The sequence below is a fragment of the Rhineura floridana genome, chromosome 4, assembly GCF_030035675.1.
Source record: "Rhineura floridana isolate rRhiFlo1 chromosome 4, rRhiFlo1.hap2, whole genome shotgun sequence".
Taxonomy (NCBI): Eukaryota; Metazoa; Chordata; class Lepidosauria; order Squamata; family Rhineuridae; genus Rhineura; species Rhineura floridana.
This window is the reverse complement of record NC_084483.1, coordinates 70,538,384-70,785,551: the sequence shown is the minus strand read 5'-3', so window position 1 is coordinate 70,785,551 and position 247,168 is coordinate 70,538,384. Positions and strand designations below refer to the sequence as shown.

At 42.2% G+C, this 247,168-nt stretch overlaps 3 protein-coding genes across 7 annotated transcripts; 1 reads left to right on the top strand and 2 right to left on the bottom strand.

Annotated features, from left to right (window-relative positions):
- Positions 1-10,912: 10,912 nt before the first annotated feature.
- GJA10 (gap junction protein alpha 10) lies at positions 10,913-14,353 on the bottom strand. Its single transcript, XM_061626262.1, is given in 3 exon segments — positions 10,913-11,114; positions 11,116-11,313; positions 13,170-14,353. Coding segments are annotated over 3 exon segments (1,584 nt in total).
- An 8,410-nt stretch (positions 14,354-22,763) lies between these two features.
- CASP8AP2 (caspase 8 associated protein 2) lies at positions 22,764-58,261 on the bottom strand. 3 transcript variants are annotated; one of them, XM_061623333.1, is made up of 11 exons: positions 58,076-58,261; positions 56,364-56,441; positions 53,428-53,502; positions 52,217-52,317; positions 49,522-49,596; positions 44,880-44,995; positions 39,097-41,246; positions 31,604-34,805; positions 29,639-29,738; positions 28,085-28,193; positions 22,764-24,571 (listed from the first exon to the last, which is right to left on the bottom strand). In XM_061623333.1, exons 2-10 carry the CDS (start codon positions 56,413-56,415, stop codon positions 28,113-28,115), a joined length of 5,952 nt encoding a protein of 1,983 aa, XP_061479317.1. In that variant the 5' UTR covers positions 56,416-56,441; positions 58,076-58,261; the 3' UTR covers positions 22,764-24,571; positions 28,085-28,112. The 3 variants fall into 3 exon arrangements, with proteins under 3 accessions (XP_061479317.1, XP_061479319.1, XP_061479318.1); XM_061623335.1 differs by lacking the exon at positions 58,076-58,261 and adding an exon at positions 53,841-53,945; XM_061623334.1 differs by lacking the exon at positions 28,085-28,193 and having other exon boundaries at positions 58,076-58,260.
- A 1,898-nt stretch (positions 58,262-60,159) lies between these two features.
- MDN1 (midasin AAA ATPase 1) lies at positions 60,160-234,937 on the top strand. Of its 3 annotated transcripts, none has more exons than XM_061623331.1 (102): positions 60,160-60,467; positions 63,445-63,671; positions 64,736-64,960; positions 66,110-66,217; positions 66,324-66,516; positions 73,352-73,564; positions 75,125-75,256; positions 76,513-76,616; positions 77,583-77,697; positions 80,464-80,651; positions 80,931-81,009; positions 81,472-81,567; positions 82,438-82,550; positions 82,862-83,010; positions 83,105-83,165; positions 84,508-84,719; positions 85,701-85,804; positions 86,887-87,031; positions 89,093-89,189; positions 90,585-90,698; positions 91,494-91,641; positions 91,788-91,898; positions 94,221-94,372; positions 100,925-101,103; positions 101,874-102,082; positions 102,651-102,797; positions 106,764-106,905; positions 107,027-107,161; positions 107,287-107,425; positions 107,521-107,659; positions 107,754-107,884; positions 109,088-109,223; positions 110,291-110,420; positions 115,279-115,512; positions 115,781-115,978; positions 116,805-117,013; positions 117,628-117,750; positions 119,994-120,191; positions 121,619-121,726; positions 123,318-123,506; positions 125,046-125,135; positions 125,248-125,508; positions 127,054-127,324; positions 129,307-129,466; positions 130,094-130,210; positions 130,842-131,044; positions 131,286-131,431; positions 132,675-132,877; positions 133,456-133,676; positions 134,341-134,454; positions 134,916-135,045; positions 135,837-135,946; positions 144,372-144,505; positions 147,329-147,489; positions 148,503-148,623; positions 149,756-149,966; positions 150,240-150,462; positions 154,721-154,847; positions 155,662-155,829; positions 159,889-160,103; positions 160,396-160,783; positions 161,569-161,678; positions 162,148-162,847; positions 163,671-163,832; positions 165,496-165,769; positions 167,237-167,472; positions 167,848-167,943; positions 175,114-175,208; positions 175,754-175,878; positions 176,822-176,959; positions 177,748-177,857; positions 178,032-178,105; positions 178,673-178,868; positions 179,635-179,788; positions 179,940-180,086; positions 181,779-181,905; positions 185,123-185,228; positions 186,088-186,203; positions 188,352-188,813; positions 194,451-194,680; positions 195,960-196,100; positions 199,729-199,901; positions 200,030-200,191; positions 201,278-201,415; positions 201,748-201,889; positions 202,436-202,605; positions 204,615-204,755; positions 208,125-208,263; positions 209,399-209,718; positions 210,508-210,669; positions 211,757-211,858; positions 212,365-212,563; positions 214,754-214,927; positions 215,335-215,495; positions 222,403-222,483; positions 224,086-224,201; positions 225,917-226,091; positions 226,694-226,767; positions 226,870-226,984; positions 228,593-228,656; positions 229,169-229,311; positions 234,045-234,937. In XM_061623331.1, the coding sequence occupies exons 1-102, from the start codon at positions 60,369-60,371 to the stop codon at positions 234,231-234,233; spliced, it is 16,644 nt and encodes a 5,547-aa protein (XP_061479315.1). In that variant the 5' UTR covers positions 60,160-60,368; the 3' UTR covers positions 234,234-234,937. The 3 variants fall into 3 exon arrangements, with proteins under 3 accessions (XP_061479315.1, XP_061479314.1, XP_061479316.1); XM_061623330.1 differs by having other exon boundaries at positions 73,349-73,564; XM_061623332.1 differs by having other exon boundaries at positions 60,161-60,467; positions 73,349-73,564; positions 209,399-209,694.
- Positions 234,938-247,168: the final 12,231 nt, after the last annotated feature.

Here is a 247,168-nt window from a genome sequence, read left to right as displayed (position 1 = left end):
CCAGGCATTTTTTTTTAACTTTTAAACTGAAGAAGATGAAGGTCAGAGTATGGGACAAGGTCAGTAATAGGATTGCAGGTACTCAGTGAACATGGCTGATTTTTAATTAATTTCAACAAATTATGAAAACTCAGAGAAAAAAGTCCAAAAGGGCTCTGGTTTTTTTCTCTCTCTTTTTACACTTTGAATTGATTCTCTTTGTTTTGTGTACCGCCATGAAAATTTAGAGGGTTGTTAAGCAAGCGTTTCTGAGTTCAGAACTATACATTTTGTAAGGTTTTGTTTTGAAATGAGCTTATGGGAAGCATCAGAATGGCATGGGAATGTGAAAAATCCATGCTGACTATAGTATACAGCCACTCTTGTGGCTCTATATTGTAGTTCTGTTTTTTTCCCGTTTCAGGTGGACGGGAGCTGGGTTTTACTAAGGGTGTAAGTTTGTTGGAATTAGACTGAAAAGGAGGAATAGATTTCAGAAAGAAGAGATGCTCTGGGTGGCACAAGAGAAAAAGGAATCTATGGAGAAGATAGCAATGAGGGCCTCTTGAGTTAGTAAAAACATTGCAGTGACCCTCAGGAGTTGCGCAAGCCTGCTATGGAGTCTATACTACAGAGGCAATCTTCCCCTTGCTGCCACTCATAGCTGGAAACATTCATGTAGCCTCTTCATTTTTAAAATGTATTGTCCCCTCCTTTAATTCTAGCTGTATGCTTACACATCTCTATCTTGTTTTGGGGGGAACACACCCAAAGAATGAACAGTTTCCCCTGCAGCACAGTACAGTCCTCTCTAACAAAGCCACCCCTATTTCGCATATGTTATTTCAGGGCAGGAATGGCCATTGTCAGAGAGCACCATTGTTTTCCTTTTATTGTTAGAATTCAGGAGCAGCAAATAGAATTATGGCGCTGGACACAGCTGAATGACAAACATCTAAATTGTTGCTTTAGAGACTCCTTCTATGTGAAATAAACGAAAAAGGAGGGGGGAGGATATTTCTGTGTGTGTGTGTGTGTGTGTGTGTGTGTGTGTGAGCTTTTCAGCCCATGTTTATTAACATTTTGGGGAACATTCAAGTAACAAGGTAATGCTGACAATCCCTTCAATATAAGATTCAAGATGTCAAAGGTCTGGGGAGAAAGGCAGCTGCACGTCCTGGAGATGAATTTAGACCTCTTTGTTAACATGCAGCACTCAACTGTAAAATCACTGCATGCTGCTGTCATCTTTCATTCATTGATTCCTGGGGTGTATGGAGGCAGGCAGTAAAAAAGCCTTTCAGAAAGCAGTCTTGTCTGCCTAGCCCATCCTTACAGATCTCTCGACAGTCTTGAAGTTGCACACTGAGCACCTGTTGGATCGCCACATGGCAGTCCTACAAATGAAGATAGATCTCCTCTAGTCTTCTCCCAGGAGCAGAACCACACTAAGCAGCTCCTGCTAGTTGCACAAGAGAGGAAATGGAGAAGCCTTTGGATCACACACAGTTGCCAGGAGGTATGTCGTGGTCAGAAAGAATGGGTTCCATATCCATAGCTGTCCACCTTGAGCAGTATATTTGCTAGGGTCAAGGAAGAGGGGTGAGCACTGTTTTTTCACCTTCATGTGTCACATTGTTTTTCTGGTGACAGTGATGGTGGGATTTGCTGCCGTGCTTTGGTATTGATGCTGAACAGGCATTTTTCATGATAGATGATAGTTCTAGTAGCACATTCTGAAAGATAGGAAAGAGAAAGAGTTGAGTTGGCTTGCAGAAAGCTCACTGTAATGCTTATTCTAAATAGAACTGTAGATTATCTTAGTTAATTCTAGCTTACTTGTTTTGCAAAAACTGAAGTTACTGCTTAGCATAGGGGTGGCTAACCTGTGACCCTCCAGCTGTTGTTGGACTACAACTCCAATCATCCCTGACCACTGCCCATGCCAGCTGGGGCTGATGCAACCCGGAGTCCAGTGATATCTGGAGGGACATAGGTTAACCACCCACACTTTAGGGCTACATCTTGAAAATACAAGAACCAACCTGCTGGATCAGGTCCAGGTTAGTCTAGTCCAGAATCCTATTTCACACAATGATCAGTCACTGGCTGCTAAGAAATCCACAAATAATAGTCTTCTCCAGCTGTTTGCTTCCCAGCAACTAGTTTTCAGTAATTTATTGCCTCAGGTTATATAGGGATGGGTAACCTATGCAGCCCTCCACATATTGTTGGACTACAACCTCCATCAGCCCCAGCTAGCATATCCAATGGCAAAGGATGATGAGCAACATCTGGAGGTCCACAGGTTCCCTAGCCCTAATATAACATATCTGCCCTCCACGAATCTGTCAAATCCCCCTTTAAAGCCATCTAAACTAGTGGCCATTTCTGCAAAGTACTTCCCTCTTCCTGTCCTCAATTTTCAGTCACTCAAGACTAGATAATTGTCATTGGATGATTGTGATTTTTAGTATTATGAGAAAAGGAAATTGTTGCTTTGGGCTGTAGGGTTATCCTTTCATCACACACAGTGTAAGTAGCGGAATAGGATAGGGAGTTTCTGAGGAGAAGGAAAGGACCAGACTTGCTCTGTCTTACTCTTCAAGCAACAGAGTCACATTTCAGTTGCAGTGGTGCTGGTCAATGCTGCTTCTTAAAGCAATCCAATAAACTGAGCTGTTAAATGTCATGACTTCTTGCTGTTCAACTTGGGGGGGGGGGAGATGTTGGCCAGACCTTCTTGTATCCCATTCAACCCCATGGATATTTTTTGCATAAATAGCAGTGCTGAGTCCACAGCTGAACAATATAGTAAGTTGTACAGTTTTTAATGTATTTATCAATTTGAAAAACAAACACGTATTATTTTATCAGAAATATAAGAATGTAACAGGCCTATTGGGAAATACCCATAGCCAACATAGCCCAGAATCCAATATCTGAAAGCAAACAGGCATACTTATTTAAGATGTTCTGATTGTTCTTCTGCCTTACTAGAATTTGTCTAGATCTATAAACCCAATTATAATGGCTCATTGCTACTTCTGGCAACAGAGTTTAATAACTCACCTATGCATCATGTATATAAAAATATATGTGCATAATCCATCCATAGTTTAAAACTCTCAAATCCCATTGATTTCAATGGAAACATTAACTAAATGCTTATGTCTATCCCACTAAAGTTAATAGGACGTAGAAGTGTTTAACTATGGCTGAATCACAATGTATGGGTGTTTTAAACCTGCTTTATATTATAGTCATTGGGTGCACTTTACTATCAGTGTTATGTGATTGGGTAAACAACCAATCAATACCCATTTCCAAGTTTATAAACGTAAGTCAGGCTCTAGATATGTTCAGTTTCTAAATGGTTAACTCTAGCAACCTGCTCAGATATAATGCTAAACGGAACTTTTTAGACAGGCCTTTGTAACATGAATTTCTCTCCAACCAGTGCAGTATTTACTGATGCTTTTATTCTTGCTTTTAATTATGTTTTTCCATTTTATTGGGTTGTATGTTGTATTCTGCCTTGTACTTCTATGACAATAAATAAATAGTTTCGTGCTATGGGAATGAGTTTGGCCAAGCACTGGGCTCATTGTGCTCCTACCTATTCTCTGTCTTCCAACAGTGTGGCTGTGGTAAGCAGACTAGAAGCATCTGATTCCTGGCTTAAACTAATCATCCAGGATTCTGCCAACACCATGCTTGAGACTAGCTAGGTCAGAAAAGTTGTTCAGCAGCAAGGTGGACAAGCATACCAACAGCATCCTTAATCTGTCTCTAAGACCAAGTGTCAGATGCAGGCCCTCTAGAAGTTGGACTCCAAATGGCCAGGATGATGGGAGGGCACAACATCTGGAGGGCACAAGTTCCTCATCCCTGTTGTAAAGGAAGTAGTGCCCATAACCATGGGACATGCAGGCAATTCAATGAAAGTGTGGCCAGCCCAGCACCCTTAACCTCTTCAGAGCAGCCCTCTGGGTTCTGACCAGGCATTTAAAGCAAAATCTCACAATGTATCTTATGGAAGCCACTTTAAAACATCTCAGGTGATACATCTCAACTATGGGGCTGATAGAGAAGGCAGACCTTAGAGAATTGAGCATTATTGTCCACACCTCCTTTCCCTCAAATGGAATGGTTGCAGAAGTGTGATAATGCTTGGCTCAAACTACCAGTTGCCATACAGGTAGCTTTTAAGCAGTGACTGTTGATACGGTGACAAAATTCTGAAAATTGAATCAAGTTAGAAGAGAGCAGGAGAAATCAACAAAGTATGGCTACACTCTTGCAGCATCCCATTATAAAAGAATGGGCTCAGTGAAGCCTTCTTTAGCTCATAAAGGAGCAGAAAACTTCTGAAGCTTGGAAATTCACTGGCCCTTCTCCATTTGCATCTCAGATTGTACTGAAGTCTCAAAGTCTAAAATCGTGGCGTGTGGAATATTTCTGAAATAGGTATACACACACACAGTCACAGTCACAGTCACATTTGCCTGCTGGTGTAAGGGACCCTCCTGTTCTGTAGAGGGTGTGCACACTCAAGATGAGCGATAGACAATAGAAACCATGTTCTAAGCAGGTGTTAAGAAGTTTTAAGCTGTAGAGCACTGTGTTAGACCAGTATTATGATATCCAAATTGAAGGTTGCAGCTGAGTTCAATACGTCATGGCTTACCTAAGACTACTTTGTGAGTTTATAGCTAAGGTGTGATTTGATGGCACATCTTCTTAACTACTGAGAATAGAGTTACAAATCCTACTCAGCCATGGGTATAAAGTAGCATTCACAGCACCCTTCAGCTCAGTTTCCAATCTGAAAAATAAGGGAATTATGTTTTTGGGAGGATTAAGGGAGATATTCTCTACCCTGTTTCTTCATGTGTGGAAGACGACCAACTTTTAAGATGCAATTCATATTAACACTGACAGCAGTGGCAACACCATTTGATTTTACGCCTCTCCCGCCCTCTAAAATAATTTTTCCTAGGTGCCTAATTCCTGGTTAATTTTGTTTGTGTCGTATCCAGGATGGGACTCAGGAACCAGGCCAGTTGGTGAAAGCAATTCAGTCTTTATTAAAGTAATATCCAGACACAAACTACGTCTTCTCATGAAGTTGCACTACAAAACATATCCTGCGACATACAAGAGAGTTGACAGAACAAGGAGCCACTATCTCTCCTGTCTTTTAAGAAGGGGGAAAACGGGCGCGAATTCTCTCACTCCGCCTCAACGTGCTCTCATCCACTGCCCTCCTCTCCTCCCTCCTTTGCCTTCGCTTTAGCTGTCTTCTGGTATGCGGGGAAGGGGGAAGCACGGCCCCCTCCCCTTCTGAAGACTCTGACTCAGGTATGGGGGAAAGCGGGGGGCGTCTGGCGGTTTCTCTTTGCTTTTCCCTGACTCAGGAGGCCCTCCCTCCTTCTCCAACTGCTCTGAACTCGAGGGGGGAGGATGCGTGGGAACTTCAAGGGAAGGGCTGGTGTCTGTAAGACTTTCAAGGCCTTTGCTGCTAGACAGTTCTATCTCTGGGATTTCCTCCCCCTCCTCTCCTGCTTCTTCACACGACTCTGGCCAAACAATCCCTTCTCTCTCCTCATCTTCTGAAACCTCAGGGCCCCAATCCTGCATCCTGACACCATCCCCTCTCTCATGCTGCGCCTCCCCCCAGCTTGTTGGGTTGGGACGATGAGGGAACCGTTGGTGAAAACGTTTTACTAAATCTGGGGCATGCACATCGATCTCATCTTCCCAAGATCTGTCAGCTGACCCATAACCTTTCCAGTGAATTAAATACTGCAGTTTGTTACGTTTTATTCTGGAGTCCAGAATTTCTGCCACTTCGAACTCAGTTTGTTCATCCACTATGGGTGGCGCTCCTGGAGATTCCTCTGGTCTTAAATCACTGGGAGGGGCTGCTTTTGTTAATAAGGAGCGATGGAACACCGGGTGTATTTTAAAAGTAGCTGGCAACTTCAGACGGTAAGCCACTGGATTGATTTGCACCTCTATTTCAAAGGGCCCCACTCTCTTATCCTGTAGCTTCCTACATTTGCCCGGCATCTGGAGAAAGCGGGTAGACAACCATACCTTGTCTCCTATTTGAAGTGGGGGCCCCGGCCATCGGTGCTGATCAGCCACTTGTTTATAATCAATTTTGGCTTTGTCTAGTTGTTGTTTCAATACCTCCTGCACTGCCTGAAGCTCCTGCAGAAATTTCCCTGCCGCCGGTACAAGCACACTCCCTGTGCTGCTGGGGAAAGCTTTGGGGTGAAATCCATAGTTAGCAAAGAAGGGTGTTTGTCCCGTGCTGGTATGCAAGGAGTTGTTATAAGCAAATTCTGCAAAGTGCAAGTATGATACCCAATCAGTCTGTTGGTAAGACACATAACAGCGTAAATACCTTTCCAAAACAGCGTTCAGTCTCTCAGTCTGTCCGTCCGTCTGGGGGTGGTGAGCCGAAGAAAGTTTCAACTCTGTAGCTGTTTCCAAACAGCCCTCCAAAACTTTGCTGTGAATTGAGTTCCTCCATCCGAAACTAAGCTATTGGGCAAACTATGTAGTCGGTAGATCTCCTTTATGAATAGTTTTGCTGTTTCTCTAGCTTCTAAAGCCCCTGAGCAAGGAAGGAAATGTGCCATTTTGGTCAAGGAATCCACTGTTACCAAGATAGCCGTCATTCCTTGTGACTTCGGTAAATCAGTTATAAAATCCATGGAAAGTTCCTTCCAGGGTTCGTTCGGGGTGGGTAAAGGTTCCAACAGTCCAGCGGGTTTTCCTGTGTCTGTCTTTGCCCGCATACAGACAGAGCAGGATTTTACATAGTTCTCAATGTCTCAACGCATTTGAGGCCACCAAAAGTCCTTGGCTACATTCTGAATGGTCTTAAAGATGCCAAAGTGCCCAGCTGTGATAGAGTCATGACATTGGCGCAAAATTCTGAGTCTTAGGTCTCCCTTTGGCATATATCTGGCAGCTTTAAACCACAACAATCCATCCCTCCAATGGAAACTTACTTCTGAATTCTGGTCCTGTTCCATTTCTTGGATATATTGTTGCATGTCTGGATCCCCCTGCTGTGCCTCTTTGAGCTCCTTTTCCCATGAAGGCTGGCACAATCCCAACATCAGCTTCTCCGGCGGGATGATGTGCTGGGTAGGGTTGTCAGCTTCGTCTCCTTTGTATTGCGGTTGTCTGGATAAAGCATCTGCCCTCTGATTTTTTGCATGGGCATGATAAGTAATCCTGAAGTTAAACCTGGCAAAAAACTGCGACCAACGTATCTGTCTCTGGTTCAACTTTCGAGCCGTGTGCAGACTTTCCAAGTTCTTATGATCAGAGCGCACTTCTATCTGATGCTGGGCTCCCTCCAAATACTGTCTCCAATTCTCAAAGGAGTTCTTGACGGCCAACAGCTCTTTCTCCCACACTGTATAATTTCTCTCAGGATCCTTTAACTTTCTGGAGAAGTACGCACAAGGATACAATTCCTTTCCTTCCATATCTAATTGTAAGAGAACCCCCCCTATAGCTAGGTCCGAAGTGTCCGCTTCCACGACAAAAGGGCAGGTAGGGTCAGCAAAACGCAGAATAGGCTCAGACGCTAATTTTCTTTTCAGATCCTCGAAAGCTCTTGTTGCTTTCTCTGTCCATTGAAACTTCCCCTTTCCCCTTAAACAGTCAGTAAGGGGGGCTATTAACTTGGAAAAGCCTGGGATGAATTTTCTGTAGTAATTGGCAAACCCCAAAAAACGTTGTACGTCCTTTTTTGTGGTTGGCTGTCCCCATTCTAATACACAACTCACTTTTCCCGGATCCATTTCCACTCCTCCTGCTGAGATTCGGTATCCAAGAAAGTCCAAAGATGATAGGTCAAACCCACATTTCTCCAACTTAGCATACAAGTGATTCTGTCTCAGTCTTTTCAACACAGTTTTCACGTGATGGTCATGTTCTTCCTGGTTCTTAGAAAACACCAAAATATCATCCAGATAACAAATCACATACTGATCCAAGAGATCCCTAAACACTTCGTTCATAAACTTTTGAAACATGCCAGGACTTCCACAGAGTCCGAAAGGCATCACCAAATATTCAAACTGACCATAGGAGGAATTGAAGCCTATCTTCCATTCATCCCCCTCCCTCATTCGAATCAGATTGTATGCTCCTCTTAAGTCCAATTTCGTGAAGATTTTTGCAAAACGCAGTCGGTCTAACAACTCCGGAATCGGGCAATGGATAGTTGTTAGGGATAGTAATTTGGTTTAAGGCGCGGTAGTCATTACAGGGTCTGAGTTCCCCCCCTTTTTTCTTCACCAACAGCAGGGGGGCCCCTGCAGGGGACTGTGAGGGACAGATGAATCCTCGCTTCAGGTTTTTTTCCAAAAACTCTCTCAAAGCTGCTCTCTCTGGCTCTGTAAGAGAGTAGATTCTCCCAGCTGGGATGCTTGCTCCAGGCACTAAATCAATCGCACAGTCATAAGGGCAATGGGGGGGCAAAGACTCCGCTTCCTTTTCATCAAACACATCCGCAAAGTCCACATATTTCGAGGGAAGGATCATTTCCTTGGCCTCCTGCACTGCCCCTGCCAGAGCTTTTGTGGTGATTTCTGGTTGGCAGTTCTCATGGCAATACTGGGAAGTGAACCATACCACCGCATCCTTCCAAGCTATCTTTGGGTCATGCTTTGCTAGCCAGGGCATTCCCAGAATCACATCAAAGTTCGAGAGATCTGACACATACAAGGAAATGAACTCTTCGTGCCCAGGAATTTCTAGTTTCAATTCCTCCGTGGCTCGTGTCACTCCTCCGCATTTCAAAGGCCTACCATCTATGGTTTCCACTGACAAGGGGGTGTCCAGTTTCCATTGGGAGATTCTGTGACGTTTTGCCAACATGGCGTCAACGAAGTTGGTAGAGGCTCCACTGTCAGTCAACACTGTGGAGTTAAACATTACTCCCGTGGAAGTTGTAACTCGAATAGGTAGCACCAGTACCCCTTTGGAGGGGGGGCTGTACTACCAGAGGCCCTTTATACACAGCTGCCCCCAGCCCTCCGGCCTTCGCGAGAGCTGGGTATTTTAGTTTTCCGATGGACCTGTTTTCTCCCCTTTCAGTCCACATTCCCTAGCCACATGGCCCGGCTTTGAACAATAAAAACAGAGACGTTCCCAACGACGTCTTTCTTTTTCCTCTTCTGACAGTTTCGGACGAGCCCCTCCCTGTCCTTCTCCCGCATTACCTGACATCCCTGGGGTTGAAGGGATTTTGCTGCGTGATGCTGAAGCTGAATATCTCTGGGCCTCCTGTTTCTTCTCCAGGCGTCTTCCTTCCAACCTGTGGTCGATCTGCAGACACAGTCGAATCAGCCCAGGCAGGTTAGTTGGGGGTGTAGTTCTGGCCAGATCATCCAAGATCTCAGCATTCAATCCACTCCGGTACATAAACATTAAAGCTGAGTCATTATAACCAGTTTCTTGAGCCAGAATTTTAAAGGCATTAGTGTACTCTGAAACAGTTCCTCTCCCTTGCTTCAAAGCGCCCAATTGCCTCGCCACAGTCTCAGCTCTTTGAGGGTCCTGAAACATTTCAGTCAGGGCTTGCATAAATCCTCTATACCTTCCTAAAAGGGTATCCTTTCTTACTAGGTATGGAGTGACCCATCTGGCAGCTTCCCCTTCCAATAGGCTGATCACGAAGGCCACCTTGGCCACATCACTAGGAAATTCTGCATTTCTAATGTCCAGATACATTTCACATTGAGCCACGAAGGTGGAGAGCTGGTCACTCTGTCCCGCATATTTAGGTGGTAATCCAATAGGGATCTTCATCACACCGGCTGGAGGGGCTGACCGCATCTGATCTATCGTGGTTTTCAGGGCTTGATTGTCAGTTTTCAGCGTCCTAACTGCTGCCAACAAGGTTTGGACATCTGCCTGCAAGTCTGCAACGTTAGTCCTCAACAGTCGCACTTCTTCTGCCTCATAAGTGGGATTTGTCCCCCCTGTTGCTCCCTTTTCCATCTTGTCACGTTCAAGTGGTGGAAGTGCTGAGGATGGGGTAAGTGGTTCTGTCAAGCTGTCGTATCCAGGATGGGACTCAGGAACCAGGCCAGTTGGTGAAAGCAATTCAGTCTTTATTAAAGTAATATCCAGACACAAACTACGTCTTCTCATGAAGTTGCACTACAAAACATATCCTGCAACATACAAGAGAGTTGACAGAACAAGGAGCCACTATCTCTCCTGTCTTTTAAGAAGGGGGAAAACGGGCATGAATTCTCTCACTCCGCCTCATCATGCTCTCATCCACTGCCCTCCTCTCCTCCCTCCTTTGCCTTCGCTTTAGCTGTCTTCTGGTACGCGGGGAAGGGGGAAGCACGGCCCCCTCCCCTTCTGAAGACTCTGACTCAGGTATGGGGGAAAGCGGGGGGCGTCTGGCAGTTTCTCTTTGCTTTTCCCTGACTCAGGAGGCCCTCCCTCCTTCTCCAACTGCTCTGAACTCGAGGGGGGAGGATGTGTGGGAACTTCAAGGGAAGGGCTGGTGTCTGTAAGACTTTCAAGGCCTTTGCTGCTAGACAGTTCTATCTCTGGGATTTCCTCCCCCTCCTCTCCTGCTTCTTCACACGACTCTGGCCAAACAATCCCCTCTCTCTCCTCATCTTCTGAAACCTCAGGGCCCCAATCCTGCATCCTAACAGTTTGGCTTTGTTTTTAAAATGTTTTTCTGCTGAAGCAATTATATTTCTCAAAGATTTCCTTTCCACTATTGTTATGTGCCTTCAAATTGATTACAACTTATGGCGACCCTGTGAATCGGCGATTTCCAATAGTATCTGTTATAAACCACCCTGTTCGTATTTGATCATCTTGGGTAAAACCCAAGACCTAAGCTAGCATTATGCTAAGGAGCAATAATTCACACTAGCAGGGTATAGAAAGAAGGTTGCTTGGGTACACTTGCCATTGATATTCTGCGTCCCGTTGTGGAAGGAGGTGGTGATGTCATAGGAAGACTCTTGTCATCTCTATGGCTAGCATCTGAGCCAGAGCCATTCTGTGACTTTGAAGTCTCCGAGTCTGTGTCTAGCTGGCTTTCTGACAACACCCTGGACAAAAACCTTGTGGGTCTGATAATGCCCGCTGTCTGGAGAGTCACGACAATCATGTCCTAAGTCCTTGCAACTGACTCCCCGACTGTGTTTTTGAATAATAGCTTGAGGGCTATCCATATGACTGGAGATAATGGAAGTTTTAGTAGCATGTTGAGAATTCTTGGAATGTTCGACTTCCGGGAAGGGTGACTTCGCTTGTGCCTGTCTTTGAGACGAGCTCTCGTCTCAGAGGAAGATTTTTCAGTTTTAAAATCAGTCAGAACGTTTTTTTTTTACTGGTAAAGACTTTCTCCCGGGCAGGGAGAAACGTAGAGATTAACCACAAAAGCCTGTGTTCGTTGGGGGGACTGGAGTTCATTAGTTTATGAGAGAAGATTCAGCCTGCAATGCCGGACGGACTGCCAAACAAGCTCTAACTGATTAAGCGACACGTTTATCTTTTCTTCAAAGGAAAACGGATTTTAACAGGCAAGCATCCTTCTTTCTATTTTTATCATCTGGTTTAAATTGTTGCAACAAAAAGAGATTTGTCAATGAATCAGCTATAAAGAATTCCTGGGTGAGTTATAACTCTTCTCTTTCATTCACGAAATTAAGGAGGAAAGAAATTGAAAAAGCTTATCTTTGTTATTATTGCAAAAAGCTGGCCTGGAATTTGTGCATTTTAAAGATACAAACGGATGAGGGATTTCTATTCCGAGGAGAAAAAAAATAAATAAATCTGATTTATGAATTTTTGGAGTATTATATGTCTGGGACTATTTTTTTTGGTCTATTTCATTTTGACGAATCTGCTGGTTTACGAGGCCACTAACTGTTTTGACGCTGTGAACTAAATTTGTTTTGCATTCCGGAACATATAAGAGATAAGGCAGGCTGAGCTGTCTACACTGTGATGTCATCAGGCTTGGAATATTAACCCAATTGTTGCTGGAATAAGAAGTGGTTTTTTTTTTCTTCGTGGTTTTAAGAACGGCAATCAAGAAAGTGGCTGAGATTCTGGAAGTAATTATGCTTCAGAAAATAATGGATGAGATTGAGATAACGAAACAAACCCTGAGACAGGAGATGAAAACTGAATTTGGCAGAATGAAGCAGGAGCTTAAAGAAATAGGGGATCTTGTGAGAGAGGAGGTTGATGAGATCAGAGATACAATTGCATTAGAAGATGAAAAAAGAAAAATTAAATGGAAGATGCAAGCCCTGGAGATTGGAACAAATGTGGAACTGGAAAAAGACTTGGAGTTTATGGATATTAGAGATAAAATTTACTGTTTGGAATTCAACATTGTCTCTGAAGAAATTAATGAAGATACTAGAGATAAAGCTATCAATGTCTTGGATAAATTTCTGGACTGGAATGATGTGATGGAGCTTGACATAGAAAAAATCTATGGAATTAATTACAGATATGTGACAATGGAAAAACTCTCAAGAGATGTGCCAGTGCATTTCGTAAAAAAGAAGAACAGAGATATGACTTTACAACAATATTTCAGCAACACACTCAGAATTGATGGCAAGGAATTATTTGTGATAAAGGAAATTCCCATCAGACTCTTATTATATGACTATGGCTATGACAGCAAGATTATTATGGGATATTGATAATGGAAGAATGGCTACTGAAATTACTGGACTTAACAGGATTATTGAAGATGGAAGATGGAATTAACATTGATAATGGAAGAAAGGCTATTGAAATTATTGGACCTAACAGATTTGATGAGATGGATTAATCAACATGTTTATTTGGAGAAAAATTGATAAGAGATATATTTCTCAAGGAATTGAAACCTCTCTTTGACTTTTTGTGGAAAGAATAAAGTAATGTTTATGAGATTTGATGATTAATTAAGATAACTACTGGAGGAAAGTGATTTTGTAATATAATTTAAGAGACAGGTTTGTTATATATTGTAGACCTATAACTGATCTGCGACAAATCGGAAGTCAACATTTTATTTTATTGTTTAATTATTTTTGTTTTGTTTTGTTTTGTTTTTGAAAATTTGAATAAAAATTAATGATAAAAAAGAGAATTCTTGGAATGTTCTATACTGTTCATTCTTTTGAAAGCTGTTCAGGCTCTGCTGTGATGGCTTCTGAATGTCCTCACTACTGGAAGACTCATTCTGATGTTGATCATATTGCTGACCCATGAGATTTTGAAAGTGTCTTTGGAGCTGTCTGTGGTGCTGATCACACTGAGTAGGATGTTCTTGATGGCTGTGGAGGTAGTGGCCCTGGTGCTGATTTGGCCTGTTTCTCTGGTTGCTGTACCACTGTTGCTCCACATTTACTGGGTTCTGGATTTGTTCAGTAGGTGTGAATGCTTCCTCAGGAGACAAGTAAACTGGCACCCCAACTTGCTGCTCTGGCACAAATTTGAAACTGCCTTGTGGAGATGAGTTAGACATGATACAAACCTGATGCATGGCTGAATTTTTCTTGCAGCTGGAAAGATTAGCATCCTTATCAGTAGCGACCAACTCCTCCTTGGGAGTTCCAGGAAGGGTATTTTTAATCTTCTTAATTCCCAAGTGGACAATCTCTAAAATGTTCAAAAAGAGAGAAACTGCTGCAATACTATGCATGAAAACCATGAAGATGGTCTTCTCTGTTGGTCTGGAGACAAAACAGTCCACAGTATTAGGACATGGTGGACGAGTGCATTTGTAAAGCGGATACATTTGAAAGCCATATAAGAGATACTGACCCACCATAAACCCCACTTCTAAGATGGATTGGGTCAGGATATGCAGGATATAAGTCCACAGCAAGGACCCTTGAAAGGGTGCCTTGCTTACTTTTCTTTGCTCCTCCAATTTCCTCAGTTCCCTCTCGATCCTCCTGTGTGTTTCCAATAGAGGCTCGGTCTCTCCTAGCTGGGCTTTGAGGTGGGCTTTCTTCCGTTGCCTCTCTTTCTCAAGGGCCCGAAGTCTATAAAGGGCATGGCCCATGTAAACAAGGGAAGGGGATGAGACAAAGATGACCTGTAGCACCCAGTAGCGGATCAGGGAAATGGGAAAAGCTTTGTCATAACAGATGTTGCTGCTGCCGGGCTGCTCTGTGTTGCAAATAAACTCTGCTTGCTCATCATCCCAAACATCTTCAGTGGCCACCCCAAGGACCAACATCCGAAATATGAAAAGGATGGTGAGCCAGATCTTGCCCACTATGGTGGAATGAATGTGTACTTCTTCTAGGATGCTGCCCAGCAAGTTCCAGTCCCCCATAGTCATGGGCTCATCTCTGAAACAAAAATGTAATGCAGTATTAAAGGATGAATGACCACAGTACAATGAAGTTTTGAGGCGCTAGAGCAGCCTTTCCCAACCAGTGTGCCTCCAGAGGTTGTTGGACCACAATTCCCACCTTTCCTGACTATTGACAATGCTGGCTGAGGCTGATGGGAGTTGTGGTCCAGTAACATCTGGAGGCACACTGGTTGGGAAAGGCTGCACTAGAGTTTGATCACTGTTTTATCTAAAATTGTTCCCAAGTACTTTTCACACAGCAAGCACTGACTGAAATAAGGAGATTTATCTATCTATTAAAGCTGTATCCCACCCTTCCTCCCAGTAGGCAAACAAAGACACTAAAAACACTCTAAAACATCTTAAAAACAGACTTTCAAATATATTTAGAACAAAGAATCTTTAAAAATATTTTAAAAAATATTTTTTAAATATTTTTTTAAAAAAGCATTACAATGCATTAAAAAGCAATTCCAACACAGATGCAGACTGGGATTAGGTCTCTACTTAAAAGGATTGTTTTATTCATTCATTCATACATTCATTCATTTATTGTATTTGTATACCGCCCCATAGCCGAAGCTGTCTGGGCGGTTCACAGCAACTAAAAACATCAAAAACAAATATATAAATTTAAAACACATCTTTTAAAAATAGTAAGGTCTTCAGTAGGCACCGAAAGGTAACAGAGATGGCACCTGTCTAATATTTAAGGGAAGGGAATTCCAAAGGGTGCCTCTACACTAAAGGTCCATTTCCTATGTTGGCAAGATGGCATCTGCAGGAGGCCCTCACCTGCAGAACGCAGTGATTGACTGGGTATATAATATTTGCTGTGTTTACTGGGGGCAGGCAGGAGCACTGCCTACAATAAGGAGGGTGGAACCTGTGGCTCATCATTCCTGACCATTGGCCATGCTGTTTGGGGCTGATAGAAGCTAAACACCATTTGGGCAGTCACAGGTTCCCCAACCCAGGATCTAAAGGATCCAGTTCAGATAGATCTGTTTGTTTGTTTGATTTCTTACCCACCCTTCATGATGAGGTCCCAGGGCAGGTTACAACAATTTGAAAATTCAGTATTAAAAGCAGTTAAAGCAGATTATAATCAAGAGAAGAGGGTGAGTCCTAAAATACTTATCTCGGGAGTTAAAGGCTAAGGTAAAGAGGGACATCATCAGCATCCAATTAAATCACACCATGAAGATGCCAGATGCACCTCTGTGGGGAGGGAATTCCGTGGCTTTAGTGCCTGCCACAAAGAATGTCTTGTCCTGGGCCACAGCCTTCCAAACGTCTAAGGGTGATGGAACTACCAAGAGGGCCCCTTCTGATGATTTTAACAACTGAGAAGTATAGAAATATGACATTTTTCTCAATATGTCTGAAATAAAAACTCCAGGTCTGTCTGGGAATGCAGGTCTTTCATTCAGGCTGATTGAAGGAGTTACCAAGAATTTAAGTCTTAGCCTGTCCTGAATATATGGGGGGAAATTATTATTATTATTATTATTATTATTATTATTATTATTATTATTATTATTAATTACATTTGTATACCACCCCATAGCTGAAGCTCTCTGGGTGGTTTACAACACTTAAAAATATTAAAAACAAATATACAATTTTAAAAAACACTTTTTTAAAAAAAACAAATGAACTATAAATTGGAAGTTTCCTCCATACGTGCACAATTCAAGGAAAATGCTGTGAGAGCTTTTGCACTTTAGCTCCAATCTATCCGGTGCATTGTTCTTTGACATTATGGCCAAGACAGAGAGCACTCAGCAGTAGCAGGACATTTTCAGTCTTCTTCCTGTGGTAAATGTAACAAAGCTGCTGAGCAAAATGGAGCAAAAAGTAATATAAAGTTTGGGGGAAACCTGATGACTTTTCTTGAAAAAACACATCTATTTCAACCACTAGACCCATATTACCATTTTTAACACACAGTTAAAGTTAAAGACTCCTGGCTAAATATTGCAGGCTAGATCCAGACTTCTGCAAATAGATGGAATGGGGTGCTTGTTGACAGCTTCAGCTTCTACCCTGGCTTTTGATGCCGAAAATACATATTTTAGGACCTACCCTATTATCTTGATTGCAGTCTGTTTATAAGATTGTATTTTAAAATTGTTGCAGTCCGCCCTGGTACCTCATTGTAAAAGGGGTGGTAACAAATCATCATAATCACCATCATCTTGACAATTTCTGATAATTTCCTAGATGTAGATCTTTCTATGTTGTCTGCTGTACAACCACACCACACATCAAAGTTTGAATAGCCCTAAGTCAGGTTTTGCTTACACATGCTACTATGACTGGCTCCAGAGGTTAAAATCAGATGGCTGCTGAGGCCCTAGTTCACCAATGCCAATGAGATTGCCAGGTCAATAGCACTATATTTTGCTTTGTGTGGGACATCCCAATCTGTCAGGAAACAACCAGAGATCATAAACTATTACCCTCCCATGTATTCTGTGACAGTGGCAACTGGTGGCTCCAAGTCAGCAGGTTTTATTCCTTGAAAGTTTGGACTGACATGGAGCCACCAGCCACTCCTGCTCTATGTTTAAGACAGAATTCAGCTAGGGCATGGATAGCCAACATGGTACCCTCCAGACATTTTGGACTACAGCTCCCATCAGCCTCTGCCAGCATGGCCACTGGCTGTGGCTGATGAGAGCTGAAGTCCAAGACATCTGGAATACACCACAGTGATTATCCCAGAGATAGGAGCTAAGGTTTTCCATTTAATGTCAGGCTTCAGAGAACAGACACAGCTAGCCTTTCTTTCTCACTGCTTCTGCCCTTCCCAGTTAGTGAGTGAGTGAGTGAGTGATTGAGTGATTGATTGATTGATTGATTGATTGCACTTGTATACCGCCCCATAGCCGAAGCTCTCTGGGCAGTTTACAGCAATCAAAAACATTAAAACAAATATACAATTTAAACACATATTTTAAAAACAATTTAAAACACAATTTTAAAAGTTAAAACAATATAAAAACAATTTAAAACACATGCTAAAATGCCTGGGAGAAGAGAAAAGTCTTGACCTGGCGCCAAAAAGATAACAGTGTTGGCGCCAGGTGCACCTCGTCAGGGACATCATTCCATAATTTGGGGGCCACCACTGAGAAGGCCCTCTCCCTTGTTGCCACCCTCCGAGCTTCCCTTGGAGTAGGCACCCGGAGGAGGGCCTTTGATCTTGACCGTAGTGTACAAGTGGGTTCGTATCAGGAGAGGCGTTCCATCAGGTATTGTTATCTGATACAAACCCTATCCGTCATGCTGCAAGGGGGTTGGATGAAGTGGGTGTGCTCCTCTGGCCTTCCAGTGGGAGGGGGGCTCTGCTGCTTAGGAGCACCTCAATATGCTTGCCCAAGCTATGGCTGGGCACAAGTTCCTGCTGATGGTATCCCCACTAGTGGTAGCATCATATACAGTAGAGCAGGAGCAGAGGTGGCCTGACAAGAGGTTAACTGCTTCCTGAGCCAGCTCTACTGCCATTACGTGAGAGGAAGAAGCTCAATCCAGGCCTCTTTGCTGTGCCAGCCTGTTTCAGTAACTCTTGTTGTTATGGGATTTCCTATATTGTGCAGGAGGTTTTCATTAATTGTCCTCTTATATAATATCAAGGAAGATGAAAACCTGCGATTTTGGTGAAAAACCTTTTGCAATCTGTATATGAGGGCAAAAATGGGGCAAGGTCCAATCTCTACATTTTGTAAAAGGCATGATGTACCTAAACTTCAACAAATTCAATCACATCAATATCAGTATATGCCACTAAAATATCAATAAAATATCAACAAAAAGTGGCATCTAGTAGCCTGAAGATTTGAGGAATGCCACTTATCAGTTCAGAAATTTGGAGATGCATAAAGACTTTCAGAAGTAGCCAGACTGCTTTGGCTAAAGATGCATCCAGGCCTACATTCTTTTTCAAAGTGTTTTCTGGAAAGCTTACAAGTAGGGCAAGAAGGTGACAGCCATCGTCTGTTCCTCCCTGGTGTCGTGGAATTTACGACTGAGTTCTTTTTGAGGAGACTTAATAATGAAGCCAAAGCCTGTTTTAAGGTTGTTTACTTAGCTAAGCACTTAGCCAGAGTAGAGTACAGGACTCAACTCTCTTCCCCAAAATGGTGGTTAGTTACAGACAGTTATATACCTCTTCTTCCATCACAATCATGACAAGTTACATTGCTTTTTCTCTATGTTACAATGCTACAATGATGCTCTGCCCCCCTGTACCATCCATCCTCCCTCTGTTCCTGCAATATCAGTGTCCTTGGCATATTTTCACTACAACAGCACTCTTCTCTATTGTCTACGTGACTCCCTGTCTAGGGGGAATGGCAGTCAGACTTGTTCAGTATTGATCGAAATCCACCTCACTGGCAACTATTACTAACAGGTATACAGACCTCTATTGTGGTTTCACAATTTTGTATATCCCACTGATCACTCCCACAGTGAATAGCTCAGGGGTTATGTGCCCTGTCACCTGTGCAGCTGTGGGCAAGCTGCATAGTCCCAAGGAGCCCAGTTGCCCCCCCAGCTGGCAGTTGCGGACAAGGAAGGGGCTGGCTTGTGCAGATGTGGCAAGCTGAGCAGGCCCTAGCCAGCTGGGGAGGACTAGCCTCAGAGGGAGGCAATGGTAAACCCCCTCTGGATACTGCTTACCATGAAAACCCTATTCATAGGGTAGCCATAAGTCGGGATCGACTTGAAGGCAGTCCTTTTCCATTTTTCAGACCAGGGATGGGGAACCTGTGGCTCTCCAGATGTTGGATTCCAACTCCCATCAGTCCCCAACCACTATGGCCAATAGTAAGGGATGATGAGAGTTGTAGTCCTGCAACAATTGGATGGCCACAGGTCCCCAACTCCTGATCTAAACTGCAGCCCTGGGCTCCTACTGGGAGGAAGCGTGGGATATAAATCTAATCTAATAATAATAATAATAATATTCATAGACCCATCTTGTGGTAGCAAACTGTATAGCTTAACTATATGGTGGATAGATGCTGGACCACCCGCGCTCTTAAAAAGAACAAAATGTGTCCTCTTTGCTTAGGCAGGCCATTGTTTCCCATCTACAGAATTATCACACAATACACAGTTTCCTTGGGTTCTAGCTTAGGTTTCAAGCCAACATAAGTACAAACATCTAAGATTCAACAGGAATACCTTGTTAAGAAATGTCTTGAGGAGCAGATGTAAAATCTTTTTAAAACAATGATTAAAATGCACTCTACTCCACCTGTAGAGACTTTTCAGTTTTCTTCCTTTTTCCTCATGGTTTTAGCACCCGTCTATTTTAAATAATCAGATGCAAAGTTTGGATGAGAAAAATGACTAAGGAAATAACAGACTGGAAACATTATTACCCAATGGCAAAATCATAACAGAAATTCAGCAGTTGTTTAAAAAACTAAATAACAAAAATAGCAAGTACGCTATTGCCTCCATGCATTTGCTTTTGAAATACGTTCTGATATATTCTGTTGCTTACCTTAATAGTAATGCTCTTGTTCATAAGTCTCTTGAAGTATCATAAACAAATCAGGCCCTGAAAATGATTATATAGCCCAGAAAGCATCCTTTAGAAACTTAGGGGTTTTTTTGGGGGGGGGGCTAGAGTAAACTCTTAAATATTTTATTGTTGACACGGTGATTATAATTCATAGTTCTGTAGCTGGTAGAATCAACAAATCCCAAGTACACAGGCAGAGTTTGATCGGCTGCCTGGCAAGAGGACAGTGCCTCTAGCCAGAATTAGTTTGCAATTGTTTTAGTCCTTCCAAACAATCCCCAAGGCTTCATGCATACTTCATTGCTCTTTAATGCCATTGCTAATTTCATTTGGACTCCAATGTGTTACATCTTCTTGCTGAGCCAATTGGTAAATGAGTTTATTTTGTAAAATAAATGAACAGCCTTTTCACACAGCTCTGGATTCTTATGCTTTCTTTATATTCCATTAGTTTTCATGTGAATCAATGCTCAGTGATCAATCGGTCATGTCGGATTTCATAGTCTGTTGCCTAGCGGGTTAGAACAACACTCACGGGGAGGGGTTGAATGAGACACCAGAATAAAATCGATTTAGAATTTGCTGTAATAATCCAGTTTCCCAGATTGTTAATTTTTTTGTTAGCATTGCTACAGCATTTATGCTTAAACAGCTCCTCTCATCACACAATGTAACACATCAACATTAACAAAAGCAAACCATAGCTAGCACTTCTGTGAATGCTCCTCCCAGCCTCAGTCTCCTCATTCTATGCTATTTACATCAATATTAACTAATGGAAAGAAACAGAGCTATGTAGTCAACTATGTTAACAGTATGGCTGTTTACTGTATGACACGAAGCAGAGATAGAAAGCATACTGAAGTCTTCAGCTTGTGAAATTGCTGTTTGTATAATTACAGCCTTAGGTATTTGGCAACCTTGGCTTGTGTGGTTGTCATAGGATTCCAGTTAACCCTCCATTCACTTCAACAGAGACTGCAGCAGCATAATATTGTGAGGATCTGCACTACATCTGATTGAAAGCCAATGGGATTAGGGAACAGGGACACAGCACCTAAAACTAGCTGAGCCATAATTATATGAATGCTTCCTTCTGAACCATGGGATTATTCCAGATTAGCAGACTACAGACTGCAGCTCATTTTCACAAAATCTTCTTTGAAAATGGGCAGCTTATTACTACAATTTTAAATTAAAGTCCTCTTTGTCAAATGAAGTATCCTCAGTTGTTAAATGCACACAGCCTAACTACTTGTGCAGTGAATGTGTGTCACCTGAAGCATTTTGAGTTCTTTAAAAAAAAATTTGAATTAAATTTATATTCCTTCGTTTTCCTCCCAAAGGAGCTCAGGGCAGCATACACACAAGCGATATAACAATTACTGTAAAACATCAAAAAACCATTTCAATACAGATGCAGACTGGGAAGATCCTCATGTAAAAGTTCAGTGGGCACCGAAAATACAACAGAAATGGCACCTGTTCAATACTTAAAGGAAGGGAATTCCAAAGGGTAAGTGCCACTACACTAAAAGTGGAATAATCTCCTGCAGGAGGCCCTCACCTGCAGAAAGCTGTGTTGGATTAGGTACATAAGGAGTGAGACCATCTTTCACCTTTTCAAGTATGGGGTGGCAGGGGTGGCTCTGTTTTGAATTGGAACCATAGCACTAGAAGTTTAATCCCTTCCTCCTCCATTACAATCCTGACAAAAATTGACAACAGGGGGAAAAGCTGGTGAAAGTGATAGTCCACAACATCCAGAGGGCACCAGGTTGGCAAAGGCTGGCCTAAATGAATAGAATCCAAGTTGCTGCTAAATTCTACTTCAGCAACTTCACACTGGAGTCTCCCCTGTGAAGTACAGAAATTTTCAGAAACAAGGAATTCTGGGAGACTGAGTTTCCCGACTAGTTTCTGAATGGTGCAGTTTTCAGCAGCACCAACTCCTCAATTCTTTAAACATTTACACGGTTCTGGCTTGTGTGGAGGAAGTGGTTTAAGGATTAAAGAGTCGCTTCTGTAGAAAATGAGTTTGCTGTGTGATGTTCTTGGTGGAAGTGCATATAATACTTGAATTAACAGTCTGTCCTCCAGAGATGTGACTTGCAGCTCTCCAGAATAGGACCAGTTATATTAAGAGAACATGATGGAAAATCCACAAATTAAGCACCATGCATACACATTATTTACTCAATGACTCTAATCTAGTATGATGCCCATGAGATGGGAACATCCTTATTTTTGCCATGAACTCATCAGATGGTCTTAGCCAGGCCATTATCTCTCTGCCTCAGTATGCCAACTGCTATACAGGAGTAATACTGATTATACTTGATGCTTCTCACCCTCAGTGATTCTGTGGTGCTGGACAGAGGAGAAGGGCACTAGTAATAAGGTCAAATAGATCCACTTACCCTGCCATCAACAGTCTGTGTCTGTGTTAGAATTGCTTTTCATATGTCTTTTCATATGTCATTAACTCTTTTTTTAAAAAATGTTTTTTTTAAAAAAATTTAAAATGTTTTTAACGTTTTGTTTTAATGTATTTTAAGGTCTTTTATGATGTTTTAAAGTGTTTTTAGTGTTTCTGTTTGCTGCCCTTGGCTCCTGCTGGAAGGAAGGGCGGGGTATAAATAAAATAATAAATAATATAACATTGACAGGACTGAAAACACTGACCACTAAGTGTGCATGTAGGCCTTCTCTAAGGGACATTGTGCATGGGGGTCTAACAGAAGAGAATCTTGATGCAGCTAACTATTACTAGATCAGAGAACAGAGAAAACACACACACAATTTACATATATCATGCCTGTTACTGAAAACAAAAACAACAACAACACAATGTACGGTATAAAAGCTCTTCAAGTTAACATTTAATGAATATTAAGTGCATTCATTTTACAAAGATTGGGGTCTGTATTACCATATGCAGTATTTAGTTGATACAAAATAAAACGTTTTATGTAATCAAAAATTTGCGGGTAAAGAACTGTATTCAAAGACAATATTTTACACAACAGAATCTGTACAGGTATTTACAAAAGGGTATGATTTTAACTTTATAATTAACACACACACATGCACACACACATGCACACACATCCTGATCAGAATGGCAGTAAGTGACCCTATGAGTTTTTGCATTTGTATAGGATTGTTTCCTTTCTGACATAAGAGACGGTGGAGTCATTTAGGGCTTTTCCTGCTGTTCACCATGTGTTCTATACAAATAGCTGCCAAACAAAACACTCACCCCCTCAACGGCTAGGACAGAGCTGTGTATCAATTTATCTGGATTTTCTGCAATTAAAATCTTGAACCTTTTAATTAAAGCACCTTTAGATTTTCATATTCAGATTCCACACTTAGTTCATAAAATGTTGAAGTATATTGCAGAGATCAATGCTTTAAAGAAAAGTAATATTTTAAGTAGCATGAAATGGCAAATATTGTTTAATAGCAAAACTCAGCTTTTGAAACATAAGCAATTGTGCATATAGATGCAAACAATCACTGTGTTTCGCTGCAACCAAAACGTATGGCTTATTTAATCATACTCATTCCTTCCTTAGTAAAGCAGGTAAAAAAACCATGGTTTGTTTCCCAGGTCAATTAATGGAAGAGTGAAGCTTGGGCTGTGTGCACAGTATGGTCAAACAAGCCATTGCCATGGCTGAGTGATATGTCCCAATGCTGCCAATGTGTTGTCTTAAGCAGATGAAATAGGGATGTACTACTGCCAAAACATAAATGTGCTAACTCTGCATAATCCGTATAACAAGGATTATATGTACTGTACATCTCTGAACAGGCCTGGATAACATACTGCAAAATTTCACAATATGTGTGTTTTCTGAGAGAAAGGAGTCTGCAGTTTAACAGCCCTTACGGCTACTGATGGAGACATACCTGTTCATTACTACTACTAATGCAGAGTTGGGGGACTTGTGGCCCTCCAGATACTGCTGGACAACAACTCTCATCATCTGTGACCACTGACCCTGCTGGCTGGGCAGATGGGAGCCGGAGTCCAACAAATTCTGGAGGACCACAGGTTCTCCACCCCATTTTAAAATCAGTAACAGCAGGTATTTAACCTCAAATAATTAAACTTCCCATAGCCAGGAACCAATCTTCTGCTATTCCAAAAGTTGTAATAAAAGCATGGTTTCAGAGGAACAGAAAGGACAAGTGCCTTGCACTTCTGCTTCCCCAAACTACTCTATGTCATCCAAAATTGAACTACTAAGGAGATATATGAATGCTTTAGTCTGGACAATTCAGGACAGTTCAGAGAAGAGGAAAGACAGGTCATGTGTACTTCCTGTTCCATAATATGTTTGGCTACTCAAGGTCGTTAACGAGTCCAACAAATCTGTTTGACATCTTCAACAAAAAAATAGCTACTAATTCAAGAAGCAGGGCCTTAAGAAATCCACGGGCATAAAAGAAACATTTCAGGTGCAGCTAAAAGAATAAGACAGATAGCTATTCTGACTTGGATTGCATGTGCGCTCTCTCTCTCTCTCGCTCTCACATGCACACAGTGCATATATGCTCGTAGCAGTCTTTCATTAGTAGAAATAACACAGCCACTAACTGCAGTTTGACATCTTGAATAGCTTCAGTAACTGCCTGAATCTTTCTTCAACCTGTGGAGAAAAACCAAAAAGTTTAATACTTGAAATATAAAGCAGTCTATAGCTTTTCCCTTGAAAATTAAGGACTATTTCATACAGTGTTTTTTTTCCTCACACACGTGTAGACAACCGACCATGTAAACCAGGCAACCCTCCTAATTCTGATTACTGAGGCAGCCAGGAAAAGTGCTGCTGCTACTATCATGGAAATTGCTGATGACCATATCAGTGATTGTTCAGTTCCCATGTCTGTCCAAACAGGTGCATGCTTTAGGTATGAGACTTCTGCCAATATGGAGAAACAACATCCTCTGAACTAGCCCCAATATATGTAGATGTGAACAATTCCTCTTCTTGAACTAAATAAAGTGGGCACTGAAGGCTTTCATAAAATAACATTTGGACAGGGGTTAAAGACATCAGAAGTTAATAAAAATAGAGAAGAGATCTAAATATGTTTACATTATTATATTGTAGGTAAATATTTTATATATTATATTACATTAAATGCATGATGCCTGAAACCTGTAAGGTTTAAGACCTTTATTGTTGTAAAAGGAATTGAGGCTGAGAGACACTGATGACACAGGCTAACCAGTGGATCTGGCTGAACATAGATATGAAAACAAGCTCTCTCCAATGCCTCCTTTCTCGCATCGCCAACTTTGAGGCCTAGTGAAACATCACTCTATCACCTGGAATGCTGACAGGATTTCCAAAAATTCCACAAAAAGGAAATTCACTTTAACGTCTTTATCTGGCTGCTGATTTTTGAACTCCTTGACCACAGAGTGAAATCTGTCTTGCTTGTGTCCCCCCACTTATTTACTCTCCATAGATAGTAAATCCCACAGTTCCATCTGCCATGAGCTACTGAGTTCCTAATTATTGGTCCATGCCATGAACAAGGAACAAAGTTTAAAAAAGCAGGTCAGGCTGTATCCAAAATATTGTGTATGAATATTACATATCTATATACAGCATCATTAGTCAGACTATCTCCCCAGAATAAAAAATGTTTTACTTTTATCCATTTCAAAACAGAATTTCAGAACAGGCGGAGGATAACAATGTGTACATTACAACGGCTGTGAAGGCGGATGAAGACTGCAGCAGATAAAAGACTTCCAATTGCCGTGGTAGCCATGCCATTGGATCAAAGCCTTTCTCTGTCAAGATTGTGTGTTGATCGTTGTGCGCTGATCTCCCCACATAGAACAAATTCACGCACAGGTGTCTTTCAACCAAACCAAACCAAAAGTCCCATGGCGATCGGCAAATGGCAACAGGGGCAGGACTGTGTGAAGCCCCTAGTCATGGACCGGCACATGGACGGTGGATACAGACTCAGTCATCCTGGCTCAAGGACCGAGGCAGTTGAGTAGTTCAGCAGCTATATCCACGACTGAGCAGTCCTACTCAGGATCCACTGTGCTCACCCCATATGGAGAGGGGGCTAGAAAAGGTGCCCTAAACATAGTCTGCCTCATCTCTCTCCGACTGGATTACTGCATCCAGTGGGGTCACCACTTAGCGGTCGCAAAAGATCACTGAATTTTGGAACATGGAATATATGGACATTGCTGGACAATACAGATAGTGAGTGTCCTGAACGCAGGACTGCCATTATCACGAGGGAGTTGAGTCTTTTTAATATTGACATAGCAGTACTCCAAGACACTCAAAGAGCTGGAGAAGGACAACTGAAGGAAGAAAAAAGAGGTTATACCTTCTTCTGGAAAGGACTGCCTGAACAAGAACAACGAATACATGGAGTAGGCATTACTATTAAAAATAATCTTGTGAAGCACTTGTCAGAAGTTCCTATTGGCATTATTGAACGACTCTCAACTCTCCTGTTAAAACTTGCCAAAAACCAGCAGGCAACTATTCTAAGTGCTTATGCACCAACATTAGATGCTGATGAAGACATCAAGTAAAATTTTTATAACCAGTTGGACACCATCTTATCAGATACGTAAGGAGGATAAAATTATCCTCTTGGGCGATTTCGATTTATGGCTAGAAACCATTAGGAAAGAAGGAGTTGGCAATAGCAACCTGAATGGCATTCTACTTCTGACTAAATGTGCAGAGCATAAATAAATTTAGAACATCATGGAAGCACCCTCGGTCAAAACACTGGCATCTCCTGGATTACGTAATTGTATGTGCCAGAGATCGTCGTGATGTTCTCACTAGGGCCACGACGAGTGCTGATGACTGCTGGACAGATCACCGATTAATTCGATCCACTATGGCCATTAATATTGTTCCTCAACGTAGGCTCCAAGGAAGAAAACCAAGATGTAAAATGAACATCCATGCCCTTCAAGATCCTATTAAGTGAGCTTGCTTTCAAACAACTCTTAAGAAACATCTACCGACAGAACTCCCTGAAAATGTCGAGGAACACTGGATTAAACTGAAGATATCCATTACTGCAGCAAGTTAACAAACTACTGGATACCAAACTAAGAAACATCAGGATTGGTTTGATGAGAATGAAAGTGAGATTGAACATATCATTGACAAGAAAAGGAAAGCCTTCCAGATATGGCAGAAAGACATTAACTGTCCTGCTAAGAAAAACTTCTATGCCAGTGGCTGAGGTCCAAAGAACTAGAGCACTTAAGAATGCCTGGTGGATAAAGAAAGCTCAAGAAATCCAACATTTTGCAGATGCTCACGATGCACAGGGCTTTTTTAATGCCACAAAGGCCATCTATGGGCCAACAAATTACGGTACAAATCCCTTACATTCAATGGATGGTAGCAAACTTCTTAAGGATAAAGAGTGTATTGCACTGTGCTGGAAAGAGCATTACCTCGGCCTCCTTAATTGTAACTCTATCATGGCTGATGAGGTCTTCTCGCAAATTCCACAACAACAAACTAGAGACGAGATTGCAGTATCCCCTAATTTGGATGAAGTCAGCAAAGTCATCAATCAAATGAAGAACAACAAAGCTAGTGGACCTGATGGGATTCCTGCTGAAGTCTTTAAAGGTGGGCCTGAACTTACACAACCACTTCATAAGCTTATTGAAAAAATCTGGATGAGGGAGGAGATCCCGGAAGACTTTAGGGATGTCATAATTATCATCCTTTTTAAGAAGGGCGATAGAACAGATTGTGGGAACTATCGAGGTATCTCTCTTCTTGCTACCTTGCAATTTGCCTCCTGCCGATCTCAGAGGATGTCCTATCCAAAACTCAAAATGGTTTCTGCCCTTCCAGGGGGACAGTGGACATGATCTTCACTGCACGACAGCTTCAAGAAAAATGCCAGGAGCAGAATCGACCTTTATATATGTTTATTGATCTGACTAAGGCCTTTGATACTGCGAACCGAACCGCTCTCTGGACCATCCTTCTGAAAACTGGATGCCCTGATAAATTTGTGAATATTTTGTGACTCCTTCATGACAACATGACAGTGACAATTTGCGATAACAATGGCTTTCAGAGGGATCCATTCAGAGTCAGATCAGGTGTAAAACAGGGATGTGTCATTGCTCCTACCTTATTTGCTATCTTCATTGCTATGATTCTACACCTTATTGAGGGGAAACTTCCTACTGGTGTGGAAATCATATATCGAACAGATGGAAAGCTTTTTAATCTCAGTAGGCTGAAAGCAAAAAAGAAGGTAATGTCAACCTCTGTCGTAGAACTTGAATATGCAGATGATAATGCAGTCTCCGCACATTCAGAGAAAGATCTTCAAACTATCCTAAATGTCTTTACAGAACCATATGGAATGCTTGGGCTCTCACTTAATATTAAAAAAACCAAAGTGCTTCATCAACAAGTGCGAACTAGTCCCTCTGTAGCACCATTGATCCACCTTAATGGTGTGACGCTGGAGAACGTTGATCACTTCCCCTATCTTGGCAGCCATCTCTCTGTAAAAGCTGACATCGATGCTGAAATTCAACATCGTCTGAACTCTGCGGGTGCCGCATTCTTCCGAATGAAGCGTAGAGTGTTCGAGGATCGGGATATTCGCAGAGAGACCAAAATGCTTATTTACAAAGTCATTGTACTATCGACCTTACTGTACGCCTGTGAAACATGGACCATCTATAAACGCCACTCCCAACTTCATGAAAGATTCCACCAACACTGCCTCTGGAAAATTTTGCAAATTACTTGGGAAGACAGACAGACTAATGTTAGCATTTTGGAAGAGGCAAAGACTACCAGTGTTGAAACAATGATCCTTCAACATCAACTTTGCTGGACCAGCCATGTTGTTCGAATGCCTGATCACCGTTTTCCAAAGCAGCTACTTTACTCCCAACTTAAGGATGGAAAACGGAACATCGGTGGACAGCAAAAGAGGTTTAAAGATGTTCTTAAAGCGAATCTAAAAAAATGTAACATGAACATAGACAACTGGGAAGTCTTGGCCCATGAACGTCCCAAATGGAGGCTGGCTATTATCAAAGGTGCTGTGGAATTTGAAGTACGAATACAGGGCGAACGGGACAAACGAGCTAAGTGGAAGGCACGTTAACCAAATCCTCATCGTGACCATCTTCCATCTGGAAACCTATGTCCTCACTGTGGGAGGCTGTGTGGATCCAGAATTGGCCTCCACAGTCACTGTTAAAGACCTTATCTTGGAAGACAATCTTACTCGGCCACGAGTGATCGCCAATGAAAATGAATGAATGTATAGTTTTTATGGCATGGTATATACCCAGAGAGTCATATAAGACCAAATAAATAAAATTCCATATTAATAAAATATCACTTTTAATATAAATGAATTTTTAACACTTACTTCCTTTCTACCAATCAATTCATTACTCCACAGACCAATTTGTATTTTGATACATCTTTTCTCCTAAGAACTTTGAATCAATTCAACATTGTTATTATTGTTGTTGTTAATAGTATTGTTATTAATAATAACAACAATAAATTGTATCCTGCCGTTCCTCCTAGTAGGAGCCCAGGGCGGCAAGATAGCGACATAGGTTTTATTTTTGCAGACATACACCGCTCTCACACACACACAAATATGTGTGTGTGGGAAGTTAAAACACAGCCATGTACCCAAATATGTACCTGAGTTGGACTTTTATTTAGCCTGAGAGCAACAGAAGCAAATGTTCTTCCTGAAGGTCCTTTTTTCTGACATTCCAATAGAATCTCCCGGTCATCATTTCTATAACAAACATACAAGGGAAACTTCAATCTGTGAACACAGTTTTGAAACCAGTCTATGCTTACACTCCAAACAGCAATGTTGTAACTCAATATAACTTTTTAAAACTCAAGAGGATATAAAAGCTTGGTAATGAAGACAAACAATCCTGAAGGCTACTAGCAATTCCTTAAACGCTCTCTTATAAACTAGATGATACTAGTATTTTCACACCACTTTGAAGGTTGTCCAGAATAGTGATGACCACTCTGTCCTAAACATAATTCAAAACTACACAACTATCAAAACAGAATGGCTGACTTTGAAATCAGGTCCTTTTATTTGACACAGATTAAATAATTGCCCTTGGGTTTCATTCATATGTCCAAAAACTTGTAACACATAGCACAAGCATATACTTCCTAATTACCTTGCACTATTGCTCAATGAAGGGAATGGAAATAAAGCAAGGATTTTGGTTGGGGGCTATATTAGGCCCCTTAGAAGCCCCCCAAATGGATTGTGACATCCATTTCACACGTTACTGAACTATCTTCAGGGCAGGGAAGCCAGTGTGTGTGTGTACTGACCTGTTTGCCAATACTATATGCCACAATAGCATCTTTTGTTGATCTCTGATGACTGATAACTGGCTCAGTGGAGATGTGTGTGTGTTAAATTAGACAAATCAATAGCTATAAACAAAATTCTAGTGATTGTATTAATTCTATAAAGGTTAAAGATCAGATAACCTTATAAAGCTTTATGATAATTTCTAACTGTCCAGTTTTAGAGTTTAATTGAGACAAAACTGATGGTTTGAGGTCAACTTTAGATGGAATTATATTTCTTAATAAAAGGTTATGGACATGGCCTCTGGGCAGCTGATGGATAGCAGTTTTGGTCTTCTAGTCATTTAAGTTTGACACCCCTAAAATAAAGAAGCCACAGGCAATGAACAGAAACCCTGTAACTTGAATACACAACTTGCAGGGTCCCAGAGAGAGACACTTTCACTATTTTATTTCATGAGCGTCCTTGTATTCTATTCTATGATACCCTCTTCCCTTTCAGAGCACATGGCCTATCCTATAGCTTTGTGTTGGTTACAAATGTAAAATACTTAAAATATCCTGGCTTCTGATCTTGGAACTGTGGGAACTGTAGTTTTACAAGGATGCTAGGAATTGTTAGGCGTGTCTACCTCCTCTTTACAGAATTATAATTCATAGGGTCTCCTGGAAGGAAGCCATTGAAAATGCTATTCCTGACATTTACTACCTATTCCCACATGAACATGCCAAATTTTGAGATCATTTTCTGAGGTCATTCCTTGGGTGCCTTTCTGGATACAAGGTGGAAAGCTGCTAGGGGAAATGACTTTCCAAAGGTGGTGCCACCTTTATTCCCCAGAGACACATGGCTGGCATGAACTCTTTTATCCCTTTGATGCCATGCAAAGACCTGTTTATCCACTGCTGCCCTAAAATTTCTACTTTGAACTGAAGCATGGGATAGGATAGTAAAACATTACCATGATCTACTACTAATTGCTGACATTTTCCATTTTCCACAGAAAAAGTGTACACAATACAATACATACTGTCAGACAGAGGCCACAGCTCAAGCTACCAAGTGCTCTCTGGGGCTTCCAAGTGCCTACCTTCCAATTCAGAATACCTAGTTTCAACTGCAATGTAAAATAAGGTTACATATGTGAGGAACCAAACGAAAGGTTAAGGAAGCTGAGCCTGCAGCAGAGAAGAGAGGCTCAGTCTGGTAATGCCGATGCCACGGTGTGCAGGAATTTATTGCTCTGTCTCCATCTGTTCTATATTTCTAGCCTTCCCCTATTCACCCCTTCAATCCATTTTTTATATTCTTACCTTGTCCAAGAAATCACGACTTCCCCTTTCTTCTTAATGATATTTTTGGCACACAGACTTGATGGTGACACAGAGGATGCTGCTGATAAAGGATCTTTGTTTCTAATTGATGCAGCCTTTTTACCAGATGTACTTGTGGCTACTGGTATAGTTTCTTTAGACTTTTTGCTGTTTTTTTTACAAGTCACTTCACAGCTTTCCTTTTTTTGTCTTTTTGCATTGGATCCTTCTTCTATCACCTTTTTTCTTTTCTTTCTTTCTTTTTCAAGGCTTATTTGGCATCCTAGACCATCAATATTTAGGGCAGTTTCCATTTCAAAATTCTCTTCTGCTGTACACTTGTCAGGCAGATGCTCTGTTAAGTTTACAACTGCTTCAATATTATGTTCTGGAGAATCACCTGCTGCAGGATGGTTCTCTATCTTATCTTCCTCTTTACCTTTACATAAGCTTCCCATTCTAGCATTTAAAGCAGGTTCCACTGTAAGATCCCATGAATCAACCTCATTTTCTATCGGAGTTTCATCGGTCAAGTTTACACACATATCAAAATGGGTCTCAGAAGATAACTCTTCTACAAGGGGAACTGCTGTATAGCCAATTGGAGAATGTTCTAATTTAGCACAAGATGCATCTCTTTGTTGGAACTCTTTCACTGTGTGTGCCTGAGGTAGCTTAAGCACTTCAGGTGTGTCTTCATGCTGGCTAGTTCTATTTGAAGAGTCTAAAGATATCCCCAGTTCTTTAGGGGGAACTTGCAAGACAGAGGCTTCTTCTGGGTCAGCATCACTATGCAGTGCCTGATAGGGTCCAAGTAAGCTAAGGCCTTGAGTTTGACTGGTATTACTATATGGGTCCTGACAGAATTCAGGCCTATTACAAGGTTGCTCTTGTCTGGCATTCCTAAATAGGTCCTCTGTAGTTTCAAGTGCATCATTAGGAGCATCAGGTTCCTGTTGGGGCTCAGTTAAATCAGGAACCTGAGCATTCTCAGGACAAACAGATGGCTCCTTCACAGACTCCAGTGAATGAGTAATTTGCTCTTCTCCAACACAATAATGCATCTTATCCTCAGAGTCAATAATATCTATCTTCTTAGATATCGCTGTATCTCCCAATGGTATGCTTTTGGAGTTCAAAGTACCTAATTTTTCCTCTGACACAATCTCACTGTTTCCTTCTTCAGTAAAAGAGGTCAGCAGCTCGTTTGCTAGGTTAGCTTGATCAACCACTGGTGAGGTAGATGGTGCAGCACGTCTTATCTTAACAATGAAGTGATCATTTGATTTTTCCATTATTACTGCCTGCATTGGCAGGCTTGGGCAATACTGAAAGCCAGGAGCAGGAGGTGTACTTGCCCATGATGAAGAACAGCTTGATTTATTGCTTGAATTATCAGATTCCAATGCCAAATGGATATCCTGTTCAGAAGCATCCTCCTCTTCAAGATGGGCATCTTCACTGAAGTGTGCACTTAAAACATCCTCAGGAACTGAACCAAACATGTCAGGTTTCAAGAAACTAAGATGAGCATCCGACTTCAAAGGGGAGGGAATAGTCAATGACACAGCTAGGTCTTCCAGAAGAATAGAAGAGACAAGTGATTTTGGTTTCTCTGAAATGCACTCACCTTTCTTCAAAGCGGGACTAGCAGGAATTTCAAACATACAGCTTTCATCAAGAATATCTGGATCAATAGGCATCTGCAGTCTAGCTAAAAAAGCTGAATCTCTTTCAGGTGAAACCACAGGCCATTTAATTCCATCTAGTACTCTTGACTCTACTCGTGTCTCTCTTGGAATCTGTTCTTCTGCCTCATATGCAGGATCATTCTCACAGTTTTGATCATCTTGTGTGTGCTTTTCTGGTGTTCTGAACTCCCACTGACTGTTGTCAATAAAATCGTTTTTTCCTGACAGGTCAGAGCCTTGTAACAAACTTTTGAACATTTCACCCATTTGAGCATCATTCACCAGGTTGAACGTCAAGCCAGACATCTGCTGTTCTGTGAGAGGTCCACAGCTAATATCAGACTTGTGAGGGTCTCCAACCACATGTGATCCTTCCTTTTTATAATTTCTAGCTTTCAAAGCAGTGTCCTGTATGGAGTTTTCCTTGCAAAGTTCACCTTCAATCTGAGAATGTTTTGGGTTCTCAGTATAGGAACGTTTACAGTTTGTAGCCATATGTTTGTGTATGCCCATTTTGTTTGTGTCATGGTGACCTCGCTTTGATACTTGGTTACTTACTACTGGTCTTGGAGGGGCACATTCTTCAGGCTTTTCAGTTCTACCATTTAAAACAGGTTTCTTTGACTTCTGTCTGTCACTTTTATGATTTGTGAGGCTTTGGGGGCTTTCTTTTGTTTTTTTATCAAGTTTACCTTCATCACTTTCATTTCCAAAACTTATCAAGTTACATAACTTTAGAAGGATTTTTTTTATTTTATCAAAAAGGTAGTCAAGCTGCTCATCCACAAGTTTCCACAACTTTTTCTTCATATCTGACTGCTGCTGTTCAAAGAGATGCTCTATTGCACTATTCACTTTGATCCGAGTAAGTTTAGATTCTATAATGTCACAGAGGTTCAACTTTAAAGCCTTGCTTGATTTAGACATTTTAGAGAAGTCAAGGTACTTTACCAGAGATGTAAAATTCAAAACTGCTGAATCTATAATCCTATGAAAATGCTGTACTGGAAATTGTATTTTAAACTTCATGTAGCTTTTCCGTACTTGTTTTCTTATAGCTCTCAGCATCTGCATAAACTCATGTACAGTCGAAGGTGCAACCGTAATTTGAACTATTTTTTCAAGACTATCAATACTCACACCTTTATTTTTCTTCATTTCTTTGGAGGATGTTATGGTTCCATCTTTGAGATTTTCTTTACTTTTCTTCCCAGAAGCCAATTTTCCAGTATCTTTGCTGGAAGTTGTTGACATGGCCCTGTGATTGCGTGTACTCTTAGCCAAATTAGATCTATCTGGAGATGCTCTTCTTCTTGACTTTTTACTATTTTCAGAGTTCATTTCTATTTTAGGCTCATTGTTGTCACTTACAATTTCACCTTCTTCTAATTCATCTGTAGACATGCTCAGCTGAGACTCCTCTAAGCTGTGGTGATCTGGACAAGGAGGCTTTTGATTCTCCTTGTTCAGCTCACTGGACTGTTTTTTCCCAGGGTAGACTACTGCACTTTCTGGAACAAAATTTAGGAATAAAAGGACAATTTGTTAACAAATTACCCAAATGTAGAATGCCTCAAAACAAATCCCGATGACAGTATAACTTGACAGTTGACTTGGTTTTAGAACAGCAAACTTAACTGTTTAGGACTGCCAGTAGCTCTGTGCATTGCATTTTAGTAGAGGACAGGCAGCTTTGGAAGGAGTACTAAATACAAATATATCAGTCTTCAGAATGGAAACAGTTTTCATATACAGAGTTCTGTAGCAATTTAATTATCTTGGAGTTGCAATATAGGTACAAATGCACTTTAATAATCACAGCCTCAGAAGCAAGTGGATAAAAAGTAGTACCAAGAAATTTGACAGAATGTGGGTTGCATTCTACAGCTTAATGTGACTTGCAGTCCTAATTTGCAAGGCCTGTAGCCCTGCAAGTCAGAGGTGAGGAACCTGTGGCCTTTCAGACGTTGTTGGACTCCAACTTCCACCAGCTGCTGTCAACACATGGCAGGGATTATGAGAGTTGTAGGCCAGCAACATCTGAAGGGTCACAACTTGGCCACTTTTGCTTTAAATAATTTCTAATTTGCACAGCTTCCTCAAATCAGTTTACAGGTTTGGACTCAGTGAGGAAACTATGGACTGACTAGACCAGGAAGTCATATGTTAAGTGGGGAGAGGGATGCGCTCAAGCCCACTGTTTATTTCTAGTCCTCCAAACAGTAGTTTGAAGAATCTCTCTCTTCCATTTCTGTATATCATAAGAACATAAGAAGAGCCTGCTGGATCAGGCCAGTGGCCCTTCTAGTCCAGCATCCTGTTCTCACAGTGGCCAACCAGGTGCCTTCTCCTATCTGGGAATAGTAATACACTGAGGCTACCCCAACTCTCTGACAGATAGGTAATCATTCCTGAAAACAATTCCATGCTCAGCGTTTTTTCTCATTTAATTAAATATTATGTAACAAGCAGAAGGTTTTGGATACTCTGTTCATAGGGTTTTCATGGTAAGAGGTATTCAGAGGTGGTTTACCATTGCCTTCCTCTGAGTTTGGATGCATCTCAATCTGGTGTCTCAGCTTCAACCATTCTGCCTTGGGTGCTCCTGCTAGGAGCCTAGCCTCTTGGTCTAGCCTCCTGACGGCATTGCTCTCAGCTTCTTCAACACTCTCAAACCCCCTCACCGCATTAAGGTGTGCATCCTAGAGGGGGCAACACGAGATAGTGCTGGGACCCCCCGGGTCAGAAGGCACTCAACTACTGGGGAAGAACAAAGGACAAGTACAAGTAGTGCTGTGACTAATGACGCAGCTGGGTCAAACCTGAAAGGAAGCCCAGAGGCTGATGTGCACAGATGCAACAGGAGAGTCCAGAGTTGTATGATGCACACAATAGGAGCATGGAATGTGAGAAGTATGAACCAGGAAAAGTTAGAAATTGTCAAGCAAGAAATGGAACACATCAACATTACAATACTTGGCATGAGTGAATTAAAACGGATGGGAATGGAACATTTTCAATTAGGCAACTACAAAATATTTTATGCAGGAAATGAGAAATTCAGAACAAACGGGGTTGCTTTAATAGTGAGAAGTGATGTAGCAAAAACAATTAAGAGCTATAACACAAGGTCTGAGTGAGTTATATCAATGAGATTTAATGGGAAACCTATTAACATAACCATCATCCACATCTACGATCCAATGGCAAATGCAGAAGAACAGGACTCGGAGAGATTTTACGCAGAAGTACAGGAAGAAATTGATCACACACAAAAACAAGATGTGCTGATAAACATGGGGGACTGCAATGCAAAAGTAGGGAACAGAGAAGAACTAGGCATTGTGGGGAAATGGGGCTTAGGCGATAGAAATGAAGCAGGAGAAAGACTTATTGAATTCGTGAAGCCAATAATTTGTTTCTCACAAACAAATTTTTTGAGCAGCCGAAAAGATGACTGTACATGTGGACATCACCAAATGGTCAATATAGGAATCAAATTGATTATATAATTGGTAGCAAAAGATGGAGAAGTTCCATACTTGCTGCGAAAACAAGACCAGGAGCAGACTGCAGTACAGATCATGAACTGGTCATATCGAAAATCAGAGTAAGCTAAAGAAGAACAAAGCAATCATAATGCCAAAATACAATTTAAATGACATCCCAGAAGAATATAAAGGTCAAATAAAGAACAGACCTGAGGCTTTAAACTTAGTTGACAGAGAACCAGAAGAACTATGGAGTGAAGTCAGAGACATTATCAGGGAAGAATGCAAAAAGACAATACCTCTAGTTAAAAAGAGAGAAAGACCTCAATGGATGACTGAAAAAACTCTTAAAATGGGTAAAGAGAGAAGGAAAGCAAAAGCAAAAGGAGATAGAAACATGGTTAGAACCTTAAATGTAACAATACAGCGACTAGTACGTAGGAACAAAGAGAACTATTACAGTGGTTATTGTATAGAAATAGAAGAGGACAACAAAAAGGGTAGAACAAGAGCCCTATTCCAAAAGATTAGAGAAATTAAAGGGAGATTTAAGCGAACAGTAGGGATGTTGAATAATCAACAGGGGAACACACTGACTGACCGAGATGAAAGAAAAGGAAGATGGAAGCAACTCTATGAAAGAGATGCCAGGATGACAGATTCATTCAGAGGAACAGTATGATGAAGAACCAGAAATTTTAGAATGTGAGGTGAAAGCTGCTCTTAAAATACTTGGAAGAAACAAATCACCAGGAACAGATGACACACCAATAGAGTTGCTACAAGCTACTGAGACTGAATCTGTCCAAATTTTGACAAAAATTTATCAACACATATGGAAAACTAAACAACGGCTCACAGACTGGAAGCGTTCAATACATATATCCCAATTCCAAGGAAAGGGGATCCCAGGGAATGCAGTAATTGTCAAACTATTGCCTTAATATCCAATGCAAGTAAAGTAATGCTCGATTCTACAATAAAAGCTCTTACCATATATGGAACGAGAAAGGGCAGACGTCCAAGCTGGATTTAGAAACAGAAGAGGCACTAGAGATCATATTGCAAACATATGTTGGATAAGGGAACAGACCAAGGCATTTCAGAATAAAATTACCCTGTGCTTTATAGATTACAGCAAAGTCTTTGACTGTGTAGATCATAAAAAACTATGGAATGCCTTAAAAGAAATGGGGGTGCCATAGCATGATTGTTCCGATGCGCAACCTATATTCTGGAGAAGAGGCTACTGTAAGGACAGAATATGGAGAAACCGATTGGTTCCCCATTCGAAGGGATGTTAGACAGGGGTGTATTTTCTCACCCTATTTGTTTAATCTATACGCAGAACATATCATACAGAAAGCAGGATTGGACCAAGATGGAGGTGTGAAAACTGGAGGGAAAAATATCAATAATTTAAGATATGCAGTCATGACAGATGCTCTTGGAGGTCACTGATTCATAGGATCTCCATTAAGTCGTAATCGACTTGAAGGCACATAACAACAACAACAACGATATGCAGACGATACCATACTACTAGCAGAAACCAGTAATGATTTGAAACGAATGCTGATGAAAGTTCAAGAGGAAAGCACAAAAGCAGGACTACAGCTGAATGTCAAGAAAACTAAAGTAATGACAACAGAAGATTTATGTAACTTTACAGTTGACAAGAGGACAGTGAACTTGTCAAGGATTATCAATACCTTCGCACAGTCATTAACCAAAATGGAGACAATCGTTGAGAAATCAGAAGAAGGCTAGAACTGGGGAGGGCAGCTATGAGAGAACTAGAAAGGTCCTCAAATGCAAAGATGTATCACTGAACACTAAAGTCAGGATCATTCAGACCATGGTATTCCCGATCTCTACGTATGGATGTGAAAGTTGGACAGTGAAAAGTGGGTAAGAGAAAAATCAACTCATTTGAAATGTGGTGTTAGAGGAGAGCTTTGCACATACCATGGACTGCAAAAAAGACAAATAACTGGGTGTTAGAACAAATTAAACCAGAACTATCACTAGAAGCTAAAATGATGAAACTGAGGTTATCATACTCTGGACACATCATGAGAAGCCATGATTCATTAGAAAAGACAATGCTGGGAAAAACAGAAGGGAGTAGAAAAAGAGATGGATTGATTCCATAAAGGAAGCCACAGACCTGAACTTACAAGATCTGAACAGGGTGGTTCACAACAGATGCTATTGGAGGTCACTGATTCATAGGATCACCATAAGTCGTAATCGACTTGAAGGCACGTAACAACAACAAGAAGTAGAAAATAAATAAATAAATATATACCTATATTAAAACTTTTCACAGGTCCTTTGTAAGGGCTTTCCATTCTGGGTGCTTTAGCCAATGGTCGCATTGGACTACTAAGTGGGCTGATTGCTTTTGGAATATTCCTCATATGATTAAGATCAATGCTCATGATAGAGTTATCATCATCAACAGAAACTGGGTTTGAATATCTTGCTTGAATATCTTCATTACATAATGTGTCCAAACGGTTTTCATGGGGACAGTCAGGAAAGCTTGGCTTCAAGTAACCAGCCTTTTGGTTGGTTGCTGGCACATTGCCACTCAGTATTTTGCCTTCTTCAACAATAGCCTTTTGAGGCATAGGCTTTTCTTCTTTTTTAGGACACACTGAGACTTTTTCATCTCCCCAGTTGCTGGACTCTCTTTCATCCATCAATGAATCTGAATCAGTCCCATTAATCTCATCTATTACACTATAAGAATCAAAATCCACAGAACTTACAGTCTCCAAATCATTGAAAGAGTTGTCTGGAAGCGTGTCTTGATCCAAGGGGCTTCCTAAGCCAGAAGCCACATGCGTTTCATCAACTTCACCTATCTCAGTTACGGTCTCATCATGCTGCATTTCTGTGGTTTTTGGATATGAGGTTGTCTTTGAAGGCTCTGTGTTCAAAGTTTCTGGCAGGCCCTCATTCCCCACCTTCATTTTGACCTCAGAAACAGGTGTTATTTGTTCCAGTTTGGTCTGAACAGGATCGTCACAGATTGGTAACAGTGGTGTTTTTCTTTGCTTAGTGGAAGTACTAATAGCCTCAGCTGGTGCCACCATTACTTCCTGATCTGGAATCTCTGAGTCACATTCATTGGTGGACTTTGTCAATGACTTGAGTTTGTCTGTTTGCTTTTTAGCAGGAGAAAGAGTTAAATTTAGTGTCTGCATAAAGCTCAGTTTTAAGTCTTTGCTTTTCAACTCCTCATCTCTTTTAGCTTTTGCAGGGATCTGCCTTTCCAGGCCTTCGACTACCTTGACCGTTTCTTCTGATGGAGAGGATTTAACTTCCTCCTTTTGTGCGCTGTCTTTAATTTTAATGGCTCCTTTTGCTGTTTTTTGTGTTGTTTCCTTTGAATCTCTTCTTTCATTTTGAGAATTCTTGGCCTCACTAGTACTGCCTTTCTCATTTTTCCTTTTTTCTTCAGTTCGATGTCTGCCTGATTTTGTGTGCGTGTTTACAGATTCACTTCTACTGCTGTCCTCTTTGGAGTGGCCACGTTTTTGCTCTCTGTTAAAATTAGGGGGTGGCGATAGCGATGATCTCCCTCCGTGGAGCCCATGATCACTTGCTTCTTTGTTTCTTCTACAATCGCTATCTTTTCTCTTTCTGTCTTCCACACAGCTTTTACTTAATTTTTTGGGACTTCTGGCCCATTCAGGGGGACTACTAACCTTGCCAGATCGTTGTTGTTCTAGATACCTGTCAGACTGTCTGTTTTTTTGTCCTTTACTGTTTTCTTCTTTGTTTTGCACTTTCTGATTTCTGTTTAGTGACTTTTCAGTCCTATCATTGCTGGAACGTTCTGTTTTTGCCAGTGATCTGTCCTTAGGAGTTGGCTGTTTCTCCCTACCAGAAGAGACCTTATCAGTTCTTTTGTCTGCACATGGTCTGCTTTTGAGCTTTAAGTCCTTATTATCTTTCCACATTCCATTTTTTACTGTTTTCTCTGGATTAACTTGCAGCTTTCCATGAGAATCTAACTTTCCATCTGCCATGCTGCCCAGATTTTGGTGTGTTTTTGTTTTGTATTTGCAGTCATTCTCCTTACTAAGATGCTCATTATGTTTCATTTCTTTTTTTCCTTTTTCTTTGTCATAGGAGATGTCAACATTTGACAGCCTTGTACAAGTACCATCATTGTAAAGCTGTTCAGGGTGAGACTGAGATATGTTCAGAGTGTCTCCTTTCTCTGAAGGAAATTTCTTGTTTTCTATATCCATATATGTATAACTGCAATGTAACTCATTAGGCAGGGCTTGATTAGTTCTAAAATCAGTTCTTGCTTTGTTTTCTGGAAGTAGATCTCTGAATTTATTTTTCATTTTTGATCCTTCAAAGTTTCTTGCATTATTAGTTGACCCAGAAAAGTATGTTCTAGCGTAGGTATTCTGATGAACTGAAAATTCCGACAGCCTGTTTATAAAAGAGATTTTTTAAAAAACTATACTATATTAAAAATGTGATACTGTTGCTACATGAGAGGTCAAGGACATCAGTCTTCACAGACTGCACTTTGGATTTATGCCTCTGAATATGGAGCTCTATATAACAACAGTAGCCATCAGCAGACGCTTTAACATCAGTGTTAGAGTGACAAAACTGTTTTCTTATGCTTTTGTATTGGAATGTTATGTTATTAATTTGATAGGTTTTAATTGACTGATAGCCTGTTTTATGATGACTTTAAATGGGATAATGTTTAGGTAATCAATTGGAGTTATTGTTGGGTTGTTATGTCTTGAAATGATTATGTTTTTGAAATGATTGTTATCGATGTAGTGATTTGAATTTTTGTGCTATTGTAAGCCACTTTGAGCATATTTCAAGTAATAAATAATAAATAAATGATAATAATTTATATAAACTGTTGCTTCTCTCCCAGGCATTTTGGTAGAGCCAGAGTCTAATAGGATCTATTCAAGTTAGTTCAGAGCCTTTACAACTGTATGGAAAGGAGAGGAACATAGGAATCTGCCTTATACCAAGTTAGTACCAGTATGGTCTACTTTAACTAGCAGGAGCCATCCATGATCTCAGGTAGAGGTCTTTCCCATCACCTGACACTTGGTACATTAATCGAAGATGGCAGAGACCTCCTACATGCAAAGCATTATTCTACTACTAAGCAAATAGTTCCTCTCCAATAGCCATAGGCATTTTGTCAGTGGAAGCAAAAGCCGGCTGCTTCCAGAACTGTGTTTCAATTAACAGTACTGTAGTACAATATAGGCTTCTGTAGCTCTTTCAGTCTATAAGACACCCATGGCCCCAAAGAGCAACTGAGGCTGCCATCCTAAAGATATTAACTCAGCAGTCGTGCATGGTGTGTGTGAGAGAGAGAGTGCTACTGTTTTCTGGAATGGGGCGGAGTGGCATCAGGGTAGTTCTGGCTTGGAGATCCCACAGGTGCACACACATCTTTGAGGGAGGTGCCACTACCAAGCTGGAGCTTCACCAAACTCACAACTACCTCATCTCTATTTCTGGCAAGCAGATTTCTGCTGCTGCAAGGCCACTGCTTCTGCTCTATTCCCACCTCATGTAATGTTGCTGCACTTATCTGATTTGAATATAATTTTTTATGGAAGTGCAGGACAAAAATATTCAATAATAATATTGAACACTATGGAAATTAGTTATGGAAAGATGCATAAGATCAGGCTGTAAAATAGTGACATGCCCTCAGCCATGATCATTTGTAGAACGCTCTCCCCAAGGAGGCATGCCTGGAGCCATCACTGTCTGTTTTTAGGCACCAGGTAAAAACATTTTTATTCAGCCAGGTCTTTGAAGCTTAATTTTCTGTTTTTAGACAGGTAGGAAGGAACTGGATTTTGTTTTTATGTAGTCTGTGAGCATTTTAGGATGTTTTTATTCTTATTTTAATATGTTTTTCATGTAAGTCACTCCGAGTTTCAGTTTGAAAAAAGTGACCAATAAATATAAATAATAATCAATTAACTGAATAAATTTAAATAAATATATATATTATCAAAACCTAAAAAAGGTTCATTTTTTTAGATACTGGAGGGAATACAATGGCACAAACAAAAGCTAGCACTTATTATTAAAAAGGAAGACCTTTACATCCTAATACAGTAACATACTAGAACCAAAATAGCCAGAACAAGAGAGCCTTAACAAATAGGCCCTCCAGTCAAAACTCGCCCCAATTAATCAACAAATGCTTTACTCAGTGAATAATCAACTAATCAACTTATTAAATCAACTAACAGCTAAGAATTAAACAAATAATCTTTCTAAGACCTAAATTAATGGAAGTTATAAGGAAAAAGAGAACAGTTGTATACCAAATGCTATTCTAGTCCACCGTTAGGGAACCTGTGACCCTCCAAATGCTGTAGTATTACACTTCTCATCACCCGGACCATTGGCCATCCTGGCTGGGGCTGATAGGTGTTGGAAGTCCAATAACATTTGGTGGGCCACAAGTACCCTATCCCTGTTCTAGATATTTTATTCCCCTACCTTCCATCCCTGTCCAATTCTTATCCATTACCTTGATGTAACCAGTCGGTAACATGCTATTTGTATAAACCAACAGAATTATTATTGCAGTTGTGCTTGATTAGAACTGTATTTTGTGCTTTTCTTCTAAAAATAATAGATGTCTTTGTATAGATGTCTTCCCCCCCCCTTCATTTCTGAGCCTAATTCAAAGTGATGGTTTTAACCTATAAAGCCTTATATATTTCAGGACCCAAGTACTGCTGTTCCTCATATGATTCTACCTGAGCCTTAAGATCAGCATCTGAGGTCCTTCTCTGCATGCCACCTCCAAAAAAACCTTGGAGGATGACCATGAGAGAACAGGTCCTCTCAGTGTAGTCCCCTGGCATGCTTTCTCCAGGATCCTTGCCTGGCACCAACGGTGACATCTTTTGGGCACCAGATGAAAATGTTTTTATTATCTCAGTTATTTGGGCACTGACAGTACTGTGGTTTTGTGGCCCATTTAGGTGTTCATCCTACTAGTGAGTGAGGAAAGAGTATTTTGTTTTTAATTTGAATATTGTGGATGAACACACTTAGGGCACAATCCAAATAGTATTTACACTGAACTGAGGGGAGCTGGATATGGTGGATCCCTGGCTGAGCCAGCTGAAGCCTCCTCTCCCAGTGCAGCCACAGAGCAGCCGACCCAACCAGACCCAGCAAGGTTCTGTCAGGGAAGGGCAGCTGGCAGAGGCCAGTGCAAAGCCCCCCAAAGGGGCGTTCTGGGAGCATGTTGGAGAGGGGCCGAGGGAGGGGGACTTATGCTACATCAAGGTCCTGTTCAGCTCCGTCCTGCGGCCTCCCAGATGCAAGGTGGCGGAAGGAAACATGCATTTTGTTTCCTTCTCCTGCACACTGCTGGCACAGCCACTGTCCTCCTCTCCCACCAGCTCCTGAACAGCAGCTAGATGTGGCAGCCCCTTCCATCAGCTCCGCTTCCGCCAGCCTCCAATGACTTTGATTGTTCTGCCTTTGTGTTTTACTGTTTTAAATAAAGTGTTTGTGGTATTTGCATTAGTAGTAGCAAGTTGCTTCAAGACTTTTTTTAAAAGGAGCAATTAGCAAGTTAAATACATAATATTTGGTTCTGTTCTCATTTCATTACTATTAAAAAAGCCAAAATATTAGCATCAATAAAGCCCCAAACTGTCAACATTGTAAGCAGTTTATCAGTAAAAAAGTACTTGCATTGAAGCACATAATTCCACATCTTCATGTACCAGCTGTAGCAGGCATGAAGCTATGAACAGAATAATCTCTTTGGTTCACGTAATCTTTCTGAGTGAACTCTTCATATTTTAGCAGAAGTAATTTCTCAGAAGATGAGTACCTGATACTTAGACTAAAAGGCAACATAAGGGTTATAAATTTATATGTCAAAGTTAACTGTTAACTTTGTTAACTTTTTATATGTCAAAGTTAACTATGTTATGAAGCATCCTTCCCTTTCCAGTGTCGAAGGTTTCTTTTTCTTCTCTTTTTTAAAAAAAGGTAGTTGTACAATACATGACAATCCCACAAAAAGCATACCTTCGCTGGAGATTACTAATTTCTTCATCCTTGCGATTAATTTCCACTCTAGCTGTTTTGATAAGAGCTGAAATATTCTTTTTAAGAGATTGGTTTTCATTTTGTAGAGCGGAGTTCTAATTTAAAAAGAACACACAAACATTTACATATTATTGACTTGTATCTGCATGCATAAATTAAAAAAGGAAAACACCGATAACAGTTTATGAAAAATTCTATTTTAAATCATTGTGCTGCAACTGGTTTGACAGCAAGTGTAAGATTTATAGCCAGTTCAAGACATATACTGTAGTTTATATCCAACTAAATCATACTCAAAATTGACCACTGAAATCAAGGGTCTGAAATCAGATGTGACAAATCATTGATTTCAATGAGTTTACTCTGGATTTGACTTAATCAGAGACAACCTCAAGAAAATAAGACTTGCTTCCCAAATAAGCACACATAGGATCGCACTGTTAAGAGTGCAAACTCTTTGGAGGCCAAACCGCCTCGTAATACTTCCTGCACACTCTTAAATGAACATAAGAACATAAGAAGAGCCTGCTGGATCAGGCCAGTGGCCCATCTAGTCCAGCATCCTGTTCTCACAGTGGCCAACCAGGTGCCTGGGGGAAGCCCGCAAGAAGGACCCGAGTGCAAGAACACTCTCCCCTCCTGAGGCTTCCGGCAACTGGTTTTCAGAAGCATGCTGTCTCTGACTAGGGTGGCAGAGCACGGCCATCATGGCTAGTAGCCATTGATAGCCCTGTCCTCCATGAATTTGTCTAATCTTCTTTTAAAGCCATCCAAGCTGGTGGCCATTACTGCATCTTGTGGGAGCAAATTCCATAGTTTAACTATGCGCTGAGTAAAGAAGTACTTCCTTTTGTCTGTCCTGAATCTTCCAACATTCAGCTTCTTTGAATGTCCACGAGTTCTAGTATTATGAGAGAGGGAGAAGAACTTTTCTCTATCCACTTTCTCAATGCCATGCATAATTTTATACACTTCTATCATGTCTCCTCTGACCCGCCTTTTCTCTAAACTAAAAAGCCCCAAATGCTGCAACCTTTCCTCGTAAGGGAGTCGCTCCATCCCCTTGATCATTCTGGTTGCCCTCTTCTGAACCTTTTCCAACTCTATAATATCCTTTCTGAGATGAGGCGACCAGAACTGTACACAGTATTCCAAATGCGGTCGCACCATAGATTTATACAACGGCATTATGATATTGGCTGTTTTATTTTCAATACCTTTCCTAATTATTGCTAGCATGGAATTTGCCTTTTTCACAGCTGCTGCACACTGGGTCGACATTTTCATCGTGCTGTCCACCACAACCCCGAGGTCTCTCTCCTGGTCGGTCACCGCCAGTTCAGACCCCATGAGCGTATATGTGAAATTAAGATTTTTTGCTCCAATATGCATAATTTTACACTTGTTTATATTGAATTGCATTTGCCATTTTTCTGCCCATTCACTCAGTTTGGAGAGGTCTTTTTGGAGCTCTTCGCAATCCCTTTTTGTTTTAACAACCCTGAACAATTTAGTGTCGTCAGCAAACTTGGCCACTTCACTGCTCACTCCTAATTCTAGGTCATTAATGAACAAGTTGAAAAGTACAGGTCCCAATACCGATCCTTGAGGGACTCCACTTTCTACAGCCCTCCATTGGGAGAACTGTCCGTTGATTCCTACTCTCTGCTTTCTGCTTCTTAACCAATTCCTTATCCACAAGAGGACCTCTCCTCTTATTCCATGACTGCTAAGCTTCCTCAGAAGCCTTTGGTGAGGTACCTTGTCAAACGCTTTTTGAAAGTCTAAGTACACTATGTCCACTGGATCACCTCTATCTATATGCTTGTTGACACTCTCAAAGAATTCTAATAGGTTACTGAGACAGGACTTTCCCTTGCAGAAGCCATGCTGGCTCTGCTTCAGCAAGGCTTGTTCTTCTATGTGCTTAGTTAATCTAGCTTTAATAATACTTTCTACCAGTTTTCCAGGGACAGAAGTTAAGCTAACTGGCCTGTAATTTCCGGGATCCCCTCTGGATCCCTTTTTGAAGATTGGCGTTACATTTGCCACTTTCCAGTCCTCAGGCACGGAGGAGGACCCGAGGGACAAGTTACATATTTTAGTTAGCAGATCAGCAATTTCACCTTTGAGTTCTTTGAGAACTCTCGGGTGGATGCCATCCGGGCCCGGTGATTTGTCAGTTTTTATATTATCCATTAAGCTTAGAACTTCCTCTCTCGTTACCACTATTTGTCTTTTTTCCTCAGAATCCCTTCCTGCAAATGTTAGTTCAGGTTCAGGGATCTGCCCTATATCTTCCACTGTGAAGACAGATGCAAAGAATTCATTTAGCTTCTCTGCAATCTCCTTATCGTTCTTTAGTACACCTTTGACTCCCTTATCATCCAAGGGTCCAATTGTCTCCCTAGATGGTCTCCTGCTTTGAATGTATTTATAGAATTTTTTCTTGTTGGTTTTTATGTTCTTAGCAATGTGCTCCTCAAATTCTTTTTTAGCATCCCTTATTGTCTTCTTGCATTTCTTTTGCCAGAGTTTGTGTTCTTTTTTATTTTCTTCATTCGGACAAGACTTCTATTTTCTGAAGGAAGACTTTTTGCCTCTAAGAGCTTCCTTGACTTTGCTCGTTAACCATGCTGGTTAAATGATGTCTCCTTACCTCACTTCTGCCAAACAAAAGCCTCTGTTGGATTGGAATCCTTTCCATGAAAGGAAGGGTGAATTAGGGTCCAAGCCACTGATATGACAGCAACTTGTGAGCTACTGCTATGCAAGTCCAAAACATGTTTAAAATACCCTTTTTATCGGGCTTACTAGTTCCTACTGTGGATTAAGCATAGCAAGAATTTGAGCCCAGTTGCTATCTTGTCCAGTGTTGGTTCCATTTTGTACCACTCTAACACTTGTTTTTGTTGATGTTCAGTCAAAATCTGGCTTCCTGCAATTTGAGCCCATTATTCCATGTTCTGCACTCTGGGATGATTGAGAAGAGATCCCGACTCTCCTCTGTTTGGCAACCTTTCAAGTACTTGAAGACTGCAATCATATCTCCCCTTACTCTTCTCTTCTCAAGGCTAAACATGCCCAGTTTTTTCAGTCTCTGCTCACAGGGCTTTGTTTCCAGTCTTCTGATCATTCTTGTTGCCTTCCTCTGAACCTGTTACAGTTTGCTTCCTTCTTAAAGTATGGTATCCAGGCCTGGGCACAGTATTCAAGATGAGGCCTAACCATTGCCAAATAGAGGGGAACTAATACTTCACACGATTTGGAAACTATACTCCTGTTAATGCAGCCTAAAATAGCATTTGACTTTTCTGCAGCTACATCACACTGTTGGCTCATATTCAGCTTGCAATCAACTACAATTCCAAGATGCTTCTTGCATGTTGTATTGCTGAGCCAAGTATCCCCCATCTTATAATTGTGCATTTGGTTTCTTTTTCCTAAGTGTAGAACTATGCACTTATCCTTTTTAAATTTCATTCTGTTGTTTTCAGCCCTATGCTCCAGCCTATCAAGATACCTTTGAATTTTGTTTCTGTCTTCCAGGGTATTAGCTTTCCCACCCAATCTTGTATTATCTGCAAATGTGATAAATATTCCCTGCACCTCCTTATCCAAGTCATTAATAAAAATGTTGAAGAATCTTTGGATCCAAGTCATAGCAGCTGACCATACCAAAGGAACCTTTTGGAGTGCACTATCGATCAAACATATTTGTATTACAATCTGATACTGAAAGCACCAAGAAGTGGTATTGGTCAAGTTATTTTCAATAAGCGTCAAATCAAAATCTATTTATGATGTTAACTGTCCTTATTGAGACCAAACTATCCTGGCCAGTCTCACTCAGAGGAGCCCAGCCCATTTATTGAGAATGAATGCTCAATAAAGAGCAGGCACCGTACAACCGCCATGCAAGCTTTGCGCAAGGAAGTCAGGAGGAATGCTCAATAAAGAGGCTGCCTGGAGGAGTCCTGACTTCTCTGCACCTGTGCAGTCACCATCATCCTGGCAGTTTACTGGCAGCTGAGAAATTGCAATTCAGCAAGTGAAAACTGAAAATTGGATCAGTGTTGATGCTGTATTGACAACCATTACAACAGTACTGTAAGATTCCACAACTCAATGCAGCTGGAATTAGTCGCCTCTCTTGGAAAGCACAAACCATAGCGTTATCTGGCACTGAGGTACCATGGTTCCAAGGCAATTGGCTTTCCGAGGAAGGGAACCTGAGATCGGATCCTGTACTGAGAGTCTAATTTGGTTTCTTTTCTGTTCGAACATTGAAGATTACTGACCTTTGTAATTTTATTGTATTTTACTCTATGTTGTGCACCGCCCTGAGAGCCTTTTGGCTGTGGGCGGTATAGAAATCGAAATAAATAAATAAATAATGAAAATATTATAAATTTTAATCCCGTCTTTCATTGCAAAAGGAACTCAGGGCAGCAAACAACAAAACAATAAAAAAATTAAAAACAAATGTAAAAACAAACCAAATGTTCTCACAACTAATATTTCACAATAGTAATAGATGGAAAGATGTGTATGAAGCATTCCAGGATAATTTCAGTTTCAGAATGTAGCTTGGATAAAATACCACTTAATGCTCCATTACCTGTTCCTGTATTTCCTGAAGCTTCTTTGTCAACTCTTGAAGTTGTTGCTGACATTTCTCATGTTCAGCCTGCAACTGATGAAACAGGAATATTCACATTTGGATTAAAGACAATATTAACAGATTTTTACCATTTTGTTAAGATATGCAAAAATGCATCATATTAAAATAACAGTAAATAAAATGTCCCTCAAAAATAGGAAACCCACAACCCCAAACACGTGTATACAAAATGTGTGTGCTATGACTGATCATAAACTTCCTGATATGTATGTTGAATCTTTCAATGAAATTTAGACTGTTCAAAAAAGTGGGTGTTTGTTATTTTTATAAATTAGTCTTGCAGTCATTTAGATAGCATAAAATTATACAGCCACAAGAGTGGCTGTATACTGTACTCAGCATGGATTTTTCATATTCTGCAATGCCATCCTGATCCTTTCCATAAGCTCATTTCAAAACTAAACCTTACAAAACTTATAGTCCTGAACTCAGAAACGCTTAACAACCCTTTCAATTTTCATGGCGATACACAAAACACTCAGAGAGAATTGAGAGTTCAAAGTGTAAAAAGAGAGAGAAAAACCAGCCCCCTTTTGGACTTTTTTTCTCTCAGAGTTCTCATAATGTTGAAATTCATTAAAAATCAGCTGTATTCACAGAGTACCTGTAATCCTATTACTGACCTTGCCCCATACTCTGACCTTCATCTTCTGCAGTTTAAAAGTTTAAAAAAATGCCTGGCTCATTTTTAATTAATTGAAGAAATTTATCTTTGAACTTAATGATAGTGCCAGACATGCTCAGTAAGAACCAACTGTCAGTGTTCTAAAAGCCAGACTCACAGCTGCTGGGCTTGCCTAATCAGGGGACCACATGCCCACCAGACCTTTATTTCACTTTAGACAGCCATGGCTTCCCCCAGAGAATGCTGGGAAGTGTAGTTTGTGAAAGGGGCTGAGAGGAAACTCCTATTCCCCTGACAGAGGTCCAGTGGCCAGAGTGGTTTAACCGTCAGCCACTCTGACTGAAGCTCTGTGAGGGGAACAGAGCATCTCCTAGCATCTCCCTTCACTAACTACACTTCCCAGGTTTCTTTGGGAGAAGCCATGACTGTCTAAAGTGAAACAAAGGTCTGGTGTGGGTGTGGCCAGGGACAGCTTTGGTTTAAATTTGGGGGGGAGACTACATGTGCCTGCTGTAGAATAAAAAGATGGGAGAAACCCTGAAAAAAATGATACTGTTCCCAATGCTTTCCTTGTAGAAAGGAAAGGGGCTTCCCCTCTGCCCAGTGCCCACCTACCCAATCTCCTCCCCTCTCCCCTCCCCCAGGTCACCTATCCTAGGCATGATTGCACAGGAGTAAATCCCACTGAACTCAAAAAGCATGCAAATGATCAAACCTGCCCTCCCCTCCCTCTATTCCCCTCCCCCATCCCCTTCCAATCCCTTCCTCCTCCCCCATGGTTAGTTTTAGCTATCCTAGAACTACGACCTGGGAGACCAGGGTTCAAATCCCCACACAGCCATGAAGCTCACTGGGTGATCTTGGGCCAGTCACTGCCTCTCAGCCTCAGAGGAAGGCAATGGTAAACCCCCTCTGAATACCGCTTACCATGAAAACCCTATTCATAGGGTTGCCATTAGTTGAAATCGACTTGAAGGCAGCCGATTTCATTTTCAAGCATGATTGCACAGCAGTAAATCCCACTGAACTCAATAAGTATTCAAATTATCAAACCTGCCCTCCACTCCTCCTCCCTCCCATCACCTTGCTGTTGCCCCTTCCCTCCCCCTTCCTTCACCCCTCCCCTCCCCTTCCAATCATCTCCTTCTGCTCCCCTCTCCCGCTTCTTCCTTTCCTCTACTCTCCCCTCCCCTATGGTCAGTTTTACCTATCTTAGTCATGACTGCACAGGAGTAAATCCCACTGAACTCTATAAGCATGTAAATGATCAGACCCGCCTTTCCTTTCCTTCCCCTCTCCTCCCCTCTTCCTTTTTCCTCCTCCCCTGCCCACTCCAGGCTTCCCTCTCCATGGTCAGTTTTACCTATCCTTAGCATGATTGCACAGGAGTAAATCCTACTGAACTCAATAAACATGCAAATGATCAAACCCACCCTTCTCTCCCCCCGCCTGCTCCCCTCCCCATCCCCTGTGGTCAGTTTCGCCTATCCTAAGCATGATTGTAGGGGAGTAAATCCCACTGAACTCAATAAGCATGCAAATGATCAATCCATTCTCAGCAAACTTGCACAGGATCCCATTTCTTACCTCCCGGACTAAAAAGTAGGGAAATTCACTAATAAGCAAAAAACCTTGAGGTTTAAGAACGTACCTATACATGTTACCAAATTCTTCCAAGCTACACAGGAAATGGATTAGACTGTGAAAGACCAACTCAAATTGTGCTTGAATATTGACAAATTCGTAGAGCAGTACAATATCTCAGAGTGGAGGTCAGATCTCCTGCTCTCCTGGTGCACTCACTAGAGCTGCCCAATTTCCCTGCTTTTTAAAGTTTGATAGAAATATCTGTTGGCTGTAGATACAATCTTACACCGCAAGGTTTTTTGCCTATTAGTGAATATAATGTACTAATATGTGCTGAATTTATGTATTTGCAATACACGACTACACAGCTAACAAACCACTTTGCACTTCATTAACATATTATTGATCTAAAATACATACATCATTGTAACTGGCTTCCTTTGCTGTTCCTTCTTCAATCAGGATTTCATCAAATAGGTTTAAACTACTTCTGGCTGGGGTCACTTTTGTAGCAGATTTAACTGAGAGGACAGGAAGAGAAAAAGAGTTTTACTTGGAACATTTCCCCTTTCTACTATACCCATTCTTCTATTAGATAACGATCCAAAGAGCTACTTTAGGCACACCCAAAGATTTTTTACTTTCCCCCCCTTTGATCAGCAGATCTCTATACCACATCAAACTGCTTTTGAAGTTTTCCTCAGTTTCAAAACAGGCTTGCTACATGGAAGGCGAAGGGGCACGAAATATAGAAGCCCAAAGACCTCTTGGGCATAGGGAACCAGCCGTTTTGTTCTCTGAATCCTGGCCAAAGATAATTGCTTCCCTTCCACAGTAGAGAAGGTTTGGGGCATTGAGGAGTACATTGTCAAGACTCTTACCTTATTTGTAAATAAGGGAAGAATGTAATCCATTTTATAAAGCAGTTGTGAAAGAAATCATAGCCTGTAGACATTAATATAGCCTATGGAACACAGGAACAATGCCCTATCTGTCCCAAATATTATGATACTCCAAAATAAGACAGGCGTTTTTACTGAACCAACTTGCATTGACAATAAACAATATAGCTAAATTCTGGACTCAAAAGTTTGGAAAACTAATTAGATTTCATATACAAAGCAAGACTATGGATTTTGAACTAATACAAATATTTTCAGGTATCTTCCCATGTATCTTTCAAATGGAAGAAATGAAGAATGCCCCCCCCCAAAATACTCAGCCTTAGCCAAAATGTTTGGACACTAAAAAAAACAGCTGACATGCAACACTGCAAAAAATGACAGCAGTGACTGAGGAAAATGCAAGGCCAAGCTCTGACACCAAAAACTGTATGTGCCTGTTAGATGATGAACGATACAGCCGCTTAGGAATAAAGATTAAAATCAATCAATAACTGACAAAAAAGAAAAAAAGAGGATTCTCTAATGTATTAAGAAAATCCACAGTTAAACACCTACAGGTTGCATCCAACCATGTCACTCAGGTGAAGGCTTCTGTCAGCAGAATGGGGAGGAAAGCAATTTTCAATGACCCCCCCCTGCTGCAGACCCCATTGGCACCCAAAATCTGCTCCAAATGGCCTTACCACCAGCTGAGCAATGCCATTGGATACAACCCTATGAACATACCAGAAATAATTGGAGTGCTGTCTAAGCCATCATAAATATCCACTGAGCTCTCATCATCATCTCCTCGAGGAGAAACTACAATAAAGAGAAGAAAAGAACAATATGCAAGCCACCCAATCAACATATGTAGTAATGGTTAGATAAAAAGAAGCAAGTCACTCTACAAATATTATTAACAGTGACCCTTGGACCACCTAGCTAGCCCATAACGAGGGGGGGAAATAGAGGATTTGGTGGGATTAAAAATAATATATTATGGCTTAATATCCAATTCAAGGCGAAGGATTTAGATTTAAAAATAATTCCATTAGACATTATCAAACATTTCCAAAATGCTAAGTCAAAGCACCCAGACCCATCTGGATCCTCCCATGTCCCTTTTTAATGGATTGTTGGGTTCATTTTCCTCTTACTTTCTTTCCCCATGATTCCTTTCATGAGCAGGAGATCTGAAAAGCCCACATAACATCTTGCTTAATGTTCACTTCTGCATTTGGATGGTGGCTTGGTTCCTCTGCCTGCAGGTTTTCAGAAAAGCAGAGACTTTGAAAAGTGAAACATAATGAGTTTCTTGAGAATCTGAAGAATTTCCCCTCTTCTTATTCCATGCTTCTTCTTATTATTATTATTCCATGCTTTTCTTAAGGAAGTGTCATAGTAAAATTCATCTTTCTGTATTTCATGTGAGTATCTGGCTCATCTCTCTGTGTATGTAAGAGTCTTTGTAATTCCATCAACTACAAAAATAAGCAGCAGTAAAAGAGGAGATTGGGTTTTGCCTGCTACACCTATTAAAAAAACCAGGGGGGTAACCACAAAAGAACCTTCAGCCTAGTAGGCCAAATGCCTACTGGAATAAAAAAAAAGTCTTAGCCAGGTGGCAAAAGGCAAGGAGGGAGAGGACCAAATAGACCTCCCAAGGTAGTGAATTCCACAGTTTAGGCATGGCCACTGAGATGGCCCTCTCCCAAATCCCAACCAGTCATCCCTCATTCACTGTTGGCTCACAAAGAAGAGACTCTCCAGCAGATCTTAAGAAGCAGTTTGGGTGGTATGGGAGGCAACAGCCCTGAAGGAATCCTAAGTCCAAGCCATTTTGGGTTATAAATGTAATAATCAACACTTTGAATTCTGCCTGGAAAATAAATGATAACCAGTGCAGCTGTTGTAAGACAGGCATAACATGCTACCATGGGTGAGAACCCAGTAGCATTCATCCTGCTGCATTCTGGACCAACTGAAGTTACAGAGTCACAGTTCCTTATGTTAGTAACATCTTGTCAAAGAAAACAGATATATTGATAGGAAACCAGCACAACAGAATCCCTTAGAAAATAGGAAAAATGGGCTTCTGTGTGGAATATTTGAAAGTTTGCTTGCATGTGGCAGCTCATTGCTTCTTTGCATTTTTGCATGGTTTGGAGATGATTAACCCCGCCTCTGAGATCTCAAGAGATAAGAGTCCTCAAAGCCCGAATAGTGTAGCTGTTTGACACAATACAACAATCAATATTTCTCCTTGAACACATTTCTCCTCCGACACTTTTGGGGACATCCATCCTAGGGTGGAAGTAAATGTTTCAAGTTTAAGGTGCTGGCTTTGGTGTACAAAACCCTATACAGCTTGGGACCAGGACTCCTGAAAGACCGTCTTAGTCCTAATATATCCAATCAACCACTGTGCTCAGCAGGTGAAGGACTCCTGCAGATGCCATCTTATCAGGTCCATTCTGCACAACATAGAAAGCGGACCTTTAGTGTAGTGGCACCAACACTGTGGATTTCCCTTCCCTTAAATATTAGATAGGCACCATCTCTGTTATCTTTTCGGTGCCTACTGAAGACCTTCCTCTTTCAACAAGCCTTTTAAGTAGAGACCTTATCCCAGTCTGATTCTGTGTTGGAATTGCTTTTTAGTATGTTTTTAAAGCTTTTTTTAAAAAAATATGTTTTTACGGATGTTTTGTTTTAATATATTTTAAAGTCTGTTTTTATGATGCTTTAGAGTGTTTTTAATGCTTTTGTTTGCTGTCCTGGGCTCCTACTGGGAGGAAGGGCAGGATATAAATCCAATAAATAAATAAGTAATGTAGTTCTGTGATTGTTTTCACAGACATCTTTGTTTTATAAACTTAAATTTGAAGAGTGACAGAAAATTCTTAACTCCCCACCCCCACCCCATGCAGTTTTCCCACCCATCCCTCTGCCATGCTTCTACCGCACTGGGAAAAAGATACAGATACCTGTATGTTTTCTCCTTGTGGGGTTTAGAGCAGCTGGTGAGGATTTTTAGTGGGAAAACATGCAGTGAAAAAGATAAGAAGCTCTTCCCTCCTTGCACTGCTGCCTCCCTTCAAACTGTAGCCTCAGCAGCTAGATTTTATAAAACAAAAAAGTGGGTAAAATGGATCAGCCGTTTTTGTGTCAGGAATATTTATTTATTTATTATTAAATTTATATCCTGCCCTTTCTCCCAGTAGGAGCCCAGGGCGGCATCAAACATACCAGAAACAGTAATATCTGTGTTTCTATTATTTGACTGATAATGGATCAGTCTGATCCCATGAAGACAGAAGAAATTAGGGGACAGTGTCAAAAAAAATTATCTCCATCACAGTTAAGTGGGTATCTGATGCTTATCAACACAACTCTTTTCTCCCAAAGATCAGACCATATGGTGGGCCTGTAAGCAAACCTTCCTCCTTCTCACTCTCAGCATTGCAGGAAGCAAAGTGATGATATCTCTCTATGACCGGGGCACCTCTTGGCACAACATAAGACACTGAGTGATGCTGTACAACAGCTTCATACACTGGTCCATATAACACATTACATGGCTTTTTTTCAAAGGTTTCCCAAAGATAGTTCCATGATATGGAGCTTTTCTACACTCATCAAAAAAAGTGAAAATCTGATTAAAGAAGAAGATGACTTACCACCATATGGGAAATTAGTAAATGTCATTCCATCATCATCACCTGTTGCCATTATACTCTCTTCCAAATATTCCCCATCTGTTTGGCAGGAAAAAAAATCAGCACATTACTCTATGCACAAACATGCAGGTTATTAATATGGAAGGTAATATGTTTCAGAGGGAGATGGATCCCCTCATTTTCTTTTGGCAATTGCATACAAGTTTTGCTAGACATATAAATAGTGATATGATGGTCAACAGGGAAAACATATTCATAACTGTGTAACACTGCCAGAATTTATTGTTGCAATGTATAGTTCTATATATTGATCCGGCTCACACATAGTGCAAATGAGCAAACATGTAGGTTCCCGAACCAAAGACTGTGGCTATAACAGTCCTTCCCACAGTCTTGCTGCCCCCGCTGCACTACCTAGGATTAAGCCATGGTTTGGCTTAATGTTATGTCTAACCTGGGCTCGTAAGCCACAGACTATAACCACTTACTCATGGTTTGTCTGGAGCAAGACATATCATGAGCTCAGGTTCAGACATAATGCTAAGCCAAACCATGGCTTAGCCCCAAATAATGTGGAGGCAACAGGACTAGGGGAGAAGCAGTGACTGGGGTCATGATTTCCACTCCAGAAACCCACATGTTTGGGTGTTCACACTAAACCATAATTTGGCTCAGCATATGAATTGAGTGATTATGCAGTTACCTTTTTCTGCACATATATTTATCTAGGCTAAACAGCAAACTTTAGTTACTTGGAAGATAGTCAGAATTCAGAAAACTAGTGTTCCTGCCTATCAAACAAGTCTTCTCTAATGAAAAGTACAATAGGTACACAATAGGTAGCAGTGGCTCCTTGTTACTGAATGGTAAGGCGCTCTGCACATGTTCTTTGTGAACTTAGGCTGCAATCCTAACCCCACTTACCTGGGAGTATGCTCCACTGAATTCGGTAGGAGTTACTTCTGAGTAGACATGGTGAGGATTACGCTATTAGTCCTAAACTGGGCTGCAAAAAACAAATTCCATACAAAGCGCAATGGCCGAATAAAATACGACCTGCCACTTGAAGGCTGAATTGGCGCATTCCGTTTCAGAACTTTTGCTACACCACTCCTTCTGCCGTACACTGACCAGGCCTTAAGGCAGCCTTCCCCAACCAAGCACCCTACGATGATGTTGGACTACAACTCCCATCAGACCCAACCAGCAAACACAATGATCACGGATGATAGGAGTTGTAGTCCAACATCTGGATAGCAACAGATTGGAGAAGGCTGCCTTGGGGGCGCGAGTGAGAAGAATGTGTGGCCCTCCAGATGCTGTTGGACTACAACTCCCATAATAGCTGATCACGTACTGTGCTGTTTGGGGCTGATGGAAGTTGAAGTCCAACAATATCTGGGGCAATACAGGTTCCCCACTACTACCTTACGGAAAATGGGGTGAACTGGTTGACTTCAGGAAGTGTGGGAATTGGAAGGGGGTGTTACTAGGAGAAGGTAAGTAGGTGAGCTACGATGTTGCTGTAGGCTTGGGAAAAGGGGAAGTATCCAGTTTACTAAAGAAACACAGGAACTGGGCTTGGAGATATGCTGGTGGGAATATTGTAGCAGTGATAAACAGAGTTTTCGGACAGGCAAAGCAGCACTTCCCCCCCTCCCCCTTACACACACACACACAGACCCCCTCCCCCGCCACTTATGTTCACAAACCGGAATAATGTGTGTCCTGCCTCAGCTCCTCCTTATCACTTTCGCTCCCAGCGGGCGCCAACAGCAACCCCCGACACACAATACAGTCGCTGTCTCTTCTTCCCCGTCGCTCGCTGACACCCCCTCCCCGCGTCCCAGGCCAAACCCGAGAGGCGGAGCCAGGAAGGGCCCAACCAATCACCTGAGACGCGCAAGCACCTACCCTTCTACAACGTCACTAGCTCCCACCTCCGCCACAGAAACAGTTGGCGCCAAAAGGAAGCGACAAGTCCCACCCCTGGAATCCAGGCTCTGTGGGTTTCTCTCCCTGGGATTGTTTTAAGGAGTCGTTCTACTCGGAGCGGGCTGTTTTCGCTCTTTCAATGTTTTTTTTCTTTTAAACGCTCGCCCGAAATGCCTCCTCAGTTTTTAATGTAGAACAACAGAGAGCTTTGTGGCTAGTCATTTATTGTGGCACAAGTTTTCTTTGATGTAAATAGAGCCCGTTTCTTCATGTATACATACATATTTATTTGTTTCATAAGAAGTCATATATCGTCAGTTGGTGAACGTACAAGGGTATAAAAAACCCTTTCCCCTCTACCCATGTGTTTGTAATCTCACTTCAAACATCTCAAAGAGTGGAATCTTAAAGGCAGTAGTCCAAAACACTTGAGAGGAAGTCCCACAGAATGCAGTGGAAATTATTTCTGAATAAATAAACGTGCATAAAGTTTATGCCACAATATTCATTGTTGTGCAACTTTTTATACATGTTTACTCAGACGTAAGGTCCATTGAGATCAATGAGACTTGTATGTAAAGGAGTAAGGCCAGACTGAACACAGTGGCATTTACTTCTGAATAAACGTGTAGGACTGTATTCAAGGTGCCATTAGATTCTTTGTTGATGATGTAAGTAATAGACCTCAGATGAGCGTGGTTTAGTGTTTTTTTTAATAGATTATCTTTATTTTAAAAACCACTTATCTAGTCCCTATCCCATCTCTCTCGGAAAGGTGAGTGACTAAGGATTACTGAAGTTGCGTCATTGTATAACTTTTTATGCTGGACTAGATGGGCTTTTGGCCTGATCCATCGGGACTACTTTTGTTCACATTCTGCATGGCTTCTGGTTTCTAGGATTATTTCCAGGTAAGGGGGGTATAGGATTGCGTATTCAGACTATTTCCACCACACTTGAAAATACATTTCTGCCTTAATTCTTAACAGAAAACGATGTAGATCTCAAATCTAACCGGAGCGGGGGGGAGGGCTGGTTATTTAATAGCGCAATGCTATATGTTTGGTTATTTAATAGCAGAATGCTATATGTTTGACAAATGATTGGGTGTTAGAACAAATTAAACCAGAACTATCACTAGAAGCTAAAATGATGAAACTGAGGTTATCATACTTTGGACACATAATGAGAATACATGATTTACTAGAAAAGGTAATAATGCTGAGAAAAACAGAAGGGAGTAGAAAAAGAAGAAGGCCAAAGAGATGGATGGATTCTATAATAAAGGAAGCCACAGACCTGAACGTACAAGATCTGAACAGGGTGGTTCATGACAGATGCTCTTGAAGGTCACTGATTCATAGGATCGCCGTAAGTCGTAGTCGACTTGGAAGCACATAACATGTTTGCTCAGAAGTAAGGCTGTAATCCAATACATGTCTACTCGTAAGTAAGCTCCATTGGGTTCAATGGGATTTACTCCCAGGTAAGTAAGCTTGTGTTGGATTGCAAACCAATACACTTACCTGGGAGTAAGTCCCGTTGAATAGACATGTATTGAGATAGATGTATGTAGCTTTGCAATAACTGTATTTCTGTTTTATCTGACTATAATGTATGTAGGCTGCACCAGTAAGATGAAAATAACAAGTGGTTTTATTCCTTAGTTTCTTTAGTTGTAACATTGTTAGAATAGCCTTTTGGCCACTACAAAGCATCCACACGAACATATTTTACACTGACTGACACAAACACCGGCAACACGCTAACTCTGCATCGACTGCATGGAGCTGTTACGAAGGGATGTTGCTGTGCATGATGGGATGAGTAGGTTTTTTTGCCTGGAAGGGGCGGGGCAGGTAAAAGCAAAGGCCGAGATGATCCTTGACGTCGCTGAGAGATGACGCGAGTCATACACGGGGAAAACGAAAGTCGCTCTTCTTTCCCACGTGTCGCACAGCGGCGGGTGGCGGACAGTGGTAGCTGGCTGGCTTTGCGCGCGCACACCCCCTTTCCCAGTCCCTGGGAGAAGGGGAACTGGAGCGAGGGGAATCCTGAGAGCGGCCAAGGATGGAGCATCTGCGGCTCAGCCTGGTGGCTCCGCTGCAGCTGATAACGCAGAGGAACGAGGGGAGCAGCGGCGAGCTTAGGAGGTTCCTCGCCAAACAGGTAGGAAAGCAACAATAGCAGCAGGCCCTCCTTTTCCTCGCCCTCAGCAGAGTGGGGGAGGGGTAATGATGGACATTGAGTGGGGGAGGGGAAACCTAGGCAGCCTTGCTTGAAGCTGACCGTCCATCTTTACTCGCTCACCCACACGCATCCTCTCTGAACTACCTTGGGGGGGGGAGAGAGGAGGAGGAGGAGGAGGAGGAGAAGGAGGAGGGAGGGCAAGCTAGCTGAATCTTGCTTCCTTTGTTTTCTGGTGGTGCTGGGTAGTGGGAAAGGACAGGCGAGAGTGCAGGAGAATCAAGTGCCTCCCAGCGCATGAAAGCCCAAAGAAGCAAACGTTTTGCAGCCTCTCCTATTCCCAGCTTGCTCATCTCTGGGTATAGGCTAGAAGAGTGGTGATGATAAATTTTAATCGCCGAGGAGCATCGTCTGTGTGTATCGCTTGTTAAAATTTCTCCCCCCCCCCAAAAAAAGGCATACACTGTGGCGCAATCGTGTATGCTTTTTTAAAGCGGGTGTTTTTCAACTGCGAAATGATACCTTGTTTAAACGTACCTTGATAACTTGAAAGGTGTCTCACTTTGTTAGTTCACCATAAAGCTGATAACGTCTTCGTTTACAAATCTGTGTTTGTACAGAGTCTATACTATGCACACACACCTCTACGGTTGAGTTATGGTAGCTGAAAAATTCTGTTATATGCATATGGATTCTTGTAATTCCTGCAAACAAAAATAATTTAGGGCTGATTCAATCTGTTGCAAACTTTGTAAATGGAGAGCACATTTTGATGTGGTGAAGTGCAAAAATCTTTGTAGGCCATCATGTGCTCTGATCACATACAGTATTTGCATATAAAAAACAAGTATCCATGGCCATTAAACATGAGTCTGCTTGTGGTTTGTATGCATTACTCCATCCACAGCAAAGTGGTTTCTGTGTATTAAAAAGAGAGTAATGCTTGAAGGCCTGCATATTACAAAGCTCTGTAGATAAAGCTCTAGTATGTGAAGGCTAAACTATAAACCACATTCAAGTAAATTATTGAGACAATTGCTGGAATGTTACGTTATGTAGCTTAACTTGGCTTACTCTAAAATTATTTTGAGTACAGTTAAATGCACTATTTATTTAATGTATGGAAGGGCTAATAATACCTTGTTTGCAATGGTATATCAAAGAACTGTCTATTAACTGGATAGTCTAACTGGAGAACCAGGAGTGAAGGTTGAGCCTTTGTTCATATAGAATGCTGATAGCAAAGGCAGGGGAAGAATTAAACTTCCTAGCTAGGGGATTCTTCCACAACATTTTTTATTGTGTAATTAAATGTTCTCAGTCCCCAGTAACCTAGGGCCCAACAGTATGATTAACCACAGGGCCACAGAATCAAATGAAGTTGTAGGATTTGGAGCTGTTTGTATCAGGCTGGGGTATCCCTATGTGTCTTAAGAGTAAGGCTAGAGTTTAGGTGGAAAGCCAGGTTTAGGTAATATTTAATCGATGAAATAATAATATGCTTAACAAAAATCAGGAGTTGTGCTTGTGGCAAAGATCTGCAATAAATCTGGTTTAACTAGGAATCTTCTCAATCACTCACTCTTCCCAATCATTAAAATACTGATTCTTTTGTCCAGTACTATTGGGTTGGGCATACAGTTTTCTAGTTTTGTAAAAATTCAGTTACAGCTAGCAAGGTTTTGAAAGCTTTAAAAACAATTCCATCTCATTGTTTCCTACAGAGTTTGGGCGAACTTTTGGACTGTGGCCATTTGCTACCTTTGGACCACAAAGCACTGTTCTTGTTTATGTGGCCTCTTGTTTTATGTAGCAGTTCTGAGTAGCTAAGTTTCAGTATTGTAATCCAAGTGCTATTTTGTGTGTTACATTAGGAAAAAATATCAACTTGGGTACACAACCTGCCCTCAAATTTATATCATAGGGCTTATAGAACTGCTTTATATACCCTTTGAAAAATAGTTTTGTTTGGTAGAAATTATTTTACATTAGGATTTGTTTTCGTGGGGTTTTTTTATCAAAGATTTTCAGGGAGTCAAAACAATAAAAAGTCATATTCACCTTCCTAATTCTTTTATGGGTAGGGGATAGAATTATTTTCCCTTACATACTACCCTCAGAACTGTTTAGAGGAAAATACCACCAGATTTTTAGATTCCAAGGCTGGGATTGCGAACCTGTAGCACTCCAGATTTTGTAGGGAGGCCCAGCCAGCATGGCTAGTGGCTAGGGATGATGAGAGTTGGTGTCCATCTGGAGGGCCACAGGTTCCCTGTCCCTGTTCTAAGGGATGTTTGTTGAATTTCTGGGAACCCAAAAGGCCTACAGTATTTATTAGCCATAATTGCATCTACCTTCAAAACTGAATTTTATTTGTATTTCTTATGTACTATTGACACTTGTAACTTGACATCTTGAGCCAGAAATTTGTTGGAGATCTGGAATTCTCCAGTTCCACCCCTTGACCCAAGGCAAGATCTCCACACATCAGTCGTGTGATACAGTCTGATCCCAGCCTATAGTGAAGTCAGGTGGCATATCTTGTTTTTATTTGTTTAGAAATGTAGCCTGTGTTATCACAGAAAGTGCATTAGAAAACCCCTTTAGATGGGCTTTATATTTTTGGGACGGGGAGGCAGGAAGTGACAGATTGATCTCCCAAAAGGAGTTACAAGCTAATTTTATCAACAATTTTTGTTTGTTTACACGTTCAAAAATCGCTTACCTGGCATCCACAGTCAAGTGTAATTAATGTCTGCAGTAGTGGCAACCTCTGTGTTAAGAGCTCATAGGGACCAGCCCAACAAGCATGGCTGTGGTAGATTAAAAAACATCCTCTTTTTCATCCCTTTTGTTGTCCCTCTAGGTCTGACCTATATATACACAACTTGACCTGCACTGCACTAGAATTGTGGGGAGGGAGAATCACTCTCTTGACCCGGTGTCTCTTTGTTTTCAGATCTGGAGTCAGCAGGACCGTCAATGCATTCTCAGTGCCTTAGCACAGTTATTACTGGATAAAGAATCAACACTTCTGATTGGCCGTCAGTTTCGTCCAATCTTGCTTGATTTGTTGGAAAGAAATGCAGAGATAATTAAATCTAGTGGGCAGATCAACCATGATATTCATGAAAGACTCTGTGTGGCAATGAGCAAAGTTATTGGTGACCATCCAGATGTGATGCCGTAAGTCGTTTGATATCTGTGTATGATGATCAAGTTTTGCTTTTATGAGGAATGGTGAGATGGAGGCTGAAGGCTGGTTCACGTGGGAGCCAAGCAGAAATCCTGTATATGTGCTTTTAATATTGCATTCATGCTGGATATATGTTTGGGTAATGAGCATAGTTTCCATGATCAATTTCCCTTTCTGAGGTGCATTGCTAGAATTTGTAGTTGTGTACCTTTTGTGTCACATATCAATACGGATGATGGTGGGCATGTGGTTCTGGACTCTATTGCACGTACAGGATTTCCGATAGGCTAATTGTGTGAACCAGCCCTGCATTTTCCATTAAATGCCCAAATCGGGGCAAATGCTTACTGAATTAAGGCTGCTGTTTGGTTCCCCTTTTACTTGGAAGTGAGCCATACTCTGACTAAAAATGCATAGGATTGGACAATAAGGGTGATAAAACCCCACCTTCAATTTAGAGGAAAACAAGGAATGAATGGCTGATGTAGCTGCATCTCCTCTAGCATAAAGGGGAAAGTTTTTGCTTCAGTGAGGGAGGTTTAAATGAGAAAAGAGTAGTGAAAGTTACTCTTGGCCCATTTTTATCAAATATCATGTCTGACATTAGGTTAAGATTACCAACATTTTAACCTTGCTCTTTATCCAAGGAGCTTAGAGCAACATGTATGGTGTTCCTATCCAACTACTGATGAGATCAGCTTCCTTTTATTTTATTTGTTTATTAAATTTATATCCCACCCTTCCTCCCAGAAGAAGTCCTTCCTTGTAGAGCTGGATATATGCAGAGACTGTTGTTTGGGCGCCAAGAAGTCCAGAATTTTATTTATCTTCCTAGTTGATTTTCTTCCAGAGTTGGCAGGTTGACCTTAATCTGTGGTAAATTAAGGAACTGACAAAAGTGGCTGATAAGTTTCATTTTTCCGACTTAATGTTAAAACACCATCAGCTGGAAAAAAATGGCTTAATTCTTCATAGGACAAGAACTTGCTTCATGAGCTGTAATCTCACTGTTGGCTGCAGTTACAATTGATTTCAACATAATTGCTTTGTGCAGATTTGCCTTGAGATACTTTAAGGATACTTCACCAGTGTTCCAAAGACTATTTCTGGAAAGCTCAGATACAAATGTGGTTCGATATGGGCGCCGACGAATGAAATTAAGGGATCTCATGGAGGCAGCCTACAAATTCCTCCAAAAAGACCAGGCTGTATTCAGAGAGTTGTGGGACTGGAGTGTCTGTGTCCCGTTACTGAGGAGTCATGATACTTTAGTTCGATGGTAAGCTTTATTGTTTATGTATATTATATCTCAGTTATGTTCATCTTACTATTGCTTCATGAAGTGAGTAATTTATAACAATCAGGACAGAGAATGACTTGGGCCACGTTTGAGTTGAACTTTAAAGCCCACAGTATGGTTACTGGTCTGCATATTGCATATTGACAACAAGAAGAGCAGTTTCTGACAAGCTATTCAGCTAAAATTGTCAGTTAAATATAAAGAAAAGTGGGCTGTGTCAGAGTGGAGCGATCTAGTTGGTACACCACTGAGGGCCTCTTCACAGGATTCTCATATAGGAGGTTCTTCCGCATAGCATAGTGTGTGATATGTGATAGCAACATGCACATGTATTTTTGGCAAGTGTGCATGCTAGGAATCCCAGCACGTGCACCAACATGTGTACCAACATGTGTACCTATCACATCTACAAGTGAGCTATATGCTTATCGACATGTGAAAGTACCCTTCATGTAAAGATAGTTTTGGTTGGAATAGGATTTTTTTTTGTTTATGGCAATAGGAGCATTTCCCCCCCTGCTTCCATAAAGATACAATGTCATGTGTTAAAACCCTTATATTTCATTGTACTGAGTTCTTTGCTGCAGTACCTGATGTTTCTGCTGAGTAGAAAATCAGATCAGTGTCAAGATAATTCTGAAGAGTGATGGGTCTTCAGTGTTTTATCCTTTCAGTCCAGTATTGTGACTTGTGGATTCTGTTCCTTCTGCTGTGAAGGTCACTCTACAATTACAGAAGCTAGAATTAAAGAATTAAGGTGCAAATGGTAGAATGTTAGAGTACCAGTCTTCAGTATTTCAGACCCAGGACCCTCCATAACCTAACCTTAAAGTGTGAGACCTACTTCTAAGTTTTTACACCTATCTCCCTCTTCAGTGCATTCTTTGTCTGGTTCCATCACTCTGTTTGCCTCTTACAAATGTAAACATCATCACAAAATGAAAATGGTGGCAGGCATACCTTAAGTTGGTCCTGTGGCCTGGTGATAAATCATTTGTTGGAAACCAATGATCAAAATAACAAGACTGTTTCAAGGGAGAAGATAACTTTTTTGTTTCCCTTCTCTGAAGGAAACCTAATTTTACAGACCTAAGGTGTAATATTACTTGAGCAACGTTTGCTTCCTAGGTATACTGCCAGTTGTCTTGCACTGGTTACATGCATGAATGATGAGCACCGGTTGTCCTTCTTGAAGAAGATCTTTAATCCAGAAGAGTTAATACATTTCAGACTTAAGTAAGTTTTTTTTAAATTGTCATTGCGTTTTCATTTAATACTTTGCATTGTTAGTAGATTTGTCTCCACTTGTTCAAAACACTGAAAAAAATAACATGACTTTCAGACTACTGGAAGAATCACGGATGCAGAATGTTGAGTGTGCCCTTGTTTTGGCCAACCCTGACACACCCTTTTGGAAGAAAGAGGAGGTGTTGCGGTACACTCAGGGAGAACTTGTATCTGCTGACCTCTCTTCAAAGGTAGTAGCAGTATGTGGCATTGTACTACCTAGACAACAGTTTGGACCAAGAGAAAATGTAAGTCAAAGACTGGTGTGTGCAGTAAATTATGTGGCTTGGATCCTTCATTTGCGTGAACAGAACTCTGCTTACAAGATATTCCCACTAGCCAAAGGGGAATAAGACTATGTTTTTTCCTACAGCTTCCTCTGCCACCCAAAAGTCTGTTTTGGAAGGATGCTGGGGGCATCAGTGAAAATTGCCGTATCCCTTTTTGACCAGTGAGTGTTTCTGCTAGATGGAGAGACAACACTGTCACTGACAATAGTATTATTATTTATTACATTTATATCCTGCCGCTCCTCCCAGAAGGAGCACACGGCAGCAAACAAAACACTAAAAACACTCTAAACAATCTTAAAAACCAGTTCCAACACAGATGCAGACTGAGTTAAAGTCTCTACTTAAAAGGCTTGTTGAAAGAGGATGGTCTTCAGTAGGTGCTGAAAAGATAACACAGGTGATGCCTGTCATAATATTTAAGGGAAAGGAATTCCAAGGTGCCTCAACACTAAAGGTCTGCTTCCTGTGTTGTGTGGAATGGACCTCTTGATAAGATGGTATCTTCAGGAGGCAGGTAAGGGGTAATACAATCTTTCAGGTATCCTGGTCCCAAGCTGTATAGGGCTTTGTACACCAAAACCAGAACCTTGAACTTGGCCTGCTAGCTAATGGGCAGCCAGTGCAATTCTTTCAGCAGTGGGGTGATAGGTTGGTGATACCCTGCCCCAGTGAGCAGTCTCGCCACCGCATTTTGCACCAGCTGCAACTTCTGGGCCAACCTCAAGGACAACCCTACATAGAGCGCACTACAGTAATTCAGCCTGGTTACCAGTGCGTGGACAACAGTGAATCAGGCTATCTTGGTCCAGAAACAGCCACAGCTGTCTTACAGCTGAAGCTGGTAAAAGTCACTCCTAGCCACTGAGGTCACCTGGGCCTCTAGCAACAAGGATGCATCCAGGAGCACCCTCAGACTACAAATCTGCTCTTTCAGAGGGAGTATGACCCCATCCGAAGAAGGCAGTTGACCAATTATCTGAACCTAGGAACCACCAACCCACAGCACCTCCTTGCTAGGAGTCAGATTCAGTTTATTATCCCACATCCAGCCCACCACCAAATCTAGGCACAGGTCCAGGGCCTCTCCCGATTCAGATGTTACAGAGAAATAGAGCTGGGTATCATCAGCATACTACTGACGCCTCATCACAAATCTCTTGATGACTGTTCCCAAGGGCTTCATATAGATGTTAAACAGCATGGGGGACAAGATGGTACCCTGTGGCACCCCGCAGCACAACTGCCAGGGGGCCAAAAGACAATCACCCAATGCTGTTCTCTGAAAACGATCCTGGAGATAGGATTGGAACCACAGTAAAACAATGCCTCTGATAACCATCTCACCAAGTTGGCTCTGAAGGATACTGTGGTCAATAGTATCAAAAGCCACCGAAACAGCAAGTAAGAATAACAGGGTCGCAGTCTCCTGTCCTTCTCCTGATGAATATCATCCATCAGGGCAATCAAGGTCAATTCAGTCCCATAACCAAGCCTGAACCCAGATGTAATAGTATGTAATATGTAGGGCAAAACTTATACTTTGTGTCATTCCAGGTCAGGCAGTTGGCATTCCATTATATGTATGCTGATGTGTTAACATTGAGCAAATATTTTTTGGCTGAAGATTCATTAGTGTGTGGTGCATGGCCCAGCAATATGAAATTCAGGGGTTATCTCTAGTTAGCTTGACTTAACTTAATTTTCCAAATCTTATTAAAAAATTAACCGTTTTGTGAAAGATCCTGTAGAGAAGAAAACCCTGATTACAAAGTCGGGAGCAGCATTCAGCCAGCAGAACTCAGTTGTCTGAAGATGCAAAGGGAGAGATTTGAGATGCTAACAACAAATTTATCTTTTGAAAAAACTGAAAACAAAAAGATTTTTCTTTTATTTCCTCATCTTGCTTTGCTTGATTCTTAAAACCTCCACATGGCAGGCAGGCAAGAAGTGTGGGGACGAGACAGGAGTAGCCAACATGGAGCCCTCCAAACATTGCTGGAGTTCAGGTCCCACTGGCCCCAGCCAGTATGGCCAATGGGATATAGCAAGAGAATGGATAATATTTCTTCAGGGTTGATAGGATGTGTCACAACAGCTCAGCTTCTCTGGGTCCCGCACCATGAGGGGAAGGGAGATCCTGACCAATCAGAGTGTCCTTCTCTGTTCGCCCACCTTTCCCTTTAGACTTTCACTGCTACTAGATGAAAGAATTTATTTTTCCTGGCTGCCTTTTACCAAGCAACCTAAACTTCCCTTGTTTCTCCTCAAGAACTCATCAAGGTAGCATAGAACTTGACTAGATGTGGGGTGGTTTTTCAAATAACAGAGACCACAAGATTCTGTGCAATGCACTCCCTTGTCATGGTCGGACCATTACCTAGTGAAGTTTGGACTGGTAGCAGCAGTCCCGCCCTGCCCCCGTAAGGGTGGTGGGCCCATTCGGATGCCCCACTTTTGGAGATGGATGGAACTTGATGGGTGCTCTGAATGTTCTGGGGATTTTCCAGCAGGGACAACTGTTGATCCTGTCAAAGCCTTGGTCTCATGTCAATGCCTCGGTATGTGAGTGGGTGGTCCCTGCAGCCTTGAAAGAGGCAGTGGTGAGGCTACTCCTAAAGAAACCGGCCCTGGACCCCTCAGATTGGAATAACTATTGACCAGTGGAAAATACCCCCTTCTTGGGGAAGATGGTGGACAGAGTAGTGATGGAGCAGCTACAGGCATTCTTGGATGACATATATTTAGATCCATTCAAATCTGGGTTCAGGCTTGGCCATGGGACTGAGTCACCCTTTATAGAGAGTGGGACTGGGGGAGTGTAATCTTGCTCCTTCTCAATAGTTCTGTGGCTTTTGATGCCATTGACTACGATATCCTCCTAGTCTGGCTCTGGAATGGGAATTGGGGCCACTGTGTTACGGTGGTCCCAGCCCTACATACAGGTCTGAGCCCAAACAGTAGCATTGGGTGATTGTTTTTTGGCCCCTTGGCAGTTGTGCAGTGGGGTGCTGCAGGGTACCATCTTATCCCCAATGCTATTTAATATTTATATGAAGTCATTGGCAGTCATTAGGAGTTGGGGGGCACTTAGCTCTACTTCTCCGTAACATCTGAATCGGGAGAGGCTGTGCAGACCCTGGATTGGTGCTTGGACACAGTGGTGGGATGAAGGAAAATAATTGAGCTTGAACTCTGGCAAGATGGAGGCATTGTGTGTGAGTAGTTCCCGTGTCTGAGAAATTGGTTACTAGAAGTAATAGTACTAGTATTTATACTACTAGGTGTTATCGCTAGTATATAAAGCCCTTAACAGCCTGGGACCAGTTTACTTGCTGGACCACCTTACTCCATATGTGCCCATTTGAGCACTTCGCTCTGTGGAACAGGCACTGTAACAGGTGCCATATAATATTTGTTCCAAACTTGTAAGAAATTGTTCTTTTAGTGTGGCAGCACCTACTCTTTGGAACTCCCTGCCTGTTGACATCAGACAGGTACCTTTGCTTTATTCCTTTCAGTGCCTGGTTAAAACTTCTCTGTTTAGGCAAGTTTTTGCGGACACATAGATGCTGATCTGTTTTAATCTTTTTTGTTAGAAGCTGTTTTGATTGTTTCAAATAAGTTTTTAATTACATGTTTTTAACTCTTTTATTGATAATTTTTTGTAAACCCCGTAGAGGTCTTTACATTAAAGTGGTATACAATAAATAAATAAATTCCCAGCTTAATTCCCAAGTCCAGACACAGCCCCATCACCAATTATTTCACCACCTTCCAATTCGATCCGTAGACAGATCAGGTTTAACAAGTTAACCCTGTAATTCCCAAGCAGACTTGCATACAGGTTTTTTTTATAACAGTCCATTTCTTTCACAGGATATGATTTATGGTTTGATGTTTAATAGTTTTCCAAAAGTCTTATAGTTAATTAAAAACATAAACTCAAATAGTTGGTGCAAGAAAAGAGTGGGAAACCCTTTCCTCCATGCAGTGTTTTTGCTATAGCAAACAGATGGTCTGTAATGTTGATTCCCACACTTGTAATCTCTTGTAGTTACTGGGGGTGGCTGGTGAGCACAGAGTGAGTGTGGCATGCCTGCCCACCCCCTCCAGCAGTGATTGAGGTTGTAGCCAACAATGCAGCCTTTGAAGTGAGGTTTTGACTATGATGCTGCAGAAATGAACGCAGCACATAAATTTAGAAGCCATATAGTAGGTTTAGGGAACCTTTGGCCCTCCAGATGTTGGTTAACCCAACTTCCAACAGCTCTAGCAAGCATGACCAATGACTGGGTATGATAGGAATTGCAGTGCAGCAACCCCCGGAAGGCAAGAGCTTCCCCATACCTGCCATACAGCAGTTTATTTATTTATTGTACTTACATACCGCCCCATAGCCAAAGCTCTCTGGGTGGTTTACAGTAACTAAAAACATTAAAACAAACATACAAATTTATAATAATAATAATAATAAAATTTTATTTGTTAGTCGCCTATCTGTCCGAATTAACGGACACTCTAGGCGACTTACAGCACCAAGATAAAATACAATAACAATCCAAAACACAATTATCAATTAAAACTAACATCAAAAACATCAAGTAATACATCAAGCTAAGCTATCCCAAAATTCCTATAGGCCTGCCTGAATAGCCAGGTCTTAAGAGCTCGGCGAAAACCCACCAGGGAGGAGGCATGTCGAAGATCATAAGGGAGAGAATTCCAGAGGGTGGGGGCCATAACCGAGAACGCCCTCTCCCTGGTCTGCACCAGCCTAGATGTTTTGACCGGTGGGACCGAGAGGAGGTCCTGTGTGGCTGATCTTGTAATGCGGCCTGATTGGTGATACTGGAGGCGGTCCTTCAGATAAACTGGGCCGAAACCATATAGGGTTTTAAAGGTCAGTACCGACACCTTGAATTGGGCCCGGTAAACCACTGGTAACCAGTGCAGATCTACTAACACTGGGGTGATGTGATCCCGGCGACGGCTATGCTTAATCAAGCATGCCGCTGCATTCTGTACCAGCTGCAATTTCCGGACCGTTTTCAAGGGTAGCCCCACGTAGAGCGCATTACAATAGTCTAAGCGAGAGGAGACCAGGGCATGTATCACTCGTGGGAGCAGATGCAAAGGAAGGTAGGGCCGCAGCCTCTGTATCAGGTGTAGTTGATACCAAGCTGCCCGGCTCACTGCTGAAACCTGAGCCTCCATGGACAGCTGGGAGTCAAGAATGACCCCAAGGCTGCGGACCTGGTCCTTGAGGGGTAATCTCACCCCATTAAGCACCAAGTCGATGTCTCCCAACCTTCTCCTGTCACCCACAAGCAACACCTCGGTCTTGTCGGGGTTTAGCTTCAGCCTGTTCTCACCCATCCATCCACTTACGGACTCCAGGCACTTGGACATGGTCTGCACAGCCAACTCTGGTGAGGACTTAAATGAGAGAGAGAGTTGAGTGTCATCCGCATATTGGTGACACTGCAGCCCAAAACTCCTGATAATGGCTCCCAGCGGCTTCACGTAGATGTTAAATAGCATGGGGGAGAGGATAGAATCCTGTGGTACTCCACAATTAAGAGGCCAAGGGTCTGAAACCTCATCCCCCAATGCCACCCGTTGGTACCTGCCTGAGAGATAGGAATGGAACCACCGTAAAACAGTGCCCCCTATTCCCAATCCCTCTAGGCGATTTAACAAGATACCGTGGTCAATGGTATCAAAAGCCGCTGAGAGATCCAGGAGGACAAGGAAGGTATATTCTCCCCTATCCAACGCCCTCCTCATATCATCTACCAGCGCGACCAAGGCTGTTTCAGTTCCGTGTCCAGTCCTGAAGCCCGATTTAAAAACACATCTTTTAAAAGTTGCCCCAAGTTCTTGGGTGGGTAGGTATAGAATGTGAATCCACATGCAAAAACAGCTTGTCTTTTGCAGATCTTCCTTTCTGCTGGAGCATAGTCTGCTGATATGCAAGAAAAAGCTCCTAGATTGGACTAGTGTTCCATGGAGGCTGGTCCATTAGGGCACGTAGGGCACTGCTCTTCCAACAACAGTCTGCCTTTAACCAGCCCCCACTTGCCTGCCTCATTACTTACAGCCAGTCTAGGGGGTGGCACTGACTGTCACTTTGTCCTCAATCTCAGTGTTGCCCTTGTAGAACTCAGCAGGGAGAAGGACTGGACAAAATTAGCAATAAGTTGGCTCAATCTATCAGTGACTCTGGTTCCACCTACTGTTGGCCTCCCTGCCTTTCACCCTACCAAGCTTGATGAACACCAGCATCCTCTATTTAAAGCAGAATCAAAACTTGCATACGTTCAAGTAAGCTAATTTTAAAAAAAACATTGGAGGCTGAACTGGACATGACATTAAACATGTCATATATCTTGTGGTTCTCCCCCTCTTAAAAATAGCAGTTGCAGCAGATGGGGATTGATCATATTTCTCCCCCATCCTCCGCTGTTACTTGCTTCTGAAAGTGTTGTTGAAAGTAAATTGCACCTTGGAGGGGAGTGGGGGGAATAATAAAGGGTTTGTGGGAGGAAAAACTACAGGACTGTTTTTATGCCCCCTTTTCTTTTGCTGCTGTCCTAATAGGGATCCCCCTCCAGCAGCTGCTATGTTAAAATGGGTGTGGGGCACCATACAAGAGACAACATGCATTTGGCTTTTGCAGTTCATAAAAATAAATAGTAGCTTAACAATCTCCTAACCTTATTTCCTATTTCTCCCTAATGCTTAAATCCAATATTATCAGTTGAGATCATTGCTTTCTCTATCCTAGCAGGAGACCATCTCGAACCAGTTTGTGTTGGTGAAATCCACCTGCACAAATCTTCAAAATCTTGCTATGGCTGTAGCTTCACAAAACGCAGTGTTACTTGAAGGACCAGTAGGATGTGGCAAAACATCTCTGGTTGAGTACTTGGCAGCAGTTACAGGAAGGACAAAGCCACCTCACATTCTAAAAGTCCAACTGGGAGATCAAACTGACAGTAAGGTAATGGAAAATGCATTTGGTGTTACAAGCCTAATGTTATACATTTAAAAGCTGAATGAAAAATGTTTTGCTTTATCTGCCACCTAAGCTGATCTTTATTTTTACAGAAGGGTTGTAGGCTGACAGCTGTGATCTTAATACTGTCCCCCATCATTGCAAGTAGGGGGGGGGAAATCTATTGGCACCAATGGGAGGTTTCTTTCTAATGCTAATTGCCGCATTGAAGAGGGGAACTGAGATCATGGTGAAAATCTTCGTGCACTATCTCCCTACACAGATAGTGTACCTGCAGTGGCTGACAAGTACAAGTAGACATTTTGTCCATGTAAAGCTAAATGTGTTTACTAAAGGTCTGTGTCCTGATTGGTCATTGGCTTGTATGAAACTGGTTGCATTCAGATAACATGGTAAGCCAGAAACTGGGGCTTACTATGGAATAAGCAGTGTGCTAATGCACACTGAGAATCAGTCATGTTGTACACCTCCCCTGCTACAAGCAGGAAACCATAGCTTGCTGCTTGTTCATGGTAAGCCATGGTTTATAGTGTACCATTTCATCCAAACACAACCACTGTTGCAAAGCTATGTCCAACAATATTTACAGATGGTAGAATATCCAGTATGGAAGAAGGCAAATAGAAATGAATATGTACTTCAGCAACCTCCTTGTTTCATAAATATTTGAACTGACAATGCACGGTTATATAAGCATTTTTTGAAACTTGTTTGTGTTGGGTTCAAATTTAAGCCCCCTCCCCAAGAAGTGGATAGGAGTGCAAGCTTTAGCAATTTAATTTACCTGTTAGTGGTCCAGCCAGATACCAAACATAAAATAGACACACATACAATTACTGCTTGATCAAGAGGGATCTCTGAACTGCACAGACAGGAGTCTGTCAGGGCAGAGAGCATCGTTTATTCAGTAAAGCCTCATTATATAGTTTCATAAGTAAAACAAAGTATAATATCATAACAAAGAAAATACAACATTACAGAGATGAACAAGCGCGTCTGTTTATCCTTGTTACATTTCTCATAATTCTTAAGAAGCGAGAACTTGATAAAGAACTTATACACTTGTCAATCAAAGACTTGTTTTGAGATAAAAGCTACGAAAAGGCGAGGAAAAGGAGCAGATTGACACCAAAAGAGATAAGAATGTTTCTAATGTGCCTGTGAACTTGACTCACTCAGCAGTATGACGTAAGTCTTGTGGATACAATTGTAGTAAGATATTTTGAGAAAACGTCTTGTTCTGTGCTGAATTAGCTACAAGGTTACAGGATGTGTATAGTGATTTTAAGAGAGAAATAATAACATCTAGAAGGGATACATTTTATCTCGTTTTTACAGAGATATTATAGTCTAAAGGCGCCTTTGGGTTTTTCTTCTCATGAGAAGAAAAACGAAACTTAGAGTTGTATATCCCTCCCACCCCCTCTAGGTCCCAGAATTCATTGCAACACTGGTTTTGACAGTAATGTAGGTTTCTTGACGACTCTTGACAACTCTTGGGGTCTAGGGAAAATTATACCTAACATTTGCTTTTTCTTCTTGTAGACCTTGTTGGGCATGTATCGTTGTACAGATGTACCAGGGGAGTTTGTGTGGCAACCGGGGACCCTGACCCAAGCAGTCAGCAAAGGGCACTGGATACTCTTGGAAGATATTGACTATGCTCCTTTGGATGTGGTATGTAGCTGTGCTTTGTAGAGGTACTCCACACAAATACTTGGGATAAAAGGCACAGGGAGCATCTCTGGAAAGCAAGTATTTCCTAACCAAAGCAAATGAAGCAAAGGCAGTAGATGCAAGAAAACTGAAGAGAAAAGGGTTCTCAAAGTGCTTCCCAGAAAGTTTATTGTAGCTGTTAATGCCCAATGCATTCCCTTCTTTGGAGGCAATTGTTTTTGTTCGAATGCTACAGAAGATACTGTTGAGGCTTCCTCCTTGACCCAAATGCATTGGGCACGAAAAACTACTATAAATGTGTTTTTTTGGGGGGGGCACGTTGAGAACCACTTTCTCTTTCATTCTTGAGTATTTCATAACTCTGTAGGAAGGTAAGAATTCATAACTGCAGAGGAGAGAAGAAGTAACCTGATTTTGCTATGTTAGACTTAATGATCAGTTTGAGTTCTGGGTTTTCTGTATGGGATGGATTGGTGGGCATGTGTTGTGCAGATGCACTAGAATGTTCCACTGAACACACTTTTCTGTAGCATCCTATAGATCAGGATGGATTCTTTTTTTCCTTGCATGTTGATAGTTCCATGTCACACACTTGTTCTGCTCTTTACAGAGCCCTTGATGATAGGGTTGGCGTAGTAAGCTAAAGAATTTGGTACTGCATATATGATAGCATCAGTCACTTGTTTGGTGTCAGGAGAAAAAGAAAGGGCATCCCTTTCCTCCAGATGACTGATGTGGAGTGCTCAACTTTCCAACAACTGTCAGGTGGGGAGGCACATGCTCAATCCGATGACAGCACACAAGATACACATGCAGCCCCATGCATGTTTTTAATGTAAATTATCTGCTCAGCATCTGCTGCATGTATGGGACTGTATCTAGAGTGGGGATTTTTATGGAAATGGCTGCTTATTGGTAATGAGTTTCTAACATTTCCTGAAGTATTTCTGTTGGATCACCACTCCAGATGGAACACTTGGTTTCATGCGCTGTTAGACTCCAGATCACCATTGATACAAGGCAGCACACCAAGATAGCCTCTTGAATGAGCACATGGCACTACTTTGGAGCAAGCGAGCTTCCTTAGTTTTCACCAGTACAGCATCATATTCCATGCTATTCTTCTCAGGACCAATTTTGGGAAGGCCTCAAGAAGCTGAGGTCGGAAAGCTCTGCTACAAGAGTGGGACTCTGCTTATGGGCTCTACATCCTGCTCAGTGAAATGATATTCTGTGGTTTTCTTTCTGCTCCTTAGATCTCTGTATTGATTCCCCTTCTGGAAAATGGAGAATTGTTGATTCCTGGGCGAAGTGATTGTATAAAAATAGCTCCTGGATTCCATCTTTTTGCAACCAGAAGGTAGACAATGTAGCCTTTTTAAAGCTAAGTGAAACCTTTAGTACATAGATCCTTTTGGCAATGACTAGACAATAGTCATAAATAAAGAAATGAAAAAGTTTGAGTATTTCAATTCTGTAGGTGTGTGTGTATCTATATATAGATATATATAAAGGTGACGTGATTTTTTAAAATCAAGGTAAATATAGCATCCTGTTTTGCACAAATATTACTAGTAGGTACTGAAACTTAAGACACTATATGATTCATACTGTGAACTCTGCTCTTCTCTCCTTGCCCACCCCTTTAAAAAAACCTACCACACTTTTTAGCAATATGCACTGACTTTCAGGTTAATAAAATAAAGTTTGATATTCTTCGTTAGTTGCTGTGCTTATAAAAGTGGTTGGGCACTTTTTGCTATTTATTTGCAATTTTTCCCATTAAAGAAATAGAAAATTATCTTTTGAAAAAAGATAGGATGAAGCATAAGATTATCTTGAATCCTGATAGAATTCTTATTGCTGGAATATAAGTGAAAACTGAGCTTGATAAGAAAAGTTACTAAGCCGTAGGCAATCTATCATCACTTGACCCTCCATCTGTAATATGCAGATAATACTCTCCTGACTTAAAGGGTTCTCTTGAGGGTTATTGAGATAAACATGTGTGGGCTGCTTTGCACATGGAAAACTATATACGTAGTTTTACTTAGCCTGTGGGATACAGGTACCCTGTGAAACAACTACTTTGTATTTCATACTTTAAGGACTGTAAATGGAAGAATGAAAATTGGGCAGCTGCAGATGAGTGAATTCAAGCTTCTTGTATTGGCAACATTGGGGCTTTCATTCCTTTGGCTGGCTGCAGTGAGGGAGTCCTATAGAACTGTTACTAAGCCTTGAACTGCTGGGCTTGTTCTATTCTAAACTGTAATACATCTAATGCTTCAATTAACTTGTGGTTTGATTTTTTTTTTTAATTTAGAGTCTTCAGTTCTGGTGGTGGTTGGTACAAACAGCAAAATAGCCATGCAGCTCTTCTGGGAAAATACTGGACAAAAATTAGGCTGGATAATATGCCTAAAGCTGAACTCAGAGAAGTAAGTGGGAAGAGGAAAAAACCATCACTTTTTGAGGTGATGGCAAAACGTTTTCATTTAAACAGAAAATGTTCATTAGTAGGCCTCAGTTTTGTAGTCAGGGGTTGAAATTCTTTTTAAAAACCTGAATTCCTTGTTTTTAAGCTGCACTCCTAATCATACTTATGTAGACATGAGTAAACGTGTAGGATTTCGCTACCAATTTTTCTCATTTTGAAATGTTATTTTTTTTAAAAAACTACCAAATCAAGGTTTTATATTTTTGAGGATAACAGTGAAAAACACTGAATAAGCAATGCGTTTGCAACTTACAGAGTGGCATATGCAATATTTATTAAAAGTAATAATATGGAAATAATGGCTATGATCCTAAAGTAACTTCCACTTTAAGGAACTGTGTTCAGTGGAAGGTTTTTTTTAATTTCTCCTGCTTGTGTAGAGGGAAGGCATTGTTCAATTTATGAGATCATCTTTCTGCTTGAGTCATTGTAGCTCCCACAGGAATTTTCAGAGAGTTCACTTAGCTGAACACAAATTAATTCTTTGGATCATTATCTACACAAGAGCAATCTAAATGTGCAGAAAAAGCATGTGGTAGAGTTCTTTGAGTACCATGTTAGTTTGCAGGTGAGGCAAATTGCTTGTTCATTAATACAGTGCTGGGGTGTTAACCCCGTTGCCGACAGGCACCATGGTGCCTGTGAAGGCCTTCAGTGGTGTCCCCAGCAGGTAGCCCAGAATCTGAGCTTTCATTTGTTTAAAAAAGTAAGTCTGTAGCCCTCTTAGAAATAAAGTTACGGAACAAAATATGCAGAACCCATCTACCTGATTTTTGTGAAATGAGCCATCTTGGCTGCTCCTGCCTATCAGTGTTGCAAGCCAATAAGTGAAGTCAGAGTTGTGACTGAGAAGTGAGTGGTTGGAATACTAGCAGTAGCAGCCCTGTGGTCTTAATGAGCTGCTGTTTTCCCCTCCCTTTAGTACATTTTTCCTGCTTCTGTCTTCCCCCCCCCTAGTTCTCGGAATCTCCATAGTTTGCCCTTTCATTTTCTCTAGCAAACAGGATGCGTTTTTCCTGTGTTGGGTGACCCTGAGATCAGGTAGTGCCTAGAAATTATTTTCTGCAAATACTGCTGTGCAATAAATGTGTGTGAATGTTAAAGAATCCCCCTCCCCAAAAAAGATAAATGTGAAAACTTTGCAAAGAGACTTAGGCCTGCTTTGCAGGAGCTAAAGAACAGGGACTCATTAAGAATTCACTATATAGTTAACGTGCAGTACAAAGGTATACATGTCTACTCAGAAGTAAATTTCTTTGTGTTTAAATGGGACTTACGTCCAGATAAATGGGTATGGAATGGTAGCCCAGGCTTTGATTTAGGGTTGGCATTGAGGGGAAAATGGGTTCTTGTGCCTTGAATTTCTGCATACCATACATGTTAAACATGTCAAGCCTTTTCTAGTAAGGAAATATAATTATACAAAAAAGCTTCACCATTAATACTCTAATTTTGTGTTATACCATGCCCTTATGGCAGCCATTTTTGTGACTGGTGGCCCCAGCACTCTCAATTAAATGTGCCCTCTGATCCAAAAAGATTGGCGACCCCTGATATAGCAATATTGGACAAAAAGTTGCTCTGATCACTTCTGAAGTAGAATGACTAGTGAGTCAACATGCAACAGGTTGACTTTTTTTTTTTTTTTAAAGAACACTTTGGCTATATTTGGACATCTTGCTAAACTGTGGTTTAGCTAGGTGCAAAGAAGTTTTGCCTTTTCCTGAGTTGATGAGCGTGTCCCTCCCTTCTTCCCACACATCTAGGAGGACAAATTGAGAAGCTTCTACTTTTGGTTTAGCATGGTTTCTGGTGTTATCCAAGCCAATAAACTGTGTTTAGTTCAAAACAAGCCAACTTCAGGAATGGAAAAAGCAGTGCATGAACCTGGGAGGCAGTTAGGCTCATTTACGCCTCACTAAACCACAGTTTAGCATGATGTCTTTGACATGAAATAAGTTTGTTTCCATTCCATTCCAACCTTTTGTTGCTGCTTTCTGCTTCTACTAGAGAAGCAGATCAGAGGTGCTGAATTGGCTCAGCCCAGCTGTTTAGCCAGGATTTCAGTACAAAATCACCTTAAGCTGTTATTCCAGTTTCTTCAACCTAGAATTTGATAAAGACCAAGAATTGATTTTTCTGCCTAGCAAAACTTAGGATAAAATAAGAGCATTATTTTGCAGTGTAATTATTATGAAAAAAGAGGAAACCTGTTCCTTTCAAGAGACTTTCAAAGTAAAGATGTTAATTGCTTCTACAAGGATCCATTTCAGACAATTTTGCCAACTATAAATTTTAGAGTCGTCATGATGGCATGGCCTACTTGGTGCCTGTCCTTACCTCTTGGTATACTAGTTATATGCATATGGCCATTGCATTTGAAAAATGTCTACTTGGAAAAATCCAACTTATATACTCAGATCACATGACTGATATCCTACATAGCATTTGGGAGTGAAATGTGTGATTTAGCCTGTGCATTTGGGCTAGACAAACGTGATAGTCATACACAGCCAGTAATCTTTGCTCTTCCACCATGCCCAGCTGGTACGATGTGTCTGAATTTGCCCACATAATTCTGTTGAAATCAATAAGAATTGTCTCTTAACATATTAAAACTAGTCTATATGGATAAAACATAATGAATTCTATAATCCTTGAAACATTAGGAAAAACTTACTTTAGCTAATGCTGTTTTATTTTTCAGATTCTTCAAAAGAGTTATCCTAAACTTGGTGTAGTAATGGATTGCTTGTTAGACATTTATGTTGAGCTTACTGGTGATAAACATCTAGCAGAAACCCATATTGCAGGCGATGAAAACATAATGGAAGACTCATCACACTTAACTGAAAAGAAAAGGCTGAGCTTAGAGGGCAGAGAGTTATCTCTGAGGTATTTTAATATGTAATTAAGCTGATGGATATTTTAGTTTTGGGGGAGGCAAATTATCTTTGGACAACTGCTCTCTAGTGTGTTGGAGGCCATTTGCTCTGGTCTTAATTGAAATTCCTAGTGAGAAGGCATTAATTGAATGAAAATCTGGTGAGCTGGCGCTTTTAAAAAAATATTAGGCAATTAATGAAGCAAGACAAGATCTGTAGTAGTGTGCAGATGGGGAGAGTTAAAGGGCTACTGCTGAGCTGGTTCACATCACTTTTTTCCCTGTCTTAGGGACTTGCTGAATTGGTGCAACAGGATTGCTTACAACTTTGATAGTTCTTCGTCTACCGCACTGAATATTTTTCATGAGGTATGAGCCAAGCTGTTGCTGTTTTTAGATTAATAGCGGCATATTTCTTAAAGTATAAAACCAAATTTCATTTGGAATATGAACACAGGGCCAATTCAGTTGCAGAAAAATTGTCTTGAGGATCTAACTCCGTAGACCAAGCAACTACATCGCAGTGGGTGATTCATGTGAATGGTTGCATGAATTGCACCAGGAACAGGCAACTGTTGCTGGGCTTGGTATTGCTACCTCCGCATGGCTGCATCACTAGGAATGCCATTTATGAAGAGAGTTGAAATGACTTGTCTGAATTGGCTCATTTTCTTTTCATCATGAAGACATGCTAGTGATACACTGCAGGAAGCTCGGTTGTGTATTTCGACTACAATGGAATTAAGTATAGAAGAAAAGTTGAATTTTTTAATTAAAAATCAGATTAACTGGAAAGGTTTTTCCCCCTCTTCTCCCCCCCCCCTTTGACAGGCATTAGACTGTTTCACAGCTATGCTATCGAAGCAAGGAAGTAAATTGAAGTTGGCGGAAGTCATTGGAAGCAAACTGAACATTTCCAAGCATAAGGTAGATGGAAAGAGTTGGCACACAGTTTGCATTGTGTAATAAACAAATGTCAAGGCGAATAAAATAGGTTCATTTTCCCTTCGCCACCAAGAATAATTAAAGTTTTGGAGTCCAATGATCTGGTTGTGTTGGTGCCCAACTCTTGCTTTCCTTCTGAGGGAACAAAGGCATAGGTGAATTCACTAAAATTAGGTGTAGGGATCGTGCACCTGTAGAGCTCTGCAGGTTGAAGATGCCGCTGCCTGATTTTAGGCAGCACCTCTCTTCTCACTGCAGCCTTATACAATGCTGCCCTCACCAGGGAGGGGGGAGGCAGCACCCAACCCTTTGGAGAAGTAAAGGGGAGTAAAGGGGGCTTCAGGGTGGAGGAAAGGAAGAAAAAGTTTGGTTGCGTGAGTTGCCTTCTGTTCATGCAGCCACTGGATGCTACCAAAGGGCTTGTTCACACATCACTGTGAACCATAACTAATAGTTTGCCATATGTGCCAATTGTGGCTATTTTGATCCTGCCTGCTTACACTGGGAGGAAGCAAGCCACAGTCCTTCACTTAGTGTAACATCCCAACGAGGTCTATAGCTAAAGTTTGTTCTTGGCTCACTGATTGTGGTTTGGAGCGAAAAATCACCATCTCTGGTTTGGATGCATTTGCTAAGTGGAGATTGTGATTTGCTCCCTGCTATCATGTGGAGAAAATAAACAGCCCAGAAAGGCACATTTACTGTAAGCTATTAACTATGCTTTACCATGGGGTGCAAACTGGACCTGTGTCTGTAACTTGTACCAGACAAGTACATATGGTACAGGGCTACATCTTGTGTTTCTTTTTAGTAAGCAGTGTTTAGTATATTATGTATGCTCTTTTTTATTAGGCTGAATACTACTGCAAACTTTACAAGCCAGAAATTGCAATAGGGGAGCAAGAGGTCTCTGTGGGAAGAGTCCAACTCTTTCGGAAGCCAACTCATGCACTGCTTGTGCAAAGGTATTAATGGCTTTAGAAACTATCCTTTTTTATTTTTTTTAAAAAAACATATTAAACCATGCTTCATCCACATGGACCCCAAGACAGCATACAACAACAACAACAAAACATTTGGGGGAGTAATGGTATTTGTAACTTAAAAATTTCATGCCAGCATTTTTAATTATTTCTAATTTAGGTGTTTTGGAAATATGGTAATAGAGAGAGAGAATATATTTGTAGATTTAGTGAATGAAATACACTTGGAGATGCCAAACACATAACATTACATTATTCCTAACAGAAGATTTTACTCTTTTGTGTATTGGCAGGAAAAAGCAGACCTTTGCTCCCACACGTCCATCTTCAGTATTAATTGAGCAGCTTGCTGTTTGTGTTGACAAAGGAGAGCCTGTGTTGTTGGTGGGTGAAACAGGGACAGGCAAAACTTCTACTGTTCAATACCTGGCCCATATTACAGGTAAAAAGTAGTTTAGTTTGGGGACCTCAATCAAGGTTCTAGAAGTAATTTATGGAAGTGCTTCAGTGTGTTTTGTGTTTGTTCTTTTTTCAAGGGCACCGTTTGAGGGTCATCAATATGAATCAGCAGAGTGATACTGCAGATCTCCTAGGGGGGTGAGTGGCTAATAATTCCTCAGTAACAGACTTGTGACTTCAGATCTTATATTTAGTTTTCTAAGTTGCGCTGTGATCCCTCTGTGTCGATCTGTGTTCTGGGTCCTGAGTCACTAATAAAATGAAGCTTTGTATTCCCATTCACTGTAAGGGGGAATCTAAAACCAGCTATAACATTTTCTTCTTTTGGCTAGAGTAGATGAAATTTACCACTGCAGTAGCCTCTCCGTAGTGGTTAAGCCTGCCAAATATGTCCAGGGGCTTCTTGTGGAGGAAGTAAAAAAAATTCACTGGGGTGGGGTGTTTCCTTTAATAATTAGGAGGTGGCTGAGTAGCATGTATTTTTGCTTATATACCTTTTAAAGTTGGCAGCATCACACCAGCCTTTCCTTCTGATGGTGGTTTGTTTCCTCGATTAGGCCTTACATGCCTCCCAGTGGGTGTTATAATGTAAGACTGTCTACTCTAAAACATTGCCTGCCAAGTTCTGAAGAGCTCTGGGTTTTGTGTTTGTTAAAGCAGAGCAATATAGGATTTTAAAAAAACTTAAATGAAGCTTTTAACTTTTTTTTGTAAAAAACAAAAAAACCAAATCCTCTGCTGCTATGCCTTTACAAAAAGAAAGTGATCCAGAACTCTTCAGTGTCTTGCAGGCAACACTCTGGGTAGCCTTGCAAAGCCTATGAAGCTAGAGAAACATCAGATAATATTATATAGAAAATATAGAGCTATAGGCACAGAGGAAAGTACAGATACAGACCACCATGAGACTTTGTGGGGGGGGGCAATCTTACTGGGGGGGGATTGACATTGTGCTTCAACTCAGGAGGTAGGGAAACCCTTGGATCAGCCTGATCCATCTTCTTATTTGGTCCCTACACAAAGCTAATGCACACTCTGACTATGTGTTACAAGGTGCTGCCATACATGTTTCTTGATAGGTGCTTTATACTACACAGAAGCTGATATGCCACTGCTTTTACTTATATGGCAAACAGAATTTAAAAGGTACTGGGAAAGAACTGGGCAGGGAGACATATTAGAGTGGGCAGGGATGGTGGCATGCAGCTGAAGGATGACATTTTGACTGCATTTTGTGCATGTGTGCCTGAAAAAATGGGTATGTTCTCCTGCTTGTTCCAGCTCATCTCTGATTTTCTATATGTTCAGGTTTCCATGTTTAGTAGGGGTGTGCACAAGCCATAACATTCGCCTGTTATCTGTATATGATCCATTGAGGCTGATTTGATTTTTTGCCATGTCTGGTTGTACTGAGTCTGATCTTGCTGCTTGCAGTTGTAGGAAGTTTCAGTTAATTTGTTATTCTTTGCACCCTTTACAGCTACAAGCCAGTGGATAACAAACTGATTTGGATGCCCTTGCGAGAGTCTTTTGAGGAGCTATTTGCACAGACATTTTCTAGAAAGCAAAACCAGACTTTCTTGGGGCACATCCAGACATGTTACAGACAGAAGCGCTGGCATGATCTTGTCAAGTTGATGCAACATGTTCATAAATCTGCTGTTAATAAGGAATCTAAACAAAATACATCTGGTAAGACTTCTATTAACTATAGAATGCATCATGTTATGTATTGAGTTTTTTTCTTTCTCTTGACCATAGAGGACTAAACCCAGCTAAAGTTAAGCGTTTCAAAGTTCCATTGATTTCAACAGAGAGATTTACTGTAAACAGGTGTTTTAACTCTCCATTAAAATCAGCAGCACTTAAACATTCTTAAAGTAGGATGGATTGTGTTTCTGTGTCCTTTTGGCAAGGGTTTTACTAGGTGTAATTACTAGGTGTAATTCAAATTAGAATTCAAATAAGGAGAGATCTACAGTTTTTCTGTATACATTATGTGATAAATGAATGGACTTGCAGCACCTCATAGAACAGCATTGCTGAAGTTTAGTCGGTGTGGATCTGATCAGTGACTGGATGGGAGTAAGCCTCCCCAGACTATTTAATGAGCAGTTGGATAAAAATACAGAAATAATTCAACGTTCTCGCACACCATCTTTATCTGAATAGATTCTGGCGGTATTAAAAGTAGCTCAAACTTGATCCCAACTGACTATGAACTTGACTGCACTTTAAAGGAAAAGAGAAGAAAATTACCACTCTGAAATGGGAGAGGAAGCAGATGCTGCCTTTCAAGGATGGATTCAGATACATTCAATAAAGAAGACAGCTTTATGATCCATTCCTTTGTTTAAACAGAGGAGGTCAATGCAAATGAGTTACAAATTACTGGACCTTTACTTATGCTCAAATATTGTTGCAAGTCTAATCAGTCCAGCTACTTTTGGTTCGGTTTTAAATGTCTTTGCTCTGCTCGTAGGAGTTCATTGTGTAAAATCACTAGTCTAAAAGTGGTATTTAGATTTCTACCACAGTTTACACTATTCTCTTCAGACTTTGCAGCAGTGGTCTCTATTTAAATTCAAAGTTGTGCTATGTTTTATGGTTTCATAAAACTTGATGTTTTATGTTATCTATTGAGTTTTGTACAATGTGGCTTTGTTTCTGTAGGCTCACCATTGAAGGAAAAATGGGAAGAACTTGGTATCCGATTGGACCATGCCCGACAGCAGATGAAAATGACAGAAAATGCTCTAGTTTTTGCATTTGTAGAGGTAGCCATTTAGTATATAAACAATTTCATTTACACATGCATATTAATGTTACCTTTTTAAAAAAGCTATGGCTGCCAAATATTTCCTTCGAAGAAATGATACCCCCTTATGAGATTACATCGTGCCCACATTAATAATCCATTGTTTATTATAACTTTTCTGGGACAGGTGGAGGCAGAGGGGATTAGTTTACATTGCTTTTTGAAAAGAAGGGCTTGGGATCCTAAGACGTACAAGCTGGACTCTGCTCAGTGGGGCTTTCCTACCTGCTTCTTGCCAATAGCCTTCTTTGTCTTCTAAAACTCCACTTTAGAGAGTCAGAGGATCACCTGGGAAGGTCTGACATGAGGCACAGGGTGTTTGAAGCCAAGGCGTTTATTGTATTGTACAGGCAGTAAAAAAGTGGACCAGCAAATCATTCTCCGAAGCCAAAGGCACTGGACAGTCCCCCTCCAGGTCCTGCCTTTTGACAAGAGTACAGGATCTTTTTACAGCTCTAGGATGTTACACTCGAGAACTGGCCAGTGCTAAACTGGGGAGGGCTCGGGATATCGGGACAGCTCCACTGGTCTCCAGTGTGCCTGCAAGCCACAGCACAGCTATTGTCATTTGCTTTAATAACTTTCTCTCTTTCGGTATCTCTCCCTGGAGAGAGACAGTCTACTTCAGCCTACAAGGGCTTCACTTCATGTCTTTGTGCAGGGAGCACCTCTCCTCCCTCCAGGCTTGGCTGAAAATGAAGGTGGGAGTCCCCAATAGGAGGAAAAGTTAGTGTCACAAATGGCTTGGTGCTAGATAAAAAGTGGGTACAACTAGAAACACTTCAAAAGTGTTTGTTTATATTTAACAAACATAGGGTAAAATCAATAAATTAAATGAGGAGCTTCAATCTCCCTCTTCCCCCCCCCCGAAAAAAACTTGCTTAGAAATGGTGTCAGAGATCAAGTTGTGTTTATACCTCTTTGGTATTATCTGGTCCCTCTAATTTAGTTTATGCACACTTAAAACATAATCCAGATTGAAAGCAGCATCAGATGCTTTTAACTCTCAAAGTTAACTTTCTGCCTTGTTTTTGTTTTTAGGGCACCTTGGCACAAGCAGTGAAGAAAGGAGAATGGATTCTGTTAGATGAGATTAATTTGGCTGCAGCAGAGACCTTAGAATGCCTGAGTGGTTTACTAGAAGGATTATCCAGTTCATTGGTGTTGCTAGATAGGGGAGATACAGGTATTATTTTTGGCTTTTATCTCTGAAGGCTTTCCTGCTTGGGCAGTGATGTATTTTTATAAGTGCTTTTTAAAAAACAAAAGAGGCTGAGATGATTGCTCTAAACTCTTAGTTCAAAAACTCTCACCTAGATAATACAGACTCCTTCCCTTTGGGGTTCCCTATAACTAAGAGGGAGAATCATTTAGCTTGTGAGAGTTCTGTATGGAAGAAGAAACTCTCCTTCATGTAATCCCTTCTTTTCCTCTGGGAATAACAAGTCCCAGAAGACTATGAAAGCAAGATCCTTTTGTTTGTTAAGATGGAAAATGTCAGCAAGAGCAATAACCTTTGACCTTTCCCCCTTTCCCTCCCCTTCCTGTTTGTATCTGAGTGCATATGGGGCATGAGTATGTGTGGATGGATGAATGATGTATATGGGTATCTGTCTTTTGGTCATGATGCAGTGATTCTCTTTGTTATGTGTTCCTTCGATTGAGGCTCGTATTTGGATCCTTAAGTTCAAGCACTGGCTAAAACTAATGTTTCTCCCAGTCGGTTTGGCCCCTCTTGTTCTATCTGATGCCTTCCACTCAAAGTGGAAGAAATCCTTAGCCATTAAACGTTCACGTTTAGGCTTTTCCACCTCTTTTCTTCTGTCGACAGGCTTCCCCCAAGCAAAGTTGACCATTACTCAGAGAATATTAGATGTGGAATTTCAAAACCACTTGTCTCTTGTTCGTTCCAATCCTGGTTTTAATCTCTACACAAAGCCTTTTACCGCTGCGCACTACCTGGCTTCTCTCGACACCCCAAGGATTAGGAAAGCATTTGCGCTGGCCAAGCATAATGTTTTGCCATCTGCCCTCTTAGAGGGTAGATATCAAAAAATTCCAGTTGCAGAACGTCTCTGCCCCTGTGATGCAGGTGTTATTGAGTCCGTGAGCCATGTTTTATTAGAATGTTCTTTTTATTACGATCTTAGACGTTCGCTTATCGCCCCTATCTTATGAAAAATCCCGGGTAGGGATGCCGCATTCTACACGAAATATCTTTTAGCAGACACAGATCCCCGAGTCTTATCTAAAGTGGCGAGCTTTTGCTCTGCGGCCATTAAACACCGAAAAGACATGCTAACACACTAATTTTTAGTAATGGGATTTGGTTTTAATTAGAGCTTGTGTAGTAGGAGTATGTATATATTGTATTGCTATTTCTGGGTATAATGTGCTTATTTTTATATTGTATACTGGTTTATGCTGGTCTTTGACCATAATAAAGCAAATCAATCAATCTTTGTTATGTAAATATATTGTTTGATTGAATAACACCTGTTCAAAAAAAAAAAGATAAAAGATGCTGTTTCCATCTTTGCTTTTAACAGGATAGCTTAGGATTTTGAACTTCTGTTTTTATTTCCTCAATTTCAAATACCTGTAAATGGAGATTTCTTATAACTCTCAGGCTTCAGTTTTACTCCCATTATTGCACTTAGTTATATATTCAATAGCTAGAGCAATAAGAATCATTGCTTGTAACTTTTAGTTTTCAAGAAAATGTACTTTAAAGTTCACCTAGCAATAGTAAACCATTATTCAATCTATAGAGAAAAAAACCAACCACTCTAGCTGCTAAGTACACTTACATCGTAGCTGAAAATGACAGTTGTGTAAACCTCTCAGTGGTTGATAGGCTTATGATATAATGGTTCAACTTTCACAATGACTAAAAAAAGGCATATTTGGTTTTCACTTTTTGTCTTTCTTGGTATCTCTGCCATCACCTGGCAGACCCCCCCCCCTCACCAGTCCTGTCAGCTCCTTAAGGTGATGAAGTTGAAGGCTTGTAGGTGGAAGGAAGGTGGAGGATCAGTTACTGGACTCGAACTGTTTCTCTTCCTTGCTTTCCTGATGGAAGATGGAGTCCAAAAATAAAAAAAATAAAAATCTGAAGGGCACCAGTTTGGGGAGGGTTGAATGAAATAATCATCAGCTCTTTTAGGCTAGCTTGTTAATACCTTTGATTTGGTTCTTAGGAGGCCAAACAGCACTCCATCTGGTTGGTTATGCTTTTTCCTTTTAGAGCCCCTGGTACGTCATCCAAATTTTCGTTTGTTTGCCTGTATGAACCCAGCTACTGATGTTGGAAAAAGAAATCTACCTCCAGGAATACGGAACAGGTGGATACTGAATATTAATTTTTTACCAAACTCTTCAAAGCTGAGAACAATGTGTACCTCTGGGGTGTTTGGCTGTTAGTAGTTGAGAATATTATGCTCGTTTTTGTTCATCTGCTTTGCATGACATGTAAATATATCTAATTGGCATGTACATCATACTGTAGCTGAGGGATGAGGAACCTCTGGCCCTCCAGATGTAAATGAACTCTCAGCTCCCATCATTCCTGACCATTGGCTGTGCTTGTTGGGATTTTGAGTCCACCAATATCTGGAGGACCACAAGTTCCCCATTCCTTCTCTAGTTGAACCATGCTGGTAAGCTAATATTTGGCTAAATAGCTTTTGCTGCCAGTCTCAGGAATAATACATGTTGTATACTCTTTGAAAGCTACAATTGCCTTCAGGTGTGTTTTGTGTCTTCAAGATCAGAATAGAATTAAACTAAATAGTGGTCTCACATGAAAGAAAAGAAAAGTGATCTGCAGTGCTCTGTTGGTCATCTTCTGATGTCAGCATTACATGTTCGCTACAAACAGCTGGATAAAAGGCTTGTTGGGTATATGAGTGAATTTTATGCATGCTTTGATCCTTCATAGTCCATGCAGGCCAATTTAGCTAGGCAAGAGGGTACTGTAAGTAGTAAGTCACTGGTGGTAGAATGTAATAAGCACTAAATTCTACACTTGCACTTGATTTCTCCATTGAATACCCAACAGGTTTTGACTTATGGACAATGTGATATTAGTGGCAAATTAGCAGCAAGGTGTTGTCAGTGTTCCCGCAGAGCTCAAAATAATTCAGCATCAACATCATTGCATTTTGTTTTATAAGATGACTTGCTAATGAAGTTCTGATTTGCTAATCAGACTTGCTAATGAAGGTTTGTGCACATACCTGATGGGTTCCAAAATGTATGGATCACAAAAGGTCTACATTTCCCCCCCCCGAAACAACAAATGCTCAAATGTGTCAATAAAATGTCACATGGAAGAACATATTTGTAATTGTGTTTTAAATATTTTAAGCAGGTTTTTACTGTATTGTTTTTATGTATGCTGCTTGCTGCCCTAGGCTGCTTTGGGAGGAAGGGTGGGATATAGTGAAATTCAAGAGTTTACACATTTGGGCTAGGCTTACTAACTAGCCATAATTTGTGGTAACCAATGATCCACCTTCCCAGCCAAGTCCTCTGAGAGAGCCTGCACTGCTTAACTCTTTGCTTTTGCGTGCAAAGCATGCGCTCTGTAACTAATCTGTGAGCCCTCACTGAATGCTAGCCTATTACTAGTCTGTAGTTCAGTCTTTTTGTTGCATGGGAAAATCTCAGACTTTTTGGGTACTGCTAAGTAAACAATGTTTTAAAACATTAAAACATGCTTTAATGTCATCTTGTAGGTTTACTGAACTTTACATAGAGGAGTTACAAAATGAAGGAGACTTGCAGATTCTGATCATGGATTATCTTAAAGGACTGAATGTGAGCAAAAACATAGTGCAAGGGATCGTAAAGTAAGTCATGTATTCTTTATTTTGTTGAACAAACCATAGACAGGCCTTCATAATATGAATTTCTTTTTCACCAGTCACTATCTGCCAGTGTTTTAGTTATGGATACTTTTACTGGTTTTAATATATTTGTATGCTGTGTTCTGCCGTGATATATTTATGAAAGTGCAGATTATAAATATTTCAATAGATAATAATTGCACTATATAATTTAGCAGATTTGACTTGGTTTTATAAGTATTTGATAAGAGTCAGTACTTGGTAGAACACCTACATGATATTAATGTTAATGGTTCCCACATAAAATATTGCTGCTTTGGATATTTTTAACTTGTAGTGTGGTATCTCTTAAAATGGGGGTAGTTAATCTGTGGCCCTCGTATAGTGCTGGACTACTTCTCCCATCATTCCTAACCTTTGGCCATACAGGCTGAGGCTGAAGGGGGGTAGAGTTCAACAACATCTGGAGTGTCAAACCCACCCTCACAGGAAAACCGTTTTTCCTCTTGAACTTGCTATGTAAGTTGGCATTTCCTTAAGTTCATTAATTTGTTCAGTGTTCTGAACTGTATTTAAATTGTGCACCAGATTTCACTTGTGCAGCCCACTTCTGTTCCATTTTTTTACTAAAAGAGTGCAAGCATTGCTTCCTAAGTGCCACCCTCTTATCAAATCCCACAGGAGTCGAGACGTTACTTGCATTTTTAGCCTCGATAATCTAACTTTTGTTAATATGTTAGAATGATATGTGTTGTAAATGAAAAATACATCTCACTTATCAATGCTTTGCTTCTGTAGTTTCTATTTGTCTGTGAGAAAGGAGTGTGAAACAAAACTGGTAGATGGGACAGGCCACAGGCCTCATTACAGCCTTCGTACTTTGTGCAGAGCATTGAGGTTTGCATCATCCAACCCATGCAAAAGCATACAGCGCTCTCTTTATGAGGTGACTATCTTTTTCTTTTCTTTTTTTTAAATAAATAATTCCTAAGATAAGAAAATGTCTGTTCAAGGTTCCCACATGTTAACCATTAAAATCTCTCTTTGAAAGTCATGTCTTTAATAAAGCCAAATCTGTTTCCTTCCCAACAGGGTTTTTGCTTGGGTTTTCTCACCCAGCTTGACAGAAATTCTTATCCCATTGTTCAAAAGCTAATATGCCAGCATATTCTGTCTGGGAACATGAAAAACACCCTCAAGCAGGCAAGTAACGTCTTCATTTCTACAAACAGAAGATTTGCAGAAGGGACTGCAATCCCGCAGAGCCTCTTGCTTGGAGGAAGGGAGAAGGCAATTGTTGCTGATCTTGCCTGCATACACCCCGCACTAACTCCCACTCTGTTCCAGAGGATCCCCGAACCATCTAGAGAGGGCTGCAGGGAAAAGGAGGAATTGGCAAAATTTGCTTTCCGCTTCCCAAGTGGAAGCATCCTGTGAGTGAAGTTCTGCTCGCAGAAACTCTGGATCCAAACTTGTATTTATTACATGCTGTTTGTAGGCACTCAATTCAATCCAATGATTTGGTCCATCTCCAAAACAACTGATTACATTTATGGAATTTCTTTGCAGCTCTTCCTTTCAGTTTCATGGTAGCAATGAACTGAATGGCTTGAAAATCTTGTTTGTATTAAGCCTAAAATACTTATTATAAAAGGATGGGCTTCTGTCAGGTTCATCAAAATGTGTTTCATGGATGGCTAGGATGGTTTTTGGTGGCTATGTGTTGCATGTTACTTAAGTGTGAGGAATATATGGATTAGCTAGTCTGTCCATCATTGTTGATTGAGATTATGGTATTCCTAGTATATCATTTTTACAGATAATTTGACCTATAACATATGGCTATAAGACTACCTATAAGAGTAGTCTGTGTACTCTGCATAATAGAAAATTGATTTGTGTCGATTGCCAAGAATTTCGTGTGGCATGTAAAGTTTAGAAATATATTGGCTTAGATCCAGAGTTCACTCCTGCTGCCAACAAGGTGGGGAAGCAAAGTTTGCCAATTCTCTTTCCCCTTTGTGTCCTTCAAACCTGGTGTGGAGAATGGGGGAGCCTCTGGAGTAGTGTTGAAACTCAGGGTGTTGCAGGGAAAAGGGAGAATCATCAAAAGTCATCTCTGTCCCTTCAGCTAGTGAGATGCCTCAGCTGGATCAAAAGCCGGCTATGGATGTAAGGAACCCTTCAAAGAATGTTCGCGCTCGCTCTCTCTCTCTCTCTCTCTCTCTCTCTCTCTCTCTCTCTCTCTCTCTCTCTCTCTCTCTCTCCCTCTCCTCTCCCTCTCCCTCTCCCTCTCCCTCTCCCTCTCCCTCTCCCTCTCCCTCTCCCTCTCCCTCTCCCTCTCCCTCTCCCTCTCCCTCTCCCTCTCCCTCTCCCTCTCCCTCTCCCTCTCCCTCTCCCTCTCCCTCTCCCTCTCCCTCTCCCTCTCCCTCTCCCTCTCCCTCTCCCTCTCCCTCTCCCTCTCCCTCTCCCTCTCCCTCTCTCTCTCTCTCTCTCTCTCTCTCTCTCTCTCTCCCTCTCTCTCTCTCTCTCTCTCTCTCTCTCTCTCTCTCTCTGTGGGGGGGGGGGCTCTTTTCTGCACCAGGCTTAGACTCTGTGCTTGTTTGGTGCATTGTACCATAATATGAGGATAATAATCTCCTGTATATCTCACATGAAGGAAATACCATATACAGCAATACGTCAGTTAACAAATCCTTCAGGAAAGAAGCTCCTTTTAACAAAGTCTTTTTTGGTGTGTGTGGTGGTGCACACCCTGACACAGTCAGAATGTGGATCCTTGTCTACTGGATTGCGGCTGCTGCAGGCAGCTCTCTCACATGTGGCTGGAATGGTGCTCCTTGCCAGGTGGCGCAGACACCTTTGCAGTAAACAGTGTTTTGGGTGTCCTGGAGTGTAGAGGAGGATGGCACAGAGAGAGAGTGACCAAGCACGGGGTGGTGGTGGCTGCCCCTTGCCTGCCTGAGCGTACAGAGAGGAAAACTGCTCAGAGCTTTAGATTGCTATAGTAAGATGCTACATGATAAAAGGAAAAAGACAAGGCAGGCATCTCTGGATGCATTTTGGAAGAAACGTTCAAGTGGTCTGTATCCAAGGCTTGTTTCATTTCAGACATGCGTATTGTTAATTTTGAGTAAAGAATTTGCTGAAATTTGTTGAGCTCTTTTTGTGGTATGGGAACCTATCCCTATTCTTTCCTTGTTATTCCTACCTCTGGCTAAACAAGTAATGTCTAGGAACGCATGTACTGCATTAACTGAGGTATTACTGTATATCATAGTGTTCTAAGAGTCTGTTGCTCAAATATGCAAGGAGCATTGTTTTTATGTATAGATCAGGGATAGCCAACATGGTGCCCTCCATTTCTTGGAATTACAACTCCAGTCAGCCCCAGTAAACACAACTAGTGTCCAGGGATGATGGGAGTTGTAGTCAACAACATCTGGAGGGTACCATGTTGGCTTCCTCTGGTATAGTTAGCAGTTCATAATATAAATGGGTTTTGTTTCTGTAATGTCTTTTTAGCCCTTACCAGAGCCTAAAGGAGGGAGAATGATTAAGGTAGAGGGATACTGGATTTCAGTTGGTGACAAGGAACCCACTGTGGATGAGACTTACGTGCTCACACCTTCGGTTAAACTTAACCTCAGAGATATTGTCAGAGTTGTATCAGCTGGGTATGTTGGACTTCAGTTTTATCATTTTTCTAGAATTCAAGTTGGTGAGAATAAAATAATCACTTGTTCCTTCCATTAATGTGCATATTATCTTAATCTTGTTTTATAAGTATTTCAAAAAGCCAAATATTAACTGAAAACATTATTTCAAATCTCTCTGTGTGTGTATATATATTTGCAATAAACAAATGTCTCTAATCATTATTGTAGAGAAGCTGGAAAGTAACACATTAGCAAATCAAATTCATGAACAGGATTTCTCTAGAACAAAATTAATGGACTCCATCTTACACAGTCAGTGCTTACTCTTGGTTTCTTCAAGAGGTTATGTTCAAATTAGTTTCTCACTATTTGTTATTTTCAAATGTTTGTGAGAAGTAAGCACTAGCAATACATGTCTTAGAGGCTAGAAATAAATATTGAATTCTCTTCTTCCTTCGCTTGAAGATTTTCCAAAAGAAATATTTCTGGAGAAGTCAGGAAGGTGATAACCCATAATAATATTTATGTATTTATATCCCACATTCAAGGCAGGTAGCAATATAATAAAAGCAATACAAAAATGCAATTCAAATATAATTCAAATTAAGCCAGAGAAGAGCAAGAATGCATGGGTCATATCTCCCTGATTTTAATGCAAATACATACATTTCTTTCTCTCACACATGCACATGCCCTTTCAGACACAAACTGCCCCCTATTCTGGTTACCTTGTGCAGTGGCTCAATTGAAGGTGTCGGACTTGCAAGTATAGAAGGAAAGAGAGAACCAACCCACAGCTTTGTTGGGGGTAGTCTGAGATGTTTCTGCCGCTCCAGGCGCCTGCACCACACTGTATTTTCATTGGAAGTTTTGTAATTGCTGTTTTTTAATAATGTTATTTGTTATTTAATTTTGTAAATTGTATTGTTTTATGGATGTATTCCTGTATTTGTGTTTTTCTTGTAAGCCGGCTTGAGGGCCTTTTGGCCGTAAGACTGGGTGGGTGGGTTGGGTAGGTAGGTAGGTAGGTATAAATGAATTGCTACAGCCCCTAGCAGTTTTCCCTATTAATTAAACAGAACCTAGTAAGTTTTTTAAAAAATACTGTTTTATTGATTTCACTGGGAGAGACTGCTTAAATTTGACTAGAATCATGCCATGGTTTCTTATTTGGGAAAAAAATTAAATGGGAGCAGTTTTAGTCTGTTTCCATAAACTGGAAAGCCTTGATATGTAGTAGACCAGGCAAATATTTTTATGAGTAATATCTTTCCCTTTCTCCCGTGCATGTAAGATGATCTTAGGTAAGACTTGAGCTCCATCTTGTTGTCAAAGGCAAAAAAAGGTAAAGGTGTCCCTGCACTTGTAGTGCGAGTCGTTTCCAACTCTTAGGGTGACATCTTGCAACGTTTACTAGGCAGACTGTATATATGGGGTGGGATTGTCAGTTCCTTCCCCGGCCTTTATCCCCCCAGCGTGTGCCGGGTACTCATTTTACCGACCACGGATGGATGGAAGGCTGAGTGGACCTCGACCCCTTTTACCGGAGATTCGACTTCCTCCTTCCGTTGGAATCGAACTCCGGCTGTGAGCAGAGCTTTCGGCTGCGTTACCGCCGCTCACCACTCTGTGCCACGGAGGATCTAAAGGCAAAATAGCAGTGTTCAATTTCTCTTGAATCCTTTAGCTTTCCCTTAGCCTCAGGAACCCAGTTCTATTTTGCCTTCACCATCTGTGGTTGCATACTTTGCACTCTCTGCTCCCTGCTCTGATTCTTGCTTACTTCAGGTTTGTATTCAGTGTGTTGGTGTATGGTATCTGTCTAGTCTTGTATTCTGTTCCTTACTAAAAAAAAAAAAACCCTCTTCCCTTACTGTTTGGTGTTATCCGCCCATCTGTCCGTCCTACCGCAAGTCCTTCCTTCAAGCCCTCAGATCTGCCTTCAGATCGTTGCTTGCTTTTTGCTTCACACCAGTTCCTTTCTCGATCCAAGCCGCTGTACAGTGGTAGTCAGTTTCACCTCTCCCTCAGCCTCTCTATTGCCTCCTGCCTGTTCCCTCAGTGGGGAAGTCCTAGCCTTGCAACAGCAGCAGTCCTATTTGCATACAGCAATGGGGAAAGCTAAAGAAAAATCTGCTACATTATCTAGGAAGTCATAGCCACTGCCACCTTTATCTCGCTGTTCAGCACCTCAAGGCACTATAGCAACTGCAGCAGGAAGCCACGTGGCTAGCACCAGCCCCTGTTCCAACAGGCTGGAGGGTGTTTTGGTGGCTTCATTAATTGTGGGGGAGGGGACCCTCGGACCACATCTCAGCACTCCAGCCTTTCCCCACTGTGTCCTTGTGGGGTCACAGAGACCCAGGCAATAGGCCTATGTTATTTTTGCTAGAACAACAGGCAGCACGAAATGGAGGATGCAAGGAAGGAGGAGGGGGAGAAGGCATTTTGGCAGCAAGCGCTGTAGAGCATCATATTTCTCAAGTAGGAAGGCACTGCCTGTCAAGACGAGGAGCAGTTGTCTGATGAAAGGGAGCAACAGAGCAGGGAGCTGGCAGCCGTTCTTTCCTCTAGCTCCTCAGCTGATACTTTCGTAGGATTTGGGGACTCTGCTCTGTCAAATGCTACTCAGGGACTGGGACATCTATAGCCAACTCAGGAACTAGGGCATTTGCAGCCGGTATAGTCTATGATGTTAGCTCTAAACCGTCCCTTGACCTTGGAATTTACAGAACCAGATCCCTCGCCCGTTACATCTTGCTCCTGGGATGTTGTTACCACTAAAGGACATTTCGCTGGCAGATCTGTCAAGTGACCTGGCTGCAACCCTGCAACCCTTCAGAACTTCTCCTAATACTAACGTAAATGTTGCCAATTTAACTACCACAACCTAACCCCACTCTACACACCCTCCCCAGCCCTCTCCACCTATCCACCACCTCAGTCTAGTCTATCTCAGGCTGCGCAATATACACTTTCTCAGGCTCTGAAATCTCTGTTAACACAGCAGTCTTGAAGAGACCATGTGTATTCCCCAGACCCTCATGGTGTATCCAGAGGCAGGGCATGTCTACCCTTATCTAGTCGATCTACTGATTCGCACGTCATCAAAGTCAAAAGCTTGGGAGGGCCTTTCCTGCATACTGGTATGCATCAAAGGCCATGGCTTCCTTGTCAACCAGCAAAAGAGCCACCTTCATCCATCCTGTTGTATTCTATATCTGAGAGCTGTAATAGATACGGAGGTGGGAACTATAGCACTATCACCAGAATGAGTGGCCAAGATTTAATTGGTGGTACACTCCATCAAGTCTTCCCACATGGTGGATCTCATGAGGCTGGCCAGAATCCTAGGACACATGATTTTGATGATTCGGGTTACCCTTTGGGTGAGACATCATACATGCCCTCTTCAGTAGTCGCTGTTGCCATTCCAGAGCGATAGAGCATCCCAACACCATTGCCAGGTGCTGTTGTCTGCTCTGGTGCAATACTCTCTTCAGTGGTGGTTGTAGATCTTGAATCTGCAGCAGGGGGTGCCCCTCAGGAATCCTCAACTGACAGTGGTCACAACAGATGTCAGCCTAACAGGCTGGGGAGCTTTGTGCACCGGCAACATGGTCCATAGGAACTGGATTTCGGAAGAGGTGTCTCTGCCAATCAGTCTCCTAGAGCTATGTGTTATTGGACTGGCCGTGCAATACTTTGCCACAAGGAGCGTAATGGGGCGGTGCTCATGCACACTGACAATGTCACAGCCAAGGCCCGTATGAATCAGCAAGGAGGCATGAGATCCAACTTCTTCAAAAAGAAGCCGTGACCTTGAGGAGCTGGGCAGAAACACAACTAGACTCCCTGGTTGCAGAGCATGGCAAGGGAGAGGACATTCAGGCAGACTGTTTAGCTGAGAACAGATACAGCAGGGAAAATGGAAATTCCATCCCCAAGTGTTCAGACAGATATTCAGGTTTGCCAAGATCGACGTGGACCTCTTTGCCTTCCATCAGAACCATCAGGTTTCCCGGTTCTTCTCTTGTTATGTAGATCCATCAGCAGAGGCTATAGATGCTCTCAAGGCCCAATGACCTCTCAGAACTCTATACCCTTTTCCACCAGTTCCTCTGCTACCATGGGTCCTACATTGGATTCAAGAAGAAACAGCCATGGTGATTCTGGTAGCTCCATATTTGCCTTGTCATCCATGGTTTTCTGAGGTGGTAAGCCTGGCAGGGTCCTCCCCCTGGCCATTGCCGCACAGGAAGGACCTGCTAACTCAGTCATCTAGTTTATCCAGACCCAGCCTGGCTGAATCTTCATGTGTGGAGATTGAACAGGAAAGACTTGAAAATGGGCTTACCATGTTCAGTGCTAGATACCATGCTGGGATCCAGACCACTGTCCATGCTAAGAATATATCAGACTATGTGAAAGGTTTTTCATCATGGTGTCAAGGGAGACACTGTGTATCCAGCAAAGCTGGCCTTATGGAGCTATTGACCTTTCTTTAGGATAGTGTGGCCATGTTCCTTTGTCCAAATACTTTGATGTCAGGCATCAGGTCTTTTGGTAATCCAGTCTAAGTCCCCGGATAATCCATTGGACTCACATCCCTTTGTGAGACGTTTTTGTGGAGAGACATATTTCATCTCCGCTGATCCAACATCGCTTCCCATCCTGGGATTTACACAAAGTGCTGACTGCCCTTCAGAAACCTCTGAGCCATTGAATGTCATGCCTCAACACATCTTATCCTTCAAAGTCCTGTTCCTAGTGGCAATTATGTCAGGAAGAAGGGTTTCGGAAATGAATATCAGTGGATAAACTGCTTTGTATTTTTAACAAAGATAGGGTAATTCTACATACTAACCATCTTTTCCATCCTAAAGTTCGTTCTTCTTTTCATTGTCAGGAAGAACTCATCTTGGCATGTTTCTGTCCTTCATCTGGCTGAAAAGGCCTGGCATTCATTAGATGTGAGATAGGCCATAAAGATGTACATCACCAGAACCAAGCCATTATGTAAAACAGATGCCTTGTTTTTACCATTTATTACCTTAGGTAATAAAGTGTCCTCATTCACTTTATCTCAGTGGATGAAGGCTTGCATCTCTCTAGCTTATACCAGTCAGAATATGCGGCCACTGACTAAGATCATGGCACATTCCACTAAGGCAGCAGCCACTTCAGTGGCTTTCTCTCTCAATGCACCCCTTCAGAAAGTGTGTCGGACAGCCACATGAGCTTCTCCCAATACATTATTACAAGGCTGATGTGTATGCCTTGGCTGAGGCAGCCTTTGGGAGAAGGGTACTGCAGCATGTTCTTCCAAAATCAGAGGTAGCCCATTTCTTTCCCACCCTTCATAGGTCAGCTTAGGTATGTCCCACCTGAGATCATCTTACATGCACAGGAGAAGAGACTGTAAAACAGTCTTCTACATGCATGTAAAGATGATATCAGGGCCTTCCCTATGGAGTTCATATCTCAGGGACCATATCTCCTTTCCTATATGTTTAGGTTCTTCGTACATTAGCAGAGTGCCATATATTATCTGTTTGCATGCACTGTTCGTTAGTTCTATTTTTATGTTTTCGCTTGTCATGTAAGAACTGGGTTCCTGAGGCTAAGGGAAAGCTAAAGGATTCAAGAGAAATCAAACAGTGCTATTTTGCCTTTGACCACAAGGTGAAGCTCGTCCCACCTGAGATCATCTTACATGCACATAGAAGACTGTTTTTCGGTAAGACCAAAGGTCCCTTCTCAAACTTTCCTATAGAGTTGCTGGTATTGCATTTGGCCATATACAGTTGATTCAGCTTAAGGGTGAGATCATCAGGCTAAAATCTTGCTGAAATGTGTTCCATGCTCTTAACAGACCAGCTCTTTAAAACATTGCTTTGTTCATCTGATATTCTTTGTTTTGCTCCAGACCATGAAACATACGCTTTGGGATGGATGGGGAATATCTTAAATTTGTTTTTAAGTTCTTGATTGCTTACATTTGGAATAATTTGTAGAGCATTGTTACAACTGTGAAATATACTGTGCTGCACATGTTCTTCATTCTTCTTGAAATGACGAAATCCCCTTTTTTAAAATCTCTCATGTGTGAACAGTTTTTACAAGTGTTGAAATGCACTGAATTGGGGGTTCTTACATACCTTGCTTTTTTACACTTATTACAGCAAAAAATACTGTTACCAAATATATTTTAGTAACATGAGGTCTGCAAATACCTTAAAAAAATTTTTAAGCACGTATGATTCTAATGAGCCCATGCAATGCATATATAATCTCCATGACTACAATAAGTATGTAGTCAGCCATTAATAAACATGAATGCCACTGTGGACTGTCCTTAGCTTTGATTCTCACTTACTTTGAACTTTAGCAAGTTTTTTCAATCTTGCCACATTACAGGAAGGCTAAATCTCATGTTTGGAAGCTCTCTTAAGCAATATTAAACACAGTATAAAATGTAAAAAAAACCCTATGAAGTCAAGCAAGTGACTTGAGTAAAAAAAAATCACCACCTTAAAATGCTACATCTAACTTTGCTCATTCTTTAAGGACATACCCAGTGCTGATTCAAGGAGATACTTCCATTGGTAAAACCAGTTTAATACGCTGGTTGGCTGCTGCAAGTGGGAACCACTGTGTTAGGATTAACAATCATGAACACACTGACATTCAAGAGTATATTGGCTGTTACACATCAGATGTATCTGGGAAGCTGATATTTAAAGAAGGTAGGGCTGTGCTTATTATGCCTTTTCTTTTTCTTGTCATTTCCTTTTTCTTCAGCAACTCCTTCTGCCCATTTGCAGAATTGCAGTGCAAAACAACTTCTGTTATCCAGAGGCTAGTGACGTTTCCTCTTTAGCACTGTTCTTGAACACGGGGATGGAGAACTTGTGGCCCTTCAGACATTTGTTGGACTCCCAGCCAGAATGGCTAATGGTCAGGAAGTTGTAGTTCTGCGACATCTGGAAAGCCACAGGTTCCCCCATCTCAGTTTTAACTCATGGACTTTGCCACCATTTTCTGTTTTATTGTATTTGTGTGTGTGTGTGAGGAAGTGAAATTAGATAGAGGAGAAAATAGATGGGAGAAAGCAAGTAAACATGGGGGGGGGAACAAAGCCAGAGGACAAGAGATGGTCTGAAGTGAATGAAGAGGGCAGAACCAGTGACAGGGTGAAGGGGAGACAAAGGGAAGGTGGTTGAGGGAAAAAAGAAAGCAAGCTAAAATGGGAAGAAAGGTAAATGAAACATCTCAGCGAGCATGGCTTGTGACTTGATTCCACAAATGTTTAAATTCTCCGCCATGCATTTGTAGTTAGTCCTCAGCCTTTTCTGGTTTTGAAGACAACTGGTGGCTCTGGAAAACTGTTCTTATCTATACTTGGTATACACTGCTATGACATTTGGTTATGTTAAGCAAACTAATTCAAAGAAATAATAAAATACAGAATATGCTTGACGTGCAACTCTTCCTTTTTTTAATAAATCCTTCAAAGGTGTCCTCATTGATGCTATGCGAAAGGGCTACTGGATAATTCTAGATGAACTCAATCTGGCACCCACTGATGTTTTGGAGGCACTGAACAGATTGTTAGATGATAATAGGGAGCTGTTCATAACGGAAACCCAAGAAACAGTCAAAGCTCACCCAAGATTCATGCTCTTTGCTACACAGAATCCTCCAGGGCTCTACGGAGGCAGGAAGGTGTGTAGATTGTCTTAAGACTGTATTTTCCTCAGATGAAACCAACTTTCTGTTATTGTTGTTATATTTTACATCCCACCCTTCCTTCAAGAAGGCTAAGTGAGGATTTGAACCTGAGTTGTCCTACTCTTCATAGCATATCAGGTATCAATTGTGAATTCCTTCTCCAAGGGCCAACTCCAAATAGTATCATCCACACATAAGGGGGAGTATCAGCAGGCTTGGGAGAAACGTACTTTGCAGAAGTACTAAAAAGGGGGAGTTATAAGGGGGTAACCCCCAAAAATACCCCAGTGAGGATGAGTGTGTTCAGTGGCCATGGAGTGGTAGCTGACTGTTTCGGGGTGGGAAATGCGTGTTAAATTTTTAAGGTATGTGAATAAAAGCAGTACTGTTCAGCAATTCACTGCAATAGTAATGGATCTGTTTCCATGGGATGAATATTTCAAAGAGAATTCCTTGTTTATTCTCCCAAATAATACTGTTCCACCTTCAACAGCATAGGGTTCATAAGATCTAAAGAGTAGATGTCTAAAAGGCTAATACCATTTCAATGTACTTTCTTTAGGTATTATCAAGAGCCTTCAGGAATAGATTTGTGGAGCTGCATTTTGATGAATTACCAAGTGCAGAACTGGAAACCATCCTACACAAACGATGCCAGCTTCCACCATCTTACTGTAGTAAACTTGTCAAAGTCATGCTAGAGTTGCAGGTATTGACAATATTCCTTCTTTTTTCCCTTAATGACCCAAATATGTGCTTGACTAAATTCCTTGCTGATATTTTAAAACAGCTGGCCTTTGCTGTCTATGGAGAGCATATTTTATAAGCATCTAGTCAAGTATTCATGCTGGTCAGACAGGGGCAGCTGGTTATATGAAACACAGCATGTGGGAATGTTTAAAATTTTCTTCCCAATCTGTTACCCAGTATTCGCCTCCTCTCTGCTTTAACTGTCCATAGAGTTACTTTTTTAAAAATTGCCTAACGTTGTTGCAAGCCATTTGAATTCTGTTGTGAGACAGCAAAATTGTGCCCTCGGTAGTATCCAGATAGGCCCCCAGATGAGTCAGAGACTGAGTTGGATGTAAGTGACTTTTTTGAAAATTCACTAGGGAGCCGTGGTCTTGTAGGCAATCCAGTGTAATTTGTAGATCTCGAAGAGCTCTCTATCTGGATAGAGAGCAAATTAGTAAGTTGTCCAGGTAAGGGTAAATATGGATGCCCTGGAGGCAGAGATGCACCACCAAGGCAACCATGATCTTTGTAAATACCCTCGGAGCTGATGCCAACGCAAAGGGAAGAGCTTGACACTGAAAGTGTTGGCCATTGTAGGAAAAAATGGAGAAATGTCTGATGCTCTGAATAATGGGTACATGAAGATAAGCCTTCCTCAGGTTTATTGATGTGAGAAAGTCTTGAGGATGTAGAGGCTCTCTGATGGGGGCCAATGTTTCCATCCTGACCCTCCTGTGCACGACCCATCGGTTCAGGAATTTAAGGTCGAGGACAGCCCTCCATGCATTTTGGTCATTTTTTGGGTCCACGAAGAATATTGAGTAGATGCCAAAGAAGGACATCTGGAGGCACCAGCTCAATGGCTACCTTGGATAGCAAATGAAGGATAGTATTCTGAATGATGTCCCTTTTTTCCTGAGAGTTGGAAACTGGAGAAGGAAGAAATCGGGAGAGTAGTCGGGCACAGAAATCCAGTTTGTAGCCCTGAAGGATGGTGTTTAGAACCCATTTGTCGGTGGTTGAACACTCCAACCTGGGGAAAAGTGCTTTAGTCCGCCCCCGACTTCTGGGACTGTGGTGTCATTGTGATTGCTGATTCCGTCCACCCTTAGTGGAGGTTGAAGGTTTAGAATTTCGTTAAAAATGTGAAGAGAAGTGGGGTCTGTTCCAGTTGCCTCTGCTTGGTCTGGTATCCTTATGTCTTGATGGTGGACGGAAGCCACGAAAGGAATTACTTGACTGATATGAAGAGTACTTGGCGAGGAAAATGCCTATCATCTCTGTGTGAGGAATCCAAAACATTTTTTTATCCTGCAATTCCACCAAAACATCTTTCAATGTCTCTTCACGAAAGAGCTTTCCTCCTGTATAAAGAGCTGTGGAAATGTTGACTCTTGAGGCAGTGTCGGTGTCCCAGTGCTTCAGCCATAAGGTCCTCCTGGTCACCACATCTGCTACAAGGGACCAAGCTGCAAATTGGGTGGCATCCAGAGTTGCATCAGTAGGGTCTTGCGTAAGCGATCCGGATCCTTGTTAGGATTTTCAATTAAATCATCAAGCCAAACTAAAGCTGCCCAAGTGAACACAGAAGCAGCACAGGATGCACACATGGTCATAGCTGCAACTTCATGCACTCTATGTATAGAATAATCTAAGCATCTTTCATTAGGATTTTTGAGCTGAGCATCCCCATCTTTCGGCAGGACATTTTTGGCCATGAGAGCTGAAACAGGGTGGTCAGTGGGTGGAGTTTTAAGTAACTCTGTAAACTCAGAATCCAAATTATAAAATTTATTAGGTAAAGAAACAGCTTTTTTATACTGGAAGGGGGTATCCCATTCAGCTTTAGTAATAGTCTTAAAGGGGTTAGGTACTGGAATACATTTGCCCAAGGCTTTAGGTTCATGTAGCACCACCTTGTCTTTAAACTGTGCTGGAGGCGGGTCAGTAGGAGGAGAATTAAGCTGTAGAGTGGTCAGTACTTTGTGTAGCAGTGGAGCAAAATATGAGTCATGGAAGAGGCGATGGGGCATTTGTTCTTCCCCCATGGAGCCCTCACTCCATTCCCCTCCCTCCGACCCGGGATCTACAAAAGGGTCAAGAGGATCTGCATTCATAGAAAGGGTGACCTGGTCATCCCTGAGGGAGGTGACCCTGGATGTACTCCTATCCAAAACAAAGGGGTTAGGAGAATTGGAGGTAGAGCTATGTTCTGTGGAAGTATGGGCTTGTCTATGGTTAGAGTAATTAGTGTGTGCCAGCAACTGTCTAGGGGACCTGGCATGCAATGAGGAAGGTGCACCAGGGTCTGCAGAACCATGATGCACATTGTGCTATGGTTCACAAGTAGCAGGAGGGGGAGGGGCGATCCTTAACTCTCTTGGTAATTCTCCCATTAAGGCTTCTTTAATTTGCCTCACTATATTGGCACTAAGGAGGAACTCTTGGCTAGCATCATCAGAGCCCTGAGTATGGGATAGAGGCTGTCTGACTTTGGGTAAGGCTGGAGAGGTCTGTTGAGCTAGTAGGGGAGACTCCGGAAAGCCCAGAAACTTCCTCTCCTGAGGTATAATGAGATGGAGCCCACTGCTGATAAACTTGATCACTTGTATCACCAGAGTGATGGAAAAGGCACCTCTCTCTTTGTTTCTTTTGCAGCCATGAGGTGTGGGGAAATACTTGCTATTCATGGCGCGAGGCAGACAGCTCCATGGTGTGCTGCTGTTTTGCCCCTATCATTTTGGCCGTGGGGAGGCTCCAGGTGTCTGCGCCTCTGCTTGGCCTTGCAGGCTGCAGGGATCATAGGAGCTGTAGATGTTTCTGGTAAATGACCGCTGGACACCATTTCAGTGGTCCTGGCTGAGGTGAAGGAGGAAAGTGGAGTGCAACACACTTGCCCAACACGAAGGCATGGTGGGCTCAGGCAGAAAGAATTTATTGTATGTGAAGGGGAGATACACCAGTTTCGTTCTCCCCCCCCCGAAAGGGCTAAAATAGGAGTTCGGCAGAGAAAGAAAAAGGGTGGGAAAGAGAGATGATTTTTTTTAAAGGAAGAACAGTCACTAGAACAGTATAGCAGGAGGAAGGCTTTAGGAGGAGACAATGATAGTAGGAAGAAAAAACCTGAGGGAAAATGGGAGCAAAGGCGGAATGCAACCAGTTTGATGTAGGCAGGAAAGTGAACTGGGGAATGCTTGGAGCGATCTACTTCCTTCAACTTTTTTCCTGCCTGCGACCACAAGGTGGAGCTATAACCCAAGCTGATGAGTTTCACCAGCAACATGAGAAAAGTCTTTACCTGGCACCAAAAAAAGTCAGTGAAGGCAACAGGTGGACCTCACTGGGGAGCATATTCCACAGATGGGGAACCACAACTGAAAAGGCCCATTTGCTTGTCACCACCCTCCGAGCCTCCCTCAGAGGAGGGACCTGGAGAAGGGCTCAGAAGATGATCTTATTGGCTTCTTCTGAGGCCTAGTTCTCCCTGAGAATAAATCTGTATCTGGACTGTATCACCTCAGATTGCAAGTGGAGTTCATATCACTAAATGCTCCTTTGTGCAAAAAAATTCTGCACATTGAATTACCACGTCAAGGAGAAGGATTCAAGGCTTCCTTTACCATTATCGGCCAGCTTTGTTTTATATAGAGAAATATTCAGTGGAGCTCTGTTTGTAGTCGGATGTCAAATATAGCCCAGGCACAGGTTTATTGACTTTGGTTTTTGTTTTTGTTTTGTTGAGCATCATAGTAGTCTGCCAGGATGTGTTGGGCCCAGGGAATTTATAGACAGTTCAATATTGGTGAAAGTTAGGCTACGAAATGCTAAGAGAGCAATTTGGAGAATTGGCTAGGAGGAGGTAGTATGGCAAGGGCATTGGAAAATGTAGTTGTGACTACAGAAGATGGTGTTAGGTAATTTTATGTCTTTTTTAATCTAGTCTTATCGCAGAGGTTCTTCAGTGTTTGCAGGGAAGCATGGGTTTATTACTCTTCGGGATCTCTTTCGCTGGGCTGAAAGGTACCGCTTAGCAGAACAGACGGAGGAGGACTATGACTGGCTTCAGCATTTAGCAAATGATGGTAAGAAACTCCTTCTTTTATATAGCCCAAAGTACAGTTCGGCATCCAGATTTTAGATAACTGATTTTATTATGCTAAAAAACATGGCAACTATCCTGATGACTGTTGTCTTTTTTGTTAGGATTTATGCTTCTGGCAGGAAGAGTCAGAAAACAACAAGAAGTTGACGTTATACAAACAGTCATTGAAAAAAACTTCAAGAGAAAATTGCATCCCTCAGGTCTGTTCTCAGAAGAAAGTGTAAAGAAGCAAATAGGTAAGTTTGCAAAATTTTTTTTTCAAAAAGTAGCTTTAAAATTTGTCTAAAGCTAACTAATTTGCTGTCTGTCTGTGTGTGTGGTTATGTGTCTTTCTCCCCCCCCCCCATCCCCTTTGGACTAGCTAACGCATCTACATGGATGTCTGTAATGGAGAATGAGTTCAGTCACATTGTGTGGACTCGAGGGATGACAAGGCTTGCAGTTCTGGTAGGCCGAGCATTAGAGTTCGGTGAACCCGTACTTCTGGTCGGAGACACAGGGTAACCTACTTTCTGTTATATTCATTTCTTCTTCTTCTTCTGGGCTGGGGCATGGGCAACAGGATTTAACTGATTCTACACACTTTATTACACAGGTGTGGCAAAACCACTGTTTGTCAGATGTTTGCAGAGTTAGCAAATCAGAAATTATATTCTGTGAACTGTCATTTGCACATGGAGACCTCTGACTTCCTGGGTGGGCTGCGGCCAGTCAGGCAGAGATCAAAGGATGAGGTCAGTTCACGTTATACTGGCTGATATAATTGAGAGCTTGAGAAAATCCACAAAATGTGTGCTTATCTGCTCAGTCCTTTTCCCTTTCAAATAGGAGGAGTTCGATGGTTCTAGGCTGTTTGAATGGCATGATGGAGCCCTTGTGTTGGCGATGAGAGAGGATGGCTTTTTTCTCTTGGATGAGATTTCATTAGCAGATGATTCTGTTCTAGAAAGACTAAATAGGTATGCACTTGAGAACTGGGCATTTATGTCTCCTTGGTGTGTTAATTACAAATCCAATTTACATCAGTCTGAATTTTCCCTGCTGTCATGCCCTAGCACCAACCCACAGGCACCAGGTGCATTCCCATGACCCAATTCCCCACCCTGGGCAATTGATCCTGACAAACCGTTTCCCCTTGCCAAGGTTGTGCAAACCAACACCAACCCTGCAAGGTAGGATGTAGGCTGCCACCACCCCTTAGTATGAATAACCACTCTGAGTCAGGGGAAACCCAGAGCCCAGGTATAGTTCCGCCAGGGATTTCTACACACAAGAGCCAGACAGGCACTTCTCGTCCTGAAGCCCCAAGCAACCCCAAAGCACGATAGTCAGTGGTCAGTGGCCAAGGTATCAGGTTCAGAGCCAAATTTCCCCTTCTGATAAGAAGTAGCTTTATTGAATAAAATATAAGTGCACAATTAATAGCAGCCAAACAATTCCATACTCAAACAGGGGCTTATATATAACATATAAGAGTTCAGACACAACCAAAATAATAAATCTAACTAGCCTGTTCTACTTCCTTTGAAGAGATAATTGTTGCAAGTCTCACCTCTCCCCAGAGGGACATAAGTTGGGTAGTGAAGGCAGTGGAACCCCACTCAGGTAACCACCCGTCAAGATGGAACCCAGGGGAACAAAGGCTATAGGTTTCACCCCCTATACTTAAGGAAATAGCCCCAGCAACAGTCCATACTATTTTAGCCAATCATGGGGCTTTCTAATGAGGTAATGGTTCCTGAAGCTTCTCCAGTTTTTGTGCCTAATAGGCCCCATCCTCCCCCCTGATCTCAACTGTTTTCAGGCCTGCTTGACCTTGGTACCAGACTCTCATCAGATAGCAAAGATAAACAGGTGCTGCTTCTCAGGCCTCTTAATTAGTCGCAGCTGAGAAACGAAACTTAAAGTTTTCCACTCAAGAGGCCCATCTCTACCCAAGATGAAATTCCCACAATTCCCTGCATCAGAGCCATGTTACATTAAACCATTCAGAACCATGCTACAATTTCATGACACCAGCTTCTTCTGATTCTTCCTGCTTTTAAGCAACGTATATTTACATAGCTTCAGATTGTTAGGATTACAGGGGCAAGTCTCTTTCGTTTTCTATGTTTCTTTGGAAGTTTAATGAGAGCAAATACTGAGATTTAATTTTCTTTTAGTGTTCTTGAAATGGAAAAGACGCTGGTATTAGCTGAAAAAGCTAGTGAGGACAATGAAGTAGAATTGCTGACTGCAGGAAAGAAGTTTCGTATTTTAGCCACAATGAATCCTGGTGGTGACTTTGGGAAGAAAGAGGTAATATGAGAAAATGACATTCTGTGCTGGCTACCTTCTGTGAATACTGCAGTTACACATGAGATACTGTAGTTGTAAAATTGCAAGGATTGCCTATGCTGAATTGAACCAAGGGTTCATTTAGTCCAGTGGTTGGTAACTGCAGGCCCATAGCATCTATCTGGCCCTCAGGACTCTAAGGCACATCTCTTGCTGACCCTGCTCTTCAAGTGCTTTTGCCTGGCTGGAATGTGTTCTTGAACAGTTCTAATGCCTCCTGCTTTCTTGGATGGAGAGAGGTGTGCGGTTGTGAGCATGCAGCCTACTGTAAGAGTCGTATCCTTTGTGCTGCCCATTTTTGCCTCTGGCCACAGCCACCATTGACATGTGGCCCCCAGAAGGGAATGTGACCCTCATGGCGAAGAAAATTTCCTACCCCTGATCTAGTCCCACATACAGACTTTATTTGCAAAGTTATTTGCAGTTGTACAAGATGATTTGATAGTTGGAACTATGTACTGATCAGAAAAGTATGGATGCATTTGGGATTAATCTGATTAACACTAATGATGAAAATGCAGGTGGAGTATTAAGACGTGTTGGTTGGAATTCTGTAGTGAATTATATAAAAGACAATGAGGAATTTCAGGACAGGGATTTATGTCATGTTCCTGAGAGAATGTCATATCAAGACTATTAAGCTGGAAGTGTCTCAACTGAAATATGGTGTTTATATGAGCAATACATTTATTAAGCATATATTAAGTATATATATTTGAATGATAATGAAACATATTGGGGGTTTTTAAGTGGAACTTTTGTCTTGCAGTTTTCTCTCCTTTATACTCCTTTTAACCTGTTTTACTTTTTGATATTCTCTTGTACTCGTGTATCATTTTGTATACATTATTTGTAGCTATGTTAAAACATTAAAAAGGGAAAAAACCTTACCTCCTAACGTTCATGCTGTTCTCTCTTTTTTTTTAAACCCAGTAGCCTCACTGGAACAATACAGAGGATAGTTAAATTCTCCTCCGAGCAGTAGATGCAATTTGATAATAACTGCAGTTATGTTTTCTTGCCTGCAGCTGTCACCTGCCTTGCGTAATAGATTTACAGAAATATGGTGTCCACAAAGTAACCACCGTATGGATTTAATGCAGATTGTAAAGCATAATCTTCATCCAGGACTCTGTTTCACCAAACAAAATGACAAAGGTAAATTCCATAGGTATTTGTTCAACAACTCTGTCCCTCACTTATGCTTCTCCCCCACTAGCTTCTGAGATCAGACGAGATCGGGGATGTTCAGGGTAGCTGCAATTTTTGCTGGTAGATTTTCAGAACTTTTCAGGTGTTCATTGATGACAGATTGTGCACCTTTCATAAGGGCAAAGTTTTTCTTCACGGTGACCTTTTTTTCTTAAATGAATTACTTGTTGCATTGGCAGCAGGAAGTAGTTTTGCCTTCACATTGCTCCAGCCCTTCAAGGGAAAAGGAACAAGATAAGGTAGATGTCAGGAGAGCACTCAGATTTTATCTTCAGAATTTCCAGACAGTATGAGCCTTTATTTCTTTTAAATAGATCTTGCCAGTGAAGAAGGTGCCTAGAGCTTCCCCTTCCTAGCTGGGTTATGGATTGCCTACTCAGTCATATCTATTAATTTCAATAGGTCTACTCTGAGTAGGACTTGGTTGAACACACCTTTTTTTTTTCCTGGGCTGGATCCCCAGTTGAGGGGATTCAAAGAGCCTGTTAACCAGATAATCTGTTCACGCGTTTACTAGACATTACCAAAATGACAAGTGATCCTGTGCAGAAGGGGCCTTTTGGCAGGAGCCTTCTGCATAATGTTCTAGATCAGGGCAGCTTTCTGACTTGTGCTAGCTAACACATGTCCAGGAGCACTACTCAGTGTTATTAACACAAGGGGGGAAGAAAAGGGAATGTTTGTTATTAGTGGTAAATTCCTGTTACTCCTGATAGAAGTAACATAGTCTGACTCACATTCCATAGAATGTGTGAGATGAGAATAGCTGGGGACCCCTGGGATAACGCTCTTCACCGCGCCCCATTCTTCTCCATGCTGTTGTTGCTGTTCTGCATGTTAGTTACATTTGATACATCTATTTTATCCAGAATAAGTTCTGTGACCTTCTTTACCCTCTTTTCCCCTCCTTCCTTTTTTCTGTTGTTGAGGGGTTTCTTTTTGGCACTCTTCTATCGCTGGCTGGGGCCAACATGATGAATGATGTTTTCGCTTCCAGAAAATAAAAAAGAACACAAACTCTGGCAAAAGAAATGCAAGAAGACAATAAGGGATGCTAAAAAAGAATTTGAGGAGCACATTGCTAAGAACATAAAAACCAACAACAAAAAATTCTATAAATACATTCAGGAGACCATCTAGGGAGGCGATTGGACCCTTGGATGATAAGGGAGCCAAAGGTGTACTAAAGAACGATAAGGAGATTGCAGAGAAGCTAAATGAATTCTTTGCATCTGTCTTCACAGTGGAAGATATAGGGCAGATCCCTGAACCTGAACTAACATTTGCAGGAAGGGATTCTGAGGAACTAAGACAAATAGTGGTAACGAGAGAGGAAGTTCTAGGCTTAATGGACAATATAAAAACTGACAAATCACCAGGCCCGGATGGCATCCACCCAAGAGTTCTCAAAGAACTCAAATGTGAAATTGCTGATCTGCTAACTAAAATATATAACTTGTCCCTCAGGTCCTCCTCCATGCCTGAGGACTGGAAAGTGGCAAATGTAACGCCAATCTTCAAAAAGGGATCCAGATGGGATCCTGGAAATCACAGGCCAGTTAGCTTAACTTCTGTCCCTGGAAAACTGGTAGAAAGTATGATTAAAGCTAGATTAACTAAGCACATAGAAGAACAAGCTTTGCTGAAGCAGAGCCAGCATGGCTTCTGCAAGGGAAAGTCCTGTCTCAGTAACCTATTAGAATTCTTTGAGAGTGTCAACAAGCATATAGATAGAGGTGATCCAGTGGACATAGTGTACTTAGACTTTCAAAAAGCGTTTGACAAGGTAGCTCACCAAAGACTTCTGAGGAAGCTTAGCAATCATGGAATAAGAGGAGAGGTCCTCTTGTGGATAAGGAATTGGTTAAGAAGCAGAAAGCAGAGAGTAGGAATAAACGGACAGTTCTCCCAATGGAGGGCTGTAGAAAGTGGAGTCCCTCAAGGATCGGTATTGGGACCTGTACTTTTCAACTTGTTCATTAATGACCTAGAATTAGGAGTGAGCAGTGAAGTGGCCAAGTTTGCTGACGACACTAAATTGTTCAGGGTTGTTAAAACAAAAAGGGATTGCGAAGAGCTCCAAAAAGACCTCTCCAAACTGAGTGAATAGGCAGAAAAATGGCAAATGCAATTCAATATAAACAAGTGTAAAATTATGCATATTGGAGCAAAAAATCTGAATTTCACATATACGCTCATGGGGTCTGAACTGGCGGTGACCGACCAGGAGAGAGACCTCGGGGTTGTAGTGGACAGCACAATGAAAATGTCGACCCAGTGTGCGGCAGCTGTGAAAAAGGCAGATTCCACACTAGGGATAATTAGGAAAGGTATTGAAAGTAAAACAGCCGATATCATCATGCCGTTGTATAAATCTGTGGTGCGGCCGTATTTGGAATACTGTGTACAGTTCTGGTCGCCTCATCTCAAAAAGGATATTATAGAGTTGGAGAAGGTTCAGAAGAGGGCAACCAGAATGATCAAGGGGATGGAGCGACTCCCTTACGAGGAAAAGTTGCAGCATTTGGGGCTTTTTAGTTTAGAGAAAAGGCGGGTCAGAGGAGACATGATAGAAGTGTATAAAATTATGCATGGCATTGAGAAAGTGGATAAGAAAAGTTCTTCTCCCTCTCTCATAATACTAGAACTCGTGGACATTCAAAGAAGCTGAATGTTGGAAGATTCAGGACAGACGAAAGGAAGTACTTCTTTACTCAGCGCATAGTTAAACTATGGAATTTGCTCCCACAAGACGCAGTAATGGCCACCAGCTTGGATGGCTTTAAAAGAAGATTAGACAAATTCATGGAGGACAGGGCTATCAATGGCTACTAGCCGTGATGGCTGTGCTGTGCCACCCTAGTCAGAGGCAGCATGCTTCTGAAAACCAGTTGCTGGAAGCCTCAGGAGGGGAGAGTGTTCTTGCACTCGGGTCCTGCTTGCGGGCTTCCCCCAGGCACCTGGTTGGCCACTGTGAGAACAGGATGCTGGACTAGATGGGCCACTGGCCTGATCCATCAGGCTCTTATGTTCTTATGACCTATGTTTGCCACTGGGAGAAGGTGTGATCCCAGTTGCCAGGCTACTTTATTTACTTGCAAATAAATTTCTTCCTTCCCTACTTGTAACCTCACCCAAAACATTGGGTTGCTGTACTGCCCATACTCTAGGAAGCAGTTTCTTTGCAGAAAGATTTGGCTGGATTCAGAAGCATCTTCCTTGTCCTCCCAAAAACTTCCTCTCCTGTCTCTGTACTGAGATTATAGGGCTGCCCTACTCTGCCCATTTAATCAGGTTCAGGCAGAATTTTCTATCCCTGTAAGACAGGAAGAGAAAAAAGAAGAAAGAGCAAACTCTCCTTTTAAGGCTTCAGAAAAGATTTTAACAGGCAAAGAGACTTTTATAAAACTGCCAAAGCAGTTTCCAAACCAGTGAAGTGGTTTTGTCATTGAAGCTTCTGCAGCCACTTCAGAGTATTTGAGTGGGGTTTTCTTCTGAAAGAGCTTCTGTTCTTGCAAGTCTGCTTCTCTCAGAAGCTGAGAAGTTAGTTCAGACTGTTTTTAAACAGTTCCACACTCTTAAACACTGCCCATAGGCTTTTCTCTGAGCTGAAGAATTTCCCTGTAGATAAGTCCTACAGAATGTCTACAAATGGCCCAACTGAATGTTTTACTTACCTGTTGTTCAGCTGCAACCTGCAGATACAGAAATTGCAGCCCAGTGTGATCTTATGACATTGGAATTCTTTACTTGAAGCTCTAGTCCAAGGCATATTTGTCTGGGAGTATGACTAATTGAACTGCGGAGCTTACCTCTGAGTAAAGACTCACATTCCAGATGTCGTACTTAGTAGCCCTAGATTGTGAAACAGAAATACACTTACATAAATATGTATACTGGGATCATTTTAAATGGAAAATTAGTTGACTTCTTTTGCTAAATCTTGTCAGGGCCTGGAGATGATGTAAGAAAGGGCAGTTTGATCTTCTTATACATGGGAAAGTGTAAAAAACAAAAAAGTTAGGGATTTTGTGACAGGATGCTGTGACAGAGGCAGGTTGCCACATGCATTACAGAAATTGTAACCTCTGACGACCAGATACCATATATGAACACATCTGTAAGCTGCTATCAGAAAAACCCACAGATTCCAATAGCCTGTCTTTACAATCATGAGAGCTAGGCACTGGATGCTGCCCCCCTCCACTCTCCCCCTGCAAATTCAGAATCTGAGGATTGTACCATTCTCCAGTATATGCACTGCTAGTGGCTTAGTGGATCATGTAATACAGGGCTGACCTAGATTCTTCAGCGTCCAATATTTTGAATGAATGATGGAATAATAAGTAGTGCTGATGGAAGACTGTGCTCCTTTGCCATGTTCTGTGCATCAAGATGAATGTTTGATCTGCTAGATTCAAAGGAATGCTCTGGGCCAGAGTTCAGTGATTGCAGACAAAGACTTGCACCTTAAAAACCGATGAAGCTACAGGATCAAAACATGTTCTGCTCAAGTTTGTATAAGCTAATATTCCTGTGGATTTTTTTAAAAAATCCCAATTTCTATTTTTGCAAATATTTTAAGTATTAAATAACATTATATGGGTTTTTTAGTTTATATTCTCTTGCAAAACTTACATACAGAGGCCTCTGCATCCCTTGAGCCTCATTGTAAAATACTGTGAAGAGTCTTCTGGTTTGAGAACATTTTCTTTAAAAGGGCACTTACAAAATTGGTTAACGTTATATTACAGAACTAGTTACCACTCCATTTTTACCTGTTTCTCTTCTTCCCTCTCCCCAGAAACAGATATAGCAGAGCTCATGATGGATTTCATAGAGTGGCTGACTGATCAAGAATTTGGACATCACTGTATTCTCAGCATCCGGGATGTTTTGTCATGGGTCAACTTCATGAATGCCGTGGCACGAGACAAACTATCATATGCCTCAGAGGAGCACCAGCTTTTTAGCATCTCTCCAGTGACGACATTTGTACATGCTGCATGTCTGGTGTACATAGACGGAATAGGTTCAGGCATGTCTTCAGGTTTTTTGTTATGTGTCAGAACAATTCAGATCCTTTTGATCCCTCAGCCCACTGGTGAGAAATACAGAAGAGTTTAAAGCCAGTTTGTCATTTTGGAGTGGAGCAAGAATAGCAAATGGAGTCATAAAATGGGGGGCGGGGGGCAGAGTGGATGGATTGCAATCTGTTTTACATTTTAGCGACGTCTTACATGTGCATTTCTGCTATTGGTACTTAACTGTTATCTGACTCCCTCCCCCACCCCCCTTCCATATAGGCACAATGTCCTGTTCAGCTGGCTCAGCTGCTTTGGCTCGTGAAAAATGTCTGCAACATTTGAATGGAAAAATCTCCCAAATAATGCAACTCACTGACAGTCAGAAGGATGAACTGAACATTTATGACCCAAAGAGAGAGAGGGAAATTGTTTGGTTGGAGAACTATATAGGAATCCATCCATTTTTTATACCAACAGGCAAGAAGCTGCTCTTGTTCTTATACATCTTGATTATCATGTTTTTTGATTATTTAGAAATTTTGGAAAGATTAAGCATTACATAAATGATTTTAAATAAAAAGAAATGCCACTGATGATTACTTAAGAGCAGTATATATGAGAGTTGAGATGTTGTTATTCAAACATGAAGAGAAAATTGTGTTATAGTCTCTCCAATACTGTCCCACTTCGAATTGCATGTTTGAAATGTTCACCCGTGTACCTCTCCCTCCATTTGAACACTAGCATGACAAGGGAAGGTGTTTAGCTTGGACTTCACTCTTTTGGCATGCTAGCTTTCAGCATGCAGGGAGTTTTTCAGGGTTTGAATGGGGGAACCATTCAAATATTTTATTCCCCTCTCTGTAGTCAGAAGTACATTTGCTAATAATTTCCTGTATTTCAAATGTTCAGACGTGAGGGCTGTTGCTTATATTGTAGAACCAGCACCACCCATTTGAAAAGTGTTGTATTTTCAAAAATACAAAAATGAATTGAAGAAAAAATTCTAAAGGGGGGGAACCCACAGTTAGCTTAATGAAAACTGAGCAGCAATGGAATGCTGACTGACTGTACTGTGGAGTGAGGGGAAAATGGAAAACTGTATGAGGAGAAATGGAATGAAGTACTGTAGGCAAGGGCATGGCTGATTGACAGAAACACTGAACAGGAATACTGCACACAACAACGTTTTGTTGCGGGTCCCACTAATCTGGTTAGTTACTATTTTTATTGGAGTAGCTGTAGCCATCATGTTAGTCTGTAACCCAATTAATTTTTAAAAATGGCTTTCTCTTTGCTGTAGGTCCTCTTTACCAGAAGAACAATGTCTCAGACTATGCTCTAAGTGCAGGAACTACAGCAATGAATGCCCAAAGGTTATTACGGGCCTTGCAGCTTAACAAGCCCATTCTCCTAGAAGGCTCTCCAGGTGTCGGGAAGACCAGCCTAGTAGCAGCATTGGCAAAGGCTTCAGGAAATTGCCTTGTTCGATTCAATCTTTCTGAGCAAACGGTAAGCAGGGTTTGTTGAGTTCCTAGCTAGAACTTCTGACATTGTTAATGCGAGAATCTATGCTTGCAAACTTCAGGTGTCAAATATTTTAAAAAATCTTGAGATGCCGCTAATTGATTGAGGAGTGGGAAGATACTTAGAAATAAGTTGGGATAATATGAGTATATTGTTGATTTATTTCAGTGACATGCTAAGAGGGACCATATATATTCTTTTATCTTTATCATCACTTTCAAAGCTGCGAGGTTGTAAACCTTTCCAAAGAATCTAGTACAGGGACAAATTCCATTGGAAGTCAAGTCCCTGTTGTGGTGGGTGATCAAAATAGACTCTTTGAAATACAGATGGCAAGATCCTTGATCATAGTGTGCTGCTTGAATATTACTTGTTGGTTTAAACTTTGTTTTTTTAAAAAAATAGTTTCTGTTTCAGTTTTGTGTGTAGAATACACTAATTGGCTAAGGCAATTGATATATAAAACAAAATATTTATACCTCTTGGTATAAACTCTTACTACTGGATTTTTTTTTTTTAAAAAAATGCTGCAAGCTTAGACAAACATGACACTGTTTCACATGCATTTGGAAACTTTGGTTTTTCTTTCTTCTGATAAGGATGTCACAGATTTGTTTGGCACAGACCTGCCTGTTGAAGGAGGCAAAGGAGGGGAATTTGCCTGGCATGATGGGCCTTTGCTTGCAGCATTGAAAGCTGGACATTGGATTGTATTAGATGAGGTGAGTTCAGCTTTACGTAACACAGAAAGGGGCCTTCCTTTTCTTTTCTTTTCCTTTCTTGAAAATGAGATCCATAGGTATTTGAGTTCAAAATATTGGATGGTATTCAGTGTTAGGCCTACTCTGAGTAGGCCCATTGGAGTTAATAGACATTTCTACGGGTCTAGTCTGAATAGGATTTAGTTGAATACAACCTCTTGTTTTGGTTCTTTAAAGGGAGCCTCTTCCATCATAGAGAAATTATAGTACATTCTTCTCCTTCAGTGAGGAAGTTCTCCTGGAACAGTCTGCTGTTTCCAGTTATTCCAGAGACTCTTTAAATTTTCTCTTTTTTCCAGTCGGAGAAGTGAGCATATGTGCTCACACTCTTGCTTTCCCTCCAGTTACCAGATAACAGGAGAGCAATGGTTTATCCTCTTGGCTAATTCTGCATATTTCAAGTAATGGAGCTAGTTTCCCTCTACTAGATGCAGCCCTCCTGCAGGGCTGCCCTTAATATTTCTGCCCCTAACAGTTTAAACCTTCATATGCCTTTCCCTGTGTTCTGCATGGATTTCGCAATGTCTATACTTTGCGAAAGTCACACAGCTAAAACTTTCTAAGGTGGCAATCTTTTACATAGTAACCTGAGAGTAAGTCCCACTGATCTCAGTGGGGCATAATTCTGAGTAGACGTATATAGAGTTACACTGCATAGGTAGCTACTTTGATGTACAGGCCGACTGACACAGAAGCCGTCTCCGTTCCTAACACCATTGCTCTACTGTTATGCATTGCTTTGATCTAAAGGTGTAATTTTCATAAATGTTACTCTAGAAAGTAAATCATAATGTGTCTGTGATGTGTCTTCAGTTGGATAGATAGTTGCAGGGGTTTATAGTAACAAAAATTTTGTGGATGAAACAATCTTGAGTTCTGTGTCATGTGCCACAATTTACATAAGAAAAAAATTGACTTCCCTTTTAAATGCCGTCTTGGGGCTGAACAAGCTGAAAATCAGTGCTTTGTTCTCCTAATTGAACTGTGAATCCATAGAAAATTGCCTTATGCTATTAGTCCATGTAGCTCAGGGTGTCAGACAGGAGTATTACTCAGTGCTACTTTGCGATGCCAGGGATTGGATCTTTTTGCACACGATGCATGTGCTCTGTCACTGAGCTACAGCTCTTTCCAATCCACATTGTTCTATGTAAAGAATATAGTAAATGCCATTGTAAGGAGGATGTGGCTGAGTGGACTCTGACAACCTAATTAATCTTACAGTTGCATTTATCATTAGGCTGAGCTACTTTGAAGGTATATCCTGTTCCTTGAGTGGTGCAAAGGGAACTTGAAACCAAAAAGAGTAGCTCAGTAACTGAGGCATATGTCTTAATGCAAAGTTAACTTTTCCTGGCATAACTGCTTTTATTTAGGTAACAGCTACTGATGTAAAGGTGTCCTGTGGGCTCAGTGGTAATTAAACTTGTTAATCCTGATTTCCATTCACACCTAATAAGTCCCAGGATAAGGAGAAGAGTAGGCATACTCCCCTTCAGATCTGTGGACTAATTTTGTGAATTAATTAAGAAAATCGGTACAAAAGGCAATTAAGTACTTGAAAAGAAACGAGGTTGCTGGATCTGTATTGCAGTGCTGTAATACTGATTTGGAGCTGGACAGGTGAGATGAGATTCAGTAACCACTGGAGTTGGTGGATATAGACCACTTTATCAACCTGAGAGATCATTATTTATTTATTATTATTATTTATCTGATTTATATCCTGCCCTTCCTCCCAGTGGAGCCCAGGGCAGCAAACAAAAGCACTAAAAGCACTTTAAAATATCATAAGAACAGGCTTTAAAATATATTAAAACATCATAAAATTGTCCACTTGGAGAGCAAAAAGTTAAGGAAATAGAAAATGTTTGAAGTGTGTGTTGTGAAGAAGGGGGAGAATGTTGAGGTAGTGATGGCCACCAACTTGGAGAGCTTTAAAAGCGGATTAGACAAATACAGGAAGAATAAGGCTGTGTTCTACTTCCACTGTTCAAGGCAATGTATCTGTGAATTGCCAGTTGCTGGGAAACATAGGTGTGGAGAGTACAGGTTGCACTCAGGTCTTGCTTGAGAGCTTCCCATAGACATCTGGTGGGCCAGTGTGAGAACAGGGTGCTGGATTAGATGGGCCTTTGGCCTGATCCAGCAGGCTCTTCTTATGCTTTTAATGAAACTTTTTCTTAATGGTTCCTCTCATATAGCTGAACTTGGCTTCCCAGTCAGTACTAGAAGGCCTGAATGCCTGTTTTGACCATCGGGCAGAGATTTACATTCCTGAGTTGGGGATGAGCTTCCACGTGCAACACAAGACAACAAAGATCTTTGGATGCCAGAATCCCTACAGGCAAGGAGGTGGCAGAAAGGGGCTGCCCAAGTCGTTTCTGAACAGATTCACACAGGCAAGTCCATAATCTCATTTAAAACCATTTCTCTTGTCCTTTTTGCACTTTCGTTTTAAATGAATGTTCAAGGAACCAAGATTAGCCTAAAGCAGTTAAACTTGAATGTTTGATCCCATTGAAATAAGGCTGAATTTGTCTTGAATTCAGTGGCATGAGAAGCAGCAGAAGTCTTTTGCTTTAAATATGCAAATGACTAAGTAGAAAATGATGTGTCATATTTAAATGTTGAGATCTTGGACAAAAGTGTTGCTGCCCTCTGCCAAGTGTTGCAGGCTTAAACTTCATCCCAGCCTGTGAAGCTGAAGAGGTACATGGGATATAGTGCCAGCAGCTTTATGGTTCACCCGCTCCCTGGCAGAGGGGAAGGCTCCTGCAGCCACTCTTTGGCAGAGGCTCCTCCAGCCACTCTTTGGCAGAGAGACTCTGAGCCTCTTTGCTGAGCATCTCCTGAAGCCTACATACTCCCTGCCTCTCTCCTACCCCTGGGAGGGGTTGGGAATGATCCCATAGCTGCTGCTCAGCAGAGGGGCTCTGAGACTCTTCATTGATCATCAGCAGAAGGTGGGATGGTCTTTTGCTGTTGGATGGTGTTTGGCTGCATGCAGCTGGCAGTGGGAAGAGGTAGTTTTTGGTTTGGATAGGAAGGCTAGCTTAAAAATCATAGACCCCTGACTGTAATTTTACTGAGGTCTAGAGGAACTAGTATGACACAATTCTCTGGGCATCTCTGAATGTTGCAGTTCTGTACACTATGTTAGATTAATATATCATAAGAATCTACAGATTGCTATATCATAAGAATCTACAGATTGCTTAGGGCCTATTTGGCATTTTGTTCTTTTTTATTGTAGGTTTTTGTTAGATGTGCTTCTTAAACTTGTAATCTCAGTGCAAATATGGTGCCACATTATGGTTAATGATGAGAAGGAAAGAGAAGAAAGGAATATGTGCAGGGTGAGAGAACAGGGGGAGGATGTCAACCTGCAGAATGCTACAAGGCATTCTTGCATGGCGGCATGATTGGAAAATGTTACGTTTGCACTGGGCCTAATTTGGGCGGAAGAAGAGTCCAAAAACCAAAGCAGAAATTGAGTGCTTTTTCTGTTCTCAGGAATAGCATACAGTTCCCTGGAATGCTCAAGATGCTTGTCAAGGAAAGGCGTTTCTGACTTTTCCTCATTGTTCCATTACTTTATATGAAAAAAAATTCTGTAACCTATATTAATATTTGAAAGCATTTTGGGAAAAGTGATTTTTGCCTGATGTACACATTTCAGAATGTGCATTTTGACACTGCCCATGCAATAGCTTCTTTGGAGTGATTTGTATTTAGTTGCAAGTGTGCTGTATGTTTTCTTGTGTCTACACACAAATCATACTTTATTCCCCTGCCCCCCCTCCACTTAATGTTATTGATGGCATAGGTTTTCGTGGACCCACTCTCAGCAGCAGATATGGAGTACATTGGAAATACCCTGTTTCCTGCCATCGGCAAAAAAAATATTGCAAAAATGGTTGAATTTAACAAAAAGGTGAGTATAATTCCTGAAAGGCATATTAATGTGAGTAGTCGTGTCCACAGATGCAGTCACCGCCACCTATTATTTCTTCTGTTACCTAATTCGTCAGATAAAAACTTAACTTTTTTAATTCATATGACATGCTCCATTTGTGCGGTTGCCAAGTCTGAATACACATGAGTTCATTGAGACTTCCTCCCAGTAAGTAGACATAGAACTGCATCCATAATATCCTTGGTGTCTTTAGATTGGGGGGGGGGAAGTCATACAAGTGTGTTAAGGTAAGACAAATGCATAATGTATGTAGGGTTACCAGCGTTTTAATCTGGCAAAATTACATGTGGTCAAACCATTCACTACAATATTGGCATTTAATTGGAAATATATATTGTGAAGTGGCTTCTTGAAAATATAGTGTAATCACAGATACCTATTTATTTGAATTAGTAAATAAAACGTTTTTAAATGGATCAATAATTTCCAGTAGTTGTCACAGATCTTTATTATCTTATAAAGCAAGCAATATAATTTTAAGAAATAACTTGCCCTTCTTTTAGGGGAGGGGAACATACTTGCTTGTTCTTCGTGGTGATGTATTTTAGGTTTCTGTGGAGGAGAGGGCAAAATGAATCTTGTAGAAAATCTCCCACTGATTCTATCCTGAAATCAAAGACTTGTTATTTGATACATTCAGATTTTAAATTCCAAAAAAGGTATATTGTAACAGCATTTGTTGTGGTCATTTTTCTATTTAAATAAAAATGTAGCCGTCATGCTGCCATTTGCAGCGCCGCAAACAGGTGGCAATATGAACTGTAGCATGAACGCTCCCCCTCCCCGCATGCTGCTTGTACCGCCCGCCTTGGCAAGCAGGCAAGGCAGTAGCCTAGCCAGGAAGGGAGGCAGGTGGTTGGCTGGCGTGGTGCATGGTGGTGATATTGGTCCAGGGGTGGCAGTGGTCTGAGGTAGTGGCAGCCTGACCCAGAGGCTGGTCTGCGGCCTAGCTGCATGGCACTGCAGCACTGTTTGTCTGGGGCAGCAGTAGCGGCCGAGGAAGAGACAAAGCAAGCGGGTTGGCAAGGGGAGTGGGGATGCCTGAGAGGGCATGGGTTGGCAAGGAGAGTGGCGGGCTGGTGAGTGGAGTGAGCAGAGTGGCTATATCTCGCAATAACCGGTAGATTCTACTGAGGACGAATCATATGGAATCCGAAATGCAGAAGTAACTGTTGGCCTCCTGGTCTCCCTAAATGGCATTCCTGATTCTTTGCTTACACACTAGATGTTCTCAAAAGAAATTTTGATCTGAAGTACTGTTCAGCGGAATTTGGGCACAATATGTAGCGTGCACAAACCCCCCGCCCACCCACCCCAGAAAATGGCATTTAAGTTTTCCTTGCTTTGGATAGTTTCTGAAATAAGAGCTTTCCATAAAGACTTTGAAAAGGTGGCAGTTCTAGTTAAATATGGCGTTGGCTTCCAAGAGCAATAAAATAGTTGTAGAATTCTTGGCTTGGTGAATGCTGCTTTGTGCCTTTCAATAATCTACTATAAACTGAAATACATTGGAGTTTTTTTAATGTCTTGAACTGTTAACTTTGTTCAGATTGATCAAGAGGTTATGACTGAGAAGAAGTGGGGGCATAAAGGTGGACCTTGGGAGTTTAATCTTCGTGACCTGTTTCGATGGTGTCAGCTAATGCTTGTTGACCAATCACCTGGCAGTTATGATCCAGGGCAGCACATGTTTTTGATATACGGGGAAAGAATGAGGACAAAAGCAGACAAGGAGAAGGTAAGGAGCAGGAAGAAGGTGCTTGGTCCTATTAATATTTACCCCCTTTTGCTCTTTTTACTTGTATGGATATATTAAGCCAGTTTTAGATCTTAAATGTAATTTTAAGTTCATTTTTTTGTACCTTTTCCACATTATTTGAAAAATCTGATGTCTTCTCTTTACGATTATCTCCAAAGCTTCAGATTAAATTAGTATTTCAGTTCAGCCCGGTGTAGGATTTGAAAGGACCTCATACAGTTTTATATTCCTTCACATGTTAAGGCTATATTAGCAATAAACTCCTCATAGTAATATGGGTTGTAACAGAGCTTACAACAGGTATGTATAAAAAGAGCCTGCTGAAGTGTACAGTTCTTTGGGATTGAGAAGCTTGATCAGACAAACAGATTCCACAGCTCTTTCGCTCACAAGGCTTGGGAACTCCCCTGGGCTGTGTCCTCTGCCAGTTTCCTTGAGTCTTAACAATCAGCCTTTGATGTGGATTTGCATAACACAGCTCTCTCTTTATTGCCCAGGAATTGGCAATAATTTACCAATATTTTTTTTTTGAGAGGCAGTTGAAAACTCACTGGCCTCATGTATGCACAGAATATTTTCACATTCTAAGCGGTTGATGTTCTCACAACATAATGCTTGATTCATAATTCATTTGAGCATTAGAAGGTGGACAGATTTGTATTCTAAAACAGGCAATTACAACCTTTGACATTATTTTATTTATTTATTTATTTATTTATTTATTGCATTTGTATACCCTCCCATAGCCAAATCTCTCTGGGCGGTTTACAACAATTAAAAACAGATATACAAATTTAAAAACACATTTTTAAAAAGCAATTTAAAAACATTGAAAGTAACTGCTGCAAGATTTCCATTAGTTAATGTTATTTCTTCAACAATATGAAGAGAGGTTGCCTTTATGTTAACTTGTAATGACAATAAATTTTTGCTTTTAAGTACTGCAAAGTAACTTTAAGAACGGATGTGTTTAATTGCTTTCCTCTTCTTTACTCATCCCTTCTTCCTTTTGTGTCATATATTTTACATTGTAAGCCTGTAGGCAACAACTGTCCTTTTGGCAGTTCTTATGTGAACTGTTCTGGGAGACTTTCTGGCTAAATAGCAGGGTGCCACATGCAATATATTAATACAGACCTGCAGTGTTTCATATACTTTATCTCAATAAGCCGCACAACAGCCCTGTAAGATTGGCTACTAGCATTAGCATATTGTTTTGTGTGGTGATTGAGGCCAGAAGAGGGTAGAGGGGCTACCAAGGGAGTCTGTGCCTAAGGCCACTTAACTCTTATTCAACTCAAGAAACTTTTTAAAAAAACAAGCTCACTTGGAAGAGGGACCATCCCCTAATTGCTTATGAAGCTTATGAATTGCTTATAATTATGTTATCATTGCAACATACAACCCATTGGGGGTGAACTGGTTTCTTATAATAGGCTTTTGGAAGTAGAAATGGAATATGAGGATTTTAGCATTTGATATGAATGTAATCTGACTCAACTTTTTTGCCTGCGTTAGGTAGTGTGTCTATTCAAGGACATTTTCAGCCAGAATTCTAAACCATATATAGGATCCAGACAGTTCCACATCACTCCTTATGACATTCAGGTGAGAGAGAATGAAAGCCATTACTACTGCAGCATGTTATTTCAGAATTTCTACTCCCCGTGGTGCACAGACACTAATATACTTGCTTGTTCTGTTTCTGATTCTACTGAAGGTTGGTTTCTCAATCCTCTCCCGTGCCAACTATGTTCCTCCTCCTGGCAGAAACCTGTCACTGCTCCACCATTCACTCCAGCCCTTGGAATCTGTCATGAAATGTGTGCATATGAGCTGGATGGTAATATTGGTAGGCCCTGCAGCTGCTGGTAAGACCAGCTTAGTTCAGCTTCTGGCGTATCTCACGGGTCATCAGTTGAAGATTATGGCAATGAACAGTTCTATGGATACAACAGAGCTGTTAGGTGGATTTGAGCAAGTAAGTATGTGTGTGTGTGTTCTTAATGTGTAAATGAAAACTAGTCAAATGCTAACAGGAATTCCATTTGCTTACATTTGGTAAATCTGTGAATGGGCAAAGTTTAAATTTCTTAATTGTGGATGTTCATTGCTAACAGAAAACGAAGCCTTTGGTTCTGTTTCTGTAAAGTAAAGGCTGCTCTCCATTCTGATCTATGGGACCTTTGCTATAACGTGCTTCTTGTGCCATTGCTCTGAGTAACAGCTGCACACTATTGGCACAGAATGATCATTTCCCAAATTATAACCCTTTAAAATATGGAGGGATATTCCCAGAAGCAGATAGGATCAAATTGTACCAGTGGAAAAGTATTCATTTAATAACAAAATAAATACAGAGATTTACAAGTGTAGGAGTGAGTGGTACATGTTTACCATATAAAAAGTTAATTGGGACTGATTGTTTGTTTGGTGCAAGGGAAGGCACAAATCAAGCCCTCCTGTTCCTTATTGAAAAGGTGTGTGTGTGGGGGGGGAAGAGTGCTGCTCCTGAATTTATTGTACTCAACCTCATCCAAATAGGTGATCAGCGAATGGTACAGAACATATATTGGTGTTGGAGTTTGACTTGCCAGTTCAGTGGAAGTGTGTCCACATTTCCCATACTTGTAAGGCAGGTGTAGGGAACCTGTGGGGGCTCCAAATGTTATTGGACTTCAACTCCCATCATCCCCAACTAGCATGGCCAATGGTCAGATGTCATAGGAGTTGTAATACAGAATCCTACCCCTGCTGAAAAGGATGTGTGTGATTCTCTCCCATGATTCATCAGCCATGCTAACAGACCTTGCTATTTTATTTATTTATTTATTTATTGCATTTCTAAACCGCCCTATAGCAACAAGCTCTCAGGGCGGTGTACACAAGGTAAAACCACAATTAAAATATGAACAAGTGTGGATTATAAAACATATCTAAGAACAGAATTAAAATACAAGATTAAAATGAAAATTATAATTACAATAAGTTTAAAATTAAAATTAAATTTAAGCTTAAAATGCCTGGGCAAAGAGGTAGGTTTTTACCTGGCGCCGAAAAGATAACAAAGAAGGCGCCAGGCGTATCTCATCTGGGAGGGCATTCCATAATTCGGGGGCCCCCACCGAAAAGGCCCTAGATCGAGTTGCTATTCTCTGGGCCTCCCTATGAGTTGGGACCCGGAGATGGCCCTTAGACGTCGAGCGCAGTGCTAACAGATCATCTGTCAACATCAATCAGGTTGTTGGACACAAGAGACAGTTGCAGTGGCAGCCCCATGGAGCTTCCTCTAATGGGATGTATGTTTGGCCCTCTCTTTAGCTGTCTTCAAGTGGGCTTAAAGACTTTTACATTCGCATCTGCTTTTAATTAATGATTTTGGACCCTATTTTTAAACTGCTACTCCTTTTGAACTACAATGTGTGGTATTTATTCTGATTTAGTCACATATTTGGTTAAAATGTATTTTAATGTGGTGAAAGAGATGGTGGTTCCAGCAGTGACTGAAGTAATAAATGTGCTATAGGTTGATATCATTAGGCCATGGAAGAGCTTGCTGGAGAAGGTGGAGAACATTGTAAGTACACTGCTAAGAGACAGCCTCCTCCTCACTGCTATCTGTCCGGAAGATGCTGAAATTGTGCTGCGTGCCTGGAGCAGTTTTGTTCTTAATTTCAAGCCCAAGTCTCTTGGGGAAGGGGATCAAAATATAACCATCGAACTAGTGAATAAATTGGAGGGAGTTCTCGCACTGGTCCAGCGACTGAATAACAAGATCAGCTCCTACTCAAAGTCAGGTATGCATGTAGACAAGAAATGGTAGCATTTTATTTTGTTCCTGTAAAGTAACAATGAAGGATGTATAAATGCCAGATACTGGATACTTTAGAGCAACAGAATGCAACAAACACAACACAGCATTTTAAATGCCATTCTGACATTACAAGTAAGACATTTTCCTGGTGAGGTTGGTGTCATTCATGAAGCAGTGTCACTTTGGTGTCTTTTACGAGCAAGAGCCCAGGGCGGCAAACAAAAGCACTAAAAACTTTAAAACATCATAAAAACAAACTTTAAAACACATTAAGACAAAACATCTTTAAAAACATTTTTAAAAAGAAAGTTTAAGAACATATTAAAAAGCAATTCCAACACAGACTGGGATAGGTCTCAACTTAAAAGGGTTGTTGAAAGAGGAGAGGTCTTCAGTAGGCATCGAAAAGATAACAGATGACACCTGTCTAATATTTAAGGGGAGGGAATTCCACAGGGTAGGTGCTGCCACACTAAAGGTCTGTTTCCTATTTTGTGCAGAACGGACCTCCTGATAAGATGGTATCTGCAGGACACCCTCACCTGTAGAGTGCAGTGATGGACTGGGTATATAAGGGATAAGGCAGTCTTTCAGGTATCCTGGTCCCAAGCTGTATAGGGCTTTGTATGCCAAAACTAGAACCTTGAACTTGGCCCGGTAGCAAATGGGCAGCCAGTGCAATTCTTCAGCAGCGAGGTGACATGTTGATGATACCCTGCCCCGATCAGCAGTCTCGCCACCGCATTTTGCACCAGCTGCAACGTCCGGACCAACCTCAAGGGCAACCCCACATAGAATGCATTATAATCATCCATCCTGGAGGTTACCAGTGCATGGACAACAGTGGTCAGGCTATCCTGGTCCATAAACAGCCACAGCAGTCTTACCAGCCGAAGCTGGTAAAAGGCCCTCCTAGCCACTGAGGTCACCTGAGCCTCTAGCAACAAAGATGGATCCAGGAGCATCCCCAGACTACGAACCTGCTCTTTCAGAGGGAGTACAACCCCATCTAAAGCAGGCAACTGACCAATTACCCGAACTCGGGAACCACCAACCCACAGTGTCTCCGTCTTGCTAGGAATAGACTGAGTTTATTGGCCCTCCTCCAGCCCACCACTGAGTCCAGGAAACAGTCCAGGGCTTGCATGGCCTCTCCTGATTCAGATGTTATGGAGAAATAGAGCTGGGTGTCATCAGTATACTGCTGACACCTCGCCCCAAATCTCCTGAAGACTGCTCCTTAGGGCTTCATATAGTTGTTAAATAGCATGGGGTTCACAATGGTACCCTGTGGTACCCTACAGCAGCACTTCCAGGGGGCTGAAAGACAAAAAACCCAATGCTATTCTCTGAAAATGACCTTGGAGATAGGATCGGAACCACTGTAAAACAGTGCCTCGAATACCCACCTCACCAAGTTGGCCCAGAAGGATACCATGGTCAATGGTATCAAAAGCCACTGAGAGATCAAGTAAGAATAACAGGGTTGCACTCCCCCTGTCCTTCTCCCGATAAAGGTCATCCATCAGGGAGACCAAGGCCGATTCCAAAATGATAAAATAGGCAGATTCACATTTTGTTAAAAAAAAATCCTGAATTTCTTTGATTCCTATATGCGTCAGAGGAAAATATAACATTGTAAAAAATAAACCAGGTCAGACTGGTATTGTCCACTCTGATTGGCAGTGGCTCTCCAGGTTCTCTGCCAGAGAGGCCTTTCTGTCAGTCGCTACTCATCACTTTAGCTGGCGATGCCAGGTATTGCACCTTTTGCATGCAAAGCATGTTTTCTATCCACTTTTGAAAGGACCACATTCCTCATTTGGCAGAGGAAGACAGACAGAGTAAATGTACTTCTGAATTAACACTGTGTGAATAAATATTGAATAATGGTCAGTTGGTTGATAAAAATCAGTTCATTGATAAAAAAAATCTTTCTAAGCACTCCCCCCTCCCCCATTTCAGAGTTTTCAAGACTAGTGGAAGAATTTCGCCATTTCAAACTGCAGGCTATTCAGTTTATGAATAGCAGCAACCATGGCACTTTTGAATGGGTTGATGGGATGTTGGTTCAGGCTTTACAGTCTGGAGACTGGCTTTTGATGGACAACGTTAACTTCTGCAGGTAAAAGCAACTATGTTTTTGAAATAAAAAAATTATTGTAAATACAGACTCCCACATAGGCCATTCACTTGATAAATGTCATTAAATCTCAGTTACAAAGTATGTACTAAATCAAAGAGAAAAATCCATCAACTTGTTGATCTACCCAAGGAGGTCTCTTTGCACCAGTAGACACTTCTGTGAACAGAAGGGAGAAGGCAATAAGGCATTTTCTTTTGATTCTCTCTTCTCTCATAGTATCTTGTGTTCCCTCCTGGGAATAAAAGCTGTTCTAGAGGGTTGGGGAACATTTTGGAACATCGGGGGGGGGTTGCAGAAGGAGGAAGGGTTTACAAAAGTCGCCTTCCTCCCCCTTCCATCCACAGAAGCAGACACTGAAGCAAAGACCCTTCGAAGGCAAAAAGGGAACAATTGACACAGTCCCATGAAATAAACCAAATTCTCAACAAACAGTATCATACACTTTTGTTTTTTCTTGTGTACCTGTATAATAGTAAGTTTCTGCATTACTGCCACATCTCAGGTGCTATAAAACTGATCAGTTCAAAGCCAGAGAAATGTTTCTATTGTTAATAAATTAATGTTCCAACTTAACTCCTTAACTTTTGTTTTACTTCTTGAATATAGTCCTTCTGTGCTGGATCGCTTGAATGCTCTGCTTGAACCTGGGGGAGTCCTTACCATGAGCGAAAGAGGGGTAATAGATGGTGTAACCCCCACTATCACTCCTCATCCCAATTTCAGGTGCTTACTCTCGTTGCACTCATTTGAATGGGGGATATTGCTTTGAGAATTGTAGTATGAATTGGGGTGAGAGCACCCACTCCTTAAAGTATCACTGTTCCAACCTTGAAAATAAGTGTAGGGTTGGGCTTCATTCAACTGGGAAAACAAAGTGGCATGTTGTCACTAGTGTTCTCTCACCACTTCCCAGCAAGGAGGCAGATCTCAAGAGTAGCATCATTTGCTGGGCAACAAAGCAACATGGCGCATTAATGCTAGTCTTTCCGTCTTCCCTCACTGCTCACGCGGGCACAAAAGTAGCATCCACAGCATGCCACTGTTCACTTAGCCAAGACCGGAGAGCAGTGTACTTTGCCACTTTTCTGGCAAGGGAAAGAGTTCCCATGTCGTGATGGTGAGGCTATTCATGTGTGCAGTAATTTTTTTTTTACTTTGCGCATAGGGAAGTTTATAGTCCTCAGTGCCAGGCAAACCGTGTGTGTGTGTATGTATGTGTATATCACCCTGATTTCTAAATATCACAGGCAAGTGCTAAATTACAAGCCCCCCACTCCGAGCAGCAGTATGAATGACATATCAGATGGGTGCCCTAAATAACTATACTCTTGTTATGCATATTGGAACTTAAAAGGCTTTTCCTTTCAATGGATCCTTCACACGGGGAAATATCCCGAGCCATGCGGAATCGTGGAATTGAGATATATGTTCCTGGAGACAGTAATTCACTGGATCCTCATGATGTGAAGCTGCTGTTGCATGGATTAGGCTTGCTGGGAAGTAGCACATGTGATGCACTCGTCGCTGTGCATACAGAAGCTAAGGAAAGCATAGCAGGTGAGATAAGCATGCGTAATAGCTTGATGCAACCAAATAAAATCTCTCCTTTTTAGTGATTGTGTTAGAGATGATTGGAAGGAGAGAGAAGGGGGAGCTTGAAATTTGAAAACTCCCAATTGCAATTTTGGTTTTATAATGTCCAAGCAGATTGTTTGAAAAGGAAAAAACAAACAAACTGATTGTTAAACTATTCTACAGAGGTGATCAGTGGATTGTAATGTTAGTTTTTCTTTCTCAGGTTCTACTTACACGCTGTCCTCTTTGATTAATGCCGCAACACTAATTGTGCAGCAGTTGCACGGAGGATTTGGCTTAGCAAAGAGCTTCTATAAAGCATGTTGGGACGTCTATGTCTGTACACAACAATTGGAAGACAATAAAAAGGTGATCTTTTCTTCATTACAGATCCACTCTGCTCTGTAGAGAAGAGGCAAAATGCTTGTTTAAAGCTTTTATATCCTACGTTTTTACCAGTTTTAGCCCCAAGGAAGCATAAATCATTCTTATTCCAAATGTACCAAAAATTAGATACTTGGCTGGTGCCACCATAGAAAAGGTCCTGTCCCCATTAGCCACCCTCCTAACCTCTTAAAGATGATGAATGAGCAGGGCTTCAGCTGAAAATGTGAATACACATTCCATGGTCTTATCCCACTCCCGTCCTGGGAGTTATTTATTTATATATATATATATATATATATATATATATATATATATATATATATATATATATAGTGTGTGTGTGAGGGAGAGATATGCACTTGCATTACCTGGGAGGGCAGGCCCCGTTGAACTCAGTGAGGCTTACTTCTCAGTAGGCATGCATAGAATATATTGGTCCTTCCTTAACTCCAAAATAAGTGGATGTTCTATAATGCAATATTGTGTTATAATTGGATTTAAAGTTAGTTTTGGTTTAGACTTGTTGCCTTGCATTTAGAAAAGTAATTCCTTCCAGCAACTAGCCTACCTAGTTCTCAGGATGGAGAGGTACATATTTGCAAAGACTGTAAAGATTTTTTTTTTTAAAAAAAACCGTCAAGACCTCCTTTCTTGGGTCAAGCCAAGATGAGACAACAAGAGATTCAGCCTCTATTTCCCACAAATGTTTTAAAAGGTAAATGCACTTGATGCAAACCCTGATTCAGACTTTATTGGGTACCTGTATATCTTGCCCTGTGGTGCAAATAGCAACTCCAGGAGGTGATCTGGATGGGGGAAATGGCACAAACACGATGGAGTACTGATCATAGATTTCCTGCTTGTTGCATCCAGTTTAGCCCTTCAGCTGTTCACATGAGGCTGGTTCACATTCGCATATTAATCACTCATAATCTGTAGCATCAAGTGGTGAGTGCAAAAGAGCCAACCCAGATTTTTCCCCATGGATCAGCTTTCATGTCGTCCAGTGTGAACATAAATATAACATGGTTCACAGTTTGAGCCATCAACAGTGAGAGACCATGTGCATATCTAGCATTAGGTGACTGATACATTTAATAGATTTTTGTAAAAGCACCTTTTTTTGCACACTTTTAAGTACAGGAATATTATAGAAAGAATACTACTGACATTTTTTTTAAAGCAGAACTTTAACTGCAACCTTCTGTGTCTCCTAATATATTAGCTTGTGCTGGAGTTGATAATGAAGCATGTTTCAGTTTTGGATTCAGATGAAACCAGGGGTGCTTCCCTCCTTGCCTTAGGATTGTGGCCAGATTCTGCATCCGGTGCTTTGTTTGCAGCAGAAGATTCTCTCCTTTCTACAGTTCATAATGATGGTCAGGTCCTGGCATATTGCTTGAACAGACTGAATCTGAAAAACAGCAGGTGGGCAAGAGTTGTTGCTATCCCAGTTGACAAGTAAGAGTTAACTATTCCAGGTGAGCAGCTTTTTGCCTGCCCCTGTATGTTAATAACTGAGCAGCTCCAGTATTTGAGAGAGGTTCTTTTTTTATTCTCTTGAGCACAAATAGTGAAATATGTGGTTTATTTTTCATGTTGCGGTGAAGTGCACAATAATACAAAGCTAAGCACATGCTTAATACAGGATAAAAGGATCTGTTAAAAGAGTAACAAAACCATTTCCCATGAAGCTAAGGATTTTGGAGTGCTGTTTATAACCAAGGAGCTACTTTAGGCACACTGCTTCAGGGATAATAGAGTTTATTTTCCTGAACCATGGTTAAACTTGATGTCTGACTACTTGGTAAAGGCTTATATATCCTGTGGTGATGAGACTTAGTTTGAAATGATGGTTTCAGTGTCTATCTGGGGTCTTACCCAGAGTTAAGATAACAAACCATTGCTAGTGCTTCATGTTTAGAGGCTATATCTCCACTTTAAAACTATATAGCGGGTTTGTTCTTTCCGTAGTTGTGATCTTTTTGCATGACCTCTTGTTTCAGGACACTCCCTCTTACTATACACGACTTTGAGAAAATTCTGCAATCTGCTAATCCAGATTGTCTCAAATTCAGTACAGTTGACACTAGTGCTTCATGGGCAGATGACATGGAGGTCCTTTCTGCAGCAGTTAAATTATTCATAGAGAAGGCAACAAATCAGGACTGGACACTGAGAGTTGGGTGGCTTAATCAGTTAAAAAAGAATTTGCCGGAAGTACCTGGTAAGTATTAACTCTTCTGCTTAAGCAAGACTATCCTAATGTTTGCTGGGGAAAGAGAAACATGCATGATCATGCAGCACAATCCTATGTATGTAAACTTGGAAGTAAGTCCCACTGTGTAGAATTTCAGCCTTACAGATGTTTTAGTTTTACTAGAGTTTTGCAAGTAAATATAAACTGCCAGAGGAAATAAAAAGCATAACATCACCAAAATAGCTAGCCAGAATAATGTGTATAATGAGTATTTGAAAGGTAACATGGACCAAAAAGTGTATGATCAGATTATACTCTTGACTCAAGAAGTTAAATTCCTTGGGTCCATGGCCTTCAACTTCTTGTTCCCCTGTAACCTGAGGGTTTGACTTCCTGTGTTGGCACCAATTCCGTTTCATCTTGATTAATTGCACTCTGGGCAGGAGGTGGGGTTGGCTCTTCTCTCAGCAGCAGCCACCCCATAAAAAGCCCTCTCCTCCAGTTGTGGGCCTTTCAGAGTGCCACCTGATGTGTAAGGGGTTGCTGCTAGCAGGAGGTATTCCCCCTCCTGTCCGCAAGTACATTCACAGGAGCCCTTTGCCCTTATGCATTGGATGGAAAGGGGTTGGTGGTTGGATCCTAGCTCATGCTTACTGAAACCATGAATGCACAGCTCTCTTTCTTTCTACAGATTCGGTATATACTGAGCTGGAAGCTGGTGCTGCATCTCTGAATAACTTCTACTTCAGTCCCCTCTCAGGTGCAATCAGTAACGTAATAAAGATGCTACAACCAAATATGACGGGTAAGGTGTCTTCTGTCTCCCTTGGTGGTGTGTGTGTGTGCGCGCAACACTTTATTGTGTGTTCTTCTCCTGTGCTTTTGATATAGTGAAGATTCATTTCAGGAACCGGTAGGCTCATTGGGAGATACTTCACGAAGGTAGCTTGTGACAATGCAGCTAAAACAGTGGTTTAGGAAACTTTATGTCAGTTTGGGAAGTGCTATTGTCTTTTTAAAAAAGCATAATAAATTGTATAATTGTGTATAATTGTTGTTACCCCAAATACATTCATTCCCATTTAAAAAATCTCTTCCCTCTTATATGCTGAATGTGTATTAGGTGTGTGCATATCTCATTTAGACCTGTGTTCCCCCACTCATTGTATCTATGCATATTGTTTACTGTTTCTTAGACTGAAGGAGAGGAGAAATGCTTAAAATAAAAACATGTGAGTTTTTATTTTTGTTTGACTGTCTTGTTAGATGAACATGTGATTCCTATGGATCCAAGATGGAACATGCAGTGTTTGGATATCATTAGCAATTCTGCAGATTTTGAAGCAGAAGAGCACTCAGATCAGCTCCTTACTCTACTGAAAACACTTTCAAATCGGTGGGTTTAATCACACTTGTGCTATTTCCAGGATGGGGGACCTGTGGCTTTCCAGATGTTGTTAGTCTTTCAGTGCCCCGTCTTCCCCAGCCAGCATAGCAGATGGTCAAGGAAGATGGGAGTTGTAGTTCCAGCAACATCTAAAGGGCCAAAGGGTCTCCACTCAGATGCAATTATTTTGACTAGAAAAGTTAAAGTTTATCATTACTGTGATCTATAATATTTCCCACATTTTAATTTGGTTATTAAGTCTGTAATCTACACACTTTAGTTGATTAAAAGAAAATATTTTTTAGCCCTTTCAGTTCTTGGCTCGGTTTTCTTATGGAAGGCAAGGTATAAGGCAACGTTCTCCAACCTGCTGCCCTCTATATGTTTTAGACTACAACTCACATCAGCCTCAGCCAGCATGCTGGGAGCTGTACTCCAAAACATTTGGAGGGTACCAAAGCATATACCAAAACCTTAATTTCACAAGAAAACTCATGCAGGTATTTTTAAATAAATCATCCAAAATACTTGTGCATCTTCCACCATTACACACTATCATAGTCTGAATTCTGCTACCTGTCTCCGTGTTGCATATCTAATAAGAATTATAAATTCTCTGGTCAGGATCCATTTCACGTTAACATTTTGTAGTGTCTAATGCTTTGTTTGTATTATATAAATATTAAATAGTCACAAACTGATACAGTGTATGGGCTGTTGTTTACTCTTAGCAGAGTCTTGACTTCCTCTTAACATAATAATTTAATTACATCTGTGTGTTTGTTGTATTGTAATTACAGGGCGATACTGTTTCTGGACCGGGAGAAAAAAAGCTATGTTGAAAGGAGCTTAATTAATACCAAAAAGCCAAGAACTAGTGCTTTGAGGATATCGCTAGAGTTCCATAAAGGTATTCATTTCATCATTTTATTTGTATGCCGCCTTTCCACGTAAAATTGTCCTCAAGGCGGCTTACAGCAAGGTGAACAAAAATACATCTCAAAAACAATTGCAAAAACAATTTCCTAATAACAAAAAATAATAAAACAGTGACATAACAAATATAATAAGCAAAAACAACTTTTCAACATTATGAACATAATAAAATCTTTAAAAACAAAGAAGTAACCATTAACACCCCAAGCCCCTAAAGAAAACCATTTACTATATCTCCTACAAGATTTCATTATTCAGAGTGGAGGCTTGTCTTGTATCAGCACAGTCTCTTTGTAAGCGGAGGTGTGGACTCCAAAGTTTAATAGTAAGTATGTAGGCTTCCAAAGTCACAGAAGAGGCAGGGCAGGTGGTCTCCCAAGCTGGCAGCATGAATGAAAACCAAATTTAGCATCCTGGCATTGTTTTCTGACCATAACAGATAATGTGCACAAAGAAGCTACAGCTACAGAAAATATTATCATTGTGGAGTTGCAGATAATTTATTTGGGCTTCCTACAACCATTAGAGATCTCCGTACTTCATTTATTTATTTAATTTAATTTATTTAATTTAATTTATATACCGCCCTAAGCCAAAAAGGCTCTCTGGGCGGTGTATATAGAGGATAAACAAGAAAAAGTATGAATAGAACAAATATAAGAAAATCAAAAAGCAAAACAAAGAACAAAAACCAAACAACATCAGAATATACCACTAATGAAATACTGTTTTAAAATACACTATAAAACAATTTTTTTTAAAATAGAATATTTAAAAAATTTAAAATGCCTGGGAGTATAAAAAGGGTTTCACCTGGCGCCGAAAAGATAGCAGCGTCGGCGCCAGGCGTACCTCATCGGGGAGACTATTCCACAATTCGGGGGCCACCACCGAAAAGGCCCTGGATCTAGTCACCGCCCTCCGAGCTTCTTGATGTGATGGCACTCGGAGGAGGGCCTTAGATGTCGAGCGCAGTGTACGGGTAGTTTCATATTGGGAGAGGCGTTCCACCAGGTATTGCGGTCCCATGCCGTGTAGGGCTTTATAGGTCAAAACCAGCACTTTGAATTTAGCCCGGAAACAAATAGGAAGCCAGTGCAGACGGGCCAGAACAGGTGTTATATGAGCGGACTGTCTGGTCCGCGTCAATAGTCTGGCCGCTGCATTCTGGACTAACTGTAGTTTCCGAACTGTCATTCAAGGGCAGCCCAACGTAGAGCGCATTGCAGTAGTCCAACCTAGAAGTTACCAGAGCGTGAACAACTGAGGCGAGGTCATCACTGTCCAGATAGGGACGTAGCTGGGCTACCAATCGAAGATGGTAGAAAGCGTTCTGTGCCACCGAGGCCGCCTGGGCCTCAAGAGACAAGGAAGGATCGAAAAGAACTCCCAAGCTACAAACCTGTTCCTTCAAGCTTGGCTGCTGTTTACGATCTATGGTTTGGGCCTTGCTATATGTGCCTACACTGCATAGGGTGTGGCCCATCTTTACTGAAGAGAGCCTTTAGTGTAATTGTTCAAAGGTTTTGGAATCACTTGTGAAGAGGTCCAGAGTAGTCCTTGAGTCTTTTGGAGAGAATGCAAAATATGCCATTTTCCACAGGAGGACTGCCATCAAGCGGGTTATAGTTCCACCTATCGTCCGAAGGCAAGAATGTTTTGAAGTCAAGACTAGGGGCGTCAGACCCCTCCCACTCTCCAGTACATTCTTGCCTTCGTCCATGCAAGTTGGAGTATATAGCTTAACGTCTAGATAAGTTTTTGTGTATTTGTGTGACAGGGTGTGGAGGTTTTGTGTGTGTATTCCCGTTATTTCCCTTCCCTCTGTCTTTTACTTTAGAGTCTGTGGGACTGACTGTTCTTTGTCTTTTTGCCTATTTTTTCCCTCAGTCCCTAGCTATTTACTGGGAGACCGCGGCTGCAGTTCTCCCTCAGGCGGCGGATGCAGCCCTATTCCGGGAGCTTGCAGCTGCAGCTCCCTGCCTAGCCGAACGGCGATTCTGGGAGACCGCAGCTGCGGTTCTCCCTTCCTCAGGCGGCGGACGCAGATTTAATCCAGGAGCTTGCGGCTGCAGCTCTCTGCTTTGCGCCGCCGCTCTTCCCGTACTTTTTCAGCTCGCCGCCTATTTTCGCAGCAGCTCCCTTAAGTTTTTTCCTCTCCAGAGCCTGCGGCTGCAGCTCTTTCTACCTTCAGTGTCCCTTTACTGTTGGGCTGCCCCGCCTCCCCCAGCTCGTTCCGCAGCATTTTAAACCTCGCGACTGCCTTCGGAGCCTGCGGCCGTGGCTCCTTACCCTTTGCAGTTTCTCTTTGCCGTTGCCCCCCCTCCCTCCTCGCTTGCTAAGTCTGTCCCAGCGGCTGTAGGGATTTCACTGGCTGTTTTGCCCTTCAGCAGTTATTAACTGGCTCACCCTCTAAGCCGTGATTGCGCTTCTTAGCCCCGCGGCTGCAGAGCGTTTTTTTGAGGACGCTTTTTGAGCTCGCTGGTGCTCCTCTGTGACCCCCATTGCTTCTTCATTGCCCCACAGCCTTTCTGATTGGCCAGTTTTCCCGCTCTTTTCGCGGGCGCCATTTTGTTCCTCCCCCTTTTTTCCTGCCCTTTCTGTTTGGTCCTTTCAATAGTAAAGGATTCTGTTCAAGGCCTTTTCTATCAGTTTCTGTGTGTATGCTGCAGGGTAGAACATCTATAAGCCTGCTATAGGTTCTTCAACACACTGCTGACTGAAGCTGACTATTGAAGCTGTTTCGTGTATCCAGCCTATTTGGAACTGTACATTCTGCCCCATCCGTGGCCGTGTACCAAGGCTGTTGATACTGTACATTCTGCCCCATCCGTGGCGGTGTACCAGCTCTGTTGAAATTGTACATTCTGCCCCATCTGTGGCCGTGTACTTAGCCATCTGAGCCGGTGCATTCTGCCGTGTACTGAACCCCCTTGAAAATATATGATGGCGGAACAGCCAGCGACAACTCAGGCAACCAAGCCTAAACAATCTAAGGCGGCCAAGCATAAGCACACCAAAGCGGTTGCCAAAACTAAACATGTATCCAGCCACAGCACAACCAAGCGGCCACACTACGTCTCGGTTCCGGTTTCCGAGGGGGCGGGCCAGGAACAGTTAACGAATCTCTTTCATTCTCTGACTGCATCCTCCGAGGAGGACTTTGCTGGGTTTCCTGACCAGCCAGCAGCCAGCCACCCTCCTCCCATATTACCACCTAGAGCTTATTCATCTTCACAGCCTGCTGAGCCATCCATAACGTTGCCTCTACAAGCGCAACCATCTACCACACTGGGGCTGCAGCTGTCTCATGAGTTCATATCACAACTACAAGACATGCTATCGTTCTTCACTCAAACACGGTCACAGTCACAAGTCCCCGCCATTCCTCAGCGGAGTGTGGACCACTATGTACACAGTGAGGCAGATCCATCATGCTCTCCAAATCCTTCTGACATTGCCAGGGGCAGGTTTGTTGATGACGTTTCTTGTGGGGAGAATCCACCATTTGCTATGCAAGCCGAAGGAGACGAATGGAGTGATCAGTCGGAACATGAGGAGGATACATCTTATCGCCTGTATTGAATACCCTTGGTCTCCAATCTACACAATCTGCTGCTGCCACTCCCGCTATTAAAGGGGCCAGGGTCCCTACCTTCCTGGAGCACTACCTTCCTGTGCCAGATCCTATTGCTAAGCTGGCCAAGGACAAATGGTCTCACCCATTACAAACACGCCGTTTTAACGCCCTTGCAGACAAGCTTTACTCTTTGGCTCCGGAATTTACAAGCAGACTGGCCATCCCTGGCATAGACGAGCCGATTTCCAGTCTAGTCTCTAGATCCCTTTTGCCGAGGGAAGGAGATTCATATTTAAAGTACGCCACTGAGCAGAGGCTGGACTTTGCCTTACGCAAAAACCATGAGGCCACCGCTTTCTCCATGCGAGCCTCTGCATCAGCTTCCATCTTTTCCAGGGCAGCGATGATGTGGTTGGACAACCTCTTAGATGATCCTAATCCCAATCCTGTCTCTCTGAGGAGGTCGCTGATGAAATTGCGCAAGACAGCGGTGTTTGTGGCTGATGCCACCTTGGATGCAAATCAGCTGGGAGCAAGAGCTATGGCAGCTCAGGTAGTCACTCGGCAGACCCTCTGGCTTCGTCACTGGCAAGCGGACTCTACAGCCAGAGTTAACTTATCAAGGGCACCTTATTCCGGCTCATTACTCTTCGGTGAGGAAGCCCTAAAGGCAGTGCTTGTTGAACCCAAGGATGCTCGAAAGCCTGTCTTGGCCACTGTCAGGAACATTGATTGCAGGCCTTTCAGACGTTTCACCTCATACCGCACGACCCAGCCCTTTCGAGGAGCGCAGCCCGGGCGACGAGGCCGCAATTTCCGAACCAATGATTTCCGTTCCTCCAGGGGAGTCTGGAACAGACGTTTCCCAGGCAGAGGTCAGTACCAGGGACGCAGAGGTACCTCAACGTCCTCATATCGGGGAGGGTTTCGCCAGCACAGACAGTACTGATGTGATACCGGTTGGGGGCAGACTGCTTCTGTTTGGAGACCATTGGCTGCGTCTGACTCAGGTCGCCTGGATCAGAGATCTTTTTTGTTATGGCTATGCACTAGAGTTTTCGGCAACCCCTCCGGACAGATTTCATCCCTCTCCTTGTCCCAGGGCACCATCCAGGCACTGCATCATGCAGACAGCCATACATCACCTCTTGGACACAGCGGCGATAGAGCCAGTCCCTACATCAGTGAGGTCGGAAGGTATGTACTCTCTCCTATTTGGTGTGCCCAAACGAGATCTGTCATGGAGGGCGGTGTTGGACCTCAAGTTCATCAACCGTTTCGTAAAGTATCACAGGTTCAAAATGGAATCCCTCCACTCCATTACAGAAAGCCTTCACGAAGGAGACTTCCTGGCTTCTATCGACCTAAAGGAAGCGTATCTCCATGTGCCTATTTGCATAGCCCACAGAAAATTTCTTCAGTTTGCCTTCAGCCCCCAGCATTCTCAATATCGAGCAATGCCATTCGGCCTCTCATCTGCTCCGAGAGTATTTACCAAGGTGCTACTCATACTAGTGGCTTACCTCTGGCTTCAAGGGGTGCATATCTACCCCTACTTGGACGATCTTTTAATACCGGCGAGTTCCAGGGAGCTGGCTCATCGCCATCTAAAGCTCATGCACCATGTCTTGCACACCTACATATGGCTAGTCAATTTCAACAAGAGCCATCTCCAACCAACCCAACGCCTACAACATCTAGGGGCGATGTTGGACACCCTGCAGGCGATGGTGTTCATGTCTCCAGACCGCATAACTGCTATCATAGACATCGCACGGTCTCTGATGCACCACGCAACCGCAGACGTCATGCTTCTAGCAAGGGCTCTCGGAATGTTGGTGTCCACCATCCATATTGTGCCAAGGGCTCGAGCTCATACTCGCCAACTTCAGTGGGCTTTGTTACCATTTCAGCAGGACATTGCCAGGTCCAATCATCGAGCAATTCCCTTGAGCCCCGCACTGCGTCTTTCATTCCGCTGGTGGACAAGGGTCCAACATCTCACCCAGGGCACTCCGTTCAGAGAACCCAGCAGGACTGTTATCACCACAGATGCCAGTCTCCTCTGCTGGGGAGTCCACTGCAACTCCCAGTTCATTCAGGGGGTTTGGACCGCAGCAGAGCAGACTCAGAGCATCAGTTGGCTGGAACTAAAGGCTGTCCACTTAGCTCTGCTCCATTTTCAGTCTCTGTTCCCCTTGGACCATGTTCTCATTCGAATGGACAACACGTGTGCCAAATCTCATTTAAACAGACAAGGGGGAACCAGGTCCCGTTCTCTGCAGAACCTAGCTTCCCTCATATTCGACTGGGCAGAACAACATCTACAATCCTTGAAAGCAGAACATCTCAGAGGAATTTGGAATGTGACAGCAGACTAGCTCAGCAGACAACAGGTTTTTCCGGGAGAATGGAAACTTCATCCGACCATTTTCCATCTTCTCCAGTGTCGGTTCGGCCCCTTCTCAGTCGACCTGTTTGCCTCCAGTCGCAATTGCCAGCTACCCAGGTACTTCACACGATACCTGGACACGACAGCAGAAGCGGTGGATGCTCTGTCGCTACCGTGGCCGGATGGCCTATTGTACACCTTTCCTCCAGTACCACTGTTAGCCAGAACCTTGAGGAAGGCACGGCGCGAGAGGGCCCAGCTGGTTCTGATAGCACCATATTGGCCCCGTCGACCGTGGTTCTCGGATCTCCTTGCCATGTCAGTGACGGACCCTTGGACGCTCCCGCTCAGGCCAGACCTCTTATCCCAGGGCCCAATATGGCATCAGGACCCCAATTGGCTCAACCTAACAGCGTGGCTTTTGAATGGGGACATTTGAGGTCTACTGGCCTGTCTGACGCTGTTATTGACATTATCTTGGCCTCGAGAAGACCACCACTCGTATATATCAACATACTTGGGTGGCATTCTCCAGGTGGTGTCAGTCCCAGCACCTCGATCCTTCCCAGGCCACAATACAACAGGTGCTGCAATTCCTTCATAGGGGCCTCCTGATGGGACTTAGACCCAACACCTTACGTCGACATGCGTCCACTCTGTCGTCCATTCTCTCAGTGTCCTCCGCTGGTGCTCCTATTGCCTCGCACCCGTTCATCAAACGTTTTCTGAGGGGAACCGCTCTACACTCACCGGCTGTATTCCACCGCTTTCCCTCATGGAGTTTGTCGAAGGTCCTGCAGGCTTTACAACGCCCTCCGTTCGAACCCCTTAGGACTGTGCCTTTACGTCTGTTGTCATTCAAGGTCCTGTTCCTGATCGCGATCACCTCTGCGAGACGAGTTTCGGAACTGGGCGCATTGTCTTCTGCCCGCCATCTCTGTGTTTTTCACAAGGACTCTGTTGTGCTGAAGACTGATCCTTCCTTCCGTCCCAAGGTCAATTCAGCTTTCCATTGCAACCAGGACATTGTTCTTCCTTCATTTTGTCCGAATCCTACCCATCCTGTAGAGAAGGCTTGGCATTCGTTGGATGTTCGGAGGGCTCTCAAGACCTACCTTTCTAGGACCCAGGATATACGACGAACTGAGTCCTTGTATCCTTTCATCCACGTTCTATGGGGCATAAAGTAGCTAATTCCACCTTATCCCGCTGGTTGCGCAAATGTATTACCTTAGCTTATGAGTCCCTTAAGCTTCCTGTTCCATCTAAAATAACGGCTCATTCCACTAGATCAGTGGCCACTACGGCTGCTTTTGCTACCAACGCTCCTGTTGCTGATATTTGCAGAGCTGCTGTTTGGTCTACCCCACATTCGTTTATAAGGCATTACAAAATAGATCGTTATGTCTCTGCCGATGCCTCTTTTGGCAGACGAGTTTTGCAGCAGGTTCTTAATGATGATTAGGATGTGGGTGGTCCCTCCCTGTTATGGGCTGCTTTGGTACATCCCGCTTGATGGCAGTCCTCCTGTGGAAAACGGACCATTGGTCTCACCTGAAGGGTGATTTTCATAGGAGGACTGCCATCACGACCCTCCCAGTTGGAGTATACCTAGATATTTTTCGGGGTTTTTTATATATTCCTGTTACGCTATTATATTTAGATTTACTAGTGAGGTCAAGACTGCTATTACTGTTACATCGGTATGTTAGAGTCATATTATTATGATTATTGCTATTGTGTTATGTCTTTGCTGGTAGGCCCGTTGGCCTTTTTTCCTGCATTTTTAGATATCTCTCTTTGGACTCGCTACAAATGAACTGGAGAGTGGGAGGGGCCTGACACCCCTAGTCTTGACTTCAAAACATTGTTGCCTTCGGACGATAGGTGGAGCTATAACCCGCTTGATGGCAGTCTTCCTATGAAAATCACCCTTCAGGTGAGACCAATGGTCCATTTTCTTTCCAAAAGCCTTTGGTGGCTGACCTTTACATTAATTTAATTTACATAGCTGCTGTAAGCTCCCTCAATCTTGAGAGAGCTGGCATATATGTTTTTGATAAATGTTTCTTAGTGCGTTTTGGATTATTTAAAGATGATGATTTGAAGTAGGCTTTTGTAAATACAGGGTTTTGTTTTTTTAAATACCTAGTTCTTCAGAATTGCTTTGGAAGTTTACCACATCTCTAGGCAAATGTAAAGTAGAACATAACCATGCTTGTTCTAATAGATGAATAAAGCTTCACATGGAAAGTGCACTAATTATATTTAAGGAGTTCAGAGGGGCAAACTGGGAAGTTCTTAGGGTTTGACTAATGTTTAATTATCTATTCAAGAAATGAATCATTTTATCACTGTTATCAGTGTAACATGAATGTGGATAAAGTTACACATTTTATTTTGGTTTAATTTAATTTTGGAATGAAGATCCTGGCAGCCACAACCCACTCCCGCATGCTATTGTGGCAAACCTTGCTGGCTTTTTTGAACTCTGGGATGCCTTCGTGTTGAACTGGGTGAAGTCTACTCAAGGGGCTGTTTCTGATGAAAAAATGAATGAAGTAAGTGGACAATGCAAATATCTGAGGATTCTAATTTTGGGGGCTTTAGGAACTGTCCATGTACTTTCCCTCTTAGATCCTTTGTTCTCTGATTATTATTTTTTGTGCCATACCATTTTTTAGGGACTGGAAACCTTGAAAGAGGGCATGAAATCCATCTGTCTTCTCCACTTGCTGGGAAAGTGTTGTTGTATGTTCAAGAAACATCTCTATCTTACTAACATATAAAAATGTTTATCTGAAAGGTTCCCAAACTATGGTCTGCAGACCACTGGTGGTCTGTAAGCTTTATTCAGGTGATCCACTGCGTGTCTGCAAAAAGACTTTAAAAATCTCAGAGCATCTAGTACAGTGCATTACAACAGGCAGCGATTTGCAAGTGGTCCATGGGGGAAAAAAGTTTGGGAACCACTGTATTGAGCTGCAGGGAAATGGTGTGCCCCTGTGACCTTGTAAACATATGTACATGCCAAAATAAAACTAATGATCCATGCATGATTGCTACAACTGAAAGCAAATAATCTTGACTCCAAAGGAGAAGCTAAACCGAAAAAACTGCAATACTAACTCCAGTGCTCCAGCTTTTTCTGCACCTAGACACTGTTTTTCTGATCTGACGTAGTATCTTAGATCAGCTAAATCCATTTCCAGACAGTCATTACTTTGGAGAGGGCAGTCTGGATGAGTCATGGAAGCTACCTCAAGAGATCCTTTGAGGAAGAGACCACACTTCAGGCTCATATTTCAGTGAGTGCAGTGTCAGAGATTGCATTCCTGAGATGTTAAAGGTTGGAGGGGGCTGTTCGTGTCCCCTGGATTTGGATTGAATCATACAGTTATCAATCAGCAGCTTGTATCCTGCACTAGCTCCTTTCCCATCTCAAACATAAAGAATAAAATAAAAGAATGAGCAGTTAAAAAAGAAAATACTAGGTTGAAGAGGAGTTAAGCCTTGTGTGCTTCAATCTTGAATTAGAGTGGATAGAAGTAGTGTGCATCCCAGGTCCTGAAGCCTGACTTTTTTCTTAAATGACAGCATCACCTGCCTTGTCATCCCTCTGTAGCAGCCTTTCCCAACCAGTGTGCCTCCAGATGTTGTTGGACCACAATTCCCATCTTTCCTGACCATTGGCAATGCTGGCTGAGGCTGATGGGAGTTGTGGTCCAACAACATCTGGAGGCACACTGTGGTTGGGAAAGGCTGCTCTATAGGGTGACTATACAGTTGCCCCCAAGCAGCAGGGGAATTCTTTTTCTCTCCCCGTTTTACAACAAAGCTACAACAGTACTCCCTGGTGAACATAAGAGCCTGCTGGATCAGCCAATGGCCCATCTAGCCCAGCATCTTGTTCTCACAGTGGTGCCCCTGGGAAGCCTGCAAGCAGCACTCTCCCCTTCTGCAGCTTCCGGCAACTGGTACTCAGAAGTACTGCCTCTGACTATGGTGGTAGAGCACAGTCATCATGGCTAGTAGCCATTGATAGCCTTATCCTCCATGAATTTGTCTAATCTTTCAAAGCCATCCAGGTTGGTGGCCATCACTGCCTCTTGTGGGAGCGAATTCCACTGTTTAACTATGCGCTGGGTGAAGAAGTGCTTCCTTTTGTCTGTCGTGAATCTTCCAACATCCAGCTTTATTGAATGTCAACGAGTTCTCGTGTTATGTGAGAAAGAGAAAAACTTGTTCTTACTTTCTCTGTGCCATACATAATTTTATACACTTCTATCATGTCTCCTGTGACGCGCTTTTTCTCTAAACTAAAAAGCTCCAAATTCTGCAACCTTTCCTCATAGGGGAGTCACTCCATCCCCTTGATTATTGTAGTTGCCCTTTTCTGAAACTTTTCCAACTCTACATTATCCTTTTTGAGGTGAGACGAGCAGAACTGTACAAAGCATTCCAAATGTAGCCGCACCATAGATTTATTCAATGGCATTATGATATCGCCAGTTTTATTTTCAGTGCCTTTCCTCATGAGCCCTAGCATTGAATTTGCCTTTTGCACAGCTGCCACATGCTGGATTGGCATCTTCATTGAGCTATCCACTATGATCCCAATGTTTTGTTCCTGGTCAGTCACCGCCAGTTCAGACCCCATGAGTGTATATGTGAAATTAAGATTTTTTGCTCCCATATGCATAACTTTACACTTGTTTACATTGAATTGTATTTGCCATTTTATCATCCATTCCCTCTTCTTAATAGCTCAGTTGCTACCTAGATAAGAATTATTTTCTGTAATGTGTCTAACGTAGATACCCTACTTAAGCCTTATGTTCCAAGTTGGTTGTAGGAGGTGAATGATAAACTTTAGTCCAACCTTCCCAGCCTGGTGCCCATGGTCATGCTGGCTGAGACTGATGGGAATTGTAGTCCAAAACATCTGGAGAGTGCTAGGCTTGGGGAGGCTGCTTTAGATGCTGTAGTTCACAGTTATTTATTACAAGTGTTTATATCAGATGCTTATGCTGTGGGAGAAGAGGACATCTCTTCCAGTTTTGCTAATAGCAAAATTTTGTTAATTCAGGCTTAGAACCAAAAACTCAGTCTGGACTCCTCTCATGCAATCTTGGACCCGTCTTTACTACATCCTCCGGCACCCCTAAACACCTGGTCCTCAGGGTTGGCGGGCCCTCTGAAACAGCATGGGATGCAGTGGAAATGGGGGGGGCACCTGGCATGAGTGGAGGTGTCTTTCCACTCAAATAAGGCACTTCTTGGGCCCAAGACGTTGTCACAAAAGTATAGTGTTCTTCACCTGAAAAAGTATTACTGTGTGCATCATAGGTAGGAAAACAAATTCTTCTTGGCTTACCTCCTAGATACTGCACTGCTTATTGTGGCGTGACAGGTTTTGGATAACATCTGACATGGTGGCTGTGGATTCTTCTGGCTTGGCACTTCTGTCTCTTCACTGGTACTGGGTTGTGAAACATTTAATCAGCAAAGCAACTAAGTTACTGAGTACATATGAGCAGCAAAAGTAAGTTGGCTTTAGCTGTCCTCCTGTGCGTTAATGATCCAAGGTCTGCCTCTTCAATGCCACAAATAGATCTGCTTAATAATAATAACAATAATTTTAGACAAGTTATGCTGTTATGGATGTTATAACTAGAATTTCTGTGTGTGTATGTGTTTGGGAAGGTGGGAATAGTGAGAGATGAAATGCTATATCCAGGAGTGCTGGAGTGTGTCTTTGGTTTCATTGGGACACTCTGCAATGCCTACATTATCACCTGTAATAGCTGCAGTTGGGCAAATTGTGGCTGCAGCTATGCAATCCCTACCCACAGGTAGGTACCTGTTCATGTGCTGCCTTTCAGTGACTCCTGCAGGTGATAATGTCAAGATGGCTATATGTTACCTTCAACTTTTAGAGGCAGTATGCCTCTAAATACCAGTTTGCTCAAGAGTACAAGCAGGAAGTGCTGTGAGCTTACCACAGGCATCTGGTTGGTCGCTATAAAAAGAGGATGCTGGACTAGATGGACCTTTGCTCTGATCCAGCAGGGTTGTTCCTATGTTCATTGTGTAGGCCGCTTACTGAGACTGGTTAGTTTATGGTGTGATGAGGTTTCATAGGTTACAATATGACCCGTTCTGCACTGTACATTTAGAGTGGTATTATATCACTTAAACACTTATGGCTTCCCCCAAAGAATCCTGGAAACTGTTGTTTGTTAAGAGTGCTGAGAGGAGATCCCTATTCCTTTCACAGGGGCTACAGCTCCCAGAGGTCCCAGGGATTGATTGTTTAAACTATTGTGGGAATTGTAGTTTTGTAAGGGGTGCTAGGGGTTTCCTAACAACTGTCAGTACCCTTAACAAACTACAATTCCTGGGATGCTTTTGGGAAAGCCATGACTGTGTAACATGGTATTCTATTGCTTTAAATGTATAGTGCGGATCGGGCCTATATCCAAGTGGCATACATGGCTTAATGACCTATCTTTCTTGAATTTCTGCATAAACAATTATTTCTTCTCTTATTTCAAGGCTTCCCAAGGATATTCAGTCTGTCTCGCAGCAAATCCAGGCTTGTCTAGCCAGTCCTGCTGGTATGTCTGCCAGCATTAAGAAACTGCAGAAGTCTTTGGGAAAGCCTCTTCCATTCAAGGTGAGTAATGTTGGCTTCTATGGAAGTTTGTTTTGGGTTTTGTAAAATACATTATAGAGAGCCTTAGAAATACATCTTATGTTGCTACTTTTCTAGAATGGTATTTATTAAGACAGTCAAGTTGTTGTTATGTGCCTTCAAGTCGATTACCACTTATGGCGACCCTATGAATCAGTGACCTCCAAGAGCATCTGTCATGAACCACCCTGTTCAGATCTTGTAAGTTCAGGTCTGTGGCTTCCTTTATGGAATCAATCCATCTCTTGTTTGGCCTTCCTCTTCTTCTTCTTCTACTCCCTTCTGTTTTCCCCAGCATTATTGTCTTTTCTAATGAATCATGTCTTCTCATGATATGTCCAAAGTATGACAATCAAGTAAGTGTATAGATTTAAAAATACAAATATTCTTCATTTTAAAGAAGTTAGACCAAACATCCTAAACTCTCTATGGGGAAAGTTGTAGTAAAGAGTCAGAGCACATGCTTTCTGTGCAGAAGTTCCCAGGTTCAATCTCCAGCATCTCCAGGAAAGGCTAGAAAACTGCCTGAAACCCTGGAGAGCTGCTGCCAGTACTTAGGTAGATGGACCAATGGTCTGACTCAGTATAAGACTGTTTTCTATTGTCCTAGATAGCAGCTCCTATTATAGTGCTTTTAAATGTATTTGCACATCTATGCATATGTCATGGGTGGCTCATCTGCAGCTTGAGCTCCACAAGTGCACAGGCAGCAGAATTTTATAGAATACCTGCACAGGAGATGGAATGGAGCCAACGGAGCCTGGCTATGGAATAAAGCGAACCCTTGCTCCTGCCTGTCCGTCCAGTACTGCAGTGATCCCACTGTAAACTAGAGACAAAACTACCCCCTCTCTTCTAATGAGGGCTGCAAACCTAATGAAATGTACACACGGTGTGGTGCATTTTCATACTTTGAACTTGACTTGTGTCCCATTGGCCAAAAAGGTTGGCTATTGCTAGCATACATGTAATCATACACTTCAATCTGCACACAAAAGTGCAGTGTAAATTGTCTTAATGACATTTTAATTAAACACTAAAGCACAATAATCTATAGTGTTCAAGCTATTGAGTTAGAGTTGGCATTCTTGTTATTTTTATTCAACTTTTACAGGATATAGGAGTGGTGGATGCTGCTGCTCAGCTGAGGAGACTCTCCAAAGCACTCAGTATCCAGGAGCTGAAGCCTGCTGTTGGGGATGGTCAATGGCAGAAGGAGGTCTGTGTTCTGAAAACTGCTGCCACAGAGTGGAAGATCAAGACTGCATTGCTTCAAGCTCAAGGCCTTATTCTCAGAACCAGTCATCTGAAGGGTATATGTTCAGGTAAATGACTTCTTGACAATCAACTGTAGTGAGGAACACGTCATTAAAAAATGCTTGTACTACACATTACATCAAATACGTATTCCATATTTGTTTATAGTAGACATACACTAAGTTTATTGTATAGTAATTTTTCATGTGTACTATAAAGGAACATGAATTTTCAAGTTTGTCTTGTTCCTGTTATCTTTTGTGCTGCTGAGTTTTCCCCCCCTTAACCTATTTAGATGTAAGATTTCAGTTGCAGGTTTTTTATCCTTGTGTTTCTTACAGATGAATTGTGGACTCTGGTGAATCTCCAGCATTCAAAGCTGAAGGAAAGAGGCGTCTTGATTGAGCCTCTTGAAGAAAAGCCTGCTGAAGACAAACAGGCGGACTCTACTTTGTTAACTCAGCTCTGTAATAGGGTGCAACTGTGGCCTGCAGTGGAGTATCTAGCTGTGTTATGGCAGTACAAGCTAACCACCGATTGCATTGCTGAGGCTTCCTTGCAAAGGTGAGGGCAAGTTTTCTGTGGTGGAACAAAACACTACCTTTGCCTCTGTTATAACTTTCTAGGGGCAGTATGAGGGCAGGGTCTTTGCTCATGTACGGTGACATGACTTTTTTTAATCAACAGGCAGAAAATTACCAGTTGATGAAAGCATGGCTTTTTATGTGAATGCTGTTTATTTCTGTAATTTATGTTCTTGAATTGGTGCTTAGGATTTTATCTGTTACTCACTAATTTATATCCAGTTTTACCTGGATTTTCACAGCTTACACTTTGAATGGAAAAATCTATCATGCACGATTTCTAATAAAACCTAATAGCATTCTGCTAACAAGATAACTATTGTTGCTCAGACCCAAGGTAGTTGATGCATCTGGCCCAGTTAGGCACTGGCCTTTTGATAGTGATATAGGCCTGGACCTGCTGGCTTCATTTATTACTCCATTTTATTGATTTATTTAAACTATTCCACGTTTTGGCCATAAAGCCCTAAAGGCAGCGTACAAAAGAGACACTTTAAACAATAGAACACATGTAAACAAAAAAACAGAATTAAGAGCAGAGCAATAAAAATCGACTATCAAGTCCTTATTTAAAAACCATCAAACCCTGAATACAAGTATCTTTACTCATGGCCAGAAGCTGAGCAATGAGGGTTTTTTTCCTATCATCCCTAGACCTTTTTTTTGGTACTTTACTGTATATTTTGATGTGTATAATATGTTCACCACTTTAGGGAGCATTTGGACAGAAAAGAGAGCTCCATCATTGATGTACACACCAAAAGCCCTGTCCTGTCTTCTCACTAACCTAGTCTTTTTCTTTTACTGTAGCTGGTTTGTTTGTTTGTTTGTTTATTTATTGTATTTGTATACCGCCCATAGCCGAAGCTCTCTGGGCGGTTTACAGTAACTAAAAACATTAAAAACAAATATACAAATTTAAAACACATCTTTTAAAAACAATTTAAAACACATGCTAAAATGCCTGGGAGAAAAGGAAAGTCTTGACCTGGCACCAAAAAGATAACAGTGATGATGCCAGGCACATCTCGTCAGAGAGATCATTCCATAATTTGGGGGCCACCACTGAGAAGGCCCTCTCCCTTGTTGCCAGACTCCCAGCTTCCCTTGGAGTAGACACCTGGAGGAGGGCCTTAGATGTTGAGCGTAGTGTACGAATGGGTTCGTATCGGGAGAGGCGTTCCATCAGGTATTGTGGTCCCAAGCTGTGTAAGGCTTTATAGGCCAAAACCAGCACCTTGAATTGAGCTCAGAAACATACAGGCAGCCAATGCAAGCAGGCCAGAATCGGTTTTATATGTTCAGATGGTCTGGTCCCTGTTACCAATCTGGCTGCTGCATTTTGCGCAAGCTGCAGTTTCCGAACCGTCTTCAAAGGCAGCCCCACATACAGTGCATTGCAGTAATCTAACTTGGAGGTTACCAGAGCATGGACAACTGAAGCCAGGTTATCCCTGTCCAGATAGGGCACAGCTGAACCACCAACCAAAGTTGGTAGAAGGCACTCCGTGCCACCGAGGCTACCTGAGCCTTGAGTGACAGAGATGGGTCTAGGAGAACCCCCAAGCTACGAACCATCGAGGTTGCCAAAGCTAATGATCAACTCTTCACTAATTGACCCTCTTTAAGAATATGACCTATGATTTTACCTAGACCCATTGTTACAGGCTCCTTTAAGCTATAGTTCTTAACTAGCCACATGAGTACCTTTATTATACTGTGGGAGTATCAGCGGCTAGCTGTTGGTCATTTTCTTCACTTCACTTTGTTTATTTGATTTATTTATATATATCCTGCCTTTCCTCCCAGCAGGACCCCAGTGTGGCAAACAAAAGCACTAAAAACCCTTTAAAAATAATAAAAACAGACTTTAAAATACATTAAAACAAAACAACTTTAAAAACATTTTTTTAAAAAGCTTTGAAGAACCTTAAAAAAAAGGTTAAAAAACATATTGTTTTTAAAAAAGGTTAAAAACATATTAAAAATCAATTCCAAAACAGAAGCAGACTGGGATAAGGACTCAACTTCAAAGGCTTGTTGAAAGAGGAATGTCTTCAATAGGTGCCAAAAAGATAACAGAGATGGTGCCTGTCTAATATTAAAGGGTAGGGAATTCCACAGGGTAGGTGCCGCCACAGTAAAGGTCTGTTTCCTATGTTATGCAGAACGGACCTCCTGATAAGATGGTATCTGCAGGATGCGCTCACCTGCAGAGCGCAGTGATCGGCTGGGTATATAAGGGATAAGACAGTCTTTCCGATATCCTGGTCCCAAACAGTATCGGGCTTTGTACACCAGAACTAGAACCTGGATCCACTCGGTCAACCCCCCTCGGCAAGCTTTAATAAGCCGAGGAGGGCAAGGGTCGAGAAGACACGTTGCTGGCCACATCATTGCAAGTACCTTGTCTACATCATCAGGCCGCATCAACTGAAACCGTTCCCAAGAAGTTGCAGCAGACATTGCACTGGACACTTCATTGGGGACTAAAGTAGATGTGGACGGTGCATCAAGACTGCTACGGAGGCAAGCAACTTTACCCTCAAAGTGCCTTGCAAGCACAGTGGGCCTCCAAAAGGTCGAAGACTCCGTTTCCTGGAGTTGATGTCAACAGACCCCTGACAATATGGAAAAGCTCAACTGGATGGCTACTTGAGGATGTGATGGAGGCAGAGAAGTGGCCTTCTTTGCCGCCACACAGTAGGCATGGTTATGATGTTTTACTTGTGCCTGATCAGCCTCACAGCACGTCTTTCACCACTTGTGCTCTACCTGTCATCCATTTCATTGCCCTTAGCTCACTGGTGTGCCAAGGTGCAGACCGGGCTCCACCATGCTGGAGAGGGCGCTCGGGGGCAACCGTGTCAAGAGCCCGATGCGCCTCAGTGTTCCATAGCATGACAAGGGCTTCAACAGGGTCACCTGCTCTATCTACTGGGAACTCCCCCAGGGCATTCAGGAATCCAGTGGATTCCATTAGTCTCCGGGGAAGGACCATCTTAATCTGTCCTCCACCCCTGCAGGGAAGGATCAGAGCTACAAGTCTAAACTTCAGCAGGAAGTGGTCTGACCATGACAATGGGGTAACATCCACCCCCCATCTCCAGACCATCCCTTCCTCCATTTGGAGCAAAAAACAAGTTGAGGGTGTGCCCTGCCCTATGCATTGGGCCGATGACAACTTGAGACAGCCCCATGATGATCATAGAAGCCATGAAGCTCTGAGCCAAAACACTAGAGACAGCCTCAATGGACATTGGAATCACTCAGGACTATCGTTCTGGGCTCCTCCAATACCACAGCCGAGATGGCCTCTGCCAGCTCAGTCAGAGAAGCTGCCAGGCAGCAGGATGGATGGTACACCAGCAGCAACCCTAGCCTCCTGTTTCCTTGGCTCGACACCAGGTGCAGGCCCTCACAGCCAGCTCCGAGACAAAGCAGTTTCCTGTTGACAGAGATGGAAGTTCTGTAGACCACAGCAACTCCTCCCCCCCCCTTTCCTGCACCTTGTGCTAGTGTTGCACCGAGTATCCAGGTGGGCAAAGCTGAGTCAGATCAACTCCTCCCAGGTCACCCTCCCAGGTCTCAGTAACGCACACCAAATCGGCACCTTCATCCATGATCAAATCATGGATGAGTATGGCCTTATTGTGTACCAACTTGTGTTTAACATAGATCTCCTTGAATTCTCTCTAACTTCTACCTATCTTTCACATATTTCTCTGTCTGCAATTATATCTCCTGATACATTGCCCTCCCATACAGGTTGAGCATTTGAGCAGTTCTTGATATCCAAGTGGTTCTTCCCTTTTTTGGGACATATGAATAGTTAGGTTTTGGTTGCTGGAGTCCTGCCATTTGAGTTTGCCGAATTCCTTTAGGATTGTTTTATCAGCCTTTCTCTTCAGCTATGATAGTTTGTTGGTAATAGCTTCACTGTAGCTAGAACATCTCAAGATGTTTGGAAACCTAAATTCTGTTGACATAAATGCAAGTGATTAAGAAGTGGAAAAAGTTCCAGAATTTATGCCTCAAAGGTTTATGAGACTTTCTGAACACTTTTGATTGGATGGGGTTCATTTGAATGTGAAAATCTGCTTGAATTTCTAATTGATGTGAAATAATGCAGTTTTACCATTTTTCCTAACCACTTTCATTGTTGTACCTTGGTATGGTGTTTAACAGCATGCAAACTGTCAACAAATGTTCAGTAGCCATTCTTTTTATTTTCTTAGGAATGGTAGCCATCAGCAGTTAAGCATATGTTCAGAAATAAGGCAATTTATTGCTTTTTGCCTTAAGTTTACATCATTCACCTCTCAACAGCTTCAAGGACTTTATTATCTGCTGGACTTTCATAAGGTAAGAATAAGTCTTTTAAGTTCAGCAAACTCTGCCCCCCCCTTCTTTGTACAAAGTTTTTTTTAATTTCTTGATTAAGTTCCTGAATACTGACTTTCTGCATTCATTTTTGGATAAACTTTGTTTAACAAGGACTGAAGGTGAAGGCTTAAACGAGTTAAAATTCTTCAAGAAGCATTCATTATGGATTAAGGAGCCACCCTTGCTCCCCCCCCCTTCCTTAGTCTGAGTGGATATCCTCTGTTTTTCTTATGCCATGGCACATAATACCTTACTACCTGGAGGATGTCTCTGGTTCCAGTCATGTGTTGGAAAGCATCTTGTCTTGTGGTTGCTTGAAGAGTTTTAATAGTGTGGGGAAAGTTTTTGTTTTTCCCTTCTCCTTAATTCCTTGCTAAATTCTTTACTTATGGTCCTCATTCTCCCTCCCTCCCCCTCTCTGCCTTTTGCCTTCTTCTGCATAGGCTTAACTTCATCACTTTCAGTGTGCTATTTCCCGTGCATCTGACCTGGTATTCCCTTGTTCCACCCCAATTACTGCTTGTCCAGAGAATGCTGCAGTAGCTCATTATGCATCTAACTGATTAAACCATGTCTCATGTGTTGTTCTTTCTGTCCTAAGTTTCCTCTTCATGCCAAGAAATTTATTTTCATATTTGGTGTCTCCTGTTTTTAATAGCAAAGCTAAGGAAAATTTTAGCCAATGTATATGGCCCCTTAAAAGTGAAACTTGCACACACTTCATTGGATTTCTTTTTTTAAAAGGGCAAATGTTAGTCTTTTGAGTCATCTGCACTTTTGTCCTGCGCTTTAGGTCTCTACAGAAGAAATTTATCTCTTGTGGTCAGAATTGGTGAGTGCTGCTTTAGAAGCATTCTGGAGCAGTACGGTTACCACAAATCCAGAGCGCTGGCTGTCCTGGCAGACGCTATACGTGGAAGAGAAGAAGATGCCCAAATCTCTCATGGACTATTCTGTTCAGGTTTGTTTGGGCAAACTTACATTTTTTTAAAGGCTGGGCTAGACTCTGATCAAGACAGGAACTTTTATTATATGATAAATTGAACTATGTTTACACATCTCTGGTGCCTGCAGTAAAGTGGAGTCACAATTTATTTTTTTCCCTTTCAACTGTCAACCCTCTGGTTTTCCCCAGGTAGCAGGCCGTCATGTGGCTTATAGCGCCATCTAGCATCCAAAGGCAAGAATGCACAGGAGTCAAGACCTGGGCTGCTCCTTCCAGCCCCACTCCAATTCATTCTTGCCTTCGTCTGAGGCAGTTTTCCTTACCTTCATGTAGTGAGTTTGTTTGTCTGTGTAGGGAATAAGTGGTGTGAGGAGTGTGAGAGTGCTTTGCGGTGCTGGGCTGATTTCTTTCCCCATGGGTCTTAATTAGCCCTAGCAGAAATCTCAGTCCTCTCCACCTTCCCTCCTTCCTCCTGGTTCCCTGCTTTGCAGGGCTCATGGCTGTGGCCCCGCAGACCCCCCTTGCTAGAGGGCAGAGAGGGATTTCCCTGGTTTCCACCTCCGCAGGGCTTGCGGCTGCAATCCCGCAGACCTCCCCCCCTCACTAGTAGAGAGAGCTGGCTGCCCTTCCTAGGAGAGAGAGAGCCAGCTGCTTTACCTCATGGGGCTCGCAGCTGCGGCCCTGAAAGATCTTTCAGTCTTCTCCCCTTCTTGGGATAGCAGACTGTACCATAGCTTGCATCTGCGGCTCCATTTCAGCCGTAGGGGTAGCGGCGCTTGCTAGCGCGTTCCATCTGGAGCTTTCAGCTGTGGCTCTGGCTGATTGCGGGGGGTGGCGGTGCTCTGTCCCTCGGCCCACATTGATTATGGCTAAGGTGAGCCTTTTGGAGCTCACAGAGGAGGCGGCGCTGGGTGGTTGGCACTTTCTGCCCTTTTCTGTCACCCACCACTTTGGTAGTTTCTTGCTTCCTTTAGCAACTCACACCTGCCAATTTGTTTTCAAATTTTCCTGCTCTTTTTCTTGAAGGATTTTCAGCTCCTCTTGGGTTTTTTCTTTCAACCTCTGTTAGTTGAAGGACATATATTAGTTTTGCCCTCTCCCTAAAGGGCATATATAGATTTATATTAAAAATAATATATATATATATATATATATATATATATATATATAATAGATATATATATATATAGAGAGAGAGAGAGAGAGAGAGAGAGAGAGAGAGAGAGAGAGAGAGATACTGCATGTGTGTGGGGTTGAGCCCCTAATTTGAGGTATCCCTCTGCAGGGTTTAAGAGAAATCTCCGCACCCCTCTACTGTGTGCGTGCATCTGAGTGTGAAGTTGTCTGTGTCTAAGTGCCAATTCACCGCACCCCTGTACAGTGTGCGTGTGTCTAAATGTCAATTCACCGCACCCCTCTACCGTGTGCGTGTGTCCAAGTGTGGAATCACCACCCCCCTCTGCTATGTGCATGTGTGTGGGTGTCTAGGCACGTCTAAGCGTTCAAATCATGGCACCCTTCTTCTAGTGCATATTTTATTTATTTATTTATTATCATTTTTGCCCCACCCTTTTTCCAAAACTGGAACTCACGGCGGCTTCCAGATAAAAGCACACATATAATTAAAAACATACAAAAGTCTTGATTAAAATCAAATTAAACAATTTACAGTATTAAAGCCATTCATACATACATGTTTTGGGCTACTGGTACCGCACCTGTCTACTGTGTGCATGTATACCATGTCAGGTTTACAGCCAATTGTGGATTTTACCCAGTGCTCATACATTTTATTTATTTATTTACTTATTTTATTTATACCCCGCCCTTCCTTCTAGCAGGAGCCCAGGGCGGCAAACAGATACACTAAAAACACTTTAAAACATCATAAAAAGACCTTAAAATACATTAAAACAAAACGACGTTAAAAACATTTAAAAAACATTTTTTAGGAAAGGTTAAAGATATTAAAAGCAATTCTAACAGACTGGGATAGGTCTCAACTTAAAAGGGTTGTTGGAAGAGGAAAGATTTCAAAAGGCGCCGAAAAGATAGCAGAGATGGCACCTGCCTAATATTTAAGGGGAGGGAATTCCACAGGGTAGGTGCCGCCACACTAAAGGTCCGTTTCCTATATTGTACAGAACGAACCTCCTGATAGGATGGTATCTGCAGGAGGCCCTCACCTGCAGAGCGCAGTGATCGGCTGGGTATATAAGGGGTAAGACAGTCTTTCAGGTATCCTGGTCCCGAGCTGTATAGGGCTTTGTATGCCAAAACTAGAATCTTGAACTTGGCCCGGTAGCAAGTGGGCAGCCAGTGCAGTTCTTTCAGCAGCGGGTTGACATGTTGGCGATACCCTGCCCCAGTGAGCAGTCTTGCCGCTGCATTTTGCACTAGCTGCAGCTTCTGAACCAGCCTCAAGGGCAGCCCCACATAGAACGCATTACAGTAATCCAGCCTGGAGGTTACCAGTGCATGGATAACAGTGGTCAGGCTATCCCGGTCCAGAAACAGCCGCAGCTGTCTTATCAGCCGCAGCTGGTAAAAGGCACTCCTAGCAATGGAGAGCACTTGGGCCTCTAGCAACAAAGATGGATCCAGGAGCACCCGCAGACTACGGACCTGCTCTTTCAGAGGGAGTACAACCCCATCCAAAGCAGGCAACTGACCAATTATCCGAACTCGGGAACCACCAACCCACTGCGCCTCCGTCTTGCTAAGATTCATACTCAGTTTATTGGCCTCCATACAGCCCACCACTGAGTCCAGGCAGCGGTCCAGGGCTTGCACAGCCTCTCCCGATTCAGATGTTATGGAGAAATAGAGCTGGGTATCGTCATCATACTGCTGACACCTTGCCCCAAATCTCCTGATGACCTCTCCCACGGGCTTCATATAGATGTTAAACAGCATGGGGGACAAGATGGTACCCTGCGGCACCCCACAGCACAACTGCCAGGGGGCCGAAAGACAGTCACCCAATGCTATTCTCTGAGAGCGACCTTGGAGATAGGATTGGAACCACTGTAAAACAGTTTCTCCAGTACCCAGCTCACCAAGTCGGCCCAGAAGAATACCATGGTCAATTCAGGGGAAATTGGTTTTGCTTTTTTAAATGTGGGAACTCTGAAAATGAGTTGGGCATGGTGCTTATACCCATTCCTCTGTATCTTGTCAAAAATTCAACTAGACATTTGATATATGAACGAGTTGTGTAAAATTAGCAAAGTTCGTGTCAGTAGGACCACTTTTGTTTACATTTTCCTATAGTGGTCAGTGAAAAAATCTTTGATTTCTATGGGATAAAGTGCAAGAGATGAGGAATACAGTTGAGGTGAGGCAATACTCACCTCTCCTATGATATACATTGATTATCAGAATGGTAGTATGTGTGTGTATGTGAGGTTTTTCTCCCACCATAGCTGTGGCCCTGATTGCCTTATATGAAGGTAGCTGTCAAGTACGATGAAAAGTGGATACATTTGGGTGACAGTTCACGGACGGAATGTTCATGTCCTGTGTTTCTGATGCTGTGGTCACCAAAATGTGTAGCTATGGGGGTAGTGTTAGCAGGTTTTGCTTGCACCTCAGCAGTGTGACCTGATGCACCCCTGTACTTTCTTCCTTAGAAAAGGATAGCTGCCTTGCAATTGCACAGGCAAAAGTAAAGCAGCAGTGTGCATTGCATTAAAAGCTGGGGGAGTGACTTTTATATAAACTTAATTAGGAAATTTATACAACTCTTCTTATCAGAGTTGCAGATTTTCAGAGTACCTTATTGCTGAAGTAGCAATTAATATAATGCTGACACATAGTATTTTAAATATGGGTAGGGTGTGGGATAATGATAATTCTGTTACATTTTCACCCACCTGACCTGGTACACGGCTTAGATTTCAGTGACCTTTGGTTGGTTCCAAGATTGTTATTTATTGGTTTGTTTTGTTTGTTTTAGTAATGTGTTCTCTGAAATGTCCAGCATTTTCAGGTCAGCGGTCTACCATTTTTAATTTAAAATGTGAAAATCTCTATCAATGCTTTAAATGTACATTTTGATCTTTATTAATTTAGGGTGTGGGTATTTTGAGTCGAGCAGTTTTCTCCAAGTGCCTCTCTGAAATTCTAACTAACAGCAGCAAGTGGAGCCAGTGGGATGTGACCGGCCTTCCTGTCCTGTCAGCCTCCAATGTCACCTTGGGAGAGCGGCTGGAGAGAGCACAGCAGCTTCAGGAACTCAGCACGGTTCTGTGGACCAACTTGCCCTTTTCTTCCATGGCTGAATTCAGGTATTAACAGACCAAGAAAAACTATTTAGATGTTTTGTACCCTTGGTTAACAATGGGCCTTTTAAAGAGCAGCACTCTTGAGTATGAGACGGTGGGTGGTGGGCTGGACCCCATTCCAGTGAAGTGTCGGCAAAGCATGTTGTTGCAGCCATATTTCACTCGACACACTACTTTTGTCTGTGTTGGTAGCACAGGGCCAGGTGATATTCCTCCAGTATCCTGATGTGGCTCTGGAATCTCTCCATTTGCCATTCCCTATATCATTCTTAATTGAAATATCTTTTTTTTTCAGGGTTATAGATTCCAGGTTCCAATGTGTAATGTTACATAAGCAACTCGTAGCTCTTAAAGGCCTTGTTCCAGTAGAACAGCAAGAGGAATATCTCCAAAACTGTAATAAGGTTTCCTCCAAGAGCCCAGCAGCTTTTCAATATATTTGCAAAGTCCTGAGAGATGCTGCTGCTCAGGACCTATTGCCTGACCACATCTTCTGCATCTGGCTGACTTGTTTGCAGCAGTTTTTTGGGCATGAAGGAGGACCCCAGAACTTGCCTGAAACAGCTCGGCAAGGCAGTCTCTGGGTAAATCTAGGCCTTCTGCAGATCCATCTGTGGCTTCCACAGACTCAGTTTGATCCTGCGGCGAAAAGAGAATATAAGCTGAAGTATGCAGAGGAAGAGGTGAGTGCATGGAGTAAGTGTGTGTCCTCTTACCTTGTAATTAAAGGGATTTTTGAACACTGAGGTTTAAAATTGTGTCAGATGACTGCTAAACTGTAGCAACAGGTAATATGTACAAATAGGTGGTACGGTTGTAAGTTTGCTACCGTATGTCAAAACACAATATTTAGATGTGCATAACATGGTGCATAGCTACAGTTATTAGTTAACAAGAGTACAAGATCTTGTCCAGAACTGAAAAATGAGGCTATACATGGATAGACAAGCAAAACCACATGGGATGAATGAAGGTATACACAGATACACAAATGTATAGAGTAAGGGTGGGGAATCTGCCCCCACCCCCAGGTATTGTTAGACTTCAGCTCCCGAGACAGTATAGCCAATGGTCATGGATGATGGTATTCGGAAGTAATGGGGGTTGCATCCGGTTAATCATCCTGTGTTTGCAAGGACTTGCCTTCCCTGTCTACACCCCTCCCCCCCAAAAAAAATCTCTGGAGGGTTGGGGAAAAACCCAGAACAGCTTTGGGAGGTGTGCAAGTGGAGGGGGTGGAGTTCTGCCATGCAAGTGGAATTCCTTGAACTAATGGGATACAGCACTCTGTTTTTAGACTTGTAGGTTCCATTTACCTGTCATGTCTTGTTGAAGACTTACAACAACCTGAATTATCTGTAGATTCTCATTACATAAGAATAATTTCCCCTTCCTTCTCCCCCACCCATTGGAATGATAGTAGAATTTTATCTTGAATTAAAGTATATGTTTTGTCCAATGCCTTCAGTTGCACCATCTAGAATGTGAATGGAAGACGCACAATCTGTCAACTCAATTATGCACAGGGAAACACCTTGAGGATGAAACGATCAGCAGTCATGGTCACCCTCATATTAGGTAATTTTGAGACTCTCTGTGGCTTGAGATGCTTTTGAAACTTCATATTATTCCAGATTTGAAAGGATGATCGTAAATGGTCGGAGTAGTCTGGTGGGCTCTGGGTTCAAATCCCTGCTTGCGTCAGGGCCTTGGGTCATGACACTTGACTACAGGATTCTTATTGTCTGACTTCTCATCCTCAGTTTGCCATTTGGGAGATGGGGGGGGACAGTGTTTTTTGGTCCCCATCCATTTTGAAACAAGTTTAAAACTTGTTTTCTTCCAGTTCATATAGAGACCTATACAGAGTTGCCCCAAGTTCTTAGTGCCAAAGAAAAGTAAAACATCAAAATTGGTGGGGTGGCCCTTATTTTTCATTATGGCAGCAAGATAATTCCTTTTGTTTTAATGGTGGCTTTAGTGGTACCTTTTTAAAAATCACTGCATGATCCTTACCTTTAAAATTTTCCAACTTATTCTTTCTCAGGATGTTATGCCAAAGAATACAGAAGCTGAAGGATCAAATTGCCAGCCTTAGCCAAAAGCAAGCCTATAGACCGCAGGTTCCTTCGTATGAGTTCTTGTACAAGGAAGTTCATCAGTATGTCAGCAGCATTGCCCAGACTTCAAAAGTCCAAGGCCTCGTAACTCGCCTTCTGCAGTTACTTCATTTGGATACGTCCCACTCTCTCCAGATGGTACAGAACGTTCTAAACGAAGAGGCAGCCTGGCAGCAGTCACACCATCAGTTCAGGAAACATTTGGCAGAGGACTATGCTGCCTTCCCTGATGTAGTTATTCCACTGCAAGCTGCCATTTTGCAGATGCAACATGGCCTGAGACTTGTGGCTTCTGAAGTCCATAGAACAACCTTCAGCTGTTTTGTCTGCCCAGTCAAGCTTGGCACTCTGGTTGCTTCTCTGCTGTCATTTCCTTCTGTTGGTGGCACCTTCCCCAGTTACCTTGCCCATGCAGATGCTTTGTGCTCTGTGAACTCCCTGGATGTCCTTCATGGCCTAAAGAGGTTACTGCTTAAATACTCTTCTGAGGATTCTGGCAGAGAGGAGAAGGTGTGCCCTACCCGGGAGCAGCTGCTAGTGAATGCTTTGTTGTATCTCCATTGCCATGTGCTGTCTAAGGCAGAACTGGACCATAAATCTCTGCAACTTTTTAGACATTTGTGTCAGGTATGTAGCAATATTGCATTATACACTTTATTTGTTGAGCCCTTGAAGAAAGATCATTTACCCTCCTTCTTGCCATATCATTCAAGAAAAGCTTCTTTGGAAAAATGTAATATAGGTGCATTTGACAAATGAAAGCCGGCTATTTTAAGAACTGTTGCTGTCATGTTTTTTTAATTGGCTTGGGTCCAGAAGTGCCTTACACAAGCAGAAATACACTTCTGCTTGTGCAAGTCAGCTCTGAAGAGCTCTCCCAATTTCTCAGTGCTGTTGCAAATCACACACAATTTGAGAAGGCCCCTCAGCCTTCAGTAGCAGCTTCTCTGGGAACTGTAGTGAGGGAAGGAGCCAGGAAAGCCCCATTGCATGAGTGGAATTTTTTGCTTTGTCTGTCTTTAAAAAATAATAGGTTGGATCTGTATTATTTATACAGTGCTTTTCTGATTGCACGAAACACTTCACAACTCATAGACACACATAAACTTCAAGGAAATCCAGTAATCAAATGAAACAACTGCAGCAACTTCAACCAAAAGCCATCTTCAAATAAATAAATATTGAAGCCCTTGGGAGGAGACAGTGAAAAGGTGGCTATCCACTGGAAAAAGGCGCCAGAGCTTTGGAGCAGCCACTATGAAGGCACTACTCAGGCCTTTGAATCTTGCCAGAAAGATGGCACAGAAATAAAGCCTACTTGACTAGACGTCAACATATGAGTGGCTTCATAACACCATAATGTCTAATGGAAGAATGCATGTGGAATTTATATGCACAAGTCTGTGCAGTGTCTCAGTGCAAGTGGATGTTTTTTGGGTTTTTTTCTTAGGTAATTATAAATGAATGGGATGAACAAGAGTGCCAGGCCCAGGAAGAGGAGGATCAGAAAAACAGTATTTATAGGTACAGGACCAAGAGTCATGGAAGTGGCCTCACTGAAGAGGAAGAGGAAGAGAGAGAATTCAGGAGAAAATTCCCACTTCATGAGAAGGTAGACAACTACAGCTTTAAACAGAAATTGTGGGTGGGATTTTATTTTGGGGGGATGGGGAGGGGGGCACACAGTTGTTTGTACATTTAGAAAAATTACCAATTTTAGCTTGGGAACTGGATAAAAAGGGATGGGGGCAGATCCTGAAACATCTTTGGATCTTACTGCAGCCACTGTGTGTGTCCAGTAGGTAAACTTCTAGAGTCCTAGGTTCACGTTTCTGTTCTGTTTCTAGAAGCCATTGTGATTTTCTCTGTTCTTCATCTGTAGAAGGACATTAGCTCAACAGATGGTTGAGCGCACACTCAGTATAAAGACTGAAAAAGCTATCTGCGCATCTGGGGGAGGTCTTGATAGAGCTTTGAACAATAAATAGATGAATAAGGGCGGACAGGAGGACTGTGTTATAAAACAGGACCAGAGATATAAGACATGGTAAAAATTGAGTTCCGCTTGCTTTCTGTTGGGGTGGTATGGCTTGTTTTTTAAAGGTAATATTATTATTGTAGGAGACAGGAGAATACAATGACGAGGATTGAAAAGAGGGCTAAAATGTATTCATTATTGTAAATACTTAGAAAATGTACCATTATTGTACCAACATTTTTCAGGCAAATCCTTGGAGTTGGATTCATGTCCATATTAATAAAAGAGTAAGCATTGAGGAAAATGTTAATATTTACATTTATCTGGCTAATTTTTTGTTTTGATTTTTGTAAGCCTTGTGACAGCTTCCACAAGCAATTCATGCAATTCTTTGTTAATATAATCTTAATTTAGCTCTTGTGTGCTGTTTGATACTTAGAGACAGACATCTGTTTTTAATACAGTAGGGCCCCGCTTCTTGGCTTCCCGCTTTTCGGTGTTCTGCTAATACGGCGCCAGCAGGGACAATCAGCTGGAGGGGGGGCTGGAGCTCCCGGCTCTCCAGCTGATCTTGCCAGGGAGATCAGCTGTAGAGTGCTACAGCTGATCTCCTCCTCTTCTGGCACGATCAGACTCCCACGCTTGATCTGATCGCGCCGGAGTAGGGGAAGATCTACAGCTCTACAGCTGATCTCCTCCTCCTCCTCGGGGTGATCAGACTCCCGCACTCCAGCTGATTGCGCTGGAGGAGGGGAAGATCAGCTGTAGCACGCTACAGCTGATCTCCTCCTCTGGTGCGACCAGCAGGTTAGGTTCCAGGCCCTCACGCTACAGCTGATCTGCTTTTCAGCAGTTTTCACTTTTCGGCGGGGGTCTGGAACCTAACCTGCCGTATGAGTGGGGCCCTACTGTATTGGCACTATAAGGAAGATTCCTGTTGGAATATAGACACACTAATCGACCTTCAAAGCTATGGGGTTCAATTAATGTGAGGTGTCACTATAAGACTTGGATGGTGTCCATGTTCACCCTGAGAGGTGGCCATGCCTCCTGTACTCCTATAACTTCTCAGGTATTGAGTGAAGCAGGATGTATAGCTTCACTTGGCTTCCTGGATGACCTGAGGGTAGATACGACTGGCTCCGCATTTGTCAAGAGCTGGCACACAGAAGCAGTCATATGGTTCTACCATCCTGCCTTATTCCATGCATCTGTGTCCTGTGAAATCTGTATGTTTCTGTTCTTACAATACTGTGCTGTAAGTTATCATAAAACATCTCTTTAAATGGATTTACAGGATTTTGAAGACATTACAACTCAGGCAAGCCTTGAAGAAAAAATAGAAATGGAGGATGGTTTTGAAAGTGAAGCAGTTCCTGAAAAAACTCTCTTTTCTTATCACTCGATGAAAACCGTAATGACAGTTCATCAGCAGCTTTGTCTTTACTTCGCACGATCCTTGTGGTATCAGCAAAGCCTGCCCTGTCATCAGGCTAAGCATCACTTGAGTACATTTCTTTCCTGTTACCAGACTGGTGCTTCACTAGTGGCTCACTTTTATCCTTTGATTGGTAAGGCTTTCCTTGTGTGCTTTCAGGCGTGCTGTGCTTCAGTGATTGCAGATTTTCCCCCTCCAGTGAGGAATTTGATTTTTCTGCCATAGAGCCCCCGGTGCATTGCAGAAGATTCTAGAGCATGCACACAGTATGTGTGGGACCTTACCATCTCTTGCATAAGCTGAGAGTGCACCCTGCAGTATAGCCAGCACTATATCACCATCTGAACGTTGCAAGAGGAGGTCATTAGTAATGGGCAAATTGTCTTCTTGAGTCTCAGATAAGCTTCTATGGGACCATAGTTTGGAAACGAAAACTGTACTTTAAATATCCTGTACCTTTACTATTAGTGGTTGCTGAAATATTTAGCTTAAAATAAATAAATAGACCAGATAAATTGAAACTGTGAAATATTTAGCCTTGGCTACTTCTGAAAAGTAAGTTCTCCAAAACAGCCCCATTATAGTTGCACCTTCCACCTCAAGACTTCTTTGCTGCTTGTATTTAGGATCCTGTTTTCTCACGCATATTTGATGTGTTTGCTGTTGAATTTTTGTTGTTTGAGCCTTGAAAAGCTAATATGACTAAATAACTGATATCTTGTTTCTCTGCTTAAGTACCGAATATAAACTAATTTTGGTTCCAATTAGATGTATGTGTAAAATGCTACTGAAAGCAATAGCAATAGGGTAGGAGAGGTTTTCCTGGAGTGGAGAATGACACTCCTGCTTTCAAGTAATATAATTCATTCCTGTGAAGGAAACAAACTTGTTTATTTTCACTCTTTAGGCAAGAGTTTAAATAACACTAAAAACATACTGAAGCAAAACAAAAAATAGTCCTGGATAATTGAACTTTGACAGTCTCTAGTGAAGAGATGGTCAGCTACTATCTGGTTGATTTGCTGTGCAGGTAGCATCAAATAGTATTGGCAGAAAGGCATGACAGGTTGAAACTGAATGCTGTAAGATGGGAATGGCAGCTGTTTAAATCCGGAGCAGGGGGCTGTGTCCAGTGATAGCTGGTGCCCATTGTGGCTGGTGGGGCAAAGGCAGTAGGGAGCCCAACAGTAGACGGAACCAAAACCAATGACAAGCAGAGCCAGCTTGTCCCCATCCTCCTGTGTGCTGAGTTCTACAAAGGCAACAATGAGACTCAGGAGGAGGAAGCTGTAGGCAGTGCCACACCCTGGACTGGTTGTAAGTAGGAAGGAAGGCAGATGGGCTAGGAGGAATCCTGACTGAGGTTGGTGGGGCAGTGCCCCATTTGCCCTTATAGACCAACTTCCACTGGCTATGTGCCTCAGAACCTAGGTTCTCACAGAGGTCTTTGGGGTGAGCTTTCACTTCATATGGGGGTGGGCTATACAAAACCAATTGTTCTAAGGTATGATGCATTTCCCCCCCCAGAGCTTAAACCTTTACCTGTCCTTCATCTCTCTTTTCCTCTCCCCGCTTCCCCCACCCCTGCTGCCAAACATAGGTTCTGAGATGAATGATAATCTTCATGGCAGCCAACTTCTAGCTAACACAATCCTGCAAAATACACTTTTTCAAGAAGGGGCTTCGGAACTTGCACTGCAGAATGAAGGGCCTTATGACTTCTATCATCATCCTAATGTTCAACAAGTACAACAGTGTCAACATGTTCTTGAAAACTTCACAAAAGAAGTGAAGGCACTATTGAAAGAATGGCCTGAACACCCTGCACTTGTCCAGGTAAAGGGTGTCCACAATCTAGACTTTCAGGGACTTAATATAGAACTTGTATGGGCGCATCAACTGTGCATGTTGAATGCTAGCTTATACAACCAGAATTCAGTTTATATTAGCTTTGGCATACAGTCCCATTCATATCAAGACTTTGTCTGGATAACACCTTCCACACCGCCAAATGTAACAATAATTGTCTAAATTTGGTAGCATGTCCAGCTATATGTAACTGATGGATAATCAACTGTATAGCTATATCTGGTATAAGCAGAAGAGATGAGGTCTTGCAGTGCAATCTAAAGTTAAGGTTCTGTTACTTTGTGTTAGTTTTAAGCTTTGGAAAGTGACAGCTAGATACATTAATTGACTTTCATTTTGCAGCTCTTGATTGTATTGGACAGAATCCGTAGTTTTCCACTCTCCAGTCCCCTCTCAAAGATCCTGAATGGCTTGGAAATTCTGCTGGACAAGTCTCAGGTCAGAAATTACACATTTCTCTGTGTGGGAAGGAGGGAGGAAGAGAGGAAATTGACTAACTTGCAATTCACCTGATTTTTAGTAGTACCAAATTTACTAAGAAAGCAAATTAATTCTGGTACTGTGTAAAAAAAAAAAAGTATTGATTGAATGTGGTTTCATTTTCCATAGGAGGACTGCCATCAAGTGGGTTATAGCTCCACCTATCGTCCGAAGGCAAGAATGTTTTTGAAGTCAAGACTAGGGGCATCAGGCCCCTCCCACTCTCCAGTTCATTCTTGCCTTCGTCCGTGCAAGTTGGATATATAGCTAGCGTCTAGATAAGTTTTTGTGTATTTGTGTGACAGGGTGTGAAGGTTTTGTGTGTGTATTCCACGTTATTTCCTTCTCTCTGTCTTTTACTTTAGAGTCTGTGGGACTGACTGTACTTTGTTTGTCTTTGTACTTAAGGGGGATCCCCTTTTTGTCTATTTTTTTCCCTCAGTCCCTAGCTATTTACTGGGAGACCACGGCTGTGGTTCTCCCTTCCTAAGGCGGCGGACGCAGACTTACTCCAGGAGCTTGCGGCTGCAGCTCCCTGCCTAGCCGAACGGCGATTCTGGGAGACCGCGGCTGCAGTTCTCCCTTCCTCAGCCGGTGGACGCAGACTTAATCCAGGAGCTTGCGGCTGCAGCTCTCTGCCTTGCGCCGCTGCTCTTTTTTCAACTCGCCGCCTATTTTCGCGGCAGCTCCCTTAGTTTTTTCTGCAGAGCCTGTGGCTGCGGCTCTTTCTACTTTCAGTGTCCCTTTCTGGTTGGGCTGCCCTAGCTCGTTCTGCGGCATTTTAAATCTTGCCGCGACTGCCTTCGGAGCCTGCGGCTGTGGCTCCTTATTCCCCTCGCTTGCTGAGTCTGTCCCGCGGCTGTAGAGATCTGACTCGCTCTGTAAGCCGTGATCGCGCTTCTCAGCCCCGCAGCTCCAGAGCGTTTTTTGAGGCCGCTTTTTGAGCTCGCTGGTGCTCCCCTGTGACCACCATTGCTTCTTCATCGCCCCAAGCCTTTCTGATTGGCCAATTTTCCCGCTCTTTTCACAGGCGCCATTTTGTTCCTCCCCCTTTTTTCCTGCCCTTTCTGTTTGGTCCTTTCCATAGTAAACGATTCTGTTCTAGGCCTTTTCTGTCCGTTTCTGCCTTTTCTGTCAGTTTCTGTGTGTATGCTGCAGAGCAGAACCTTTATAATCCTGCTACAAGTTCTTCAACACAAACTGCTGCCTGAAGCTGACTATTGAAGCGGTTTCGTGTATCCAGCCTAGTTGGAACTGTACATTCTGCCCCATCCGTGGCCGTGTGCAAAGCCTGTTTGGAACTGCATTCTGCCCCATCCGTGGCCGTGTACCAAGGCTGTTTGAAATTGTACATTTTGCGTATACTCAGGCTGTCTGGAACTGTACATTCTGCCCCATCCATGGCCGTGTACCAAGGCTGTTCGATCTGTACATTCTGCCCCATCCGTGGCCGTGTACCAACGCTGTTGAAATTGTACATTCTGCCCCATCCGTGGCTGTGTACTGAGCCTGTTCGGGTCTGTACATTCTGCCCCATCCGTGGCTGTGTACTGAGCCTGTTCGGGTCTGTACATTCTGCCCCATCCGTGGCCGTGTGCAAAGCCTGTTTGGAACTGTGCATTCTGCCCCATCCGTGGCCATGTACCAAGGCTGTTTGAAATTGTACATTTTGCGTATACTCAGGCTGTCTGGAACTGTACATTCTGCCCCATCCGTGGCCGTGTACCAAGGCTGTTCGATCTGTACATTCTGCCCCATCCGTGGCCGTGTACCAAGGCTGTTCGATCTGTACATTCTGCCCCATCCGTGGCCGTGTACCAAGGCTGTTGATACTGTACATTCTGCCCCATCCATGGCCGTGTACCAACGCTGTTGAAATTGTACATTCTGCCCCATCCGTGGCCATGTACTGAGCCTGTTCGGGTCTGTACATTCTGCCCCATCCGTGGCCGTGTACTGAACCCCCTAGAAAATATATGATGGCGGAACAGCCAGCGACAACTCAGGCAACCAAGCCTAAACAATCTAAGGCGGCCAAGCATAAGCACACCAAAGCGGTTGCCAAAACTAAACATGTATCCAGCCACAGCACAACCAAGCGGCTACGCTATGTCTCTGTTCTGGTTTCCGAGGGGGCGGGCCAGGAACAGTTAACGAATCTCTTTCATTCTCTGACTGCATCCTCTGAAGAGGAGGAATTTGCTGGGTTTCCTGACCAACCAGCAGCCAGCCACCCTCCCTCCTCCCATATTACCACCTAGAGCTTATTCATCTTCACAGCCTGCTGAGCCGTCCATAACGTCGCCTCTACAAGCGCAACCATCTACCTCACCGGGGCTGCAGCTGTCTCATGAGTTCATATCACAACTACAAGACATGCTGTCATTCTTCACTCAAACACAGTCACCGTCACAAGTCACCACCATTCCTCAGCGCAGTGTAGACTACTATGTACACAATGAGGCGGATCGATCATGCACTCCAAATCGTTTTGACATTGCCAGGGGCAGGTTTGTTGATGACGTTTCTTGTGGGGGGGAGTCACCATTTGCTGTGCAAGCCGAAGGAGACGAATGGAGTGATCATTCGGAACATGAGGAGGATACATCTAATCGCCTGTTTGATGCCTCCGATTATCAGCCCCTTGCTCTCAGAGTATTGAACACCCTTGGTCTCCAATCTACACAACCTGCAGCTGCCACTCCCGCTATTAAAGGGGCCAGGGTCTTGAAATCCCCCACACCAGCAGAGCACTACCTTCCTGTGCCAGATCCTATTGCTAAACGGGCCAAGGACGAATGGTCTCATCCATTACAAACACGCCGTTTTAACGCCCTTGCGGACAGACTTTACTCTTTGGCTCCGGACTTTACAAGCAGACTGGCCATCCCTGGCATAGACGAGCCGATCTCCAGTCTAGTCTCTAGATCCCTTTTGCCGAGGGAAGGAGATTCACATTTAAAGGACGCCACTGAGTGGAGGCTGGACTTTGCCTTACGCAAGAATCATGAGGCCACCGCTTTCTCCATGCGAGCCTCTGCATCAGCTTCCATCTTTTCCAGGGCAGCGATGATGTGGTTGGACAACCTCTTAGATGATCCTAATCCCAATCCTGTCTCTCTGAGGAGGTCACTGATGAAATTGCACAAGACAGCGGCTTTTGTGGCTGATGCCACCTTGGATGCAAATCAGCTGGGAGCAGGAGCTATGGCAGCTCAGGTAGTCGCTCGACGGACCCTCTGGCTTTGTCACTGGCAAGCGGACTCTACAGCCAGAGTTAATTTATCAAGGGCACCTTATTTCGGCTCATTACTCTTCGGCGAGGAAGCCCTAAAGGCAGTGCTTGTTGACCCCAAGGATGCTCGAAAGCCTGTCTTGGCCACTGTCAGGAACGTGGATCGCAGGCCTTTCAGACGTTTCACCTCATACTGCACGACCCAGCCCTTTCGAGGAGCGCAGCCTGGGCGACGAGGCCGCAATTTCCGAACCAATGATTTCCGTTCCTCCAGGGGAGTCTGGAACAGACGTTTCCCAGGCAGAGGTCAGTACCAGGGGCTCAGAGATATCTCAACGACCTCATATCGGGGAGGGTTTCGCCAGCACAGACAGTACTGATGTGATACCGGTTGGGGGCAGACTGCTTCTGTTTGGAGACCATTGGCTGCGTCTGACTCAGGTCGCCTGGATCAGAGATCTTTTTTGTTATGGCTATGCACTAGAGTTTTCGGCAATTCCTCCGGACAGATTTCATCCCTCTCCTTGTCCCAGGGCACCATCCAGGCACTGCATCATGCAGACAGCCATACATCACCTCTTGGACACAGCGGCGATAGAGCCAGTCCCTATAACAGTGAGGTCAGAAGGGGTGTACTCCCTCCTATTTGGTGTGCCCAAATGAGATCTGTCATGGAGGGCGGTGTTGGACCTCAAGTTCATCAACCGTTTCGTAAAGTATCGCAGGTTCAAAATGGAATCCCTCCACTCCATTACAGAAAGCCTTCACAAAGGAGACTTCCTGGCTTCTATCGACCTAAAGGAAGCGTATCTCCATGTGCCTATTTGCATAGCCCACAGAAAATTCCTTCGGTTTGCTTTTGGCCCCCAGCATTTTCAATATCGAGCGATGCCGTTCGGCCTCTCATCTGCCCCGAGAGTATTTACCAAGGTGCTACTCATACTAGTGGCTTACCTCCAGCTTCAAGGGGTGCATATCTACCCCTACTTGGACGATCTTTTAGTACCTGCGAGTTCCAGGGAGCTGGCTCATCGCCATCTAACGCTCACGCTCCATGTCTTGCAGGCCTACAGCTGGCTAGTCAATTTCGACAAAAGCCATCTCCAACCAACCCAACGCCTGCAACATCTAGGGGCGATGTTGGACACCCTGCAGGCGACGGTATTCCTGTCTCCAGACCGCATAACTGCTATCACAGACATCGCACGGTCTCTGATGCACCACGCAACCGCAGACGTCATGCTTCTAGCCAGGGCTCTCGGAATGTTGGTGTCCACCATCCATATTGTGCCAAGGGCTCGAGCTCATACTCGCCAACTCCAGTGGGCTTTGTTGCCGTTTCAGCAGGACATTGCCAGGTCAAATCATCGAGCAATTCCCTTGAGCCCCGCACTGCATCTTTCATTCCGCTGGTGGACGAGGGTCCAACATCTCACCCAGGGCACTCCGTTCAGAGAACCCAGCAGGACTGTTATCACCACAGATGCCAGTCTCCTCTGCTGGGGAGCCCACTGCAACTCCCAGTTCGTTCAGGGGGTTTGGACCACAGCAGAGCAGACTCAGAGCATCAATTGGCTAGAACTGAAGGCTGTCCACTTAGCTCTGCTCCATTTTCAGTCTCTGTTCCCCTTGGACCATGTTCTCATTCGAACGGACAACACGTGTGCCAAATCTCGTTTAAACAGACAAGGGGGGACCAGGTCCCGTCCTCTGCAGAACCTAGCTTCCCTCATATTCGACTGGGCAGAGGAACATCTGCAATCCTTAAAAGCAGAACATCTCAGAGGAATTTGGAATGTGACAGCAGACTGGCTCAGCAGATAACAGGTCTTTCCGGGAGAATGGAAACTTCATCCGACCATTTTCCATCTTCTCCAGTGTCGGTTTGGCATCTTCTCAGTCGATCTATTTGCCTCCAGTCGCAATTGCCAGCTACCCAGGTACTTCGCTCGATACCTGGACACGACAGCGGAAGCGGTGGATGCCCTATCGCTACCGTGGCCGGATGGCCTATTGTACGCCTTCCCTTCAATACCACTGTTAGCCAGAACCTTGAGGAAGGCGCAACACGAGAGGGCCAAACTGGTTCTGATAGCACCATATTGGCCCCGTCGACCGTGGTTCTCGGATCTCCTTGCCATGTCAGTGACGGACCCTTGGACGCTCCCGCTCAGGCCAGACCTCTTATCCCAGGGCCCAATATGGCATCAGGATCCCAATTGGCTCAAGCTAACAGTGTGGCTTTTGAACGGGGACATTTGAGGTCTGCTGGCCTGTCTGACGCTGTTATTGACATTATCTTGGCCTCAAGACGACCATCCACCACCCGTATATATCAACATACTTGGGTGGCATTCTCCAGGTGGTGTCAGTCCCAGCACCTTGATCCTTCCCAGGCCACAATACAACAGGTGCTGCAATTCCTTCATAGGGGCCTCCTGATGGGACTTAGACCCAACACCTTACGTCGACATGCGTCCACTCTGTCGTCCATTCTCTCAGTGTCCTCCGCTGGTGCTCCTATTGCCTCGCACCCGTTCATTAAACATTTTCTGAGGGGAACCGCGTTACGCTCAACGGCAGTATTCAACCGTTTTCCCTCATGGAGTTTGTCGAAGGTCCTACAGGCTTTACAACGCCCTCCGTTGGAGCCCCTTAGGACTGTACCTTTACGTCTGTTGTCATTCAAGGTCCTGTTCCTGATCGCGATCACCTCTGCGAGACGAGTTTCGGAACTGGGTGCATTGTCTTCTGCCTGCCATCTCTGTGTCTTTCACAAGGACTCTGTTGTGCTGAAAACTGATCCTTCCGTCCCAAGGTCAATTCAGTTTTCCATTGCAACCAGGACATTGTTCTTCCTTCATTTTGTCCGAATCCTACCCATCCTGTAGAGAAGGCTTGGCATTCATTGGATGTTCGGAGGGCTCTCATGACCTACCTGTCTAGGACCCAGGATATACAACAAACTGAGTCTTTGTTTGTATCCTTTCATCCACGTTCTATGGGGCATAAAGTAGCTAATTCCACCTTATCCCACTGGTTGCATGCATGTATTACCTTAGCCTATGAGTCCCTTAAGCTTCCAGTTCCCGCTAGTATAACAGCTCATTCCACTCGGTCAGTGGCCACTACGGCTGCTTTTGCTACCAACGCTCCTGTCGCTGATATTTGCAGAGCTGCTGTTTGGTCTACCCCACACTCATTTATAAGGCATTACAAAATAGATCGTTATGTCGATGCCTCTTTTGGCAGACGAGTGTTGCAACAGGTTCTTAATGATGATTAGGATGTGGGTGGTCCCTCCCTGTTATGGGCTGCTTTGGTACATCCCGCTTGATGGCAGTCCTCCTATGGAAAATGGACCATTGGTCTCACCTGAAGGGTGATTTTCATAGGAGGACTGCCATCACGACCCTCCCAGTTGGAGGATGCCTGGATACCTAGATATTTTTGGGTTTTTTTTCATATATTCCTGTTACGCCATTATATTAGATTTACTAGTGAAGTCAAGACTGCTATTAATGTTATACCGCTACGTTAGAGTCATATTATTATGATTATTGCTATTGTGTTATGTCTTTGCTGGTAGGCCCGTTGGCCTTTTTTCCTGCATTTTTAGATATCTTTCTTTGGACTTGCTGCGAATGAACTGGAGAGTGGGAGGGGCCTGACGCCCCTAGTCTTGACTTCAAAAACATTCTTGCCTTCGGACAATAGGTGGAGCTATAACCCGCTTGATGGCAGTCCTCCTATGAAAATCACCCTTCAGGTGAGACCAATGGTCCATTTTTAAGTATAAAAGTATAGATAATGGGCAAAAAAAGCTTTATCATCTTGGTGTAATGTATAGCACTTTGCATTTTTTGTTTGAAAGGCTTCCTTTCCTTTTCTAGGATTGGGAAGAGAATGCTAGTCAAGCTGTCTCTCTTAGGAAACATCTTGATTTGGTCACTCAGCTGATCATACAGTGGCGTAAACTAGAGCTGAAGTATGTACTGTTGACTCCCTTTGTGTTGAGCATTTTCAAGTGATTTTGACTGTGGGGGTGGACCAAAGAAAGGGGTAGGTTTATAGTATCTAAAGGAGGCTCAGAAAGTTGAGAGGACTTCAGTTGGGGGGTAGACAGAGAGACGGTATTTCATTTCTCTGCGCAACTTCCTGTTCCTCTCCAACATGTCCTCTATTTTGTACCTTTCAGATTGCTAGTTCTTTTAAATATACTTTTGTTTGTGTTTTGGTACTTAGCAAAATAAGAAATTCCACTTTCTTTCAAATTATAGGATATCAAATAACTTTTGTGAAATAAATGCCACATGCACCTTTTTTAAAAAAACTGATTATTTCTTTAGTACAAATGGTTTCAGTTTCCGTATTTCAGAACTAGCATTTTTGTTAATGCAGAGCAGAAATACACACAGCCTTACCTGTAGATATAATTGTCTCCTTAAAAATTTGGCTGCAGACAAGGAGGTGATTGGGATCTGGGATTTAATTCTCATTAATGGCTCTTAATTTTTCCTCTTGCATTGTCAGTTGTTGGTCTGTTAGTCTGGACAACATAATGAAACATCACACAGAAAAATCGATGAAACACTGGTTTTCAGTCTATCAAATGATTGAAAAATATAGGCAAGAACAGACAGAGAAGAAAACAGAAGGTAACTATTGATAATAGAGTTGTAGAAGAAAGACAAGCTGTTAACACAAGCCGCCTCTTTAAAAGATAAGTCCACACATCCAGGGTTGTACACACATGATTAAAGTGCCTGTTGTAATGCATGTACTCTAAGTGAATTACCCATATCTCCATTTGCAATTCTGAAAGTGCTATATTACATACCTAGTTAAAGTCAAATTTAAAGTTTCTTTCATTGTGTACCATATCTTAGAAAGCAGGTGTTCCATGTTAATTCTCAATCCACTTTGCAAGCAAAGCTTATAACTGCCTATGTTATTGAAATGTGAGCAGCCCAAGTCCATGTTAGAGTGTCTGTGAGCCATTATATTGGCTCACAATGTATTGGCTTCATAACCACAGCTTCATAAACTGTGCACACAGGTCCTGGCTTGTTTTAAACCAGAGTTCCCTGTGACATCCAAAGTGGGGAACTCTAGTTGAAAACAACCCTCCGTGGGCCCGATACTTGTTCCTGGTGTCGCAAACCATTGTTTGTGAAGCCAGCAATATTACATCTGAACCAGGCCTATGAGCTCTGCACAGCTTTTTTCTTCTGTGGAATAAACTGTCAGTAAATAAACTATGTAATTAGAGGAGAAATAGGACTTCTTTATGGTATTATTGCCTTTCCTCCCCTCCTTTTTATTGAACTGGTTCCCAAGACAGAAGCAGGAAGCTTCCCCTAGAGAAGGGTGGGGTTGGAAAAGGGAGCACTTATTTCTTAACTGAAGGTAAAAGGGGGACTGCCTTACACATGAGTCTTGTTTTTAGGAAGGGGGCAAATGCTGCTTTTGTCTGTCATTGTTAATTCCTGCTGAAAAAAAGGTAATGGATTTTGTTTGCCGCCACATCTTTTTTTATGTCAAAAAAAATAATTGCACATCTTATTCTTCCTGGCTATTCCAACTTCATGAAATGGATAGACATGAATTTAAAAGCAGTGGTCAGTACACTGCAAGCTTTCATAGAAGGATCCACATTGGGGGAATTTGACACACGGCTTCAAATGCTGTTGGAATTCCACTGCCACGTCTTACTGATGCCGCAGGTGGAAGGAAATGGTAGGTAATTGCTTTTAAATCAGGGATTGGCAGAAGCTTCAGGCTTGTGGGATCTGCTTTAGGTTTTAGTAGAACTCCCAAGTTCCATCCCCTTCCTGTGTGTTGTGCTGGCTTGCATTGTCACATCAGTGAGGCATGCTTACGTGAAATCACACCACTTTGCCTATTAGCTAGGGCTGCATACCAAAACTTTAATCAACCTGTAGGTGCTTTCCCTATTTTGTGCCAGCCAGTGGCCCAGATGCTAGGGAGCTCTCCATCTGTTAGGAAGCCTTTGATAGAAGAAAGACTTGGTGTGTTCTCACCCCTTGCACTCAATCTAGCCTAAACTGGCTTGGTTTGACAAAATTGCAGTGTGATCCCTAGAACCCAATTCTCCCTCTGTCTTGCCAAGAATCAGGATGGATTGTTCTCTGCACAGTGCTGAATATGAGATTAAAACATTTTCACAACTCTTTGGTTGCCATCTCGTTGAAAAATTGCCCATAGGGATCCTTTTTGATGGGAGGGGGTTGAACTAATTTTGTTTGTTAAATTTCTACCCCACACTTCATTCCTAAGGAGTTTAGATTGGCAAACAGCAAGGCTGCAAAGCAATACAATTAAAATAAGATAAAAACATTTTAATACATTAAGAATATCAAAAAACATTTACAGTATGAGAAAAGAGAACTACCATTTCCGTCAGAACTACTTCTTAATGAATCCTAACTGATTGATTAATATTTCTCAAGTGGGGAAAAGTGGATAGAGACACATTTTTGAAGGCAATCTGTTATTTCTTTCAGATACACTATGCAATGTATTATGGAATCTATACAATTATTATAAGCAGTTTTCAGAATGTGTGCAAACAAGGCTGACTGAACTTCGTAATCCTATAGAAAAAGAATTGAAGGTGAGAGTAAGATTTCTTGGTGTAATAATATTCCGTGGCTGTTGAGGTAATGCCAGTTCAAATAAGTGACTGGATGCTACCCTGCCTCTTAAGTACATCTTCTCAAACTGGAAGCATATGTTATTTCATCAATACTTCATTACATTTAAAATAAATTATTGAATTATTTTGCAGGAGTTTGTGAAAATCTCTAAGTGGAATGATGTCAGCTTTTGGGCTATAAAACAGTCTGTGGAGAAGACACACAGGTAACTCGAAAATTTTGATAAGACGTTGGCCTTTTGGGCAACATCAGGGCAATTATACCACTCCTTGGGGGGGAATGTGAAACATGTTCTTTTGAGGACAGGTCTCCTCTTTCCTTTCCTGTTGCTTTATTGTTTAAACCCCACAGAGAGACTCGTCAAGGAAAGGTATATGCAAATAAGTCAACAATAGGGGAATGAAATTATACACCTGGTTCATTTTTCCAGGACTCTGACTGCTATGGGGTTGCAGAGCTATAGTCATTGCTGGTATACATCTTAGCTACCAACATACTGTTAAAATTTGCCTTAATTAAAGTGCCTGCATTTGTCTAATATGCCAGATTGATATCAAGAGCCTCTTCGCTCAACACTCCCACAGCCCTAGTGTTAGGTCATGACATGCTGCTTTGTAATAACTGTATTGGATTCCTTAATATGTGTACACTTAAACTGGATTGTGTGTGATGCTTAAACTGTTTCAGTCGCTTTTACCATGTTGTCATGGACCTTGAGCACACACACAAACTGATAATCATTTTCTTCCACATGCCTTTTCATGGGATCTAGGACACTTTTTAAGTTTATGAAGAAATTTGAAGCTGTTCTCAATGAACCCTGCCAATCTGCCTTGGTGGAGACAGCCAAAGAAGAACAACTTGCTTCCTTGCAGAAATGCAAGATGTCGGATAGCCAAGAAACTCAAATTCAGAGCCTGAACAACATATTAAGAAAAAAACTGACTGCTAAAACAGATGCTACCCAGGTATCTGGAGCTCTTATTTGCATTTGGGTGGAATGTTAGGCATTCTGAACCTGAGTGTTGGATTCCCTGTCTGTGCATCCAAACACTTTTAGTTGTAACAGTGAGTTATATGACAAAATGTTTGAGAATGATCACAACAGCAACATAAACTTCATTCCTAGTGTTTTCCTGATGTTTTAATGTGAGATTGTTTCAAGTAGATATACATGTGGTTTTCTTAGAGGTTATTAGTACAAAGGGGCTGTGTCATTTCAGCCTGCAGAAAAAGGAACTACATGTTTCAAATCATTCACCCATATTAAAAAAAAACTCACTGCTCCTAAAGAACCAGCATATTAGGAAGCGGGTTCTCTCCTAGTCTTCTCACTTGACATGGTAAATTTCTCTGTGGGAGGATCTTGTTGCATTGCAGGAGCAATCAAACATGCAGTTTGAAATAGTGCATGCCATGAATTTGTACCACCTTTTCTTTCTGTTTGGCTTCATCCAGTAGTTAGGAATAAATGGCTTATCTTATACAGAAACCTGCCTGTTATGTGTGAGTGCAGGCTAACATAAGAAATGGCTTTCTAATCAGGCCACATTCTTTCCCCACTAGTGGCCAGTTGCCTCCGGGATGCTGACAAAAGGGCCTGATGGCCATCCCCTGTGACATTTGGGGTTCCATTATTCACTCTTGAGGCTAATAGCTGTGGATAGTCCCATAAGTCTTGTTAGTATCACAAGGATTTCATTGACATGGACATTTCTGAACATTTCCCACCAGGTTCATTTAGAGGAATTCCAGGGAGATATGTTTAACCCAGAATCCCTTCAAGGGCGCTTACCTCAACTTACAAAACGAATGAAGAAGATATGCACAACTCTAGTGAAGAACAACTTGTTTTTGGATCTGGTTGAGAGCCTTGACAATTTCACAGGTAAGTACTGTGGAAATACCAACTTTACAGGATAACGTTCAGCACTGGGGGGTGGGGAGAGATATTTTTCTTTATAAATGCTGGACTTGAATGGAAGTGCTGAAATCAGTGCTCTGTAAGATTGCTTCCACTGCCCCTCTCCTTTTTACAGGTGACATCATTTCCTCTACCCATGATCTGCAGCACATGTCTGTGAATCCAGCTGCAGACAAGGAAAAACAGAAGTCTGAGGTCAAGCATTTACTTGTACAGAAACAAAGGGCCCTCACAGAGCTCTTTAAAAACCTTGCAGATACAGGTAAGATAAGATGGAACCACCAGTTTTTTTAGACAAACAGCGGACAAAAATGTACAGTAGTCAACTTCCTTCTTAAAAAAAGGCAAAATACCCACTCAATTAATTCTCTTTTTTTCCCTCTCATTAACTTTTTTTCTTTTGAAGTTGGATCTCAGGGTACGTATTCTAGTGTGTGCCTATGCATTTGCAAGTATCAGTCATTCAGCATATTCTACTATCAGAGATAACTATGAACCTCAAACTTGGGCCCTGGTCCCACTGTGTGTAGAATTGCCTTGCTGGGCCATCTTTTGGCTCCAAGTGTAATAGCACATCACAGAAGTCTGAGAGATAGTGCCCTAAAAGTTGGTTTCTTGGATATGCAAGCCATCTTCACTGTTTTCGGTTCATTCACAGTCTCAGGGTTGCGTGGGAGACATGCTGGAATGAACCAGCTGTACCTGGATAATACTAGTCGTGATTTCCAGGACTGTTCTAACTTGTAAACTGGTAACTTGTAACTGGGCTCCTACTGGGAGGAAGGGTGGGATATAAATCTAATAAATAAATAAATAAAAGTACTTTCTCAAGTCCTGGGGAAATCTCAGCTGACTGTATGCATGTACAGCCTAGTTCGTGTTGAAGCTTTTCCCCGCACAGCCATGGGGCCTGCACATGGATGAGGAGTCTTAGCTGTTCATGTACAGGAGGAAACTGACTAATCCTGCCCTTACAGTAACATTTCTAGTCTTTCTCTCTCCTTTGGATCACATATAATACCAAGCCATGGTTTGCTGTAATATAGGCAGTTGCCTTTTAGCAGGTCTATTTGTCCATTCAGCCCAGCATTGTCTCCCCACCTCTCCAGAAGGTGGTCTTTCCTATCACCTGTCTGATCCTTTTTTAACTGGAGATGCCAGTGTCTCAACCAGGGATCGTCTGCATGCAAACCATGTGCTTTGCTGTTGTGCAGTGTCCCTTCCTTTCACATGAGCATGCTTGGGACTTGCACATGCTTTTATCAGTTTAGTTTCCCAGTTCTTATTTAGAGGGCAGCACAAGCCATAGTTTGCTGAAAGCAAGGGCATTTGTACATGAATTGGCACAGGCAGAGGGAAAGGAATGAGAAAGTGTGTGGGCCTGACACTTCCTCTCTGATGCCAAACCATAGTTGGGCATTGCATGTGAACTATCTCCATATGAGCTCATATGGTGTACCAAATAAGAACAATCTGGAGGCAGTTACTACAAATGGAATATCTGTTAGAAATATGAAATGAATTTTGCCATTTTGCTCTTTGTTGGTCTGTCTGTCTCTCTCTCTCTCTCCCTCTCCCTCTAACACAGTAGATCACAACATTGTAGCCATGCCCACAGAAAGAACAGGCCCCAGGCACTTTTGCACATGAAAGCAAAATCTGCTAGTTCATTGTTGCTGCTTATTTCCTCTGCTCTTTCCAGCCACTAGTGCTAATTTTTATAATACTCTGAATCAGCAGTCATAACTTAGGCTGCCTTTTAATTTTTATAGTTACTTACTTTCCTCGTAAAGCTATAGGAAGTAAAAGACCTTAAGTGGAGACTTCTTGTTCTTATCTTGATGTTCTTAAATTATCTGACTGAATGGACTTGCCAAAAGGAACACCTGTGTTTTTATTTCAGATCTCTAAGAGAAATTATTTTTATTTACATGTATTTTAAATGTCTTCCTAGGGTTGTCATATCGCAAAGGCCTTTCTTGGTCTCGTTTGAAAACTTCCCAGGATCTGCTTTTCCTTCATCCACTGGATTTGCACAGTGCATTAGCCTTGGTTAATGACACACAGAAACTGGACACAACGTATGTATTTTCTGTTTCTGAGACTGCAGTCATGACCTCAAATGACAGAAGTAGTTTATTAGGATTTCTAAATTCAGTCTCTCTAGAGTTTAATTTTATCATAATCTCATCTGTTTGTTTTTATGCCATTTTCCCACAATAATTGTGCCCAAAGTGGCTCACTACATACCACATGAACAATAGAAAACTTTAGAAATAATTAAAAATAATCATAATATCATTAAGTACAAAAAATCGATCCACTATTGTATTAAAAAAATTACAAATGGGCTAACCTAATTTAAGAGCTTAAAGTAGTAAACAAATAATCATGTTCCAGATGATGCACATGAATACAATGGCTTGGTTCTGAGACTCAGTCTTCAGATATCCAAGGACCTCACCCTGTCTCACTTGGGTTAGTGCTGATACTCCTAACCAGGTTTTCACCCAGAGGGGCTTCATGCCCACCATTATTGTGGACTCCTGCCTCACATGGTAGCCAGTAACTTTCCTTCCACATTATCTCACCAAGCAACATCCATTCATCCAGACTGGGGACCATAAACAAGGTCTCAGGGGTAGTTCATTTGCATTCATGACGTCCAAAGTTGCAAGGATACTCCCACGTAGCCAACCATTGTCTCTGCTGTCCAGCTGGGGCTTGTCACAAGAAATCTCACCAAGCAGTAACAAGGTCTCTCTTTTATATTTTAGGTATATACCAGATGTGATGTTTTTTTCACATAGGTTACTCTTGTGGGCTGACTATGCTTTAACAAATAGCTGATGCATGGTGATGGTGTGAGGGATGAGCCAGATTAGGACTCTGGGGTGGAGACTTGAACCCTTTGGCCATGCAGTGGTCATGATTGGAGTCGTGCCCTGCTGCCTATTCGCAATGAGAGGAAAGCCCCCATTTGTGCCAGTGGATGCTTTCTTCCCTTTGCATACAGCAGGCATGGAAGGGAACGCAATTATGATTAGGCAAGGGCTAAGGGTTAAGCCTCCAATCCAGTTTGGCCCCCTCCCCTGCACTAGCTGTTTCTTAAAGGAAAATCAACCCTACATTGTCAAGCTACATGACAAATGGCACGTCTAGTTTGGCCCTTCCTTGGTTTGGTTTTCATTTTAAGAAGCAACTTGAAAATTGAAATTATGGCAGACCTTTGGAGGTAACATTGGTGTTAAAAGGAACTCCTGAAGGCTGACTTTAGCCAATCAGGAGGCTTTTTAATGAGGTAATGCTTCCTGAAGCTTCTTCAGTTTTCACGCCTAACAGGCCCCCTCCTTCCCCTCTGATCTCAACTCTTCTCAGGCCTGCTTGTCCTTGGGTACCAGGCTCTCATCAAATAGTAGAGATAAACAGGTGCTGCTTCTCAAGCTTCTTAATTAGCGGCAGTTGAGAAACGAAACTTAAAAGTTTTCCACTCACTCAGAGGCCCATCTCTTCCCAAGATGAAATCCCCATAATTCCCTGCATCAGAGCCATGTTACATTAACCATTCTGAACCATGCTACAATTTCATGACATGCGGTATTACAAAAGGTATTAAAAGAGAAGAGGGTCCAGAGTAATGAATAAATACATTGCATCAAGTCTTGGTGTATGGAACTATAATGGGAAGACCCAGATAATGGATTAAAGTATGCATATAATGTGCTGAAATCATTTACATGCTTAGATTTGCTTAGAAGATGCTTAAGACTTACTGAATTAGTATATAAAGTTTGCTAGAGGTACATGAACCAAACAGGAAAACAGGAATTGCCTCTCTTCAGAGTTGGAGAAAAAGCATTTTAAAAAGACACGTGTTTCTGTACCCATTTCTTCTCCTCCAGGAAGTCTGGGCATATAGCCAAGATTGTAGATTCTAAATAAACAAGTTTGAATTGAAACATAAACAATGAAGAGAACAGGAAAATACCTTAGTAGAATTTACTGAATGGCCGGCCGTAACCTGGCCAGCTCACCTATGAATTGATGTGAATCTCTGAGAATATTTAGGTTTATAAAACAAATCTATCAGAATGGAAAGGTGTTTATAAGACTGTCCCATGAGAATGTTTATGACAAATCTACTGGAATTAATTCATGAGAAAAGAATTAATTCATGAGAACACACCTTCCCATAGAAAAGAAAGTGTATAAAAAGCCAGGTTTCATAGCACTCAGGGCCCCCTCAGCTCTGCTAGAGTGGGTGAGTTGAAAATAGCGGGAGAACCGTCCATCTATCGCATCCATAACATCTGATGGGTGATATGTCATGACATGTATTTCTATGTCCTTTGTACTTTGGCTCTGTGATATGACTTAGAGTTTAACTCAGTCCTTCAACTATTGTAACTTGTTTTAACTGAGTTCAGAGTTTTATACTTTGATGTTAAATGGATATCCAGTAATTTCTTTTGTGCAGATATATATATTTCTATTTTTCTGTTTTTTGTTTCTGCAGTGATGGCAAAGGCCACCTAGAATGCATTTTATTAGTTGTAGTGTGGAAGATATGAATAAATAACATATATTATAAAGACTGTTCTGCTTTCTGAAATCTGACTCCCAAATAGAAAATTTTTGGTACCTCCCAAGATTCAACAATCCTTGAGTGGGGTCTCCTTTATTCTATTCTCCACCTACACTAGACGACTGCTGTTGATAACCTGTGAGCTTAGGTGACCTAACATTCGACATACAAGGACTCTGTGTAGATACGAGAGAAAGGAAGAATCCTCGACCCTATGCATACACTGGCAAGGGGGTAGTCTTGCTGGTAACAGAACACCAATGCAAGCTGTCATGCCTTTGAAAACTCATTTAAGAAAAAGTTGAATTTGTTAATTGAACCTCATGAAGAATATGGTGAAACTAAAAAAACACCATTGCATTCTTTCACTCAATAAAAATGTATTGTCTCACTTGCTTGGGATGCAGTTCATAGCCATTCAACTCTATATCACCTTCAGTAGGAAAGTGTATTGTTTCTTTACTGTGTGGTATACTCTGGAACCAGCACAGCAAAGCCTCAGAATCTTAAGGCAAGTAGAAACCAGTCCGTTACAGTACTGGAGTATCAGTTACCAAAGTGATACTTTAATAATCCAGTGTAAAGCCAGTTGAGACTGCCTAAAAGCATGAGTGAGCTGAACTTTTAAGACTATTGAATTTGTGTAGTCAAATAAAGACTTTGAAGTTGCTTCCTTTTTTATCTATGGGGAATAAAAGTCTTCTATTTTTCAGGTTACTCTCTGAGATTTCTTCATCCTGGGATGGATGCCAGAAATACTTCTATCAGTCTCTTGCACGCCACTGTAGGCTTCAGACAGCATTACTGGCTCCTTCAAAGGTAAAAAGTAACTTCAATACTGTTTAAATCTTCCTCCTTTTAAAAGTTTTGAATAGGCAACAGGATCTTTCATCATCTAAACATTTAGCTTTTTATTCTACAGCAACCTATTTTTTCTCAGGCATGTTTGTAGATGTTAAGCAAACAAATACAGGTAGACTACTGGCAAGTGTACTACTAGCCTGTCACCTACATATCAGCTTTATTACCAAGTGTGCTAGGTTCCTAATCTTGACATATTCAGAAATCCTTGACAAGCCACTTAAATGGTTTGCTATCCAGTTTGATTTGTATCTTGGAGAAGTTGGAGGTGAGATTTGTTAAAAATAAAAAAGGTAGAACCATATGTAAACTAGCTAATCGGAGAATAATCATTTCACCTACTTAAACATTCACTAGCCACTCTAGTCCTCGTTAACTTTTCAGCTGAAGTAGTCATAAGCAGGAAAAAGGCTTGATTAGAAGAATGCTGTGAGGATTTTCCTTTCCTCCCAGATCTAGAACGTTCAGTCCTCATCATCCACAGCACTTGAAACTATAATTAAAATTGCCATGGTAGGAATTGGTCTTTGAAGTTAGTTAGACCTTCTTTGATTTTAACGTCGCTTTCTGGGTGTGTTATTTGCTTGAAAACTCTTAAGGCTATAATCCTGTACACATTTACTTAGGCATAATATAGTGGAAATTACTTTTGAGTAAGCAAGCATTATATTAGATTGAGTTGCACAGTAGTTTGCATTTGTTACGTGTAACTCAGCAACAAGAAATGTAAAGTTCTATGCACTTTGCCATAGTAATGTGGCTTACTGCTATTAACAATCATTACATGCATGACAGTTACTGTCTTATCACACTGCAGGAAATTGGACTTGGCACCATTGAGCGATGTAAAGGATTCACTGCACACCTCATGAAGATGCTTGTCAAGCAGAGGAGCTCACTCACTGCTTTGACTGAGCAGTGGATTATCCTGAGGTACCTGAACTTCTGTCTTCTGTGCATTCTCTTAGCTGATTTTAGAAGCAAATTCAAACTCAAAATGAGAGGGGCAGTTTGCAAACTGTATAACATAAAATAGAAAGCCTCAGTACACACAGCAGCAAAGACATTCAAATTCCAGGGCTGTGTCAGGATCCACATACCCCTATGCATGCACTGGGGCTTCTCTGGTTTTCTGTTCAGATCAGACTTTCCTGTGCTGTTTTTTAAAAAGCAGCTTTTTCAAGAGGTTGTAGGGAGGCCTCTGTAGCCCTGTTATGTAAATGAAAGGTACTGTCTTCCAAATCCTAGCCTTTAAGCATATTAAGAAGCACAAACAAATCTTACATTTGTGTGTGTGTGTGTGTGTGTGTGTATGTTTTAAATTAATTGAGCAGCACTAATGCTGGAAATCTTAGGAAAGTGTCAACAATACTGGAAAATGGGTGGTTTGCCTTTAGCTCATTGAGAGAGGGTCTCTTGACTTTTTCAGCCCTAGAGCCGCATTTCCTTTTGGGCAACCTTCCAAGGGCTGCAAGCTTGTGGTATGCAGGGTCAGAGGCAAAAGTGGGCAGAACAATGATTGTAAACTTCATCTTGTACAGTAGGCTGGTTTCTCTGTTGTCACCCCGTTAAGTCGTCATTCAGACAAGCAAGAGGCATTATCAGAGTTTAAGGACACATTCTAGCCAAATACATATTCTAGCCAGGACTCATTGAACTTGAGGTTCCCCACCCATGTTCTTGACACACATAAACTGTAAAATGATTGTTAACATCTTTCTTGGAATTTGCATCAACCACTGGATCTTGGTCCCTTCCATGAGCGGAAACGGGCTTTCTGTTCATAGAATGGCCTGTCTGGATCCAGCTCACAATAAATAAATCAACTTTCTACAAAAGTTCTAGCATTTGGAAAGCACGACAATCCACTATACTAACTGTCAAGAATAGCTAACTTTTGTCAAGTTGAAATGGGTCAACCAGAGAGAATTCTAGAGCCTGTGGTTCCCTGGGACTCCCTACTGGGAGAAATCCGTAGCTCAGTGTCAGACAGACAATTTGCAACCGTGCAAGAAGATGCAACTGATCCTTAGCTGTTATCCCTTATTCCTGAGATCAAAAGTCAGGAAGAGGGGGTGTTGTAGATCAGGACCCCTGGGTGATGCTGTCTAGCCCCCTTATCTTCAAAGGAGTGGATCCCGGCAGGGGCAGAATATGGCTATTTGCCTCCCCCGTCCCCGTGGACCAAGAAACTCCGTAAAAATGAAGGATACTCCTTCATTGGCTGTTCCCTATTTCCATCTGCCTTGACTGGCCTGAAGTTTGACAGAGAAAAGCCATTTGGGAACCAGGCAATTCTACTGTAAGTATAGGATCTTAACTTAGATAGATCTTTGTTATATTCTTTTGTCTGTATTGAACATCTCCCCTTTGTTATGCCAACGTACCTCCTGTAACCCGTCTGAGGGTGATTAGCTTTAAGGAAACAAACTGCTGCTCTCTCTTTTGTATATACCATTCTATTTACTTTTAAATAAACTATCCTTTTATAAATGGTGTGTATTGGCTTGAAACTAAAGATTCTAAATCTAGTCCTTGATTGCTGAACGCTACTGATTACCATTGGTTAATGAGGGTTAATCCCTTTAGAATTCACGTAGGTCTCTGAGATCCCTTCTCTCAGAGAAAGGAACCAGTAAGAGGGGTGGTGGCAGTACTACTGAGTAATTACTCCGGAAGGAGGGAGGGTTTTGCCTGGGAAGCAGAGACCCAAGGGAGTTGCAACTGTTCTCGGAAGCAAAGAACCCCCATTGGGGTGCTGAGGGCAAGGGACCCCAGGGGGACAATTCTTTGCCCCCTCTGAGATGACTTTCCGCCGGACTCTGAAGACTTGGCTCTTCAGGAAAGCTTTTGGGATGGGTTAAGTTTTTATTGTTAGGTTTTTAAATTTTAATGTTTCATGTATCGTTTTATTGTGTACGTCGCCCAGAGTGGCTGGTTAACCAGCCAGATGGGCGACTAATAAATTTAATAATAATAATAATAATAATAATAATAATAATAATAATTGACACTAACTGAGCAGTAACCATGATATTTTAGTTATAAACAAATACCTTACAATGTGAATCTCTTGAACAGGAATCTTCTAAGCTGTGTACAGGAGATTGATGCCAGGTTGAATGTTGCTAGTGAATATGAAGTAGCATTTCCTCCTCAAGATGGTGTTCAGCAGTGGACGGACAGATTGCAGTACCTTGCCATGCAGTGTGTGGTGGTCCTAGAGCAGCTGTCCTGGTTTATACAGTGCTGTCCAAAAGGCCAATCCTTGAATGCTTCCAGGACAGAAAAACATTCTGAAGCCACTGAACTGAATTCATCTAATGTTCTGAAGTCAGTGCCTGAGTTTAACCCTTCAGAGCTACAACATTTCACTCCAGTAGCTGTAGATCAGCTGCCCATTGGATGCAAGATGCGAAAACATGATCCATTGTGTCAAGAACTGGTTTCCAGAGTGAAAGAGATGCTGGTGGAGGTTAAGGCAGTAAAATCAGATGTGGACAGAATAAGACAACTGTCTTGTGAGACTCTCTTCCATTCCTGGTAAGTTAAGGAGTATTGGGAGAAAAGTGTTTCATATTTGCAGCCTGTATGCACCCTAATATATAAGATTATGTATTTGCTGACTGTAGATTGTTCATTTGGAAGGCCTGCAATCAGCCCGCACTATGTCCCAAGTAGGTGCTTAGCACTGTGGAGGCCAATGGCCCAACCACAGGAACACTAAACATACTCCTACATTGCCAAAGTTCCAGAGAAGCTGCCTCAGCTATACTAAATGCCTTGCGGAGAATCATGGTCTGTATTTTGGAGGTGCACAGAAGCAGCTTAGCACTCATTGTCTGGGTGCACCTGTATTGCAGAGGATATCTCTATTGGCTGCCCAGAATACAGACCCAATTGTAAAGAGGAGGACGTAAAGACATGGCATGCATGAAAAATTAAGAAACACAAATATCATTCAACGTTTGATCATTTGATTTGCTGTTAGTATGCATCTCAGCAAGTACTAAAGAAGCAAAATACTAATTCATCTAGAGCAGGAAAAAATACTGGGCAAACCTGTTACCCTGCTTTCATTGTGGTTCTGTTCAAACATTCTTAATCTGCCCCATTTCATAGCTGGATAAAGTCTTGCATTTGGGACTTGCATGCAAAAAGTACTGCATACACAGGCCTGGATCCAAAGAACTGTTCAGCTAGTTCCCCATCCACAAGATACCTTGAGATTTGCTTTTCTCAAGCAGCAGCCCCACCGATGAAGGGAGAAACACACACTGTTTATGATACGGAATGTGTGGTCTGCTGTTCAAAGGGGAAAGCTTTTTTTCTCCATGATCTTACATGGCCTGGTTTGCACATAACACTAAAACATGATTTATTAAACAGCTTAACTATGGCTAAAGGTGGCTGGTTAATTAATATTAACCTTCACTTAGTGTTATGTATGAATCCAGACCTCCTCCTTAATTATGGTTAAGGAGTCATCACCACCCAGAAGCTGCAAAGGCATGAGTGATTGCTCTCAAGGTTCAGCTGTTCTCAATTATGCTTTTAACAAATCTGTGATGTAATAAACCAAGGTTCATATGTCTGCCAGACGCCTCAGCTTTAACCATAGCTTATTAACGATGTTAACTATAAACCAGGCCTTTATGAGTTGAGAAATTCTAGTAATTTTAATGTCTTTTTATTGGGGAGTCTAGATGTACAGAGAGGTGTGTGTCTGTAAACTGGTATCATCTTATTTGTAAACAAATAATAAGCTTTGTTGGGCTAAATAATTCTTTGAAACCCAAATAGAACTGTTAGCCCAGAGAGGGACTCTTCTCTTCTACCTATGTTTGTGTCTGATTTGTCTTACATATTATTCCCTGTGGTCATTGGCTTTTTTAAACATCTGTATTTTAATTCTGCAACAGGACTTTTCCATCCCCCTGTATCCTCCAAAGATATTGAAATACTTTCTTCTGGCAGCTTTGAAATTATTAGTTGTGAGAATATTTGACTTGGTGCTATTTTAAAAAAAATGTTTTGCACCCTCTGTTCTTTGAGAGGCATGGTGGGATAAAAATAACATAATAAAAGCATCTCGCGAGAGTTGGTGGACTTTCAGGAAAGGCTTAGGCAGAGCTTGAAAGATTACTTTTAAAAAGTAATAAATTACAGTTACAATTACTTGGCCCAAAAAGTAGTAATTACCGTTACAATTGCTCTGAAAGTAACTGATTGCTTTACTTTTTCTCAAAAGTAATCACTACAATTACATCTCAGTTACTTTTTTAAAAAAACTCCGACAAGGTGCTGGCCTTGGCTGCTGCACATCTAAGAAATCTAAAACAATATTAAAAATAAACACACACACAGGGGTAGTAGAATTTGGGACAAGCCGGGCCTGTACAAAAGGGACGGGCTCCACTTGAACCAGAATGGAACCAGACTGCTGGCACTTAAAATTAAAAAGGTAGCAGAGCAGCTTTTAAACTGACTGAGGGGGGAAACCCGACAGGAGCTGAGAAAGGTCCGGTTCGGTATAAACCTCCCCCCGGGATAAAAACCAAAGAAATGATGAAATTTTAAAAGGGGTAGGCCTAGAAGTAGGCATTGTGAGAGCAGGGGCACAGGATATAAATTCAGAAGAGCAAAATTACCACAGGCCTAACCACAAGTGCCAAAGACACTTGAAGAGAGACACTGCTTACAAGTGCCTGTACGCTAATGCTAGGAGCCTCCGAACCAAGATGGGAGAACTGGAGTGCTTGGTCTTAGAGAAGAGCATTGATATAGTGAGCATAACCGAGACCTGGTGGAATGGAGAAAACCAGTGGGATACGGTTATCCCTGGATATAAACTATATCGGAAGGACAGGGAAGGACATATTGGTGGCGGAGTCGCTCTATACGTGAAAGAAGGCATTGAATCCAGCAAGCTCGAAACCCCCAAAGAGGCGGACTCCTCCACAGAATCGTTGTGGGTGGTGATACCGTGCCCCAGGAGGGACTTAATACTGGGAACGATCTATCGTCCCCCTGATCAAAATGCTCAGGGAGACCTTGAGATGAGATATGAAATTGAGGAAGCATCCAAACTAGGAAATGTGGTAGTAATGGGTGACTTCAACTACCCGGACATAGACTGGCTGCATATGTGTTCCAGTCATGACAAAGAAGCAAAGTTTCTAGATATTCTAAATGACTATTCCCTAGATCAGTTGGTCATGGAACCGACCAGAGGGACGGCAACCCTGGACTTAATCCTCAGTGGGGACCGGGACCTGGTGCGAGATGTAAGTGTTGTTGAACCGATTGGGAGCAGTGACCACAGTGCTATTAAATTAAACATACATGTAACTGACCAATTGCCAAGAATATCCAACACGGTCACATTTGACTTCAAAAGAGGAAACTTCACAAAAATGAGGGGATTGGTAAAAAGAAAGCTGAAAAACAAAGTCCAGAGGGTCACATCACTCGAAAATGCTTGGAAGTTGTTTAAAAACACTATATTAGAAGCTCAACTGGAGTGCATACCACAGATCAGAAAAGGTACCGCCAGGGCCAAGAAGATGCCAGCATGGTTAACGAGCAAAGTCAAGGAAGCTCTTAGAGGCAAAAAGTCTTCCTTCAGAAAATGGAAGTCTTGTCCAAATGAAGAAAATAAAAAAGAACACAAACTCTGGCAAAAGAAATGCAAGAAGACAATAAGGGATGCTAAAAAAGAATTTGAGGAGCACATTGCTAAGAACATAAAAACCAACAACAAAAAATTCTATAAATACATTCAAAGCAGGAGACCATCTAGGGAGACAATTGGACCCTTGGATGATAAGGGAGTCAAAGGTGTACTAAAGAACGATAAGGAGATTGCAGAGAAGCTAAATGAATTCTTTGCATCTGTCTTCACAGTGGAAGATATAGGGCAGATCCCCAAACCTGAACTAACATTTGCAGGAAGGGATTCTGAGGAACTAAGACAAATAGTGGTAACGAGAGAGGAAGTTCTAAGCTTAATGGACAATATAAAAACTGACAAATCACCGGGCCCGGATGGCATCCACCTGAGAGTTCTCAAAGAACTCAAAGGTGAAATTGCTGATCTGCTAACTAAAATATGTAACTTGTCCCTCGGGTCCTCCTCCGTGCCTGAGGACTGGAAAGTGGCAAATGTAACACCAATCTTCAAAAAGGGATCCAGAGGGGATCCCGGAAATTACAGGCCAGTTAGCTTAACTTCTGTCCCTGGAAAACTGGTAGAAAATATTATTAAAGCTAGATTAACCAAGCACATAGAAGAACAAGCCTTGCTGAAGCAGAGCCAGCATGGCTTCTGCAAGGGAAAGTCCTGTCTCAGTAACCTATTAGAATTCTTTGAGAGTGTCAACAAGCATATAGATAGAGGTGATCCAGTGGACATAGTGTACTTAGACTTTCAAAAAGCGTTTGACAAGGTACCTCACCAAAGACTTCTGAGGAAGCTTAGCAGTCATGGAATAAGAGGAGAGGTCCTCTTGTGGATAAGGAATTGGTTAAGAAGCAGAAAGCAGAGAGTAGGAATCAACGGACAGTTCTCCCAATGGAGGGCTGTAGAAAGTGGAGTCCCTCAAGGATCGGTATTGGGACCTGTACTTTTCAACTTGTTCATTAATGACCTAGAATTAGGAGTGAGCAGTGAAGTGGCCAAGTTTGCTGATGACACTAAATTGTTCAGGGTTGTTAAAACAAAAAGGGATTGCGAAGAGCTCCAAAAAGACCTCTCCAAACTGAGTGAATGGGCAGAAAAATGGCAAATGCAATTCAATATAAACAAGTGTAAAATTATGCATATTGGAGCAAACAATCTGAATTTCACATATACGCTCATGGGGTCTGAACTGGCGGTGACCGACCAGGAGAGAGACCTCGGGGTTGTAGTGGACAGCACGATGAAAATGTCGACCCAGTGTGCGGCAGCTGTGAAAAAGGCAAATTCCATGCTAGCAATAATTAGGAAAGGTATTGAAAATAAAACAGCCGATATCATAATGCCGTTGTATAAATCTATGGTGCGGCCGCATTTGGAATACTGTGTACAGTTCTGGTCGCCTCATCTCAAAAAGGATATTCTAGAGTTGGAAAAGGTTCAGAAGAGGGCAACCAGAATGATCAAGGGGATGGAGCGACTCCCTTACGAGGAAAGGTTGCAGCATTTGGGGCTTTTTAGTTTAGAGAAAAGGCGGGTCAGAGGAGACATGATAGAAGTGTATAAAATTATGCATGGCATTGAGAAAGTGGATAGAAAAAAGTTCTTCTCCCTCTCTCATAATACTAGAACTCGTGGACATTCAAAGAAGCTGAATGTTGGAAGATTCAGGACAGACAAAAGGAAGTACTTCTTTACTCAGCGCATAGTTAAACTATGGAATTTGCTCCCACAAGATGCAGTAATGGCCACCAGCTTGGATGGCTTTAAAAGAAGCTTAGACAAATTCATGGAGGACAGGGCTAACAATGGCTACTAGCCATGATGGCTGTGCTCTGCCACCCTAGTCAGAGGCAGCATGCTTCTGAAAACCAGTTGGCGGAAGCCTCAGGAGGGGAGAGTGTTCTTGCACTCGGGTCCTGCTTGCGGGCTTCCCCCAGGCACCTGGTTGGCCACTGTGAGAACAGGATGCTGGACTAGATGGGCCACTGGCCTGATCCAGCAGGCTCTTCTTATGTTCTTATGTTCTTAATATGCTTGGAATTGAATAAAATGCATAATAAATAACGTGTGAGACTTGTACAGAATCAAAATAGCAAATTTATACAGAATCGAAATACAACAAGCTATTATATTGCAAATGCTGTAAGTTAAATATTATGCAACTGCCACTTAAGCATGTGGTTTAAATATTGTAGCGGTGGAGCATGGGTGCAGCAGGATGAGTAAATTAAAGGAATTCAACAGCTCTACCTTGCATAAGCTGAAATGCTTTTCCACTCATGCAAGTGATCTTCCAGATCTTCTGGTAAAAACATAGATGTTAAAAAATAGTATCACAATTAGATCTAATAGTAACTTCCCTTTGGTTTTCCAGTTCTCAGCAACTGCAATAGAAATAGTGTTTTGTGTTAATCCAAACTTCCTATTTCTTAAAAGCAAATGTTTAGGTTAAGATGTGGTTCTGTTTTAAATGAGCTGCAATTTCTGTCATCTTATAGGAAAAGCTTTGAAGTGTGCTCATCAGGGATAGAATGTTTGTTGAAGGTTTCAACCCAGCTGCAGGATATAGAGTCTTTGTTTGTCCTGCCTGAGATGGAAGTCAATCAAGCTGCCTCACGGATGGCATTAATTAGAAGTCTTGTATACATCCAAGGAGAAATTAATAAAAGTGTAGATGACTTTGCTATCTGGAAGACGCAACTCTTCAGTTCAATTTCACATTGTAATGGTAAATATCCTTTTCCACTTCTAATCAATAAAACAGTGGATTTGTTTAAGTATTATTCTCTCATCACTGATGGATGTTTGCTTCTGTGACTAAAATTAGATCATAATTTGTTCATCCTATGAATGTTTACTGAGAACCAAATCTAGCAGAGTTCAAAGAGACAGTCCTGTGTAAGTGTAAGAGTATAGCAAGCTCCAGTGCTGGTTTCTTTAATAAGCAGTGAATCAGATTTAAGGGAGAAATTATATTGCATGTGCCTTATCTTGTTGGAGATACAAAACTGACCCATGTTTTGAACTTCCTTTGAAAACTGACTTTCCTCTTCTCCCAGGCATTTTTGCATGTGTTTTTAAATTTTTATTTAACTAAGTGTTTTATATTTGTATATTTGTTTTTAATGTTTTTAATTGTTGTAAACCGCCCAAAGAGCTTCGGCTATGGGGCGGTATACAAATGTAATTAATAATAATAATATCTAAATGTTTAATTTTATCACATCGAAGTTGAACTTTTTTTTATAATGTTGCATGTCAAGTCTTGGCATCTGCACGAGCCAGCAGAGGTACTTCTGGGATTTGGCTTTTAGTTTTTCTCACTAGTTGTCATTCTATATCTTTTGGGAGCTCTGTTCCTATATGCTAATACTACAAAGTGGTTAGGGCTCCCTTTCTCATTCAAAACTGGCCTTTTTTTACATATAGCATGTCTTTAGCCGAGTCGTGCTTGTGTATCATAAGATGAACTGGACTAAGTGAAGCATTGTTCCCCCACCCCAAACAGTGCTGGCATTACAAGGGAATTAAGGATGCACCATGGTTCATTGATTTGACCTGTACTACAGTTGATTTGTCTTGGGGAAAACCCTAGCAGCAGGAGCACTGCCTGAAAGTGCAATTCCACTCCTGAGCCCTGACTAGGCAAAGGGTGGGTAGATGCTGGGAGCCAGTATTATTTATACCATCTTCCACTTGCAAGGCAGATGTCATTTTTTTGGTTGGTGAGGTAACTGAGGCAATGCATATATACCTCTTGGGGTAATGTGTGCCTCAAATTTTAAACCAGGACAAGTATTAAAGAAGTTTGGGAAACACTGGTTTACCAAGTCCAAAACACAATACTGAAGTCTTAAAGAGTTTTCCTTATTTCAGCCGTGTGCTTTGTTTGATAAAGTTTGATTTGCTCTTGTGGCTGGAACTGTGCTCTCTCTGTGTGATGTTATTTATTGGCTACTGTAGAAATCAAGTGTGTTACCTGTTAACATTCTACTATATTTCCAAAGGGCACCAAAAATCAGATGATGGATTCGTAGAACTCTTCTCGGAACAAATAGAACTTGCAATCCAAGCTATCCTGAGTGCAATACAGTGTTTGGTAGAAAGAAAAAACGAAAAAGAGAACGATACCTCTCTGAAGGAGGATGGTGAGTCTTTTTCTTTGATGCACTCTTTATACTTCCAAACATACTCCCTTTCTGCAACTGAACATAAACATATATACAGTCTGGGCTAGCCCAAGGACTTCATAAGAGCAGATGCGACAGCAGTGCAAGGCGCAGCCTCTAGGTCAACCCCAGAGGGGTGACACCAGAGGGGATGCCACTATGGGGTCCCCATGAGGCACCACCCCCTTATTGGTTTTGGTGGATAAAGCAAATAGTTTTTTTCTTTGCCCTTGGGATGGGAAGGAAATTGGTATCTGGCTGTGTATTACGGGAATTGCAGGAAGTGGTCTTTCACGCCAACAGCCTATTGGGTTTTAGAATGTGTCTCTCCAGGAGAGGGCGAGACTCGCAGCCTAAGTGAGTGAGAGAGAGAAGTGAAGTTTGATTAGGGTTGGTGCTGCAGTGGTGTGTGGCTTAATGTCTTCTGTTTTAATATTTTGACCTCACTTGGGCCTATTACATGGATGTGTGCAGTGGTCTGATACTAGGTTTTGAAATGTGCTGGGGAGAATGTATTTTTTGGGGGAACGGAGGGTGTTCAGGTCAATACACAACACGTATTCATTCATTCATTCATTACTTGATCATGGGTAAGAGGTGCAATGTAGTATCATCACCAAGACGTGGGTGTGTGAGCTGGACAGAGTGTATCTGATATAGCTCTGACCTGCCTGGTTACTCGGCGGTGCAACAGTACAGACTGGAGTGGGTTGGGGGGGATTTTGCTGTGATCTGTAGAAACTCCCATCTCACTTACCAGGAAACCCCTGCATCTTGGAGCAGACCTAGTGGGACTGTATCGGTTGTGGAATCAGAAAGACAGATCAGGGATGCTTGCGATCTATTGTCCATCCTGCTGCATCACAGCCTCCCTAACAGAGCTGGAGGAGTTGTCTCAGAAGGGTTAGAAAAACCCAGAACTTTGGTTCCGGGTGATTTCAGTGTCCATGCTGAGGCCTCTTCCACTGAGCTGGCTTGGGACATCTTTGCTTTCATGGCAACTTTGGAGCTGTCTCACGTTGTCAGGGGCCCAACACACACAGAGTAGAACATGCCTTGTAATGAGCAGAGCTTGTCCTTAAATGTTGCTGGATGACCATTTTATGTATTTTATATTGTTCATTGTTTTAAATTTTGCTGGTTTTAAATTGTGTTGTGTTAAACTTTGTCAGGCCACTTTGAGACTTTTTTCTTTTATAATAAGTGACTGATAAATGTAATGAATAATAATAACTGGTTACTCGGCGGTGCACCAGTACAGACTGGAGTGTGTTCAAGGGATTTTGCCGCCCTGGGCTCCGGCTGGGAGGAAGGGCGGGATATCAATCAATCAAAAAGTATTTGCTTCAGAGGCAGAGATGGGTAGTCTAAATATGGTTGCTATGGTCAGACAATTTCCTGGTGAAGCAGGACTCACTGTGACTATCTCCTACAAGGGTGGAGGGCCTATTCACATGGTCTGCCCCCAGAAACTTGTGGGATGCAAACGATTCCTTAATACTCTGGGGAATTTTCCAGTGGAGAGAACTGGCAATAGTGCCAGGCCCTTGTCTCACTATCAAATGACAGGATAGGAAGGGCCATCATCTCATTTGTCTCAGGAGCCCTGTCCATCGTTGTGGACCCTGCAACATGCCCTCTGTTCTAGTACAGGGGTGGGAACCTCAGGCCTGGAGGGCCAAATGCAGCCCTCCAGGCCACTCTATCTGGCCCTTAGGGCTGTCTTCACCGCACACCCCTCTCCAGCCACATCCCTTCTCTCCAGGCCATGGTCCTCACCGGCACTGCTTTGTATCCTCCTTTATTTTTATTTTTATTATTATTTTATTTATTAGATTTATAACCTACCCTTCTTCCCAGTAGGAGCTCCCTGCGCTACAGCTGATCGCCCCACTGGCACCGCCGTATTAGTGGAATGCCAACAAGCGGGGCCCGACTGTATAACCTTAATTCATATTCAGAGATGCATGTTTCATTATTCTGAATTGTTTTCAGATTAATTTTCATCAAAAAATGGGATGACAATTTGGTCATTTTAGTACTAAAGCAGAATGAACATGTAAAGTTATTCAGGAGATGTACCAGCTCCATCTGCTCAATTAATTCAGCCAAGTCAACATGAGAAACTTAAAATATTAGGTGGTACAGTTAACTCAATCTTCTTTTTCATCTTTGTCTTCCTTGTTGAGAGCTATAGAGGATGTTGTTCATTTTATTACCCAGTATCCTTTATAAAGTAGGGCCCCACTCATATGGCAGGTTAGGTTCCAGACCCCTGCCAAAAAGCAAAAACCACCAAAAGCAGATCAGCTGTAGTGCTGGGGTCTGGAACCTAACCCGCTGATCACACCAGAGGAGGAGAAGATTAGATCTTCCCCTCCTCGGGCGCGATCAGCTCGAGCAAGAGCCTGATCGCGCCAGAAGAGGAGAAGATCAGCTGCAGCACGCTACAGCTGATTTTCCCCTGCTCCGGCGCGATTGGCTGGAGTGCAGGAAGCTCCAGCCCCCCCTCCAGCTGATCACCCCGCTGGCGCCATATTAGCGGAACACCAAAAAGCAGGGCACTGAGAAGCGGGGCCCTACTGTACGAAGATCCTTGTGTGAAATACCTGTCTCAGTTGTAGGAAAAAATTTGTTACACCATGTGAGTTTGTGTGCTTTTTGCTATTGGACAAGGAAAATTATATCTCTGTGTGTGTTTCCTTATTTGTGCTGGCAGACAGGAAATTTTAAGAGCTAAATTTGTATCTCAATTTTGAATGATCTGTGTTTGTAATGGCATATTGCTAAACAAATATAATGATTACGGTACAATATTCTAATCACAGAACTACCATTCTCAGTGTGGTTTAACAGTCAGTCCTTCTTCGCAGAAAACTGGGAACTGTAGTTCTCTGAGGAGAGTAGGAGTCGTCTAACAACTCTCAGCACCCTTCACAAACTACACTTCCCAGGATTCTTTGGGGGAAGGCATGACTGTTTTAAGTGGAATAATAGTAAAATAGATGTACAGCGTGAATGTGGCCCAGGTTATCTCCAATCTCCATAAACTGCTGTTAACATATTCATAGAATATAATTAGAATTTTGAAATCCAAATTTAAAAAATCCGATATTTTTTAAAATCATTGCCCTTCGAGTTCATACACATACTAGGGGCTCACCCTGCTCGCTTTGCTTGCCAACCCTGCCTACTGTTGCCAGCGCTCTCTACACAGGTTGCCAGCGCTCCCCTCCCTCCCTCCCCCTGCACACAGGTCGTCAGCATTCTTAGCCAGCACAGCTTCCACCCTGTTTGCCCACCGCCAGGTGCCTCATGCTCTGCTGCCCTGCCTTACAGTGTCACACTACTCGTGAACACTTAGAAAAATATTATATAGTAAGATATATATCCGTAATTGGGATTTGTGATTTGTATTTTAATCTGTCTTGTATTTTATCTATTGATTTTACTGTACACTGCTTAGCTACTTCCATTTAAAGCAGATGATGATGATGATAAAAATACTGTGATAACCTTAGAAATGATAATTGATTGATTTCTGGTCTATTTGGGGAACCAGTTAAAACATGGTTTTGATCTTTTCTTTTTGTTCTCCTTACTCAAGGGGAAGAACCCTCTGTTGACAGGCTCAAGGCAGGACATTTAACTAAACTCTTGGATGAAGACATTTGTGCAGATGTGAATTCTTTGCATGTACAGAAAATAATATCAGTAATTTCAGAACTCCTGGAGCGTCTAAAATCCTATGGTGAAGATTACACTGCATACAAATGCAAGGTAAAATTCATCAGCTGGAATGTCTTTGCTATTCAAGTTTTTGTCTAGCTGGAGGAGACTTTAAACATAAATTTCTGTCTTGACAAAAACACATTTTTAATGTACATTGGATTTCTTTATGTCCACAGCTTTTCAATCAATCCTGCCACTTGCTGGTGCGTCTAATGCCAATACTTTACAATTATTCCAATATTATCCTCTTCTACTTCACTGTTTCCTTGGCCACACATAGGAGCACTGGGAAATTGCTTTCTGTTCTAGCTAACATCTTTACTGAACTGGCCCTAAAGGTAAGAAATTCTAGTTTACCTTTTTAGTGGATTTGGGGAAGGGGATGGAATTTGAAGATATTTGGAGTTGTGAATAACCTTTTTAAAAAGCTCCAACAGAAGTGGGAAGGATTCCCATGTGTTTATATCAGTTAGTTGAATGAACGTCTATCTTTAATTCTACAAAACCTTTTTTTTATTAGGGTTCTCTCTTGTCTGTCTGTCTGTGATATATCTGTTCATTAGCTACCGGGCCAAGTTCAAGGTTCTGGTTTTGGTGTGAAAAGCCCTTTGCAGCTTGGGACCAGGATAACTGAAATATCGTCTTACCCTTTATATACCCAAGTCAGTCACTATGCTCTGCAGGTGAGGGCCTCCTGCAGATACCATCTTATCAGGAGGTCCGTTCCGCACAACGTAGGAAGTGGGCCTTTAGTGTAGTGGCACCTACCCTTAAATATTAGACAGGCCCCATCTCTGTTATCCTTTCAACACCTTTAAATATTAGACAAGCGCCATCTCTGTTACCTTGTTGTAAATCTCACCTCTCCCCAGATAGGCCATAAGTTGGGTAGTGAAGGCAGTGGAACGCCACACAGGTAACCACCCGTCCAGATGGAACCCAGAGGAACAAAGCTATAGGTTTCACCCCTTATACTTAAAGAAAAATCCCTAGCAACAGTTCACAGTAATTTAGCCAATTGGGGCTTTCTAATGAGGTAATGCTTCCCAAAGCTTCTTCAGTTTTTGTGCCTAGCAAGCCCCTTCCTTTCCCCCTGATCGCAACTCTTCTCAGGCCTGCTTGACCTTGAGTACCAGGCTCCCAGCAGATAACAGAGATAACCAGGTGCTGCTCTTCAAGCCTCTTAATTGGTTGCAGCTGAGCAATGAAGCATAACGCTTTCCACTCACACAGAGGCCCATCTCCTCCCAAGAGGAAATCCCCACAACTCTGCATCAGAGCCATGTTACAGTAACCATTCTGAACCATGCTACAATTTCATGACAGTAGTAGTAGTATGTGAAGAATTACCATTCTATGGATTAATTTTAGTGAGTGCTAAAATCTGTTCAAATGATTTTTTTATATATATATATATATTTTAGGGGTTTTGTTTACCAAAAGAGCTAATGGAAGATGCTGCAGGAGAAGGAGGAACAGAATTCCATGATTATGAAGGAGGTGGCATTGGAGAAGGGGAAGGCAAAAAGGATGTGAGTGACAAGATAGAAAATGAAGACCAGGTATGTGTAATCTAGATTGGCAGTGGCTCCAGAGCAGCTACGATTCAGGTCTTGTTTGTAGAGTGTGTGTGTGTGTTAACAGTTCAATTGCTTTCATATAGTTTAATGGGTTTCATAGTAACTTTTCTTGTCCCCCTACGGACAGTCAGCTGCTACTCCAAAGGAAAAAAACCCCTTGGGTTCTTAAACCAGTTCTCTCTTTCTGATTGGGGCAGCGGGGGAGTTAGATGTTGATTCTGCAATAATATTATGTTGTGTTACTGAGATAATGGAGAGGATGAAGCTAATGTTTCTTTAAAAACCCAGAATAAATTGTTGTTTAAATATCTCAGGTAGAAGACACTTACCAAAAGGGGCAAGAAAAAGAGAATGAAGACCCAGAATCGAAACCAGATATTGAAGGAGAGGATAATGCAGTTGAAATGTCAGATGATTTTGAAGGAAAAACCTACGATGGGGAGCAAGAAAAGCAAGGTGTGTGTCTTGTGGTATGACACTCGTCGGTTTCACTTGTCTGTCTTGTTGGTGGAAACCCTAAACATGTTCTTTGTGTTTTATTCCTGCAAACACTGACATGCAATCGAACTGGAAGTACCTGCACAAAATTAGCATAAAATGTGACTCCAGTAGCTTCATGACCATCTCTGGCAAAATGTGGGAAAACTAAGGCTGCAATCCAATACATGTCTCTTCAGAAGTAAGCTCCATTGGGTTCAGTGGGACATACTGCCAGGTAAATGTCTGTTGGATTGCAGCCAAAGTTCAATATCATGAAAATAGTAATGCTGCTGCTCTCCTGTTAAATTAATCCTCGTGAGGTTTCTGTTTTAGCAGCTCTTCCTGAACTGGAAGCAACCGCATTTTATTGCCTTTCAGAGGGAAAAATTCAGGAAAGTCTTAATTGCAACATTTCTAAATGAGCATTTTTAAAGTTTGCAAATGTCTATGTGTGCCATGTGTATTGGGCTATGACACCTTATAGAAAAGATGTTGAAAAATTAGCTGTGTTACCTTACACAGATGATGATGAAAAATCTGATGAAGAGGTAGACAAGCAGATGGGAAATCTTGGAGATGCGGAAGCTGACAAATTGGATGAGAGGCTTTGGGGAGAGGAGGAGGATGACGACGGCGACGATGAGAGTGATAATGAGGGTAGTGTAACAGAAACTGGACCAGGAATGGATGAGGTAAAAACAGAAATGAATGTGTTCTCTGATGAGAAAGTATTGTACAACTGTTTAATTGCATGGTATATGAAATAAGATATGAGTGTCTCCATTTTTTGCTTCTCTGTTGCTTTTATGATTTGTATTCTTTTTTGCCAATTCATTTTTCTTTATTATCATCCACTTAAGGAAATATTACACAAATTGAAAATCAAATTACGTGTGCCCTAAATAGACAGATGAGCGTAGGACAAACCCAGAGCAGTTGAATTTTTGCTATTTTCCTTGAACCTTTTGGCCAGACCTTCTGTTTTATTACTTGAACATATTGTGAGATGCTTGTTACTGACAATATGTGAAATTGCTTTTTATAATGGGATTATTCCGAAACCACAGGCTGGGTTGAATTTCATAAAATTAAAGCAAGGAGCTAGCTAGTTCTATGGTATGCTCTTTGCCTTTCAGAAGATCCCTCTCCCCATATTCAGCTTGCCACCCATAGAGAGTGGTTGGGGAGGCAGTGCTCCAAACATGACCACTTCTGAAGGTGTACATATCAACAAGGGCTACCAAATATACAGGACCTTTCATGTTGTATCCCTAGTTTTAGGCAGCTGCTTCCCTATGGGAAGCAGTGGGAGCTTTCTTAATATTTAGAGAGCATATATAGATCTTACAGATTTTTTAATAGCATCCTGTATGCTCAGGACCTGGTGCATTATTCTACTTCATAATAGTATTAGTCTGAAATTTACATTGTTTCAGGTTTGCTATATGCTTTTTCACCCCATGAACATCATTTATACATACTGAATTCTATATCACATATCCATAAGTATGGGTTACATGTGTTTTTAACTTGCCTATCGCTTTTTATGGGTTTTAATTTGGTAGGGTTTAAATTTCTGTTTTATAATGTCGGAGTTCTTTAAAGAAAAAGAACTCTGACATTATAAAACAGAAATTATTCTTCCTGAGTCAATTCCTTAATTTGCTCAAGACATTCCTTAAACGTTAATAAGGCCTTTACAATTTGTATGCTTGTTTTTAATGTTTTTAATGGTTGTAAATCACCCAGAGAGCTTCGGCTATGAGGTGGTATATAAATGCAATAAATAAATAAATAAAATAATAAATAGATTGACATATAACAAATAAAAACACCTACTAATTCTATTCCTTTCTTTGCCAACAGAAAACAATATATATCAGATTTTAACCTTTTTTATAATACAAACTTTACATCTTTTCCTATTAAAATTTAACTGTTGTCTAATATACATTGATCGGGCATATGTTTTTAGTGAATTTGTTTTTAATTTTGAAAACTAAAATGTGTTACACTGCAACCATGTTTCCTCAAGTAAATTGGTATTTCTTAGAGCAGGGGTAGACAACATGGTGGCCTCCAGATGCTATTGGACTAGAACTCCCATCAGTCCCAACCAGCATAGCCAGAGGTCAGAAACGATGAAAGTTGTAGTCCAGCTACATCTGGAGGGCACCATATTGGCTATCCCTATCTTAAAGCAAACACATATAGTATCAGTTACATTATGCACTTGAACATCTCTGGGACCCCTGGCTTAATTAAGCTTCTAAGCAACTGTGCACAGCCAGAGCCACTCTTCGCATGATTGCTGTGAATAAAGCACTGGGCTATACAAAACATCTGTGTGTGTTAGTGTGCTGCTGCATTTAGTGTAAACTAGAGCGTTTTGATAAAATAGGCATTTGGCTCAAAACATGTTGAATGTTTAACGTGGTTTGATCTTAATTAAGTTGGAGTCAGTAGAACTGAATGTATGTGTTTGTTTGTTTGTTTGTTTGTTTGTTTGTTTGTTAATTATTACTTTTATATACTGCCCCATAGCCGAAGCTATCTGGGCAGTTACAACAATTAAAAACATTAAAAGCAAATATACAAATTTAAAAACACATTTTTTAAAAAACAATTTACAATTTGTTCTTCAATGGTGGTTGGATGTACAATCCAGTGATTCTATGGATATTTCCCTTGAACAACTTAGGGTGATTCAGAACTTGTGGCAAAAGATGACAATATGGATGTAGACAATAAAAATGATAAGAAATCTCCCAAAGATGAAGAAAAAGAGAAGCAAGCAGATGAAGGTGAAACCAAAGAGAAAATCCATGAGCAAATAGATGAGGTAATGAGAGTTCGCAGCAGTTCTGTGTTAAAGCTACATGTATGTAACTACCATTTATTTCAGCTGAACTTCTTGAACACATACTGCAACACATATTTCACCTGTTTTACGTTTTACTGTTGCTGTATATTGTTTTGCTGTTTCCAGTAATAACACCCACTATTTCTTTTATTGTTCACGGGTCCCATTGAATTTGTCTGTGGTTTTTGTGTATTTGAGGGCCCTCTCCTTTGTGTTTGTGCATCAACATACTGATGACACTTTGTCCCAAGTCTCCTAATGACCACGCTCGGTGCCTTCATATAGATGTTAAAACACACTCGGGAGCAAGAAGGTATCTTGTGGAACCCAATAGCATAGTGCTAGAGGATCCCTATACTAGGCAGTCCCCATACTAGTCTCTAAAAGTGACCCTGCAGATAGGAATGGATGTTATACTACAACTCCCATCATGCCTGGCCATTGACTAGGCTGGCTGAGGTTGATGGGAGTTGAAGTTCAACAAGCCCTGGGGAGCCACAGGTTCCCAACCCTGATGTAAAGCATCTCAGGAAGGTTTGTTTCACATGCAGTGCCTATCTTTAACTATCCAGTCAGGGCTATTTTTTAATATTTGGTTGCTTCTTAACTTGGCCATGATTTGCAAGGTGGACAGAAACAAGAGGAAATGGTTACAGAGGAAAATAACTCAAAAACTGAAGAAATATGCTGGTAATCTCCTGTCAAACTGGTTTTTGTGTGTGTGGAAGAGATTCAATATAGTATTAAATTATAAGACAGTCCTGCATATATATTAGCCAGAAAAGCACATCCATTACAAATGTTGTGTGGTTTGCACATTCTACAAAAGTCCAAGATTCTGCCATTATTAATTATTGACACACTTTTAGTGTTCTGGTGACCAAGCGACAGTTGCAAAATTTGATGCAGGGTTGTATCTAATACTGGGCCTACTCAGAGGAGACCCATTGAAATTAATTGGCATGACTAACTTAAGGCCCTTAATTTTATTGGGTCTAGTCTGAATAGGATTTGGCGAGATACAACCCATTGTCTGTAAAGATTATGGCCTTTACCCAGTTCAAAGTTCACATTAATATAAAAGGACCTTGTCAAAGCTGAAAAGAGATCATAGAATAGTAGAGTTGGAAGGGGCCTATAAGGCCATCAAGTCCAACCCCCTGCACAATGCAGGAATCCAAATCGAAGCATTCCTGACAGATGGCTGTCCAGCGGCCTCTTGAATGTCTTCAGTGTCGGAGAGCCCACTACCTCTCTAGGTAATTGATTCCATTGTCGTATATCTCTTAACAGTTAGGAAGTTTTTCCTGATGTCCAGTCAAAATCTGGCTTCCTGCAACTTGAGCCCATTATTTTGTGTCCTGCACTCAGACTACCGGGAAGAGATCCCAGCCCTCCTCTATGTGACAACCTTTCATGTACTTGAAGAGTGCTATCATATCTCCCCTCCGTCTTCTCTTCTCCAGAGTAAACATGCCCAGTTCTTTCAGTCTCTCCTCATAGGGCTTTGTTTCCAGTCCCCTGATGATCCTTGTTGCCCTCCTCTGAACCTGTTCCAGTTTGTCTGCATCCTTCTTGAACTGCGGAAACCAGAACTGTATGCAGTATTCAAGATGAGGCCTAACCAGTGCTGAATAGAGGGCAACTAATACTTCACGCGATTTGGAAACTATACTTCTGTTAATGCAGCCTAATATAGCATTTGCCTTTTTTGCAGCCACATCACACTTTTGGTTCATATTCAGCTTGTGATCAACAACAATGCCAAGGTCCTTCTCACATGTCGTATTGCTGAGCCAAGTATCCCCCATCTTATAACTGTGTATTTGGTTTCTTTTTCCTAAGTGTAGAACTTTGCATTTATCCCTGTTGAATTTCATTCTGTTGTTTTCAGCCCAAGTCTCCAGCCTATCAAGGTCCCTTTGAATTTTCTTTCTGTCTTCCACGGTATTAGCTGTGCCTCGCAATTTTGTATCATCTGTAAATTTGATAAGCCGGCTCTGTACCTCCTCATCCAAGTCGTTAATAAAAATGTTGAGGAGCACTGGGCCCAGGACCGAGCCCTGTGGTACCCCACTCATCACTTCTGCCCAGTTTGAGAAGGAGCCATTGATAAGCACTCTTTGAGTACGATTCTGGAGCCAACTGTGGATCCACCTGATAGTTGTTCCATCCAGCCCACAATTAGCTAGCTTGCTAATCAGAATATCATGGGGCACTTTGTCAAAAGCTTTGCTGAAGTCGAGGTATATTATGTCCACCGCATTCCCACAGTCTACAAGGGAGGTTACCCGGTCAAAAAATGAGATAATATTAGTTTGGCAGTATTTGTTCTTCATAAATCCATGTTGGCTCCTAGTAATCACTGCATAGTTTTCAAGGTGCTTACAGATTGACTGCTTCATAATCTGCTCCAGGGTTTTTCCAGGGATTGATGTTAGGCTGACTGGTCTGTAGTTCCCTGGTTCCTCCTTTTTGCCTTTTTTGAAGATAGGGACATTAGCTCTCATCCAGTCATCCGGCACTTCACCAGTCCTCCATGATTTCACAAAGATAATAGACAGCGGTTCTGAGAGTTCTTCAGCCAGTTCCTTCAATACTCTAGGATGCAGTTGATCGGGCCCTGCCGATTTGAACTTGTTCAAAGTGATTAGGTATTCCTTGACCATTTGTCTATCAATCTCAAGCTCTAATCCTGCCCCTTCTACTTCATGTTTTCCGGGAGGGTCACAGATCCTTTTTTGGGAGAAGACTGAGCCAAAGTAGGAATTGAGGACTTTTGCCTTTTCTTTGTCATCTGTTAACATTTTGCCATTCTCATTGAGTAGCTGTGCCACCATTTCTTTTCTCTGTCTTTTACTATGGACATACCTGAAGAAAGCTTTTTTTTTTGCTTTTAGCATCCTCGCTAATCTCAGCTCATTCTCAGCTTTAGCCTTCCTGACACCATCCCTGCAATTCCATGATGCCTGCCTGTACTCTTCCTTTGTGGCCTGGCCTTCTTTCCACTTCCTGTATGTCTCCTCTTTTGTTTTCAGGTCATATCTAAGCTTTCAGTAAAGCCACATTGGCTTCTTCTGCTGTTTCCCCTCTTTTTTCCTTGTTGGAATTGCTTGGTGGTAGCTGTGCAGGCCTCAGGATGCTTTTTTCCCTTAAGGTGGATATTTCTGTAGAGATGGAGAACAGCTTTCATTCTTCCATAGGAAAATATGGGTCCTTAATGAAGTCTGCTATCCTCTTTCTATTTGGGTTGGTGAAAAGGTAACTTCAAGAGTCGGTAAACTGTTTTTACCCACTGTTTCTCATCTCCATTCCTCGCATGATGTGCTGCTTACTTCTACTTAACAGCGTGAATATGATGAGAATGAGGTAGATCCCTATCACAGAAATCAAGAGAAACAAACTGAAGCTGAAGCGTTGGATCTTCCTCAGGACCTGAATTTAGAGAATGGAGACAAGGATGACAAAGACGATGAAGAAGAAGAAGGTATGGCTGGCAAAATATTTCTTTGGCAGCAGATACAAAGAAGCAAAAAATATGTATTTGTGGTGCCTGTTGAGTGTCTAACCATAATTGGGGATCTGAATGCAGAAAATAGTAGGACCTGTGGTTTGGGGAAAACAAGGACTTTCTGTCACTAGAGTTCTGCCCTTTCTGATCAGAGCTGTTGGAAGTTTGTGAATTAATTGCTATGCTTGGTTGCACTTGCATTGAGGAAGGATTTCGGCCAGCTCTGTGTGGAAAGAAGATTGCTGCCTTTTCCATTCAGATTTGGAGTTTAAAATTGCCTTCAAAACGTAGGAAGCGCCTACCAGTTCTGTCTCACTTCCTGGTGGACTTGGGTCATTTATATCAATGCTCTTCCTTTTTCATAGACTCTCTGTTCTCAGTGTCTTGGTCAAAACCTAAAAAGCCCTAGCTCCAAATTCCTTAGAAATTATCTCCTTGCCTGTGTGTCTTGTCACAGTCTCTTTAAGATTATAAATTAACAATATAAACAACAAAATTAAGTACTGAATGAAAAACAGTCTGAATGGCGAATAACGTTCTTGTTTGAGCATTCTCAGTCTGGTTAGCTTTGACACCAGGGATTGATCATTAGAACTGGCTATGGCTGTCACATTGTTAGTGCGCATTTGCTGAATTAAAGACTTGCTGCCTGTTTAGACTGTAAACCCCTCGGGATATGAAGGGGTCCTATTAATCTCTGGACCAAAGAGGAGTGGGCTAATTATGGTTCCATGGTGTACACCCACCATTTGTCTCTTGAGTGTCTATGTGCATCCTTCATACTTTATGGTGTTTAGTATCACAAACATTGATTTGTATGTATAACAAATGTTATCTCTTTCATAGAATTGGTGAATGATTTCCAAGATTGAAATCAGAGAGGGGTGCACTTTGAAAAGAACATAATGCAAACACTTCATTACTGTAGTACATTAATATATGGACAGTTTAAGCTGTGGCAAGGGAAAGTTTCACGTTTAAATGTACAATAGATTTTGATTTTACCTTTTCATTTTAAAGATTGTCTAATAATCTTAGTACTGCCTACTGAGGGGGTGGGGGGCAGGATTTTGCTTGCCTTCTGAAATGCATGTCTTTTGTATTACATTAGGAGAAAATCCTTTTGAGATAGAAGAGAAAACAATGGATGTAGATGAAAAAGAAATGAAGGAGAAGGATTCTGGAGGTACAGATGAAGATGATCAAGATCCTGAGCAAGCTGAGAAAGATTCCTCTGAAGAAAAAGGTGAAGGAGAAGAGGAAATGGAAGAGGAAACAAAAGAAGAAGAAAACACAGATGCAAACATAGATGAAGAAGAGGAGGCACCAACAGAAAACCCCAAAGAATCCCCTGAAGAAGAGAGAGAAAGAGGCATCCCTGCTGCAGATCAAGGCCTTAATCCTCAGGTTTCACTTATTACTTTATTAATGGTGATTACATAGAGTTAAGTGGCTTCCCTGATGTGATTTTTGTCCCATTAAGGAGGCATATAAAGAATACATCTTCATATACCTCCTTAGTCTATGTCAGTGGTTCCCAACCTTTATGAGTATGGGACCCCCTTTATAAGCTCAACAAATTCCATGACCCCCTCCCTCTAGAGAGGCAGGCTGCCTTTCAGGAAGGAAGGAGGAAAACAGCCTTTCCCTGCAGCCTTGCTTCTTCTTGCTCCGCAGAAAGCCCTCTCCTCTCGTTCTGAGTAAGGGTGTCAGCAGCAGCAGCAGTGCAAGGAGGAACCAATGATAGTAGACCCCTCTTCCGGTATCTCCACCCTCAGCCTCCTTTGGCGTCTGCCATGTATTTTATAGGCAGATGTCTGAAAGATGCTCTGGTGCATCAGCAAAAGTCCTCCCCTCTTGTTTTGGAGTAGGGGGGAGGTGTCATCTGCAACAGCAGTGGGGAGCAGACTGTCCAGGGAGTGAAGACTTTTTTAAAAATAATCAATAAATAATTCATTTCTTTACTGTTCGCAGCCCCCTCTGGATTACTTCGCGTTCCCCATGAGGGTCACGGCCCCCAGGTTGGGAACCACTGGTCTATGTGGAGGTGTTAATGCAACTTAAGGCTAAAACTCCCAGCAAATGATAGTGTTAACACTCTGATTTCTCAAAGAGCGAGTAAATCTTGTGTAGTACAAAGCTGGTTCTGCTTATCCCTCCCTCAAACACTCCTCGTGATTTAGAGTGTTAATGCTGTGACCTATCTGTTAATTGCTTTAGGAAGAGGAGGATATCAGTAATCCTGACAAGGATGAGCAGTTACCTGATGCTGTAGAGAGAATGGAACATGAAACGTATGGGCAGACAGGAGACGAGAACCTGCAGAGTGATAGCGCGGTAGAACTGGCTGGTACTGCTTCTGAAAAGGACCAAGCAAAAGAGGTGAAATGGAAATATGCCACGATGCCTTAAAAAAAACTTTGAAAGCACTTACCTTCAGGGTCGTCATTGCTGCTATTTTTTCTCTGTATAAATACAACACACTCTGATTTTGGGATGCACAACAGTCTTCATCCCTACCCCGTCTCAACAGCTGGACTGCCTAAGCCATAGGCCACTTCTCTGTGCTTCATTTACACAGTACAATAGTTGCCTAATTGATTGTTATGTGCACAAATTGTAGGTCCCATTTGGAAATTTTCTGGTGGTGTTTCATACTAGGAGAGAACAATTTACGTGTTGACTGTCAGTATTGAGCAGTCTTGGGCAGTAAGTGCCTGGGGTCATGAGAATGTGTGTTGATCCCTTTTTTAAAAAAAATGCAGTAGGACCTGCTGCAAGGTAAATATTTTTAGAATAGGAATACCTGCCTTTGGGTGCAATCTTAACTGGTGGTGGTGTGCTCATGGAAGAACTATCCAGTGAATACCTCCACTAATAGAAGGCACCAATCAGTTTTGCTAATTTGCCCTTGCCTTTGCAGCTCTCCTGCCACCTTCCACCTTGTTCTTAGTCCGGTGTGCAGGGAGCATCCAAGTTGTGTTGACTCTTCCTACCACTCAGGACAAATGAGATCATATGACTAACCTTTGTACAGTGTACCTAGCTGAGTGACTCCTTCTCCATTCCTTCCCTTCCTTGCCCAGGAATAGAACTACTAACCCCTGTGCCACTTTCCACCCTATTCTGGAGGGGTCCTCAAATCTCCAGTGCCAGCATTTGAGGTGCTAAGAGCTATAGGGGGGAAAGGGGCATCAGCAAAAAATGCCTTTCCTCTTCTGTTAGATGCAGATTCCACAAGGATTTCCTCAACTCTCTGGTCAAAATATATTTTGATCATTCATTTCACTAATTAGCATTGGGATTTTCTGCACAACATTGGTACTGACACATTGGTTTCTTCCCAAAACGGTAGTATAGCATACCTCTGTGTTCTGAAGACACTGCAATTAGATGATTTAAGTTAGAACTGTGTGTGCTGTGTCTTAGCAGAAATCTTATTTTGGTGCTTTTTCTTGCTTTTTTTCAGGAGCATGGAAGTGGAGCTGCTGATGCAAATCAATCAGAAGGACATGAATCTGAGTTAATGGCACGACTGGCTTCTGAGAAACAAAGCAGAAAAAATACACAGGTCTTTTATTTTTGTGTGTGTGTTAAAAAAAGTAAAACAACTGACCTGATCTGTTCCCTGTCAGATTAACACTTGATCAGAACTTAGCCACCAGCCTTTGTTCTTCCTGAATGTTCTCAGCTCAAAAAAGCATCAAAGTGCATTTTAAAATGGGTATTTTGAGAGAAATTCCATTTAGAAATACATATGTAAATGCAAAGTTTCATGCAGGGTTTTTTTTAAAAAAAATTCAGAAACCTGGCATATGGCTATATTACTTCCAGTATCAGAGGTAGTTGTTGCACTCGTCCTGCTTGTGGCCTTTTCAGTAGACATCTAATTGGCTACTGTGAGAATAAAATACTGGACTAGATAGGCCTTTGGTTTCATCCAGCAGGGTTTTTCATGTCATCAGCTTGGTTGGGTCTGGTCTGGTTCTTCCTCTGAATCTGAAGAAGCTTCTGAATCTGAGTCTGGTTTTGTTGAACATCACTGAAATGACATGGCTGTACTTTCCCATTTTTCAGAGTTTTAAGAGAAAACCTGGCCAAGCTGACAATGAGCGCTCAACAGGAGATCACAGTCAACGAGTTCACAAGCGTTTGAGAACCGTAGAATCCAGCAGTGAAGCAGAGCAGACTGATCAGCCGAAACAAAACATGGGAGAAGCCGATGCATTTAAGCACATTAAACAAGGCAGTGAATCCTATGATGCACAGACTTATGGTATGTCAGAGCACTCATAACATGTCAGAGGGACAAATGACTTGCTGCAGCACTAAACTTTTATTTGTGTGAAAATGAACATGCTTTCTTCATTGCAACAAAAGCAATGAAATATGAATTTGTTAGATTAGATTTGTATACCGTTTAACACTTGGAGAAAGATTTAGAGCGGTCTTTTATATTTGTTTACATGACATTTTTATTTTCAAGGAACTTGTGTTTACTCCTCTCTCATAATTCTTTACAACTTAGTGCATTGAGCTCAGGAGACAGCCATATTTTATTTCTCCACATAAACAGGCTGATGCCTGTCTTAAGTCAGTCATGTAGCTCTAAAACAAATTAGAGCATTTTTAAAAAAAATCCTATTGAGATATTTTCTAGCTTTGTAATATATTCAACCATTCAGGAGACTATGGCCCAGAGGTTTCTTGTACAGTAATGCCTTGTTCGAGATGGCAGCTGAATTGCTTTAAAGTTAGTAAAGATAGTATCTTTTGTGATTAGGCGCCCACTGAATACTACCATGGTGCCTCTTAACTGTAGTTTTTAAAACTAAACATTTTTATGGTCAGTGTAGATTTCTGTCAAACCTGCCTGTTTCTTCAAGGGCATATACCGAGATCTTACGATTGATCATGAAATTTCTGCCTCTGTCGGTGAGGTAACTTGCAGATTTCTACATTAGAGCTAATTGATTTGTTCTCTGTGAAAAGTGTAGTCCCTTTTGTGATGAGGTCTGAAATGATTGTACCTTTCATACATGAGCATTCTAGTATGCCTCAAGTGCAGATGTGTGGTTAAATCCTCTTGACAGGATGAAAAAGGCAACAAAACGAATGCATATTAAGGGAGCTTAACCAGGGTAGTGTTTGTATGAACTAAGTGTACTGACTCCGACTTCAAAATAAAATTAATATTTTGATATTAATATTAATTTATTATACAGCCACGAGAGTGGCTGTATACTATAGCCAGTGGGGATTTAATATCAATACATTAATATACATTTGCCATTTATGAAGGAGTCGGAGTCAGACAGTAGAAAAATAGAGGAGTCGGAGTCGAAGGTTTGACATACCGACTCCACAGCCCTGGTGATAGTTTCCAAAAATGCATCTCTGAGGCATATGATGTGGGCACGTCCTGTGATATTTTCTTTTTGGTCAGAAGTTGCCTGTATCAACGTTGTATTGGTGAAATCCTTGATATTTGCAGATATTCATGTGCTTTTACATTATAGTCTTCTGGTATGGGGATTACCGGCAACAAAACAAAAATGTGTTTCATGGGCCCCTATGGTTGCTAGAAGAGTTATACTTTGAGCCTGGAAGGATAAATACCCACCATCTATTACACAATGGTCTGAAGACCTTAATGCCTTTGCTATGTTAGAATGTAGATTTTATAAACACCAACTTTGCTTTGATACCTGTTTGGATATTGGGATGGCATATATCAATCTGTATGTGTAAACTAAGATGGTTGTGCTGATGTTTAAAGTATTATTAATATGAGCTGAGTTGTTTTTTCTTGTGATTTTTTTCTTCTCCCTTTTTTCTTTAATTTGCATTCAAAAAGAGATTGTAGTTTCCATAAATTCTTCATTTATCTCATTGTACATATCTCCTAGCATTATGACTAGAAGGTGGAGTGAAGAATCGGAAAGTCCCTAATTTGAAGTTTGCCTCAGCCGTGGCTGCACTAAGTGTCTTTAGGCACACTGCACTTCCCTTCTCTTAGCAATATGGGGATAGTAATACTGTGACTCTACTTGGTGATGGTAAAGAGTACAAGATAATGTTTTTGAAGCCCTTTGAAAACTCCCAAGAGCTATATAAATGCCACATATTATCAGTGGCAGCTGGTGGCTCCGTGTCATTGGGGCAGGGGATCTGTTCCGGGTTTTAGTGTGAACTTCCAAGGAGCTGACTACGATGCTGTGCCTTGGACAGCTCCTTTAAAGTTCAGACTTAGAGTCGGAGTGGATTCCACTGCCCCACTGATGTGGAGCCACCAGTCGCCACTACATCTTATACTACTTATCTCACTATTTGAATTGCCTTTTTCCCCCTTTGAAGTGCTTCAGATATCAAGTCAAACCTGATATTTATGACTGTCAATATGGTGATATGGGAGAACATCACACAGTTCCACAATTTTGATTGATTTTGTCTCTGTTTCCGCCAGATGTAGCTAGTGAAGAACAACAAAAACCGATCATGCCCACTATGGAAGACAATGAAGAACCAATTGCTGAAGATGTAGCTATGGAAACAGAAGCTCAGAATGCTGAGGATCTTAGAGCCGTTGAGACAGAGAAACTGAATCCAGAAGTAAAGACATCTGGTGCTTCTAAATCTGGTAAATTGCCAGCTTGTTATCTTAAGCGTATTCTTCAGGAACCATTTCTTGGTTTCAATGAAGACAGTAGTCCTTTTTGGACATTTGCTGTGTGCTCTGGCCCTGACTGTCCCCATGTTGCAGGGAAGGGAGGTCTGCTGCCAGGAACCTGCTCTGCATGCCATATGTGATTTAGAGCTCTGATCATGCAGGGTTTTAAATCGCACAGTCTGTGTATCTATAGCAGGCTCTCTGCTTCAGACCTTACCCCACCCTCATGTGAGGCCGGGAATGGCAGGCCAGCAAGCAGAGCCCCTGTTTTCCCCTCACACGATTGTAGTCACATGAAGGGCAAATCTTTGAAAAGGGCTACTAGTGTGATTGCTAATGATTCTAAAAATGTGTGAAGCAAGCATGTATTTATTCAGGTGTAGGGTCTGAGGAGGTAGAGTTGGACAGCCAAGTTCTCAGTTCTGAAGATGATGAAGAGCGTGGAGCAGACAAATCACAATCAGAAGTACAGCCAGACAGAAACAAAAACTCTACCATACATACCGCCTATCAGTTCCTGAAGGATACAACTATCCAGGTATATTACCAAGTGCATTATTAAACAAAAGGAATATGCTAATTGATGTACAGTAGATGATTTAAAGTTGATGAATCTGAATTTTTCCTGGTTACAGTGCTTTTGTAAATGCAGTTTGTCCCAAATTATTTCTTGCACTGAATCAACATTTGGGTTCCATTAAGGAAAGATCTCCACATATATATGATAGGGATATCAGTTGACTGAACTTAGGGACGAAGAGGTTATACATTTGATCTACATTACTTTTTTTATTATTATTATTAATTACATTTATATCCCACCTTTTCCCCAGAATGCTCAAGGTGGCATACATGGTTCTCCTCCTCCCCCTCCCCATTTTATCCTCACAACAACCCTGTGAGGTAGGTTAGGCTGAGATACAGTGATTGACCCATTGTCACGTGAGCTTCATGGCTGAGTGGGGAATTAAACCTTGGCCTCCTAGGTCCTAGTCTGACACTCTAGCCACTATGCCATGCTGGCAAGATTCCTCTACATTAGATGGCTTGTATAAGTACAATTTGAATCTTGCGGCCTTAAAATATATGTGTAGCAATGAGCTGCCTGAAGATGTGACTGTCTATGACAGGGTCAGCACTCTCAGCTTTGACAATGCAGATCACTTATTTGGAGGGCTGGGAAGCCAGAGTTTGGGGTCCCCACACTCTCTGCAGATCCACCAGGGTATATTGCTACAGAAACCTACATTTGCGTGTAAATCAAATCAAATCTTTATTTACAGTCGATAGACCCATAGGAGAGGGTGATACAAAAGAAAGATAGTACATAATGATGAGCATATAATATAACTTTAGGAAGGCTGTTGTTAACAGAATTTGAAGATTAGTGCTGGGAGAGGCCGTTACGTTTCGGTTGGATTGCATAAATATATTTAGCAACTTGCATGGTGTTTTGTTTATCAGTACCAGATAGTAGGTATGCAACTGATGCTTCTGGAGACTTATGGGAAATTTTTAGCAGTAGATCTTTGAGATATTTGGATCGAAGTTGTGAATACAGGGGACAAGCAAAAAGACTATGGGAGAGAGTTTCTATATCTATACCACAAGGGCATATGCGTTGTTCATATGAGATCCCCTTGAACCTCCCTTCGAGAATCGCTGAGTATAGAACATTGAATCTTGCTTTTGAAAACGCTTGTCAAAATTTGGGGATTGTGAGGTGATCTAAGTATATACTTAATTTTTCAGGGGGGAGATTCAAATTCAGATATAGTGGAGAACATCTTTTAGACGCTTGGGTAAATGTTATCTGATAATCGATGTCCTTGATTCTTGAGCGGATTATTGTTAATGCGTCTTTAGGAGGTTGAGATCTTAAATACTCATTTGAGAGGCCTATATGGCGTAATTTCGATTCCAGTTTGGAATTCCATTTGGAATGGCAATTGTCATTCCAGAGTAGAGTTATTAGATTGGGCGTGGATTCGGATGAAATTCTAACCCAGTAGTTAACGGTTGTCAGCCAAGCCTGACATTCCATTGATAGAAAACCGCATTCCAATCTGAGAGCCGCCGAGGGCACGCATCTGGGAACTCCTAATAAACGTCTTAAGAAGGAAGATAGAATTACTTCAATTGAGGGGTCCCAGGAGTGAATCCAAATTGGGGCTCCGTATAGAATTTGTGGGATAATTTTACTTTTAAATATTTGCAAAATCGCAGGGATAAATTGCCCTCCTTTATAATAGAAAAATCAAATCAAACTATTTAGGGAATACTTTATTTGCCTTAAGGTTGTTTTTATATGGAAAGCCCAATTCTTTGAGGAATGGAAATTTATTCCAAGATATTTGTAATGTGAGACTTGTTCTATAGAATGATTATTTACAATCCAAAGTGGAGTACCTATTCGCTTGGAGAAAACCATAATTTTTGTTTTGTCAAAGTTGATTTTTAGATGATTCACTGCACAGTACGACATAAAAGCCTTTAAAGTGCGTTTTAAACCTACTTTTGACAATGAAAGGAGCACGGCGTCGTCAGCATAAAGTAAGAGGGGACATCGCACATCTGCTAGCTTAGGGGAATGAAAATCGCGGGAAAGGCAGCTTTCGTTCAGATCATTTAGGAACAGGTTAAAAAGGAACGGCGCGAGTATGCAACCTTGTCTGACCCCTTTTTCAGTGGGAATAGAATTTGATAGCCCTCCCTCTTTTCCACAACGGATACGCAAGGAAGTTTGTTGGTGAAGCTGGAAAATCAGAAACAAAAGTCTTTTATCAATTGAAGAGTTGGATAATTTTGCCCAAAGAATATCGCGGGGGATTGAATCAAATGCCGCCTTTTAAGTCTATAAAGGCAACAAATAGTCCATTTCCCTTTTGTTTACTATATTTTTCAGCTAGGTGTTGTAGAATCAAGCAGTGGTCCAGGCTCGAAGAGCCTTTTCTGAATCCTACTTGTTCCTTGCCAAGTATATTTTGTTCGTTCATCCATTGCTGGAGCTTTTCTTTCAGATATGACGCGTAGAGCTTGGCTATTACTGGTAGGAGGCTTATTGGTCGATAGTTAGATGGATCCTCTCTATTGCCTTTTTTAAAAATAGGGATAACAATAGCCTCCTGCCATGAAGATGGGAAAATGCCTGAGTCATTGAGGCTGGTGAAGAATTTTGCTAGTAAAGGGGCCCACCAATCTGGAAAATTTGTTAAGAGTTCGGGGAGAATGTTGTCAGACCCAGGGGCTTTGCCAGATTTTAATCCAGCGATTAAGGTCTTGATTTCAATTGGGTCAACTGGTGGCCAGGATGTGAGTGACTGCATATCTAGGGAAAAGGAAATGTTAGGTACTCTGGGGGGGGCGTTTTTAAATAAGGTCGAGAAATAGCTTTCCCATGTATACGAGGAGATATTACAGAATACTGGACGGGAGGGTCTGAAAGCTTTCGTAATTATAGACCAAAACTTTTTGGAATTTTTTGTCCTTGATGCTCTAATTAGATTATTCCATTCCTCTCTCTTTGCATTGTTTTTTTTTAATTTTTAACGTTGTTTTATATTTTCGTTTAATTTGGTAATAAATTGAAGGGAGTTGGTTTAATTTTTGGTGGCGGTAATAAAGGTAGATTTGCGCTAATTTACGTTTAAGCGACAGACAATCTTTGTCAAACCATTTAGGGCCACTGTTTCTAGACACTTCAGATCCTACATACGCTGATCTCATTTTTTTGTCTATTTGGTCTGTAAGGGATACGTATAGGTTAAGCTGTTCTTCAGAGGACTCTGAGTTCATTAAGTGAGCCCTGATATCCATAGCTTTTGAGGACGATAGAAAGGATTCTATCATTACGGCAAGCGAGTCCGTCCATGGGTATCGCTTGTATTGAGAATTATAATAGCTTATCGATGGCTGTTAGGCGAAAACTCTCGTAGACTAGACATGAGAAATTTAGAGGGAGGTGATCGCTATTTAGTTTTGTGCCAATGGAAAAATTTTCTATAGAGGGAAGAAAGGATGCTGAGGTCAACACGTAATCGATTACGCTGCTGCCTATTTGGGATAAAAATGTATATTCGGCACAGGTGTCTAGCTTTTCAAGGCCGTTTAGAATAGTCAGGTGATGAGAGATAGCAAAGCGAATTAAACATATTTCTCCACGGTTTATTATAGTATCTTTCGATTGTCTATCAAGGGAAAAAGCTGATTGATCGCATACCTCACCGTGCCACAATTTAGAGGCAAACAAGGTGTGGTGGTTTGGGCCTATCCTCGCGTTGAAGTCTCCCATTAATAACAAATGAGCTTGGGGGTGGGCCGTCTCAAGATCTAACGAATAATGATCTAATTTTTCCCAGTATTGTTCTGTATTGGCGTACGTTCGCGAGGGAGGGATATATACATTTACAAGCAATATAGAAGTCTTCCCAACCGATATTAAGGCTGCCATCGCTAGGGTATCCAGATTTTGGAGTTGAAGCAGTTTTACAGCCAAAGACGTAGAAATAAAGATCACCATGCCCCCTTTTGCTCTGCCTTTTGTTACAGGTTGGGCTGGTGAATATAAGGTGAAAAAGCCATTTAAATATGGCTTGTGAGTTATCCAGGTTTCTTGAAGATAGATGATGTCGTGTCTGGAGAGATAACTCTTCCAATCTTGGTCGTTTGATTTGGCATTCCAGCCTGCGATGTTCCACGAAAGGACAGTTAGGGGTTTATGAGTCGTTGCAGGTATAGGATTGGCATTGAGTGGGAAAAAATTCACATTTTGGGGGGGTTTGTGGAGATGTCAATTTAGCTGTGTTATTTGGTTTAATGAGTCTGTGTCGTCGATAAAGATTGCTCCATTTTTGTTACGTGAGTGGAGTCTAGAGTTGGAAGTAGATGTTTCGATTATTGGGTTGGTTTTTTCAGTCTGACGCTTAGATGCTTTGCGTCGAATATCTTTTGGTTTTGTCGTGTCTTCCACGATGCACGAGGGAAAATTTACATTTGAGAGTATTTCGCTACCATCAGATGGGATTTGTCTTAATTGGGCTGGCTTTTTATAGGAGGAAGATGTTTCTATTGAGTTTTTGATTTGAGGCGTCATTCTGAGTCGGTGGATGAAACTTAAGAACCTATTAATTAAGGACTCACGCTCTGGTGACGGTAGTGAGGCATACAGCTCCTCAAGTTGGGTTTCTTTGGGTTCCAGCGCTTGTGCAAATATCACTGGAGTATGTAAATGTGCCGCCTTCTCCTGATGGTTAGATGCATTAAATGCAGAATCATTATGAAATGAGATATTCAGAGGTACACTGGAGTTGGTGTTAAGTGATACCACGCTACTAGATGGTAGATAAGAGTAGGGTAATTCCAGTGGGCTGGGGGGAGATAAGTCTATGTAATATCTTTGGACAGAGAAACCCATTTTATCCAGCACATATCTTGATTGCAGGAGTTGAGTGACAACAGCACAGGAGTGGCATGTAACGATTACGTGCCATTCATATGGGGTGTAAGGAAGAATTTTCATAGATCTAATGAAGTTCCTGCGTTTAAAGACACCCAAAGCTTTACCTATGACGACGTCCATAAAAGGGATGTTTGGTAAAGAATAGCGGCGCTCATTTGTTATGGCTTTATAAGAAATAGCCACTTTATCAGATTGGAGAACTAGAGATTGCAAAGATAATAAATTGCGTCTTGTGCTGCGTTTAATTAGTTGAGAGTATGAAGATTGAAGTTCAGGGGGGGGCGTGGAAGAAGGCGCAATCTTTTCGTGATGAGTACTTGATAGTTGTATCGGGAGGTTTGCTTCAGAGTGGTCCAAGTTTGAGTGACAAGGAATTTTCCTGTTCTTCGTAGGCACTTGGTTGGAAGGTGCTGGCGCCTTTTGAGAGTCCAGTATTTTAAAAAGTGGTTTATAATTCAGCTTGTTTGAGTTAACCTTTATGGGGTTCTTAATATTTTTTGGTTTCTTAGTTTGATTTGATTTTGTTGGATTTTTTATGGTTTCATTCTTCTGGGTTTGTGATCCTATAGAGGTGACAGAAGTAATTTGATTGTCTTTTGGTAAGGAAGTCAATGAGCGAAACGACTGCACTAGTGTGGTAAGTAATTGATTTGTTTCAGAGATAAATGTTTTCACAAGCTTCAATTCATCTAGTAGAGCTGAGTGCTCTGTCTGTGTTGTAATCCGTGCTGGAGAAGGCTGTTCCTTTCTCAATTCACTAGGGGGGGTTATCAGCCCATTAGTCAAACTTAAGGAGTCAATTGTTAGGAAAGAAGATGGAGTCGTTGAATTGTATAGGATTGACGCATTATTAAAACCAGCATCTTGTAGCTCGTCTGCCAAAGATTTACCCATAGATGATTTCATGAAAGAATTATCCATGTAAAGGTGTTGCAGCGTCCAATCATGTGCTATAATTTGCTCGATGTTTGCTTGTGGCTTTAAGGATAGCTGCGTGAGTTCGGGGGATGAACCTTGTAAAGGCAGGAAGAAGTTTGTAATTTTGGATTGTCATAAACTTGGTGTTATATTATCCATTGAGTAAGCTTCCAGGGGGTAAAAGAGGCTTCTGCTTAGGCTGTTATAAGAGCATAAAGTGTAGGTTAATGAAATATATAGAGCTTGCCAGAGTTGGAGGAGGCAATTTTGGTGGCTAGGTTCTTGTATGTTGGGGTCTACAAAGTTGCTTCGTTCCATTCAAGTGGCTGTATAAATCACACTAATTAGAGATTATAAGACTAAGAGGTTAATGGGCTGTCAAAGCTTGAGAGTTTTAAAGTTCTTTGAAGGTTTTTAAGATTTATAATTCCACGGAGTGAGAGGAGCCATAAAACAAGGATTAACTGCAGTAAAACGGGGTCGTTAACGATCAGATGTTCCTTGTAGACTAAGGAAAAGTTTAGCCAAAGTAAGATAAAATCTGCCCAAGTAAAAATTATGTAAAAATAAATTAAAAGAGAAACAAACCGAAGCTGAGAAGATAGCAATTAACGTCAAACCGGAACTCCCCTACATTTGCGTGTAGCTTTCCTCATTGGATGGGGATAGTAATCTAAAAAACACATCCATCATTGAGATATTTTCAGTTGAATACTTGCAGCTGGATGTGAGGATTTCTGTTTTTCCCATCCCTAGCATATGAGAAGATAAATCAGATTCATTTTAGGTCATATAGTTTGGAGAAGGGATAAATGCACTTTGTAGTATACAGTGTATATAGTTATTTTCCCTATATATAGGAAAGTAAATTATTTAGAAAAATTAACTCTCCTTAATTGTTGCCATCCAGTGGTCCAGAACACTATGATATTATTCTAAAATTGCAAGGGTGTTACTAAATTTAAAATAATTGTTTGCTTTTGGGGGTATGCTGGTTATGTTAACGATATGTCATTTCAAAGTATTTGTCCATGTTACTTGATCCCAATTTCAATTTGTTACGTTCAAGTGCATTGTTAAGAATCCTGAAGAGCTAAGACAAGAACTAGAAAAGCAACTGGAAGCTTGGCAAACTGGAAACACTGCTGAGGTCAGTGAATTGTTTAATCCAAGATATACATTTGCATCATGCTTTAAAAAAAAGAGAGGGATGGAATGAAAAATTAAAACCTTTTTTCCGAAGGCATGTCAAATACTGGGTGCTGGTACTTACAGAGTAAGAAACATACTTGTAGATCCTGATAATCTTCTACAATACATGGTTGGAAGTTATAATTGTAAAAGTTCATAGCAATGAGGTTAAGATGAGGATAAACTGAAAGGTCTTGTGAGAATTATAAAAAGTTTGTTATAGTAATATTTGCAGTTGATGTATCCTGAATTATTTTGGTTTTGTACTTGTGAAAGGGATTTCTGTACAGAAAAGATTATAGTCCCAGTAAATCCTTTGCAAGATCTGCCCTGAAGTATTTGTAGAGGGATATGTTCCTATTTGGTGGTATCATGTATATGGAATGTTTAAAATTGTTTTTACTTTAGGAATGTACTGTGTGGATTCTTGAGAGAAAGTTATGTTTGGCCATTTTATAGCTGCTTCAAGTTTACTGGACTTTTAATCGAATTAAAAAATAAAGTTGGGTGACTTTCTGAAAGCTCTCTCTCTCTGTTTGAAGTCAGAATTGATACAAGCTCTTTGCCACTGCCCTCCCCCAACATTGGGAATGCTTAGATCATTTTTCTGAACCAAAACAGGAGGCTTGGAAAATGCCCACTCTCATCCTTTCCAGATCCTGCTGCTCCCACTAGCTACCTCCCCACACTCCAAAAAGAAAACTGTACTCCAAGCAGGGTGGTGGCAGGATGAACAGCAAGGATGCAGGGAGATTTTTCAAATGGGTGTGTTTTTTCTGCTCACCACATGACAATTAAGCAGCATGTTAGAAGGTCAAGTCCAATGCAGGTTTCATTGCCATAGGGAGGGAGAATTTCATGTTTGAACAGCTACTGGGATTTCCTCCTTCATAAGCATCATGTCATAGTAATCTACCAAGCTAGTAAACCTGGAACAAGTACTATAATGTTGACCGTCACAGTAAACTCTCATCCATGAGATTTTCACTGTGAACATACAGTGCCCCTCTCTAAAATTTCCTTCTACAGAACATCCTATCTTGCATGGATACTTGGATGCCATGACAAGTTTCAGTTTCTGGACTCTTACAGGGAATGCAACTGACAGCTCAGATGTGGTACATTACATGAATGACTTAACAGACAATGGATTAAATCCAGGAATGTCTGAATCAACTGATGCACAAGTGGAATGTAGTATGACTCCAGCTGAGGACATCCAGAGAAATGCACAGCATCATAAAAACAAACCCACATGGGTTTCATGTAACTCCTTGATTAAGTAATATGAAACTGAAAACCAATGTTGGTGTGATAGCCCATAATAAAATGTCCACCAGTGTAGTGTTATGGTCTGTACAATGTATTGATGAGAGCACAACTCAGTAGTTGGACAATTGTCACCTTGGATCTGTAACTGCAAAAGGTGCAATGTTACTTTAAATGACAGGCAAATTTGTACTTCACATTGGAGATTCTGCACAATATTTTCTTCCCTAAAGGCCCTGGGCTTTTCGCTCTTTACTAATGAATTTTGTGGGGGTTATTTTGTGTCTTACAGGAAAAGGCAGCAGCAGAGATGTGGCAGAGATATCTTCTCCTCACTGCACCTCTTTCACAGCAGCTCTGTGAGCAGCTCCGACTTATACTAGAGCCAACTCAGGCAGCCAAATTGAAGTATGTTGTGTCTGTGTAAAACTGAAAGCAGGGACCTGGCCGCTGTACATAACAATTTGGCAGCCAAGCAATCTTTCCAACCCAGAACTACCTTTTCATATTGTCATCATTGGATATGTAGTCCATATGCCATTGGAGTCAATGGCAAGAAATCCAAATGAACCTAGACTGCCTATTCAATTATGTCTGCTGTATTAATACGTTTGTTCAGTCCTCTCCACCCATTTCATATAATTGGCAACATAGTATTAGGCAAGTTAAAATGCTATGTCTTAATTTCATTCTATTTTGACACTGGTTGCTATGTCCAGAAGTGTAGTCATATTAATCTGTTGTACCACTAAAAAAACTAACAAATTTATTATGGCATTAGCTTTTGTGAATGAGTCCACTTCATCAGGTGTATAAGTCTGTGGTTTGATTTTATATGTGCAGAAAAAGTATAGTCAAGAATGGACAAACCAGTGGCCTTCGAGATAGTGTTTGGCTAAACTCCCATCATCCGTGACTATTGGTCACGTTGGTTGAGACGGAAGGGAACTGGAGTTCAGCAATATGTTGAGGTTCATTGGTTCCCCATCTCTGGTAGATGGGGTTGGATCCAGATGCTCCACCATGAACAGAAGAGCTCCTTCCATTCGCAAAGGAAACTGGGATCCAATGGAGGCTGCTTGCTGGAGAAAGGGGAAAAGGATCTGATTTTTGTCAATTCCTCTGCAGCTGTCCATGCTGCCTCTCATGCTGCTCTGGAGACGCCCGACCCTCTAGAGCAGCCTTGCAAGGGGAAAGAGGAATTGGCAAAAATCACCTTCTCTCTTTCCTCCTAGCACAACCAGAACTCCATTGGGTGCAGGTTTGGATCCAACCCATAATTTGATAGCAAGGTCAGAATTAAGATATCTAAACAGCTTGTTTTTTTCCCTAAAAGGAAGTTTCTAGCCCTTACAGGCAATGCCTACTGAAATCTCAAAAGACAAAGATGGCTGAATAAGATTTGCAGAAGTTGCAGGCAGGGATTCAGTGTCCTTGACCCACTCATGTCATGTGAAACCAAAATAAATGATGCAAAATAAGAAACATGCACATTGGCTTGGTTGCTCTAAAAATCAGGACAATTATATAGGTGTGTGAATGGATCTGGAAACCTAAAAACCCAATTAGTAAACTTCTAGGTGTGTTTCTGACTATTCATAATAATCTACCAGTTCATGTAAAGTACTTTAAATTGGACATCCTGTCAAGTTTTTTTTTTCTAAATCCTTCCTGGGTTAGGGTGGGATATAAATCTGTGTGGCGGCACCTACCCTGTGGAATTCCCTCCCCTTAAATATTAGACAGGTGCCAACTCTGTTATCTTTTTGGCACCTATTGAAGACCTTCCTCTTTCAACAAGCCTTTTAAGTTGAGACCTTATTCCAGTCTGCGTCTATGTTGGAATTGCTTTTGAATATGTTTTTAAACCTTTTTTATAAAATATGTTTTTTAACCTTTTTTTAAAGGTTGTCTTTGAAGTTTTTTTTAAGAAATGTTTTTAAAGATGTTTTGTTTTAATGTATTTTAAAGCCTGTTTTTATGATGTTTTAAAGGGTTTTTAGTGCTTTTGCTTGAAGACCTGGGCTCCTGCTGGGGGATATAAATCAAATAATAAATAAATCTAATAAATAAAATAAAGTGACCGTGCTGTTAATATTTTGCATTTTCTTTCTATCTGCCAGAGGTGATTATAGAACAGGAAAAAGACTGAACATGCGCAAAGTAATTCCATATGTCGCCAGCCAGTTCCGAAAGGATAAAATCTGGTTACGAAGGACCAAGCCCAGCAAAAGACAGTACCAAATTTGCTTGGCCCTTGATGACTCAGCCAGTATGGTAGACAACCACTCTAAACAGGTAAAACAGAAATAATGAAGAAGTCAAGTTGTGACTTGCAATTAATTTCCCATCTTCATCGCTTTTCCTCTTCCTCCACTCTTTCCATATAGCTGCCTATGTTGGCTTCCCTCCTTTTGCCATGGTGGGGGCTAACCCAGATGCCAGTTCAAGGCAAGGACTAACAAGAAGGACAGGGGTTTTTCCAGATGACTGCATTTATCTTATGGTTTATGATAGGATTATGATGGATGAGCATGCATCTCTACCCCTGCCGCAGGGAGTTTAGCAATTGATCAACTAGAGCAAAAGGTTGTAGGCAAATGGCAAACTGCAGCCCAGGGGTATATAAATCTGTGTTCTAATTACTTTGGTGTTTCTATGATAGTATCAGATATCACAATGCATTTTTAGTGTATGAAGAATGCATGAAGCAGTTTTCCCCAGGTAGCATGCCATCAGGTGGGTTATGGTGCCACTGCATGATACCTGGGAAAACCACCTTTCAGGTGAGACCAACAGTTCGTTTTAGACTTTTGCAATTAGCTAACTCTTCCTTGCTGAATTCTACATATTAAGCTTAGCTATACAGTGGACTCAAAGTTTATTCAACTTTTCTACAGCTTGCTTATGAATCCCTGGCAGTGATTGGAAATGCTTTGACTCTCTTAGAAGCGGGGCAGATTGCTGTGTGCAGGTAAGGACATTTTAAAACCTGGACTTAAAGATTTCTATAACAAAAATTAATATACCTCTTGCCAGCGTGCAATTTTAAAACACACAGTTCATTTTATTTCAGTTTTGGTGAGACAGTTCAGCTGCTACATCCATTTCATGAACAATTCAATGATCAATCAGGAAGCCGGATACTTCAGCTCTGCAAATTTGAACAAAAGAAAACTAAGATAGCTCAGGTATCTCCAGTACTACACAAATGTGCTGCCTTTTTCATTAAAAGTTCCTAATGCTGTGTTGTCAGTTACCTGAAATGAGATGAAATTGTCTGAAATTCAGTGGGTCACAAATGCATTGGAAAAAATGTGTGCTTGAATATTTTGAAGAAGATGGTTTTGAGTTTTCTTTTAAATAATTCTTGAGCCAGGCTAGGGGTGCTCTTAAGTTAGTTTTTCCCTTTTCTATCCCATTTTATTTATACTTCTGTCTCCTTACAGTGTTACAAAAAGAAAATATTACTCTCTCTGCACTAGTCTGGTATATTGCTTGCCAACAGCAGTGTCATGAGCCTGGTCTATAGCTCTAGTGGAATGAGGTGGTAGAATCGATTGTACTACTTCATACTGTTGGTACATCTAAATTATTCCTTACATAAAAAGCTCCCTGAAAGTGGGAAACTAGTATAGTGTGGAGTGAGCGGATCTAAAACCTTTTTCCCTGGTGGGCTAGTTTCTTACTTGCAGGGAATTTTTGACACTGGGGGATCACATTTTCATGCTCCCCCATCTGCATTCTCTACCACTCAGGGTTCTGCTGCAGAATTTAAATTAAACATTGTTAGGAAACATTGTTAGGCCTTAAATTAATAATGAGTGTGCCGCTGTCAAGTTATCCAGAACTAGACCATTCCAACAGAGATCATCAATATAGCAGGAAAGCTGTTGCAAATTATCAACATGGCATGATAACTTACATGAGACATATGTAAACTCTCTCCTAGGCTGACAGCTATCTATTTATTTATTTATTTATTTATTTGATTTATTAGTCGCCCATCTGGCTGGATTAACCAGCCACGCTGAGCGACGTACAAAACAGAAGACACTACCACTTCTTTTACATTGAACAGTTGCTTTGAAAGATCTCCATGAAATTGTGGTATTAAGTAGCAGGGCAGAGCTAAAATGAGGGGCCATTTTTCACAGAAACATACACATCTAACAAAAGAGAATGAATGTACATACAGTCACAGCACTGCACAATGGATACATAATGTTTACATATTTGAAGTGAATTGCCCTCATTCTGATTTGTCTATCTGACACTGTCAGGAAGCCTTCTCAGAGTAAGGCCATACTTCCTGATCTTGCTCTGATTGCACTTCATGACATCATATGGCCCATTTTTACTGGCATTGAGACAATTTCATGCTGCCTGTATGATCCCTTGTTGGCTAGAAACATTTCAAGAAGAAGCCTTTGTTTGTTTAATGCCATTAAACAAAAATGTGGTTTGTTCCATTACACTTGCTCTCCTTCAAGGTGCAGCTTATGGAAAGAAGAAGCTGCAAACAATGCGAAAAAGGGTCAGCAAGGAGAACTCATAAAACGTTGTGACAAAAATTTGGTGCAGTCCTGTTAAGCAATGGTTTTCATGTGCTTGTTGCGCCCTCAGAATAATTAAGGAGATAATGGGACAACAGTATTGGTTTTAAGATTGGAGTTCACAAACTTAGGCTGCTGTTCTCAGCCTGCATTCCCATTCATTTCCATAGAATCGGTGTCACTGTTTTAGAAAAGAAATTATTAGCTCATAGCTAATGAGTTTATTCTCTTGCTTTTCTATAGTTCCTAGAATCCTCAACTAATATGTTTGCTGCAGCACAGCAGTTCTCTCAAAACATCAACCCTGGTGAGTCTCCCCCTCCTTTTATAAACTAATGAGTTAGCCATGGTAGTAGAATTATTTCTGCACTGAATTTATCAAAAGCATGAAGAATACTACTGATTCAAACAGCAATTCTTAGTAAATATGGCTGAAATCCTATCCCCACATTCATGGGAATAAGCCCCACTGAATCCAGTAGGACTTACTCTTGAGTAGACATGGTTAGGATTGTGCTGTAACTCATAGTTCAGAAATTAATGTTTTAATTCTTCGTGCCTTTCTGTTAGCACTGCTTCATTTTTTTTAATTCTCAGAGCTTTAATAAATATTGATTGTCATAACAATTTTTAACTTTGTCTCCCATTTTAGGGAGTAAAGCTTACATCCCATTAAGAAATGTATTTATTTTTTTTATCAAAACATCTTTCTTGTCCGTTTGTACATTAAAGTAATACAAAGCTTTGGTAAGAGGTTAGAATATGTCTCTTTTTCTCAATATTTGTTTGCTAAAGCTGAAAATATGCCTTTCTTAATAGACACTGCTCAGCTACTCCTAATTGTATCAGATGGAAGAGGTCTTTTCCTTGAGGGCAAGGAGCGTGTCACAGCAGCTGTTCAATGTGTCCAGAATGCAAATATCTTTGTCATTTTTGTAGTGTTGGACAACCCTAATTCACGGGTGAGTGAATGAACAATGGGATAATCATACCACTTTTAACTGGATGGAATAAGCATGTTTGTGGTGGTGGTTACTCACTCTTCACCAGCAGGTCCCAGGGGGCAGGTTACAGCAGTTTAAAATTTAATATTAAAAACAAAACAGATTGCAGTCAACAGGAATGGGGTGGGTCCTGAAAACATACATCTCAAGTGCCAAAGGCCAAGTTAAAGAAGTGTGTCTTCAGCATTAGCCGAACAGCAAAGGTGTCAGCGCACCTCTGCAAGAACAGAATTCTGCAATTTAGGGGCTGCCACAGAGAATGCCCTCTCCTAGGCCACCATCCCCCAAACTTCCGAGGGTGGCGGAACTACCAAGAAGCCTTCCCCCCCCCCCCATTAACCTTAATACCTGAGGGGATCTGTAGGGAAAGAGACAGTCTCTCAGATATTTGGAGCCCAAGTCACCTAGGGCTTTAAACACTAGCATGAGCACCTTAAATTGAGCCTGGAAATGAACTGGCAATGAAGGCCCATCACTGCCTCCAAACATCTGTCTAGCATCTCAGCTGTCCCAGTAGGGTGGGCCCAGACTGCCTAAAAGGAGGACAGTACCTGTTGCAATCAGAAGTATAAAGGTTCACTCTGCGGTGCCTAATGAAAGAACTTGGAGTAGTCCAAGACGCAGCTCTGCAGATATCTGCAATTGGAACACTTGTTGCGAAGGCAGCCATAGAGGCCGCTGACCTCGGTGAATGAGCTGTGCTGTTTGGGGGCACCAGAACATTAAGGAACCCAAGAGGCCAGATGATGCAGGCACTTAGCCAACGTGGCAGCGTCAGACTGGTAACTCTCATGTCTTCGGATGAAAGGATATGAATAGAGATTCTGTCATGCAAATGTCTCTAGTCCTAGCTAGGTAGAGCTTAAGGGCTCAACTAACATCTGGAGGATGCCAGGCTTTCTCAAGAGGATGGCTTGAATGAGGAAGGGTAGGACAATGTCCTGGCTACAATGGAAGGTGGGGGGCATCTTAGGAGGAGAAGCCAGATCTGTACCTAGCACTAAAGAGTCCTTGTGAAGCACACATAGGTGACGAGCAGGGATCAGGCTCCCAGATCAGAAACTCTGCAGGCAGAGGAGATTGCCATGAGGAAGAGCACCTTGAAGGAGAACAAGTGTCATGGAACAAACCGCAGTTTAGGCATAGTTATCCATGCCAAGACTGCTGCTGACCTTGTGGAAAGAAACATGATGTAATGAGGCCTTGGTAACTCTTATGCCAGAGAGACAGATGGAGACTCAGGCCAGTGAATGACCCTGATACGAACGAGGTAAACTTGGAGAGCCCCTCGTACAACTAATGAATGCCCAGCCTTCTCCACGGGATGAGACGGGTTGGAATGAAATGAATTAGGACCAAGGGATGCCCACTTACTGAAGGTTATCTTGGAGACAAAATGTAAGGGATGGCCAAAACCTCCCGATACAGAGTGTTAGGCTTCAACCCCATCATCAAACCAGGAAGAGCATACCCCCTGAGGAGAACACCACTTGGAAGGAGTGACCCATGAACTCTGGTAGATCTGGATCTTGGAGGACAGGATTGTAGTGATGATCCCCCTGGAAGAAATCCCCCAACAACCTGACTGCCATTGCTGAAATGACCAGACTCCGAAAGGTTGCCTGGGACAGAAGATCTGGTCTTGTTGGCAACCCCCTTGAATCCATGATGGATAGACTTAGGAGAACTGAACACAGTGGCTAGCGAGGTCAATACAAAATGGGAATTCAGCCCTCCCACCAGGAGCAAAAACTACCAGAGAAGGTTGAGCTCTGCTTGCATCTTGAGACAACTAGTGAAGAAGCAGGGAAAGCTGAGTGCTGTGAATCAAAATGAACAGATCCGCAGACAGAGGACTGAACCTACAAGCAATTGGTGGAAGACCTCGTTATGGAGTCTGCACTCCACTCACTTGTTGCCTGCGAAGCTGGACCACTTCCAATTCCATGTCACTGCTGAGATGCTCCGCCCTGAAGGAAGGGTAGGGATACCTGGCCCAGAAGACTAGAGGAGTCATTCCTGCTTGAAGACTCGTCAACAGAGTACCCAAGGGGGATGAGCCAAGTAAAGAGCAGACAGATGTCTGTGCCATATGTTAAGCTTGAGGCATGGCAAAATGATTCCTAACTTTCTTGGAGAACACTGTGCGACTAGACTGCGTTAAGTAGATTTGTAGGGGCATGTCAGGCATGTTAAAATGAGACCACACAAACCAAGATGGTGGCCATTGTGTCCTATAAAAAAACAGCATTCTCAGAAGCACCAGTGAATTGCCAGACTGGGTCTAGAAGGTTCATTGGCCCCTTGGACATTCAATCAAGCCTGACTAGGATGCAGAAGACGACCTTGAAAACAGCACGGCTAGATGCACTGGAGATGCCATGGTGGAGTAAACTCTAACTTACTGTTTCCAGCAAACATGGCTGACTGGCCATCATATGGTCACCTGGTAAAATTCAAATTCCTTTTTGAAGAGGAAACCAGTTGCAAGGTTACACCACCTGATGAATTTCAAAATGAAAGAAACATCCCGGAGACTATTGCCCTCAGAAATTCCCAGTCTGAATTCCTTATGGAGTTTCTGGCAGAAGAAGAACAGTCCTGGGCCCAGTGCTCTTCAACATTTTTATTAATGACTTGGATGAGGAGGTACAGAGCATGCTTATCAAATTTGCAGATGATACAAAATTGGGGGGCATAGCTAATACCGTGGAAGACAGAAACAAAATTCAAAGGGACCTTGATAGGCTGGAGCATTGGGCTGAAAACAACAGAATGAAATTCAACAGGGATAAATGCAAAGTTCTACACTTAGGAAAAAGAAACCAAATGCACAGTTATAAGATGGGGGATACTTGGCTCAGCAATAGGACATGTGAGAAGGACCTTGGAATTGTCATTGATCACAAGCTGCATATGAGCCAACAGTGCGATGTGGCTGCAAAAAAGGCAAATGCTATATTAGGCTGCATTAAGAGGAGTATAGTTTCCAAATTACATGAAGTATTAGTTCCTCTCTATTCAGCACTGGTTAGGCCTCATCTTGAGTACTGCGTCCAGTTCTGATCTCCGCACTTCAAGAAGGATGCAGACGAACTGGAACAGGTTCAGAGGAGGGCAACAAGGATGATCAGGGGACTAGAAACAAAGCCCTATGAGGAGAGACTGGAAGAACTGGGCATGTTTAGTCTGGAGAAGAGAAGACTGAGGGGAGATATGATAGCACACTTCAAATACATGAAGGGTTGTCATACAGAGGTTGTCTCTTCTCGGTCATCCCCGAGTGCAGGACACAAAATAATGGGATCAAGTTGCAGGAAGCCAGATTTCAACTGAACATCAGGACAAGCTTTCTAACTGTTAGAGCCATACAACAATGGAACCAATTACCTAGAGAGGTAGTGGGCTCTCCGACACTGGAGGCATTCAAGAGGCAGCTGGACAGCCATCTGTCGAGAATGCTTTGATTTGGATTCCTGCATTGAGCAGGGGGTTGAACTTGATGGCCTTAATCCATGAGTCTAGGGAGTTGCTTCATAACCTTTACCATTGTCTTAAGACCACCCTGTAGTTACACAGAGAGATAGCCAACAGGTTGGGTAACCTTAATGTTGTCTTACGGCTACCCTGTTTTTTAATAACAAGCAACTAAGGGAGAGAACAGAATACACAACAAAAAAAAGGAACACAGAAATAGAGAACACAGTAAAGGAGCGAACTCACGAGACCTAAGGCAGAAGGATCCAACCTAGGACAAAGGTAGGAATGGACTGGGATCACAGTGGAAGGAGCATCAGAAGTCTTGACTCCCATGCATTCCTGCCTTTGGGCACTAGGTGGTGCTAATACCCACCTGATGGCATGCTACCTGGGGAAAACGATGCCATTTTGAGATGCTTCACTCCAAAACTCCTGATGATAGCACCCAGCAGCTTCATATAGATGTTAAATAGCATGGGGATTAATAGTTCCAAGGCATCCTATATTATGAGAAAATTTAAAGGGAAGATGCCGCCCTGGGCTCCTGCTGAGAGGAAGGGCAGGATACAAATAAAATAATAAATAAATAAATAAAAACATCTACTTTAATTTGGACACATTTCTGGTTCTTGTCTTCAACACTTGTCCTGCTTATAAGGGGATTTGCCTAAAGTTTAAAAACTTCCAGAGTTAATTGCTGATTACCTTTCCTGCAAAATAGTTTTTTGATACCTAAGTGGAAGTCTTACCTCCCACATTGATGAGGAAAGGTTCAAACCCTTCTCCATGGGAGGTCTAGACTCTGTTGCAAGCCTCTGGAACGTGAAGTGTTCCACAGCTATCTTTGCTTTTAACATTGCTTGCCATAATGCTAGTGTTCAGTGTTCCTACTGTGCTAGTTTCTGTCCAGACACTAGCAAGATAAAAAGGCAACCTGCAAGGTGTATTTGTCTGAAAAAGACCAATGTATGGAGGATTAGTAATAGAAGCTGTAAAACAAAAGGAATCTGTACACCCCTAAAACAAGTGCTGTTCTCTCTCTTGGTTCAAACTACTCCTTTTAGTCTTCTATAAATATTCTTACAATGTTTTTGCATAGGTGACAATCCACTAGTTTGAAAACAGAATAAACTGAGTGCTAATCAGGAGTAAGAAGTGTTATTTGTGTAGTCCAGTATCTGTGCTTATCAACTTTTCATTTTAATTCACAGGATTCCATCTTGGACATTAAAGTACCTGTGTTCAAAGGCCCAGGAGAACTGCCAGAAATAAGGTCATACATGGAAGAATTTCCCTTTCCTTTCTACATCATTCTCAGAGATGTGAATGCCCTCCCAGAGACGCTCAGTGATGCACTCAGGCAGTGGTTTGAACTGGTGACTGGTTCAGATATCCTGTAGCACTTGCCAGGTCAATGAATACATGGTTGCCAGTGAATGACAAAGTTCATCAGCAAATTTGAGCAGACGAGCCAGAAACTATATCCTAACGTGCATTCTTCCTTATCAGTGAAGGAGTCTATGCGAACCATGATGGATAAGGACTCTCTTCACTTACTTCCTTGCCTATATCTGGAAAGAGTGGAAATCTACATTTTCCCTTTTTTACTCTCAGAATAATTTATTCTAAGGTTTATTTGTTTTCATATCATTAAGAAATATGTGGCTCCCAAGACTCTATTTCTATAGTAGTAAGAAACTAGTTTGCTTCTGAGAGGGGAAGTTGCAACTAGAACTGTTAAGCATAATAAAAAAATAAGTGTCCGTCTTGGGACACGTCAGTGGACCCTATGTTTGGGGGGGGGGGGAATGAATCTTACACAGCCAAAAAAAATCCTACTTGAATACTTGAAACTGTTGCTGAACAGTTGCTGGTTGTTTGATAATGCTTGAAGGGTATTTTTTATGAAAGACTCTGCATTATCATTTTACACTGTGAAGTTTGCCCCCTGTACAAGGCAAATAATGATAAACACATTTTGGTATCCTAAAAGCATGCGCAGGACTCTTTCTGTCTCACCCTACTCCCAACCCCCAAACCTTTTCACATTGGAAAAACTATGCATCAAACGTGATTACTAATAAAGATGTTTTGCTGTTTTTAATTGTGTTCATTATTTATTAAAATCGACTAAACCTGACCTACAGTATAAAGCAATTTTACTCTATATTAAGAACGGTAGAAACATAATTTTGAAAAGTTGCCTTGAGTGAGGCTGTCCATTCTTGCTTACAGAAGGGATGATGTGAGCAGTGATTGTTTCTCAAATCTTTCATGGGATCCAGATGTTTTGTCATCATGATAGTGCTTCTGTGGGAGCATCTAACCCTCAAAACCAGTGTCATACAGTAACAGCTCTACGTGAACTTGCTTAATGCAGCTTTGTAGGGCAAGGGTGGGCAAGGTTTTGTTGGTGGGCTCTTGTTGGCTCCGTATCAGGTGTTTAGGAGGAGTCTTAGTAAGGAGGGACATGGGTGATGCCACCCCAATTTCAGTGATCACAGGTAGAGGGAAGTAAAGCCATGGGGGGTGGGTGTGAATTACCATAGAAGATGAGGGCAAGGCTATCTACACCTTGTTACTCCCTCCCACTCTTCTCATGGATGGGTTCCTCCATTGCTCATCTGCTGTGCCCACTGGCCTGTGTGTGTTGTTTAATGCCAGATCGGTACACAATAAGACCACTGTGACGCCCTTCCCTGGCTCTCCCTGTCAGGTTCCTACCTGCGCGTGGCTACTGCCTGTCACTAGGCACCACCAGGGACTCCACCAGTCCGGACTGTCCTTTTTATTGTTTCTCTCCCCGCTCTAGCACAGATCTCAACAGATCCCCCTGCTAGGCAACCACCAGTCACGTCCTAATACTAGTATTCCCAGAGACTCTGAATACTGGTATTGTTATTCTCTTCACCGTTGCCACCATTTGTTACAGTTCCCCTTCAACCTTGGTCATTACCTTACCCTCCCTTCTGGTCTGTGAAACCCCAGCCAAGGATCAGGCCTTTGGTAAACCAAATTAAGTATTTATTAAAGATAACAAAGCTAACAAGATTAACAAGATTTCTTCTTAAGGCACATAAGCATATGGTTTTACTCAATACTAATCCGAACTCCACCCCCCTCCTTCTCCACTCTCTCCTGGCAAACCACTCTCTCAAACCCACCAAACAACCCAGTCTTTCTCTTCTCCCCCCAGATTCCACTCTCACTCTTCCTTTTATACGTTCAGCCATTTTAAACACTCAGCCAATCATCTAGCATTCTACTGCCCATTCACTCCCCCTCCTCTTTCACTCCACTTACCATGTATCTTCCAAACAACAACACTTACCATATATACATTAATATAGGAACATCACATTTCCCCCCCCCCTTAAAACAACGGCAGAGTATTATTCCTGTTCCAGGATTTATACGTCACGTTAACAATATAAACAAGTCTCTATGGGGAAAATGTCTTTCTTTGTCCCTCCGTCTGGTCACGTCACTGCAGTCCCAGCCACTTGCCTGGAAAGTCCATCGGCCAGTACATTGTCCTTGCCTGTTATGAACTGGAAGTCCACTTGACCCAGGGCCTGCAGGAAGAGAACATCGCCACCCAGGGAAGGAGAGTCTGCTGCTGCTGCTGTGGGATCACCACCTCCACCACCCTTCCCTGTGGGACTTCTGCCTGGCAGACCTGCATCCTGCAGGACCAGGCCCCAGGTACCCAGCCAGCTGGGACTGATTGCTACCACCTGTCCCTCTTTCGAGGGATACATAAGCCGGTTGGCTGGGATGGCCTGGGAGACCCAGGGCCTGCAGGAAGAGAACATCGCCGCCCAGGGAAGGAGAGTCTGCTGCTGCTGCTGCTGTGGGATCACCACCTCCACCACCCTTCCCTGTGGGACTTCTGCCTGGCAGACCTGCATCCTGCAGGACCAGGCCCCAGGTACCCAGTCAGCTGGGACTGATTGCTACCACCTGTCCCTCTTTGGAGGGATACATAAGCCGGCTGGCTGGGGTGGCCTGGGAGACCCAGGGCCTGCAGGAAGAGAACATCGCCGCCCAGGGAAGGAGAGTCTGCTGCTGCTGCTGCTGCTGCTGCTGCTGCTGCTGCTGCTGCTGCTGCTGCTGCTGCTGCTGCTGCTGCTGCTGCTGCTGCTGCTGCTGCTGCTGCTGCTGCTGCTGCTGCTGTGGGATCACCACCTCCACCACCCTTCCCTGTGGGACTTCTGCCTGGCAGACCTGCATCCTGCAGGACCAGGCAGCAGGTACCCAGCCAGCTGGGACTGATTGCTACCACCTGTCCCTCTTTGGAGGGATACATAAGCCGGCTGGCTGGGGTGGCCTGGGTGTTTGTTTGTTTTCTGTGTGCTCCTTTTTTGTGTGTGTGTGTGGGATTAAGGAGGATTAATTTTATGATGTTTTAATTGGAAATTGGTTTTAAATTGTTTAGGACTGTGGTTTGTTTTTGTATATGTATATTATGTATAGCTTTTTGTTATTGTAAGTCGCCTAGAGTGTCCACTAACCTGGCCAGATAGGCGACCAATAAATAAAATATTATTATTATTATTATTATTATTATTATTGATAGTCCTGTAGAGCCCAGGACCACCTCTGCAGCATAGTGTTATGGTTTTTCATAGTCTGCAGCCATAACAAGGCCCGATGATCCGTAGTCACTGTGAATCTTTGTCCCCACATGTATGGGCGCAACTTGTTCAGTCCCCACACGACCGCTAGGCACTCCTTCTGGACCGACAAATAGTTTTTCTCCCTCGGCGTCAGCTTGCGACTCAGGTACGCCACTGGATGTCTGGTGCCTTTTCTCTCCTGTAGCAAGACGACTCCCAGCGTCAGGTCCGACGCATCTGTAGCCACGATGAATGGTTTCTCATAGTCTGGTGCTATTAATATGGGTCCTTGGCACAAGGCTTGCTTCAGTAGATCAAAAGCCTTCTGACATCCATCCGTCCATACCACACGCTCAGAACACTTTTTCTTGGTCAATTCATGCAAGGGGATAGGCCACAATTGCACTGCCTCTACCTTGCTCCATAAGGGGGTGACTTTCCCACTCCCCACCCCATGTCCTACCCAGATTACTTCACTCAAAACTTTCCCATTCACACAGCACGGTACAGATCTGACTGGGGCATGCTCTCCAGTATCAATGGAATGTCTGGCTATACTGGTTCAGCCAGGTTTATTACTAAAGAGATTCCTATAAGTTTTCAAAACTCTCAATCTCTTCTTTTACTTCCTCCTTCACCTCCTCTGACCATTCCACTTGATCTACCCCTCCTTTGTCTTTGCTTTCCTGTACCAAATCTGGAAGTTCAGGCCCACTTCCCTCAGGGAATAAGGTAACTTGCAACACCTGTACATCCCTGGTATGGTAAGGCTTCAACATATTTACATGAACCACTTTGCTTTTGTTTAATTGGTCTGTGGTGATTACATACGTCACTGTGTCAAGCCTTTCTCTGAGGGTATATGGTCCTTCCCAGTTAGCCTGTAATTTGTCATGTTTCCTGGGTATGAACGCCATAACCATATCTTCCACATCATACACACGTTCCCTGGCTGTTCTGTCATACCAGTAACGTTGCTTCTCCTGTGCTTGACTCAAATTCTTTTCCACCACCTCCATCATTGATGTTAATTTATTGCGGAATTCCAATACAAAATCTACTACAGATGTTTTGTACTCTCCCAGGGTTCCTTCCCATGAATTTTTTAATAGTTCCAGAGGTCCCCTCACTTTTCTAGTGAACCTGAGTTCAAAGGGTGAGAAGCCTGTTGACTCTTGAGGGACTTCTCTGTATGCAAATAAGAAGTATCCCAAACGTTCATCCCAGTCTTGTGGGTGATCTTGAACATAGCTTCTGATCATGCCCTTCAAAACGCCATTGAATCTCTCTGTTAACCCATTAGTGGCGGGATGGTAAGTAGTGGTCTTTAGATGTTTTAGACCACAACATTTCCACATACATTGCATCACTTCTCCCATGAATACACTGCCTTGATCCGTCAGCACTTCATGAGGGAAACCCAGCCTCATAAAGATTTTTAATAAAGCCTCTGCCACTACAGGGGCTTCTACAGATCTTAGTGCTTCTGCGTCTGGGTACCTGGTGGCAAAATCCACCACCACTCGATATTTCTTGCCATGCCTTGTGGGTTTGGAAAAAGGGCCCACCAAATCTATTCCCACTCTATAAAAGGGTTGTCCAATTATAGGAAGGGGCTTTAAGGGTGCCTTAGTCTTTACTCCACTTTTTTCCACCTTTTGGCATATTCCACAAGATAGACAATGTTGTTTTACATCTTTGGAGATGTTTGGCCAATAATAGTGTGCCGCCAATCTCCTCTTGGTCTTTTTTATTCCCAGATGTCCTGCACATGGGACATCGTGGGCTACCTCTAGCAATCTGGTTCTGTATTTGCTAGGTACTATCAATTGCTTCACTGGTTCACATTCATCCTTTCAGCAGGCATCCACAGTCTGTATAAAATCCCATTTTCACACACAACTTGATTCCTCAGTTTGTCAGTGAAAGGAATCTGTTGGGTCAGAGCTTGTTCCTTTATCTGCTTCAAACTTATATCTTTATGCAGCTCTTCCCTGAATTGCTCTGCTTCTTTCTTATCAGAGACCACTTGATACAGTTTGTCTCCTTCAGCAGGCCTGCTAGTGGTTGCTATGGTGACCTGAGGCTGGTTAACAGATTCCACCCTGTTTGTTTCAGCCCCCCTTAATATGGCTTCTTTTTCTCTGCCAATTTGCTGTCTGGTCACTACATATATATTTATTTATTTTATTTTATTTATAGACCGCCCATAGCGAATAGCTCTCTGGGCGGTGAACAGCAGAGTTAAAATACAAAGTTACAATAAAACATACAAGATCACAACAAAGAATAAAAACATTAAATATAAAACATGAACGTTAAAATGCCTGGGAGTATAACCAGGTCTTAACCTGGCGCCTAAAAGAAAGTACCGTAGGCGCCAGGCGTATCTCCTCAGGTAAGCTGTTCCATAGTTCGGGGGCCACCACAGAAAAGGCCCTGGATCTAATAACAATCCTCCGGGCATCCTGATGGGTTGGTACCCGGAGGAGGGCCTTAGATACTGAACGAAGTGAACGGGTAGGTTCATAGCGGGAGAGGCGTTCCATCAGATATTGCGGTCCCACACCGTGTAAGGCTTTATAGGTCAAAACCAGCACCTTGAATCTGGCTCGGAAACGAATAGGTAGCCAGTGCAAACGGGCCAGGACAGGTGTTATATGCGCGGACCAATGGGTCCCCGTCAACAACCTGGCTGCCGCATTTTGCACTAGCTGAAGTTTCCGAATGGTCTTCAAGGGCAGCCCTACGTAGAGCGCATTACAGTAGTCCAATCTAGAAGTTACCAGAGCGTGAACAACAGAGGCGAGATCGTCACTGTCCAGATAGGGGCGTAGTTGGGCTACTAAGCGAAGATGGTAAAACGCATTCCGCGCCACCGAGGCCACTTGAGCCTCAAGAGACAAGAAAAGGTCAAAAAGGACCCCCAAACTACGAACCTGTTCCTTCAAGGGGAGTGTAACCCCATCTAGAACAGGCTGAACATCCACCATCTGGGCAGGTAAAGAGCTCACCAACAGTGTCTCAGTCTTGTCTGGATTGAGTTTCAGTTTATTAGCTCTCATCCAGTCCATTATCGCGGTCAGGCAACGGTTCAGCACATCAACAGCCTCACCTGAAGGTGGTGAAAAGGAGAAGTAGAGTTGCGTGTCATCAGCGTACTGATGGCAACGCACTCCAAAACTCCTGATGACCGTACCCAGAGGCTGCATGTAGATGTTAAAAAGCATGGGGGACAAGACCGACCCCTGAGGGACTCCACAATGGAGAGTCCAGGGTGTCGAGCAGTGTTCCCCAAGCACTACCTTCTGGCGACGATCCGCTAAGTAGGAGTGGAGCCACTGCCAAACAGTGCCCCCAACTCCCAACTCCGCGAGCCTCCCCAGAAGGATACCATGGTCGATGGTATCAAACGCCGCTGAGAGATCAAGGAAAATCAACAGAGTCACACTCCCCCTGTCCCTCTCCCGACAAAGGTCATCATACAGGGCGACCAAGGCTGTTTCGGTGCCAAAACTGGATTGAAACGGATCCAGATAATCGGTTTCATCCAAGAGCGCCTGGAGCTGGCCGGCGACCACCCGTTCCAAGACCTTGCCCAAAAAAGGGACATTCGCCACCGGCCTGTAGTTGTTCAGAACATCTGGGTCCAAAGAAGGTTTCTTCAAAAGAGGTCTCACTACTGCCTCCTTGAGACTACCAGGGACTACTCCCTCTCTCAAGGAGGCATTTATCACCTCTTTGGCCCAGCCGGTGGTTACAGCCCTGCCGGCCTTCACCAGCCAAGATGGGCAAGGATCCAGGGCTCCAATTACATCTCTTCCCAGTATTACTGGTTCTTGTTGCTGGGCATTAATGCCTACTTTATATCGGCCCTCTCGGCCTCTCCAAGTCATTTCTACTAGGGCCACAGGCAAACTTTCTGGTTGACCCCTCACTCCTTGGATAGTCACAGTTTCCTGTGGTAATATTACCTCAGATTTTATTAAATCTGGCCTCAGTAATGTCTGAGCGGCACCAGTATCAAGCAATGCCCAATAATTTGCCTCTTGTACACTCACTTCCTCTGTCAGACTTGAATCAAGGTCTGTTACTTCTGTCCAGTTTATCTGGCAGAACTGAACCTTTTTCACTGTTTCTAAAGCCTTGGGCTCTGTTTTCACTGCCCTTGTCTGAGCAGGATTACTAATGGGGTTGGCAACCTAACATTGAAAATGTAGGTGCCCCGGTCTACCACATTTGTAGCATAATTTCTCCTCACTTTTAGGGTACACAGATCCACTCTGGGGTGTCCTGTACCCTTCAGATTTTACTGGAGGACTCACTCGCTGTGGCACCACATCCCTTCTGCCAGCATTATATGGTCTGGGTTTAAAATCTCTTGATGTTTTCCCCACCCAGCCAGTTCTGTTGGAGGCGAAGTGATCCGCCATCTCTGCGGCCTCCTGCACAGATGTAGGGGAACCGTCTTTGACCAGGAGCCTTATTTCTGGTGGTAACTGATGGTATAATTGATCCAGTATCATGAGGCTTTTCACCTTTTCCACTGACTGAGCTTTTGCACTTGTCAGCCATTTCCCAAAATGTCCATCAGTTTTGCCCCCAGCTCCACGAAAGACCTCCCTGTCTGTATCTGGCAGTTTCTGAAAAGCTTTCTAAAATAATCAGGCCCCAGTCTGAATCTTTTAAACACTGCTTCTTTGAATTCAGCATAGGTGACGGGCCTGTCTGAGGGGAAATATTGGTATACCTCAGCCAATTCCCCTTTGATCAGGTTTGATAAATACTGCATGTATTTATCTTCAGGTATCCCCCACAACTGAGCTGCCTTTTCAAAGGTTGTGAGATAAATTTGAGGATCTTGACCAGGCTCATAGACAGCAAAGTCCTTTGGAGTAATTTTTATTTTTGCTCCATCTCTGTCTTTCCTTGTCTCATCAGAATGAAACTTCTCTCTTTCAAATTTTAACTTTTCTGCCTGTAATTCCGCATCCACTCTCATTCTCTCAAATTCCAACTCCCTCTGTTTTTCCTTCTCTGCACCTTCCATCCTCAGTCTCTCAGCTTCTAACTCTCGCTGTTTATCTTTTTCCTCAGCCTCAAAGACCCGCTGCTTTTCTTTCTCATCAGCCTCCCTCCTCAATCTCTCAGCTTCCAACTCCCTCTGCTTGTCTTTCCCATCAGCTTCCATCCTCAATCTCTCAGCTTCCAACTCCCTCTGCTTGTCTTTTTCCTCAGCCTCCCATCTTAACTTCTCTCTCAAGTACTCTATATAAGCGGGATTGCTTAAATATCCTTCTGGGGTCTCTTCCCTGACAGGTTGTTTTTGCTGGGCAGTTGCAAATCCTATAAGTGCTACCCTCAATTCATCTACCCCTTTACCCTCGTGAGGTAAATTGAATGTTATGCACTTCTCCACCAGCTCCTCTCTTTTCATTTTTATATATTCAGCCATGGTCACTCACTCTTTGCCACACACTCTTTGCCAGTCACTCTCACAAGTAATCTTGTTTTGTTATTTCTGTTTGCCACACCACTGGTAGGGATTCTCTAGTATTCGTATCTCACTGCTACAGCCAACACCTGTGACGTATTCTCCTGTGTTCGTATCTGGATTCTCTGTTGTTCGTATCCCACCGCTACTGCCACCACATGTGACGCCCTTCCCTGGCTCTCCCTGTCAGGTTCCTACCTGCGTGTGGCTACTGCCTGTCACTAGGCACCACCAGGGACTCCACCAGTCCAGACTGTCCTTTTTTATTGTTTCTCTCCCCGCTCTAGCACAGATCTCAACAGATCCCCCTGCTAGGCAACCACCAGTCACGTCCTAATACTAGTATTCCCAGAGACTCTGAATACTGGTATTGTTATTCTCTTCACCGCTGCCACCATTTGTTACAGTTCCCCTTCAACCTTGGTCATTACCTTACCCTCCCTTCCGGTCTGTGAAACCCCAGCCAAGGATCAGGCCTTTGGTAAACCAAATTAAGTATTTATTAAAGATAACAAAGCTAACAAGATTAACAAGATTTCTTCTTAAGGCACATAAGCATATGGTTTTACTCAATACTAATCCGAACTCCACCCCCCTCCTTCTCCACTCTCTCCTGGCAAACCACTCTCTCAAACCCACCAAACAACCCAGTCTTTCTCTTCTCCCCCCAGATTCCACTCTCACTCTTCCTTTTATACATTCAGCCATTTTAAACACTCAGCCAATCATCTAGCATTCTACTGCCCATTCACTCCCCCTCCTCTTTCACTCCACTTACCATGTATCTTCTAAACAACAACACTTACCATATATACATTAATATAGGAACATCACAACCACACTCATCCATGATTTGATTGCGGATGAAGGTGCCAATTTGGTGTGCATTACCAAGACCTGGGTGGGTGAGCTGGGAGGAGTTGATCTGACCCAGGTTTGCCCACTTGGATACTCAGTGCAACATCAGCACAGGCTGCAGGGATGGGGGGGAGGAGTTGCTGTGGTATACAGAACTTCCATCTGTCACCAAGAAACCACTCTGTCTTGAAGATGGCTATGAGGGCCTGCACCTGGTGTCAGGCCAACTAGGATTGCTGCTGGAGTACCGTCCACCCTGCTGCCCGGCAGCTTCTCTGACCGAGCTGGCAGAGGCCAAAACAATAGTCTTGGGTGATTTCAATGTCCATGCTGAGGCTGCCTCTAGTGTTCCGGCTTGGGACTTCATGGCCTCCATGACGACCATGGGGCTGTCTCAAGTTGTCACTGGCCCAACGCATAGGTCTGGGCACACTCTCGACTTGTTTTTTGCTGCAGATGGAGGAAGAGGTGGTCTGGAGATGGGGGGGTGGATGTCACCCCATTGTCATGGTCAGACCACTTCCTGGTGAAGTTTAGACTTACGGCTCCAATCCTTCCCTGCAGGGGTGGTGGACAGATGGTCTGCCCCCTGGAGACTAATGGAATCCACTGGATTCCTGAATGCCCTGGGGGAGTTCCCAGTAGATAGAGCAGGTGACCCTGTTAAAGCGCTTATGCTGTGGAACAGCGAGGCGCGTCAGACTTTTGACATGGTTGCCCCCAAGCACCCTCTCTGGCATTGTGGAGCCTAGTCTGCACCTTGGTACACCAGTGAGCTAAGGGCAATAAAACAGGCTGGGTGATGGCTAGAGCGCAAGTGGTGAAAGACATGCTGTGAGGCTGATCGGGCATGAGTAAAACATAACCATGCTTACTGTGTGACAATGAGGGCGGTGAAAAAGGCCACTTCTCTGCCTCCATCGCATCCTCAAGTAGCTGTCCAGTGAGCTTTTCCGTATTGTCAGGGGTCTGTTGACATCAACTCCAGGAAATGGAGTTTTAGACCCTTCAGAGGCCCACTGTGAATTGTTTGCAAGGCACTTTGAGGGTAAAGTTGCTCGCCTCCGTAGCAGTCTTGATGCCCCCTCCACATCTACTGTAGTCCGCAATGAGGTGTCCAGGGCAACATCTACTGCAACTTATTGGGATCAGTTTCAGTTGATGTGGCCTGATGACGTAGACAAGGTGCTTGCAATGATTTGGCCAGCAATGTGTCCTCTCAACCCTTGCCCTTCTTGGCTTATTAAAGCTTGCCGAGGGGGTTTGACCAGGAGGTGGTCAATGCATCATTGCAGGAGGGAGTGGTTCCAGGTGATCCGACTGCTCCTGAAAAAGCCCACCCTGGACCCATTGGCCTGCGACAATTACTGACCGGTTGCAAATATCCCCTTCTTAGGGAAGATGATTGAGAGGGTTGTAGCGCAGCAATTGGAAGTACTCTTGAATGAAATAGATTTATCTTGATCCGTTCCAGTCTGGGTTCAGGCCTGTTTATGGGACTGAATTGGTCTTGGTCGCCCTGATGGATGACCTTTATCGGGAAAAGGACAGGGGGAGTGCGACCCTGTTACTCTTACTTGATCTCTCGGCGGCTTTTGATATCATTGACCATGGTATCCTTCTGGGCCGACTTGGTGAGATGGGTATGGGAGGCCCTGTTTTACAGTGGTTCCGATCCTATCTCCATTGTCGTTTTTAGAGAATAGCATTGGATTTTTGTCTTTCAGCTCCATGGCAGTTGTACTGTGGGGTGCCACAGGGTACCATCTTGTCCCTCATGCTGTCTAACATCTGTATGAAGCCCTTGGGAGCAGTCATCAGGAGATTTGGGGTGAGGTGTCAGCAGTACGCTGACGATACCCAGCTCTATTTCTCCGTAACAGCTGAATCAGGAGAGGCCGTGCAAGCCCTGGACTGCTGCCTGGACTCGGTGGTAGGCTGGATGAGGGCCAATAAACTGAGTCTGAATCCTAGCAAGATGGAGTTGCTATGGGTTGATGGTTCCCGAATTCAGATAATTGGTCAGTTGCCTGCTTTGGATGGGGTCGTACTTCCTCTGAAAGAGCAGGTCCATAGTCTGGGGGTGCTTCTGGATCCATCTTTGTCGCCAGAGGCCTAGGTGACCTCAGTAGCTAGGAGTGTCTTTTACCAGCTTCAGCTGGTAAAACAGCTGCAGCCTTTTCTGGACTGGGATAGCCTGATCACTGTTGTCCATGCACTGATAACCTCTGGGTTGGGATTACTGTAATGCACTCTATGTGGGGCTGCCCGAGATTGTTCTGGAAGCTGCCGCTGGTGTGAAGTGCAGCAGCGAGACTGCTCACTGGGGCAGGGTATCGCCAACATGTCAACCCGCTGCTGAAAGAACTGCACTGGCTGCCCACTTGCTACCGGGCCAAGTTCAAGATTCTAGTTTTGGCATACAAAGCCCTATACAGCTCGGGACCAGGATACCTGAAAGACTGTCTTACCCCTTATATACCCAGCCGATCACTGCGCTCTGCAGGTGAGAGTCTCCTGCAGATACCATCCTATCAGGAGGTTCGTTCTGTACAACATAGGAAATGGACCTTTAGTGTGGTGACACCAACCCTGTGGAAGTCCCTCCCCTTAAATACTAGATAGGTGCCATCTCTCTTATCTTTTTGGTACCTTTTGAAGACTTTCCTCTTTCAACAAGCCTTTTAAGTTGAGACCTTATCCCAGTCTGTGTCTGTGTAGGAATTGCTTTTTTTTAAAAAAAATGTTTTTAACCTTTTTTAAAGATGTTTTTAATCTTTTTTAAAAGATGTCTTCAAAGCTTTTTAAAAAAATGTTTTTAAAGATGTTTTAATGTATTTTAAAGTCTGTTTTTATGATGTTTTAAAGTGTTAGTGCTTTTGTTTCCGTCCTGGGCTCCTGCTGGAAGGGCGGGATATAAATAATAATAATAATAATAAAAATTCTATGTCAATGGCTGCATTCCCCCAGGAGTAGTATACCAGCAGTGGGCCCAGTCATCCCCTGTCTCTCTGCTTGGCTTCTAAGAAATTGACTTCTCTCCACCCAGCATGGAAACACAGCAGGCTATTAGAGGAGGAACAGAGTGCTAAAAACTGGAAGGCATTCCACTTTGTCAATCCTCACTAGATGCAGGAAATATTAGGCTAGATACCTATCCAGACTTTAGTTTGAAAACTTCATGGAAAGATTGCTCATCAATCAAATAAAGCATGTTGTTCCACTGTGGGTGAAAGAGCTTTGGCTTTTTCTATTCTGTTGAAAGACTCCTTACCTGCGTGGATGACCCTCATCTTAAAGTAAATCAAGATTCTGTTTAAACTTGTGTGGGACTAGTCTTGTACTGATTAAAAAGGGCTCCTAT

Excerpts from the sequence above, each read along its gene's own strand:
- MDN1 (XM_061623330.1), top strand. The coding sequence starts at position 60,369 with ATGGAGCATCTGCGGCTCAGCCTGGTGGCTCCGCTGCAGCTGATAACG. Across the intron at positions 83,166-84,507 it reads ACTGCAGATCTCCTAGGGGG|CTACAAGCCAGTGGATAACA; the intron begins GTGAGTGGCTAA and ends CACCCTTTACAG. Across the intron at positions 175,879-176,821 it reads GACAGAGAAGAAAACAGAAG|ACATGAATTTAAAAGCAGTG; the intron begins GTAACTATTGAT and ends TGAAATGGATAG.
- CASP8AP2 (XM_061623333.1), bottom strand. The coding sequence starts at position 56,415 with ATGGCAACAGGTGATGATGATGGAATGACATTTACTAATTTCCCATAT. Across the intron at positions 52,318-53,427 it reads CAGCACTCCAATTATTTCTG|TTAAATCTGCTACAAAAGTG; the intron begins GTATGTTCATAG and ends CTGTCCTCTCAG. Across the intron at positions 29,739-31,603 it reads GTCGTGATTTCTTGGACAAG|AAATGATGACCGGGAGATTC; the intron begins GTAAGAATATAA and ends TGTTTGTTATAG.